This window comes from Populus trichocarpa, chromosome 17 (genome assembly GCF_000002775.5).
Source record: "Populus trichocarpa isolate Nisqually-1 chromosome 17, P.trichocarpa_v4.1, whole genome shotgun sequence".
In the NCBI taxonomy this organism is placed as follows: domain Eukaryota; kingdom Viridiplantae; phylum Streptophyta; class Magnoliopsida; order Malpighiales; family Salicaceae; genus Populus; species Populus trichocarpa.
Window position 1 is genome coordinate 2,446,606 of NC_037301.2, and position 252,234 is coordinate 2,698,839.

General features: G+C 34.2%; 25 protein-coding genes, 1 long non-coding RNA gene, 4 other non-coding genes and 1 pseudogene across 55 annotated transcripts; 19 read left to right on the forward strand and 12 right to left on the reverse strand.

Moving 5' to 3' along the window:
- Positions 1–727: 727 nt before the first annotated feature.
- LOC18106977 (isocitrate lyase) lies at positions 728–3,394 on the reverse strand. Its single transcript, XM_052448387.1, has 2 exons — positions 3,281–3,394; positions 728–2,766 (listed from the first exon to the last, which is right to left on the reverse strand). The coding sequence occupies exons 1-2, from the start codon at positions 3,308–3,310 to the stop codon at positions 1,135–1,137; spliced, it is 1,662 nt and encodes a 553-aa protein (XP_052304347.1). The 5' UTR covers positions 3,311–3,394; the 3' UTR covers positions 728–1,134.
- Positions 3,395–9,306: 5,912 nt separating this feature from the next.
- On the reverse strand, positions 9,307–10,395 carry LOC18106978 (transcription factor CPC). Its single transcript, XM_006372886.3, has 3 exons — positions 10,124–10,395; positions 9,686–9,770; positions 9,307–9,599 (listed from the first exon to the last, which is right to left on the reverse strand). Exons 1-3 carry the CDS (start codon positions 10,173–10,175, stop codon positions 9,512–9,514), a joined length of 225 nt encoding a protein of 74 aa, XP_006372948.1. The 5' UTR covers positions 10,176–10,395; the 3' UTR covers positions 9,307–9,511.
- A 2,089-nt stretch (positions 10,396–12,484) lies between these two features.
- On the reverse strand, positions 12,485–14,721 carry LOC18106979 (protein translation factor SUI1 homolog). Of its 4 annotated transcripts, XM_024588624.2 has the most exons (4): positions 13,945–14,721; positions 13,424–13,477; positions 13,072–13,175; positions 12,623–12,793 (listed from the first exon to the last, which is right to left on the reverse strand). In XM_024588624.2, the coding sequence occupies exons 1-3, from the start codon at positions 14,200–14,202 to the stop codon at positions 13,110–13,112; spliced, it is 378 nt and encodes a 125-aa protein (XP_024444392.1). In that variant the 5' UTR covers positions 14,203–14,721; the 3' UTR covers positions 12,623–12,793; positions 13,072–13,109. The 4 variants fall into 4 exon arrangements, with proteins under 4 accessions (XP_052304348.1, XP_024444392.1, XP_024444391.1 ...); XM_052448388.1 differs by lacking the exon at positions 13,072–13,175 and having other exon boundaries at positions 12,485–12,793; positions 13,945–14,720; XM_024588623.2 differs by having other exon boundaries at positions 12,623–13,175.
- An 883-nt stretch (positions 14,722–15,604) lies between these two features.
- On the forward strand, positions 15,605–18,748 carry LOC18106980 (APO protein 4, mitochondrial). 3 transcript variants are annotated; one of them, XR_008057730.1, is made up of 4 exons: positions 15,605–15,914; positions 16,128–16,394; positions 16,535–17,336; positions 18,109–18,748. XR_008057730.1 is itself a non-coding variant. In XM_024588621.2 (3 exons), exons 2-3 carry the CDS (start codon positions 16,138–16,140, stop codon positions 17,262–17,264), a joined length of 987 nt encoding a protein of 328 aa, XP_024444389.1. In that variant the 5' UTR covers positions 15,605–15,818; positions 16,128–16,137; the 3' UTR covers positions 17,265–17,676. The 3 variants fall into 3 exon arrangements, 1 of the variants encoding a protein (XP_024444389.1); XR_008057729.1 differs by having other exon boundaries at positions 15,606–15,818; positions 16,131–16,394; XM_024588621.2 differs by lacking the exon at positions 18,109–18,748 and having other exon boundaries at positions 15,605–15,818; positions 16,535–17,676.
- A 3,201-nt stretch (positions 18,749–21,949) lies between these two features.
- Positions 21,950–22,797, reverse strand: LOC18106984 (uncharacterized). The gene has a single exon (XM_006372892.3). The coding sequence runs from the start codon at positions 22,780–22,782 to the stop codon at positions 22,030–22,032; it is 753 nt and encodes a 250-aa protein (XP_006372954.1). The 5' UTR covers positions 22,783–22,797; the 3' UTR covers positions 21,950–22,029.
- Positions 22,798–31,055: 8,258 nt separating this feature from the next.
- Positions 31,056–33,988, forward strand: LOC18106985 (anaphase-promoting complex subunit 11). The gene is made up of 4 exons (XM_024588810.2): positions 31,056–31,064; positions 31,242–31,270; positions 32,225–32,343; positions 33,612–33,988. The coding sequence occupies exons 1-4, from the start codon at positions 31,056–31,058 to the stop codon at positions 33,725–33,727; spliced, it is 273 nt and encodes a 90-aa protein (XP_024444578.2). The 3' UTR covers positions 33,728–33,988.
- Positions 33,989–36,637: 2,649 nt separating this feature from the next.
- Positions 36,638–38,085, forward strand: LOC18106986 (peroxidase 3). The gene is made up of 3 exons (XM_006372895.3): positions 36,638–37,047; positions 37,139–37,333; positions 37,434–38,085. The coding sequence occupies exons 1-3, from the start codon at positions 36,838–36,840 to the stop codon at positions 38,013–38,015; spliced, it is 987 nt and encodes a 328-aa protein (XP_006372957.1). The 5' UTR covers positions 36,638–36,837; the 3' UTR covers positions 38,016–38,085.
- A 4,699-nt stretch (positions 38,086–42,784) lies between these two features.
- LOC18106988 (peroxidase 3) lies at positions 42,785–44,582 on the forward strand. The gene is made up of 4 exons (XM_006372898.3): positions 42,785–43,464; positions 43,551–43,742; positions 43,836–43,998; positions 44,083–44,582. Exons 1-4 carry the CDS (start codon positions 43,255–43,257, stop codon positions 44,493–44,495), a joined length of 978 nt encoding a protein of 325 aa, XP_006372960.1. The 5' UTR covers positions 42,785–43,254; the 3' UTR covers positions 44,496–44,582.
- An 8,940-nt stretch (positions 44,583–53,522) lies between these two features.
- Positions 53,523–53,624, forward strand: LOC112324822 (small nucleolar RNA Z157/R69/R10). Its single transcript, XR_002978822.1, has one exon. It is a non-coding gene; the product is annotated as a small nucleolar RNA Z157/R69/R10 (small nucleolar RNA).
- Positions 53,625–53,746: 122 nt separating this feature from the next.
- On the forward strand, positions 53,747–53,832 carry LOC112324823 (small nucleolar RNA R11/Z151). Its single transcript, XR_002978823.1, has one exon. It is a non-coding gene; the product is annotated as a small nucleolar RNA R11/Z151 (small nucleolar RNA).
- Positions 53,833–53,915: 83 nt separating this feature from the next.
- LOC112324825 (small nucleolar RNA Z152/R70/R12) lies at positions 53,916–54,025 on the forward strand. Its single transcript, XR_002978825.1, has one exon. It is a non-coding gene; the product is annotated as a small nucleolar RNA Z152/R70/R12 (small nucleolar RNA).
- Positions 54,026–54,147: 122 nt separating this feature from the next.
- On the forward strand, positions 54,148–54,272 carry LOC112324828 (small nucleolar RNA snoR80). Its single transcript, XR_002978828.1, has one exon. It is a non-coding gene; the product is annotated as a small nucleolar RNA snoR80 (small nucleolar RNA).
- A 4,967-nt stretch (positions 54,273–59,239) lies between these two features.
- On the reverse strand, positions 59,240–63,598 carry LOC18106991 (uncharacterized). Of its 3 annotated transcripts, none has more exons than XM_024588965.2 (9): positions 63,139–63,598; positions 62,372–62,419; positions 62,149–62,208; positions 61,972–62,055; positions 61,737–61,841; positions 60,583–60,696; positions 60,356–60,456; positions 59,829–59,940; positions 59,240–59,310 (listed from the first exon to the last, which is right to left on the reverse strand). In XM_024588965.2, exons 1-9 carry the CDS (start codon positions 63,388–63,390, stop codon positions 59,266–59,268), a joined length of 921 nt encoding a protein of 306 aa, XP_024444733.1. In that variant the 5' UTR covers positions 63,391–63,598; the 3' UTR covers positions 59,240–59,265. The 3 variants fall into 3 exon arrangements, with proteins under 3 accessions (XP_024444733.1, XP_024444732.1, XP_024444734.1); XM_024588964.2 differs by having other exon boundaries at positions 59,240–59,621; positions 63,139–63,596; XM_024588966.2 differs by lacking the exons at positions 62,149–62,208; positions 62,372–62,419 and having other exon boundaries at positions 59,240–59,621; positions 63,139–63,596.
- Positions 63,599–63,640: 42 nt separating this feature from the next.
- LOC112324734 (uncharacterized) lies at positions 63,641–65,500 on the forward strand. The gene is made up of 2 exons (XR_002978744.2): positions 63,641–65,125; positions 65,308–65,500. It is a non-coding gene; the product is annotated as an uncharacterized LOC112324734 (long non-coding RNA).
- Positions 65,451–70,673, reverse strand: LOC18106992 (histone-lysine N-methyltransferase ATXR2). Of its 2 annotated transcripts, none has more exons than XM_006372904.3 (16): positions 70,506–70,673; positions 70,312–70,387; positions 69,780–69,865; positions 69,545–69,662; positions 69,295–69,454; positions 68,852–68,964; positions 68,704–68,735; positions 68,429–68,544; positions 68,124–68,211; positions 67,437–67,485; positions 67,276–67,330; positions 67,001–67,070; positions 66,849–66,918; positions 66,154–66,230; positions 65,959–66,015; positions 65,451–65,860 (listed from the first exon to the last, which is right to left on the reverse strand). In XM_006372904.3, the coding sequence occupies exons 1-16, from the start codon at positions 70,587–70,589 to the stop codon at positions 65,741–65,743; spliced, it is 1,371 nt and encodes a 456-aa protein (XP_006372966.1). In that variant the 5' UTR covers positions 70,590–70,673; the 3' UTR covers positions 65,451–65,740. The 2 variants fall into 2 exon arrangements, with proteins under 2 accessions (XP_006372966.1, XP_024444731.1); XM_024588963.2 differs by having other exon boundaries at positions 69,780–69,873; positions 70,506–70,520.
- A 7,804-nt stretch (positions 70,674–78,477) lies between these two features.
- On the forward strand, positions 78,478–82,618 carry LOC18106993 (peroxisome biogenesis protein 22). Of its 2 annotated transcripts, none has more exons than XM_006372906.3 (8): positions 78,478–78,848; positions 79,404–79,643; positions 79,722–79,769; positions 80,330–80,386; positions 80,461–80,568; positions 81,180–81,245; positions 81,997–82,098; positions 82,221–82,618. In XM_006372906.3, the coding sequence occupies exons 1-8, from the start codon at positions 78,747–78,749 to the stop codon at positions 82,323–82,325; spliced, it is 828 nt and encodes a 275-aa protein (XP_006372968.1). In that variant the 5' UTR covers positions 78,478–78,746; the 3' UTR covers positions 82,326–82,618. The 2 variants fall into 2 exon arrangements, with proteins under 2 accessions (XP_006372968.1, XP_006372969.1); XM_006372907.3 differs by having other exon boundaries at positions 80,467–80,568.
- Positions 82,619–86,101: 3,483 nt separating this feature from the next.
- Positions 86,102–92,872, reverse strand: LOC18106994 (uncharacterized). 8 transcript variants are annotated; one of them, XM_052448375.1, is made up of 15 exons: positions 92,710–92,872; positions 91,818–91,926; positions 91,551–91,681; positions 91,422–91,460; positions 91,234–91,326; positions 91,020–91,136; positions 90,577–90,672; positions 89,666–89,779; positions 89,165–89,218; positions 88,626–88,673; positions 88,180–88,330; positions 87,840–88,005; positions 87,173–87,242; positions 86,530–86,830; positions 86,102–86,240 (listed from the first exon to the last, which is right to left on the reverse strand). In XM_052448375.1, the coding sequence occupies exons 2-14, from the start codon at positions 91,897–91,899 to the stop codon at positions 86,579–86,581; spliced, it is 1,413 nt and encodes a 470-aa protein (XP_052304335.1). In that variant the 5' UTR covers positions 91,900–91,926; positions 92,710–92,872; the 3' UTR covers positions 86,102–86,240; positions 86,530–86,578. The 8 variants fall into 8 exon arrangements, with proteins under 8 accessions (XP_052304335.1, XP_052304336.1, XP_052304334.1 ...); XM_052448376.1 differs by lacking the exon at positions 86,102–86,240 and having other exon boundaries at positions 86,385–86,830; positions 91,845–91,926; XM_052448374.1 differs by lacking the exon at positions 86,102–86,240 and having other exon boundaries at positions 86,385–86,830.
- Positions 92,873–93,507: 635 nt separating this feature from the next.
- Positions 93,508–131,830, forward strand: LOC18106995 (midasin). 4 transcript variants are annotated; one of them, XM_052448736.1, is made up of 77 exons: positions 93,508–93,869; positions 94,013–94,317; positions 95,189–95,276; positions 96,979–97,253; positions 97,338–97,541; positions 97,826–97,995; positions 99,612–99,721; positions 99,824–99,943; positions 100,260–100,338; positions 100,436–100,564; positions 100,638–100,713; positions 100,803–100,893; positions 101,040–101,171; positions 101,254–101,310; positions 101,431–101,604; positions 101,740–101,865; positions 101,952–103,706; positions 104,441–104,496; positions 104,580–104,775; positions 104,872–104,976; positions 105,071–105,376; positions 105,763–105,956; positions 106,059–106,113; positions 106,986–107,136; positions 108,037–108,110; positions 109,111–109,249; positions 109,586–109,684; positions 109,826–109,926; positions 110,058–110,147; positions 110,237–110,302; positions 110,412–110,576; positions 110,685–110,892; positions 111,135–112,030; positions 112,126–113,637; positions 113,719–113,890; positions 114,008–114,073; positions 114,669–114,751; positions 114,828–115,079; positions 116,877–117,012; positions 117,090–117,175; positions 117,256–117,341; positions 117,869–118,010; positions 118,094–118,183; positions 118,391–118,514; positions 118,635–118,789; positions 119,057–119,170; positions 119,801–119,950; positions 120,046–120,225; positions 120,299–120,454; positions 120,689–120,790; positions 120,880–121,104; positions 121,192–121,311; positions 121,561–121,642; positions 121,740–121,870; positions 121,969–122,133; positions 122,550–122,625; positions 122,747–122,859; positions 123,329–123,408; positions 123,516–123,635; positions 123,841–123,909; positions 124,412–124,568; positions 125,465–125,610; positions 125,696–125,793; positions 125,904–126,136; positions 126,233–126,481; positions 126,588–126,809; positions 126,890–127,048; positions 127,128–127,403; positions 127,544–127,855; positions 127,945–128,091; positions 128,245–128,455; positions 128,553–130,282; positions 130,395–130,676; positions 130,877–131,056; positions 131,187–131,285; positions 131,388–131,525; positions 131,629–131,830. In XM_052448736.1, exons 1-77 carry the CDS (start codon positions 93,765–93,767, stop codon positions 131,659–131,661), a joined length of 16,356 nt encoding a protein of 5,451 aa, XP_052304696.1. In that variant the 5' UTR covers positions 93,508–93,764; the 3' UTR covers positions 131,662–131,830. The 4 variants fall into 4 exon arrangements, with proteins under 4 accessions (XP_052304696.1, XP_052304697.1, XP_024444741.2 ...); XM_052448737.1 differs by having other exon boundaries at positions 100,442–100,564; XM_052448738.1 differs by lacking the exons at positions 93,508–93,869; positions 94,013–94,317; positions 95,189–95,276; positions 96,979–97,253 and having other exon boundaries at positions 97,420–97,545.
- A 19,090-nt stretch (positions 131,831–150,920) lies between these two features.
- LOC18106996 (aminopeptidase M1) lies at positions 150,921–158,014 on the reverse strand. 3 transcript variants are annotated; one of them, XM_024588291.2, is made up of 19 exons: positions 157,661–158,013; positions 157,411–157,556; positions 156,807–156,909; positions 156,454–156,640; positions 156,244–156,337; positions 155,922–156,075; positions 155,546–155,650; positions 155,343–155,459; positions 154,867–154,980; positions 154,016–154,198; positions 153,541–153,862; positions 153,086–153,207; positions 152,894–152,991; positions 152,475–152,652; positions 152,273–152,387; positions 152,114–152,181; positions 151,942–152,019; positions 151,756–151,833; positions 150,921–151,252 (listed from the first exon to the last, which is right to left on the reverse strand). In XM_024588291.2, the coding sequence occupies exons 1-19, from the start codon at positions 157,883–157,885 to the stop codon at positions 151,076–151,078; spliced, it is 2,664 nt and encodes an 887-aa protein (XP_024444059.1). In that variant the 5' UTR covers positions 157,886–158,013; the 3' UTR covers positions 150,921–151,075. The 3 variants fall into 3 exon arrangements, with proteins under 3 accessions (XP_024444059.1, XP_006372972.1, XP_024444060.1); XM_006372910.3 differs by having other exon boundaries at positions 157,411–157,559; positions 157,661–158,012; XM_024588292.2 differs by having other exon boundaries at positions 150,990–151,260; positions 157,411–157,559; positions 157,661–158,014.
- A 5,955-nt stretch (positions 158,015–163,969) lies between these two features.
- LOC18106997 (putative zinc finger protein CONSTANS-LIKE 11) lies at positions 163,970–166,555 on the forward strand. 2 transcript variants are annotated; one of them, XR_002978736.2, is made up of 6 exons: positions 163,970–164,120; positions 164,332–165,069; positions 165,157–165,384; positions 165,510–165,865; positions 165,959–166,146; positions 166,255–166,555. XR_002978736.2 is itself a non-coding variant. In XM_024588928.2 (5 exons), exons 2-5 carry the CDS (start codon positions 164,482–164,484, stop codon positions 166,050–166,052), a joined length of 1,266 nt encoding a protein of 421 aa, XP_024444696.1. In that variant the 5' UTR covers positions 163,970–164,120; positions 164,332–164,481; the 3' UTR covers positions 166,053–166,555. The 2 variants fall into 2 exon arrangements, 1 of the variants encoding a protein (XP_024444696.1); XM_024588928.2 differs by having other exon boundaries at positions 165,959–166,555.
- Positions 166,556–175,955: 9,400 nt separating this feature from the next.
- LOC18106999 (uncharacterized) lies at positions 175,956–179,761 on the forward strand. 3 transcript variants are annotated; one of them, XM_024588280.2, is made up of 4 exons: positions 175,956–176,899; positions 177,824–178,120; positions 178,299–178,490; positions 178,927–179,761. In XM_024588280.2, the coding sequence occupies exons 1-3, from the start codon at positions 176,024–176,026 to the stop codon at positions 178,407–178,409; spliced, it is 1,284 nt and encodes a 427-aa protein (XP_024444048.1). In that variant the 5' UTR covers positions 175,956–176,023; the 3' UTR covers positions 178,410–178,490; positions 178,927–179,761. The 3 variants fall into 3 exon arrangements, with proteins under 3 accessions (XP_024444048.1, XP_024444047.1, XP_006372975.1); XM_006372913.3 differs by having other exon boundaries at positions 175,958–176,899; positions 177,587–178,120; XM_024588279.2 differs by lacking the exon at positions 178,299–178,490 and having other exon boundaries at positions 175,957–176,899; positions 177,587–178,120.
- A 1,287-nt stretch (positions 179,762–181,048) lies between these two features.
- Positions 181,049–183,723, forward strand: LOC18107000 (uncharacterized). 2 transcript variants are annotated; one of them, XM_024588707.2, is made up of 4 exons: positions 181,049–182,147; positions 182,253–182,309; positions 182,424–182,783; positions 182,931–183,723. In XM_024588707.2, exons 1-4 carry the CDS (start codon positions 181,371–181,373, stop codon positions 183,039–183,041), a joined length of 1,305 nt encoding a protein of 434 aa, XP_024444475.1. In that variant the 5' UTR covers positions 181,049–181,370; the 3' UTR covers positions 183,042–183,723. The 2 variants fall into 2 exon arrangements, with proteins under 2 accessions (XP_024444475.1, XP_024444474.1); XM_024588706.2 differs by having other exon boundaries at positions 181,063–182,147; positions 182,253–182,783.
- Positions 183,724–187,523: 3,800 nt separating this feature from the next.
- On the reverse strand, positions 187,524–188,580 carry LOC18107001 (agamous-like MADS-box protein AGL62). The gene has a single exon (XM_006372915.3). The coding sequence runs from the start codon at positions 188,293–188,295 to the stop codon at positions 187,684–187,686; it is 612 nt and encodes a 203-aa protein (XP_006372977.1). The 5' UTR covers positions 188,296–188,580; the 3' UTR covers positions 187,524–187,683.
- Positions 188,581–204,225: 15,645 nt separating this feature from the next.
- Positions 204,226–204,977, forward strand: LOC112324617 (cysteine-rich repeat secretory protein 38). Its single transcript, XM_024588278.2, has one exon. The coding sequence runs from the start codon at positions 204,234–204,236 to the stop codon at positions 204,960–204,962; it is 729 nt and encodes a 242-aa protein (XP_024444046.2). The 5' UTR covers positions 204,226–204,233; the 3' UTR covers positions 204,963–204,977.
- A 6,368-nt stretch (positions 204,978–211,345) lies between these two features.
- Positions 211,346–231,259, reverse strand: LOC18107005 (cysteine-rich repeat secretory protein 38). Its single transcript, XM_052448301.1, has 2 exons — positions 231,052–231,259; positions 211,346–212,022 (listed from the first exon to the last, which is right to left on the reverse strand). Exons 1-2 carry the CDS (start codon positions 231,257–231,259, stop codon positions 211,493–211,495), a joined length of 738 nt encoding a protein of 245 aa, XP_052304261.1. The 3' UTR covers positions 211,346–211,492.
- On the forward strand, positions 224,613–225,635 carry LOC18107008 (cysteine-rich repeat secretory protein 38-like; annotated as a pseudogene).
- On the reverse strand, positions 226,213–227,348 carry LOC112325804 (cysteine-rich repeat secretory protein 38). Its single transcript, XM_024592867.2, has one exon. It carries the CDS (start codon positions 226,939–226,941, stop codon positions 226,357–226,359), a length of 585 nt encoding a protein of 194 aa, XP_024448635.2. The 5' UTR covers positions 226,942–227,348; the 3' UTR covers positions 226,213–226,356.
- An 8,243-nt stretch (positions 231,260–239,502) lies between the features above and the next one.
- LOC18107007 (cysteine-rich repeat secretory protein 38) lies at positions 239,503–240,391 on the forward strand. The gene has a single exon (XM_006372921.3). The coding sequence runs from the start codon at positions 239,503–239,505 to the stop codon at positions 240,262–240,264; it is 762 nt and encodes a 253-aa protein (XP_006372983.3). The 3' UTR covers positions 240,265–240,391.
- Positions 240,392–243,209: 2,818 nt separating this feature from the next.
- LOC112324604 (cysteine-rich repeat secretory protein 38) lies at positions 243,210–244,101 on the reverse strand. Its single transcript, XM_024588222.2, has one exon. It carries the CDS (start codon positions 244,071–244,073, stop codon positions 243,345–243,347), a length of 729 nt encoding a protein of 242 aa, XP_024443990.2. The 5' UTR covers positions 244,074–244,101; the 3' UTR covers positions 243,210–243,344.
- Positions 244,102–244,497: 396 nt separating this feature from the next.
- Positions 244,498–245,679, forward strand: LOC112325803 (agamous-like MADS-box protein AGL62). Its single transcript, XM_024592866.2, has one exon. It carries the CDS (start codon positions 244,921–244,923, stop codon positions 245,530–245,532), a length of 612 nt encoding a protein of 203 aa, XP_024448634.1. The 5' UTR covers positions 244,498–244,920; the 3' UTR covers positions 245,533–245,679.
- Positions 245,680–248,443: 2,764 nt separating this feature from the next.
- Positions 248,444–249,261, forward strand: LOC18107011 (agamous-like MADS-box protein AGL62). The gene has a single exon (XM_006372925.3). It carries the CDS (start codon positions 248,546–248,548, stop codon positions 249,155–249,157), a length of 612 nt encoding a protein of 203 aa, XP_006372987.1. The 5' UTR covers positions 248,444–248,545; the 3' UTR covers positions 249,158–249,261.
- The last annotated feature ends 2,973 nt before the right edge of the window (positions 249,262–252,234 follow it).

Here is a 252,234-nt window from a genome sequence, read left to right on the forward strand (position 1 = left end):
GTGTTGTGGTCTAGGATAGCATTGCATAAACCTTTATATATATATATATATATATATATATATATATATATATAGACACACACTTGTGAGTGTATTAATAATTGTTTTTTAATGTTATTTTACTCGAAAATATATCAAATAATATTTTTTTTATTTTTTTAAAAATAATTTTTGACATCAACACATCAAAACAATTCAAATCTTCTTCTTGAAAACAAAGAGTTTACTCTTTTTGTTTTTTGTTTTCTTCACTATCAAATTTTTTTTTATCAACGTGGATGTTCGGGTCAGCTTGCGTGCACCTCGACTAATCCCATGGGCTCTGAAGTTAACGATCATGTAAGGCTCTAATGGCCCTGAGATTTTTGAGACTCAAACTGGTGATTTCTAAAAAGCAATTCTAGAAAGCAAACTTAAAAGCTGACTAATTGAACTATCTTCATCATTATCAATTTTGTTATTGCTTTCTTATGTATGGAGAGAAATATTCCACACGCACATATAATGTCAAGTTCCAAGGATTTATATTAATTAAGACAATCAATATATTTTCTTCAAACATTTATTGAAATATTTATTGTCATGGAAACTTTCCAATAAAAAAATGTTCAAAGTTGTGAGAGTCTCTGAGGTGAAATTGAATTATATACTTTTCTTTTTGGATTTAAAGTAGGTTTCAATATGAAATTCTAAGATAAAGGCATGCTGCTAAGAAATGCAAGTACTGTAGAGCACAAACATCATATAGTATTGCAAACATATGAAGGAAACTGAGTTACAGTAACCATAAACAAGTTCCTGTTCTGACAATGGCTTTAGACAGAGCTAGACTAAGTGATGACGAGCACAATGTAGCTGGTAAAAAGAAGAAGACAAGAATGGCGTAATTGCCAGAAATTATTCACTTCCAGTTCCACAATATAGGAACTGGTCGATGTTCTAAGTGATCCTTAAACCATACTCAAAAGCAGCTCTGGTCTTACATCCTTGACTTAGCAACCGCTTCAGATCCTGCACCACCCATTTCGAGAGCTCCTGGCCTGTTCCATGTCTCTTTGAATTGCTCCTCAGTCACTCCTGCAAAACAGAATTAGGATTCAAGATTGTCAAGCTTTTGCTACTTCAATTCTTTCTTTAGTGTACAAAAAATATGTGTGACTTGCCTTTTCCCATGGCAGCAGTGGAAGAAATGCCTCCTTGGACAGTCTTCAGATACCGATCGTAGTAATTTGCACCAGACCATTTCTGATGCGCAAGGGTGTCAACTCCATTTTTCCTTTCCTCCCTCTGGATCCTCTCTACGTAGGCCAGCATTCCCCTCTTTGCATAATCTCTTGCAAAAGTGTCGGTGACCAGCGCATCAGCATGGAAACCTGCCAATGTTATGAACTGCCAGCAAAACCCCAACTTAGCAATCCTAGGAATGAAATCCCTCATTTGTTCATCGGTCATGCCGGATGCATCCCAATTGAAAGACGGGGAAAGATTATAGGCCAACATGATCTCAGGGTGCATTGATTTCAGACCTTCTGCAAACTTGGTGCACTCAGCCAAATCTGGGCCAGCAGTCTCCATCCAAATAAGATCAGCGTGAGGAGCAAAAGCCCTGCCACGAACAATAGCCGCATCCACAGACCCTCTAAACCTATAGAACCCTTCTCTGGTCCGAGGCAAGTCCCAGTCCCAGAAAAGATTGTTAAGACCCAATCTTTCTGCAATCTCTCGGCCTTGTTCAATGGACAAGCACTTGTCATAGCTAGAATGGTTCGTCCATTCATTCAATCTCTTCCTCTTCTCGTACTCTCCAATATTCATACTCTTGATTGTGTCCATAACGCACTCAGAGAATGTCTTAAGTTGTGCCATTGCAAGCCAGTTGTCCTCAATGGCTTGAAGTTCAGCTCCAGTTTTACCAGCAGCCATTGCTTCTGCCAAAAGATTGGCCAAATTTTTCCCTCTAAGATTTGGATTAGTCGCACCCAAAATGAACTGGTGATCTCTAGCGTCCACATTGCTTTGGATCAAACTTGCTGCTTCTGCATCAGTCCTAGCTACCAGCACCGTCTCCACCCCCATGACATCAAATTGCAGCCTTGCCGCTACAAGCCTATTAATGTGCTCACTAATAGCAACAAGCACCTTACCAGCCATATGGCCACATTTTTTGGTCACAGAGGACTGGTCCTCAATATGGACACCAGCAGCGCCACGCTCCACAAAGAGCTTGCAAAGCTTAACAGTTGCTGTAGTGGCACCAAAACCAGTATCACCATCAGCTATGATTGGCTTTAAGTAATCAACATATGGGGTCCTAGCCCTCTCCTCGCGGCTCATGCTCATTCTTGCCTCTCTCTGCTTCCTGTCATGATATTGTTGCGCAAAGAACAGATGTTCTACTTTGTTAGGGACTGTGTCATAGGGGTAATCAGCAAGGTCAGGACCTGGTTCATTGGTGCTGGTATGTGTTGAGGAGCACTGCCAACCAGAAACATAAATGCTGTCCAAGTGCTTAGCCATCATGGCTACCTGGACAGGGTCTAGTGAACCAAAAGTCCTAGAGGCAGTGCCATTGGCTTGGTGAGTCTTGAGAGTTCTCCACAGCTTCTTAGCCATCTCATTCGAGCCATAGCCTTGCTTCAAGTTTCCTCGTAGAGCCACAACATCTCTTGCTGTGTATGGTCTGCGGGTTAGCTTGAACCTCTCCGAGTTCCACCATGCTTGCACCTCTGCAACTTCTGCTTCAAATCTCCCTTCTTCCTCCATTATCTGCTTACAAGTTGCAAATACTCACTCATTGTGACACATGAAAATGCACACACAATAACTAAGAATATTATTTAGTCTTGCCAAGCCAATCAAGTATCCCAAAGTAGAGGCCATCATCTACAGCCATTAATCACAAAATGCCACCAAGATAGGACATCATTTGGTCTTATTGAGTTACATAATTGGCTTTTATAAGTTTTTTATGAAATGAAAGGACGATTTTTCCTCCTCTCCAGAGGGTGTCCTCTCACTGCCGTGTGGTGCACATAGTCCATCTAAAATGGATTCGAGACGCTCTAAAGATCTTGTAAGATGTCTAGCAAGAACATGCAAGAGAAATGTATGCATATAATCATCATCTACGAAGTACTCAAGTGCTTGCACATGAATTGAGACACTAACTTAGCTCAAATTACAACATATCCAAAGACAAATGATAAAGAACAATACATATGTTATGCATATATACAACTTCAGGAGGAGAAACGAAGAAAAAATTGGTGTCAAGGCTCACCATTGAAGGCACTGAGTAAGATGCAGCCATGGCAGAACTCTTTTCCTAAAAAAACAAGAATAATTTCTTTTCTTTGTATTATGTGTGTAAGAACAACTGCAAAAGGCTTCTCCAACCTCCTCAATTTATAACTGAAGAGGGTTCGCATCCTTACGTGAAAAGGAAGTAAAAAGAAAAACTATTCCATTGAAGATAAGGGAAAAAACAAAAACAAAAACAAAAATCAAGAAATTTATTATCTTTGTATCAGTTTTTCCCATTTAATCTTATCTCTTCATCTATCTCTCTTCTGCACTGTTGCTATATCGACAGAAAATGGGTGCAACTTGTCCCTTGGGAGCTGCATTTGCAAGGCACGTATGGTGATTTGGCCATTTTTTGCCAACTACACCTTGCCACCATATGCTATTAATTACTACTGTCTTTTTTTCTTTTCTTTTCTTTTTCATATGATGCCACCATTTTCAGTCATGTGCAGCCGATTTCTGTTTTTCTTGTTTCCAATTTTTAATGTATTTCTGATAGATGTCTGATCATTTAACTGTCTCAGGTTTCGGTATCTATATAAATTAATTTCCTTAATTTTACGTTTAGAAATATATAAAATAATGTATTTTTTTTATTTTTTAAAAAATTATTTTTGATATTAAAAAATTAAAACGATCTGAAAATATAAAAAAAATTTAATTTTAGATAAAAAAAATTAAATTCTTAAAAAATATAGTTTCAATCACGTTTCTAAACAAATTACTTTATATATACTATGAGAAGAAATTACACTTGCAAAAAAAAATCAATCCGGGTGAATTTATGAGAAAATAATTAATAATATATCACAAATTACTTTATATATATTATAAAGTTTCTTGCGGCTTAAAAGGGCAATTGTGCCTCGTAATTTATTTATAAAAACAATTCACAATAGCTATCAATAATTTTAGTAATTTAATTATCTCCTCTTTTCAAGTTAGACAGTCGCCCCTATATTTTATGAAAATCCTTCATTTGTCTTTACGATAATAACTATTGTGTATGGACTATTTGTTGCTTGTTTCAACTTAAAATATTTTTACTTAATAATATTTTTTAAATACAAAATTATAATTATTTATTAGAGAATTAATGCTATAGTTTGTGCATTAGTTCTTCAAACTTCTACCTATGGATCCTAATTAACTTCGGTTGAATTCAAGATTTCATTGGGATGATTTCTCAGCCAATTATTAGTTGAAATCATAGTTTACTTGGTTTAAAATCCCAATCATTGAATTGACATTGAGTCAAGTATTTTATTTAAAACAGGGTATTGAAATTATAGTTATTAGGGATGATTTAATATCCGAATCGGTTTATAATTTAAACTATTAAATCAAAAGTCAATAATTTTATTCAAAATTTTGATATTTTCTAAGAAAATCTATTATTTAATAATCCAATGAAGAAAAAATTAGATCAATTATTTATATAAAAGTAAAAACTGACGAAACTAAAAAGGTACTATAAAATTAAATAGAAAAAATAATCAAAATATGAAATAAATTGGAAAATTAGTTAAACAACAAAAATAACATTTTCTTGACCTAATTTAAATACCTTTCAAATCTTGATTAGTTATAGTTAACCGATTTCTTTCTATTACTAGATCAATAAAACAATCTGGTAAACTTTGAGCTCGATACAATGATCAAATTTAAAATTATTATTATTTTTATTAGTTTGCATGTTTAACGGATTTTGTTTTATTTATTTGATTTATAAATATATTCACAACATGAAGTTTCATATCATATATCATTATTTAATGTTGATATCATTTATAATATGTTATTTTTCTAAATAATACATTAAAAAAATTTCTTGATTCTTGTAATTTTTAACTTTCACGTAAAAAGTATAACTGCTTAATATGTATATTTTCACTAAAAATATGAGATCTACTATAAAAGTTATTTATAAGTTATATTTTTATACAAGAGAGAGAACAACTCTCAACTTCCCATACACTGAATATTTTTTCTTAATAATATATAATTATTTTCAAGAATTAAATTAATTTCAAATCTTTATCCATTGGGATTTTACAAGCCTAATGACCTCAAACGTTGAGGTCTGTTCCCTCAATGGTGGGATGTGGCCATGGAGGTGACGATAGAGAAACTTTTTCTACGAGTTTGGAATTGGGAGTCCCGAGGACACCTTAAGATAACCCTATCTTTACCCTTCTCTCTCCCTCTGCTCCACAGGATGCAAAAATCATGAATTCTGCTGGAGTATGTTTTTTTTTTATTATTGTAAAATTATTTTTAAAAAGAATTTAATTATTTTAAATTTTTAGATTATTTTGATATGCTGATATCAAAAATAATGTTTTAAAAATAAAATATTATTTTAATACATTTAAAAAAAAAAATAATATTATCCCACCTTTTCATTTAGCAGGTTAGCATAACAATACCCAAGAAGGCACGGTGTGAGTGGTTTGGTACTCTCATCCCTTAAGCAAGGTCAGGGGTCCGACCTCTCCTTGTGTATGGAGAACCTCTCTTGGGGAGCACTTTACCCCTCTGTGAGCCGACCCGGTGCGAGCGTGGATTAGTCTGGACCAGCGTCCAGGACACCGCGTGGTTTATAAAAAAAAAAAAAAAAAGTTAGCATGACAATGTATTCTTCTCTTCTTTGCCATTTCTTGCATATAAATTCTCTTTCCTACCTAGCATTTTAAAATCATTTAAAAAAATAATTTTTTTTTCTTTACTTTAAATTATTTTTTTTTATAATTTTAAATTATTTTAATATACTGACTCTTTTATATGTTTTTAAATTATTTCATTGCATTCATTTTAGAATAATATTTCAAAGTCGTAAAAGCCCTAGCATTATTGCTGCCATGAAGACGTAATCCATATCTATATATTTGCATTTATACGTGATGGGGGGGGTTTGTTTGGCAGTGTGGTTGCGGTTGCTTTTCAAATAGCTTTTCGTGCCAAAATGCATGCCAATGATGTTTTTTTATTTTTTAAAAATCATTTTTGACATCAGCACATAAAAATGATTTGAAAACACTAAAAACATATTAATTTCAAGTTAATAAAAAAATAAAAAATTTTCAAATTTTGTCAAAAGCGCTTTTAAAACGCAGAAACAAACAGGGCCTCACGGAGGCATGGGGGAAATGGAGGAAATTGTCCATTGCACACCGCTAACAGATTGATTGAAGATGGGAAAGGCAGGAAGGTTCTGGCTATTAGTTGGTGAGATGTCGAGGCATTGGGTTTTAACAATGTTTTTTAAAAATTTAAAATTTTTGTTTATAGTTTTAAATTATTATTTTTTTAAATTATTTTGATGTGTTGATATTAAAAATAAATTTTTAAAAAAATATTATTTTAATATATTTTCAAATAAAAATATTTTAAAAATAAACTTTTCTACACTTATAATCAGGTTTTCGATGGTTCCGGATTCACATGGTTTTTAATACTCACACTTTTTTCTATTTAAAAACTAATTTTTGATTTAATCCACCACATATAGCAGATAAACAACCTAATGATATTTAAAACAACAATAATATTATTATTAGTAAGATTAAGGATATGCCTATCCGATAAAAAATATGTATTAGTTTTCAAGTAAAAAAAATTATATTACTTGTTGCGATTCCTCTCATTTTAGAAATTATTTACATTTCAGAAAATCTTGAATTTATTTATTTATTTATTTATTTATTGAGAAATCCCCAACACTCTCTTTAGGTTATGTGGTGGTTTGGTATTGTGGCTGCAAGTGAGGTTCACCCGCAGCCACAAATATTATTGTTTGGTATTGCAAAAAACATAATTTTTTACTGGTAGGACCCACCATAAACTGTGATTGTGTCGCAGGTTTACCAAAATCACAAGAAGCCTTGTGTGGAGAAATCACATGAATAGTGTAGTCATGCTCCACTGTTCACGTGAAAAGTGGAGCATGACTACACTGTTCAATGTATTTTTAGTTTTGGACCGAACCCGGTCCAATCCAAAGCAAAAAATGTATTGAATCGGGTCCGACCCAGCAAAATAAAAAAAATTAGTTTTTATTTTTAATTGTGTTTTATTCGAAAAACTAGTGTTAAATATTATTCAATGACATTACATAAATTAGACGGAGATCGTTTGATGACGTAGCATTTGCAGAATTTGATCGCAATCCCAATTTTGTTCCTGATTATATTTTACCTGATGTTGTTGCGCTCTTAAAAAATTTATGAAAATTGTAATTCTTGTCAAATGTATTTCATATGTGATGGAATTATAGATAGTTTAATGGAACAATAAAAAATATTTTATATAAAGTATTATTTATTTCATGATGTAATAACAATAGTTAAATTTATAATATTTAAATTAAAAACCATCAATATTAATATATATTTTTTAAAATTATTTTATAACCTCAATTTCAAAAGCAATTTTAACCAAACACATTAAACTATTTTTTGTTCAATCTCAATTTTCAAACACAGTTTTAACCAAATATATATTTTTTCAAACCAACCTGAAATAAAAATACTTTTTATAAAATAATTTTTTTCAAATCACAACCACAACAACTATAACAGTATCAAACACATGGAAACCAGGTTCTTCCAACCTAAAACCATACTTACTACTTAGAAATTAAGAAGTATTCTTCTTGGGCCTCTTGATTCGAGCCTAATTCATGCCTCGATCTAGAGTCCAATAGCCCAAACTCCCTTCCTACATTGCTGGGCTTTTAGGGCTGCATTCGCAGGCCAGACTTGGCAACAACTTAGACCTTCAAATTTAGCTTCTGCGATACAAACACCACACCCTTCATCTTTCCATCCTTAATCACTCACTTGAAGAGGGGTTGTAAGGTTTTATTGAGATAATAGAATTTTATTAAGAGCACAAATTGGTTCATAAAAGAGGGGTTAGAATAAACTCGAAACTAAACTTAATCCGATATTAATCCAATTTGAAAATATAAGATCCGATCATTGTGATAGTTAACTCGATATATAAATAAAAAAAATCAATATTACACATGGATTTCTAATTATCAAACCTTAGTTTTTGCGATTGGAATTATGTTGGAGTATATTTTAAAAATATGATTGGTTTGAAAAAATATATTAAATTAATGTTTTTTTAGTATTTTTTAATAATTTAGATATATTAATGTTAAAAATAAATAATTTTTTTTAAAAAAATATTTTAAAAATTTTTTAAATGAAAAAACACTTTTAAAAACATTATGCACGATACAAATCACAAACTAATCAATATTTCATTATTTTAAATTATTGGAGCCTTAATTGGATCTTAAACTATAGAATATTACTATGAAAACCTGTTTTCAACTCTTTTTTTTTTTTTTTTTGAATCCCCTCTATTACAGGCATGAGCAAGAATCGACTATAGAGTAGCCACTAGCTTAATATAATATAAAGTAATTTCTCAGGCTATTATTGATCTACATTTCTTTGCGAGGCATAATAAAGCCAAATTTTAATAATGAATATGACAATCGACAGGAAACATTGAGCTCCAAAATTCCACAAAAGCAAGTACACCATTTATTGAATAATAAAATCTGCTTCTTGGATCAATGGCTTACAACTCTGCCCTGTGCCTGTGCCTGTGCCAGAGCCAGAGCCAGAGCCAGAGCCATCCCTGCTTTTTTTTGTTGTTTTTAATATCATTCTAACCAAGAACACATTCCATTTTCATATTTTGTGTTGCAGTAGATCCCCTGAGTTTAAAGTGGCAACAAAATTGATGTTCCAAGGCAAAAATGTTGGCTAAATTTAAGAGTTTAAGATCTCATAATACACCTTTATGGCCAATCCCATCTCATAGATCCTGGCATAGATAACATATGAGAGGTTGGAAATTCTTGATGCAATATCGTTCTGCAGACAATCTCAAGCTCATAGATTGAATGTTCCGTTTCACCACCACAGAAATTATGTACAGTTTCGTGTCTGATCTAATAGATGTAAGAATTTCCCACCATTTTTACCATAAGCAGACTTCATTATATAATTTAAGCATTAATTAACTCACCATTACCACATTCAAGAAGCAACCATTGTACAAATATCTTGATCACAACCTAAACCCACCCATATTGCAGGCTCTTAGAAGAACGCTACAAAACCACCCAAAATTTTGCTACTCTAGTACATCAGATAGGGCAATCATCTTGGACAACCCTGATTTACTGACTTGTAGAGTATCTTGAAGTCCAGTACTTCTCAATTTCTTCTGCTGTTCTTCCTGGAATCCTCCCAGCAATTAAGGGCCACCTAAAAAGATCAGGACTTTCTCAATCAAAGCTAAAACAGTAGTAAATAGACAAATAGAGGACAGGGGGAATAGAGTTTAAGCCTACCTCTCACCAACCAGATTGTACATCCTGGTGATAAGAGTTTCCTCATCTTCTGAGAATTCAAGCTTCGAATCTTGGCTGGTTTCCTCTGCAACACACAAGAAAAATCAATCTTTTGTTTTCAATTGGTGGCTTCAAATAAAAAATGCCGAATAAAGCAGAAGGACTAGAAATTTTCAATCTTGTAGTGACAACCAAAAAAACCCAGAAAGCAAAACACAATTAAAGCAGAAATTAGCCATCAAACAAGAGATTAATGCAGCATAAAAGAGCGCAATTCTCAAATACTAATAGCCCCATGATTAAAAAAAAAAACCATTACTTTCAAAAGGGTACCTCCAAAATCAACATAGAAAACAGAAGAAAGATGTTCCAAGCAAGTTGAGAAAAAAAAATGTAAAACCAACAGTCAACAAGGCAAGATTTTTTAAAATTAAATACCTCTAGAATCAACAGAGTTGTCATCACTAGAGGAGTGATCCAAGTCAGCCATAATTAAGTTGAAAGAAACTTGTGATGAACAGAAATTTCTAATCTTGAGTCTATGGAAGCTGACTGAGTGTGATATTAAAGGGATTTGATAAGTGGAGTATTAATAGAGGGAGGCCATAAAGATTCCTCACCTCAAAAGGTGGGCATCAATTGATGGAGAAGAATGGGCGGTGGTGTGGGAGAATGGTAGTTGAAGGGAAGTATGTGTTCCTAGTCCAACTTTGATAGGTAGTTGAACATTTAACCGGCGGTTGGTACCTGAAGAAATATATTAAATTATTTTCATAAATAAATGACTTAAATGATTTTCAAATAACAAATAGTTTGAATAATATTTTCTTATGGTGCCCTTGCCTTGGTTTTTTCTTAAATTCCACGATAAACAGACCAGCCATTAACTTAAACCCATGGCTTCGAAATCATTGGTCAAGCCTGGGTTTTTTTCTAAATCAGTGTTGCGTATCTTGAACTTGTTGGAGTCTACTGGGTTTTCATCAAAAACGTAATCAGATATTTCCACTAGGTGTCACTCTGCATGTTTTTTTTTACCATCTGAGGTTGTCATTTTCACTTACAAAAGCATGCCTAAAACTAAGATTCACGGTTTTTTTTTCCAGCAATCGTTCAAATTAAATAGGGTATTCTACTTAAAGAGAATTTGGTTTGAAACAAGCGTAAAGATCTAGGATGTGCTTTGAATTGTGGTTCAACCCAGTTTTTCAAATTATTTTTTCCTCGAAATAATAATAATAATAATAATATTATGTTGCGCATTACTAAACAAGCATTGTTTATGCAAGAGAAAAACATGGCAGCGGAGAAATGGGGATCCGAAATTGAAGTGGAAAATCGTTGGCATGGACGGGAACTAACTTAAAGAACACAGTGAGAAATGTCAAAGATTAGCAGCAGAATCTTTTAATTTATAGGCTACTTGAGCTTTGGACAAAAGTCTAAAAGGTGTTTGTACGTTTTTAGGCTAATACAAATACTAGGGACAATGACTTGAGTGTTTATTACCCAACACCAACCGTCTAAGAAGATTTGCTCCAGAGAAAACCAATGTATAAATGCGTTTGAAATTGCAGTTGACAGTACAGCATAGAAGTATTAAAATTTTCAACACAAGAACACTTTTCAATTAAGCATATACATCCTCTGTTTGGTGGGCTTGTTGGATTGTTAGGTGTAACTGGATAAGCTTGCTTCTGCTCGCTTGTGTAATAATCTTTGTTTGAGAGCAGGAGCAGACCAGGTGGGACTAGGTCATGACTCGAGTGTAGACAAGCAATTGAATGATTGGAAAATGTTTGGTAGAAAATTTAATGAAGCCTCAAAGACAAGTATGTCACAGCAGTGATCCCAACAATGACAAGTTCAGGAAGGAGACAAGCCAGTCTACAATAGTTTTTAAGATCTTTACTTCCCTCTAACTTTGTAGTCACAAGACTTAACTCGAGGGTTCATGGTTCTGGAATCGAACGGGTTAACTCACAAGTTATAATTTAAAAAATAAAAATGATATCATTTTAAAATATAAATTAACATGAATTAGGTTTTGATAAACAAATCACCGAGTTGACTCCACCCTCGCCTTTGTATAGGGTGGAGCATTTTTATTCATGCTCCCATATGAACCAATAAAGCTTGTTGTGCCCAAACCGGTTCTCTTGATGTAACTTTCACAGCAACTCGACAGAAAGAAAAGCATTAATTTGCATTAATTGGTTGGGGTGTTGTTTATGTGGTTGCTTTTGTTTTTAAAGAAAATCATAAAAAAAACTGTTTAATAAAATATAAAATATGTTTTATTGTTTGTGGGATCCAGTATATTTTGTATTTAAAACACATGTTAATTGAAAGCAACTCCAAGCTGCTTTTCTTCTTATATATCGTTTGTGCAGAGTGAATTAATTCACTCTGCACACAAAAGTAAATAGTGCAACTTTACACTGTTCATGTGAACAGTAAAAAAATTAATTTTTTTAATTTTTAATTGTTTTTTATTCAAAAAAACTAGTGTTTAATATTATTTAATGACAGTACATAAATTAGAAGAAGATCGCATGATAGCGTAACATTTGCCGAATTTGATTGTAATCCCAATTTTGTTCTTGATGATATTTTACCTGATTTTGTTGCATGCTCAAAAAACCATGAAAACTGTAGTCCTTGTAGGATGAATTTCATACGTGATGAAATTATAGATAGTTTAATGGAACAATAAAAAATATTTTATATAAAGTATTATTTATTTCATGATGCAATAACAATAAATAAATCTATAATATTTAAATTAAAAACCATCAATATTAATATATATCTTTTTTAGTTATTTTATAATCTCAATTTAAAAAACACTCTTAACCAAACACATTAAATTACTTTTTGTTCAATCTCAATTTCAATTACAGTTTTAACCAAATATATATAAATACCAAACCAACATTGATCAAAAGTGCTTTTTATATAACAATTTGTTTTTAAATCATAACCACAAAAGCTATCACAATACCAAATACACTCCACGTGTCCTGCTCAAGCCAGTCCACTTTTTTTAATCCTCAGCAAACCCTTTCACATCCCTACAATTCGAGCCAGTCCAGATACAGTCGTGCCCTGCTCACCATTAAGAAGTTGCGGTTGAAGTAAATATTAGAGATGCCAAGGTGAAATCTGAGAAGAAAATAAAAGGTTGCTGCTTCTTGGCTATGGAAGCATGAATTTATAGATATGGAAGAAGGGATCATATAATTTTTAAGTTTTATTGATATGGGATGTTTTAGAAGGACTGATTTGCATATTATCCCAGATAGATCATGATTTATTGCTAGTAGCACAAACATCTGATGAAGGCAAGCAGACTATTTTTCTGATAAGGGATCCAGTAGCCATACATGTTAAAGCTACACTGCGAGCAACCTTTTCGAACATATCACATCCACACCACACACCAAGCAGTGAATCCACCTTTTTTTTTAAATGCAGAGAACAGAACATCCTGAAAAAAAGTTGGAAAGAACACAGGATAAAAGTGCCAAGTTCTATATGATAACCAACTTGCAGCTGTGCCAGACGTGTAGACTAGGTATAGCAATTAGCTTGCTGCTACTTAGAAACCATGAATCTTGATGTTTTCCTTCTTCGCAATGCCAGACTGTTCGCAGAGAGCGAAAGAAAATGTTTCATTCATGGCTCCCAAATATACGAAGTACTTTGTAAAAGACAAGGTCAGGGTGTGTTTATTACCTGAATGAGGAAGGTGGAAACGTTCTTCCTTTGATCACCCTGAAGTTGAATGACCTGCAGCCATGCACAAAAGCAGTGTTCAGGCTATATTATTTCTGCCAGAAGACATTTATCAATATCAAAACCAGGATTATGCACTGATATTGAGCAAGCACAAGAGGAACCCATTAACAGTAGCACACATCCTTGCATAGATACTCACTGAATGCTCTAGTAGATAGATTAATATAGGGAATAGTGAAAGATTTGGAAATGAATGGAAGTTATAAGCAAGAAAGGAGTAGAGGAGAGTCTAATACTCATCCACAATATCTAGCGAGCTAGCTTTACAAGAGCTTCGTTTTCAAAGAAGATATTCCAAGATTGAATTTTTCAAGTCATTTTTCAAACATTTTAAGAACCGAAAGAACAGCTCAAGACTGCACCTAACCGCCTACTCTTGTTGGCAATAGCAGACAATGCACAAATTTATGATAATACCTCTCAAGGAAATTCTTGAAACCACATGGATAAACACAAACCTGGCCTAACTCAGGGTCCTGGACAACAGTTCCATTGCAGCAGAACTCTTTCTTGAGGTCCTTTTGTATCTTGCTGTAGCTATATTCCTTCTTCAACCCTTGAACAGTAGTCAGGCTTTTCCTGCCATTTCGCTGTTGTACACGCACATGAACATAATCCTTTGCCCCAGCACCAGAGTCATCAGCATTTGCCTCAGCGAAGGGATCTATGTCATCCAATGAAGAAGCGCTGTTAGCATGAACTGGTAATTTAAACATCCCTTTCCCTCACCCAACTATCACCTAAAAACTTCAAACTTCTCAACTCATCATTTCTATATGTAAGGATGAAATCCCATTAAAACACACAACATAATCAGAAAAAAAAAAAAACCAAAACCCAGACTCTTAAAACCAAAATGTAGATTCAACAGCAAAACGGATCACATGTAATTACTCACTCAGCCTCTTAAAACACACATATTCATCAGCTCAAACCTTAGTTTTTTCTCTCTTTCCTTTCCCTCAAACCCTTATCAAACAAACAATCATATTCATCATCCGTAAAAGGGAAGAAGGAAATCATAAATCAACACCATGCACAAAAATCTACCAAAGCAATAAAAATCGTACATTTATCTTCAAAAACCGACCAAAATCAACCACTAACAACAATAAAAACAAGACCCCATCAGGAGAAACAAACAGTGAGCTTCTTCTTTGTTTGGTGATTATATAAAGGAGAGAGACAACACTTGTTGACCACACAAACTTAGTTTGGTCGGTATCCATATAAAAGGAAACACTACAGGGGGCCTTTCTTGTCTTGATACCGTACGTACGTCTTCATTTTAAAGACTTTAACCTCGCGTTTGTTGTCGTTTTATCTTTTAGTCGTTGTCGGTTTTTTCTACGGTTCAGATTGTGGAGCCGGAGCCGGAGCCATCAGCCATTATCATCAAGCTTATGAAAATGCAACGCACATTATTATATTAATATTTCTAAAAATACATTTTATATTAAGATACTCATATATACATGACCAGTTAATTCTTCCTTGCAAAAACATATAAAGAAATTCTATTTCAGTATTTTGACATAAATCCAATCTTAATTCTAACAGAAACCATTTAAATAGTTGAGTTATCACATAAATTTTCTAAAAATCATGCTATTAATCACCACCACAATTCTCAATAAAAAATGGAACACAAAGATTCATATGGTGCCAAAAGAAAAAAAATCAAGAAAAGAGAGCTTGCCCTGAGAATTATAATATATACTTGTATATATCACATCAAGGTTTAAAAGACAAGCATACATATATTATTTCTTAACTAGTGTAAGTAGTAGAAAGGATAGTTATTAAATACGAGGTTGAAAATATAAGTTGTGTTAGTTAATCTGATTTTTTATTTTAAAAAAATTAAAATAATATTATTTTGATTTTAAAAAAAATTAATAAATTTTTTACCAGGTAGCTCAATTAAAATGATTTTTGCTTATTATGGTAATGATTTAGAAATCACATTTTTATGATAATGATTCCGAATAGAAAAGTCTCTACTGGCATTCTATTGATTAAAATAATTATAAAATTTCAAAATATAACATATCTTTCACTCTTTTATATATATATATATATTAAAAAATAATTTTCCCATACTTAATATTCCTTTTTTTGTGTTTTTTCTTTTAAATGAGAAAATGTTACTTTTTTGAGAAATCCTTGAGGGGCTTTAGCACCCCCAACAAAACGAAAAACAAGAAGCTATAGCCTCAATGGCTATAGGCCTCAAACAACTGGGCTACGAATGCATGACACGCCGTTTCAGATTTTTGAACTAGCAGGACACATGGTGTAATCACCATAGCATTGCCTTTGTTGCTTCAGAGTGCGTTCCCACTAACCCATCTTTCAATATGTCTTGTTAAATTCTCTTACAATTTCAATTACAATATGCTAAATTCGATTCAAAAAGTCCATCTGGGTATTGCCGTTTATTTATTTAGTTATCAAAGTTCTCTCCTTTTTCAGTGATTTTTCGGGTTTTTTTTATCTGTTGGGTTATTTGGATTGATTTGTGATCTCGGGTGTTTCCGTTATGTCTGTATGATTAGTTTTGTAGATTTTATTTGGGTTCTAGTTTATGCTCACCAAATGTTTGATGAAATGTTTTTTTCCATTTTTTCCTTTCCTGAAGCAGGTTAGAAATGGCTTTGAGGAAGAAACTATGGGAGAATATTGTGGAAGAATTCAGTAAAACCTATTTTATGCATTCGAGATTTTATAGTTCAAGAGTCGACTTTAAGAAGCTAAGGCCTATGATATTAAAGAGGATTCAAAATCGTGCCAAGGATTATCCGGTGAAAGGAATGGTCCCGGTTGCCCGAGAGGTTCTTGAAAAAAGAAAGCTTCTTATTCAAGGTGTTTCCACTCTTATGGAAGTTTTTCCGGTCCTGGCTTGCAAGTAAGTTGCTAAGGTTTGATGCACATTTTGGATTTTAGTGTGTTTAAGGTAAAAAGAATGATAGTGTTGTCTTTTTCAATCACCAAATGTTCTTGTTTGATTGGTTTGTTATTATGATTGAAAAAAATTGTGTTTTGTAGGTTCTGTCCTGAAGTATATATTGGTGAGAAGGGTCATTTGATTCAGACTTGTTATGGTTACAAGCGTTGTGGTAGGAAGCGGGTTCATGAATGGATCCCTGGGGGTTTAAATGATATACTGGTGCCAGTAGAGACATTTCGCTTAGATAACATGTTCCAAGATGTTATCGAACATGACCAAAGGTTTGATTTTGATCGTGTTCCTGCAGTTGTGGAGTTATGCAGGCAGGCAGGTGCCAATATAGATGATGAGAATCTCCACCCTGGCATGTTGGATTTGGACGGGGGGATTGGTCATATTGATGGAGGTGAGCCTTTCTCACCTAGCCATTTGATGTATATAGCCAAAGAAATTCTCGATGCATGGGAGAAGCTTAGATCAGGTGTGCAAAGGTTGTTGTTGGTTTATCCATCCAAAGTTTGCAAGCATTGTTCTGAAGTTCATATTGGGCCATCTGGACACAAGGCTCGGCTTTGTGGGGTATTTAAGTTTGAGAGCTGGCATGGGAAGCACTTCTGGAAGAAGGCAGAAGTTGATGATTTAGTGCCTCCGAAGATTGTGTGGCGGCGGCGGCCTCAAGATCCTCTTGTTCTTGTGAATGAAGGGCGAGATTTTTACGGACATGCACCAGCAGTGGTGGATCTATGCACGAAGACTGGCATTATTGTACCAACAAAGTATTCTTGCATGATGAAAATTCAGGGTTTATCAGCACCTGTTTCAAGATGATGTCTTTTGATTGAATCTAAAGTTGAGTCGGCATCAAGATATTCGTTCTGATGATTTATGAGCCTCAAAAACGTAAGGATCTGGATGCTTATATTGTGCTTATAGTAGTGACAAATAGGTTTGAGTGATACAAAAATGGATTGGAATGCTAGTAGCTAAAAAATTTCCGTATTGGATAACAAACAATGTGGAGTGAGGAACATAGCTGGTGGACAAGTTACAGTATTTGATTTTCTAATAAAATTAAGGCTTTGGCTAACTCGTGTCCTTAGAACATATGTTAAGAGGCTAGTTAGCTTGCTATTTGCTGATTCAATCCCCTGAAATTTAAGATTGGTGTAAAGATGCAAGAGATTCATTTTTAAATACAAATAGATATACAACTCTATACATACCTGCTCTCTCTTTATTATATTATTGATGTGATATTTCCATGTTCAAATTTTGTAAATGGATATCATGCTACCACACAAGTAATTTGTCTAAAATCAATTGCTTAAGAAAATGCATAATGAATCTGCATTTTATTTTTATTTTTTTGTTTTCTGATCTTATGGTCTTAATGTAACAAGGTAAGACTCGAACTCATATCATCCCTTTTTGTATTTTACGATGGAGTATCATCGGTTGAAACACCACATGGGTGAAAATTACTGGTTCCACTCATGATCATTAATACTAAATTACATTTTGGATTATACTAGATTTCCCCTATCATAAAATTTACTTGCTTGACTAATATCTTGTCTGCATGCCAAATCTCCTATATGATTTCGATGTCCTAAAATTTGATTTCTTTTGTTTTTGTTTTTGTTTTTGTTTTTGCTTGCTTACATATACACAGGCATGTCATATACAGTCAAAGTTCAAAATCGTAACACGGCTGTCTAGGTGAACAGATTTCAAGCAATACATGGCTGTCTGGGTCTTTCTCTCTTCTTTTTTCTCTCTTGAATGGGACTGATCAGGGATGAACAAAAACCTTATGCTTTATACAATGAGGTTGATGGTGGAGATTTTGACAGGTATCCTCTTCTACATTCAACTGGATAATAATGCCACAGGTGCTGATCTCAAGCGAGAGATTGAGGCACAGCAAGAGCTGCCTCAAGATCGTTTGATCATGTTTCTCGATAACAATCAAAGCCATCTGATAATTTATCAGGATGGAGATGGAACGTCTCTAATTGTGGGATTCAAGATGGATCTCAGATCTACCTTTTCTTCGATCCACTTCACGATGAGTCTCCTCATCACTTGTTCTCCTGGCCTGATCCTTTCTTGTAGTAGTCATAGCATTCTTTTCGAAATTCCACGTTGAAAAGAGGTTTAAACTTTGCCATTCTGTTGTATGTTTTAGGTTAAGTGGATGAAAGAAAATACTTAGAATAGACATGAATGGTAGCTACACATTACTATATATCATAGAAATGAATTGTTGTTGTTATTTTACATAAATAAAATTTGATATTATACGTTAAACATATACTTGCTAAACCCAGCTTGACTCGACAAGTTATCTTGAAAACTCGAGATCTAGAGTTTGACTTTAGTCGAGATTTTAGTTGAATCATACAAGATATTGATCTAGTAAAACTCAATTGATCTAACCAGGGTTTTAATGATCAAATTGACCATGTCAAATCTGATCCAAACCCTGTTAAATCAACACCAATGAAAAAATTAAAAAATGACACCATTCTAATAAAAATAATTGACTTGGATTGATATGATGACCCACAAACTAATGGGATGCTGTTATTTCTCGAGTCTGTTTCTAAATCTGGTTTGATACTATGATCAAACATGGACGGTGCTTAATGTTGTCTTGTTTTTCATTACTGAAAACACAAATCTCTCCAGAAGCATTCTATTTCCCCTTTCATTTGTCTATTCTTGTAATTCCATTCCTAACAATCAAATAACTTTAGCTATATTCTAAATATCTTTAATCATATTCATGCCTGACTATTACTAATGATTTAACAATATAGGTCGTCACATTTACAATATTCTTCATGGTGTCAAATTAAATTATGATGACAGAGGAAAGAATATTTATAGAAAGAAAATCAAATAAATGAAAACATATGCTCTTTAATAATTTCCCCCTTGATTCACACTTGTTCACCACGTACATATGTGCCTATTGAAGATTGAAGATTGAAAATGAAAGCCTTTCTTGAGCGATAAGCTGCTAATAGTCCTCCTAACCTTCAGGAAGTAGTAAGATTTTTAAGTTAATATTGGTCTCCACAAGTTAAAGCTGAATACCCTGAAGAAGAAAATTCTCATATAGCAATCACTAGTTTATAATTTGGTATAATAGTTCAAATTTAAAAAATTCCAAACCGATTAGCCCGGGTTTAAATTAAATTGTATAGAAATTACCCCGATATGATCTTGTTAATTAAACAGGTTCAAAAAAGAAAGGAACAAAAAAATAAATAGTTTACCATCAACCCGTAACCTATGTTATAAACTCTATTGAATCTAATTAATTTTTTATTTTGTTATATGGTTAAAAATACAAAACTGATTTATTATAAATTTAATATTAAATGATAAAATTCAAAAACACCTCATATTAAAAAATAAAATAAAAAAAATAAAAAATAACATAAACAATGGGATAAAAAAACCCAAAAACCAATAAAAAAGAATCTTGGGATTACAATATAAAATTAAAAAGAAAATCAAACTAAAAGATTTAAAAACCCAAAGGGCTAACACAAAATGACCTAGATGACCAGGCCTTTCTGGCCAAGCGTAGCCGGCCTATTTCAAGATTGGGCTTTTTTTTTTTTTTTGATAATGAGTTGTCATCCTGTAAATAAAGAACTTCCAGCAACCCAGTATCCAAATGTGGCTTACTGATCCCTTGAACAAATCCAACTATCCTTATCATCGATCTTGACGTTGGAGAAGCTCGAGGGCTCAGAGCTGAGAGCTCTTAAGAGACCGCTAGACATGGATCGAGTGCCAAAAACTGCCATTGAAGGCTTGATTTTGTTAATTATCATACGATGTCTCCTATTTACCTGCATTAATGTAGTAATATTTCCTGGTTCAGCTTTCATGACCTGCCATCATGCCTCTCACCTACCACAGCATGGTTATAAAATTGCTGGATAAAACAGTAATTAAGTAAGATTTGAACTCGAAACTATTTTTTTATTATTAATAATGTGAGTGTCCGGACCAGTTTACGCGTACCTCGACTAATTTTATAGACCTTAAAGTTAATGATTATATAAGTCTTTAGTGGACTTAAAATTTATGAGACTTGAACTGGTAACTTCTACGAAGCAAATATAGAGCGTGACCAATGACTAGTAGGATGCACCTGGACTATCATCTTTTTATAGATTACAATGGTGAGCATTGAGTGCCCAGTTTAGATTCATTTCTAGTTTTCTATACATAGTTAATAAGAAATCCCACTATAGATTTCACGGGATTTTCCTTGTGATAAAAACTTACTGAACTTGCACTTTATAGCATGCCTAATTCTATATGCAGAATCCCATACTTGTAGGCATGTGATATTTCATTCAAACTCATAGCATAAGCATGCTACATAGTACAAACTAACTTGCACAATGCAGCAAACGTGAACACCTTTCATGTCATACAAGGTTGCCCGATCCTCTCCTCTCGGATGAGATTAAGTAGTTGTCAGAGATGAGCAAAAAGATTTGGCTTTTAAAATGAGGGTGGCGGTGGAGATTTTGACAGGAACCCTTTTCTACATTCAAGTGGGCGATGATGCTACGGTTGCTGACCTTAAGAAAGAGATTGAAGCCCAGCAAAAGCTGCCTCAAGATCGTTTGATCCTGTTTCTCGATAACAAACAAAATCATTTGATAAATGAAGAAGGAGATGGGGCATCTTTAGTTGATTGTGGGGTTCAAGATGGATCTCATATCTACCTCTTCTTTGATCCGCTGGATACGGATGAATCTTCTTCTCATTCCTAGCCTCATTCTTACTTAGAACAGGCATAGTTTTCGAATCGGTGCGAAAAGGAGAAGGAATTTGACAGTCTTTATGTTTTTGGTCAAGTAGATGGAAGAAAATACTTAATAGTATGGCATAAAAGTTTGAAGGATAAACTATTATATATATGAACTAATGATAGCAAAACGTTCTTAATAGGATCATAAGCTTTTTTGTCCTTTCCAAAATATGTTGTATTAGAGATGATAGCTATCCATTTCTATCAATAAAGCAATAAAATTTCACTTTGGGTTTCATTTCCGATAGCAATCTCAAATTTACAGTACTTTTATTTTATATGTTGAGATGTTCTTGAGAATCACCAACCCGCCCTCCCCTTTGTGTTATTTTGCGGAAAATTTTATAATAAAGTATGAATAGAATCATTTTAAAAATATATAGATAAATGGTGAAAAAGAAAATCAAATCTGGTATTTATCTCTCTATTGGAAGTAATTATGAGTAATTATTCCGTGAATATCATAAAATTTTGCTGTTATTTTACTCAGGCCTGATATTAAATCTCCTTAATTGGCTATGATCCAACTGTTATCAAAGCACAAGCAAATCATGACATTAATTTCAATATAAATCATCGCATTTACACCATGCTTATTAATGGTCAAGATTTATGTTAATAAAGAGACAATTGCAAGGGACAGTCCTCAGGTTGTAATAAACTTATTAGAAAAAAGAAGCTAAGAAATCTCTACTTGGACATAATTAGTTTTGCAACCATAATTGCAGAACTTCAAGCAACTCAGTATCAACTACGACTTACTGTTCCCTTGAACACATAAAGGGAATCACCATTATCAACACCATGCCACCTGAGGCTACAACTGTCACGCATGATCCTTTGCTTGTGTATAAACAAATAATCGTCTTGAGGGAGGATTTTTCTGCTCAAAAGAAGTTGCCTCATGTCATTAACAGTGCTTGAGTCTTTCATTTCCAAAGGAATGCATGCTGCATTGAGCAAACAAGATGAAGTTTGCACCACTATACTTAGCTTTCTTGAGGGAGGATCATCCCTTATTCGAGTCATGGTTTTGAGGAACACAACAATCTCAGAGAATTCATGTATTCCATACTCGCTGAGGTTGCGAAAATCTTCATCAAGCTCCACCCCAGAAAAGAAAAGAGACATCCTTTTGATTGGCGTGCCATCAAAAATGTGGATTTTTTCCTTCAGGCTACGCACCGTATCTGTTCTGTCAACCTCTATATTAATCTGTCTTGCTGAAAATTTCACTATGATTTGAATCATACCACAGTAGCTGCTAAATGCTGGCATCATTGGTTTGATGGTGAGTTCAATTCTTGTGCCATCAATGACAATGGGATAGTCTTCCATGTCTAGTCCATCAACCAACTCCCAACCTGATACAGCAAGAATTTGTGCAGTCACAGGCACACCCACGAGTTGTTGAATCCTTCTTTTGATATCAAGAACAGGATCTTGTAAGCCAATTTCTAAGAGAAATTCCCGTGCCCCAGCAACAATAATGACCTTCATCTTGTTCCAGATGAAATGAAGCCTGCTAGTGACTTGTAATAGCTTTTTATGTGAAGTGATATTAAAAGAATGACAATAATTAGCGTTGGATGTTTCAAGTTCATAAAAATGAGGAGTATAAATAGCTCTAAAACTCATGTTAAGAGAGTGAGAAATACTATTTGTATGGTTAAATTCTCCCTGGAAGCATTTTGTATATGGTCCACAGGCAAGAATTCATGCAACATGTATTCCTGAAACAGAACAAGCAGGCAAATGTATATGCCTATCTCATACAAACACAGAATTTAACTTCTAGTTGTATTTTTCATGTCTTTCAGTCATGCCTCAAACCAATAATTTGATTGAAACACAGAGATGTTAACTATCATATTAACAAAGTGATGATCATCAAAAAGTAATAGTTGAATTTTTTTGTGTTGTTGTCCTTAATGGGCCATAGTTATAAACAAAAAAATCTCCCTGCTACCATCTTGCAGCTGCCTTTAATATCAAAAAAGAAAAAGATCTTTCTCATAGACATAGTGATGTAGTCGAGCTTGAAATAACAAGTGCTTCTAAGCAGTCAAGTGTGAGTCTATCATAATCAGATGACGATCTACCCTAGACAGATTATGTGGATGACTTAGAAAATGTATTTATGGACCAGTGAGATAGATCAAAATCCAAGAGGAGGTCTAGTCGCACCAAACCAGAATAACGACTCAAAAGAACCATAACCTTTCATTTCACTGTTAGATTGCGTTCATATTTTTACAGGAGTTTTTAAAAACAGTTTTTTCTATAGTAGCTATTGCATCACTACGCAGACCATTAGATCTTTAGATATCAAAAATTTCACCGAGGCCCCTCGGTTTTGGTAGTTTATGTGATTTTCCTTTTTATTTTTGGATTTTCCTTTTTATTTTTAGATTTCTTCTTATTTCGGATTTTATGCTTCTTTACTTTGTAATTTCTAATATCTGTTTTTGTTTCCTAGTTGAGGTAGGTTTTTTGGCCTGTTTATGGCTTTGTAAACCTCATAAGGAGACAAATTTGATTATCATTATTTTAGAGAAAATAAACTTATGAATTTGAGGCTCACATCTGGAGCTCATTTTGCCCAATAAAATATTTTATGTTCTTTGTTTAATTATTGTATTTAACTTTCACCTACATTAGTTGGTATCAAACCCAAACAATCCTAGATTTATTACGTGCTATGTGCTGTAATCCTATGAAAGAGAATTTGTTTGCTATTATGTGCGCTAATAGAACATGGGAAAAGGTCATGGAGCAAGGTGTGGCCAAGAAGGGAATGAGGAGCCCCCTTTGAGAGAGGAATGTTTAGGAGCTCGTCATCCAAGACATGTTAAAGCAGATGGCAGAATTAACCCATAGGCTAGAGGAGAGGGACCAATAAGATCATAAGTGGCACGAGTAGGAATAGGAGAGTGACCAAAGGTCCCTAGCCAGTACTAAAAATCAGAGGCGAATTTAGAGGAGACAACCGTTTAAGTGAGAAGAGAACAAATCTTGGCATTTTGGCTTTCATGTCAAAACTCCTGAGTTTTCATTAAATTTATAGGCAAAATCATTCATAGATTGGTTGAACGAGATTGAGAGGATTTTTTAGTACAAGAAAGTGCCTGAACAGATGTGATTTAAGTTGATTTCAATCAGATTAAAGGACAGGGCATTTTGTTGGTGGAAGGAGTTAAAGAAGACACGAGAAGACAAGGAAAAGCTAGAATCAATGATTAGGATAAGATGAAGAAGAACATGAGAGGAAATTTATTCCTTTTGGCTACTCCCAAACTCTACAGCAGAGGCTTCACACACTAAAACAAAGAGGTAAATCTATAAACGACTATACACTAATGAGTTCTACCAACTAGTTTCTAGGAATAATCTGGCAGAAATAGAGGAGCAACTAGTGGCAAGATATCTTAGTGGTTTACGTCAATCTATTTAGGATGTACTGCATCTTCAATCCTTATGGGCAGTTTCATAAGCGTATCAAAGAGCTCTAACGGTGGAGAAGAAGCAAGTTGATATGACTATTAGTAGAAATTTTAGGGGAGAACAGAATAACAAAAGATACAATAGTGATCCAAGACAGACCACCAACCAGACTAGGACGAATGAACAAAATCAATGGGCAACAGGGCAAGGTTCTGGCTTTAGACTTCGTTGTTTCAAATGTGGTGAGGTGGGACACTGGAGTCTTATATTAGCGAATATAGCAAACTAGAAAGTCATTTGAGAAAGAATATGCTAGTAGAGGAGGAGCCCATAAATTTCGCTTACAACGAAAATGGTTCAGACAACGATAAAGGTGTTCTACATGGAGATGGTAGTACAACCCTTGTGATCAGAAAGAGTTTGTTAACTCTCAATGGTGATTCAGATAAGGATTTGAGGCATAACAATATCTTCTGCTCTACATGTACCATTAAAGACAAAGACTACAGTTTGATCATAGATAGTAAGAACTGCAAGAATATGGTCTCTATGGAGGTAGTAAAGAAACTTTAGTTGGCGACTGAAAGTCACCCTAAACCCTACAAACTAACATGGTTGAGATATCGATGTAATTGTGGATAGACACTGCCATGTTTCTTTTTCTATAGGTCAAAAATACTTCTTGATTGAGCCCAAGTCTTGGATTTAACATGATGCAAATTTAAAAGATTAATCTAGGCTTAGAAGATTCATTCAAATTCATTTGTTTTTTTCTTTTTTCTTTTTTTTAAGCTCATGATTTTCTAATTTTGTCCAGCGTTCTCGGGGTTTAGCACACTGCAGCCAAGCCATTCAAATCTGAATCTGGCTAGCGCCAGACCCAATATTCTCGGGGCTTGGCACACTATCAAGCCTAATGTGTCAAGTCTAGCAGTGTGTCTTTACTGGAACGTGCTTGTTTTTCTGAAAATTTATTCTTGTAAATCTTCCTTGATCTAATATTTTTTTAGTAAAGATATACTGATAAAAACTTAGTTTATATATATTATATTATTTGTCAACAAATTTTATGTTTTTTTGACAATGATTGTGGATTACTTTATGAGTAAAGTTACAATTTACACAAACAAAAAAATATAAATGTAATAAAGAAATTTAAATTAAACTCCACCAAAAAAAACATGCTAATTGACAAAATATTGTGTACGTGTTATATGATCAATATCTTAAAACATTACCAAGATTTCAGAACATATTATTAAATTATTTTTAAAAAAAATATTATGTTATTTGAGAAAGGATTATTGTTTGTTATTTTTTTAAGAAATTAATTATAATTTTCTAAAACAATCAAAAAATTTAAAAGTACGAACAAACCACGCATGATTTTTGGTATTAGTTTCAGACATAATCTAATCATGTCCACTTGTTTGAATGTTTTAGAAATCTTACTCTACTCTTCAAAAGCTGCAGACTGGTCAATCATGGCCTGGTTTTTTATGATGCAGATCTGAAGATAATAAACAGAGGTACTGTTAGCTACAGGCATCAATACTAATTTATCAAAGCAATTATATGTTTGATAAGCTCTCCATTGCTAGGAAATGTGAAGGCCTGTTGTTCAGCAGTGCGAACTCCTCTGAAACCACTTTGAGTAGCTCTCACAATTCCCCCGTAAAATAGCCCTTCTCTGTTGCAGATGTTATGTTACAACTGTTTGCGCCTGTTTGAGGAAATGTGATTTTTTAATTTTTTTTTGACCTTATATCAGCCACCTTCTTCCATTTCCTTGACAATTTGATGAGTTTCTAGGCATTGTAGAGGAAATCTGGTTTGATAAATTTCTGAATATCAATAATTTTTTAACTTTTTAATCTGATTAAAAATAATATACAAGATTTTTTAAAATTATGAGCTAAAACCAACTTAGTTATCGAAATATAAGCAAGATAAAATTTAATTAAAAAAATCCAAAAATAATTAGTAAAAAAAAATAAAATATGAAACAGCAGAATCCTAGTTTTATTTATGCATCATCCCAACGTCGGCTAGCACCAGCATGCCAAGTGCTAACTGTACAGGAACTAGGCCTGTAAAATGAGCTTGTGAACAACATGATATAATTAATAGTTGATTAAAAATTATGTTTATTTTTGTTAGAAAACTTATTTGAATTGTCCACATTTCATCTTGACTTGGATTTTATTATTTGTCCCACATCAAGAAGGATAAAAGAAGTTTTTTAGAAAATAAAATGGTGAGTACTGTGGGAGGCAAATTACGCGAGTTGAATGTATAACACAGCCAAACATAGGCCTTTTCCATTTGAAGCAAAATCATGAGATAGGTGAACGTGTGAGAATATTCTTTATGAGATGGCCATGCTTGCATATGCCATCAAGAATTTTGAAGTTCTTGCAAATTATACAGTATGGAAACTTCTCTTTGATTTTCTGTAATTATGCATTGAAAAAAAAACACCGCCTTGCTTTCTTAAATACAACCCTAATCCATACAAGTTAAGGATATTAACTGAAATCTTTATATATATATATATATACACACTCCAATCCTTTACAGTTTTGAACTACAACTTCTCCACTCTGATTTTCTTTCTTCGCCTTAAGTTTTTCCTTGTAAATCTGTGACTTTCTCCCATCTTGTTTCAATCTTGTTCGTGAGTATGAACCCCTTCTTTCTTCCCCCACCGCCGCCATTTTCATTCATCCCTTTCCCCCCTCCAAACCCTATCTTGGTGCGTCCTCCTCCTCTCTACTGTCCTCCACCTCTCTACTGTCCTCCACCTCCTCACTTCTTTCCCACCACAAACACCGGCATTCACTGGAAAAAACCCCCTCTAGGGTTTGTCAAACTCAACACTGACGCAAGTTATAAATATAACTGTTCAAAATCGTCAGTTGCTGGGGTCTGCAGAGATGAACATGGAATATGGCTGTTCGGTTTCTCTTCCAGAGTCAAATCTGGATCTGCCTTTGAAGCTGAGTTGCTGGCTGTCCGAGAAGCATTAAAGTTGGCTTGGGATAAAGGGCTCAAGAGGGTTATCGTGGAATCTGATTCGGAGAGCGTGGTCAACAGAATTCGCAATCAACTAACCCGACAACCCAAGAATCAGATCGAGGCGGTGATATTGGAATGTCAAAGCTATGTTAGTCGGGAATGGAATTGCTTCCTTCAGCATACTCACAGGGAAGGCAACTTTGCTGCTGACGCATTAACGAAGATAATAATATCAGAATCATTTGAATTGCACGTTTTCAACCATCCTCCAAAATCATTATCCTTGATTCTATTGGCTGATAAGATCGGCATGGCAGTGCCCCGACATGGTGCTTTGGATCGAAATCAGATAGGGCATTTGAAAGTGCTGAAACGAGAGTTGTTGGCGAGAAACCTCCACTGGTACTGAGCATGACGTTCTGGTGCTTGCATGAAACCGTAACTTTGTTTATTTTGCTTTTTTGTTCCATTGGGGCTGGAAAACAAGAACTGTACATATCTAGATAGGTTTAGGATTATGATTGTAATATTTTAGGAAACTTGCACAGGTTATTCACATTTGTACGAATATTATTATTAATTAATAAGAAAATCATTATTTCTTCTTACAATGGATTCCTTTGCTTTCTCTTATATTATATATGCTACTGTGTTGATGTTTGTTTGATCGAATAGTAGGAAATGTTGGGTTGAAACAGGTGTTCTTCATTCTTCCTTGTAGTTAATAGCGAGCTCCATGTGTTGTCTTCAAGCTAGGCATACATTTTTTCCCTTTCCTCAAATAGGTTTCGCTAAAGATTTGGAGATTCGCAGTTTAATTTAATGCCAGAAATTATAGAATCTCGTTAGCAAATATATATATATACTTAGAATTAAAAGAGAATAAAGTTAAATAATTGAATCAAGGAGCAATATTGCCAAAGTTGGCCACTAATTAATAACGCATTGCATGCTTATTTTGATGTCGGCTGCTTCTCTCTTTTGGCTTTAATTTTGACGACTTTTCCTTTATCCGTAAACCCTAGAAATAAGAAAAAGTTAAAACTTATACTTCTATCTTGAATCAAAGATAGGCGACGGCATCATTTTGTTGGAAAAAAATATATTAATTCATTGGATTTTCCACTACAAAAACATATTCTCAAGTAAAAATTAAACAAGCTAAGTATAAGGAAGTAGGGTATCAAACCAAGTCTTTGATTAAAGAAACAAGTAAAAATCTTTTGGAACTTCACTAATTCTAGGGTGATATTTTATAACCAAATTGAGAGAAAAGTTCTAATAATCTAAAAGGGATTAAGATTATCCAAAAAAAATCTAAAAGGGATTAAACTAAAGCTTTAACGAATAACTAAAAACAACTCAAGGATTCAAAAATCTCCAAAATTTCTAAAACTTGTGATTAATAACTCTATTTCATGTAAATAGAACAAGGAATGATTTCCTTCTCTCGAAATGAATCCAATATACTTACTCTTAATATATATATATATATAAAGGGTTGCAGCTGCTGCATGCTTCTGATATGTAAAAGGAAAGTATTTTAGGAAACTTGTACGGGGTATATTCAAATTTATACTTGATCATTAATTAATGAATTCATTTGTTCTTTAACAATCAATTCCTTTGTTTTCTCTTATACTATATATATATATACCGTGTGTTTGTTCGATCGAATACTGGGAGTTGAAAGTATTGCAATTAATGTTGGAGTAAAACAGATGTTCTGCCTTATATATAGTTAATGTTAGGGTATAAATTTTGGACAAAAGCTCTTACACCCTTTTGAAATTTGGACAGGAATTGCGACCCATATATATACAACACCCGTAAAAGTGTTTCACATTCATAATAATACTCCCTTTTCTTTTCAATCACACTCACAAAATTCCAATCTTTTTTTTCTCACTCTTGACACACACTCACTCCACTCGATACTACCACACTCAAGGCACATACAAACACTTGCACTAGTAAGTTTATTTAGTATTCTGGTTGTTGTTGTGGTTATGATTTAAAAAAAACAGTTTAATAAAAAGTGTTTTTTGTGAGGTTTGTTGTTAATTTTAAAGTGTTTGATTAAAGCTGCGGTTGAAATTATGGTTGAAAAAAAACAATTTGTTGTGTTTGATTAATATACTTTTTGTATGATGTTTGATTGTAAAGCTACTGAAAATGACATTATATTATAGGTGGGAGTTGCTTTTCACAAGTTAAGGTTCAACCTCAGTTTTTGCGTGGGGCCCATGCCAAATGTTTTGTGTGGTTTGAGATTACCAAACATCAAAGTCCTGTGTTTATTGTAAAACACAATCGCAACCGCAGTGCTAAACGATTTAAGATGGAGCTTGTCTAGGATATTTTATGTAAGTGGGACACAATAAGATAATATTTTTAAAGGAGAATTCTAGGGCTCTTTAGCCTATAATATAGCTAGATAATTCGCTAGCTATTTAGTTTTACGAGGGTTGCAAAAAAAATTGTTTTTTCTACTCTATTATTTTCTTTATATGAACACAAATAAATATTAATTAATTATAGGTAAAGAATTCAATGGATTGCATATTAAATTGATAAATATTTGAATTGTACAAACCTGATTGATTTTAAATCATGCACCTTAAATCTAAATTATTAATCTCCAACCTTAATTATGATTAAGAAGTTTCAATTTACTTATAGTTATCATATTTTTATAGATTTTCACATCATTTATTTTATTCTAAAATTAATTCTATAAACTTATTAAATTCTTGAATAAAAATTCCAATTTCTCACACCATTACCCCCTCTCAATCTGGAAAAAACTATTTAAAACCATATAGAAAAAGATTAATTTCATTCCATTAATACTTCCACTCTCTTTTTTTTTCTTGATGAAATAATAAGGCCATACTTAAAACTGAAAAGAATTGTGGTAAAGAAAGCCCAACGATTTGGGCCGTTGGCAGATTTAAAAACAAACTTATAAGCACAGTCACTCTCTCCAGAGTTTCAGCGCTCCCTCTCACTTTCCCTGCAAATTTGAACCAAAATAGCGTGTTTTAGTATCTTCAAAATCTCCCCTTTATCACTCAATTCCACTTTCAGCGATCCAAGAAAGGTCTTTTGTCTTTTGTTTTTGGTTCCATGTTGATTTAGATTCAAATTTTGTAACAAAAATGTTTAAAGTTTTGCTCTTTGTATGAATCTATGTAGCAATAACTTATATATAACTAGTTTGGTAACCAGTTACCTTTTTTGGGTCAGTCAAGTTCAATGTTTTTTCAACTAGGTTTAGCTTAAATTCACATCCTTTGATGTTTTGGGACATGGGTTTCGTAGCTTGTGATCATATATATCATGATTCATGAATGTGTTGTTTTTCTTGTCTTAATGAACTTTCAAATAGGCTTTGTTTGTTTGTTTTTCTTAAAATATATTATCATTTCATATGTGTGTGATTTTTTGCTTCTTCGGATTTGTTAATGTTCATGTCATAAAATTTGGTTTTGCAGGAGAAAGACAATGAAAGTGAAGCTGCTACGTATCCTTTTCTTCTTTTTTGGTTGTCAATATGTTGATTAAGATCTTGAAGTTGGAGTTCTTTACTTTTTAATGGGCTTTTGTTAGAATGACAACTTTGTGGATTGGTGCTATTGGGGTTTTAGTGAACTATGTGTTAAGATTTATAGACAAATTTGATGGCCTTGAGAAATGGCATTCCCTTATTATATTCTTATTGTAGCTTTGCGGCTCAAAATCCAAAATTATAGGATTTGGTAGCAGTAAACGGCACTGAAATATTGGTTTCTAATTGTGTGAATTCATCGTGGATTATACTGAAATACACTGTATATCTTGGGAATCAATTTTAGAAGTCTTTGGTGAAGTGAAGTTTTATCTGCTGTTATTTTTTAGCATTTGGGATGGATAAAATATTTATTGCATACGAATTACTTCCTACCCTGATTTTTTCTGCTGGCTTTTGATAATGAGGTCTTTAGATTGGGATTGTGGTTTTGCATATAATTAATCAATTCCACTGTGGTTTTCCTAGCTCATGTCCCATGGTACATGGGCGGTGATAAAAAAGCTCTGTGCGATTATCTTTGTGGTTGAATTGTTTGTGGCAAATTTAGTGCTTTAAAATTTTTGAAGATACAGTTTTCCTTGACTCGTTGTCTTCTCGAATATGCACTGGATTTTCTAACAGAGTATGCCCTCTATATCTCCCTGCCATCTTTTTCTGTTAAAGCTGATAATGATCAGTTATATCATATAGGCTATGTGAACTTAAAAGTTTTATTTTGTTTGCTTTCTTGTTTTTCTCAAATGGGTTTTAAGGGATTCTAAACTTCTGCTGGGTTTGAATTCATGGTTTAGCTTATTTTACTTCATACAAAACTAGTTCAATGTATGTTGGCCATCGTGTTTTTTTTTTTTTTTTCTGTTTTTCATCTAGTGAGAAGGCACATTTTCTATCTTTTTTGACTCATAGGTGGCATGCTGTTGCTTCATGGACTTGGGATGCTCAGGATGAAACATGTGGGATATGTAGGATGGCCTTTGATGGTTGCTGTCCTGATTGTAAACTCCCTGGGGATGATTGCCCACTTAGTAAGTTAACAATATTAGCAACTCATGGTTTCCAACATTGTTAATCTTTTGCGTTTTTCATGGTAACTTCTTGCATAAGTGGATCAATATTGTTTCTCTGTCAGCCTAATGTTAAAGCTTCTTATTGTAGTCTGCATTCATCTCATTACTTGTCCCTTCTGTTCCAATGTTACAATAGCTTTAGCAGTATCAAAGAAAGGAAAAATGTTCTTGAAGCTGAACCTTTAGTGTTGCATGTTACATGCTAGGTAGTTTAAGACCCTCTTATTTTATTTTCTTATTAAATTTTCATTCAACTGCATGCATTTGAATTTCTATCCTGTGGAATTGTGGACTGTAGCTTGTTTTCCCTGTTTCCTTTGAGTTGCTATAATTTTGAGGTGCGGTGATATTCATTCTCTTAGTGTGGTCCTCAGCACATTTCACTTCTTACAAATTGAAACTTTTATGCAACAACACGACTATCAAATATGTTTTCTCCATACTATTCCTAGGTCCTTATTCATTTATTATTCCAAGCAAGCTTGAGTTTCAAGAAATAACTGGTCAGTCTGGTACTCCGTGTAAATTTTTACTACTCAAATGTAGACTATCTGTCTGTTGAATGTGAGATAGGCAAAAGGTCATGTATTTGGCAGTTATTTATGGAGATGATGCCAAATGATAATGGATGTTCCAGAAACCAATTCAGGGCAACCCCTCAGACTTGAAACTCGGAGCAACAACCCAATGAATGGGTATCTTGGGCAGTATTAATGGACTCTGGCTTGGCTTGATTATATAGTCATCCCCTAGCCCTGGACTTGAGCTCCAATAGGAGGCCTGATAATAAGTTTAGGTGGCCTGAATTAGCCCTAAAAAATTCAGTGCTTTTAGTATCTTCTTCAGTGAAATTGCCTGCATTCTTTTCTTGTTTGTCATTCACTGGGCTTTGAATTGTCATATGGATTTAGCAACAAAAAAAACATATATTTTGACTTGATTACAAAATGTTATACGATTAACCAGATGCTGGCATTTTGCATTCTTCTCTATCTGTGTACTTTTTTCCCCTGTATGAAAGTTTCATTGATCAACTGGGGAAAGGATTACATGCCAGCTAGCTAGTTCAGTTGCTTGTGTACCTGCCCCTTCCCAAGGGTCTCAAATTCTAGCAGTTCTGTAATCTCAAAGAAACATAAAACTGCGGAAATGATTAAATATTTTTAAGTTGGTGTGATGTAATGGGATAGGAACTAATGATCTTTATTGTTAACATTTTTTTGCAGTTTGGGGTGCATGCAACCATGCGTTCCATCTTCATTGCATCTTGAAATGGGTGAATTCACAGACATCACAAGCACACTGTCCCATGTGCCGAAGGGAATGGCAGTTCAAGGAATAAAGAATAGATTTAAATAAGCTAATTCCATCCATGAGGTACAAAATTTCTGTCGGCTATTTGTTGTTTGCCTATGCTATGAAAATAACTCTTTTGTACCATAAACTACTTTGCCAGGAAAAGGCATGTATGGTAGTGCTTGTGTTTGATCATGAGAACAAGGACCACTTGATTGCAACATTATCCGGCCTTATTACAGATCGTTTCTATATAATCATGCCAAGCAAATACTATCCTTTTCTATACAATTCCTAGAATTATCAATAGTCCCAGTTCATTAGCAATTTTGTGTACCATTCTATGCTGTACGGAACACAGGTCAATTTTGGTTCAAAATAGTTACAAGGGCACACTTCTTTCGTGCTGCTGAAAGTTTCCTTTTTACTTTTCCCGCATGGAAAAGAGTTTCCAGTCCTACTGTTTGGTTATTTGATCAGAACATAAGAAGCTAACGGCTTGTGGGTCATTAGAGTGCTGGAATTAACAGTAGCAGTACAAGCCTGGTGAACTATGTATATATTTGGAACAATGATATATATTGTATCAGTATGTGCACAGACGTGTGCGAACACAAAATGAAGGCCTTCAGCCTTCTGAATGAAGAATCAACAAAAGCCATTCTTCCTTCTAAAGCACTCAAATTTGTAATTGCGTGGAGTTTTTTTACAGTGGTGCTTTGCTGCAAGGATATGATGTCTCTTTCTTCTTTTGATTCTTCTCCTTATTATTATTTTTATTTTGGATGTAAGATAAGGGATTCATGTCTTTGTGTGCAAGGATTTGCCTAGGATGTCTTCTGTGGTAATCCTACGTAGGCATAAAGTGATCCAAGTTCCATATGTTGCAAGACATGAAACACCAATCCTTTGCTTTCCCCAGCCTAGATAGATACAGATCCTCTAAAAGGTGAAGAGCAGCGTGCCCACCATTGACAAAACCAAACTTACAGAAAGAACATGGATGTAAATGGATCAGGGGACCTAACTCTCGGGGCACAAGCTAATTCGGTAGATGTCAAGGTGCCACCTAACTCTTAGGGCACATGCCAATGTCGTAGAAATCGAGGGGTACTAGTACAAAGTTACAGTGATAGCTTCCACCATTGTAAATTAGTCCTTCTAGTTTTGCAAGATAAATTAAACCGTCCCTTTAGTTTCAAACATATTTAATCAGTCTCTATGTTCTTCAATCCCCTTGTAATCTGATCTTCTTCACTCGTCTTAATTAAATATCTTTCAAATTAGAGGAATTATTTAATTTATTTTGCGAAACAAGGACCCATTTATAATCTCTTAGATGCATATGCGGGTTCAGATGTCTGTTGTCTCCTTTCTCCAGCAGCCCATGACATAAAGCAGGAAGAAAATTATCAGTGATGTTGACAGGAAAGCTAGATGAACATGAAGCTTCCTACCACTGGTTTGCTTGTGGCTTTTTGGCTGACGTTTGATTTGATTACCCTTTTTCCTTTCTAGCTGTTTCCCTCCAAGGCCATTCTTACGCTACTGTGAAGATGCCATTTTTAATAAAATGTTCTAAAATGATTTTTAAATGATTTACGCTAGCTGTTTCCCTACTTCGTAAGTAATGTTTTTAAAATAATTTTTGTTTAGAAATATATTAAAATAATATTTTTTATTTTTAAATTTTAAATTTTATTTTTACCTTCAATAATCTAAAACCATTATTAAAAATTAATTTTAAATAAAGAATTTTTAAATTTTTTGAAAACATTACTTTTACAGCAAAAACAAACATGCGATATACAGTAAGCTCAAAGTAAAAGAAATGTTGCCGACAGCTTACTATTATTGCGACCTATGCAATTTACAATTTGCAATTTGCCAACTCATTCACTTTTATGCATGTGTATTCTTTTGAAATAAAAGGGGATTATGACCTTTTGAGGCATGTAGTTGTGTAATAAGTAGCTATAAAACTCGTCTTGAAGTTCAATCCAAGAGTCCGTTTGAAAATACGAGCCAATCTGTGTATTTAAAAAATTTAATTTTTTATATATATTTTGGATCGTTTTGATGTGCTAATCTCAAAATAATTTTTTAAAAATAAAAAAATATTATTTTAATGTATTTCAGTGTGAAAAACACTTTGAAAAGCAACTCCAGCCACACTCCCAAACAAATCATAAGACTTGATTTATGAGTCGTATCAGTTAACTCAAATTAAAATAACATCAATTTGATAAAAATAAAAGTTAAAACAAATATTAACTGAGTCAACCAAGTTAAATCTAAATTAATTTTTTAAGAAACTTCACATGCATCGGAGGTTGGATCTTGTATTGGACCGAGTTTTATAACTATAGTTAAAACCGATTTGATATCATTCAAGAGAGCTCACACTTAAAATCAAAAGGAAATATGGAAGTTGAAATCAAATTTTATTTTATGGTTACTTCTCAATTATTGATGAGAAATGTGAACAGTAGGGGATAGATTAAGAGAATGTTAGTGATCACATAGCAGGTGAATCAATTGATCTCATTCTTGCTATATCGAAGCAATTAAGCTAGCTATATCATAAGATCAATATCAACCACACTCATATTTTTTAATGTTTATGCTGCATGTTTCAACAAAAATTATTAAACTTGATCTATATTCATCCATTATTCATAAATTATTTTGATTTTTACTTAATTTAATTATAAAAATTATTAAACTTGATCTATGTTTCAAGCAAATAAGGATTCGTTCCCCTTGACTGTGAAGAGCAATGAGTCCTCCAAAATTACTTATAAAGCAAGAGACCTGATGTTTGATTCTTGCATCAATTTGGGGACAAGGACAACTAATCATCATATATTTATTCATCTACTTTACATTAACTGATGTTAAAGCACTATTCATGTATTAAGCTCGGTGGCCCTTACGTTTTTTACTCCTTTTTTGGTTAAGTAATTAAGGCTCACGCTAAATGGAGGCCAAGGCCTATAAATCTTGCTTCTTGTTTGAATTTTAAGTACCTTCAAAGATACTATAAACTAAATCTTGAAGTGGCATAGCCTCCCACCTTCAAGGTTACATATACTCCATAGGTGGATTCCATAGAGAAGCAGAGAGAGAGTAGGAAACTCCTACCAAGCTAGAGACATGAGGGGGTTCGGTTATTTTGTGGTAATGTTCTTCTGTCTTTTGGTATTTATGGGCTCAACTGAAGGACAATTGCAGATGGGTTTTTACTCTAGGAGCTGCCCGAATGCTGAGAAGATTGTGCAGGACTATGTTAACAGGCATATCCATAATGCTCCATCAGTGGCAGCAACCATCCTAAGAATGCATTTCCATGATTGTTTTGTTAGGGTATGTGTCTTCAGTCCTTTTCAGAATGTCTACATTTTCATCTTACAAGTCTTTGAGATTTTGGAGCTCTGTGTTTTCGTTTGTTTTTCAGGGTTGCGATGCATCTCTGCTTCTGAACACAACTTCAAGCGGTAACCAAACTGAAAAGTTGGCAACTCCAAATGTAACACTGAGAGGCTTTGATTTCATTGACAGAGTTAAGAGCCTGTTAGAAGCAGCATGCCCTGGTGTAGTCTCCTGTGCTGATGTTATTGCTTTGGTTGCAAGGGATGCTGTTGTAGCCACTGTAAGGACTCGAACACGATCCATCTTGAATTCACTTGATCTTTTTCTATCATTATTTGGAGAAAAGAAACGCTAAAACCCTCTTGTTTGAACTTCAACAGGGTGGTCCATTCTGGAAAGTCCCTACAGGCCGAAGAGACGGGACAATTTCAAGATCCTCAGAGGCCTCGAACAACATCCCCCCTCCAACTAGCAACTTCACCAGTCTACAAAGACTTTTTGCTAACCAGGGACTGGACTTGAAAGACCTGGTCGTGCTATCAGGTGCTCACACAATCGGGGTATCACATTGTTCATCATTCTCGAATCGCCTTTACAATTTCACTGGAGTGCTAGGTACTCAGGACCCAGCGCTAGATAGCGAATACGCTGCCAATCTCAAGGCAAGGAAGTGCAGAAGTCTTAATGACAATACCACTATAGTAGAAATGGACCCTGGAAGTTTCAGGACATTTGATCTTAGCTACTACGGGCACTTACTCAAGAGACGAGGTCTCTTCCAGTCTGATTCTGCCTTAACCACAAACTCCACTACATTGTCATTCGTCAACCAGCTGCTCCAAGGTTCACTTGAGAATTTCTTTGCTGAATTCGCAGATTCCATGGAGAAAATGGGCAGAATCAACGTTAAGACTGGCACAGTTGGAGAGATTAGAAAGCAGTGTGCAGTGGTGAATAGCTAAGAATCTTTTGTTCATATGTGTGTTTCATTTCTAGTCAAATAATGTCAGGAAGACTGTGTCCTTTGAATTTGATGCCATTGTTTCTCCAGCAAGAAGAAAAAGAAGAAAGAAAAAACCACCTCATGTGGGGTCTCCAATCACCTAGAAACAGCTCAAGAACATAGTGCTGAAAATCCACCTAATCATTAATGCACGGATGAGACTAAAAAAGTGATAAAATACAATTGTGATTAACAGATTGTTGAGCCAAATTCTTCAAAAGCTAATACAGCTACTAGCCTTGAGCCAGCATTACTTGTCGGTCAAGATTCTAAACATGAGTCAGCGCCCTTTTCAAGGCAATTATATTATGTAGTATACCACTAGATTCTTGGCCGCACTTATATTTTTTTCCTTTAACCTTTAAAAAATAATCTAAAGATATTAAGATGCATACCGGGAAACACTTTTAAAATACTGGTAATATACTAAGTGATATATTTATTTAAAAAAATATTGAGAAAACGATATATTAAATTGATATGAATTAACTATGATATGATTGATTTTGAGGTATGAGATTTATGATACCCTCATGGAATCCTAATCGAAACTAAATAAGAGGCTTAATTCTAAAAAAAATATCCAATTCAAAAAAAATAATTCGAGTAAACCTAGATTGGTAGCCTGCATTACCCAGTAGGTCAAGCCAAATATTTCTAACATAAAAAAAGGATGATCAGGTAATGATAGTGATTTTAAAATAGTATGAAAATATGAGACTTGAACCATTAATCTGAATAGATACAATAAGCATAGTTAATTTATAATATGATAAAAAAATAGATAAATCGAACAAAAAAAAATTGTCAAAAATTAATTATAAAAAATGAGTCATCAATATCATACTTGGAAGAACAATAAATAAAAACCCGCCAAAAACTCATTGTTGTTTTCTCATGGACACTAACCCACTACCAGAAAGAGCATATCAAGATGGTTGTAACGTCATTTTGACAGGCCGCATGACAACACTGAAAGAATTTGCACGCATTGTTCAAGCAACGGTCCTGAAAGCAAATCAAATAAAATATCATTGTTATATTTAAGCAATTAATTTAACTTAATTTAAAAAAAATTATTTAAAAAAAACTAAACTCAACAAAGACGATAAATAAAAATACTCGAGATAATCTATATTATTTTTAAAAGTAGTGAAAATTTCTATAGAAAACAAATAAAAAATAATAATCAAGTTCAATCTCCAATTAAATCAAATGATAGAGGATGAAACTGATAAAATATGAGCTTAAAAAAAAAAGGTTGGGGGATTAAGAAATTAAAAATGAATGAAATTAAAAATAATTTTTAATTTTATAAAATTAAAAAATTAATCGAAAGAATAAAAACTAAATTTAAATGAAAAATAATTGAAAAGTTATTCCAAGATTTTGGCAGGTCATGCTTGGAAATAAAAGAAGAGAGAGAAAAGAAGAGAGGGAAAAGCTAATTGATGTAAAACTAGAGAGAATTAAGCCACACACGCAGCTCTAGGAGGTAGGCCCTGCCATGACGAATTAAAAAACACCAAGAAATGTCATTTTTAATTGCCTCAAACTGCTGCAAACATTGCTTGAAAATAATAGATTAGCTTACAATTTCACTGAGAGTGCTGGGTTCTCAGGACCCAGCGCTAGATAGCGAATACGCTGCGAGGAAGTGCAGAAGTCTTAATGACAATACCACTATAGTAGAAATGGACCCTGGAAGTTCCAGGACATTTGATCTTAGCTACTACAGGCTCTTACTCAAGAGACGAGGTCTCTTCCAGTCTGATTCTGCCTTAACCACAAACTCCACTACATTGTCATTCGTCAACCAGCTGCTCCAAGGTTCACTTGAGAATTTCTTTGCTGAATTCGCAGATTCCATGGAGAAAATGGGCAGAATCAACGTTAAGAGTACTGGCACAGTTGGAGAGATCAGAAAGCAGTGTGCAGTGGTGAATAGCTAAGAATCTTTTGTTCATATGTGCGTTTCATTTCTTGTCAAATAATGTCAGGAAGACTGTGTCCTTTGAATTTGACGCCATTGTTTCTCCAGCAAGAAGAAAAATAGAAGAAAGAAAAAACCACCTCATGTGGGGTCTCCAATCACCTAGAAACAGCTCAAGAACATAGTGCTGAAAATTCACCTAATCATTAATGCACGGATGAGACTAAAAAAGTGATAAAATACAATTGTGATTAACAGATTGTTGAGCCAAATTCTTCAAAAGCTAATACAGCTACTAGCCTTGAGCCAGCATTACTTGTCGGTCAAGGTTCTAAACATGAGTTAGCGCCCTTTTCAAGGCAATTATATTATTTAAGGCAAATATATCACTTAATTATATTATATAGTATACTACTAGATTCTTGGCCGCACTTATATTATTTTCCTTTAACCTTTAAAAAAAATCCAAAGATATTAAGATGCATACGTAAACACTTTTAATATACTGGTAATATATTAAGTGATATATTTATTTAAAGAAATAATAAAAAGTGATATTCTAAATCGATGTGGATTAACTATAATTAATTAATAAAACACTCTGATGAATAAAAAATACTAAAAAATATTATTTTTAATTGTTTTAGATGCACAACTTGAAAACAATGCATTGAGTTACTAGCTTATGCGTGCAACACAAGTCCAATAATTTTTTATTTATATAAATAAGAAATTTAGATTTGAATAGCAATAATTATTTGATGGTACTTTGAAAATTAAAATTTTAAAAAAAATCTCTATATTTCAGTTAAATAATGTTTTACTTTTAAGAGTAATCAAATAATTATACCATAAAAATGTTTTTAAAAAAAACTAGCTCTCTCTCATGAATTTCACAATGAACAATGAATCCTTAAAAAAAAAATCATAATAAACCTTCTTCGGGAGTGCAAACACCGTCGTTTTACTATTTAAATGAACAGTAAAACACTCCTTTTCCATAGCACTCCCCTCTCTTGGGTTTTTGTTACAGTCAGCACCGACAACATTGTGATTGTTTTTTGGCATATATATATATATATATATATATATATAGTCTAAATTAGCATGAACATGCATGAAGGTCCAGCTATCAAATAGAGGAATCATGATGATGATGATGATGATAAAGCAACGATATTGATAGCCAACAAAGACTAGACTAGACTAGACTTGCCCTGCCCTATGATGCAGGAATCATGCAAATACTTTTTCTTTAATTTCTCGAATTTGATGCTATTCAACTTTTTTGACCATTTGTAAAAACATATATAGTAATTATATCCTGTATAGTTTAAAATCAATTCATTAAAAGATGGTGCTTTTAGTGCTGGGAGGTAATGATAATATTAAAAAAAATAATTCAGTAAAAAAATCAAATTTTTTCAAAACAAAAATCTTTTAAAACATTAAAAACAAACATTCCTGACAAAAGCAATTTTGATGCATACGAATCCAGAGCAATATGACCAGACACAATTTAATGGTTAGAAAAATAAGGTAATAAGTGATATTAACTTCACTAGCAGTAGCAGATACTCCATTCAATGGCTGCACCAGCCTAACCTTCTTCCATTTCGTCCTTTTTCAAGGAGATAGTACTATCCACAGAGGGGGAACAAAGATGGTCTCGCAACTCTCCTTTAGGTTCAACAATGGGCCTCCAACTCAGTGATAATTGCCTCCAACTCAGTGATAATTGCCTCCAACTCAGTGATAATTGCCTCTAACTCGGTGCTTTTTGGCGTTGAGACGCCATAGTACAGAAGAATTAATGGATGGTAGGTCGATGGGAAACAATGAACTATTCCTTTCCATGCCATGTATCGTTAGTGCACTTATAAGAAGGTTTAAATGCGTTTCGGGAAGTTTTGATTGTATTTTAATGTGTTCGTTCACTCAAAAATATTTTTTAAAACAAAAAAAAATTAAAATCTTATAAAAAACAGGTTTAACCACGTCTCAATTAACAGTTTGAAAGAAAGGTTTGTGGGCATGAACTTTTTGTAGTTAGAAATTAAAGTTATGACACTTTCCATCTTCGAAAGAGAGTGATATGAAGTTTCTTGTCTTAATTGGATTATGATTAACTGGTCAGGTTTTAAGTTTATTTTTTAAAAATTATTAATTTAAATATCATAAATTTTAGAGTAATTGGATAATTATATAGTCATTAACTTGAAAAAATATCAAAGAATTAGTCGAAATACACATACTTAAACTTATGTAAACATCCACTGTTAATTTGAACATCATAATCTTAATCACAGTGGAATTATACATACACAATAGGAGCTAGATGAGACCAAGCGTCCACAGGATGTGAAGGATACAGAACAGAATCCCAATACATGCACAGGATCAATACCCAGCAGGCTAACACAGATCAAGCCAACTGCTTCCAGCCTGAGAAATCATGTGCCAAATTTTCTCTTGATCCTAGATTTCAATATTGACCCCCTGAAGAATCCTTTTAGTAGAAGACTAAACAGAGAGGATCAGATCTAGATCATCCTGGATATCCTGTTGTCATCAATCTTTCCAATATAATCTTCTGTCACTTTGTCTGCTGCTTTTTATGTGGATTCATGCTTACATATTCCCAGTTCTTCAGATGTCAGATTCTTTTCTTGACAACGTATATTCTTTATTATTCTACTGGGATCATGGATGGCAGCAGTTATCCGTACATGGTAAAAGGAAAATGCAGTTCAGAATTATGATAACACAGCCACCATAGAGCAGGTGAACAAGTTGTATTTATCCTTCTCTCAATCTTGTTTTCGCCTCTTAATACCTTAGCATGCCATTACAAGAAAAATGCTACCTGCCAAATCAATATAAAAACGAAAGATCAATGCAGTAAAAGGAAAAGGCCTTGATGATGTGTGGGGGGTGTCACAGTAGCCTTGCTTTGCTTACTCTAAGAGAGACAAGCCTGACTAATCATGTCCTTAATGGCCTACTTTATATCAAAATATGCCTATAATACGAGATGACATATGTTTGTTCGGTAGATGTACTGTACTTATCATAGTTTTGCTAGATGTGCTGTTTTTATCATCTTGCTTCTCATCTTGTAGCACATGCAGATGCCTACAAGTCTTTCCCAAGAAGGCATTGAGTGTACATCTGATGTTGCTTCATTGAATGGACTACTAGGATTCTACATTTGCAGTATTAAAGGGCAAGATTGAAAGAGGAAAAAAAACTAGAAACGATCAAGATGGGAAGGATTGGGTATTTCGGGATGCTAATCTTTGGTCTTTTAGCATTTATGGGCTCAACCGAAGCTCAACTAAAGATGGGTTTTTATAATACAAGCTGCCCGAAAGCTGAGAAGATTGTGCAAGGCTTTGTAAACCAGCACATCCACAACGCTCCATCATTGGCTGCAACCTTAATCAGAATGCATTTCCATGATTGCTTCGTCAGGGTATGTATTTGCATATTTACTGCAGAATGTTGCATGTGTTGATTTTTCAGATTGTGAGATAACACGAGAGGAAACTTTTTTGTCAGGGTTGCGATGCATCTGTGCTGTTGAACACAACTTCCGGCGAACAACCTGAAAAGGCAGCAACTCCAAATCTTACACTCAGAGGCTTTGACTTCATCGACAGAGTGAAACGCCTAGTTGAAGCTGAATGTCCTGGAATTGTGTCTTGTGCTGATATCCTCACCTTGGTCGCTAGGGACAGTATAGTAGCCACAGTATGTAACTCCAAAACAAAACAAAAAAATCTATGCTCTAATACTATTCATTACTCGAGAAACAAAAATAAATTTTCTTTTCAATGTTGACAGGGAGGTCCATTCTGGAGAGTTCCGACTGGCCGGCGAGACGGTTTGATCTCCAGGTCCTCAGAGGCCTTGTCCAACGTCCCATCTCCCATGATCAACTTCACCACTCTACAAACACTGTTTGCTAACCAAGGTCTTGATTTGAAAGACCTGGTCTTGCTTTCTGGTACGTCCCATTTGACATTTTCACTGCGTGACGCATTCTTACAGCGCTGAATCATGGATCATCTAATCAAATTGATTTTCCCAGGTGCTCATACCATTGGCATTGCTCATTGTCAATCGTTTTCGAACCGGCTATACAATTTCACTGGGACTGGAGATGAAGACCCAGCTCTAGATAGCGAATATGCTGCGAATTTGAAGGCTAGAAAGTGCAGAAGTATTAGCGATAACACTACTATAGTTGAGATGGACCCTGGAAGCAGAAAGACATTTGATCTTAGCTACTATAAACTCTTGCTGAAGAGAAGAGGTCTATTTCAATCAGATGCTGCCTTGACCACAAACTCTAATACATTGTCTATGATCCGCCAAATACTACAGGGTTCAATAGATTTCCGTTCTGAATTTTCCAAATCCATGGAGAAAATGGGCAGAATTCGTGTTAAAACTGGCTCGAATGGCGAGATTAGAAGGCAATGTGCTTTGGTTAATAGCTAAGGCTTAGTGTGTTGTTTTTGTTGTTTTTTTATTATTTATTTATTTTATTGAAGAGAGAATAAACCATTCATAGATTGTGTTTGATTAGTATTCTTTGCTAGAAGTGTGTTTGTTTGGAGAAAAAAAAAAGATAGAAATATGAAATAAATATGTATTAAAAACAATTTTAAATGAATTTTTATCTTTTAAAAACAAGAAATACAAGAGATAATACCCATTTATTTTTACTGTTTATATTTTTTCTATCTTGAGACAATAACTAAATGTTACATTACTTAAAAGGTTTTAGTAATATACGTAATATATTCTCGAAGATTTTTTTTTTCGGTGTGATATATTGTAATGTTACTTTCATGTTCTTTCCTTAGGAATAATGTGAACTCACTTGTGATAATCAAAATCTACAAGCTAAACCAAACATTTGCCATCACAAATACTTGGCAACTACAATTTCTAAGGAGATTTACAGGCTGATTGGATACCTTAGCAATGCCATGAGATTTCGGGCCTGTTTGTTTCTGCATTTTAAAAGTATTTTTGACAAAATTTGAAAATTTTTTATTTTTTTATTAACTTCAAATTAATATATTTTTAGTGTTTTCAAATTATTTTGATGTGCTGATGTCAAAATGATTTTTAAAAAATAAAAAAATATCATTGATATATATTTTAACACGAAAAACTATTTGAAAAATAACCACAATCACAGCAAATCAAACCCGAAGGGAATGCAAGTTCTAACTTCAAAGTAACAATGACTTGCAGATGTTACGTAACTTGAAGTGCAAAAACTCTTTATTCTAACCTTGCTGGAAGCAATTTCTCCTAGGAAAAGGAGAAACAAAAGATGTGCTCCTAGGAAAAAATGATTGGCTAATAGTGAAAGCCCATCATGATGTCGTCAATTTGTCGATTGTTTATAGTTTGGGGGCACAGCCTCGCCTTTTCATACTCAGAACTTAGAGAGAATTGAAGAGTCAAATCATTCCTCTGCACCTCTCAATCTCCTAACTCTATACAACTAACTGGATTTGTGGGTCTGCGTGACATCATGGATCGCGGATCTAAATATTTTTTTTATTAATAAAAGAAATATTTTAGATGATGCAAGTATTTTTTAAAAAAATATTTTTAAAAAATAAAACTTGGGATATAAAAAGTATGGAGAATCCGGAAAAAAAAAATCTCTAGAATAACTCAAGTTGTTTTGAAAATTTAAAAAAAGTTATATAAAAGAGATAGAAAAAAAAACACAGCTTAATTGCTAATGATATAAATATTAAATAATGAAATTGAAAAAAATATGAATTTAAAAAAAATCAAGCAAATTCAAGTGAATCTTTTAAACCTGATCTAAGGTCTAAAAAATAATAATAAAAATAATATGGATCAAATTTGATAGGAAAAAAACTTAAGAATAATGAAATTTGTTTTTTAAAAAAAATATATCAAATAAAGAAATAGTATTTAAAAAATGAGGACTAAATTTAAAATATTAAAAAAATTAAAGGGGGTGAAATTGAAAAAAAATAATTTTATAAATTGTTTTCAAAAATTATTCCAAATATTAAAGGAATGAATCGAAAAAATAAATATCAATTTAAAGAATTAGCTAAAAATACCCAACAAAGAATGACAAATAAAAATATTCAAGATAACTGGGGTTATTTTCAAGAACAACAAATTTTTTTATATAAAATAAATAAATAAAAAGAATGGAACCCAACCTCCAATTAAATAAATACCAAATGATAAAAAAAAAAACTAGCTTAAACAAAGGAAAATAAAAACCAAGAAAACCCGACGCAAACCTCATAAACCTAATCTAAACTATAAAACTCATAACCCGTGAAATTCTAGATCCTGGTGCAATCAATAAACTTAATTCTTAACCAATTTAATGTTGAAAAATAAAATCATGAAAAAATATCAATTTCATAAACTTGTCAAAGTAAAAAAAAAACAATCAAAAGAATAAAGATAAATTTGATAGGAAAAAAAAACTAAAGCAAGATGAAATTGTAAAAACAAAAATAAAACAATTTAGAAAATGATCTCAAACAAAACAAGTATTAATCAAAAGAATATGGATTAATTTTGAAAGATTAAAAAAATTAAATGGGGTGAAATTAAAAAAGAATAATATTTTTATATATTATTCAAAATAAATAAAAATTAGTAATCAAAATGACATATAATAGAAATAATAATCGAAAGGATAAAGACCAAAAGTTAAAGAAAAATATTGAATGGGCTGGTTTGAAATTTTGAATAGGTTGGCATTAAATTCAAGGTGGATAGAGAGAATAATGATAAAAAAAAAAAAAAAAGAGGCTATCAACGTCAAACTAGAAATGCACTTGGCACATTCGCCACCCCATCGCGGATGGGGCACCGAAACCTTTCAAATGCCACCTGGAAATGCAGTGTTTGGTGACCAAACATCCTAATAAGCACTACATATAGGATGCGGGGGTGTCCACCTATGACACGTGCGTGGCACGCACCAACCAAGTTTTCTTTCAAAAAAATATTAAATATTTTTAAAAATACAAAAATACCCTGAGAAAAATTTAACATTGACAAAAGAAACCATCATAAAAAAAACTCAAATACTCGTGGAGGATAGTTTTGTTAATTTTGAACCCAAAGTTGATTAAGTAATTTAATTTTATTAAAAAATATAAAAAATCCATAAATGCTCTAAGGTTGAAGCTATCCCCATTTTTTTTCCGAAGTATTTAAGTAATTTAATTGCTCTAAAAAATTGAAAAAACTAATCTACCCCATAAAAATTTAAAAATGATATTGAATTATGGTAAAAAAAACCATCCTACCTCCAAATTCTAGCTTAATGGTGTTTTGAGAAAGGGCCAAGTTTGTCAAAACACTATTTCATTGAATAGTGTTCATTGGACTGCACTGCACTGCAAGTCGAATCAAAAGTTTTTCAACATAAAAAGTTATATAGGCTTTTTAATATTTTTTCTAATAAAAATAAATAAATCGTGTAAGGATTGACTCGGTCAACTTGACGGGTTCAAAGGCAACCGGAACAACTAATAAAATCGTAGTTTGACTCAAAATAAATATCCAAGCTGATATTTTTTATAAATATTAAAGCGACAACATATTGGATTGATTCATGTCAACCTAGGTTAATATGTCAATTCGCATGTTGAGTCATAAGACTATGATAACCTCATAAAAAGCAAATCAAAATAAATTATAAAATCTAATTTCCAATAAACTTAATATTAAAAGATGAAATTGAAAAAAAATGACTCATGTTAACTTGCCAAATCCGCATCTCAGATCATGAAACCAAGATAATCCAATAGAAAAAAAATTGAAATAAATTATGAAGTTCAATTCTCAATTAATCCAATGTTAAAAGATGAAATAATTTTTTTAAAAAAAGAACACAAAAAACGACTCAAGTCAACCCGAGTTAATCCAACAAACTCGTGACCTGAGTCATAAGATGAGGATAATATCATAGAAAACAAAATAAAACAAATCATGAAGCGTAATTCTCAATCAACACAATGTTTTTATGATGAAATTACAAAGAAAAACAATTAGGAAAAGAAAAATAAATTGAGTCCACCAAGTTAATCTGTCAAACTTGTGATACAAGTCATAAGAATAAATAACTTCATGAAAATAAATAAAGAAAAATTACAAAGTCCAACCGCTAGTAAATATAATGTTAAAAGATATAATTGAAATTGAAAACAAAAAAACATATTTTAAGAAAAAGACAAATGAAAAAAACATTATTACAATTAAAGGTATTTTGTGAGGAAAAGTACAGTAAAAACACCTTATTTCTTAGTTTTTTTTGTTAATTGTTAATAATTAAATATTATTGTTTTGGCCAATAACACAAATCTTATATTACGAATATAAAGCTACAAAATTTTATACTCTTTGATTTTTTTAATATGTTAATTTAGATATGAATAACCAATCTATCTTAAAACTTGATTTAAAAAATATTTAGAATCTTTAGAATTTATTGTATTTTATTAATTTTTTATGATAGAAATGATAGATATAGAAAAAACATAAATCATATTTGATTGGAGAAATAAAATAAAATAAAATAAAAAATTTGTCTCTGCAATATTTTTAGATTGGATTTATATCATTTTAAAATTGAATATATAAAAAATATATCCTTTTTATCTCTATTTTTTAAGACAATAACAAAATGTTAGTCCCAAAATAAATGTTCTATATAATAAATGATATTATTTTAATGATGTAAAATTAAAAAATCTATTATCTGCAATGAAAAAAATAATTAAATGAAAAGAAAAGAAAAATATGGCTAATAAGTACCTTACTTGAATCAAAACAAAAGAAGTAGTTATGCAATCGCTAAAATCATAGTTATCAAACCCGGCCCCCCGGGTTCCGGGTTTCATGGATCAACCCGGAAAAATTTAAAAAAATATATTTAAAGTTTTAATATTTCATATAAAAAAATTAAGAAAAATCCATATGAATATAAGCTATACATGTTGTAAATAATAAAGTTTAAAAGAATATTTTTTTAAAAAATTTATCTCACATTGAAAAAACATAACTTTTTTATTGTGAACATAGAGTATATATACTAAAGGGCTTCAAATCTCACATTAAAAAGATATTATGTTATCCTTTTAAGTTGGAGTATTTAAATCAAAAGGTTTTTTATCCCTCATTAAAAAAATATAACTTTTTTCTTGTAAATATAGAGTATATATACGGAAGGGCTTCAAATCTCATATTGAAAAAATAATTTTTTTATTGGAAACATGGAGTATATATACTAAAGGGTTTCAAATCTCACATTGAAAAAACATAACTTTTTTCTTGTGAACATAGAATATATATACGAAAGGATTTCAAATCTCATATTGAAAAAATATAACACTTTTCTAATATTTATATAGTGAACTTTTAAAAATATTAATAACCAATTAAAAAAATATGAAAAATGAGGGGTATAGGAGAAAAACCACATTTAAAAGAAAAAAAATATCGGGTCTCGACCGGGTCCCGGATCAACCCGCCGGGCCGGTCCGGGTTTAATAACTATGGCTAAAATAGCTTGTAGACCTATTTTAAAATATGATAAATATTATTTTTTAAAGGAAAAAATAATATCAAAAGAGTATAAAATGATCTCAGAAACTTGTCAGAGTAAAAAAAAAACAATCAAAAGAATAAAGATCAAATTTGATAGGAAAAAAAACTAAAGCAAGATGAAATTGTAAAAACAAAAATAAAACAATTTAGAAAATGATCTCAATCAAAACAAATATTAATCAAAAGAATATGGATGAATTTTGAAAGATTAAAAAAATTAAATGGGGTGAAATTAAAAAGGAATAATATTTTTATATATTATTCAAAATAAATAAAAAAATATTAATCAAAATGACATACAAAAAAAATAGTAATCGAAAGGACAAATACCAAAAGTTAAAGAAAAATATTGAAGGGGCTGGTTTGAAATTTTGAAGAGGTTGGCATTAAATTCAAGGTGGATAGAGAGAATAATGATAAAAATAAAAATGGCTACCAACACCAAACTAGAGGTGCACTTGGCACATTCACCACCCCATCGCGGATGGGGCATCGAAACCTTTCAAATGCTACCTGGAAATACAGTGTTTGGTGACCAAACATCCCAATAAGCACTGCATATAGGATCCAGGGGTGTCCACCTATGACACGTGCGTGGCACGCGCCAAACAAGTTTTCTTTAAAAAAATATTAAATATTTTTTAAAATACAAGAATACCTCGAGAAAAACTTAACATTGACAAAAGAAAACATCATGAAAAAAACTCAAATACTCGGATGATAATTTTGCTAATTTTGAACCCAAAGTTGATTAAGTAATTTAATTTAAATAAAAAAAATGAAAAAATTACATAAATGCTCTAGGGTTGAAGTTATCCTCTTTTTTTCGAAGTATTTCAGTAATTTAATTGCTCTAAAAAATTGAAAAACACTAATCTACCGCATAAAAATTTAAAAATGACATTGAATCATGGTAAAAAAACCATCTTACCTCCAAATTCGGCAAAGTTTGTCAAAACACTATTTCATTGAATAGTGTTCATTGGAGTACTAGACTGCATTGCTTGCAGGCCGGATCAAAAGTTTTTTAACATAAAAAGTTATATAGACTTTTTAATAATTTTTCTAGTAGAAAAAAATAAATTGTGTAAGGATTGACTCGGTGAACTTGGCGGGTTCAAAAGCAACCCGAACAACTAATAAAACCGTAGTTTGACTCAAAATAAATATCCAAGATGATATTTTTTATAAATATTAAAGCAACAACATATTGGATTGATTCATGTCAACCCAGGTTAATATGTCAATTAGCATGTTGAGTCATAAGACTATGACAATCTCATAAAAAACAAATCAAAATAAATTATAAAACCTAATTTCCAATAAACTCAATGTTGAAAGATGAAATTGAAAAAAAAATGACACGTGTTAACTTGTCAAATCCACATCTCAAATCATGAAACCAAGATAACTCAATAGAAAGAAAATTGAAATAAATTATGAAGTTCAATTCTCAATTACTTCAATGTTGAAAGATGAAATAAAAAAATAAATTAAAAAAAAAACACAAAAACAGACTCAAGTTAACCCGAGTTAATCCATCAAACTCGTGACCAGAGTCATGAGATAAGGATAATATCATCGAAAACAAACTGAAACAAATCATGAAGCATAATTCTCAATCAACACAATGTTTTTATGATGAAATTACAAAAAAAATCAATTAGGGAAAGAAAATAAAATTGAGTTCATCAAGTTAATCTGTCAAATCGCTTAATCTGTCAAACTTGCGATTCAAGTCATAAAAATAAATAACTTCATGAAAATAAATTAAGAAAAATTACAAAGTCTAACCCCTAGTAAATATAATGTTAAAGGATATAATTGAAATTGAAAACAAAAAAAGTAGATTGTAAGAAAAAAAACAAATGAAAAATACATTATTACAATTAATAGTATTTTGTGAGGAGCATTACAGTAAAAACACCTTATTTTTTAGTTTTTTTGTTAATTGTTAATAATTAAATATTATTGTCTTGGCCAATAACACAAATCTTATATTATACAAAATTTTATACTCTTTGATTTTTTTAATATATTAATTTAGATATGAATAACCAATCTATCTTAAAACTTGATTTAAAAAATATTTAGAATCTTTAGAATTTATTGTATTTTATTAATGTTTTATAATAGAAATGATAGATATAGAAAAAACGCAAATCATATTTGATTGGAGAAATAAAAATAAAAAATAAAAAAAATTTGTCTCTGTAGTATTTTTAGATTGGATTTATTTCATTTTAAAAATGAATATATAAAAAATATATCCTTTTTATCTCTATTTTTTAAGACAATAACAAAATGTTAGTCCCAAAATAGATGTTCTATATAATAAAGGATATTAGTGTAATGATGTAAAATTAAAAAATCTATTATCTGCAATGAAAAAAATAATTAAATGAAAAGAAAAGAAAAATATGGCTAATAAGTACCTTACTTTAATCCAAACAAAAGAAGTAGTTATGCAATAGCTAAAATCATAATTATCAAAATCGGCACGGGAGTTCACCCAGTCAAGGGGCCGGCTTCCGGATTTTATGGATCAACCTAAAAAATTTAAAAAAAATATTTAAAGTTTTAATATTTCATATGAAAAAATCAAGAAAAAATCCATATGAATATAGGCTATACATGTTGTAAATAATGAAATTTAAAAGAATATTTTAAAAAGTTTTTTATCCTACATTGAAAAGATACTATATTATACTTTTAAGTTAAAATATTTAAACTAGAAAAGTTTTTATCTCACGTTGAAAAAACATAACTTTTTTCTTGTAAATATAGAGTATTTATACTAAAAGGTTTCAAATCCCACATTGAAAATATATCATGTTATCCTTTTAAGTTGAAGTATTTAAATTAAAAAGTTTTTTTATCCCATATTGAAAAAATATAATTTGTTTTCTTGTGAATATAAAATATATATACAAAAGGGCTTCAAATCCCATATTGAAAAAATAATTTTTTTATTGAAAACATAGAGTATATATACTAAAAGATTTCAAATCTCACATTAAAAAAACATAATTTTTTTCTTGTGACAATAAAGTATATATACAAAAGGATTTTAAATCTCACATTGAAAAAATAACTTTTTTTTTATAAACATAAAATATATATGCTAAAGGATTTCAAATCCCATATTGAAAAAATAGAACACGTTTCTAATATTTATATAATAAACTTTAAAAAATGTTAATAACCAATTAAAAAAATATGAAAAAAAGAGTATAGGAGAAAAACCACATCTGAAAGAAAAAAAATATTGGGTCTCACTCGGGTTTGGCCGGGTCATTGCACCGGCCGGTCTTTTGATAAATCCAGACCGGTCCAGTGACCGGGTCAACCGGGTCCCAGATCGACCCGCCGGGCCGGTCTGGGTTTAATAACTATGGCTAAAATTGCTTGTAGACCTATTTTAAAATATAATAAATATTATTTTTTAAAATGTTTTTTATATGAAAATATATGAAAATAATATTTTATTTATTAATTAAAATTTATTTTTTAAATTAACATACTAACAAAATTTAAAAATATCAAAAAATTAATTTTAAATTTTAAATTTTAAAAAATTTTAAAAGTACGGTTATTGATTAGTCAATATGCTAAGGTTCAAAACTCCAAAGCCCACGTCCTAAAACCCAAAAACTCCCAGTCTGAAACCCTAGTTTTCATGCCACCAAACACTTTACTACAGCCCCTATATAAACAACAAAACCTTCACAGCCTAATATCATCTCTTAACTTTGCCTGTCCACCTCCATCAGACCTTAAAATCCCATCTTGGGTTCTCATTTTTTCTCCCTTTCTTCATTGTTTCACTCCATTTCTGCTTATGCGTTATGGTGTTTTGGTACACAAGAGGCTGCTTGTATTCAAGAAAAGAGTGCTGTGATGAAGCAAATTGTTTGTGGATTAGAGTTTCTGATCTGGGCTTCTTCTCCCGGAACTTGATTACTAACCCTTGGCTGTCTGAGCACCCTTCTTTTTTCTCTCATTCCTTTTATATCCCACTTCCTTTTTCTCTTGGTTTTGATTTTTTTTGGGTTTGTTTTTGTGGGATAAATTTGGTGTTCTTGAGAAAAAGTTTTCCCTTCTGAGCAATTGGGCTTATGATGATAACATAATTATCTTAGCGGATTTCAGTGAGATTATCAAGTCAATGATCTGATTGTTACACACACTGAAGCCCTTCTAATTAAAATCCATTTCGTGATCGATGTTTTTAATTTTGAATTTTTTGGCTTTAATGGATTTTTTTATCAAAAGGGATTTGTTGCTATGAAGAGGTTAAGCACTTGAAATGTGCTGAAGGGCAGTGGACAGGTACTTGAGTACTTGCCGTGAGCTTTCTTTAATAACGACTTCTCCTTCCACTGAGCTTCTAATCCCATTTTAAGTACATTGATCATAAGTTTAATTTTGTTTTCATTGTTAATTATGTGATAATGATGTTAATTATGTGTTAAGTCATTGTGGGCTAATTATGTGAAATGCTGCACCCATTACCAATTCTGGGGGATTATCGGTTCCTCTTGGCATAATGGCTCGGGTGCTATATCCAGTTTGTGGCCTATCCTGATTAATGGCTGATATCAGTGCCATCTAATCCTGGAAACACCACGTACATTTTCTTGTTTAACAAACCCTTGCTTATAATCAAAAGTGAGGCCGTTGGGTTGATTGAACCTGATCACTTTAGGGTTTTCTAGAATTAAAAGTCTAATCAAGTAAAAAAATGAAACCTGGAGTCAGAGAACTGACGGTTTCCGGAACAGACATGGAAACCCTTGCATTTCCTTCTTATGTGCCCAACGGCTATTTTTTGTACAGCTTTGTACCAATTTCCATTCGGAATCCGGAACAGACATGGAAACCCTTGCATTTCCTTTCTATAAAAAGACTTCGTTAGGGAAACAATTTCACACTTTCTCTGCTAATCGGTTTTCTTCCAACTCCAAGCAAGTATTTCAAGCGAAAGCATGGAGCCATCGTCATCTTCTGTCTATTCAACTCAGTTTCTTGCCAAAAAGGTTACTGTAGAGTTCATTATTGTCAAGGAATCGCAAGTTGGCTTACAGGTTAGTAGACAACAATTCCTGTTGAGACTGTGGGAGTTGGTGTTGAGAAATCATAGATACAAGCAAATGTTTACCAACACAGACATCAGTTTATCTTCAGCCATGAAAGCTACTCTGCCCTTCGCCATCTCTGATCAGGCTCGTAAACTCCACGGTGAAATTGACCACATATTTGTCTGCGTTCTGCACCCGAGGTTCAATATCATGACTGGCATTCATGTTGATGAGGATAAGGCGGTCTCGTGGGATGTTGTCGAAAACCCTGAAAATCCTGTATTACCAGCTTGCAAGCCACCGATCCCATGCTTGAAGAAAGTAAAGATTGAGCAACAAACTCCGGGTTCCATGAATGAAGAGTTATGCTGTGCAATTTGCTTGCAAGATTTTCCTGATGGGTCTGAAGCTGCTACTACTAGATGCTCTCACCTGTTTCATTGCCATTGCATTGTCAAGTGGCTATCCAAGAGTACTTCTTGCCCTATGTGTCGCACTAAGCTGCCAGTTGGTTGATTCAAGGACTAAGATTTGTTGTCTTTAATGTCTTTTCTTTCCTTGTATTAAGGAACAGTGCTATGCTGTTGTCAAACTGTGTCAATTGTGTATTAAGGAGTTAATTGTGATTAGATTATGGTTAGATCAAAGTTTGGTCAAATCAACCAAGTCATTAAAAATCAGCTAGGTTGATTGGATTTGATTCAATTAATATCTTATCTAATTCAATTAATTCAATTAAGAATCTGAACCAAATCACTTTGAATCTTGCGTTTTTTATGACAATAATGTTTGATTAAATTAGTTTAACGACCGAAAAGATCAAATTGTTAGTTTCTCTTGGTATACAGGCTCGAGTGCCAAATAAATTATACCCTAGCCTAATTAATGGTTAAATTTGTTGAAACAAGACGCACATCTTTTACAATAATCTCTCAACCTCTTATTTGTGATTGGTAAAATGTTGGAATCTAATTATATTGAGCATTGAGGTATTAATTCTCTAGCCAAAATGATAATAGGTTCAAAACTATAATCCTTGGATTTATTAGGATCCCAATACGTTTAATTCTTAATTGTTGTTTGGGCTGCATTTGACCGGATCTTGAATAAAGTTTGATTTTAAAAAAAATTATTTTTATGTTTTTTATTTTGACGTAATGATATCAAAAATAATTTTGAAAAATCAAAAAAATATAATTTCATATATTTTTAGAAAAAAAAATAATTTAAAAAATAATATGTAATACGCTTTCAAACACCCTTCTTATTTAACTCAGACAATAAATGAATTTGTCCTTCAATTCTTTGGTTTTTTTAATTCCTGATTCAATTGGGGCGAAAAAAAGTTCTCGTTGTAGAGAAAAACAAAACCTAGAACCCACTAGTATATTGATCTGTGCTCTGCAGAGGGTCAATATTTTTTTTTTCAAATGTAAAAAAAAAGAAAATTAAAAGTGTATAATGTTTTAAACACCTTGAGTCTGGTAGTCATGTCAAACTCAAACGACTTGGGTCTGGCGGCAATGCAAGACCCAAGAGCCTTGGATTTAGCAGTAGCAACCATACCAGACCCAACAAACTTGGGGTCTAGCAGCCATACCAAACCCATGCATGGGTCTAGTACCAAACATAGCTGATAGCCCGCATCCAGGTCTGGCACCAAACATGGTTGCCACACCCAAGTAGTAGTTTGGGTCTGACGTGTTTGTCAAACCCAAACAAACAACAAACAAACAGAGAACAATTATGCACTTTAGTTGTCGTGAGAGAGAGAAAAGAAAAAACACAAACAATCAATCACGACAGGAATCCAACCATGATATCTCTACACGCGTCGCACAATATGGAAGTGGGCATGTCTAAGCATCTATCTAGATGGCGTATGGCCAAATTTGACCATCGAGAGGTGTCTTAAGTGCCTCCTTAATGGCGCGTGTAGCACACGCGTCAACATCTTTTCGAAGAAAAAATAGAAAAGATAACGTGAAAATACTAAAACACCCCTCATGATCCTCTTAATTACACACTATACCTAAGTAAATTTCACTATCGCAATCATTGTTGTTAAAATCACGAGTTAACTCATAAAATCATATGATTTTACAAGTCAACGTGTATCTAATTTGTAAAATCGGACTAAAACTTGAAAACCTGTAAAATCGAACTTAACTCGTGAAAAATCGGTAAACTCGGTCTAATTTTACGAGTTTACTAAATTTATGATATGACCAGGTCAGGTCCAAATTTAGCCTTAAAATATCTACTGACTAGTTTTGCGAGATTAAACATATCTTTCAAACCGTATATTGGATAAAGCTGAAATTTTACAGGAAAATATTAGACACATGAAAATATATTGTGGTAAATTTTCAGGTCAAATGGAGTTTGGAAACATAATATTTCAGAGGGTCAAAGTTAGTAGATGAATCTTGTCAAATATGTCAAACTAGACTTTCATGTACTATTTAGGACATATCTAGAGCTACTAGTAGAATTTTTCTGCGATTAAAGTTGGGTTGGAAACTAGACATATGAAGCTTTCCAACCATATATTGTAGGCCTAGTAATTCATTCAGATGAAAGAGAACGACATGTTTGAAATCAGGACTTAAATCTGCCAAGAATATACGAAAATTAGAGATTCGGGCTTCATGGAGGAATTTTAACATGAAAACTTTTTTTATTATTCTATTTTATTTATTTATTTAATTTTGACTAATTATTTTTAATTTAATTTTTTTCTAGCACATTAGGTTTATTTCATTATTGAATTTATGTTAGTTAATTACTAGTTTAGGCTTATTAGCTTGCAACCCAAAAATGATACATTAGAACTTATTGTGATGGAAACAACCAAGTTATCACCAGATTCATGTGTACTTCCTACCATTCAGTAATTCCTTTGCATTGAGAAGTTTTGTTATGATACTTTTTATTTCTCCATGTCATTAATTTATTGATTTATATTATCTATCTCTCTTATTTTATTTAGATCACTCATTGATTATAATATTGTTGACTCTCTTTATCAAATTTTAATGTAATTTAATTTCTTAGCTAAAATTGTCAATATATAATTAGTTAAAAAAATTTACTTACAATTTTACGATTTAAGTTTACAATCCGAGTTTATATTATATAATTAGTTAACAATTTTGATCGTAATTTACAGTAATTTGTGTCAAAAACTACAGTGAAAACCATGCCATTTAATTTTCTTTATAATAGGCTATTTCTTTGAAGCGATCATGTCCAATCCGAATAGAAAAGTGACAAGGATTTCCTTAAACTCCCTGTAATCACTATTATCTCTAGTCCTTTAGGCCAACAGTTTATATATCATGCAATACTAAGCGTGTTTTATAAATTTTTGAATTTTTTTGGGCAGTTTTTGAAGATTGAGCAGATCTTAGGTCCTGATGAAGGGTCAATGAATTTTTATTTATTTTTTAAATAAAACAATATTAATTTAATAAAAATAATTGATTTAAATCGTCCTAATAATAATTCACGAGTTAACCTAGCTGCCCGGCCAAAATAAAAAAAGTTCCTAAATTGTTGGATTGTAAATTTGCATTAGATTTCCACGTTTGAATTTGTATCCAATAAGTACAAGAATTCCTTCAACCCTTGGGACTACCCAATATAACTATTCTTAATCATCTACGGCACACTTATCTTTCCTTAAAATAAGAAAAATAATTATGGGGAATAATGGCTATGCTCTGAAGAGTTTTCGTGTCAAAGAAACAAAACATGGTGTGTAACCTAAGGCTAGAGTCAAATGGACAATGTATTGTTTTTCTTGTCCTCAAGAGGCATAGCGTGATGGTAAAAGGCTTGAAATCTGCACAGCAGGTTTCAAGTTCGAGTCAGGACATGCACTTCTTGTAAGAGCCTGGAACAGCCGGGGTTTTACTCGCTCACCTGGACCCACAAAGAACGTTTTCCGAGGGGTGGGGTTTCCTCGAATCAAAAAAAAAAATGTATTGTTTTTCTTCAAAGAAATCCGAAGCACTGAACTGATATTGGACGACTTAGGCATCCCATTATCTTTAGAATACAAAGAAGACTTACTTGAGATAATATGTTATGTTTCCATGCTTACGAAAATGCCTCTTGAAAGCGATCACTTGTTAGTGTGCAGTGTGCACTGTGGCCTCTGAGGCATGCGAAACCGACGACGATGAGAGCGGAGTGATCATCAAGTTTAAACTTCCGACTGGGATTCATGTAGATGATGATAAAGCAACCTCTCGGGATTCATTTAAGGAACCTTTTGATCTGGTGCTACAAGCTTGCAAACCGCCAATTCCATGCTTACAGAAAACTAAAGTTGACCACAATCTGGGTTCCGAGGAAGGTTTATTCTGTCCAGTTTGTTTGGAACATCTTCTCATCGGATCTGAAGCTGCTTGCACAACATGCTCTCATCTGTATCATTCTCATTGCATCGTTAAGTGGCTAGTCACAAGCACTTCTTGCCCTCTGTGCCGTTGTTGTTTGCCTGTAGGATTGTTCGGCTATTGAATCAAGGCCATCTTGGCTTGTTATTCATTAAGAAATTTTAGCAAGGATGAACTCCCATAAGACGACTGTATAAAAGCAACTTTCAAGTAGCTACACGTATGTATACAGGAACCCTAGTAGGACTATTTGTTATGTCCTTATTTGTTCTGTGGCCAATCAAACAAGCTTTGAAAGAATACTTTGTGAATTGTGACTAAGAAATTGTGTATCGTAAATGATCCATGATGCAAATTGAAGCTCTTGTTAACTATTTCTTGCGTGAAAGATAAATGCCTGAAACAATAGCCACACCAGCAACTGCAACACCTAGCGATGCAAGAACCTTCCAAGCTGAAACAGCTGATTTCTGTGAAGGAAGTTCCATAAGATCCTTCAACTGCAACAACAGGAAGGTAGAGTTGGTAAAGATTTAAGAAAATCTAAAAGATGGGCAGACAAGGAGGATGCTAATCTGGTTATTTTTAAGGTTCCATTGATAAAAACTAACTGCATAATGAGTCACAGACTTATTAATGGACTAACTAGAAAGTTTGGAATTCTGTATTTCTAACAAGTACGTAACTCAAAATATGTTCAAACAAACCTCAATGTGCTGCTCCCAATGCCTCTTAATCCCTTGCAAATGCCCCTTTCCAACAACTGCAACGACTGAATTATGTTCTTTCGCAATTCTTAGAAGGGTTGATGACATGTACCTGAAAGTTTGTGATATCAATAAATTCATTCAAAATAGGAAGTTTTTTTTGCAGAGTGCTCATACCCCTAAACTTTCACACAGCTATTCACTGATAGATACAAAGGGAACATGACTTCAAGGTAGGTTTTTCCCAAACATTTTCTTAAACCAGCAGATCATCAGACATCAAACTATAAACACACAACTCAGAAGAGACACGGGCAAAGGAAGTTGAAAAATATTTTAGCAACTCAATTCCCTTTATAAACTCGAATGCAATCAACATCAAGCAGAAAGAAACAAAGAACTGCTTCCCAATAGACTCTTCTCCTTCCTTTTTATGAAAGCCAGCAACAAAGGCAGGAACTATCATCTCTTCCCAACTAAAAAAAGCATCAAATTACAGAAATAAATGGAGGCAAAAGACTACTAACTGGTCTCGCTCTTGCACCAGGGTTTCCATAAGAGTGGGGAACTGCTTGCTCATTTCTTGAATGACTAGAGTCAGCATGTCAACATCATCCATTTCTTTTAGCTGGAAATAAGCAAACAAATTGACTGTCAACCACATTTAGTAATCTCGAATAATGTCTGCAGCCAAGGAAAAAAATGAAATTTTTGGAGGAAATGAGTAAAGGGAAAGGGGGTTGAGGGATTTTACCATTTTCTCAAGATCCTCAGAGCTTGGTAAAAATAATGCTTGAAAAAGTAACGAGTACAGAAATTTTACTTTATGCCAAACTGGCATTTTACCCCATGTCCTCCGTAATGTAATCTGTTTCAATTGATGCCATCAAAGTCAGAGGAGTTTGTAACAGCAGTAGGAAGAACGAAACAGAGTAGCATCAAAAGAGATGTGAGGAAGATTAAAGAAGCTTATTAAGCTATGACGGGTTGAAATTGTATAACAGTATTTGAAAACATATATTGAGGGCGCCCTAAAGAGCTCACAGACCCAATTATGGTTCTCCAGTTTCCAGAGATCGGACCCCTATTACTAAGCTTTTCTGACCAAAGCTGAGGCTGAGGCAACAAGCTTAGGTGGATAATACTCGATCAAAATCAAACGGTGAGTTTATTGTTTTTACACAATCCACATTCATGAATATACAGTTGAAGAAGCATCCAGAATAAACATTTGGCAAGCCCACTAAACACAATAGATGTCTCAGTCCAGAAGTCAGAGAAATAGATACTTTAGATGAATGGCAACATGTCTTGATGGGGAATTTTTGGCCCAAGATTAACACTTAGAAATGATAGCCAGAGCAGGGAAAAGCCAGTTCCAAGCACAAAAATACCTAACATGCATCCCATGGTATCAAATTCACAGTCAGCCTTCAGAGTGATTATGCCATCAAGTTTTTCACATGTAATAAAATACTTGAAACATGATTGCAATAAAGATAAGCACTTGGGTATAGGGATATTGGCACTAGATTTAGATTTTGGACTAAAAAATGCAAATCTTATGATATAGAAACTAGGGCACCTGTAGCAACCAAGTATCTAATAGGCAACCAAAATTAAACCTCCTAATTGACCTTAAAGGAGGTTACTACAATTTTTTTTCCCACAATCTCAAAATCAGCCTGAAGGAGGGTATACCACGAAATTTCTCTTATGAAAAAACTAGATGTGAATGGAAATCATATGAATACTAATATATTCATAAACACAGAAGGAATTTCTCTTGCAGTACAAAACCTTATTCCACCCAACTCCCTTGCCCTCGTACTTAATAGATAATCCAGCATATCAATTTCAGAAGAAACATAAGCACTTCCAACAAACTATACAGCAAATGAATCTTACCTGTACAGGACGATCACCAAGCACTACCTTGCCCTCGTACTTTCTTGCTTCTTCAAATGCTACCCGGAACTCAGAACCAGGAAAAACTTCAAGCTTATCAGCAACCTTAGACAAAAAGAAAAATAAAAGTTGACCAAATAAGCTTGATGCAAAAAATAACTTACAACAATCTTGATGTAGAATATTCTAGTCCTCCACAAAAAGCATGAATAAGAAATTCATCTTAAATGCTTACCTTGGCAAGAAACCAGCTATAAAGAATTCCAAAGGTGTTATGATTTTTCTTCCACATCTTTATCATTTCCCCCATTGTTGGCACCTGAAAAACCAAAAATGAACACATCACAAAATGAAAACTTAAAGGGTAAAGAACATAAATGGAATAATGAAAGCAAGAAACTCCGGGAGAGACCTTTAAATTCTGAGGAGAAAGCATAGCCACTCTACTCGCACATAATTCCAGAAATACAACCTGTAATCAACAAATGCTAGCTTCACTTTGTGGAGATTTCATGGGACAAGTACAAGCAGTCAAAACTATCTAAATACAGGCAGCTAACCTGCTAAAAAATGACCTTTTCGTGAATGTTTGGAATCAATATGCTATCGAAGTTTCACAAAAAAGGAAAAAGCACCTGCGGTTTCAAGTAACTGATTACAGCTTGTACTTCCCTGCATGATTCCTACAATTCACAACCCAACAAAAAACATAAACAGTTTAAATATTTTTCAATTTTATCGTGATGTTTCTAACATTTACAAAATTATCCATTTTATACTCACTTATGCAAAGAATTTCCTTTTGTCAAGCATCCCTAAACAACAGAGGGTTTCACAATTTAAAAATTTAAGCTTTTTCCTTCACTTTCTCGTCAATAGAAAAGAAAAATAAAATAAAAACCAAAATTTAAACTTGCAGAAATTACAAAAGTAGCCTTTTTAGGCTTCCTCAAACAAAGAATCTCTCTTTCTCAAGCATTCAAAAGTCAAAACCCAGCAAACACGCACACAAAAAATAGTTTCCAACTTCAACAATCTCTTTATTTTCCCTTCACTTTCTCAGCAACCAAACAGAATTAAATCAAAACCAAACACTTTACATTTTTTAATTTTGTTAAAAGATAGTAGTACTCGCTTAAGAACAGAATTTTATTCCTCTTTATCGATCTAAACTATTCCATAATCCAGTTTTCCTTCACTTTCTCAGCAGCCAAACAGAAAAACACAAATTAAAATCAAATAATTCACATTTCCAGTCCTACTTTATTTCAGCCAAAAATTTACAAGTTGGCCATTCTACACAGAAGACAAAAGGTTCCAAACTTTCCCAATTTCTCAAATTTTCCTTCACTTTCTCAATAACCAAACACAAAAGAGAAATACACAGAATTTCAATTTTCACCTGACAAACATGAGCAGTACCAACTAAATGCACGACACACGTGCCACCTTCAGCTTTCGACTCGCACGTGAGGACCATCACGCTTCTAGAAAGTTCCTCTGGGAGCTCCTTCCTCTCCACCACGTCGTCGTTTTTATTATCATCTTCGCTAAGCTCATTAGCAACGTCAACTATGCTTTCGCTTAAATGATTATCATTATCGCTAGGGTTCTCGATGTGAACAAATTCCTCATTAGAAGGGTTCGGATCCATCGTACTCGGGTTCGGGTCGGGGGTTATCGGATTGCTAATTTGGTGGCAAAGGCGATGATTCAGGGGAATTTTGGGGGTGTGTAGATGGAGTGAGAGAGATTGAGGGTAGTTTGGTGGTGCTGGAGGGGGGACTTTGCGGTGGTGGTTAAAAATCGGTGTGACTCGGGTGAGCTGAGGGTAGTAAGAAGTGAGCGAGTCAAGCTATTCTTTATAAATCAAGGTTCAATGGTGGTGGCTGATTTTCTTTTATAGGGACGCTGACGCGGTGGTTTGGATTGACGTGACGTGGTTGTTGCAATTTTTGCTAGGCTTTGGTGGGTCAGGTTTGTACGTGGCAGCATTTGATTGGATGGTGAAAAGGAGGGAAGTTTTAATTTCCTGCTTTACCTTTTTTAATTATTATTACTATACTAGTCCCCTTTCTCTGCGTTGAGAGGGAATAAGATTTTTTTTTCTTCACCAACTTAATATCGAGAAATTATATGATAATCAAGTTAAAAAAGGAAGGAAATTAAAAATAAAATTAAAAATTTATAAGTAGATAAAGTTATTTTTATAATTTTTGATGGGCTTGGACACAATTTTATTTCTTCTATTTTGTATCAAGAAAAGGGTTTTTTTTTTCTCATATCTTGGTTTTTTCCAACAAACAAACCCAATTGACAAATGTTGTGGATAATTTTCAGATGTTTTTCCTGTTGACCCAACTGTTGGGAGAATGGTGATCGGAAAAGCTCTTTGACATGGGAGGAAGAATTTACCACAGCATTAGTTGATACAAATGCGTAAGTGTTGGATTGAAGCATGAATCATTGTTCATGTGTTGATCTGTCAATCTACATGTGTTCAAGCGTTCCTTTTTTCGACTGCCGAAACCCTTTCTTCCCCTGATATTTGATGTTCTTGCCTTCTAGTTTCATGGAAAGTAAACGCGTTTTGACACTTGGTATATGTATTTTCTCAAGATCTTACTGGAAAAGAAAGCTGAAGAAGCAGACAGTCTTTCTTCTAGAATTCAGGAGCTTGAGGCTCATTTATCTGCAGTCTTTCTTCCTAGGTATGTGCTGACATCTTTCTGGAATTTTAGGCAATTTAACCAGTGGTGGACATCAGGAAGAGACTCCAAGAGCGAGTAAACTTTCACAATTTCATTAACACCCTTCTCAGCTGAATAGCAACAAGGAATTTGAGGTGGTGGGCAATAGGAATGGCAGTCACTGGCATGGCATGAGAGCATTTTCCAGTTAAAAACATGAGATTAGCATGCGAGTCGAAGATAGAAAAAGTGAGAAAAGTGAGAAAATGTTGCTGAGAGAATTAAAAGGTAAAGTAAAATGAAGCTGCGGCTTGTGGGTTGTATTTTCTGTACATTATAGACACATTGCATGGCAGTTTTCACGATGCACCAACATCAGCAGAGGTCAGGTCTTGACTGCTATGATGCTATCAACTAGCAAATTATCATCACTAAAGCTTTGTTCAAGGGATTGCGCCCCCCTTGCCTCCTCTTCCTCTCATGGATATTTATGTTATCTGGCTCAGTGCTTCATGTACCATCAGCTACCATGGCTGCTCTTGCTACTGATGAACTAGTTGAAATTGAAATGGAGGAGAATGTTCAAGTGGCTGAAAATATTTCTCCAGGAGTTCTTAAAGGGGGAGCTTCAACGAGGTCAGAAGCTTAACATTTCCACTTCCTGCAACTCCTCCAATCCCGCCAAATTCCTATTCAAAGGTTGGTTTGATGGTCTTGCTCTTGTGGTAGACGATAGGCACTTGGTGTCATTGGCACAACATATAACTAGAATACCCGGATAATGATTTATACTTTTTTCTTGTGAAAAAATACAATGTGTATATGATCAACTATGAATTATCCTTGGATTAACATTTATGTGATTTGCTCTGGACTTGCAGATGAGTATGTAGATGTTCGGGGCCTGGAGGAGGAGATTGTCTAATACCATAATGTTTGCTGTAAAGGGTTTTGTTTATCTGTTGGCATAACACCTCCTTACTATGGAGGATTGATGGGTGAGCAAGGAAACTTTTAGTATCGGTTTTGAAAATGATTTTCATGCGTATTATTAAACCCAGCTCACTCTACAAATCATTCCAATGTCTTGAAACCTTGCCCAAACCATGTCTTCTTTCAAGAAAAATTCTGAAAGTTAACCCGGTCAAACATGACCTGGTTGTTCAATCCACATTCTTGGGGATGCACCGTCACCACAAATTTTGTAAGAGAAGAAAACAATAAGAATTTGCCGAGGGAATTTTTTTTTTTTTTTTTTGCAGAATAATTTCCTGCCCAGCTGACTATAAAGCATTCTTAATTTTGTTGTGTCTTCTACTTTTTGTTGGGGTCTTGCTCTAAGCAAGCGTTGCACCTGCATTTGAATCCATAATCTGCTAGCAATGCCTGTCTGTCTTCAAATGGAAGGTCCTCGTCTATGTATGAAACGGTAACCTGAAAATAACAGTCACAACATTTTCTGCTCAACATCCATAAGTAAAAGCGCGTTTTCTTTTGATGGCAAACTGAATGTAATGAATAAAATGAATCACCTCTTCTCCCTTTCGAATTGGTTTCAGGGTGATGATTGCTGCCTGGCCATCTCTGTCCTGCAATCACAGAAAAATGAAAACAGATACACTCGTATTTGTGGAAAAGCAAACACAACCACTTGCATAAAGAGTGATGCACATGGTCGGGGTAGATGAAGTGTGGCTTTGAGAGCCAAACTTCGATCTTAAACACACCTCATCTCTTTTGAAGGCGTGTGCATTTGGGCAGCAGGAGTGATTCATGCAGCTCTGTAAAGGATAGAACGCAGTACCTAGAGCAAATTTGAAACAATTAGCAAATAAATCATACTCATTTTGAGAGGATTTTGCAAGCAGTAGATGTAATACAGAAATTTCCACAAAAACGCTTGCCAAAAGAATTGATTGCAAAGGGAAAAATATGCATGCTTTTATATAATACACAAGACCATAGATGCTGTAAATATCACATGAAGTCCTATGCTTTCTGTAAATATAAAAGCTGGAATATTAATTACACCACTTGGGAGTTAAATCTGCAGATTATTGATCCTGAATTTCTGTGGTCTTCTTACTCACATATAGAGGCTGCCAGCGGTTTCCTTGCTTTGGACCACAAAGCAAAGCTCCTACTGGCAGTCACTTGTGTATCTTAGCAAGCCAGACCCCAGTTTTTTTCTCACTGATTGATATCTAATTTAAGGCAAATTTAACTACTAGTTACAGGCATTTAGCTAAATGACTTTCACAAGAGAAGAGAAAGAAACTTCGTAACAGTTCAAACCTATATAGCTAGATAACAACTCTCTTTAACACATAGGAGCTTGATATAGATAACCCCGCATTTAAATATAGATATTGTTAGTTTCTCACCATTTTCTGACAAAGCAGCTCATCAATTTAAATCATACCTTGGCAACAAATTGAATAGTCATCTCCAAGAGCATCTAGAAGTTGCCGTGCAATTTTTTCGGCCTTTTCCTGCCATACGCGATGTTAAGATGGTATTCATAATTTGTATTCTAAAGGAACTTCAGGAACTCAGAAGGAAACGTATTCTAACCTTTTCAGGATCTGGAAGATCATCAATGTACAGAAAATAATCCTCAACTGGAGATGCTACGACCAGATCACTGCCAGAAAATGGAACTTCAAATAACTATGCATGAGTTATCAAGCTAATCATGCATGCAAAGGGAACAAGCCACACAGTATCTTTCATATTTTGCTGTAATGATAAACCAAGCCATTGCAATTATCATTGCTTCCAAGATGCTAGCTTTACAATTTCAGACAAGTGGAATGTACTAATGTAGCCTTGATAAAGGTGATGCTTACAGATTATTCAGCTCAAACATGCCAATAATATTCCCATAGATTTCAAGGGAGAATACTTGGAAGTGTCAAGGACTTCCACTGTAAAAGGTAAGAATAAGAGTAGGGACTTTTCTTCAACACAAATTGAGTATAATGAACAAAAAAAATGGGAAAAAGGATACATGGCTCGCATTCCTCATCAAATATGGCAGCCTTGAGAAGCTGCAGTGACTGAAAAAATTAAAGCCAACCATTAGCACCAATTATCTAAAAGAGGCAGGAAAAATTATTAGGAAAATAAACTGTAGCTCATCAAAGTGATAGTTGCACTCATAATCAAATCAACAGCACAAGTAGGGTGAAGATCTTGTCATGGTGCACATGGAAATGCTCCAAAAGATGAATAATGATGATTGATAAAAATGCCTTTCTTGATTTGAAATATTACATGCTGTGTATACTTCGCTGAAGCTAAATACTTTCAAAATTTAGGGCATTGTTCAAATATTAGTGAAGCTAAATATCACATCGATTTGTTTCTCTTAAAGATTTAAAAGAAACTGTAACCAATATCACTTCTCTCTCTAACAAGAAAATTTTAACTAAAAAGGTGCATGCACGAGGAGCCCCTGGGTCGGAGAAAGACAGAACAGGATATTAAAGCTATTAAAATTACAAAAATTGCTGCAAACCTTGAAAAACGTTTTCTCGATTTCTGATTCAAGTTGTGGTGGTTGTTTAGAGAAACTTTCTAGTGACACCAATCGGTTGGGATATTAATTAAGAAATAGCCGTTGGGTTTATTGTTATCCCTTCCATGAACCCTTGAAATTTCCAGATAAAGTTACAATGCCGAGGTGAAATCTCACCTTGAATGCAAGCTGCTGTATTTGCATCCTAAATGCAGTGTCATCAGAACGATCAACATCATCTGGAAATGAAATGCACTCCCACCACCTGAAAGACAAATAAGAAAAAAATTTGAAAGCAGTTTGAGTTCCTGCATTTGCTTAAAGTTTCAAAAATGCCTCCGCATCTTCAATAGATATCACATAATGAAACACCAACCTACTCCTACCATTGGCACCATCTGTCTGTTATGGTTAATTAAATATTCATCCTCTGAAAACTAAAAGGACATGATATGGAAAGCAAGCATGAAAAAGATATCTACCTTCTCTTGTATCCCATTGATATTGGCTTCCATGCCTCCAAAAGTAAGGAAAGTTCAGAACGATCTGCATTAGCTGCTTTCAGCTTCCTATACCTTAAAATGGTGAAAGAAATTGTCTGCGAAAGAGATGCTGGGTGATTTAGTTATCCATGAGAAGATTTATTTTGAGAGATATCATATACCAAGTACTTGCATGGAAAGATAGAAACATGTAGCTTATTTCAGAACAAGAACACAAAGAACTTGAAATATTCCAACAGTGTTCATAAACATACCTTGGCTGCTAGGAGGAAAATATCATTTGTTTCTGAGAAAATCAAAGAATGTAATGGAGACATGTAAACAATGAGAAGATAGAAATAACAAAATAAATGTACTTGGGCAAATTAATTGAACGCAATGGCCTTAAACTTCAAAGCTTACCAGTAGCATGCTGTATAAATTTTGAAAGTGCCTCTATAGATAATGATTCTGACCTCTCCCCGGTGCAAAGTAAAGAATGTGAAGATTCCCAATCAGTCTGCGCACAAGATTTGCTACAACCATGTTGACAGCATAGTTAAAAATTATAGAGGATTAGTTCATGCTAGATGCTTATACAGAAAAGTGGAGGTGACAATTCTCTACCAGCTATAACTATCTACTGCCAAAATTTTGGTGTAATAAAGGCGAAATTTGTAGCAGCAATGGCTAACTTTCTGATCAAATGACTATTGCCAAATTACATAGAATAACCTTTTTGAGGCCCATCAAAAATTCACTTGGTGCTTTTACTGCTAAAGTTCTACCATGCTCCAAAGCATAAAGTGAGAAATGGATGTCAAATGGAAGGCCAGATCCACAAGAAATTGTAAATTTGCCTTTACCTGCAATAATAAGCTTCTTGACACCCCCCAGGACAAGGAACAGTTGAAGGCAAGGGAAATTTGTCAGAGTAAGGCAATACCAATTCACCATTCATTAATGCTTCTATAACTCCTTCAGGCAAACAAGCTTTATTGTATGAGCTGCTGGAACTACATTCCCCTAGAATTTCATAAGCTTTTCTATGAGAATCATCTTTACATCCAATAAAACAACATAAAACCAATCTTCCAAAGTGTGAAAAATTCATACCCTCATCACATCCATTGCAGCTGGGCACGCCTAGACTTTGCAAATAAAGTTTCCTCCCAATCTGATATTCAACTGACTCAATAAATTGGAAACAATAGCCACACACCAGACAGTCAAGCTGTAACCAGAAACAAAAAAAGAAAAATGTAAATTTGCAATCTTTGAATGAAAAAGAAAAAAAAAATCAAAGGGTGTCACAAAAAAAAAAAAGAGTAATCTTCAAATCATGCAGTACCTTATTTGGAACATGCTGTAAACCCACAAGTATCTTGTCCTTCAGTATAAGTTCTCCTTCTTTAAGTTCCATAGTTGCATAAACCCCTAAAAAGCTTCAACATATGCAGTTAAACATCACAAAACACATAATTTTTTAAAACAAATCCATACTAAGTGATTTAAGAAAACCAAGATCAAAATTTTGGAAGCTGTCATCACTATCAAATAGTAGCAACATATTAACAAAACAAAAATTAAATAAACAGAACCTTTAATCACACCAGACCATCTCCATATTTCACAACTAGATTTTCTAGCCAACATTGTAGTTGTTATTACAAAACCACAAGCATTTCCTCTCTCGCATTCACGTGGGGTCCATTGTTCGCGACAAGGGGTCCTACTTGGTACTCTAAGGTGGGGCTGAATGCATAGTTTCTGCTAAACTACATTAATTAACACTCATCAACATAATCAAACCTAAATCTCAATCCCAAAACTACTTCTCTAATCACTCCAATACTTGATCAAGCAGAAGGAACCATACATACCTTTGCTCAAGTTTCCATCTTGTTTGACTTCAATGCCATGGCATTTCCTTTCAGATATAATCTCCTCGAAATACTCCTAATCAACATTAACACAGCAATTAAGTACACAAAATCAGCTGGGGAAAATCATATACAAAACCCAACCAAGAGGGGGGGGGAAGGGTTTCAAAGCTAAAGAGAAAGAGAGGCAGCACCTGGAGTTGAAGAGGAGAAGGAGGGGTGAGCATGGCAGATATTTCAGCTGCGCACTTTGCATCTACTGGACACTTTGTTTCCATTGTCACCGCACCCTCCTCCTCTCTCTGTGTGCCTGTCTTTCTTCTTTATATATGGCGTGTGACGGCGAGGTGGAGAAACAATGTTTTAAGGCAAATTATATTTATTTTGATCCTTGTATATTAACGCCTATTTCAATGTGATTATATTAATTTTATAATTTCGAAACAATTCCAATGTAATCCCTAATCATTAAATAGGTTCCAAAAGTCCTCCTTATTTTTAATTTTTCAGATTTTTTCCCAATTGTTTTGCTCCCAAAATCTTAGAGATAGAATACAATCTTAATGGACGACCTGTAGTCTAATTGGTGGAGGAATTAGGTTGAAGACTTTTGAGTGTGTTTATAGCCTGTTTGTTTTTACGTTTTAAAAATATTTTTAAAAATTTTTATTTTTTTTATTTTAAATTATTTTTTTATATTTTTAGATTATTTTGATGTACTGGTATCAAAAATAATTTAGATGCATTTCTGAGTGAAAAACATACTCCTAGACATCTTAGTATTGTGGTAGCTTTTTTTGTTGTGGTATGAAAAAAATAAAATTTAAAAAATCATTTTTAATTGTTGTTGATTTTATTAAAATATATATTTAGTTAAAACTGTGATCGAAGTTGTTATTTAGTAAAAATATATTTAAAGTATTTGATTAAAATTGTGATTGAAATCGATGATATGTCAAAAGCATTTGGTAATAAAATGAGGTAAAAAGATATGGGTTAATTTCTTATTTTTGTATAGAATAAAATATTAATTTAAAATAAAAAAAATTAATTATTTTTAAAAACATGTTAATTTAAAAAGTGAAAACAACACAAAAACAAACCAACTCGAATCGTTTGACCTTGTGGCATGTGAAGAAACCATTACTAGGTTACCTAGCTCAGCTTGGTAGGTCAAACTGATATCTACTGATTTAGGCCTTGGAATGGGTTGGTTATTTCCGACTAGTCATGTAGTTGACTTGTGAAAACTGCTCGAAAAGACTAATATCTCGGGAACTGGTCAAAACCATTTTTTAGATCTTGTTTGGGAACGCGGCTGTGGCTGCGTTTCCAAAAAATTTAATTTTTTTTTGTTAAAATTTAATATGATTTGTATGTTTTGGATCGTTTTGATGTGCTGATGTCAAAAATAATTTTTAAAAAATGAAAAAACATCATTGGCATGTATTTTGGCACGAAAAGTTATTTGAAAAGCATCCGCAACCACACTGCCAAACACGCTCTAAACCTGGCTGTGTGGCCGCCCTCATCTAAGATCCGGGTTTTAAATTTTGATTGAATCGGATCACTCGAATTAATTTCTATTTTTTAAAAATCAAAACAATATCGTGTTAATAAAAAAAATATAAAAGTCAACGAGTTGCAACCAGGTTTTTGACAGGATTTTATCGGGTCAACGGATCAACCCGCCAAATCATACCGGATCATGACTTTTTCTATTTTTTCTTCAACTCGGTCCGGTTCCAGCCCCGGGTTGGCTGGGTCGACCCACCAAGCCGGACCGAGTTTCAAAACTATGGCCAAAACACAAGTGACACCTAGTCAGTTTTTTCAAAATAGAGTTGTTTCAGTTTTTTAATTGTCCAAAACAACACCTTTTAAAAATAAAATAAAATAAAAACTGTTAGGGTTTCAGAATATTGCTTCATAAATTTATTTCCCAAAATAATATATATATATATATATATATATAAGAAAAAATTCTTAATTTGATTCTGAAAAATACATAACGATATGTTAAAAAAAAAACTATATTATAGTCAGTGACATGAAAAATATGTATGATTTTGTGCTGATTTAGCCTGGCATTGATAGCTAATTGCAGTGCCTTTTTATCTTAATTTTGTGCTGATTTTCTTCTGGTTGCTCCTAATCTTCTTCTTGATGGTCTGCCCTTCTCTCTGTAATATATATATATATATATGTATATATATATATATATATATAATCATCTTCTAATATCCACTTTAAATGCCAGCTTGAATACAGAGAAAGCCTTTAATGCACGAAAGTTGATCAAATGATGCCCTAGCTAATAAAGCTACTGCATTTAGGCACCGTGATATTGCCACCAAATTAGGGCAAGCTATTAGGTTTTCCATGATCCATATGAATATCGAGGTAAACAGCAAGAAGAAAGAAAAATTGGAAAAAAGAATTATTTATATAAATAATAAAATCCTTTTTATCCTAATCTCTCAGAAATAATAACATCTTTTTTTTTATCCAAATATCACAGAAATAATAGTTTACAAGCATGCACTGCATGTAGAATAAAAAAACATTGATTGTAATAAAAAAATATTTAAATTTTAGAAAACTATTTGGTATTGTTATTAAACTTAACTTAGCGGCTCAATCTTAAAACCTCACCATCTAACTCATTACCTAGCCCGGGTTTAAGTTTAAACCATGTGGAAGTTGGCTCGGATTAAAAAAAAAAGAGCTTGATCGTGTGGGCCTACCCTGGCAGACCCACGCATGGGCCCTGGTTAAATGGGTAAGGCTGACTGGCCTGACTTCTTAAGCTCAATAATGTCTGATCTTTTTTTTCCCTAATTTTTTTATGTTTTAAAAAAAAACTTAATTATATTTACATTAATACCCCTTTTATCTTTTATTTTGTTTAGAAGACCTCTTTTAAATAATATTGATTTTTTGGTTATGCATTTAATTTTCGAAGAGGTTTTTATAATTCATCTATGGTTTTGTTTTTATCTTTTGTATAGAATAAAAAGGTTTTTGAAAATAAAAAATATTTATTTTTAGATTATATTTTTAACATGTGTAGTCTTACATGTTATTCTTTTTTATTATTATTTTATTCAATCAATTTAATATTCTATTTTTCGAGATTAAATATCTTGATTTACATCTATTTTTTGATTTTTTAAGTTGTGCTTTTAGATATTATTAATGATTATTTATTTATTTATTAGCGCATATAATTTTTAATTTATTTAATTATATATATGTGTAAACTTTTTGATTTGTTATATTTTTTGAACTATAAAAATACATTGAAAAAACCTACATATATATTTTTTTATAAAAATAAAAATATTTAACTCACCATGAATCACGGATTGCGTAACTAGTTGATTTACTAGAGTGTGTGATTTTTATTTATCATGTAGGAAGTCTTCATAATTTTTCCATGTAATTCAATGTGACAGTTTGATCGCTAATTCTCTTGTCATGACAGAATTACGTGTTGCTGGTAAGTTTTATCAATAATAGAAAGGGCTTCCGGCAGGGCGGAGCAAGAAAAAAAAATTCAAAAGAGTTAAATTAAAAAAATTATTTTTAAAAAATTAAAATTTTAGTTATTTTATAAAAAGAAAGGGCCGGGAAAAATTTCCTTACAGGGCCGGAGTCTCCACCCAGCCCCCCTGCCTCCGTCACTAGCTCCCGGTAGTTCTTTTTTATACCAAATTTATTTGAAGTTATTAAACCCGACTCGACTCGTAATATTGCCATAAATTACAGCAGATTAGCTCGAACCAATTTAGAAAGATGTTTGAGTTTCGTGTGATAATTCTGATCAAGTTTACAGCAGAGAGACTTGTATATTTTTCATGGTGTGTTCATCCATTTGAGGGTGTCTGGGTCAGTTTATGTGTACCTCGACTAATCTCACAACACAACAAAATTCAACAATATTTATCAAACGTGAATTTTTGGTGTCTCATGGCCAGTTAACCTCCAATGAATCCCCAACGAAAAACACAAATTTTGTAATTTTTTTAATTAACGTGGGTGTCTGGGTCAGCTTGCGTGTACCTCGACTAATTTCACGGGCCCTGAAGTTAACGACCATATAAACCTCTAGTGACCCTGAAGTTTGTGAGACTCGAACCAATATTTTTATTAAAATATTAGATTATTAGATTATTGAATCAATTTATAGATTATTGGATCAATTCTAAGCAATTATTTTTATTAAAATGATATTGTTTTTCTTAAAAAAAATTCTTGGAGTTGATCTAACTGGGGTTTGGACCGAATTTGGTTAGGTCAACTAAATCACTAAGAACTTGGCTAGATTAATCAGGTTTCACCGGGTTAACGTTTTTTTCTATTCAATTTGAAACTCAATCCAAATCAGACTTTAGAGCTGGGTTTAACAACTATTATATATCATTTTCCTATCTTTATTTTCATAAAGTCAAAAAATAAAAAATAAAATAGGCATCTTCATGGATAATATTGATTTCCTGTTCCTTGCTAAATACAGAAGCGAACAAGATTGAACCCGTGTTACGCCGCGAGCCTATTCAATTTTTTTAACATAAAAAAGGATGCTCAAGCGACAATTGTGTTTTTAAAGAAGTAAGAAAAACCTTATACTCAGGTTATTAACTTAACTGTATCAAAATACGATCAGTTAATTTAATAATCTGATTTAAACTGAAGGCGATGATAGACAACGAATCATAAAAAAACATATAGCAATAATTAACTAAAAAAATAACCCATCGATATTATATTTGTAAGGAGAGGAAGAAAAAAGATCGTTGGAAACCCATCGTCACTTCACCGTGAACATCTCTTACAATCAAAAGAGTTTGTTGAGACGGTTCAAATCTCACTATAAAAATATGCACGACGACATCGAAAGAAGTCACATGAGTCACTAGAACAACGCCCTAGGAAAGCAAACCGAACAAAACACAATGAAGTAAATATCCATCTAGCATCTATATTCAATCAATCAATTTCATTTAATTCGGAAATAAAGTTTATTTTGAACAAATAAATTTAACAAAGAACAACAAATAAAAAGACCTGAGATAAACCAATCAAATAAAAAAACAAAGGGCGTAGAAAGCAAATAAAAAGACCTGAGATAAACCAACCAAATAAAAAAACAAAGGGCGTAGAAAGCATATATATATATATATATAGACACACACACACACAAAACAAATCCCACTCTCCAATGGAAAAAATATCGAGAGCTAAAATTGAAAAAAATATTAGCTTAAGAGAATGATATAAAAAAAAAAAACAATGCAACCCCTGACAAACCTCTTTAAACTGAGTTAATTTCTCAAACTACAACTCGTGAAAATCAAAATATAGACTTAACTAAGAAGTTTAAATTCAAACCAACTCACTATTGGAATATGAAATTGAATAAAAAAAATATAAACCTGAAAAGTTTGGCAAAGAAAGAAAAACAACAATAAAAAAATGATGATAAAATCTGATGGAAAAAAATAACAATGGAGGGTGACATCACAAAAATATAAAAATTATCTCAAATGAAATAAATATAAATTAAAAGAATAGGGATCAAATCTAAAAATAAAAAATCAAATGAGAATGAAACTGAAACAAATTTTTATTTGCATAAATTATTGCAAATAAAACAAATATTAACAAAAAAAAATCAAGGATTAAATTGAAAATAAAGAGAAATTGAGGGTTTGATTTGGGAAATTCTAGAGTATGGCACAAAAATCAAGAGAGAGAGAGAAAAAAGGTTATTGGAGTCAAACTGAAGGTCTATTACATACACGTGCCACCATTACATGATAGAGATACCGAGATGAATATAAAGACATCAAAAAACGATGTTTTTGGTTACTGAAATCAGTTACATGTGCTGTTTAAAGATGATAGAGCAGATGTCGCGTGCCCAGCACGAGAGAGAGAGTATTTTTTTTTCAAATACTTTTAATTTATTAAAAAAAGAAACTATCCCTAACTTTATTCAATAACAACGAAAAAACCAAGAGGGAAATTATAAAAATTCCCCTAAGACCCATGGCATGGAAATTTGAACCTCAAGAAAGGATATTTTTACTGCTCAAATACAAAGGACACGACTAAAATGCCCCTCTAGTCAAAGTTTTTTTTTTTTTTAAGGGAAATATGTTATTTTATTGCGCATCTCTAATTAAAAATACAAATATATCCCTTAATGACATCCAATACGACTCTTAAGAATATTTATGATATTTTATAGTGCAATTTAAAAGAAAAATATCTGTCAATTTAAAAATGACAAAATACCTCAATTACAAATATAACCCTACCCTCAATTATTAGCCTGGTGCTTTTTTTAACCACAATTTTTATTTTTTTTATTTAATTTAATATAGCTTGTCATTGGATTGTTCATCTATTTCTTTTTCTTTTTCTTTTTTTCCTTTTCTTTTGTTTTGTTTTATGATCAGCACTCCTATTGTACCAAGTATCCACGAATAAAAAAAATTAAATTTAGCTAGAAAGATTCGAATTCATCTAGCAAGGAAAAATGTTTTCCTCGTTGATTCACGTGTTAATATATATATATTATCTTTATTTTATTCATTTACATTTCCATTATATATCTATAAAAATATATTTTTTATTTATCTCTTTGATAATGCTAATTTTATTTTATTTTAATGTGTTTTTGACAATGTTAATGTTATTTTTTTTGCAAAAATAGTTAAACTAACTAATAATATTATATTTTATATTTTATATATAATTGTTAGATTCAATGGAATTGGATTTAACTAGATTAATTGACGCATACAAAATTTGTTTGGGTTAATAGATTTTATCGGGTTAATATATTTTTAATTTATTTAAAAATCTAGCTTAGGTCATGCTTTGGGTTATAAACTTTCATAAATTATTATTATTATTAATTTTAAACATGAATTCATAGAAAAATTACCACCAATATATTTAATACTGCAATGTATAATATATTTTTTTTAAATTAATTGAAAATATATCAAATATATATTTATATTTATTTTTATTTTTAACATAAAGTATAAAAAAACTCTAAAAAATCATTAATTTAATATTTTATTTTAGCAAAAGGTGTTTTTTTTAAAAAGCTGTTTTAACTAAAAAAACAGACGACATATAACTATTCTCATCAGATCTATGCAGTTGTTTCAACACAGGCAATGAAATCTTGCCACGTAAGCATCCAGAAAAGGAACAATTAGATTTGGAACATCCAATAAAACCTCGTCTCTTACCTTACAAGCAGTAAAATCTAAGGAGGGCTAACTACAAATCAGTCCTCCAACTCCAGTGTTATGATTAAATCAATTCCAAAACTAGAAATTCTCCTAATTTCATCATACTTAAAATCTAAATGACGAATAGTTTTTTAGTTATACATTTATATTTTGAAAAGATTTTTTGGTTCATCTATAATTATTTTTTGCATAGATGAATTTTATTCTTGAAAATAAAAAAAATTATTTTCAGATAATATTTCTAATATGTGCAACATTGAATAATGTTTTTCCCCTTTTATTTTATTAAATCAATTTAATTTATTTTTATATTTTTATTATTGTTTAATTGAATAAAAATATTATTTTAATAAATAAATTTATCAAACACAACCAGAAAAATATCCCGTCTTACAAGATTAAATATCATGATCTACAACCGTCTCTTAATTTTTCCAGTTTTATTTTTATTTATCATTTATAATTTGTTTTCTATTTATTAACACACATAATTCTTGATTTATTTAATTACAAGTATGCATATTTTTTTTAAAATTTTCACTTAATTTGTTTTTACTACCAAAACATGTTGAAAAAACTTGTGTATATATTTTTTTTGTTAAAAAATATTAGCCCGCGGTGAAATACAACTAAAATATCTAGTATAATTATATACTGAATACTCAAAATTCGAATCATTTACATGATTACAAATGTAATTTAGTTTTATGTAATTGAAAATTCCTTTTTGATATATTGTCTACTAGAGTCAATTTTTATATATTGAGATTGGTTTTTTTTTTTCTAGTAGAACTCAATATAGCTAGGATGAATTTGTAAACATTTATAGTCTCAGGGGACTAATTTGTAGCTACCCCATGTAACAATGTCAGAAAAAAAACATAAAACAAAAGCAAAAACAAAAGGCATCGTCTCCCTGTGTCTCTCGTTGACGCAAAGCAGAAGCTTGAGCATAGGTCGGCAAAAGACAGCCAAGCCCGAGGGAGAACGAAGAATCTCAAAAATCGAATCCAAAATAAATCAAACCTCTTTCTGCTTTCTTTTTGTTTCCTCTGCTTTACCGAAATCACACGTCGTTGTTATTCCTCCCTCCATCCCTCTCGCTTTTCCGCACATATTGTTATTAGTAGATTTTGAGAGGTTGAATTTTGATTGGGTATGGCAACAGAGACATCTAAAGATGAATTATTGCAGCTAGTCAAGAGATTTAGTGCTTATTTGACCGTCAAGATGTCAAATCTCTTCTCCTTTAATACCCCGGTTAGTCTTTCAATTCCTTTATTTTTGGCCTCGATCTGATTCTGATTTTTTTAGATTATGTGATTAATCTATTTTTAGATTTTAGTGCATTTGTAATTGGAATTGTGGGGTGTGTTTTTCTTGTAGAAAAAATTAATGGCGTATGATTATAGGTTTATTTAATTAATTTATGGTTTAATTAGGGTAAAGATTGAAGCTTTTAGCTGTTGAAAGGAGTGCAATTTTGTTGGATTTTATTATTTTTTCTTGCTTTAAATTGGTTACTTTTCTTTTACTTCTTCAATGGTTTTAAATTAATTCATTGATATAATTTTTTATTTTTTTATTTTTTCTCTTGTTGGGAAATAATTTTTTGGTTCTTGTTTTTTTTTTTTCCTTTTGAATTTGAGACAACAATGAAGATTGATGATGTTATCGTGAAAAGACTTATTAAAAAAAAATAGCAAATGGGTGTGAATATAGTTTAATTGTTTCTTATATTGAGAAATTAGAAAATTTAAAGAATAGTTTGATTTATGGCATTGAAGTACTCTCACTGGTTAAATTTGGTATCAGGATTCACGATCAGTTGGGGCCGTTGCGGGGCTTGCTGTTGCCATAGTCTTTACATGGAGGTGGTTGAGGTCAAATAGTGGACCTCAAAGAAGGCAGCCGAAACGACAAGCTCCTACGACTAGTAGTTCTGTTGTGACTACTCAACCCAATGCAGTGTCGATACCTTCTGGGGGTGTTTGTTCATCTTCGGAGGATTTGAGAGTGCAGAATGTTGTTGATGAGTTCTTTCAAACAGTAAAAGTAAGAAAGCAATAGTTAAGTTGTATTTTTGTTTATTTAGACTTTTTTTGTTCTTATTAATGTTTTGTCTTTTTTCAGCCATCTTTGGGGCAAATAGTTAGGCAAAAATTGAGCGAAGGAAGAAAGGTAAATACTATCTTAGATGCACTAAGCATGATTTACCTATTTGCTTAAATTTGAGTTGATATTTCTTAGAAGTGGTGTCTGCAGTCTGTTCTCCCTTTGGTAGCTTTACTGTGGTTTCATTTCTCATTTAACATTTTTTGGGAATGTTTTATTTGTCCAATCTATGTGCAGTCTGTTTGTTTTGTGTTCAGTATCCTCTCATTTAGATTACGAGTGATTATTTAATTCATTCCTATATAAAAAGGTGCCTTTTAACAAAACATAAATTGTGAGTTTGGTTCCTTGCATCTATATGCCTTTTGCTTCAAGTTATCTTAGCACTTGTTATTTCTAATTTTCATGCTTCTTGAACTTTTTTGTTGCTACAAATGTCATGCATGTAAGTTTGTTTGAATGGCTTCTCCCAAGTATGTTCTAGTTTTCAATCATTTACTTCTAATATATATATATTACTTTTAGGATTATTCTAGTTGTAATGCAACAAGAAGACAGGCTGAGTTGTCCAATAAAGAAAGCCATTCCCCTTAAAGTTTCATGCTTTGATGACTTGTTTTGTGTAGGTCACATGTCGTTTGCTTGGCGTAATCCTTGAGGAAAGCAGTCCAGAGGAGCTTCAGGTAGTGAAATATTTTTCAAGTGAAATATGTGCTTGAAACTTTAATGTGCAAAAAATTAACTTGTTTCTTCTTAGGGGCAGAGTCAGGCAACTGTTAGGTCCTCTGTGCTAGAAGTGCTGTTAGAAATCACGAAATTTTGTGATGTTTATCTCATGGAAAGAGTTCTTGATGATGAGAGCGAAGTAAGTGCAAACTTCATGTAGAACAGTATTTTATCATCACTTCTCCTTTGTTGAAAAAATATCGTCATTTTTGTTCTGTGTTTTGAAATATGTGTGCTTCATGGTGCTACCAAGCAAGTTTTTATTTGCATTGTTCCATGTCCTTCTACACGTGATTCAAGCATTCACTTTGGATGGTTTTCAACTTTTATCTTTTTTTTATGGTCTATCATTAATCTATATTTAGATGCACACTGGCTCTATTGTCCTTGAGTTTAGTACTGTATATAATTTTAGATTTGGGAGAAAATATTTACAAAGACAATTTTATGGCACCTATTAATGATGTAGATGGCATCCAGAAATGTGATGCCTCAGTCACCTCTATGACTGTTAGTTGTACTTTAACCTGATTGAAGTTCCTGAATAATCATATGTTATTCTCAGTCTTTTTGATGTCGATGTTCAGTGATTGACAGTTTTGATGTGTTCTAAGATGGAGGATGTTTTCATGATTGTAGTTTATCAACCAAGTGTGGATTTCTATTAATGCTAATTTGCTTTTGCACTTGTCAGTTCTTTTGTAATAAATTGTTTCCCTCATGAATTGCTTCATGCACTATTTTCTGCAGCAAAAGGTTCTCGCAGCTTTGGAAAATGCAGGAGTTTTTACATCTGGTGGTTTGGTTAAAGACAAGGTAACAGGAAATGCTTTCAGAACACTATGGTTTCTATGGTAGCTAATAAGCAAATTTGTTACATATACAATACACTGTGAGTTTCTTTATACTGGCCATTACTTCATAAAATTTGATCCAGTATATATTAGATGTCAGCTTCTTCACATTTCTTTGTAAGTTGAACTTTAAAGTGATATTTTGTAGCATAATTGTGATGCATGATTATGTGAGGTTCCAAGAATCCTACTGAACTTTTCATGCAGGGAAGAGGTTGAATTCCATGAAATTATACAGTTTTGACTCAATATATTCTTGATACATTTTGAAGACATGATGTCATTAATTCCCCAATATTACATAAGAAAGAGTGGCTAATAAGCTTAATAGTATGGCAAATACTTCTTCTATATCCATAACATTATGTACTCACCAGTATTTGACACATGGCATTAAGAGGCTGAATGTGCTCAACCAAGCAACAAGGATGGTTGTTTGTGGTATAAAAATATTAGCTGAATTGGCCATTTCTGGAAGATATTCATTTGTCTATTTGTTTAATGATATAATCTGCACACTTGGGACACCTTTGGTACGCTGTAATCAAAATCATAACAGAGTGTATGATTTAAAAGTTATTTCTCCACTTATGTGTTTGAAATATAAGATCTGACTATTCTGCGGAGTTTTAATATTTACCGCCTGATGTTTTTTTGTCTTTTAACTTGGCATTTGCTTTGTTTGTCTTAATCTCTGTAAAATGCATCTGCAGGTTCTCTTTTGTAGCACAGAAACTGGACGGTCATCTTTTGTACGACAACTAGAACCAGATTGGCATATTGACACTAATCCTGAAGTCATTTTTCAGTTAGCTGTACGCTTCCTTCACGTGCCACTTATTGTATTTTGTCATTCCACGATCTTTATGATTCTTAGATCAGAATGTCATCTCTTTGTAATACTTATCTTCTGAGTTTCACTTTTCTTTTGTGGCAGAGATTTATCAAATATCAGCTTCAAATTTCTCCTATTAGACCTGAACGGACCGCTGCAAATGTGCTCAGTTCTCCATCCTTGGAACAGTTCTTCGGATCAACCTGATGCATCAACCCATAAAATGTGAAAATAGAATTTAGGAGTTAAAATAGCTTGTTCTTTTTGTTCCAACTGATCACAGCTTCACATTTACGGGCAACTTCCACTAGTTGCTGGTCTTCTGATGAAGGGTTGTTGTGCCATGTAATCCTCCACTATCTCAAGCTCAAAGCTATGTTTGTTTGAAAATTTGTACATTAGGGCGGTCAGATTTGAATTTGCCGCAACTGGATATTTGACATGATGGCTATCGATGTCAATAATTTATCAGTTAAAAGATATTCAATCATTTGCAATAATTTTGGTGTTCACTTGTGATTCTCCTGCCTTATCAGCCTTTGTTCTACAGTGAGATCAACAAACATAACCAATCTTTTTCGTAATGTAACACCTCCACTTGAGAGGTATGCATCAAAGAAAATTACATGTTGCTGGAACAGTTTTGTTTATATGTTCTGTGCCCCTTTTTATGAATCATTCTTATTTCCAGGAGTATTTCTGCCAAATTGGCTTCGTGACCTCTGAGTATTATTGCCCTTGTCACCTCAAGAAAACACTTTATATTTTATGTTCCAGGTGAGGTGAACATCCGCTGGGATTCGGAGAGCTTCCTGACCAGCAAGCTAGGCAAATGGAAAGAATTCTCCAGCTGTTGCAAATTCCCTTGACTGACTTCCCTCCAATTATTAGGCTTTTGCATTTGTACGGTGGAATATTTGACAATTGCAGCTCTGAAAATCGTAAAGGCAATTTGCCCTTGAATTATTCCATTCTTTTCCCACTTTTAGCTCTTGGTTATGCCATGTAAAGCAAAATCTGAACAATCGAGAGGTGGAAGAAAGATCAAGCAAAGAATCCTTGGCACCTTTTTGGAACGTGAAGCAAAAAGAGAAAATTTGGAATCGGAAAAAATAATAAAAGAGAATAGTTGGCATAGAAAAAAGAAAAAGAAAGGGGAAAAAAATAAAAGAGAAAACTTGGAATAGAAAAACTAGTACCCACCAATATAAATAGGCTACTCCATCAACCAAAAAGGGTGGGAGAGAGTAGAGGAGGAGGCACGTGAAAAATACAGAAGAAAAGAAAAGAAAAGAAAAGAAAGCTCTCACATGAAAACCCTAAAAACTGCAGTTCTCCCTCCTCCACCAAAGCAAACACACGTCTGACCACCAACATCATCCCTTTCTTCTCTTTTCATCGCCACTTGCATCGCCCAGATCTGACCTTTGACAAGCTGCCATGCGCGCGAGTATGGTTCCGGTTGTTTAGTATACTCTCAGGTTATACCTTTGTATTTTCCCTTAATTAATTTATTCTGTATTTATAGATTTGTCTCAAACTTGTTAATTATTACAATTAGATCCTTTTGTGATTTAATTCAAATTTAATTGGCAATAAATTGAAATTTTTGTTCCTATTTTTTTTAATTTCAAATTTGTGTGATATCTAATCATGATCTACAAAAAGAATTGGACAATAATTTATCTAGGCATGGACTAAATTAAAAAGGGCATAAACTATCTTATTTTAGGTTAATATATTTTAGGTTTAAATTATCTTATTTTTTTAAAAAAATAGATCTGAATTGTAAATAATTAATATGGCATAACATTTTACATGGATTTTTTTTTAGTCATATTTTGTAAATGACATAATTCACAAGAATAAATATAGATGATTTTCCTATAACTTTTTTTTTTAAGAACACGTTAAAAACTAATTCATGTCAAATATTATGTCATATTAATTATTCACAATTCAAATTTATTTATTTTTAAATAAAAAGCCTAAATCTAAATGTATTAACAAGATAAAAAATTTTACACCTTTAAATTTAATCCATTTCTAAATAAAATCTTGCTGTTATTAATTTTTCAAATTATAATTAGATATCATACAAACTTGAAATTAGATATCATATATAATTATGAAATTAGATATCATAATTATATTCTGAACTTTTCCCTTTTATTTTTTTTTTCTTTAGATTTTTCTACTACAAAAACCGTGTAATTTTTTAATCCTTAAAAACTATATTTTTCAAGCCCTATTTTTCAATATGGGTAAAAATAGGCAATGGCAACCACCCTCCTACAATTGCAATTTCAAGGCACCATGTTAGTTTCTCATGCTGTATGTTTTGAGTACAGAGATTGGAACTTAGAACCAGAGGCCAGCTGCTTGAGCTTTAATCATGTCAAGAACAAGATTTTCTATTCAGATTATATAAAGCAAACAAATGCAGTTTATGATAAAGGAGGATTTAAAAGTGTGGTAGCGGTTGTTTATCAAAGTGTTTTTTGTTTGGAAATGCATCAAAATAATATTTTTTAAAATTATTTTTTATATCAGTACATTAAGATAATTTAAAAACACCAAACAAATATCAATTTAAAACAAAATAATATTTTTTTCAAAAACATTTTTAAAATATAAAAACAAACAAATACACGACATCATAATTACAAAGGCATGTATAGCAAGGCTACTTTTATTACTATTTTTTTTTATATAAAAATGGTAAGCCTGGTTGACCCTCCCGACATGTAACTTGAACATTGTCTCGAGTCGACTTTCAAATCGGGTTTTAAAACTATGATAATAATTATTTTTATACATACATTGACTTGGTTCAACCCGTGTTGACCCTCCCGACTTGTGACCCGAGCCTTACCCTAATTAACCCTGTGTCGGGTTTTAAAACTATGATAATAAAAAAATTTATCCTTACATTGACTCGGGTTGATCCTTATAATTCGTGACCTAGGTCTTGCCCCGAATTGACAATCAAATCAAGTTTTAAAACTATGATAATAACCACTTTTATTTTATGTTGACTCGAGTCAATCTAGGTGAACCCTCCTGACATTTGACCGGGACTTTGCCCCTGTTGATGTTCCAATCAAGTTTTAAAATTATAATAATAACTATTTTTATTTTTATATCGAGCTAATCATTTCTAGCCGCATTCAAGTGGGTTGTTGACACGTGTACATTGTTGATCAACCTTGTTCTACAAGGTGATGGGATTTGATGTTGTAGAAAAATGGAGGTATTTGCGATTCGAACTGCAGGAGGTGGTGGTTGTGGATTAGGGTAAGGGGTCCCAGGGTGTATGACAGAAAGCGAAGATGGACCTTACTTGGACAGTAACGATTCATGAAACGAGTGCCGCTGCTTGCCTTTGGTATCCGCGACGACGACCAATTATATTATTATTATTATTATAAAAAAAACTAATAGGCAAAGGTAAAACCATGTATGAAGACTTGTTGTATATGATTGCTGTTTTTGCCCTTGACAATGCAAGTTTAGGAAGTGCGAATTATAAGGCAAAATAATCTTTTATGGGTTCACTTTTCGTTATCAAATTGATTATAGTTAAATTAGTTTTTTCACTTTTATAGCGTAGTAATAAAACTTAATTATCCTTGGAAGAAAAAAAGAAATTAGCTTGGTGTTCTTAAATGACTAAATTATTCTTAAAAACAAAATAATACAAAACTTCCTATCAGGGATTTTTCATCTTCAGTTTCACCTAGTTTAGTCTCATTTACTCGGCCTGTCATAATTTAGTTTCATCTACTCACTAAACACATCTTAGAACATTTTGAACCATAGCTTGAGGAAAGAGCTTAAAAAGAGTCTACATTATCGGATCTATCGAGTTAACCCAACCGAGTCAACTAGGTTTCACTAAATTAATATATTTAAAACCCAACCCGGGTAAGACTCCAGTTTTCCTAATCAACCCGTCAAGCCACAACAAATTTAACAACTATGACTATGTTTATGAAATCCAATTCGTTCCGCATTTCCAACATTTCCAACGAGCAAATATTCATTTGACAATTGGTGAATACGATCCTTCAAATGCCAAAGAGCAATGCAAAGTCACCCAATGATTGTTTCCCACGGGAACTAAAAGAGATGCAGAAATTCCTAGCGTTAGTAGCAATGTTGGTTATATGAGGAAATGCAGCTGAATGCAAGTTTGATGCGTGGACAGAAAACAGTGGATTCAATTTTCTATCAACATCCATCAAATAAAAGAGGTAAGCATGATTGTGCAACTAACGAATGATATATATCTTCTAAATTGTGTATCCTTGAACCTGTTTCCTTTTTTGAACAAATATTTTGAAGGATCGTACAGACAGACTAAAGGTGGAACGGATATAAGCCTTTACAGCAAAAAAATGGAATTTACCGTTTAAAACCGCAGATCATGCAGCTAGCAAGAAATGAGCATTTGCCATCTATACATTGTGGTCATTGGGAGCGAGTAATTTGTCTTCTTCAGATGAGATCTCAGACAGCTGAAGATTTGACTTGGAACTCATTTTATTCCATTCATTTTCGACACGGAAGAAAACCCACTGGAACCGGCGAATCATCTCCAAGGCAGTGATTGTGAATACTGTGAGGTAATTGTGGCGGAGGTGAGCAGACAGCTTGTATGTCCATGCCAATCGCAAAATGAAATTGCTTCCTATCACCCAAAAATAAACCTGCAACTCCAAATTTATATGGATAAGATAATAAAACAAGGAACAGCTAGGTCTGCCATGATCCCGCTTGGCAAGGGGGTCGACTCCATCAATGAGTCAGTCTTGACCCATTTGCTTGGTAGCCAGATTTACATTCATAATTTGCAAGATAAATATAAAGATTATGCTGAAAACAAATGGCCAACCAGCTAAGCAAAGTTGTCCCTGGGCAAACCGGTTGTTTTATTGCCTATGAATTGTTGAACCAGGCCAAAAGTATCAGAAACTTGTTTTAACAGACTGGACAGGTCAGCCATAACCCTAAAAAAACTGCAGTGAGTAGAAGAACTGTAGAATTCTTACCCATTTTCGTCCATGTAATAGGTACGAACACAGACTTGGTTTGTTATATTTGAAAATTCGGGTGAAACAGCTGGCAAAAGAAAAGGAAATTCAGTATCAGGGCACCGGTAAATATTTTTGATGTGAAATAGCTTTAGAGAAAATCTAATTATCATGGCTTCAAGAGCAGCTCACATTCCAAAATGATGCCAAACAAGCAAGCAAACTAACATCACGGGAACAGATAAAAATATTTGTTGGAAAATAGAGAATAAAGAAAATCCACAAGTTAAATAATCATCCCTCAACATTTCTCTGAAAATACAATTATAACTCCAACTTCAAAGTCAAGGGTTCATGAAGACCACTTCTATTATATTAGTAATAGTACGAAAGATGAGCTGTAGAAAAGGGTGCATGGCAGTTCAAAGTTCCTACATGCTCTTTCGAATGCAAAGCAATGCCAGCAAAAGCACTGGGAAGAAAGGGACCGCGACAACCAAATACAATTCAAAATACAAAAAAGAAACAGAAACTCTGGAATGTTTTCGCATGTCAGGGTGAGTTGATTCTCAATAAGTGAGACCAATATAGGCAATGACAATTTCAAATAATATAATTTCAAGATCACTTGCAAGTCACCATTTCAGATTATATTTGTGAAACGGTACAAAAGCAATCATCCTACCTCAAGTCCCAATCCCGGGTCACATCCCAGTAGAACGAATACAATGAGTTTATGACACCTGAGAGAAGCCATAGTGGCCTATAGAAGTTTGTCCAACTATCCAGGAGGACATGATATTTAAGGGCTGAAAGAAAAATCACTGGTACTGCAGTCGAATATTTTAAAGCTGAAACAGTAAGTAAACAAAGTTAATATAGTTTCCATGAAACAAAATGCCTTATATGAAGCCCCCCCCCAAAAAAAATAAAAAAATACCATACGAATTGTTAGCCTGAATACCAACTAACAAGCTAGCACATAGATTAGAGGAAAAGGAAAGGAAATTCCAGAGCAAATTCACCATTAAAAAGAGTTGTTTTCTCCTTAGTATCCTTGTATTGTCGAAGACACTGAAATAATCGGAAAATGTAAGGCAAAACTAGAGCTATAGGGATCCCAATGGAGTGGCTGCCGCAAACAGAGTCAGCTTCAAACCATGCTATAGTGGCAACCTGCACACAAAATATCTTGTAATAAGCCTCATAGGACAATCATTTGTAGCAAACAACATTAAAAAAAGTACGAAGTGGTTTTCACTTTTCATAATAACACTGTAAGAGGATAGAAACCGCTACAAGTTAAATTTTGCAGGTTAGGTTAGGCAGTTCAAATTAAAAGCTTGAAAGGTGTGCTTATAGCGAGGCACATAATCAAATAATATGTAAGAAAAATTCATAAAACCAATATGAGGTCATTTTAGATTGAATCTACTAGCAAGCAGGACTTGCAAAGGAACAAAACATTGACCTGGCGATGGACCATTCGACAAACTGAACGCTCCAGATCTGAGAACACCTGCACAAAGCTGGCATTTATAAGAATATCAAGAAAGTACAGCAGCACTTAAATATTCAACAAACATCAAGAAACCATCTCCTTATCTGTCACTCTGAATCCAGCATCAATTATTGATAATTATTTGTTACAACTATATAATATTCTCTCCAATATTTCTTCAGAATAATATGACAAAGGAAAGAGCAAGCCAGACCAAGCAGATCATGCATCCATAATAATCAAGTATTTGATTCCAGATAGGAAAGAAATGAAGTCATCAAGAATAATTTGTCCATCACAGATACTGCAGTGCAATCCAAATTACACACTTCATCAGCTAGTTCAAAGCTGATTGTCCAGCAATATGGAATCCTTGCATATAGAAAAGTAACCCACACTAAATAGAACCTTTACCGCAATCATCAACCCTTTTCAATTAAATTCCTAAACTCTTATTTTAAAATCCACCACAGATGACAACATTGGCAATAAGAGAAAATAAAACATACCTTTGACATGGAGGTCAATATATCAGCCACAAAGAAGTCAGCAAATGTAATAGCCTGTAACAACAGTGGAAACATAAATAAGTGTGATAAAAAACATTTAAACACAAAACTTGAACTACATTTGCAATCAAAGCATAAAATCCTCTCCCAAGCATTATATCAATGAGTTAATTGTCCAATAGTGCTCATTCTAGTTTCCTATTAGGGAGGTTATGATGGGTACGACTTAAGGAGTCTGGCATTTTGGTCAAATAAAGTTGTTACTACAACTATTACCAAGCATCCATGGAGTTCCAACCCAATTAATATTCATAAAATCAGACAAGACTTGGATCTTTGGCAATTAGCTACAAGCCACCAAACGTTTTGGTGCTTAGTCAAGGAGCTTTTTAGGTCTTGATTATTCGATTTAGAAGTCCACTATGAGGTTGAAAATTGGCATGAATTAAGCACAACAAAAATTAATGAGACAAGAAGTCCCAAAAAGGTTTTCGAACTTGCCTGTAATGGGAAAACTATCCGCCAAAGAGTCCTTAGCAAGTAGTAGCGGGATGACAAGTAAAAAATATCAAAGGGGAATATCAAAACCAAAGAAACAGCACAGTATAATAAGACCTGCAAAAGAGAAAAAAATTAACCGATTGTATTTTCTATATACCAGTGATGATCAAGAAATATGGAGGTTTACTCTTGACAATGCAATATATGATAGTAGGACGTTATTGTTTCATCATATAGTCATGATATTCAGAAAACATTTTTTCACTTGTCATCCAACTATTATTTCTTGTACCAAATTATACCAAAGGCAAGCCATAACTATATCTTCTCAATCCTGAGAGAATTGTTTAGTTTGTTTTTTCAGCATAGTAACTATTTTAAAAGTTCACATATATTATCTTCACCATGTTTCACATTACAGTTGAACAAACTAAAAGACTCATCTGATTTTTGTCTATGCATGGGTGACTTATGAATAATTTGGCATGTGATGACATTACAAGTTTAGGTGAGACCACTACCAGAGGACCACCCTGTTACAACTAACTAAACTGACAAACTTTCGATTGTTTATGGCACTCATACTTAAGTAACTTCCCCTATTTAGTAAACTATTTAAAAGTGATAAGGTCAACAAAGATGAAATTGACAATCACCTCGATGATTCTATGAAATGAATCTAATATATATATACACACATATATCTTTTTATCAAAAATGAATTTCTTCCATTCAAAAAGCTAAACTTGTGCACTTGATTGCTCATGTAGGGGAACCATAAGTCCTCTTGAATCATAAACATGTTATTGCAAGAAGTCTTTTTGCAGTGATGGAAATGAAAATAGAACCCGTAATAAATCACTAAGTGAACAAAAGAACTTGTCAGTAAAATATAAGATCATCTATTACACTGGTTGTGATGCAGCCAACGACACTTCTCCATGAGAATATAGATAAAGATATGCTGTCATGCTAGTAGGGACGATGATAGTCATCCATGTGGCAACCTGCAATGATCAAAATGGCAAGTTTTCCTGAGAAAGTGCATGTCAAAACAACAAAAATAAATCACATTAGTTAGAAGAAAATCTAAATTATGACATACTAAATAATTTCAACATAAGAGAAAAGAAAAGGAAAAGACATGATACAATACAAAAAAAAGTTATTCCTCTATAGGGGACATTTTTCTGCTCAAATAACACATTATGTGCCACATAACGCCTTTTGATCATTTAGTGCTGACTATCATATATCCAACAGGTAACTGGAGTCTGGATCATTAACAAACCACAGCAGGCTATATAAATTCCAACTATGACAGATCTAATCCATTAATTTTAAGATACAAAACCTTCCATATTTCTCTGTGAGTAAGATGATTTTGGTCCAGATCAAAAATTTTGGCATAGCTGATGGTAGACTGTGCAAAAACCCACAAATTAACTCCCCAAAGCCAAACCATCATAGTCTGCACAACCAAAACCAAAAGCATGTGAAATATTTACTCACTGTAGAAAGAACTAGATTAATATAGTCTAGTGTCACTCAAAACAAAGATAACTAACCACAAGAAGAAGAGGATTGTAATACAAAAATGCCTCGTAAAGAAAAAGGTCCCGCAAATTCACACTCATTCTCATAACAGAATCCCATCCAATCTACAAAAATTCAAAAATATCCATTAAAGAACATGATCTTGTGAAAGCAGGTAATAAATACCACTTATAAGCAAATCGAAGAACATAAGACTCACCTTGCAGCAAATAAAACCCCAGAGAAAAAACAACAGTACCTGTACGAAGCAATTAACCTCATTTAGCATTTCCAAACACCTCAATACAAGAAAAAGCAAATGGAGTGCCAAACAAGTAACCACAAAAACCTTGAATCTCCATAACAAAATTGGAGAAGGCATTATCGCTGCAGTAGTAATCGGTAAACTAGCAATTTTCAAATCATTCGACCCCGTAGAATGTAACAAACCTTCCATCTCAACATTTCCCTCTTCCTTATCTAACAGCACACAGATAAATCATTATATCTACAATTATTTTTCTGAAAACAACACACGGATAAATAAAAAAACGACGGATTAAATTCAACATCTGTATCTAAAACAGCATTAAGATAATCTTATTATTATTGCTACCAAGATCAAAGACGACAGGTCGGCTACCAGACTTCCTTAAATGCGGACTTTTGCTAGGCGGAATCACTTGACCTCCAAACATAGATTTAATTGCTGATGCTATACAAATCTGCAGAAAAAAAAACTATAAATTAATATAAGAATATAGCAACAGACTACATCTACTAAAATACGAACAAAAATTAATTAATTTATCAATGATCGATTTGAATGCTTAGAATTAAGTGAAATTGGATCTAAGCTAAATTGTTAATGCATTCGCATAAAAATAACAAGAAAATGTGAAATTATATTAAAAAAAGAAATACAATGATAAAATTAACAATAAATAACAAATAAATGCGGCTTGAAGTAAACAAGAAATCTACATTGCGAAAATTGGAAAAATTAGATGATTAATTAAATAACTGAAGCAGTGATTAACGTTTAAGCTAAAATTAGAGTGAAAAATCAGATCTAAATTTAAAACTAAAAATGAAAATTAAACGGTACTGAACTGGATTAAGTGATTAACAGCAACGGCAAGATGAATGTGAAAATTTTGGATTACGAGAAATTCACAGAGAGAGAGTTGATTAATTGATTACAGAGCGATTGATTAAAGAAGAAACTGAGGATTTGGATCTAAAATGGATTAGAAAAGGAAAAATTGAGATCGAGAGAGAGACTTACGGAGGAAGGGGGTGATTATTGTTAATTATATTTTTGAGATTATATTTATTTATTTGTCTTGTTTGTTGGAGGGATTTTTGAGTGCGAAAAAAGGAAAGGAGGGAGGGGTGTTCAGAAGTCAGAAACCGATTGAACCGGACCGGTTCAAGCAAAACTAAACTAAGTATAAATTGTAAACAGGTTTAAAACGAAAATTTCTCTTTCAAGCCCTAAACAATACCTCTAACTCTCAGCCGCACGCCCTTCCTCTTCCCTGACCATGCTCTCTCGATCTTCCCAGCCTCTCTAAAACTCTCTGCCGTCTCCCCCGCCTCTCTGTCAAAAGGTAGGGTTTAGGGTTCAGGTCTTTATAATTATGTCAAAAAGGAAATGTATAGAACATCCTATTTGCACCAATAGTCATGTATTCGAATATGTTGGGACCAATCTTCACCGTTAATTTGATCAATGAGAAAGAAATTGATTTGTTGCACATGACCTAATGAACTCAGCGGTGAAACCGGGTGATCTTCCTGGCCCGTCTGTTACCCGGTTAATAAAGACAAAAAGCCGAACCGAACCGGTTCGGTTTGAACCTGTTTCAGGAAATCTGCAAAATTAGAAAAACCGGTTCGGTTGGGTTTTTGATCCAGACCGGTCCGAACCCGGTTTTGACACCCCTAACCAACACTGGTAAACCGACAAGCCTGTTTGGCTCTGCGGTTAAACCTGCTTTTAACCGAATTTTAAATTTTTTTTTTTTTTAAAATTGAGTGCGGTTTGTATTTTTTGGATCGTTTTGATGTGCTGATGTCAAAAATAATTTTTAAAAAATAAAAAAACATCATTGACATGTATTTCGGCACAAAAAGCTATTTGAAAAGCAACCACTGCCACACTGCCAAACAGGCTTTTAATTATGTTTGATACTGCAGGGATTAATTAGTTTGTTCTAGTAAACTATAAGGACTAAAGTGTAATTTACTCAAATATAAAACAACAAAAACCTTAAACCCTAGAATAAAACCCTACCCTTCTTTTCTCGGAGAGAAACAAAACGAAAAGTAGAAGGAAAGAAAGAAACCCTTCTTTTTTTTGTTATTAATCACGTCCTTGCTGTGTTTTTCAGGGTTTAGCATACAACAGCCTGAAACAAGCTCCAGGGATTGCATATCGTTTTTTGCTTCTTGCTCTTATTGCTGCTGATTATTTATATTTTGACTAACCTACAGTTTTTGCTATATTTATAGTACTATATAGATATATAGAGAGAAAATTTTGAGTGAATTTTTACAGATGGCGATGGATGGAAGTTTCAGTCTTGAATCGGCTCTGGAAAGGTTCCTTACTCGTTGCCCGAAGCTTGCGACGATTGACAAGCTCCAACGTTTTGTAGAAGCGGTACTTCACTCGACTTGTTTTTCTTTTTTTTTGTTTATATGAAATTTGGTGTTTTTTTATGTGTTCTTTGGGTGCTAATGGAATAATAAAACAAAAAGATATTATGGTTTTTTGTTTTGTTTTGTTTTTTTGGGGTTTGGCAGGGGCATACTGTGACGGAAGAAGAAGTGGTGAAGTTGTTGGCAGAGCTGTTTCTGAACCCTAATTATACTATCCCTTTGATTGGTTCTTTTCGGCCGGTAGCTCGAAAGATAGTAGATCAAGCTGTGGCTTTGCTTAGGAACTGCAATCTAAGTTCTGATTCAGATGATATAGAAGGGGATTTTGTTGATGCTGATGTTCTTTATGTTATTGAGCACTATGAACGGAGTGGGAGGGGTTTGGAGCTTCACGAGCTTGCTTGCCTGGCCTTTTGTCGTGCCCTTGACTTGGACCATTCTTTATTGGGGTAAGGACATGTACATGCTATTTACTGTTACCTTGTGCTTCACTTCTTAAGACGTGAATAATTAATGATACAAAGCAACAATTTCTTGATGTCTAAAAACACATGTTCAAGAAGGACAACAGGGTGCTGCACCCTGGAACTGAGGCAGTATACTTGAAAATGCCTTGACGAAGACAAAGTATAGAAAACAGGAATATAATCAAATTAGCCAATGAAATCTAGAAGATATTTAAACTGTGTCAAGAAGCTTGAATAACCACAGCTTTTTGTCATTGATGGATTCAATATGGGTGCAATGGATGCAAGTATCATACTTCCATGCCTTATAGCACAAGGGTTTATGAAGTTTTTAGCTTGCCATTGCTAATTGCCCCTTTATGTAAAGACAAAAAGGCTTACATCCTATAAAACTGAAGAAACCATTACTAGTAGGTATTTAAGTATGAGCATATGCCATGAATCTTAACGTTGATTTTTACTCTCAACGTTGAAAAGTTCTACCTGGAAAATTAAATTTGTTGTACTCTTGCATATTTTTAGAATGATGAGTTCATATCGATAACACCCCCCGCATGACGTAATTATGGCCTTGCCATAGACAAGTTTTGATTCAAGTGTTCCATATAACTCATACAGATTTTGCCATCATTTCCCTCACGTACAAGATTAACCTTTTCACCTGAATATCCGTGTAATTATTCTGCTCGAACCTTTTCTGAATCTGCTGAAGTGGATTGTGTTGGTGCTGCAGTGCTGTTGTAAACTTACACCTAAAGAACTGTTTGATATATGATATGGTTGCTAATTTGAGACTTGCAGTGCTCTTTTAGTTATGCTGGTTTATGAGATACAGACATGGTACTTGGTGCAGGTCTGTCACAACTTACTTTAAGTTTGCTCCGCCTCCTTTTGAACGCATATCGAGGAACAAAGTAGTTTCTGAGGATCAACTGTTCCAGGTATTTACCATAATTTATATTTTATCAAATATCAATCGAAATCTTTGTTCCATTACTAGTTTGAAAAATAAACTCTGATTCTGTTTGTGTCTCAATTCATCGAAGACATGCTTCTGAATAACAATCGGTTGCCATCCTTGAGGTCTTGTTACTGGTTGGTTGTCTTGCATCTCTATTGAACTTCATATATGTGGTAGTGTAGCCTTCTCTTTCCCCTAAATTAAGAGAACTTGTCATTTATTAAATGAGGCCATGATATACATGATGGTAAAGCAGAGTTGTAAACAATGCTGTGTTCGATGCTAAATTGTTGTTTTGCATCTGTAAACTGAAATAGTTCAAAGGTTTTTAGAATGGTTGCATTAGCTGCTTTTGACTTTAGTTTCCCTTTTCATTGAGAAGGATCCCTTATTCTTCTAGTTTTTTTGCATATCATTCCAAGAAAATATTTGTTGGAATCATTTTAATTGCTATTATAAGTAGACTAAGGATTATTGTGGATGTGCTAACTATGTTTTACTGTTGAATCATTTTCAGTTTTGAAGCTGTTATAGACTTCTATAAGGGGTATATCTAGGAAGGTGGATATATTTCCACTTCTCTTGTCCTTGACCAGAGAAAATCCAAAAATCTAGTAACTTAATTACACCTTTAAATATCCTAGGAAGATATGAACTGTGTATTTTCTGCATTTTTTAATATTTGATGCTATTTTTTTTCTTGCATTTTTTTTATAGCCCATAGGCATCTTTTTAAGATGAAAGGAACACCTATACAAGCATGGCTCTATTGGAAGACAAGAAAATATGAATTAATGATGAAAAGGAATGGCTATTTAATAGGGAGAATAAATCATCATCTAAAAGACAATAGATAAACGACCTAGAGAGAAGCATGAAACTACAATAAAGAGCAATCTAAAAGGAACGCTCCAACAATCCCTTGTGAGTCAGAGATTGGAGGAACATTCCAGCAAAACTCTCAGATGCATCATCTGAAAGACACTGGTAAAGTAAACGACATAGAGAGAAGATAAATTTAGAGCAATCTAAAATGAATACTCCCACAAAATCATCATATGCATCATTTAAAATAATAAACGACCTAGAGAGAAGCTAAACTTAGAGAAATCTAAAAGGAACACCCATGCAAAACCCCCAGATACATCACCTAAATGAGGCTAGTGGTTCTATCCCATAAAAGTCATGTATTAGGAAATGGGTAATAACTGGTTATGGTCATATAGAAGAGTGGGGTATTAGAAGCTAAATTTAGAGAATCTTATCTTCTTCATTGTTCTTGTATGAAATGGTTGCTCTAATTTGTTTAATATGCAGTTTTGCAGTGGAACCCAATGAAAATAGTTGAATTTACTGCTTTGTTGTTGCAAGCCAAAAGCTCAGCTTGTTGTACCTAGTAGTGATCACTTCTCGTGTTAGGTTTTGTGCTAAATTGAGTATGTCTCAATAAGTATTCCTAGTTTTGATTGATTTTTCTTAAATTTTGTTAGCCTTAATGATGGTGTGGAATGGCACGAAAGGATCCATATTGCTGACCCCAACTAGTTTGGGATCGAGGCTTGGTTTTTGCTTTTCAATGTTGCAAGAAAGGAGTAGTGCCCTTTTGTTTGATTTTTTTAACGTCAGAAGTTCACAAAATGTATTGCTTTTGGGTTAATATGATACTTATTCTGTTTTGTCAGGCTGCAAATCATTACTTACTTGCTGTGAGGATATCATACCGCCTCCTCCTTATGCAACCTGAGTTCTTTTCTGAACAGTGGAACTGGTCCTGTTTTTTGGACCACGTAAAGAAGTTAGTAAATCTTGATCTGTTCCATGTTGCCAAGGATGCAAAGGCGATCGCAGATATAAAATGGTGTGGGATACAAATTCTGTGTACAATTTTGGGAATGAGTGACAAAGCAGTTGAAAATTTTGGTGTTGGAGCTGAGGAAGCAACTTTGTGTTTGTTGCGGTTGGTTCTTGTAAATGTTGTAGTTTTTATGAGTTTAGTTTTTTTCAGCCTTCTAAGTTGCTTGTCTGCTGCTTTAATTTTCAGCTGGGAGGAGTTTTGTCAGGATGTAGCTATAGAGAAGTTTTGCTTATGCGTTGGATCTTCTGAGCAGACTAACTTTGGTTCTTTCACTGGAGGCATCAAGTTCGGTCAACAAAACTTCCTAAAGTCTTGTGGTCTTAATTCTCTGATATCATCACATTGTCATCAGATTGAGCCAGTGATTAAGAGTCGAAGGGTGGTGACATGGTAGGTATTTACCAAACTGAAATTATAATAAATTATTCTTTTGCTTACATGATGAAATGATTTTTTCAACAATAATATTCTTACATCAGTTTGTGATAATAAATGGTAATGGCTTTGTAATGATATTATTTAAAGTCTCTTTCAGAAATTTATGCATTGATTTTTTGGTTTTACCATTTTGGATTGTTCTGGACCCTGTGGTTCAAAAACTTGACCATTTCTATATTTATTTTTAACATAGGTTTTGTGGGTTCACTTTCTGATATTGGTCTCTTCCAATTCAGGGATGAAAGGTCAACTGCCTATCCATTTGTCGTAACATCTATGATGAGTAAAGGCTTTGAGATGGTGCTCTTGGCAGTGAGTCAAAAATGGCCTGTGCTACTGTATGGCCCCCCTGGGGCTGGGAAAACTGCTCTCATTAACAAGTTGGCTCAGGATGCTGGGAATCAAGGTACTTAACTAGTTAAAGTTAGAATTCCCCCAAGTTGACATTTTCATTCGTTGACCTGCTTAGTTAAGAAATTAAAGAAGAAATAAATAACTAAAAAGGAGAAGAGGAATAAGATGAAGTAGTAGGTGATATGAGAGAGAGGAAGAAAAAGAAGTGAAGAAAGGTTGTAGGCACAACTTTGTTGCCTCTTGAGCTATATACATGTGTGTATGTGTGTGTGCAATCACATGGTTGCCTCTGACAGCATTAATCTAGCTAAATGCCACTGACTTCTCCCTTGAACTTCTGGCCCTTTCTGGTTTTCAAACTTTCCTGAGATGTGTGTGGGCAATCCAATTAGTACCCCTGGCAGCATTATTCTCGCTAAATGCCCATGACTCTCCCCCTTGAACCTCTGACCCTTACTCTGTTTAAACCTTCCTGAGATGCCCACCAGGTCTTTGTGAGTATCCTTAACATTATTATGTCTTAAGTTTCATGGAAGTTCCAAACTGTATTGTTGTTAAATACTATACAATATGATGAAAAAGGGGGTGAATACATACAAAAAGAAACAGATGAATCATGTAAGAGAGCCACATAAAATTTCTAGTATTAAATTGCCCAAGAAAGCTGCAATAATTGACAACAATGCCAACATAATAAGTTTGATCTAACCATATCAACTGGACTGTTAACTTGAGTTTTTAGTCCATGTAACACTGCATTTTAAAAAGAGAGGAACCCGACTTCTCAATGTTGATCATGTCATGCTGTAATTGCATGTCATTTGATAATGTCCTATGGATTCCAATACACTGAAACAGCAGTTGTATCGACTATATGCTGCTCATAATTTGAAATGCTGTTATAATGGCAACATAATGGGTATTAGTACTTGTCTTGCAGTATAGAATAAGCATGAAATGCTTCTTGTGCATGTAAATTTTCAATTGTTGTGTTCTTAAAAGCCAAACCGTTCTCTTCCTATTCTTCTTTTAAAAACTGAAAGATTGATACCAATTTGGTGTATTTTCATTTTAGCACCAGTTTGTGAAGAGTACTTGGGGGCTTAGTATGCATTGGAAGCGGTTGGAATGATAGAACACATCTTGTCACAGTTTGTTTTTATTAGGGGTTTTCCTCGTATGCTAGAGTGGGGAATTAATGGCACTAGAAGAAATGAGAGTGTTAAAGTTCTTGCTGTAATTTAAGAGAAGATAGAATGATATTTAAACTGTATTGATTTAAAGGGTTGACGCGGCACTTAGAGAAAACAAATTCTCTTCTATTTAAAATGCTTTATTCAAGTTCAAGAGATGTCTTAATTTTTAAGTATTAATCAAACAAATGACATTAGGTAGATAAATATGGAAGAAGAGGGTTCATGTACCCTGTCCTAACCAGTTCTGGAATACATTGTTTTGAGTTGAATTGTATGTGTGGCATTTCTTGATATATCTAGCTGTTGGAAGAATACTGACACCCTGCATGTAGTGAACTTGTTGTCCCTTTGTTGTTTTTTCATGAACTGCTCCTATCCTTTTCTTTGGCGCTGCTGACACTAATTTTTTATATTGTTTTTGGGGTCTTCTTTCCATCTTTCTGTCTCCATTTCTGTCCCATCCCACATTTAGTTCTATCTATTCACATGGATGATCAAATTGATGGCAAAACACTGATTGGGAGTTATGTGTGTACTGAGCAACCTGGTGAATTTAGATGGCAACCTGGGTCACTTATCCAGGTAGGTTTTCTTTTCAAAGAACTCCTACGGCTTAATTCTTTTGACTGCGATATGCACTTTCTACCCACTTGTAATGTGTTATATGGTTTCCAATTTCATTAGGCTGTTCTGAATGGATATTGGGTTGTATTTGAGGACATTGACAAAGCACCATCGGATGTGCAATCGATCTTGTTGCCTTTGTTGGAAGGTGAAATCGCTTTCATTACTAGTCACGGAGAGGTAACTATTTGTTTCTCATTGTTATTTTCATACAGAGAAGTGGTCTTTAAACTCATATGCTCATCAAATAATGTCAGAACTTTAAAGCTGAATAAATACACTTCGTTATTTTTTTTTTCCAAGGAGTTGAAACTAAAAGCTATATGGTTATTTTGCATCTCTAGCTTCTATTATTTTTGTAAATGCAGTTTATTTTAAAGGTTCATTTGTAGACATTTTCTTAATGATGTCTTTATCTAGTTATCTCAGTTACCTTTTTTGTTCTCTCTCTCTCTCTCTCTGTTTTGAATAATGATGAGGATCTTGGACATTTTAGGAAATAAGGGTGGCGGAGAGTTTTCAACTATTTTCTACCATCACTACTTCCAAGAGTAATGTATCTCACACAGCAGAAGGTTTGTACTAGGAGTCATTGAATATGCTCAAATATGCTCTGTGGCCATCTGTCCATAATTGTAGTTGGAGTACAGTTGGCTGAACCAGAGATTTCAGTTGCAGGTGGAAGTTCACTTAGCACACTTTGGAGGAGAGTGATGATTGGACTGCCAAGTAATGATGACTTGGAAAATATAATGAAAGCATGGTATCCAAGTTTGGGACCTCTCACCGGAAGACTCATAGGTGGGATGTATGAAATGTTAAGGAATTTTCAGTTCCAGATTATGGATCACTTACAGTAATTTTGTTTTGGCAGAAACAATGGAAAGAGTTAATCCTTCTCCATCTGGAAATTCTGCCTGCTTAAGCTGCCTTAACAGGTTCTCATTAAGGTAATGGATGATGCTTACTGCTCAATGCATATATTGCCTTTTATAAACCAATCAGATTATTGTAACCGGCTTTTGGATCCTGATGGCAGGGACCTCCTTAAATGGTGCAAACGAATAGCAGAATTAGGTTTGAATGGGGATATGCTGACAGCTTATCAGTGCCATCTTATCTATCAAGAGGTCTTTTTTGTAAAATGCATCTTGCCTTGTTACTATTTCCTTTTTTTTTTATTTCCTTCTATCTAGATGAATTGCATGATCTGTATCCTACGGATAAGCCTGCTCTTGAACTACAATTAATGAGTGCCGCTGGTTTCTACCTTTAGGCTGTAGACATATTCGCGTCCTTTTCAGCCCCTTCTGAAAATCGACTCACTGTAATGAGAGACATTGCAAAGTTGTGGGGAGTTCCCATCTCAGAGGCAGGAATCCTTTATCCTTGTAAACCTGAAATTCAGGTACTTGTTGATTTAGATGCTATTAATTTCTGACATTTTAGGAGTTGCTACTTGTTACACTCATGTCTGGAGTCAACTGCAGAATTTGTTCACAGAATTAAGAATTGGTCGAGTTACCCTTCAACGCACTGAAACTGTGGTTAGTGAAACAATTTGAAATTGTCTCAATCAGTTTTGTCTGTTGTCTGCTTCGCTACTGACATACATATATATATATATATAAATATATATATATATATATTATATTTGATCCTTTCAGGTGCATGGCCAAGAGAAACTTGTTGAGATGCGGAGTTCTTTGTATGTGCTCGAGCAAATAGCTTGCGCTGTTAAGTACAATGAGCCCATTCTCTTGGTTGGTGAAACTGGAACAGGAAAGACAACACTTGTACAAAATCTAGCCATGATGCTGGGTCAGAAGCTTACTGTTTTGGTATGTCATAGAGGACTTCTCGCTCTCTCTCTCTCTCTCCCTCTCTAGCTTCAAAGCTCCATGCTGAGTGAATATTGAGTTCTATATATAGCACATAATATGATAAAGTTTGATAAAGTTTGTTTTCTTTTCCAGAACTTGAGTCAACAAAGTGATGTTGCTGATTTGTTGGGGGGATTTAAGCCCATAGATTCACTATCTATATGTATTCCTCTGTATAAGGAGTTCGAGATTCTATTTTCCAAAACATTTTCGATGAAGGTATTTTTATTTTCAGGGAAAAAAATATCTGCTTCCTATTAAATGTCTACATAAATAACTCGTGCCTCTTGTATGTTCTTGTCCAGGAAAATGATAAAATTTTTGCTTACTTACAAAAGCAAATGAAGAACAAGAACTGGAAAACTTTATTAAATGGATTTAAAAAGTATGTTGATAATTTCCAAAAAAAATTACAGACAGAAAGATCTGGGTCTGGGAAGAAACGGAAAAAACCTTTGGATGAAAATATCAGAGCTTGGGAGAGTTTCTCTGTAAAACTTGAAGCTGCTCTTCGTCAAATCGAAGCTTCATCTGGAATGCTATTTTCATTTGTAGAAGGATCCTTTATAACTGCTCTTAGAAATGGGGAGTGGATTTTGCTTGATGAGGTGAATTTGGCTCCACCTGAGACCTTGCAAAGAGTTATTGGTGTCCTTGAAGGAGAATATGGATCACTTTGCTTAGCTGAAAGAGGGGATGTTAGTCATATACCTAGAAATCCTAGTTTCCGTATATTTGCATGCATGAATCCTGCAACTGATGCTGGGAAGCGAGACTTGCCATACTCATTGCAGAGTAGATTTACAGCATACTTTGTCCATGATGTGTTGGATAGAGATGATTTGAAGTTATTTATTAACAAATTTATGGAGGAAAGCATATCAAATATTGAACTTGAAAAGAAAATAATTGATTTCTATGAAGCAGCCAAAAAGAACTCTGAAGAAAGGCTGCAAGATGGGGCCAATCAGAAGCCACAATACAGTTTAAGGTCTTTATACCGTGCACTAGAATATACCAGGGGGGCAAAGGGAAAATTTGGATTTCCAAAAGCAATTTATGATGGATTCTGCATGTTCTTTCTTACTATGTTGGACAGACCTAGTGCCAAGATTATGAAAAAGATGATAAAGGAGAAATTGCTGGGAGGAAATAAACCTTCACCTGTACCTTTTGATGCTTACTTGAGGATTACAAAAATCTCTGGTTTTGATGATTTATATAAGAATTATGTTCTAACGAAGAGTGTTAAGAAGCAACTTGAGAACTTGGCACGTGCGGTTTTTATTAAGAGATATCCTGTTCTGTTACAGGGTCCCACTTCTAGTGGGAAAACTAGCCTTGTCCAGTATCTTGCTGCAAGAACTGGGCATGAATTTGTACGGATAAATAATCATGAACATACTGATCTACAGGAATATTTGGGTTCCTATATATCTGATGCGCAAGGGAAGCTTGTATTTCAGGAAGGCATATTAGTTAAGGCTGTTCGCAATGGTCACTGGATTGTTCTGGATGAGCTCAATCTTGCTCCTTCAGATGTGCTGGAAGCATTGAATCGATTGTTAGATGACAATAGAGAACTCTTTTTGCCTGAATTGCGAGAAACTGTTCGGGCACATCCAAATTTTATGCTTTTTGCCACCCAAAATCCACCTACGTTCTATGGTGGGCGTAAAATGCTTTCCCGAGCCTTCCGAAACCGTTTTGTGGAGGTTCATGTGGATGAAATTCCAGATGATGAGTTGAGCACAATAATAGAGAAAAGGTGTAAAATACCTGGAAGCCGTGCTAGGTTGATGGTTGAAGTAATGAAGGAGTTACAGTTTCACAGGCAGAGTAGCAAAGTTTTTGCTGGGAAACATGGATTCATAACTCCACGAGACTTGTTTCGCTGGGCAAATCGTTTGAGGGCTTTTGGAGATTCTAAAGAAGTCATGGCTGAGCATGGTTATTATCTTTTGGCTGACAGATTGCGGGATGAAAGAGAGAGGCATGTGGTTCAAGAAGTTTTGGAAAGGCGTCTACGTGTGAAAATTGTCAGAGATCACTTGTACAAGGTATCTTTCTATTGAGTGCATTTAAACTTGTTCATTGATATGCTGAATGCTTTTAAATGATTCATTCTAGTGTATTGAAACTAATAGAACTTCAAGTTGATTTGATAAATGATTTAGATCTAAGTAGTTCTTTGTTTTGCTTTAAGAAAGAAGGCTTCACTGGCATCAAATTATGTAAAAATTTCCATATAAATCCTTCACTGCACCTGCTGTTAAACATATACCCTTTTTTTGATGTTTATTGCACAAGCCTTGGTTGACCATATTATATTCAATATTTATCAGATAGTTGCCAAAAGTTCCATGCTTTTGCAATCTTGCCGCCTGCTAGCCAATAAGTTTGGTGTTATGAAGGCATAGACCAATGATGGTACACTTTAGGCATGACTTAATTGGAGTCTTCTTGAATTTGGATTTTTTTTTGCTGATCCTAATGTATGAACCATGCAAATTTCTAGTGTGTTATGCTTTGACTCTTACCTATGTAATGTTTCTGTTGTGTTTCTTGATAATCAACATATATTAAGGTGCATGTAATGTGGTGATTCATTCCATTCCTTTGTGCCTAAAGGATATTTGCCTTGTTTTCTGCCTTTTGCTTCCCTCAATATAATTCTACTATTGTTCCATCCTTTCAAGGGCCCTAACCTAAATGATTGGTTCAAAGATTCTTATTTTTAGTCTTATCTCTAATCAATTTGCTGTTTGTTTTATTCATTTCCTGATTTGTTCAGGAATCAGTTGCAAGGGAATCAGAATCAATTGGAAGTGATTTGCAGAGTTTGGGCGAGTATGAACTTATAAATTATGAACTCAAACATAAACACTTCCTTTCTTGATTTTTTCTTTAATTTATAATATGTTTCTTTCCAGTGTCATACTCACCCGAAGTATGAGGAGATTGTATTTCCTTGTCAAGCGTTGTTTTGAGTTGCGTGAACCTGTGCTTCTTGTTGGCGAAACTGGTGGCGGGAAGACTACTGTCTGTCAGTTACTGAGTAGAGCATTGGGGTTAAAATTACACATCTTGAATTGCCACCAATACACCGAAACATCTGATTTCATTGGGGTTTGTGCTAATATTATTTGAGTGTTTTTAGATATATAGTTTTCAGTCTCCCCTTTTATATGCTCTTTGAAATTCAACTGATGAAATGTTTTATAGGGGTTCTTTCCTGTTCGAGAGAGATCACGACTAGCATCAGAATTCAAATATATAATTGAAAAATGGATGCTTTCAAAAGCTTATACCCACTTTGCTCAGGACTTGGTGAGAATTTTTTGAATGATGTATATGCTATAGACGGGAATCTTTTAGTAGTCCTTGATGAATTGATATTCCATCTTGTATTCCTTGGATGCAGGATCTTTCTTCTGATATTGGTCAGGCTTCTTCCACTCTTGATCACCTCAATCTAATAATAACAAGCTATAGACAAGGCCAAGTTTCATGTCCTAATGTCAGTGCGAAAGACATCGACACTCTTGAGCAGATGAAGTGGGACCTGACATGTTTACTTCAGAAGTGGCAAACAATATTTATGTGGCAAGATGGGCCTCTAGTGCAAGCAATGAAGGCTGGTGATCTGTTTCTTGTTGATGAAATTTCTTTGGCTGATGATAGTGTATTGGAAAGGTTGAACAGTGTCTTGGAGCCAGAGAGAAAATTGGTAGGTATCCATTTATCAGGGGCCTGAGTTTTTCTTTTGTTTTTTATTACAAGGAGGCTAAGCCCCAACATGCTATTGGCTGCTTTCCAGCTGTTGGGAAAAGTGTTCTTCATTATTCATCATCAATCATTCTTTTATGCTATTTTTGCTCTTGGTTTTAGTAGAAGTTGTTTTGCATCATATTTTCTTTGATTAAATCAACAGGTTCTTATCTGATTTGATTTATAAGGACCATGCTTTTACATGATTTTTTATGCTTGTTATGCATATCATGGTCATTGAACTGATTGGATACATGTAGATATCCAATTTACATATTTTGTTGCCGAGGCTTCTAAATGTACCTTTAAATGGAGCCCTCTAATCACCTCTTTTTTCTTTTGCAGTCATTGGCTGAGAAAGGAGGGCCAGTCATGGAAAATATTACTGCTCATGAAAATTTTTTCGTCCTTGCAACTATGAATCCTGGTGGGGATTATGGTAAGAAAGAATTATCTCCAGCTCTTCGCAACAGGTTCACCGAAATTTGGGTTCCTCCTGTTTGTGATTTAGATGAACTTGGAGATATTGCTTCAAAAAGGTATGTCCAATTAAGAAAGTTGTCCACTGGGGTGGTGCTTGCGAAACAGAATCAAAAGCTTTCATTCTTCAATTTCAATCCTTTTTTTTTTCTTGTCTGCAGACTTTCCAATCCAGAACTCTCATACATTGTGGGTGCTATGCTGAAGTTCTGGGAGGTAACTTTTGTTTGATACCCTTGTTGCTGCTTTGTCTTTGTTTTTGCTGATGACCGATGATGAATAGTTTGGTACTTTTGCTTGTCCAAGGAGTTGATGGTAAAATCTGTTTCCAATGCGACCCCTACTCCTTCTGTGTGTGTTGTACATTGACATTTCCTATTGGTGGGGGTTTGACACTTGAAACCTCTTTAATTGAAGAGATACCATTTCTTCATTTTGGAAGATATTGTTGCATTGGAGAAAATCCTCTCCTTAGATTGGTCTTAATACCTTGAAAGTTTTGATATTTGTGGCTCAGGTGGTAGGTTTCTTTTATGTTTTTCACTTGATGAGATTCAGCACCTTCAAACTTTGTGCTTGTGTTTTTTCCCAAGAAATCCTTTAGAGTTTCCACCTAGTTTGGTGACAAATTTATTAATGATTATGAACATGGGTTTCTCCGCCGCTTCTTTTGTCAGACATGTAGCTTGTTATTGGTAATTTGTTCTGTTTTTTTTTTTTGGGATGAGGTTGCCCGGATCAGTGAAATGTTCTGGATTGATTTTAACTTTGCCATATGGTCATGGCTGTTATTTTAGTTTTTCCTATCATGAAATCTTGAGATGGTGCTTGACTTGTAGTTTTTAGGAGTTTTTTTTTTTTTTTCCTGTTCTATATAGCAGCTACTCTTTTTTAGTTAAATGAATCTATATAGCTTTGAATTGCCTTTACATGCTTTTAAACTGAAGGTGGAGTTGCTTATTGTTTTTTTCTCTAGCTTCTTGTTTGGCTTCATGCTATTGTGGTTAGTATGCAGATGATGATTTGATTTCTGTATTTTACTTTAAATGATATATTCATTTAAAATAGTTATTTCATGTTTGCTACAGTGGTTCAACAAGCTAGAGAAAGGGAGGGCGCTCACTGTGAGAGATCTCCTCTCTTGGATTCAGTTTATTATGGTGACCAAAGAAGGTTTAGGACCTGATTGTGCATTCCTCCATGGGCTTTTCCTTGTTTTACTTGATGGAATAAGCCTAGGTAATTCTTGTTATGCGAATATCAATTGTGTTTTCTCATTCTTCATCCAGTAGTAGGTTGAATATTTGTCAAGATAGTCCCTTCTTTTTTCTGTCCACTGCATTTTCTCTTCCTTGGTCTAGTTAGAAGGTTTATAGTCTTGAAATTCATAACTTTTCATTTCAAAAGGAACACAATAATAATGAATGTTACTTTAATAGTTATAATGTGATGTGAACTAAACTTTGTTTCTATTTTCCCTTGATATGTCTTGAAAGGCTTAAATTTCCTTTTAATGTTTTCTTTTGTTTTTTTATTCAAGTATATGCTGTTCTGCCGTTCTTTTGATTATAATGGTTTTCATTTGGTGGTTTGGGGAGGAAGAGAAGAAATCCCATTTTGTTTTTGGTTCATTTGGAAGAATTAAACTGAAGACCTAGTTTGTTCTTAACCTTTAACCTCACACCTCACCAAGTTTGCAAGTTAGGAATTGTAATTTTTAGCTGCCGATAATGTTCTATTAATCTGTTATACATTTTCAACTGAATCTCATTCAAATTATATTTTTACTGATGCTTATTCAAAAACTAGTGATTTAACCTTTAATTATGATATCTTTCATACAGTCTACACTTAAGCAAAGCTGTCAAAGTTAGAAAGGATGGTGTAGCAGCATCGTAGTATTTTCAATCCACTAGATAGGGGAATTAACATGGGTCAAATCTTTTATATGTTTCAACCGTGAAGTCAAAACTTTGGAAGTGTTCACTTGCTCTTCTTGATTTATATCAATTGGTCTTTTTTTGGTTCAATTTTCTAAGAGGCTAGGCTTCACATTATTTGGCATTTCTTGTACAATCAATGTGTCACAATTACCTCCGGTTGTCCTCTCGTAGCATTTTCATTTGTTTGAGTTTTCAGGTACTGGTATTTCCAGAAAGGATGCAGGATTATTTAGAGAGACATGCCTGTCTTTTCTTTTGAAAGAATTGAAGGTGTGTTAAGTTCTGGTTGCTTTTGGCTGAATACAACACCTATTTGGCTTCTCTAGTGATTAGTGCAAATATAGCATATCTTCATTTTCTTTATTTCCACCACTGACATCTGCATATGGTATTTGGTAACCTTTCATGTGCTTAGAATGATCTAACCAAAAATTTGAATAATATATTTTTAAGAGATGGCATTTGCTAACCTTTCTCAAGCACTAGAATAAAACTTAATTGTTGTGATGGATATATCCACATTATTTACAATTTGATGATAAAGAAACCTTCAAATTAATTTATTATTATACATGTCTATATAAAATGACAACAATCAAAATCCTAACAAAAACCGTGGAACATTCTCACTGAATTTTAATTTTAAATCTAAGTTTATTTTTTTAAATAATTTTACTTTTGTTTGTAAATTTCTAGTTATTCCTCTTTATATAATTTAATTACTAGTTCACTCACACATTCATTGTTGATTTTCTTTTTTGAATTAAGTGGTTCAAATTCATGAAAATAATTACACGTGCTTGTATTCGTTTTCACCCATAAAAAGCAAGTATAGCCTCTTCATCGCTTCAGGATATATTTTATTTATACAAATAAGTTATGCTTTCAAAATATTTCTCTGGAGTTTGATTTTGGATTCGATTTTAACGACTTGAGTTAATCATTACACTTGTTAACTTTATAAACCAAATAGCGAAGAAGGTGCGATGGTAATCCATGATTATCATTGTTGTATATAAAATAACAAACTATGTTGAAACATTTGGTTAGACTAAAATAATCCTAAAATAATGAATTGATCTTGCAATTAAGATACCTTCAAGCAAAACAACCTACCATTATAACAAGTGATAATTTGAAAGAAACGAATGAATTTTCTTTCTACCAAGTTGTTTGTTGTGTACATAAGTCCCTATTTATGGCTATACAAGAGGATAATGTTGTGACCACTGCTGCAAGTTGTAAGGATGTTTTATTTCTGCTGTCACAGGAGGATAGTAATCTACATGAACTTTCATTTATTGAAAATTATGGTTGGGGTGATCTTGGAGAAACTGGCAATATTTCATGCAGTGATGATATGCAGTGTGACAATAGCTTTGGTATAGATCCGTTTTACATTGAAAAAGGTAAGTTATATGAATCATATGTTGTCTTCTTATTTAGATAGAAATGTTTTCTGCTTGCAATACCGTATTTGTTTTGAGGAACCTGTAAACACTTCAGGTATCATCAAATATATTGTTCTATATTTTTTTCTGCAGTATAGTTCTCTAACGGGTTGCAACTATTTCATTTCCTTCAATTTGATCTTGTTAAACTTTTTCTGAATCTTCAATCAGTTTATATGTTTCATTTTTTTTTTCAAATAGCATGCTGTATGTTTTTGTCATCAATGCTTATCTGGTCAGGGTTTATCCTTGTGCAGTTATAATACCTTGGCAACTTATGGGTTATGTTTATAGGTTATGAAAAATGTGAGGCTGGTGGTTTTGAATTTTTGACACCAACAACACGAAGAAATGCTTTGCGTGTTTTGCGAGCTATGCAGCTTCCAAAGCCTGGTACGTTTTGCAGTACTGTTAAGTGTTTTTGTATACTCATTCTGCTAAACCAAGTCAACAAAAAAGGTGAACTGCACTGCTTCCATATCCTTCCATATGGTGTTTTGCAATGCTTAACTTTATTTTTTGCATGCTTTGTAGTTTTACTGGAAGGCAGTCCTGGTGTTGGTAAGACAAGCTTGATTATTGCCTTGGGAAAATATTCTGGGCACAAAGTTGTCCGCATAAATTTGTCTGAGCAGGTTTGTGATTCTTTATATGAATTTTTGTTTGTCTACACCATCCCCCTTCTTTATATTATTTGATGTCATCCCTTTGCTGTTTGTGGGTTTACTATGTCCAAAATGATAGTTTAATGTTGCTTGAGGTGCAGACTGACCTAATGGATCTGCTGGGAACGGACCTACCTGTTGAAAGTGATGAAGGGATGAAATTTGCATGGTCTGATGGAATCTTGCTACAGGTCTAAATTTTGACTTCAAAAGCCTTTTGCATTGCTAGTAGTTTGTAAAACATATTTAATTAAGAAATTGCAAAATTGCACTTTTGCAGGCTCTAAAGGAGGGTTGTTGGGTTTTGCTGGATGAGCTTAATCTTGCCCCACAGTCTGTCTTAGAGGCACTACTATGACCCTTCTCGTTAATTTTTTTTGTTTTACTTTTTCCCCAATTTATTCTTTATACTGCTTGCAAGTTGACACTGATTTGATGACATTTGTTCTTATCAGGGCTTGAATGCTATACTGGATCATCGTGCCGAGGTCTTCATTCCAGAGCTTAGCCTTACCTTTAAATGTCCATCATCTTTCAGAATATTTGCATGTCAAAATCCTTTTTCTCAAGGTGGTGGCAGAAAAGGCCTTCCCAAATCCTTTCTGAACCGTTTCACTAAGGTTTGTTTTGATGTTTCCATCGCTGTTCTGCAAGTCTCATATGTGTAGAACTAGTGGATGTGGATGCATCAGATGGTTCATTTTTCGTTTACTTAATGTTGGTTTCAGGTGTACATAGATGAGTTAGTAGAAGGTGATTATCTTTCCATCTGTAATTCGCTTTATCCCTCCATTCCAAGACCCTTGCTTTCAAAACTGATTGTCTTCAATAAAAGGCTACATGAAGACACTATGTTATATCACAAGTTCGGTCAAGATGGCTCCCCTTGGGAGTTCAATTTGCGTGATGTGATTCGTTCATGTCAGATCATTGAAGGTGTGGTCTAATTATTTATCTCAATTTTTTTTTCTAGTTATTGTATTATCGGCTATTTTATAATGTAAAATTGTTGGCTTATGATTCCACTTTCAAAGTTCTATGAAGAAATACAACACAACAATGCTGTAATTTTCATAATTCCTTTTTGTGTTTCTATTTTGATCATGCTCAATTTTCTTCATGTACGAAAGGTTTATTTATTTACCTAATTTTTTTAGATCTGTCTATGTTAAATTTAGGTGTGCCTGAGAAGTTGAAGGTTGATTGCTTTCTCAACATTCTCTATGTTCAGAGAATGCGTACTGCTGCTGACCGCAAAGAAGTCCTGCGGATCTATGAAGAGGTATTTGGGGTTAAACCATTCATTAATCCTCACCCACGAGTGCAGCTAAATTCTAAGTATTTGATTGTGGGGAACACTGTCATCAAAAGGAACATTTCACGGTCATCCAAGCTTTCAAACAGTGGATTGAATATTATCCCCAGTATTCGCCACAGCATGGAAGCTGTTGTCCATTGTATAAAACATCAATGGTTGTGCATCCTGGTTGGTCCACCTTGTTCAGGGAAGACTTCACTGATAAGACTATTAGCTCAGCTCACTGGCAATGTGCTAAATGAATTGAGCCTTTCAACTACAACTGATATATCCGAGTTGCTTGGATGTTTTGAGCAGTATAATGCCTTTCGCAATTTTAGGTCCGTCATTGCTCAAGTTGAGCGCTATGTTAGTGAGTACTGCAACTTGCAATTGGAGTTTTCAAAGGTGGCATTTATGAGTGAAAGAACTGATTTGATCACCAAATGGCTAGCTTTCTTATCTACTATGAATTCCAGCTCCATGGCAAGTTCTACTTCTATTCATCTGGAGAACTGGGAGAGCATGATGAACTCTCTTAGTTTGCTTGTTGAGATCATTCAACAAATGAAGTTGGATATTGTACAAAATGAATTACCTTTTTCTTGGTCAACTGAAGAGCTAAATAAAACCATCAAGGTAATCTCAAAGCTGCAAGATGATCAACAAAGAAGGTCACGTTCAGTTAAGTTTGAATGGGTGGCAGGATTACTCATCAAGGCAATAGAAAATGGGGAATGGATTGTTCTAGAGAATGCAAATCTTTGCAATCCCACGGTAATTTTTACATTCTCTTGAATTCTTGATTTATAAGTCTCCTAACACCAGTTCATAAATATCTGTTTGCTTTTTCACCTGATTGATCACCTCAGGTTCTTGATAGAATCAACTCTTTGGTGGAGCCGAGTGGTTCGATTACAGTTAATGAGTGTGGGATAGTTGATGGAAGCTCAGTGGTTCTTCATCCACACCATAATTTTCGAATTTTCCTCACAGTTAATCCAAGCCATGGTGAAGTGTCCCGAGCAATGCGAAACAGAGGAGTTGAAATCTTTATGATGCCGCCATACTGGCTACATAATGACGAAAGTGGCTGCAGTGGTGCAGACTTTGAACTTAAGGATGTAAAAAGATTTCTTGTTTCATCTGGCATTCCTATGGATAGATTAGTTGATTCAATGGCCAAAGCTCATGTTTATGCCAAGAATGAAGGCTTGCATGTTAATGTTCAAATCACATATCTTGAGCTTGCCCACTGGGTCCAGTTATTTCATCAGCTTCTCATAAATGGTAACCAGCCTTTCTGGAGCCTCCAACTAAGTTGGGAACATACTTATTTATCTTCTTTAGGTGAAGCTGTGGGATGGGATATTGTCAATCACGCAAAAGTTGCTTACTTCTCAACCGCAACGTTGTCAGAATCTGATTTGCCCACAGAGTTTTCATTTTATTTGCCTGGGGGGTTGCCAGTGCCAATGAAGTTGAGGGATTTTATGTGGTATTCAAAAGAAGCTTCTGTCAGACAGAATCTCATGTATTTGGAGTACCTTGTGTCTCAGTATGAGTTAGGATCTTCAAGGAACAGGAGCTGTGTGGACGATGCTTTGTCTGCTCCTAGCCACAAGGGAAACGGTTTGATGGATATGAACATGAAAGGGCAGCTCGTGTTTCCTAAGGCTCTGAACTGCATGAATGCTAACTCTGTTAGGAACACAGAAATTGACATGAAGCTGACGAAGAGGATGCTATTGTTTGCTGCCAACTGGACAATTGAACAAGCAACTGGAAGTGATTATAAACTTTATCTTCTCCACTTTAGCTGGTTTAGTTCCAAACTGCAATCATGTGATAATTTTTTCAGATCTTTTCTGCATTTACTCGAACAAGAATTGGAGCATCCTATTTGGAAGTGTATTTTTCATTCCTTCCATGAGCTTGCATCCCTTCCTGCTGCAGATTCTAGCCTGCATCTGACACCGTTGCTTTCACTTGATTTTGTTGATTTAACTATGTCATATGACAGGCCAGAAGTGTCACATAAATTCCTTTGCAATGCTATTAACTGTATAGACCTTCTGAGGCTTTCATATCAACAGTGGAATGCTCAAAGGGAGCATGAATATACTAATGAAGCTCAGCATTTCAAACCTGTCTTGGATGCTCTGCAGGAGTTGGAAAAGGAAATTCTTAATATGCTTGTTGAATCTCCATCTTACAATGTCCTGATAAAATTATACAGTGACATTCTTGAAGATCACCTGACATTTTGGGATGTTTTTACCTCATCCCGGTTCGAGAAATTGCCTTTTTCTTGGCATTCTTTGATGAAGGATGTTTTGAAATTGCGGGATTTCTGTCCTGGAGCTGTTGACAATCTATTCATGGTAATTCCAGTAAAATTTTGGCATCTTTCCTTTCTCTGTAATTTATTAAGTGACAATTAAAATTGTAACTTTCCGGTGCAGATTGCTGAGAATATAGATAAAAAACTTAATCAACACTCACAACAATCTTTGCTCTGGATTCATGGTGGTCATCCAATTTTACCTGCATCTGCTGAATTATTTAAGCAGCAGCAGTTGTTTATAGAGCTATGCGAGTCAGTTTGGCCAACAAAGGCAAATCCCTATAATCAAGGTATGGCTTATTGTTACTCTGATTCATATATCACAATCATGTTTAACTGGTTCTATTCTTCTTCTTGTCCCTTCTTCATCTGTCTCTGTCTAATGTGTGTAAAACTTTTCATGGTAGGGGATGATTGTCTCGTTGAGATGGCCACATCTTCCACCCCTGAACTTCGCTTCCTTGCAGTTCAAGGTAGAGCTTTCACTTTATTCTTATGGGGTGTTTATTTTGTGGATAAAAATTTCCATGAAAATGATTGGGCTGGAATGTGCGATTCGTCCTCATCTGTTGATTTTTAACTCATTAAAGTCATTTCAATTATATTAATATTATAGTGTTTCTTTCTAGTACATTACACATAATATTTGTGATTTCATTTTCATTTGGAAAGTCACATGGTAGCTCATTACACATGACTTACAGTCATTATCAGTGGGTCAAGTATTTAGCCTTTGGTTGATTTGAGTCTGGCTGTAAGTCTGTAAGCCCTAATATGTGTTACATGTTTCAAAAATAAAGAATCTCAGTCATCTATTTGCACCTCGCTCTAGAGCTTGGGGTATGTGGCAGAAATTGTATGCATTTAGTAGAAGGATATTTATTGTAATCTTTTGTGGGTTTTGGAAGGGAGAATGGTAGTAGCAGTACACGCCATCCGCTAGCTTCTATTCTCAAGCGCCCCTCTCCCTCACCCACCTCTTCTGTGATATTTTCTCACTTTACTTACTGTGACTTTGACATTTGATTCAACATCTCCATGGATTTTCTAATACAGTTTTCTATGTAGGTATATGCATGTCAGCATATATTACCAGTAGATTTGATGAAGATAGTGGTGAAGTTGCTCTGCATTTGGCGGACATGAGTCAAGTTTGTGCCCTATTACCTAACACTTAAATGGTATGCATTTAATAAATCCTAAACTAACTGGCTATTATTCTCTTAGATGCTGTTGAAAAGATTTGAATATGAGAAAAGCAAATTGGAGGCAAAGTCAAAGTCCGTTGAGACTGCTACTATCGAGGGAAATTCAATATCTTGCTGTGATTTCTCTCCTGAAGCACGGTGTACAAAACCTGGCTTTGCTTGTTGGCTGGAAACGCGTCCTATTATTGACAATACAAGTTTTTTCCTTGACATGGATCTACTTCAAAAGCTTTCAATGATTGTTTTGGTTGATCACAAAGAATGTCAGCTGGTAAGATCAATGGCATTTGTTTCTTAAGCTACAACATTTTCTAGTTGGCTGTAAACTTTAATATGTACAGGTTTAGTAATCTATTCTTGTGTTGTAACTGGTTAGATAGCACAGCTTTTGATTCTGTTTAGTTGCTTTGAATATGGAAGAAAATTGGGCATACTTAATTACAGGTCATACTGAGTCCCTTACTGTGAATGTCAACCCTAAATAGGCTGTAGGTTTGTTTAATCCAAAAGAAGATGAAAATGATCGATACATAAACAATGCACGTGTTTAAGAGCAAACCTATGGTAGATCTGGCTTGTTTAAGGCATGTTTTCGAATTAGAAATGCATGTGTAAAATACTATGTGAGAGTTGATGTCGCACCTCTCTCCTAAATACTTTGGTAAATCATCTTAATTAGCATCTTTAGAATATTGCTTTTAGTTAGCTAAGTAAACCAACCTCTCTAATTTCTTCTTATTGTTAACTAATCAATTAAATTTACCCACCAAACATGCATTAGTAAGCATACACAACCTGCTGTCCATTAAACTGTCCATTAAACAAACTTATATGATATCTTGTTGTCTTGTTTTTGATCATTCAATTATATTTTACATCTTTGTACATAGCTGTCATATTGATCAATTACACGCTAAAAGAGTTCGTGCATGATATGTTTACATATGCTTTTACATGTGTAATGACCCATACACAAAAACTAACTTATAAAAGATACAATGGTACTACATAAGTTAAACATCAAGCTAGGATTCCAAAGACCCTATCACCCGAACCCTCTTTCAATCTCACTTTGATTCTCTGAAAATAATTTATCAACTACTAATGAGATAACCCAATGAATGATTAAAAACATGGGAAACTTCATAAGTTTTCAAATATATGCCCAACATCATATTGACATAATCTTTGCACAATTAAACATGTATGACAATTGAATGTCCATATCTCATAACCATGTACTACTCAATGGTAAGCATGTGGAGCACATAGGTGGCCACAATTTCATGTAAAACAAGCTTTACTCTTTTCACATATCATGTGAATTATATCAACACAATATTTGGGTTAAAACATAGCATTTAATTATCAATTTAATCACTCACCTTAAGCTATAGCTCTTTTTCCTTTACTTTCTTTTCTTTCCTTTCTTTTATGGCCTCACAATCTATCTTTGGTTTTCTTTCTAACAATTCTATTGAATTTAAGCCCTAATACTTTTTTAATTTGTTCTTGGGATATATGGTTTGGAAGTGTTAGTTTGTAGGATGTTTAGCTCTCTCTTAGGTTCAAGAAATGGAAGAAAAAGATGTAGTTAGTTTTGAATTTTTTTGAAGGAAAGCACATCTCTACCTTCCTTTTGACACCTCACAAGCATGACATGCCAAAACTTGTACTCCTTCACCTACCTAATCATGCAAAATTTATCTTACTTAACCTATTTAAGTCAGTGATTGCATTTTGAACCTTCTTTTCTTTAGTTCTTTGGTTTTTGTCCCCTAATTTTCTCTAATCTTACATTATTCTAAAGAAATCATCAATTATAGTCAATGCAAGTTTTGGGGTGTTACAGTTGATCTAGCATCCTTGGATAAAGGATTTTTTCATAAGAGTTGATGTCAATGTGATCCCTCAGTTTATGTTTTTGCATTTGATAAATAATGTTTTCACTTGAATTTCCAGCAATGTTTTCCAATCTCTCTTTTTTTTTTCTTTTTTAATTTATTTAACTCAGTCATGTCCTTTTATTTGATTCAATGTGTGCTCTGTTTGCTTCCTCTGGTGACAGGCTTTGGGCAGTGTATCTAACCTGATAGAGTCTGCCATGAAACATTCTTTAACCTTTTCAACAAGACCTCCCCAAAATTTTATACCTCATCAAAAAATTTTGTGGACACTTGATGCATGGATGTCGGTGGATGCAGGTCAGTGCAATTCCTTGTTTATATATTTACCTGCTCTTCAATGATAAACCAATGCTCAACACACCTTTGTCTTCCAGTGAACGCAAAAATTGCCAGTTATGTTCTTGAAATGTGGTTTTGGTGGCATTCGTCTTTGTGGAGCCATTGCCCTGTTTTTTCTGAGGTATAGTGATAATTTTGTGGATTTTGATGACTGAATACTAATTTGAGGAGAATCTGTTTTGATAGCTTATTTTGATACAGAACTTTGGAAAAGTTGATGGTTATCATACTCCACTGCCTGATATGCTAGTTCAATCTGTGCGGACTGCATCTGTTGTCCAATCTCTGTAAGATCTGTTATTTCTACAATTTTTCTGCTTACGAATTCCTGAATGTTGGGATCCTTGTATGTATAGTTGCATGCATCTAAATATATTACCCTATGTCTCTGTATGTTATTTGCACAAAATGGTTTATGCACTACACTTTTGGTAAAACTCTAGCCTGAAGATTCACACATTGTTTTAATTCATTTATCTGTTTACAACTCTGGTCAAGTAAAAATTAGCAGCAGTTGTGTCCATTTCTTGGTTTGCAATCACCATAGATCATCACTGGCATGAAAAAGCCTGAATAATTTGATTCTTTCTGAGTTGTATTGGTTTCCTTTTGTGAATTCATGCCTGTGTTTTGCAACTTGTTTTCCTTTTGAGATCCTTGTGTGGAAAAAGATTAGATGAAACTTTCATGAGAGTTACAGGCTACAAAGGTCGCCTTTAGCCTTCAATCAGTTTTCAGATCTTGTTGACCAATATATGGAAAACACTATGCAATTCTGTATTTTACATTGTATTTCTTTCATTTTCTAATTCAGGCGAAGAACATGTGCTATTAAGGATTATTCTGTGCACTGCTTGAAGCTTAAAGCTGCTTCGTGCAACTTGTGGCAAAGTTCTTTACCAGGGATGGACTTATCCAGTTTTCTCTTATCTGTTACTCGCTCTCTCTTCCAACAGGTAGCTTGCTTTATGTGAATTATAGAATTTCAGATTATTTTCTTTTAATGGGCAATTGAAACTTCATATTCTTCTGTTTCCAGATTATATATGCACACAGAAAGGCATTTGATGCTGATAAGTTTGCTGCAATCAAGTCCATATTTTGCTCCTTCCATAAGAATGTGGCAACGGTATGATTTTTGTATTTCCTTTTATCCGTGTGATAAATAAATCTGTGATTTGTTTTTATTTAGCTAAGTTCATTCTTGTTTCTCAATTTTTAGCCAACTGTACAAACCTTTATGAGCTGGTGTTTACTCAATAAGAATCTTTGCATGCTATTTCTGTTGAAAATCAACATCTCTTAACATGTTTATAATGTCTTCTTGTGGTGACAGCAAGATGACATACAGCGTTTGGTATCAATTCTTGGATCGTCAAACCATCAAAAGCTGAACTCCTTGGTGTCTTTGTTCATTGAGCCAATACTTAAAAAGCTTTATCTTCACTGCTCATCCACCGGTGATTATTTGTCTTCCTTGTTTATTCATTTAATGTATTCTAGTTTATTTAGTGTGCTTATTGAAATTCTTGTTGCATTCTACATTTTATCTTATTTTGTGAATGTTTTTCATTTTGCAGAGGTGTACTTGAACATGGGCCATGCATGCTTAAAAATCGGGGCTTTACGTTTTAGTCTCTTGCTTAGCTGTGATGATTTCGACCCTGCCATGAAATATTCTTTCAAGCACTCTCAACTAGAAGAAAGGATTTCATCTCTTGAGCTTGAAATAAAGGTGGTATTATTATCAATCTTTTCATATAATTTTATACGTTAATTTATTTGCAGGTCTACATTCTACTTTATACCACATGCTGGCAATGCCTGCTTATGTTTATCTAAGACATCAAACTTCTTTTAACTTGTGATTGATCAGATTTTGTGCTTTGCATTGAGAAGTTAGTAGTATTGCCACCATATGCTAGAATTTTCGTCACCTTCCATTTGCTGGTGTGAGAATTTTTTATCGAAACATATTTTCTGATGATGTGGCCTCTTATAGGTGCGGCAAGAATGTGACTATCTTGCAGGGCGGTTATCCTCAATAGAGGCTGATAAAAAGCGAGCAGATTCATTAGAAAGGCTTGAATTTGAGTGTAGAAGGATTCAGAAAAAGGTATTTTCCCTTCCATTTTACTTGGATAAGTATTTCCTTATGATAATTGGAAAAATAATCGTATTTGCCAACAATTAATGATAAATGCAACACTCTGCTGGATTGATTGATTGACTGGAACATGTATTGCCTGTTTTGTTACCAGTATTCTTAAGTGACGATGATCTATTCCAAACAAAAAATTGAAATATTTTCATGGACCAGATTACTTCTTGCTCAGATCTATGGAAGTGTTTGTGAGATTTGTATCTCTAGAAATGGGATGCAAATTACTTTCTGAACCTTGTGAAAAAATCTAGGACTTTGAGTATTAAGAATGGAAGCAAAAGGATGCTATATATTTAATGTACATCTTGTGCAAATAGTGTATTGTTACCATATACTGATGATGTTATGCTTATTATACTTTTCAACTTTGTTTTTCTTACCGAGGCAAACTCTAATCAGTATTTTAAACTGCTGAAAAAAAGCAACTGCTTGGTTTACTTCTAGAATTTGCTTCATTGTTTATCCACATTCTGCTATTACTATTCCTTAACTATAGTCACTGTTATATAAACTTTTTTTGAGTCAAATATTTATCATGTTCTTATCAATTATTGGACAGTGAGCTAACATGGTTTTTGTCAGATGGTGTTCCGCTGTAATCCTTTAAAATTTAATGCTTTGAGAAAGGAATGTGGAGAGTTCCTTAAACCTGCTAGGATGGTTGTGGGTTTGGTGGATAACATTGAAGGTATGGATTTACAACAAGTTCTTGAACAAGCATCCAATTGGCAGGTATAAGTTTTGCTACATCATTGATGATTCTCAATTTGATATAGGATGGTGCATTTTCTTTCTATGCTGATCATAATTCTCTCTGGATTGCTTAGGCAACAGCAACCTCTTTTATTGACCGATTATCAGATGAATACAAGGAGTACATTGATTTAGCTCAGCCATTTCAAGTTGCAGTATATGAAATGAAATTGGGCCTGTCGCTGGTCCTATCATTTGCCTTGCTCAAGAAGGTTCTGAATAGAATCAAAGAGGATAACATGGATAGAGTCATGGTATTTTAAATTACCTTCTGAATAGAAAATTTCATTCATTTACTTCCAGTACCTGACTTGGAGATTGTTGCAGGAATCAATTTATTCATTTATGAGATTTCCTCGTGTACGTGCATTCGTACCAAGTTCTTCTCATAGCATAGGCAGTCCTGCTACCTTTTGGGACCGTGAAATGGGTTTTCTGGAAAAGCTGATTATGCTTTCTAGTGAAGTCACTACTGAAAAAATGGTATGCATCTCTACATGACTTCTTTTTGTCCTGAGAATGTGTACACTTTGTTTTTATCTTTTCATCTATCCCTCAAACTGGTTCTCTTTCTTTGCAATCCACTCCTTGTAGACTTGTTTCCTTCCTTTTCTCCTGTTCATGTACTACTTTGGCATCTTGCAACGTTCCTTTTATTGTACTCTTTTTGATGGAATAAATTATTGATTTGCTCAAATGCTTTTCCATTGGTAATAGGGGTCTATCTTGCAACTCAAAACTGGTCTTTATCAGAATATTGTTGTCCGTGTTGCACATTTTGTAGCTGATGCACGGAGGATTGATGATGCTTCTTTCAAGGTGATATTTCTTTTAATGATTGATTTGAATACTTTTGATTTTACTTGTACAAGTCAGCCCTCTGATACCTCAGCATATTTGTGAATTAGATATTGGATAAGATGTTCCATGAATTTGCCAACATGTGGATGAATATGAAAGTTCAAGTAAAATGCAAAGAAGGCGATGATGCTCAACAATACAAGTTCAGGCCTCGTGCCTTAGAGATCAAAAGCATTGTTGATGTTGATTTTTCTACTCTTGACCAATTCTTTCCAAATGATAGCTTTTCAGAATGGCAGGAGTTTCTCTCTGAAGAGGAATCTTTAGAAAAGGTGATTCTTCTTCTTTTGCTTCTTTTCTTTCCTCGTCTTTTTCCCTTCCCGTATGATCTTCCAAGTTTTCTTTTTTATTCTCTTCAGTTGGAAGCTAGCAAGCATGAGAGTGTCCAGGATGAATGGAACCTTATGCAGGAAACCATCATGAAGAATATGATCTGCATACACAACCAATTATTTGGGTCCACCAATCTTGTTCTATATGTAAGTGGCTTGTAAATTTTTCTTCTTCAATAGTTGCTCTGACTATTTATTTTTCTCTAAATGATTTTGAAAATGTTAAAGAGTCATGCTTACATCGTTTCCCTGGTCAATGAATCATTTGATGCTGCAAAACTGTTATTGGCAGTCCCAAAATGATATATTTTATTCTCTGTATGCATCTCTTTTATAATCACTCTCCCTTCCGAACATTCTGGTCTTTTTTTTTACTGACATTTAATATTTTTTCAGGCTGGAACTTGCCATGTTGTTGAGGCTGATAGGTTGCATTCATTCACCAACTCTTACACATTAGGGGTGGGGATGATTGAAGGTGATTACAGTTTACACCTTTTCTTGGTGTAAGTATGGTATTTTGAAGGTGATTACAGAAAACAGTTCACAAATTGTCACATTCTTTTCATTTCCAGGGTTAGGAGGTCTGCTAACCTCCAGTTTGGATGGAAAACTCATACCAGAGCATTTACTTCGCCTTTGTTTAGAGCATGGTTCGAAACTTGTCTCTTCTCAAAAATCATCGGCCAATTACAATTTTTACAAGGTTCTGAAAACCTTTCTGCCTGCGTCAAAGTAGTTGTTATCTCATCTATTCCAGTTGTCATTGCATTTAATGTAACTGATTTTTTTCCACTTTCCTAGGATTCAAATGCACCCATGATGGCTAAAATGGTGAAGTTAGTTGCTAATCTTCAACAGCAAATACATAGCTTTTTGAGTGAGTGGGAAGATCACCCAGGTCTCCAAAAAATCACGGATACCATTCAAATGCTGTTGGCTATTCCAGTGGAGACCCCTCTTGCCAAGGTAGCAAATATAGCTTACTCTTCCTTTTTATCTAGATAATGTTTTTATTCTGATTGAGAGATATTGAACTGGAAATTGGATGATTAAATTATCAGGCAAGTTTGCTTTGTGATGAAACTAAAAGGAAACTAAATGCTTCCATGACAGGTTAAATAACATATGATGCAAATATATAGGATCTGAAGGTCTTCTAGTTTAAATAATTAGAGTGCATTGATTTCCATAACTCAACTACCAAGCTTAATGCTTAACACGCTCCAAATACATTACTATCAGAAGCCTGGATGCTTGGATCCGTCTGCATGAGTGTTTCTAATCATGCTTCTGTTTTTGGGAATCTTGTATGGGCATCTTTGTGTTTGTTTAACATTTTTATTGCTTTTATATACACTGATTTTGTTTTTTCTTGCATGAAGGCTCTTTTGGGATTGCAATTCTTACTTAACAGGGCCAGAGCATTACAGGAAAATGAATCAAAATTCCCTCTCTCTGGTGAGCAATTCACCTTGTTCAAGTCTGTCATCTGTTGCATCTACACTTGATATGCATACTTTTGTTATTTCCAATGTTATTGTTTGTAAATTCCATTCTTAATTCATATCCTGGCATGTAGATCAATTGGAACCTATTTCTGCTCTGGTATGCTCATGGCAAAAGATGGAATTCGACTCATGGCCCGCTTTGCTTCATGAAGTGCAGGAGCAATATGACATTAATGCTGGCAAGGTAAGTTATAGTCTGGTTTTCGGTTGCGGAAAAATAGAAACTTTGAGTGCAAATGACCTGAGCTTTAAGAGAACTGCATGGAAGGAAAAAGTATTTATAATACCTGAACTGGGGATTGTATGTCCTTAATTGGATCTAAGGGTTGTATGTGATTACTATTGATATGGAACTTATCCAAAACATATGTACGCAAGGCAAAGGTTTGGGATAACTAGTTCTGCTCTGAATATCACTTTTTTATGCAGGGCTGTGGCATTTAACATTTTGGATTAAACTGGTGTGGATAAGATACTTGTTTTGAATTATACCAAACCTTTCAGGCATCAGTAAAAGGATTAGGCAAAACATAATGCGTTACAATTTGGGCATTATTCTTAGAGATTCAAGTTTCTCTTTCTATCCTCATATGCTCTTTTATTCCCTTCTTTGCCTTTCTGACTGCATAGTTTTTGTGTTTTTCTTGTTGCAGTTGTGGTTTCCTCTATTTTCAGTTTTGCATCACAGTCATTTTGCTGATATTGCTGGATATGAGCAATCTACTATAGAAAGGCATGTATCAAATAATATGTACACATTTTGATTCGACTTGCTTCTTTTCATGTTCTTCTGTTTCTGTTCCATCTGAATCCTTTAGTTAACACAATTGGATCTTGCAGTTTAGAGGAGTTCATTCGAACTTCCAGCATCGGTGAATTTAGAGCGCGCCTTCAACTTCTTTTTTCTCTCCACGGTCAAATCACTGCTGGCAGATGCCTAGAAGTGCAAAATTATTCAAGGTAAAGCATGTCTCTGCACATTGGTGTTCTGAGGAAGATATTTCATCTTTCACAGTAAAGCTGTGTTGAAGACAGTTATGATTTGCATACCCTTTAGCTGCCTTGTTTTTTCTTACATGATTTATGCTAGGCTATATAATAGCTAGCAATGCTGTTTTATGGCTGAGAAATTATGAACAGTACTGATTATAAATGAACCTTACAGTATGCGGCAGGAAAAAAATCTACAGATTCTGTATAATGTTTTCGGATACTACATTCAGTTCTTGCCAAGGTGAGTTCCTTGTTGAGAATGATTTTCAATATTGGCTAAAAGGTGCCCGCTGTTGTTCAAAATAGAATTAGTCCAGTGCAAAGAACTTTGGAATTGCCTTTCCTCATCTGTTTTTTCCTTCAAACCATGTTCTTCCATTAGTTTTTGTAGTATTTGATCCAAGTTAATAGATTTTTTGAGCATGTGATTATAAGAAAAAAAAAGTCAAAGATTAGATTCTTTTTTAAAAAAAAGAAAAGAAAGACATATGCACTCCATTTACCAACATGAATAAAAAAAATTTGGGGTTGCTCAATGGGTTAATTCTGTCTGAAAACTTAGCTAAGATTATTGGAAGCGCTTGATTTAAATAGAAAAACAGTTGAAGGTGGTTAATTCTGAAATTTTTAGTTCAGGGACTAATTCTGCCTTGACGTGGGTACCTTTAGCCTTCAATATCTGTTCTCTTATAGAAATTCTCATGTGCCTTTTCTTTGCTTACCATATTCTTCTTTCTTCTCAGAATATTGGAGGACATTGAAGCTAACAGAAAAGGTATTGAGATGGAACTGAAGGACATTTTGAAGCTATTCCATTGGGAACGAACAGAGATTTGCTTGTCTGTTGAAAACTCAAAAAGGACCCGACAGAAGCTTAGAAAGCTAATACTAAAGTACACAGTAAGTAACATCAAAGTTACCATACAAATGGCAATTTCTTTGCATGCTTGTGGTTCCTTTTGGGAGAATCTGTAAATTTTGAGACAAGTTCAAGTAATTTACTTTAGGTCTTGATGAACTAACCTAGCACACCAATACATAGAGCCTGTTTTTGTTCCTTATGCAGCAATTGTTAATTCAAATCAAGCTGGTCATGTACAGTTATACTATAACACTTCACGTTTGTGATTAAAACACACGTGTAAATAGGGCTGGTCATGTTTAGTTGGAACACAGAAAATGCAGTTTTGTTCATTTTTGCTAGATGTTACTAATTTCAATACTATCTATGGTTCTGTTGGCTTTGGGAGAGCTCTTGTCCTTAGTTTCCACTAACCTTTGTAGCTTTTAACTACATACTAATGTTTGCAGCTTCATTTCTGTATGTTTCCACTAGGCTTTGTAGCTTTTAACTGCATTCTAATCTTTGCAGCTTCATTTCTATTTGCCTTTTGTTTCTCTAATAAAATCTTCATCTTGTCTCTTATGATTACGAGGTCTTTTTTGGTCTTAGCATATAAAGGGTTTTTGTATGGTGTATAAAGATGACAATACAATTTTGTGATGGTGAAAAACTTCACAACATGTCTGTACTATTTCTGAGGACGTGAGTATTGTGCAACAATGATAGATTGAAGAATGATCGAATTACACAAAATGGTTAATCAATAATATAGTAATGGAAGAATGCCTACTGTGATTTTACATTCTTTTGATTTTCTTTCTTTTGTTCCCTACAATTGATGGATGCAACTATATTATAAAGCTTAACTGCAATTGGTAGTGACAGAAGCATTCTAGCGAGTTTGAAAGAATGTTTTACTTGATAAATATGTTCTCATCTGTTTGTTTGACAGGATTTGCTGCAACAACCTGTAATGCTTATTCTTGACCGAGAAGCACAGCAGAAAGGACCAAAAATTCATTCTCTACAATTTCCAAAGGCCTTGAAGGATAACAAGAACACTATTTCAGATCTGACACAGTTCTGTGAAAAAGACAGGTTAGCTTTTTTCTACTATATCCTCTTTGATTGTCATTGATGCTTGTCCTGCTCTTTGAACTTTACTATTTTGTTTTTGGTGCAGGTCTATATGGTTAGCTGATTGGAGGAAAAAAGTAACTGATACTTTGCAGGACATGCACTTCAAAAACACTCTGGGATTAAGTTTTCTTGATAATAAAGGTCTTTTCCTTCTTTCTTTTGCACCCTCCTTCGTGTTTATAAATGCTATTCTATTAGCTCAAAATAATATTTTCAAGTGCAAGGATCTCAAGAACTTACACTTTATGCAGATGTCACAAGTATCACCAGGCAATGCCTCGCTTCCCATTCTTCTCACCTATCACGTGATGAACAGTGGAATGTTTTGTGTTGGACAGTGGAAAAGATATTCAAAACTGCTATGGATTGTGATGATCTCTGGAATGACACAGGAAAAGGTGTAGGGAAGAAAAGGGCTTTATCTGAACTTCTAAAATTATTAGATACTAGTGGGTTGCATAAACACAAGTTTGAAATTATGAAGGTAAAAGGATTTTTTTTTCTTGTGCTTATTATTATTTCTATGGTTGAAAAATAAGATGAAGTAATCTTTTTTCCTTCCCATGATGGTCCTTAATAGATATCCAACAGCTCCAACTGGTTGTTCATTCAACCATCATACAATGCACAGCATTTGTTGCTGACACCAAGTAGACTATCTGGTGAAGCTTTTGATGTTTCTACTTCCAGTGAATTGCAATGTTTGCCCGATGACTATGTGGATACTATGTGGAAATCAGCCAATGAGTTTTACTTCAAAAGTGTGGCATCTGTGCAGTTTATGCAAAGGATATGCCTGAAACCCCATGGTGATATTACTTATGATCAGGTATATCTCTGTGGCTGGAGTTCAAATAATTTTGGTCAACTTATGAATCAAGATGTTGATGCATTTCATGATGTTTCACATGACTTTTATTTCTTGATCCATGCAGGCTAGTAGGGCAGTCTCTTTTCTTAACCATCTCATTATTATACAACAATCACAACGTGCAGCTGCCTATGGTTTTTCTAAGCAATTGAAGTGCTTGCGGGAATGTACATATGCTTTTGAAAACTCGTACGTAAAGTGCACTGACATTGATGAAAGAACTAGCAGTGAGTACTCTATTGTACAAAATCAGCATGCCTTCTTTCAGTGCATGTGGAAACAAAAGGTAAGTTTCCACTTTATAATTGTGCTTGCACTTTCCGGTCTGAATTCTTGTTAATATTTTTTCTTTTAAATTTTTCGCAGCAACTTTTTGATGGTCTAACTACTCTGTTGGCTGAGGAATCACTGTTGCTGAGAACAGTGGAAAGCACCCATTTGAAGTCTTGTCGAAGTGTCAGACCTGCTGCAAATCATGTGCTTCAATTCATTGAAAAATTTATCCCAGTTACACAGAAATCCAAGGTGCAAAAGTTTTGCACTTCCTATTCTGTCATTTAAGCATGCTAGATTTTGTATTATTCTTATCAGTAATCTTTTACAGGAGTCATTGGATAACTATCTTCTTGGTCCACTAGGAGGCCTGCAAAGTCTTCTCCAGGAATCATTGGATAAATCTCTACTTGGCCGTGTTGTTACTATATCTGCTGGACCTTCACGTCCTTACATTATTTCAAAACAAATGGAACAGTTGGTGTATAAAAACTTCCAAGTCATTAAGGAGTTTGAGGAGCATTTCTTTGATTTCCGTAAGCAAGACTGGAATAGAAGCTTCATCATAGAGACACTGCTTGGTCATTTTGATGACGTATTTAAAGAGGTATCTTATATATGTTTTCTGAAACTGTTTTGAAATGAATTTCTCTGGCACTTCCGTAAACAAGTTTCTTGCAAATTTGTGGCAGCAAATGCAGCCTCTGACAAAATGAATGCAAAAAATGGACTTTTAACTTTTTGCAGGGGAAGATGTTGGCTGACCAGTTTGAGGCTGCTCTGAAGCAAAGGAGCCAGTCAAGAGATTCAAGTGAAGAGGTTGACTACAACAGTGGAAATAACTATCAGCTTGAAGCTGATTTTGACAGTGCCCTCAAGAAAGCGCACAACCTTGTTATGGAGGCTTTGGAAAAACAAATTTCTCCAGGTGATGGAGGCGCTCTCTCTGAAGAATCATTGGAGAATATTTCTTCATGGGAATATTTATTTAAATCATCTGTTCAAAGCTTGAATGTGGAAGAATTATGTGATATTCTTCTCAATATAATAACTTGTGCGGTATGTTTATCCTATCACCACTTTGTACAAATGAGATATATTTGGTCATTTCTTATTGCCTTCTCATCTCGTGTAATATGCTTGATCAGAAAAAAATGGTGGATCATTCTGGCAGTGAAACTTCCCATATTTCTTTTCACATTGGAAGGTGTTTTCAGCATCTTCATTTACTTTTGGAGCTAATATTGGGTTTCTGTGATGGATTACTTCAAGATCTTTTAGCGATGCATAAAACAGTAAGTTTGGATCTTTAATTGCCAAACAAATCACATCTTTGAAAATGCATCTCTTAATTTATTGGTCACAGTGAACCTGCCCCATGTTTCCAAGGGTTGTTAATGGCATCAATCTGAATCTTGTCTATTTCTGTAACCTATTTTTGCATGCAGGTATCTATAATGAGCCGTGAGCTGGCAAATGTTTTGGCTTCATTGTTCTCCAAAGGTTTCGGCATTCCTGTCAAAGACGAGGTAGATGAAGCTAGTCATGATACATCTCAAACTGCAAGTGGAACTGGCATGGGGGAAGGTTCTGGACTTAATGATGTCAGTGATCAGATAACTGATGAAGATCAACTTCTTGGAACTTCTGAAAAGGCATGTCTACTGCTATTGATATTTTACTTTATTGGGTTTTGCTTGTTTTTTGCAACTGTGCATTGTTGATGAAATTTCCTTTAATATGCAACTTCAGCCAGGTGATGAACAAGATGCCTCAGGTGAAGTTCCAAATAAGAATGAGAAAGGTATTGAGATGGAGGATCTTACGGCTGATACATTTAGTGTGAGTGATGACTCTGGAGAGGATAATGAGGAAGACGGCGAGGATGAGCAACTGGATTCTGCAATGGGGGAAGCTGGATTAGACAGTGAAGTTGTTGATGAGAAACTTCAGAATAAGGATGAAGATGATAACCCTAATAACACAAATGAAAGATACGAATCTGGGCCGTCAGTTAGGGACAATGATACAAGTAGCCGGGAGCTTAGGGCCAAGGAGGATTCTGCTGCTATTGCTGATGATGAACCTGGAGAACCTGATAAACAAAATAATGAAATTGGAAACCAGGATGATCTTGATGATGGAGAAGAGAACACAGATGACATGAATATGGATAAGGAAGCAGCATTTACTGATCCAACTGGATTAAAGCTTGATGAATCAAATCAAGGTGCTGAAGAGGATATGGAGATGGATGAGGACATGAATGAAGAAGGTGACTTGGATTCAAAAGAAGAAATAAGTCCAGAAGAGGGTGATGAGTCTGCTGAGCATGGAAACTATGAGGAAGACAACACAATTTCTGCTGATGAAACTATGGAAGAACCAGATAGCGAACCAGTTGATGGAACTTCTGTAAAAGATGAACCAGGGAGGGATAGAGAAGAGAGATCTGAGACCAATGCAATGGAACCAAGAAAAGATGAATTTGAACTTGGAATTTCTGATCTAATTAGTGATCATGTGCATGGTGCAGAATCTGCAACACAGCCGAATGGTCCTTCCCAGGCATCTGATTCAAAAAATGCGACAGCAGAAGCAAACATGTCTAACATAAGTGAAGCTCACAATGACCTTGCTCTGAGAAGCTTTCCTTCTGGAAATACTTCTCAGAATGATCTGATGGTCTCAGATTCATCAAACAGTGGAGGATTTACTAATGATAAAAAACAAGCTCAGTTCCCTGAGAGGGAATCATCATCTGATCAGAGAGCCCAACCAAATCCTTACAGAAATGTTGGGGATGCGCTTGAGGAGTGGAAAGAAAGAGTCAAAGTGTCTGTTGATCTGCCAGGAGACACCACTGAGGCGTCAGGTGAGATAGAGGACAAGAATGCTGATGACTATGCCTTCGTCTCTGAGTTTGAAAAGGGAACAGATCAAGCATTGGGACCTGCCACCTCTGAGCAGGTTGAGTCCAATGTCAATGTAAATAGGAGTGATGAAGATAGTCTCGCTGCTCAAAGGGATGAAGTCACCAAGATGGAGATTGAGGAGAGAGATGCTAAAGAATGGCATCTGAATAACTCTGCCTCAATCCTAAAAAATAAGATGGAAGAGCAGTTGCAGATCTCAGATTTTAAGTCGGAAAAGGAGGGATCCCCTGAAGTTCAGGATCATGATGGTGGTGATCCACAAAATCTGCCTGAGAGTGCGATCTCTGTCAGGAAGTCTTATTTGAGTGAGGACGTATATCAACCCGATAATCTTCGTGTAGATGACGACGACTTGGGGAAAGCCCAGGGTCCTGAAGAAGTTCCTCTTGATGTCAAAAGTAGTGCTTCTGCTCTTTGGAGCAGATACGAGTTGCGCACAACAAGGTTGTCCCAAGAATTGGCTGAACAGTTACGTCTTGTTTTGGAACCTACTGTAGCCAGTAAGCTTCAAGGGGATTATAAGACTGGCAAACGAATTAACATGAAGAAGGTAAACCACATTGTTGACTTGTAGTTCACTATTGATATTGGATGCTTTAATTGTACTTGACTTGCTCTTAGTTTTTTCCTGATGTTCTTTGCTGTGCCTGGAAAATAAATAGGTAATTCCTTACATAGCAAGTCACTACCGAAAAGATAAAATATGGCTGAGGCGAACTCGGCCTAACAAACGTGATTACCAAGTCGTCATTGCTGTGGATGATTCTCGCAGTATGTCTGAGAGTTGCTGTGGGGACGTCGCAATTGAAGCTTTAGTGACCGTATGTCGTGCCATGTCTCAACTGGAAATGGGTAACATGGCTGTTGCAAGTTTTGGAAAGAAGGGAAATATAAGATCCCTGCATGATTTTGATCAGCCTTTCACGGGGGAGGCTGGGAAAAAGGTTAGTGTTCTCACCGTAACGTATCCTTCTCATTTGAGTTTTTACATATAAATTAAAGTTGTTGCTATGTTATGTTTTGTTTTTCTCAATTCTATGCTTGAATGGATATTTATTTCTTTTGCCAGTTTTTTCCATATCACTGAAGATTAGTCAAGAAGATGTAAATTTCTCTTACTTGTTAATTTTTCTGGTTGGAACAGATCATCTCCAGTTTGACATTCAAGCAAGAGAATACCATTGCAGATGAACCTGTTGTAGATCTTTTAAAGTATCTAAACAACATGCTGGATGCTGCAGTTGCAAAAGCACGACTTCCTTCTGGGCAGAACCCGCTGCAACAGCTTGTCTTGATTATTGCAGATGGTCGGTTCCATGAAAAGGTACGTTTCCTTTACCTAGCTATTCTAAAGAGGAGGGGGGGACGAAGGGTAAGGTCACACATCTTTGATGGTTAATGTAACATTAGCTTGTGTAATTACAGAAGCTGACCATGTATGTATATCTATACAGGAGAAATTGAAGCGTTGTGTTAGGGACTTTTTAAGTCGGAAGCGAATGGTGGCATTTCTGGTGCTGGACAGCCCGCAGGAGTCAATCATGGACCAGATGGTAAGTCTTTATTTTGTATTCTAGAAACTCATTCACAGCCACTGGACAAACATTTCCTCTAATGCATACTTCTTTTCCATGATCTGTTTATCTGGTCCCCAGGAAGCATCATTTGTGGGTGAAGGTGAAAAAAGAGTGCTCAAATTTACAAAATACCTTGATTCCTTTCCCTTCCCATATTATATTGTACTGAAGAACATCGAAGCTCTTCCAAGGACTCTTGCCGATTTATTAAGACAGGTAAGCTTATTCTACAACTTTTGTTTTTTGGAGAACAATTATTTTATAGAAGCACCGGCATTTTTAATCATGCTGATTTTTATCCTTTCCTTTATGGTGGCAGTGGTTTGAGCTCATGCAGTATTCAAGGGAGTGAGTCTTTTCCCTCTGATAGGCTTTGTATAGCTATATATATATAGTTCCGGCGAGAGAAATATTTCGAGGAAGATATAGATATAGTAGCATCTTTAAAGTTCTTAAGCTATAATGTTGAATATCACCATCATATATCATCATCAATGGAAAAATCAAGTTCTTTTTTGCCATGCACCTTCCCATATGATGTGATTGATCAAGATATCTCTGAGATTTCATCGAAATTGCTTGTTTGGATTTCTGATTCTTTCTCCTTGTGCAAGTCCCTCCACGTTTCTCACCTGTATATTAGCATAGTTATTAAACTTGGATAGGATCAATTCAGCCAAAGGTCTATGTCATGAGAATAATAAAAAAAAAATTATGCTTGAAGTTGGATGCATGCTATAAAAAAATTATATAGTCTTAGTATAATTATCTTAAATTTTCAACAAGAAACAATTCATCTTGACAATAAATAAAATAAAATTGAAGTGTAGTATATTTTTTGAATGTATATTATATGGGCATTTGACCAAGCATTTGTATTATATAGATTTAGAATTTGTGGCTTAACTTGTAAAATTTACAATTCAGGTGATGAATTTTATTGGATCAAAGAACTTTGTTTTTTTATTAATAAGATTATTTTTTTATTTAATTATATGATAATAAAAATAAATATTTATAAATTGAGTATAAATTAAATATCAGGATATTTGTTTGAGTTTGTAATAATTTTATATAAATCATAATTTTATATAAGATAAATTTAAAATTAAAATTGAGCAAATATTAAATGATAAAATTAAAAAATATATTTTATATAATAAAAAAAAGAAATAGGTGGGGGAATATGGGGGAAAAAAAAAAGAAGACGAAGAGGGGGGATGAAATAAAGAAAAGGAGGTCATGTCCTTCGTATGGACAGTGAAAGAGTTGTGTTAACTGTTAACACCTCCAGGTAATATGATGTGGTTGATGAAGATATCTCTGTTTGGAATTCTGATGTCTTTCTCCTTATCCACTCCCTTCCTGTTACTGCTGGGAATTTTTGTTCCGAGTTCTAAACAACAATCAGTAATAAAAAATGAAATGTGTTTAATTTTTATTATTAACCAAATTATTTGTTATTAACTTTAAGAATTTCATGTACTAATAAAATATTTATGAAAATTTGAAGAATTATAATTTTATAGAATTAGTACAATAGTTTACAATGCCGCGGAACAACTTACTCGAATAAAAAAAATTAAATGAAAAAAAAAACATTCAAGTCATAGAAAACTATTTGACAAGATTATCAAATTCACTCTAACATGTCAATTTTAAAACCTTTTAACTTGATTACTTATCTAATCTGGATTTAAAATTTAATCATGTGAGAGTTACCCTGATATAAACACTCAATTCCACAAGACTTATTGTTTTCACACCAATATGCAAAAACATGCACCAAGGCCGTCGAAAGTTGTCTAAAGTTGGGTGGGCTTTTTAAAGAAAAAGTTCGTTTTTGCATCGACATGTAAAAAAATATCTTGAGGCATTAAAAGTTGTCTTAAGTTAGTCGGGGTTTTTTTTATATTAATCCTGATTTTCTACATTCATTTTAATGATACATTGAAAATTTTCAGTGTAAATTTTCTTTTTATATACAAGTTCCACTGAAATTTTTACCAAACTTTCGTCGGAGTCTCTCCTATACTATGGGTTTCAAGTTGTCGACAAAATCATATTATACTTTCAATTTCATTTCACAATCCACTGTTCTTAGGTAACAAGAAACATAAAGAATACTATCATTATCTAATTGTCAAAAAACTATATCAACCCAATAGCTTTAACTGTTAGATAATATACCAAGATATGATTTATATTATTCTCTAACCCTACCACACCTGTATTGCCACTGTGTTTTATCACCAAGAAATTCTCCATCGAAATTAATTTTGATAGAGGAGGCTGCCATGAAACCTGCTAAGGCTTGTCATATGAACCTAAAAAAAGAAGAAGCCTTTTTAACCAATTTAATGTTGGCAAGCTGCCAATGCTCAGGTCACAGGCATGCTATCGATGAAAGCTATTCCATAGCATAGAGGAGAAGAGCTGGAACTTAGCAGTGTGTTCCCGTTCAAGATTATAGGTTTGACTCTTGCAAGATGGAAACAATGCTAGGTGCAAATAATTACATGAGCCCATCGTATTAGGGAAAAATTCCATGAAGTAACCTTGCAAGAAACTCCTTGTCGAGTATCTAGGCACTCTTAGGATTAGTCGGGTCTTGACCTAGATACCCAATGCTAGTTCAAAAAAAAAAAAAAATTGTTTTGCTTATATAAGTTGTAATTTGTATATATGCATTCTGCATAAACTGGTTCTGTTCAAATGAAATCAATATTTTTTTAAAAAAATTTGATTCACAAGATTCGTTTGATTTTTGATGATTAAATTGTTGTTTCTTTTTAATTAAGAGTAATGAAATAATTCAAAGATATATTCTCTTGCATTTGTGTTAGAAACATATATATTTATTGTCATTATTATAAGTTTTAATTGGAAGTTAAGAAGAAAATATTCATATCATGCCATATATAACATTTGAGGAAATTAATAAGACAGTTTAAATATAACTACAATAAATAATATATAAGTTAAACATTAGAGACTTAATTCTTGCTCTCATTTAAGAATTTTAAACTTGCTTGTATACTCTATATTAAAATCATCATTAATTGAATATTAATTTATAAATAACGGTCTTGCATCCTTTTTATCATCTAAGCCATATATGTATATATACCATGAGGAGTATATGCTTCACCATCAAAATAAATTTTTAACACCAAATTATCTAAAAAGATCGCAATGGCAAGGTCTAACAACTTTTTATTCATGGTGCTTCTGTTCTTGGGAATAGTGTTAATAGTCTCTCCTGTCCTTGCCATTGAGAATGACGATGAATCAACCGCAGCTGAATATATTGATGATGAAAATCTAGCTGTATCACCAGAAAGTTCTACGGAGATTTTGCCGGGTTTTTTGAAAAATTGTGCAAATACTATTTCAAAGGCTGCTGGAGACAAAGTCTTCAATTACATATTTGGGAATGAAAACAACCTGGACTACGCCACTTGTAGTGAAGTCACGGGATCCGGTAAAGAATGCAACGGTGCTCTGGTGAAATATGTTGCTGAAGGGCCAATGTTTAAGGCCAATTATGATTTTTATTGGAAAAGGGGTGAAGACTTATATAATTTTTGCTCGTCTGTGTTCATGGGTTGGGCACATATTTCCTTTTGATATTTATCAAAGTCAAAGATTTTCCATGTTAATTATTTCAATATAGTATTATGTAATAACATGACTGGTTGTTGTACTGGTTAAATTAATTTCATATCACTTGGTATTAAACTTAGTTGCCTCTCACCTTTAATATATACTCATGATCATATCTAATCATATTTATGAAAAAAAAAAAGAGAAAAAAAAGGTGTTTTATATTTATTTATATCATGAAGTTTTAATTTATTGTTATGACCATAAAAACAATATGATATTCTTCAAATAAACAACTTTAAACTTATAGAAAATGGCTTTTTTTATAAAATATATTTTTATTTTATTTTATGAAAACCAAAATAGGTATTCGTGAAAATCCATGATTTAAATTTTAAAGAAAAAAAATATTTTTTTAGGTAAAATTATCTTTTTATTCATGTATTTTTTTTTACGAAAACATATTATTATTAGCAACATAGTTTTTTGAATAAAAACTAAAAACGATTAACATTATTCAAAACAAAAACAAAACTTTTCTTTAATTAAAACTCTCTTTTTTTATTCATGTTATTTTGTTTTATGAAAACATGTTTTTTTTTATCAACAATATTGTTTTTAAATAAATACATATCATGATCACCTTATTTTACAAGTGGAATGTTCATATAATGAAATTATTACCCCAACATTTTGATTCATTTTTCATAGCAAGTAGTCTATTTGATTTTGAAAGTTGATGATTTATCAAGAAAAGCAAGCTAAGAGCTCCATCATTACTCCAAACTAGAAAGGATATCTAGCAAGGAAATACATGGATCAGGCTGAAAAACATCACTCAAAGTAGGTTTGAAGCCACTAGTTGGATCTAGAAGTTCAAAAAAAAACGATAAATTTACTAATTCTTATTTAATAACAAGACTTTTATACAAATTATTGATTCTAGAAAATCAACTAATATGTATAAACACTCATATATACCTATGAATTTACCGTGGTTCACTTGCAAGAAACTCCTTGTCAAGGACCTGTGCACCCCCAGAATTAGTCGGACCTTGGCCCGGATACTCGGTGCTAATTCAAAAAAAAAAAAAACTGCTTTGGCTATATAAGTTGTAATTTGAATATATGCACTTTGCAGAAACTAGTTATGTTAAAGGGAAATCAATATTTGTTTTTTTTTTTAATAAGAGCAATGAAATAATATAAATTCTCTTGCCTTTCTGCTAGAAACATATTTATTGTCATTATTATAAGTTTTAATTTAGAGTTAAGAAGAAAATATTTATATCATGTCAAATGAAAATTAATAAGACAGTTTAAATAGAACTATAATAAATAATATATAAGTTAAACCTTAGATACTTAATCCTTGCCCTTATTCATTAATTTTAAACTTGCTTGTATACCTTATATTAAGATCGACATTAAATGAATATTAATTCATAAATAACTATCATATTCCACCCCTTTTATCATATAAGCCACACACACACACACACACACACCTGTACGAGTATATGCTTCACCATCAAAATAAATTTTTAGCATCAAATTATCTAAAAATATCGCAATGGCAAGGTCTATCAACTTTTTATTCACGATGCTTATGTTCTTGGGAATAGCATTAATAGTCTCTCCTATCCTTGCCATTGAGAATGATGATGAATCAACCGCAGATGAATATATTGACGACGAAAATCTAGCTGCATCACCAGAAAGTTCTACAGAAATTTTGCCAGGTTTTTTGAAAAATTGTGCAAATACTATTTCAAAGGCTGCTGGAGACAAAGTCTTCAATTACATATTTGGGGATGAAAACAACCTAGACTATGATACTTGTAGTGAAGTCACAAGATCCGGTAAAGAATGCAACGGTGCTCTGGTGAAATATGTTGCTAAAGGGCCAATGTTTAAAGCCACTTATGATTTTTATTTGAAAAGGGGCGAGGACCTATATAATATTTGCTTGTCTGTGTTCATGAGTTAGGGCATATATTTCTTTTTTGATATTTATCAATTTCAAAGACTTACTACGTTGATTGTTTGAATACAATATTATGTAATAATATATGTGGTTGTGATATTGGTTAAATTAATTTTACATCACTTGGTATTAAACTTAATTTCCTCTCACCTTTAATATATACTCATGATCACATGTAATCATATTTTTGAAAAAAAAAAGAAAAAAAATGTTTTATATTTATTTCTATTATGAAGTTTTAATTTATTGTTGCTGATCGTAAAAATAACATGATATTCTTCAAATGAAGAACTCTAAACTTATAGTAAATGGATTGGTACTAGCAAGTGTAATATCCTTGGGATTTTTTTAAAAATATTTATTTATTTGATTTTATGAAAATTAAAATTGATATTTGTGAAAATCCATGATTTAAATTTTAAAGAAAGAATATATATTTTTAGGTAAAATTATCTTCTTATTCATGTATTTTGTTTTTTACTAAAACATGTTATTATTAGTAGCAACATAGTTTTTTGAATAAAAACAAAAAAAAAAACAATTACATTATTGAAAAACAAAAAAATAACTTTTCTTTAATTAAAACTCTCTTTTCTTATTCATGTTATTTAGTTTTATGAAAACATGTTTCTTTTTTTTTATCAACAATATTGTTTTAAAATAAAAACATTTCATGATCACCTTATTTTACAATAATTTTGTCTATTGTTTACATAATTAAAACACATTTAAAAAGGGTAATTTATAAATTTTAAAATAATTATAGTCAACTTTAGTCAAGGACTAATGTATAATTTTCAAAACCACAAGGACTAACTTAAAAAATACCAAAAACATGAGGACTAATTATAGTTTACTGATCAGAAATCTTATAATGTCTAATTGCTAATTATTATTATTTTTATTAAGCATTTTTTAATTGTAAAAAAAGGGTAGTGGACGGATTAATCATTAAGTACAAAAGTTGTTATATATCTTGTAACTTTTAAAAGGTTAAATAGGAAAATAAGCCCCTAACCTCATGCAAAAAAAAAAAAAAGACAATTATGCTATAAAAAAAATCCATGCTTTTCTATTTTTTTTCAATATACACCTCTGTTAAGGTTTTATTAATAAATTAATAAAAAAATATCTAAAAAAATTCTTAATTCCTTTCCTTTTCTTTATTATTAAACATATTTCCCAATTACAAAAGATATGGTTTTTAGATGAGCATGCAAAAAACTATACTATGCCCCAGAACATGTTTAAAGTAGTTCGGTGGTTTTATTTTAAAAGAAAGTATAAAAAATTTAATTTTACAAAACTTATGGTTTTTGTATCGATATGTATAAACATATTATGAAGCTCTAAAAGTTACCTAAAATTAGCTGGGGGCTTTTAAAAGTATAAAATTATAAAAAAAAACTTAAATTCCACAAAACTTATTATTTTTACACTGTCATTCCGAAAACATACATTAAAAATCCAAAAGATGCCTAAAGGTTGCCGGTAGGCTTTGAAACACAAAATTATGAAAAACAAATTTCAATAAAAATTGTGGTTTTCACATCAGCATGTGAGGCATACCTTGAGACCACAAAATGCGTCTAAAGTTTCTCCATTCTTTTTTTTTGCGATACATTGAAAATTTTCAGTATAAATGTTTTTTTATATACAGGTTCCATCAAAATTTTTACCAAAATTTCAGCGAAATCTTCCCTATATCAGGAGGTCCCAAGTTATCGACAAAATCATATTATACTTTCAATTTCATTTCACAATCCAAGTCATCATCATCAACACAACACATCTTATTCAATAACATTATACAATTCAAGTTCACAAATTAACAATGCATAATTCAATTATTACATAATATCATCATATAAACTATATCTTACATAATAACATCATATAGTGTGAATCAAGTGAATGATTCGATTTCAACTAACAACATGCATGGTTAAATAGATACATAGAATTACAAACATTAGATTAAAGTCATACATCTAAATTTAGGGGTTAATATTACATTTTAAGTTTTAGAAGATAAGTCTCTTCATTTATAAATAATTACATGGCCAAAAGAAAAAGGTAACTAAATTAAAATGACTCTTAACGCGACCCCGATAGACATTAAAACATAAATTAAAATGTACATATAAATAAATAAAAAATAGTAACAAACAATAATAATGACAGGTAATAATTTCAATGACATTACTTATTATCTAATTTTTTTTATTTGATGTGGCTCGCAATTATTTAATTCCTTGAGTAATTTATAGAACAAAAGTACATTTTAACCATATTCTTCCCATTGATAATGTTTTAGAAATTCAAGAAATTACTTAGGTAACATTTGAATTTACGATCTTTTATGTAATATACAATGTGTTATCATTTTCTTTATGACAAGAAACATAAAGAATACCACCATTACCTACCAAACCTGTACTGCCACTGTGTTTTATCACCAAGAAAGTCTCCATCGAAATTAATTTTGATGGAGGAGTCTGCCATGAAACCTGCTAAGGCTTGTCATATGAACCTAAAAAAAGAAGAAGCCTTTTTAACCAATTTAATGTTGGCAAGCTGCCAATGCTCAGGTTACAGGCATGCTATCGATCAGAGCTATTCCATAGCATAGAGGAGAAGAGCTGGAACTTAGTAATGCGTTCTGTTCAAGATTCCAGGCTTGACTCTTGCTAGATGAAAACAATGCTAGGTGCAAACAATTCCATGAGCCCATCACCTTTGGGCAAAGTGCATGAATTACCCGTGGTTTACTTGCAGGAAACTTCTTATCGAGGACCTGTGCACTCTTAGAATTAGTTGGGCCTTGATCCGGATACCTAGTGCTAATAAAAAAACTTATTTTAGCCATATATGTTGTAATTTGTATGTATGCACTTTGCAAAAACTAGTTCTGTTAAAGAGAAATTAATTTTTATTTTTCTTAAATTTGATCTGCAGGATTCATTTGATTTTTGATGACCATGTTGTTGTTTATTTTTAATTAAGAGCAATGAAATAATTCAAATATATATTCTCTTGCCTTTGTGCTAGAAACATATTTATTGTCATTATTATAAGTTTTAATTAATTTAGAGTTAAGAAGAGAATATTTATACCAAGCAAAATACAACATTTGAGGAATTTAATAAGACCGTTTAAATAGAACTACAATAAATAATATATAAGTTAAACATTAGAGACTTAATCCTTGTCCTTATTTATTAATTTTAAACTTGTTTGTTTATCGACATTAATTCACAGAGTATATATATATATATATATATATATATATATATATATATATATAGGAGTATATGCTTCACCATCAAAATAGAATTTTAACCCCAAATTATCTAAAAAGATCGCAATGGCAAGGTCTAACAACATTTCTTTCGCGGTGCTTCTGTTCTTGGGAATAACGTTAATAGCCTCTCCTATCCTTGCCATCGAGAATGAAGATGAATCAACCGAAGCTGAATATATTGACAACGAAAATCTAGCTGCATCACCAGAAAGTTCCACGGAGATTTTGCCAGGTTTTTTGAAAAATTGTGCAAATACGATTTCAAAGTCTATTGGAGACAAAGTCTTCGATTACATATTTGGGGATGAAAAGAGCCTGGACTACGATACTTGTAGTGAAGTCACGGGATCCGGTAAAGAATGTCACGATGCTCTGGTTAAATATGTTGCTGAAGGACCAACGTTTAAGGCTAATTACGATTTTTATTTGAAAAGGGGTGATGACCTATATAATATTTGCTTGGCTGTGTTCGTGGAATATTAGGGCACATATTTCCTTTCGATATTTATCAATGTCAATGATTTTCTATATTGATTCTTTCGATATAGTATAATGTAATAATATAACTGGTTGTGGTACTGGTTAAATTAATTTTACATTACTTGGTATTAAACTTAGTTTCCTCTCACCTTGAATATACTCATGATCACATCTAATCATATTTATGAAAAACAAAGAACATACTCATGGTTTTATATTTATTTCTATCATGAAGTTTTAATTTATTGTTGTGATCGTAAAAATACTATGATATAAATAAAGAACTCTAAACTTATAGAAAATAGCTTTTTAAAAAAAAAATATTTTTATTTGATTTTATGAAAGTCAAAATAGGTATTCTTGAAAATCCATGATTTAAATCTTAAGGAAAAAATATATTTTTTTAGGTAAAATTATCTTCTTATTCAAGTATTTTTTTTATACTAAAACATGTTATTATTACTAGCAACATAATTTTTTGAATAAAAACTAAAAACAATTAACATTATTCAAAAAAACAATTCCTTAATTAAAACTCCCTTTTCTTATTCATGTTATTTTGTTATATGAAAACATGTATCTTTTTTTTTTTGTTATCAACAATATTGTTTTCAAATAAATACATATCATGATCACTTTATTTTACAAGTTATTCTATTTGATTTTGAAAGTTGATGATTTGTCAAGAAAAGCTAAGAGGTTATCATAACTCCAAACTAGAAAAGATATCTAGCAAGGAAATACATAGATCACATTGAAAAACACCACTCAAAGTAGCTCTGAAACCACTTGTTGGATCTAGAAGTAAAAAAAAATAATGAACGATAAATTGACTAATTTTTATTTAATAACAAGACTTTTATACAAAATGTTGATTCTAGAAAATCAACTAATATGTATAAACACTCATATATACCCATGAATTTACCGTGGTTTACTTCAAGAAACTCCTTGAGGAGGACCTGTGCACCCCCATAATTAGTCGGACCTTGGCCCGGATACTTGGTGCTAATCCAAAAAAAAAAAAAAAATTGCTTTGGCTATATAAGTTGTAATTTGTATATATGCACTTTGCAGAAACTAATTCTGTTAAAGAGAAATCAATATTTGTTTTTTTTTTAAATGTGATTTGCTAGATTCATTTGATTTTCAATGGCCAAGTAATTTTTGTTTTAATAAGAGCAATGAAATAATATAAATTCTCTTGCCTTTCTTCTAGAAACATATTTATTGTCATTATTATAAGTTTTAATTTAGAGTTAAGAAGAAAATATTTATATCATGTCAAATGGAAATTAATAAGACAATTTAAATAGAACTATAATAAATAATATATAAGTTAAACATTAGAGACATAATCCTTGCCTTTATTTATTAATTTTAAACTTGCTTGTATACCCTATATTAAGATCGACATTAAATGAATATTAATTCATATATAATGGTTACATTGCTCCCCTTTTATCAACTAAGCCATATATGTATATATATGTGTACAAGTATATGCTTCACCATCAAAATAATTTTTTAGCATCAAATTATCTAAAACGATCGTAATGGCAAGGTCTAACAACTTTTTATTCATGGTGCTTCTGTTCTTGGGAATAGTGTTAATAGTCTCTCCTATCCTTGCTATTGAGAATGACGATGAATCAATCGCAGCTGAATATATTGATGACGAAAATATAGCTGCATCACCAGAAAGTTCTACGGAGATTTTGCCAGGATTTTTGAAAAATTGTGCAAATACAATATCAAAGGCTGCTGGAGATAAAGTCTTCAATTACATATTTGGGGATGAAAACAACCTGGACTACGACACTTGTAGTGAAGTCACGGGATCCGGTAAAGAATGTCACGGTGCTATAGTGAAATATGTTGTTGAAGGGCCAATGTTTAAAGCCAATTATGATTTTTATTTGAAAAGGGGTGAAGACCTATATAATATTTGTTTGACTGTGTTCATGGGTTAGGGCATATATTTCCTTTGATATTTATCAATTTCAATGATTTACTGCATTGATTGTTTGAATACAATATTATGTAATAATATGTGTGATTGTGATATTGGTTAAATTAATTTTAGACCACTTGGTATTAAACTTAGTTGCCTCTCACCTTTAATATATACTCATGATCACGTCTAATCATATTTATGAAAACAAAAGAAAGAAAAGGTGTTTTATATTTATTTCTATCATGAAATTTTAATTTATTGTTGTGACCGTAAAAACAATATGATATTCTTCAAATAAAGAACTCTAAACTTATAGAAAATGGCTTTTTTAAAAAAATATTTTTATTTGATTTTATGAAAAGCAAAATAGGTATTCGGGAAAATCCATGATTTAAATTTTAAAGAAAAAAAATACTTTTTTAGGTAAAATTATCTTCTTATTAATTTTATTTTTTTACTAATACATGTTATTATTACTAGCAACATCGTTTTTTGAATAAAAACTAAAAACAATTAACATTATTCAAAACGAAAAAAAAACTTTTCTTTAATTAAAACTCTCTTTTCTTATTCATGTTATTTAGTTTTATGAAAACATGTTTTTTTTTTTATCAACAATATTGTTTTTAAATAAATACATATCAAGATCACCTTATTTTACAAGTGGAATGTTCATATAATGAAATTATTACCCCAACATTTTGATTCATTTTTCATAGCAAGTAGTCTATTTGATTTTGAAAGTTGATTATTTATCAAGAAAAGCAAGCTAAGAGCTCCATCATCACTCCAAACTAGAAAGGATATTTAGCAAGGAAATACATGGATCAGGCTGAAAAACACCACTCAAAGTAGCTCTGAAACCACTTGTTCGATTTAGAAGTAAGAAAAAATAATGAACGATAAATTGACTAATTTTTATTTAATAACAAGATTTTTATACAAAATGTTGATTCTAGAAAATCAACTAATATGTATAAACACTCATATATACCCATGAATTTATTGTGGTTCACTTGTAAGAAACTTCTTGTTGAGGACCTGTGCACCCCCAGAATTAGTTGAACCTTGAACCAGATACTCGGTGCTAATCCAAAAAAAAAAAAAAAACTGCTTTGGCTATATAAGTTATAATTTGTATATATGCATTTTGCATAAACTAGTTCTGTTAAAGGGAAATCAATATTTGTAATTTGTGTGTGTGTGTGTGTGTATATATATAAGTTATTTTTTTTAATAAGAGCAATGAAATAATATAAATTCTCTTGTCTTTGTGCTAGAAACATATTTATTGTCATTATTATAAGTTTTAATTTAAATTTAAGAAGAAAATATTTATATCATGCCAAACACAACATTTGAGGAAATTAATAAGATAATTTAAATAGAACTATAATAAATAATATATAAGTTAAACATTAGAGACATAATCCTTGCCCTTATTTATTAATTTTAAATTTTCTTGTATACCCTATATTAAGATTGGCATTAAATGAATATTAATTCATAAATAACTGTCATATTGCACCCTTTTTATCAACTAAGCCATATATGCATATATACATGTACATGTATATTTATGCTTCACCTTCAAAATAAATTTTTAGCATCAAATTATCTAAAAATATCATAATAGCAAGGTCTATCAACTTTTTATTCACGGTGCTTCTGTTCTTAGGAATAGCGTTAATAGTCTCTCCTATCCTCGATATTGAGAATGACGATGAATCAATCACAGCTGAATATATTGATGACGAAAATATAGCTGCATCACCAGAAAATTCTACGGAGATTTTGCCAGGATTTTTGAAAAATTGTGCAAATACAATATCAAAGGCTGCTGGAGACAAAGTCTTCAATTACATATTTGAGGAAGAAAATAAACTGGACTACGATACTTGTAGTGAAGTCACAGGATCCGGTTAAGAATGTCACGATGTTCTGGTTAAATATGTTGCTGAAGGGCCAATGTTTAAGGCTAATTATGATTTTTATTTGAAAAGGAGTGAGGACCTATATAATATTTGCTTGTCTGTGTTCATGGGTTAGGGCATATATTTCCTTTTTGATATTTATCAATTTCAATGATTTACTACATTGATTGTTTGAATACAATATTATATAATAATATGTGTGGTTGTGATATTGGTTAAATTAATTTTAGATCACTTGGTATTAAATTTAGTTGCCTCTCACCTTTAATATATACTCATGATAACATCTAATCATGTTTTTGAAAAAAAGAAGAAAAAAAAGGTGTTTTATATTTATTTATATCATGAAGTTTTAATTTATTCTTTCTGATTGTAAAACTCTAAACTTATAGCAAATGGATTGGTACTAGCAAGTGCAATATCCTTGGGCTTTTTTAAAAATATTTTTTTATTTGATTTTATGAAAATTAAAATTGATATTTGTGAAAATCCATGATTTAAATTTTAAAGAAAGAATATATATTTTTAGGTAAAATTATCTTTTTATTCATGTATTTTGTTTTTGACTAAAACATGTTATTATTAGTAGCAACATAGTTTTTTGAATAAAAAAAAACAATTACATTATTCAAAAACAAAAAAAATAACTTTTCTTTAATTAAAACTCTCTTTTCTTATTCATGTTATTTAGTTTTATGAAAACATGTTTCTTTTTTTTTTTATCAACAATATTGTTTTAAAATAAAAACATTTCATGATCACCTTATTTTACAATAATTTTGTCTATTGTTTACATAATTAAAACACCTTTTAAAAAGGGTAATTTATAAATTTTAAAATAATTATAGTCAACTTTAGTCAAGGACTAATGTATAATTTTCAAAACCACAAGGACTAACTTAAAAAATACCAAAAACATGAGGACTAATTATAGTTTACCGATCAGAAATCTTATAATGTCTAATGTCTAATTGCTAATTATTATTATTTTTATTAAGCATTTTTTAATTGTAAAAAAAAGTTGTATTTAACACACGGGCAGTGGACGGATTAATCATTAAGTATAAAACTTGTTATATATCTTGTAACTTTTAAAAGGTTAAATAGGAAAATAAGCCCCTAACCTCATGCAAAAAAGAAAAAGAAAAAAGACAATTATGCTATAAAAAAAAATCCATGCTTTTCTATTTTTTTTAATATACACCTCTGTTAAGGTTTTATTAATAAATTAATAAAAAAATATCTAAAAAAATTCTTAATTCCTTTCCTTTTCTTTATTATTAAACATATTTTCCAATTACAAAAGATATGGTTTTCGATGAGCATGCAAAAACTATATTAGGCCCCAAAACATGTTTAAAGTTGTTCGGTGGGTTTTTTAAAGAAAAAAAGTATAAAAAATCTGATTTTACAAAACTTTTAGTTTTCACGTAGCTTGAGACCACAAAATGCATCTAAAGTCATAAAATTATTAAAAAAACAAATTCAATTAAACTTACGGTTTTCACACTCTGATGCGAAAAAACATACTTTGAAACCTTAAAAGGTTCTAAAAGTTGGTTGGTGGGCTTTTGAAATGAGGCAAAAAAAAAAAAAAAAAACAAATTCCATAAAATTTATGGTTTTCATTATGATATGCAAAAAAAAAAAGCTTGCAGGCCCTAAAATGGCCTAAAGATGGAGGTATTTTTTTTTAAAGCACAAAATTATAAAAAACTCAATTCCACAAAATTTATTGTTTTCACATACATTGAGATCTCAAAAGATATCTAAAGTTGGCCGGTATACTTTTCAAAGCACAAAATAAATTCAACAGAACTTATTACTTTTCACATCAAGATGCAAAAACATATCTTGAGACCTCCTGAAAGGTTCCTAAAGTTGACTGATAGAAATTACAACAAAAAAAAAAACTCAATTTACAAAACTTATGGTTTTCAATCTGTTTTTCAAAACACATTAGGGTCAATTCCACAAAAATTATGGTTCATGTAAAAACATATCTTGAAGCCCTAAAAGTTGTCTAAAGTTAGTCAGGGGTTTTTTTGTAACAATCCCAATTTTCTACATCTGTTTTTGCGATACATTTGAACTTTTTAGTGTAAATTTTTATTTATATACAGGTTCCACCGAAATTTCAACTAAAATTTCAACGGAGTCTTCCTTGTACCAAAAAGTCTCAAGTTATCGACAAAATCATATTACACTTCCAATTTTATTTGACAACCCAATCAAACTCATCATCATCAACACAACTCATCGTATTCAATAACATCATACAATTCAAGTTCACAAAATAACAATGCATAATTCAATTATTAGATAATATCATCATATAAACTATATCTTACATAATAACATCATATAATGTAAATCAAGTAAAAGATTCGATTTCAACTATAAACATGCATGATTAAATAGATATTTAGAATTACAAACATTAGATTAAAGTCATACATCCAAATTTATGGGTTAATATTACAAGTTTTTGGAGATAAGAAAATTATTACCCCATCATTTTTTTTCATTTTTCATAGTAAGTAGTCTATTTGATATTGAAAGTTGATGATTCATCAAGAAAATCTAAGAGCTCCATCATCAATCCAAACTAGAAAGGATATCTAGTAAGGAAATACATGGATTAGGTTGAAAAACATCAATTAGGCTGAAAAACATCATTCAAGTATTTCTAAAGCCACTTATTGGATCTAAAAAAATTAATGAACGATAAATAAACTAATTCTTATTTGATAACAAGATTTTTATACAAAATGTTGATTCTAAGAAATCAACTAATATATGTAAACACTCATATATACACATGAATTAACTGTGGTTCACTTGTAGGAAACTCCTTGTTGAGGACACGTGCACCCCCAGAATTAGTCAGGCCTTGGTTTGGATACGCGGTGCTAATCCAAAAAAAAACAAAAATTGCTTTGGCCATATAAGCTGTAATTTGTATATATGCACTTTGCATAAACTAGTTCTGTTAAAGGGAAATCAATATTTGTTTTTTTTTAATGTGATTCGCAAGATTCGTTTGATTTTCAATGACCAAGTTATGTTTTTTTTAATAAGAGCAATGAAATAATATATATTTTCTTGTCTTTGTGCTAGAAACATATTTATTGTCATTATTATAAGTTTTAATTTAGAGTTAAGAAGAAAATATTTATATCATGCCAAATACAACATTTGAGGAAATTAATAAGACAGTTTAAATAGAACTATAATAAATAATATATAAGTTAAACATTAGAGACATAATTCTTGCCCTTATTTATTAATTTTAAACTTGCTTGTATACCCTATATTAAGATCGGCATTAAATGAATATTAATTCATATATAACTGTCACATTGCTCCCCTTTTATCATCTAAGCCATATATGTATATATACATGTACAAGTATATGCTTCACCATCATAATAAATTTTTAGCATCAAATTATCTGAAAAGATCGCAATGGCAAGGTCTAACAACTTTTCATTCACGATGTTTTTGTTCTTGGAATAGCGTTAATAGTCTCTCCTATCCTTGCCATCGAGAATGACGATGAATCAACCGCAGCTGAATATATTGATGATGAAAATATAGCTGCATCATCAGAAAGTTCTACGGAGATTTTGCCAGGATTTTTAAAAAATTGTGCAAATACGATATCAAAGGCTGCTGGAGACAAAGTCTTCAATTACATATTTAGGGATGAAAACAACCTAGACTACGACACTTGTAGTGAAGTCACCGGATCCGGTAAAGAATGCCACTGTGCTCTAGTTAAATATGTTGCTGAAGGACAAATGTTTAATGGTAATTACGATTTTTATTTGAAAAGGGGCGATGACCTATATAATATTTGCTTGGCTGTGTTCGTGGATTAGGGTACATATTTCCTTTCAATATTTATCAATGTCAATGATTTTCTATATTGATTCTTTCGATATAGTATTATGTAATAATATGACTGGTTGTGGTACTGGTTAAATTAATTTTACATCACTTGGTATTAAACTTAGTTTCCTATCATCTTGAATATACTCATGATCACATCTAATCATATTTTTGAAGGAAAAAAAGGTGTTTTATATTTATTTATATTATGAAGTTTTAATTTATTGTTGCTGATCATAAAAATAATATGATATTCTTCAAATGAAGAACTCTAAACTTATAGGAAATGGATTAGTACTAGAGAGTGTAATATCCTTGGGCTTTTTTAAAAATATTTTTTATTTGATTTTATGAAAATTAAAATTGATATTTGTGAAAATCCATGATTTAAATTTTAAAGAAAGAATATATATTTTTAGGTAAAATTATCTTCTTATTCATGTATTTTGTTTTTGTCTAAAATAAAACCGAGCTAACTTAAAAATTGACGAGCTACTGTTCAACATGAACAACACTTAGCCAGTAGGAGCGTGTTTCCAATCTCCACTGTCCAAAATGAATACAATATCTAAGCGCATATCATATCAAAAAATAAACATGATCCAACGGTGGAAGTGAGAGGACTCGATCGGTGACCGAAACTGCCTTGCAACGTGTGTTTCCTTTTGTTTTCTAGGATATTTCCGATAACGAGTTCTATCAAACAGAAATTGAAATTTCAAATCCCTTTAGTCAGTAATAGAGACGAGTGAGAAGAACAATAAATCCAAAAATAAGCATGATCCAATGGTTGATGCTAGAGATATGACCACCGGAGCATGCTGCCTTCTATGGGTTGGCTCCTCCAAATTCTACACTTCTCTTTCTCTAGCTGAAATTGCTCTATTGTTTCTCTCTCTTTTTTTGGACTAGCCAGCCTCTTTGCTATTTTAAAGACAAATTTTCCATTAATTAAATTTTGTTCCTCATTTATGCCTTTAAGTATTTTATTTTATTTTTCACATAAAATATATGGTTTTTCTACTTAAATCTCTAGTCCTTACCAATCTCTCATTGAGCTGAGATCTTAAACCAAGGTAGGACAACATATTAATAGACTTCATGCAAAATGTTATCCCGATTTGACGATTGGATTGAGAGCTCTTCTCTTTAATGTAAAATCGGTCAGTTCATGACTTTTCGTCAACAATCTAAATTTTCTTATTCATCCATATATAAATTATATCAATTATCCTTCTAAACCTTTAGGGTCATTTTATTATTTTGGAATATATTCATTTGAAATTTTCCACCTTTATTTATTTATCAGGCTTATTATCGTTTCAAGGTAACGTCACTGATTTTTAATCGGTGCTTGCACCTTTAGTCCTGCCTTTTTATTGCACTATCCTTTCTTATAATTTATTCTTTATTACCTCACTTATTTCTTATAAACATTTTATTATTTTTTTTTCATTATTTTATCCATCAAAACGCGTTATCAGTTTCTTAGTCGTTATGAATTCTAAACTAAATTTCATTTTATAGAGGTTATCTCCTCCATTATTCATCACAATTATTTTTATAATTATTATTTATCTATTATTTCTTATCTCGGTTTTCATCACTCATCAAGATCTTACTACTTTTAGTCTTATGTTAAAGCATCTGTATATTTAAATTATAATAGTTTCACATTTTTAAAGTACAAAATTACAAAAACTCAATTTCAAAAAGCTTATTGTTTTCACATCGACATGCAAAAACATACATTGAGTCTCCAAAAGGTGCCTAGAGGTTGTCGATGGACTTTAGGGCATAAAATTATGAAAAACTAATTTCAACAAAAGTTATGGTTTTAACACCGGCATGCTAAAACATACTTTGAGACCCCAAAATATATCTGAAATTGGTTGGTAGGCTTTCCAAAACAAAAAATTATGGAAAAAAAATTCAACAAAACTTATGCTTTTTATATAGACATGCAAAATCATACCTTCAAGCCTCAAAGTGTTTCTAAAGTTTGCAGTGGGCTTTTGAAAGCATAAAATTACAAAAAAAATCCAAATTCCAAAAAAATTATGGTTTTGACTCCAATATGCAAAAACCATGTTTATAGGCTCCAAAATGACATAAAGTTGGCATATATATTTTTTGGAAGTGCAAAATTTTTCTTATTGTTTTCATATCAACATGCAAAAAAATATACATTTAGACCCCCAAAGTTGCTTAAAGTTGTGTGGGCTTTTTAAAGCAAAAAATTATAAAAAAACTTTTCACAAAACTAAATGGTTTTTGCACCAACATAAAAAAAAACATACATGTACCTAAATTTGGCCAGTGGGATTTTCAAAGGATAAATTTATGAAAAACCAGTTGCACAAAACTTATAATTATTGCACTGACATGCAAAAACATACTATGGGATCTTGGATTGTGTGTCAAGCCTGCTTTCTAAAATAACATCAAATTGTTAATATTGGATAATTTTAAATATATTAATATCAAGATTATTGAAAAAAACATCAAATTTGATATATATTTTTTTTAATCCAAACACACTTTTATAAGAACATCCACACCACGTTACCAAAACACAATCAAAAGTTGTACGAGGTATCATGCTTAGCAAGCTAGTCGTGAGATTACTTCTTCAAGGGAACTTTCTTGCTTTATGCTTTGAACCCACCTTGCCTTGATTCTTACTTGCTCTATGCTTTGCTTCAAATTCATTGCAATCCCTGGAGTTGCCCGAGTAGCAAAAAATTCTGTCACTTCATCAGCCTTTTCATTGCTGCAGAACTGCCAGACTAATTTAATCAGACCAATGATTGATTAGTCCTATAAATCTTGCAATTTGACTAACCAAAAACCTATCCCTACTTCAGGAAATGTTTTTCACATCATGGATTAGTTTAAGGATGACATTGTCACCAACCAGCCATATGTCTGAAAGAAAAGATGCAGTTTTTAGACGTAAAAATTTCAGATTCAATTGCCTTCTCCTCTGCATGCTTATGTCCGAATCACCTAGTTGTTTTCGTAATGTTAGTGGGGAATTTGACCCATAACTTGACAACTTGGGATGATATCATTGTAAGCAGGGACCAAGAGGAGGTATTGCTAGAGAATTTTATCCATAACTTGATAGCTGGGGATGATATGCAGGCACTACAAAGCTATCCCTCTGTATGTTCAAGTACTAGGCATACAAGCATTGTCTTCAAGAAAGATTTTGGGCTGATTTCCAAGAATTAGCTATGATGAATTGCATCCAAATATGGTTGATTAAAAAAAATACTTACTGGTGTGATGATATCTCTAATGAAATGGGTGATTAGAAGTCCATCACCATATTTGTTCAAGATTAGGTCCCAGTTGTCCTGCATCAAAGACCAAATGCATGCCACAGCAGAATTATGCAGGATATTAGTATCTTCATAACACCTACTGATAATGCTTTCCCGAGTAATTAAGTATTTCCTGCATACCTTCAACCATCTCCATGCTATTTCGCGGCCCTCTAAGCTAATTCCACGCAGTCCATAGATGATGTCCTGATCCCGAACCTGAAAATATATTAAGACAAAATCAGTGACCTGAACTAAAACCAGTAAGAAAATGGAAGTCGTTATTTATATTTGCTAAGCGAAAGTGGGATACCTCATCAGAAACCAACAGGTTCAGAACTTCTAGAACTATCTCCGAGTCTGGACATGAAGCTATACATCCTGCAATGTCAAAAATATGACATGTAATGTATCTATTTTTTTTTCTGAAAAACAAACACGCCATTTTAACTTCAACGCTACCAAATCTTACCCAAAACACGTTCCTTCTCATGAACTGTATCGGCTTCTCTCAAAATCTTCAACAAGGACTCAAAACCATTTCTATTTGTGGTGCTAGCATTCCTCATTATAGCAATGTACGCAGCCTGCAATGAAACCGGATACTCTACTATCATATTTGAAGAGGTTCACATAAGCATGAGAAATTGTCCTGCTTGGAGTTTATGTTTTACCTTTCTTATATCAGCTGAAAGAAGAGGTGTGGCTCTGTCATTTAACAACGATTCAAACCGCTGCATTGCTTCACTGTGAGTTTTATCATGCCCAAAGGTAGCCAAGGCCTTGTATACATCTCCTCTTAACATTGTATTTAAGTGGATCTCACCTGGAACCGATTCCCATCCTAATTTCCTGCAAGACATAATGAACACATGTGGCTTTTTAAATATCACAGAAAGAAACTTAGTCCAATATATGACACAACTTTGTAACAAAGAACAAAGCATGTTATTATAAACAAGGTTACAAGAAGACTGAAAAAGAAATCACAAGGGTGAAAGAGTTCAAGCTGACCCTTGAAAAATTGCAAGTTTTAGAAAGCCAAAAGGTTTTCATTAAACATTTTCAACTACATAATAATAATAATACTTACTCAGCAGAAAATAGGAGGAGGTTGATGAAAAACGTTTTCAACTCATTCACTGCATCTGGGATGGCGTCTATCGAGATCTCAACGACACTATAGCATACCTGTTTTGTGAATTATTTGGGAGTCAGATGGCCACTGGTGTCCGAGCAAACATAAGAAACTTAAACTATTAATCAAATCACACAGTAAACTTACATCAATGAGTTTTGACAATACAGCATAATCCAACTCTTTTCTGTATACATCCATCAAAGAAAGCAAAGATGATATTGATATTTCACAAGCCTGGCAAAGAGCAAATGCATCATCCAGAACCCCTGAAAATGTGTTAAAATAGATGTCATTCTACTTAATTTTGAGTTTATGATGTGAAAAAGACTTGGACTTCAGTAAAATTTCGTGTTGTATTCTTGCCAACAAGTACGCCTAGGGCCACCCAGCTCAAGTTATAGGGATTCATCAATTGCACCAACTACAGTATTGCTAGCAAGGAAAAGAAACTGATTCGTTTGTTTCGAATGTAATGATAGTATGTAGGAAAGGAATCCACGTATGAGGAAAGTGTATGTTTCCACACTGTGATGAGCGCCAATCGATAGATAATCATCTAATGCAGCAGTTAGAGCTTAATAGCGACAATCCATACATACCAAATTTATCTGTTGCCAACAAGCAATTTTTCTCTACTGCTTTCCTCAGTTGAGCTGCAAGTTTATCTTCATATTTTACTCTATAGAAACCACTCTGCTCAACGTTAACTTTGACCCATACAAACTCGGAACATTTCTCCTCGTTAGCTTCATTGAATGAGCCAGAATACCCATCAGAAGATGAAAAGAGCTCAGATACATCCACCTTTTCAAATTTTGACTCTAACAGGAAATTCTTGCGTCTGTTGTAAGAGCCAAGGAACAAAGTTATTGGAACAATCCATTTCCCCTCACCATGCAAACCAGATGACAGGAATTGTGACTGCAAACACCGAATCAGGATTAGATATCCTCACTTATATGAGATCACCTCCAAGAGATTTTGGAAAAAAAAAGTGAGTCCTAACCCCACAGTTATTGGTGAAAAGGAAAACCCTGCAACAAATTCATGCTTTCTTATTAACCGAGAAGTTACCTGTTCAAATTCTAAGAAGTGGTCTTCAGATTTTACGGAAATGACTGGATATCCTTTTTTCTTTGTCCAGCAATCCATCATTTTGTTCACTTGAATACCAGATTCTTCTGAAAGAACGCTCCATAAATCTTCTGTCTTGGCATTTTTCCAAGCGTATTTTTCCATGTATGAGCTCAAGGCTTTCTAGTTTGAAAATGAAGTCAAATGGTTAAGCATGTAAACTATAGGAAGTTGCTTTCTAATTTACAGAAGAAAAATAACATTCTGAAACGCAATCAAATACCAATCCCTTGACTCCCCCGTACTCGTTCAAAGTTTCTGCAAAAGTAAGAACTTCACAATGACAAGCCTACCACCCAGCACAACTGTTAGATTACCATGACCCCTCAGGGAACTATAACCTTATTATTGAGTAGATTTGTGATCTTAGTATCTATATATTACAGGAAAGCGTGCAAATCCAGAACCATTTGCAGGTAATTTTATCCCATTCGTGGCCATGATCGAAGGAGCTGGCAACATACTTAAAGGGTTTCCAATAGCTACCGCCAAAAAATTGTGAGACAAAGCTGATCTAGGAAAAAAAGATTTTGACACCTAATGCATCATAGCAGACTTACAATACGTTCTACAGAGAGAAGACTGGGAACGAAAAGTAGTCTCGACTGGTCTTAAACGAATCTCTGCACGAAATGCAATCATAACAAAACAAGCTCCCAGTATCGAATGACAAATCCACATTATAATCATTCATGCATTGCTTAAGAACATTATAGGATATATCTTTTTTGGCTGAAATGATCCTCCCTAGAAATAGAGAATTGACTCTAAACTAGCAAATAACCTCTCACCTGCAATATGTCATCCCCAAGATAGCCCTGCAACATTCTGATAACAGCTGATCCCTTCTTATAGCTGATTGCATCGAAGATTTCATTCACTGAACGAGCTTGGTGTACCTCCACCTGAAAAGTAAGACTTTTAAAGAACACAACTTATTTGGGTGGTGTAGTTGTACTTGAAACAGTACATTGTCACGACCTTTTATATGGCTTATGCATATACCAGAAAGGATAAACTAATTTATTGATCATACTGTAACACCCATATTTGAAAGTTGTGAAAATTTTTATATATTTGTTTTATGATATGTAAGTTATGAGACTTAGCGCAAGTGAAGTATCCCATAGCACCTCTCCTGCATTGCTGTTCCAGGGACTCAAAGTTCAGGCCATGACAGATATACTGGATTAACAATAAGTTAATTTGTTGAACTAGCATACATGAAAAACAGCAAATTCTTGCAAAACCATGAATTGCCCACTACCTCAATTGGATGTGATCCTTCTAGAGCATCGACACGCAAGCCACCAGTTGTTTGCTGAAGAAACCGAGTCCATATTTTCCACTCAGGAAACAAGCCATCTGTTGCCATGTAACTAATCTGGAAATATGAAATCAGGTCAGGTGTGGTCACGAAGATAAAAATTGTAGCAAAGAGGAAGGTAAAGATCTCAAAGACTCAATTACCCATGTTGCAAAACCCTCATTTAGCCATAAATGAGTCCACCATTCCATAGTAACTAGATTGCCAAACCAATGATGGGCCACTTCATGCATTACAACAATTGTCATCTACAGCGAAGAAAAAGAATTCTCTTAGAAAGGAACACATAAAAGCCTAAGAATAACTCTTTCTTCCACCTTACAGATCGCGATTTACGAGGAGGAGCAATGGAAGCAAGGTTAAACTCCCATTTCCTTAGAAGCAATGGAAGTATGGTTTCAGGGAAAATTGTATTCTGGATGCATCATAAATCTCCGGAGAGAAAAGATGATGCTGAAAGCAAGTTGAATTTTCAAACAGCAGTAATAAAGCTAAAAGCAATTTCGCTGCTTTACTTACTATCTGCTTTCTAGCAGCTGTAGACTGCAGATCATCATATAGTAACTCATTTTCACGATAAATTATAAGACCATAATTCTCCATGGCTCCACCAGAAAATTCAGGGACAGCAACCATATCCAGCTTAGGAAGCGGGTAGGGCATCGAGAAGTACCTGAAAAAACTCCATCGCCACGTTAGCATATCAATTTAACAAGTATCTATTTTGATTACTGTTCTCCAGAAAAACATCGATGCCCTGTGTGTGTTATTTGTTTCATTCATACAATCACACGAACAAAAAGAATTCCTCACAACCATTAACTGAATGCAAATCACTTACTCAGCAAATAAATCAAGTGCCCTGACAGCAATACTTAGAGCATATTTCCCTTCGTTAGCCTGACCCAAAGGACAGTACACACGAACCTTGACCCCTGCATGCATGACCCATTCAGAGACATGCAAGGTTGTAACATTCATAGTATTTGTGAAAATAAAACAATGCGATTTTCTAACACAACAGAACATGGCCTCGGATGTGCATACACACCATCAGCTGTCGTGTCTTCAACATAGTCGAATAACCCAATAACAACAGCCACCAAATAAGTTGACATGAGAGGAGACTCGTCGAAATAAACAGTCTTGACATTCCCAGTAAGCTTTTCATCGATGATTGGCATATTAGACAAAGCTATCAACTCCAACGGCAAATCTATGGTTATTTTGAACGTTGCCTGCTCAGCAAGATCAGTAATAACAGATCAACGAAATTCAGTCATCAGATGTGCAGCACAGAAGAAAGATTAATGCACAAAATTACCATTACACAATAATAATAAATCTGCATGTGAATTCAACAGGCTTGTTCCGAAAAATGCATGCAGCATACAATTTTAATACCTTGAGCGCAGGTTCATCCCAGCATGGAAAACACCTCCTTGCGTCCACTGCTTCAAACTGAGTAACTGCCATATTCTTCTTCTCTTCTCCATCCATGTAAGTACTATTAAGATCAAATATCAAACAGAGAAATGTACAGTAAATAGAAATCCTCTTCTTCTTCTTCTTCTTCTCTTTTTTGGTTTTGTTGGAAAGAAGTTTCAGATACCGTGGTATATACTTATAATCCTTTTATACTCTTTGCTTTTTCTGCAAAAGATAAAGTAAATAGAATTGACAAGTTGTGATTCCACTAATTTTATTTCCCATATTTTGGGAACTCAGAGCCAGTGACAAAATAATTGTTTTAGTTCTCAACTGAAGCGACTACTTCCTTCTTGGCAATGAAGCTATCTGGAGCTAGCAGAAAAGGGTGTTCTTTTCTTTCTTGCATACTGTTGACAAGCATAGAGGAGTTAAGGTCCAATTATCTTGATGCATATTTGTGTAGTGGAGGCTTCAGTTCTCTTCTTCTAGCTTCTCGGTGAAAATCATTTACAGCACAGGTTCACTTATTTATAATTAAGTTCATCCAAGACAGGACAGAGAGAAAAAGAGTACGTACCATCTGTAGAACCCTCTCAAATGCTCATTAAGAATCCCAGAAAAGTCAATCCTTAGGATTCCATCGCCAGCATTAAGTGCTTCTTCAAAGACCAGCATAAGTATCTCATCATCATCATCCAAAACAATATCACATGGACTAAACTGCTGCTGCAATATATATCAAGAAACAAAATGGTATCAAGAAAGCCTGATGCCAAATTAATCTAAAGAACATCATCAGATACTATGATCAAGCAAGGATTATTTACTTGGTTCTGAGAGTCAGTGAACAAGACTCCATGGATATTGAGTTCAAGAGCATTTAAGACAACGAACTTAGTGGGTTCAATGATTCTAAGGTTAATACATATGGTGCCAGAAAAGGTACAGACTGAAAGATCAGGTTTGAGGTGAAGGTCATAACGATCAGGGATGGCAAACTTTGGTAGTCTTGTTTGGCCTTTGAACTGCTTTATGTTCTGGTTCCGCTCCATTATTTTCTCCAAATCTCTCTCCAAGATATTACTGCAAATTCTTTTCTTCTTGGATCGTTGTTACTGTCAATAATGTTGAATCCCTGCCGCAAGTTTATGTCCATCCGAGAAGAATTGTCAAAAGCAAGAAGAATAGATGTTGGAAGAAATCTCCCAAAGTACCTTTCCTATTGAATTACATGCCCTTTCAGATCGTTGTATTGTGACGTCAGCAGAATACGGTTTCAGGCTCCACAGGGCATCGTCAATTGACTTTTCAGCTACATTTTCCACCACTCCACAGAATATGGGGCCCTCTGGATGGGGGGAATGACATGACCATTGTCACGTCACGAAAACTGACCAGACCGCAACGCGACAGCCACGCCGTCCAAAGGAGATAACTATGCTAGAAGTATTAGAAGTATTTTTGTACTCTAGCAAGCTATAATAATAATAATAATAATAATAATAATAATAATACAGTGCAAAATATATTTTTAAAAAAAAAATAAAGCGATCATGGAGGCACAATTAAGCTCCGATGACGATACCACCAATACCGTTGAAAAAATATCGACAAGACGAATCCAACGACATCAAAGAATGTAAAAAATGGTGAACGAAGTGGGTCACACAAGTCGTCCAAAGGTGTCGGGGCTTATTTGCTTTTAGGCTGCTCGTGTGTCCCACTTCGGTCACCTTCAGTGACCTTTTTTGGTATTGTTAAATTTGTCTCGTCGCGATCTTTTCAACAATATTGGTTGTGTTATCATTAGAGTTTCGGTGTGCCTCCGAAATCTTTTTATTTATTTCTTTTTTCTCTCTCTCTCTTCTCTCTCCTAATCTAATCCTGTTTCTTTCAAATTGCAATTTAAAAGAGTCGTAGATGATACTTACGACTTGTGAATCATAGATGCCATATGTGACTCTCTAAACTGTGCTATTTTTCTAAATATTTTTTGCCCTATATTTTTTTAGAACGCTAGAAACCAAAAACAAACTTTTATGTTAAGTTTGAAATTAATGCGGGGCAAATGACATAACCATTTTCACATCCCAAAAACCGACTAGATCGGGACGTGACAACCACATATTCCAAATGAGATAACTATTGTCACAACTTGATTTCCAGATCCATTATGATATATAGACAAGATCCCTTCAAGTACATACAAATGTTTTCTTCTTATTAACTTAATTAAAGTTAAATGCAACAATGATAACGTAAACTTAAGCCCATAATATAAATCAACATCTTAATACAAAAGTTATAACAAATTCCATAATTGTGAGCTCTAACTAGACATAATGAAATAATGTTAATTACAACAAAAGAATAGGTTTTGTAAATCAACAAAATTAAAACAACTTATTAACAAAGTTATAAGCCTGAAAATGATAAGTAATGAGTGAGTGAGTTCAATAACTCAGTAAATAAATAATGTTCAATATATATATATATATATATATATATATATATATATATATATATATATATGAGGTAATACATCAATGAGTAATACACACATATACATACAAGTTTGACTTATGCTTTTATATGAGAGTGATAAGTACAAAATATACATATATTTTTATTCCTGTTACAGAACTCATTCTTTTTTGTAAATATTTTTTTTCAAGCAAATAGATTTTAAGAGCAAGAGAGTCAATTTTCTAATAAAAATAGCATGTTGTTTTGGTGCAAGAAAATGTATGATTTGAAGATGATCAATCGATTATAAATAATGGTATCATTATTTAGAGTTTCATTATTAAAGGTTGTTCATATTATTATAAGCTATTAATTATAATTTATATATTAAGAAATTATATATGAATTAAGATATTTTATTAATAAAGTTTATATTTGAAGTTTTTCTATTTGAGGTGTTTGTAGAAAGGTCGTGATATTTTATAAGAATAAAAATGTATTTGTATATATGATCTATTAATTAAATCTTCGTTCTTTGATAAATTTTATAGATTGGCAACTTTGAGAATATGTTTGTTTTTACTGTTCAATTCGCTTTTAAAATTTTTTCTAAAAAATATTAAATTAATATTTTTAGATATTTTTTAATCATTTTTAATGTGTTCATGTTAAAAACATAAAAAAATAATATTATTTTAATAAATTTTTAATTAAAAAAATATTTCTATAAAAACAGTGTGCCTCACATTACTTTCAAACTTAACATAGTTGTAATATTTTGAAATAAAAGAGAAATTTAATAGGAAATGACAACAATACCCTTTAAGGATTAGATTTTAAGTATAAAGACATGAGGGGCATTGAGGTAATTGCACAACCTATTGATAAGTATAAATAGGATGGGTTAAAGAAAAAAAATCTAAAATTAGAGAGAAAGAGAGAGAGATGGAAGAATAAAAAGAAAGAAGAGAAAGAGATAAAGGAAAAGGAAAAGGATTGGAGAAACTAAGTGTTTGGTAAATTTATGCTTTAATGTGTAATTGTGGTAATTAGCTTTGATTTTTGTTTTGATAAGGTTTAGGGTTTTGAAGTTTATATTTTAAGGTTAGATTAATGGATTAATTGAAGTGTTATAGGTTAATTGTTATGGGTTGATTATGTTGGGTTTTGAGTTAGAATTTGGGACCTACCATTGTTGGGAGACTAGTGGATTGGGAATCTAAAATCGTGATCAACCATTCGACCAGTTAGCTTATTTGACTTCAGTCAATCAGTTGGTGAATTTTGATCAACCGGTTTGCCTGGCTAGTTCGATTGACTAGTTGGTAGATTTCGGCCGACTGGTTAACCAAATAGTAAGAGTTGATCTTTTTTTTTTTGTTCAGAAATTTTAGGACATGTTTGGGATTGATCAAGTAGATCCATCTCATTTTTATATTTATGATTTGATCTCAGATCTTAGAGATGTAATATTTTTATGTATTCTTTTATACTCAAACACTTTTGATACTCTACCTAATGGGTATTAGTAGGACTTCCATTGATATCTACTTTTGAGTCCTTACTTTTCAATATTAAATTGACAGGATGGTAACAAATTGATTAAAAAACTTTGTCTGATTAATTTATTGATAATATCCTTGATTCCTTTTAGCTTTAAAGGATATCAAAATTATTTGCTTTAATTAAAAGGATATTTATTTTACTTCTATGATCAATAGATTTATAGAAATAAATGTACAGACCCATGAACTGAGTTAACGATATATCAATTTATTTTTAGAATTTTGTTTATTTAATTTTTTTATGCAATTCCTCCCATACTTTTTGATTTCAACATCTTGTAGGAAGACCTAGTAAACTTTCACTTGGGTTGAACCTGGTATTCACAATCATACTACAAATTATTTTTTATGATAGTAAAGTCAGAATTAAATTTGGGAGGTTTTTGACACCGACCAAAGAGTTTTACAAGCAAATTATAACAAGAAATATCATAAGGCGCCAAGGTTCATCAGAAAATCAAAATACAATGAGCTTAACACTTAATTTACCCCTCAATCATGGCTCATTATAATTACTCATACAATTTTTTTTTGTCTTTTCCATCTAAAATTCCCAAGTTATTACAACCATGAAGTCAACTTGGAGCGAACTTTTGAACATAAACAATATAAGAAAATAAAAAATAGCATTGTAACGTAAGATTGTCAATTTCGTTCCATTTCGATCTAGATTGTTGGTTTACCTTGTACTATTTAAAAAAAACATAATAAAATAGTCATCTTGCTCGGGAACTCGGATCATTCCAGGTTTCTCGCTCAAATTCTAGCCGAGATATTTTGGGTTTACTTCATTCGTTTTGTTATGAATAAACTCATTTGCAGCTGACAAGATTTTATTGAGAAATTATTGGTACCGATTCCCATGTACCATTCTTCAATAAAGCATTAAACTCAATGGACATAGCTTCTCTCCATTTATGATTGTTGAGAGTCTGAGAAACATAAACAAGCTCAAGTGATAATGGAAATGCATGCTTGGTAGCTGAAAAATGATGAGATTGCACTTTTATAAGTTAAAAAAAACAATAATGACAAAAAAATGTTAAATTGCAATTTAATAAAAAAAAATAAAGGGAAAATGCATTAAACAACAAAAGACTAATATTTTGTCTTAACCTGCCAAAACTTTGATTTATGCCAAGAACCAAACTAGGTCTAATAATTTTTTTTCTCTTAAATTTATTATGCACTAAAAAAAGAATATAAAAAATTACAAAAAATGCCCTAAAAAAGAGCCCAAGTGTGCTGGCCTAATGGCCCAGTGTGTTTGGGTCACTAAAAAAGAGCCCAAGCACATCGACCTAATAGCCCAAACCCACATGCATGGGCCTTGCATTTTTGTTTTTGTCTTGTTAAAGGACGAACAACTTCTCATCCATTTCTATTTTTTTTAAAAAAATTAGATAATATATCGTCTGTTTATCCAGATTCCAGCTATCATAGTGGTTGCTGAAAAATTAGGGCTAACTAATTTTCCCATAACAACCCATTTTAACAAAAAAAAAAAAAACTAACAAACACCCTCAAAACACCTATAAAACCAATTTAAGCAACCACCATTGAGCTACTCTCTTCAAAATAGACCCGTGGACACCAAAATAAATCGATTTGGTGGTCGAAATATATGAAAACAATGATTTTCTTTCTCTACACTGGAACTCGACAAAACTTTCCCTCTCCTTCACAAATTAGGAACTTAAAAATAATAAAAATAATTTTTTTTTTACCAAAATTGAATTTGAAACCTGTGATACTTTCATTATGGCTAGGTTTTGGGCTCATTTATTTGGTAACCCTTTGTTGTAAGTTATTTATAATTAATAATATTTCATTATTCATTGTTTAACTTTGTTTTTGTTTTTAGGATATTCCATGCTCATAATCATTTGACCTCTTGTTAATTGAATCTTGGACCCTGGTCCAAGCATTAATTTTATTAGTGAATTATTTGAACTTAAAAAGGTTTGAAATGCCTAAATCAAAATCCATAAAACTCACTCAAATCAATCCTTCTTTTACTGGCATGCTAAATGGCTAATCTCACCAAATTATCTACTATATTAATAAAGAACAAAGCTAATAGGGATTAGTATTTTTCTATGCACTAAGACACATGCCACCACTATAGTGTGGATTAAAATAGTAAAATAAATATTTTATCATTCTCAAACAAAAACATTCAATTAAAAATTATAGACAAAACAATCTTTTTTATAGGATCAATATGTTATTATCATATTGATCAGGGATCAATTAGTTTTTTCCATAGAACTCGAGTTAGCTTTTTTTTTTGTTATTTTTTTAAAAAAACTTTTTTCTAGTTCATCCTTCAATGTTTTTTTTATTGTTGGTAATTAAGCTTTAGATTTGTTTTTTATTTATATCTTTATCAAATTATCTCATTCTCATTTAATTTTCTGCTTTTAATTTAAAATTTTATCTAGAGCAATCAATAATTATAGAAAAGAGGTTTTGGAGTGATTTTAAGTAGGTTTTTTTTCATAGGTTAAATTACAACAATCCTGAGATTTTGAAATTATAATGAACATCTTGTTAACTTTAAAAATTTATAATGATTATGATTCTGATGATAATAAAATAACAAAATATTAATAGTAGTAATTATTGTTTTGAATTAATTATTATCAAAATGACATCTTTGGATAAAATATACATACCCTTTCATGCTGAAAATTCCTTTCTATTTATTGAGTTGGTTTTTTGCAAGACAAGACCATGCATGTTCTTGCCTTGAATTTTAAACTTGATCAAATCTATCTAGCAGCCTACCACAATGTTAAACAGAAATTTACCTAAAGCGTATCTTGAGGGCTGACTTGGCAATCTCTTTGTGACCCATTTTGCCACCAAACCCACCCTCATTTCACACCCATTTACAACACCTTGCCATTCCAGTCCTTGGACCCCGCTTAACAAGCCTGACCACGCCAAAATAAATCCTTCCCCTAATTAATCGTGTACATGTCCGCATAGAATCATTTCTTTAAGCCCACATTCTGACACGTGTTGAACACCCACTAATCCTAGGCAAAACGTGATTAAATAACAGACCACCTAATTTCTGTATCGTGTCACAAATCAAGTAACAATATTGCTAGAGTTCTTCATTGATCATCATCTTTGTTAATTAATCACTCTGTGCTTCGATTAATGGATTCCGAGTTTCTTGAAATCAGACTGGCTTTGATTTAATCAAGTTAGAGGCGGAAATTCAGCAATTTTTTTTTTATTATCGGTAAGTGCCTTTCATTCACACTGTTATTAAATATGTTCAATGTTCAGTGTTTTAGTTACATGATTGTAATAATGTTAATCTAGTTTTTTGATAATGATATTAGATTAGTCTTGAAGACTGTTCTTGTGGAGATTGGTGACCTTTTTTTTCTGTGATTTAAATGGTTATGTGTTCTATTTTTTATTTTGTACGTTCTTGCTGCTTGTTTTAGAAATGGTGAAGGATTAGGGGACCTGTCATCTATGGTTTCAAGATTAAAACAAAAAAGGCCGAATTTCCGCCACAAGTTTTAGCCTTAGGTAGTGCAGTTAGGAGAAATAATTGGTTGGTAATTAGTTTACAGGAGAGAAGAGAAGGAAGCATGGAATCTGTATGTGATTTTTGTGGAGTGGCAAGGGCAGTAGTTTACTGTAAACCAGATTCAGCAAAGCTGTGCCTGCACTGTGATGGATGCGTGCATTCGGCTAATTTTTTGTCGCGAAGGCATCCGCGTTCGCTGCTATGCGATAAGTGCAGTTCACAGCCTGCAATGGCACGGTGCTTAGATGAAAAGATGTCTGTTTGTCAAGGCTGTGATTGCAGAGCAAATGGATGTTCAATCTTAGGGCATCAGCTTCGGGCGTTGAATTGTTATACAGGTTGTTACTCTTTGGCCGAGTTTCCGAAGATTTGGTCATCGGTTCTTCAGGGACCTTCTTCAGGAGCCCTTGATTCAGGACGGGATTCACTGAATTCTGCGCCAATAAATGAGAATTGCATTAGTTGGTTGGAACAAGGGGAAAATGAGGGATCGTTTGGCTTGATTACTGGCAAGTTGAATGAACTAGAATCTTGTTCCAAGCTTGAATCCTGGAGGGGGCCGCCGAGCGTTATCATGCCGAATCCTACCTACATGCCTTGTTCTACAGATCAAGTGCCTCTGTTGCCAGAGGTGTCAAACCTGCCGAAGGTAACCTTTCACACTGATCTTTTCTTAGCTGCTTCATTCACAAGGAAAAGCTGGTTAAACCTAACTTAAGCAGACCTTTTCAAGCAGCAGGGTTGTTCCATATTTAAGGATATTGGACTTTCTGATGGTGAAGATCTCTGTGAAGGTCTCAACATGGATGACATACCATTGGACTTCGAAAACAGTGATGGAATATTTGGCTGTCCAGAAAGTCATAACAGATATCCGTTTGAGGATGTAGGAAAAGATTGCATGTTAATGGAGAAAAACTTATCAGTTACCGAGTCTAATGGCCCTATCGAGAATGCTATAGAGGTTTTCTCTGACTCTAATTTTCCTCTGAAGCCATCTTCAATCACATGCATGTTAGTTATTCCTTCCATTTCACACTAATCTGAGGTAGTCAGATGTTAATTTGCATTATGTGTGTGCTTTTTCAGGTGTCATCATCGGGACAACAGGATTGTGTTGCCTTCCAATCATCTTGTGTTTCTGGGCCTGTTAGTGCAATACAGAACATAAGTAGTAATGCTAATTGCAGCATGTTTACAAATCCTAGTTGCAGCAGAAACCTCCATCTAGGATTTCCTGCTGGTACTGGACAAGTTCATCCAAGCATGTCGCTTTCACTATCCAACATAATTGGTGAAAGTAGTGCTGCTGATTATCAAGATTGTGGATTATCGCCAATATTTCTGACTGGTGAATCACCATGGGAATCACATTTGGATGCTAGCTCTCCACACGCAAGAGACAAGGCTAAGATGAGATACAACGAAAAGAAGAAGACACGAACGCAAGTGCTTCAAAAATCTTTGTGGTCTTTTCTATAACAAATTATGCTTACTTTCAACTCTGAGAGATTCACTCAATTGTCATGTTATTGCAGTTTCAGAAAGCAAATCAGATATGCCTCTCGTAAAGCCAGGGCTGATACTCGAAAACGAGTAAAAGGTAGATTTGTTAAAGCTGGGGAAGCATAAGATTATGACCCTCTTCTGTCAAGCAATTTCTGAGCCAGATTACTGAATCGTTATCCCTTTCCTTACAAGTGAATACTGAAAATGAAATAAAAAGGTGATATACTTTCCACTTCTTATGTTGATGCATAATTTTCCTTGTGTATGATCTCTTTTTTTTGAGGGGGATGTTCCAATCAAGCTGGTTTTTGGCATGCAATGGCAGATCTATAGCACTAGTATTCCCCTGGATTTTTTGAGTCGGACAAGCTGCTCACATTCCTGACAAGAACTGAGCTGCCACAACCATCACTACTTGTTAAGCTTCTTCTATTGGAGACCCTCTTTAGGTTTTCTTCCACCTCCTCCACCAACTTGCCTTAAGGAAACACCCTTACTGGCAGTCAATTTTGGGCGCTGTAGATGCATACTATCTTCCAGTTTCTCTGTTCAATGTAATGAATTTTGTTTTAGTTAAAGTTGTCTGGTTAAAATAAAGGGAAAGTGAATTTCATTTCTCAGAATAATACATGTCAATTTTTACTTCTGCTCGTTGCTCCGGTATTCAATTTGCTGCACATTTGCAGCCCTTAGCTTTAAACACCTTAGTATCTTATTTATTCATTCCCAGAACTCTACAAGAAAGTAGATGCAAAGGCATGGTTTATTCCACTGTTAGACTAAGGCATGACAAAATGATACGAAAGCACCTTGATAATACTCAAATTAAAAAAAAAAAAAATTCATTCGTTGGACCAACCCAAACAACTGGAATTTCAGCTCAAGATTGACACCAACCTTGATCTATCCAATTATATCCCGACACACATTTCTATGTGTTTTTTTAGCTTACTAAAAATAATTTATAAATTTTTTATGCACAATTTTTTTTTCTACATTTGCACATCTTTTTCTATATAGAGTAGACACTATTTTTTAACCTAATAACATTGTATCACTAATATTTCCATCAATGATGCATAACAATGATGTCATGACATCACATCTGACAAAGTCATCATCAACATTTCCACCAATAATACACAATAATGATGTCATGACATCACAACCAACAAAGCCATCATGGCTAGTCAATAGTAGAACATCAATCTCTACACCAATAATGTCTCCTTTACCATGAAAAAAGTATATAAATACATTCAATCACTAGATAAAATCAAGATCTCATCCTTAGCCAAAACTCCATTTAGCCATAAAAAAACTAGGCCGAACAATATACATTCATATTCCAACCATAAAATCCAACTATGCCATTCTAGGCATATGCCATAGATTTTTTTTTCTTCATACATATATTTCTCTTACATTTCTTTTGATACACATTACACTCCTCTTACACTTATTAACTTAAAAATTAAAGGGTTCTTTGTTCCAATATGAGACTTGTTTTGGAGGAAAGCTCGTGGACTCGTTGTCAAGCCTAGTTAAACTAACAGTACAACCATGAAAAATTCAATTTCTGTCTAAAGTTTTTTTTTTTTTTTTTACTTTATCAGAGGCATCATCCATGAGAAATTGAACAAAATCTAGTTCATTCTCTCCCACCCATCAAATGTTTCCATGGCTGACAAAATTTTAGGATAACAAGTAATAACTTATCTCTCTACCACAAAAACTCCAGCCCCTCCAGCTCTCTAACAACTATCCAAAGTCTCAACATATAAGCGCTCAACAATGTTGTTTTAGCCGTATAAAAACAACATCACACTCTTTCATTTCATCAAAAAAGTTCAACATATAGCTCCGTTACACATACCATATATACAAAGATAACTTTAATTTTACAAAGGAACATGACAAAATGACATGGAAAGTATGCACAATACTCCCACTCTTTAAAGGAGCAATTCTCACTATATGAAGAACAATCCTCCATAGATCTTAGCCACATACATGTCCATGTCCATCAATCCTCCTACAACTCTTACTAGCATGCTCCCCGATGAAAAAACCTAGACTCGAGAAAAGATTAGTGATTGTACAACCTTATAAGAACAAACATCATTCCCATCAACAAAAGACTCTTAACATTGTTACACACTTATCTCTCCAAACACTATATCAACATGAAGGCCAATCTGGATAACTATGAATGCCTTACAAATCCCAAGGTATAAAACATTAGAAGCATCCTAGAACCTATAATATAAAAGAGTGATACTATGTGCAAAGTTCTCCCCATAACTTTTCATAGATATGTCAGGGTATGGTTTAACAACCTTGAACTTGGCTCCATCCTTGTTCATGATCTCCACGTTAAGCTCATCTCTCATTTTAACACTATATATTCCGACTAAAAAAAAGCACATTTGAGCTCTTTTCCATCACCAATAAAAAGACAAAAGCGCTAGAGCTTATCTCTAGACGAGAAAATACTAAATATAAAAAATCTACTATAACCAATTTCCATCAAGGTCCTAATTAGTGGTGTCTACAACCAATATAGAAATCCTTGTATACATTCCTTAACAAAACTCTCCTCAATGTAAAATAAGTAAAGAAGAATCATATTCAAGTAGAAAAAGCAAGTATTACCAAATAGGGATACTCATTTTCAAAAAGCAGAATCTCCACACCACTATCAATTTCCTACCAAGACATTCATCCAAAAAGAGACCAAGGGACAAATTTGTGATCGCCTGACATTACCTGAGCTCTTGACCATATCTCTTACCACAACACCTGTTAAGATGTTTGTGACATTTCATGAAAGTATTTTGTAAATGAAAAGTGACACGAACATGAGAAATCCTAAAAAATTATATCACTTTTACCATGATCATAATTACAACACTGAAGAATGTCATGCCTTAAAAAAAATATTCGAAGATTGATCTTCAGAGGATACCTTCAACAATAAGTGAAGAAGGAGATATGACATGAATAAACATGAAAAAACCCTTATGATACATTACCCGAGATCAAATGATTCTCAAGATTGTATCTCCATCTTTTAAAGTTTTTGAATAAAAGCAATAAGTTTCTTCATGGGTCCATGTAAAATCTCTGTGGCAATATCTTCATTTCTCCATTAAAATCTCTATGACTCTATAAGAAATCTTCATGACAAGATCTCCATTAAATTCTCCACATCTCTATTGAAATATCCATCACAAGATCTTCATTAAAATATGATAGCCCCTTATACGATACTTTAAAGTTGATCTTATGATCACAAAGAATTTTTTATTTTTTAGATAAAAAATTTTTGTACTAGAACTTGATAAAACCTCCTATCGTTGCAAGAAAAACTCTTATATTAACAAAAACCACAAGGTAATATTTGTTTTATGCAAATAAATATAACATTTATACATTAATTATTTTATTCTTCCGTTTTACTAGTTAAAGTCTTCCAAACATAATTGTTTGAAAGACTGGAGGGTAAACGATAATACATTATTTTTTTTAAAAAAATCTTTAGCCAATTAAGTATGGCCCTAACAGCTGGGATTTCACATATAATTAGGCCAACCTAAATGGTTGGAATTCCAGCCCAAACAATTGGAATTTCAGTCTAATATAGACATCGATCCCAGTCTGTTCAATTTTATCCCAATAAACTCTTATATGTATTTTTTGAGTTCCTAAAAGTAACGAATATAACTTTTGATGCACATAATTTTTTACAAAACTTTCTCTATGCAAAATAAATATCTTTTTTTGTGCGCATCATCAACATTTTCATCAATAGTGTATAACAATTATGACATGACACAATAGCCTAGATAACAACTACAAACATTATCTTGTCTCATGGATCACATCCTAGATAACATAAGATGATAACGTGATGATATGTATATTGATGCTCTTTATGTTGATACAGCTACCATTCTTCATCTCTCTTATATGTAATGTCATGCCATTTTTGTCGATAGTTGTTGTTGTTAATGTCGTGTAGAATATGTTGCTTCTGCTTAAAGGTAATATTTTTTTTATGCAAATGAAGGTAACATAGTATTTTATTCTTCTATTTTTACTAGTTAAGGTCTTCCAAACATAATTGTTTGAAAGACTTGGAGGGCAAATGATAATACATTATTAAAAAAAAAAACAATTCTCTAACCAATTAAGAGCCCGTTTGGCTACGCGTTAGCGTTCGCGTTTCTTTAAAAACACACGAAATAGCCGTTTGGTTACATATTGTTAAACAATCAAAACACATGGGTCCCACCATTTATATGCGGCAGGACCATGATTTTTTGGAAGCAGTAAAATACTGCTTTTTTACAAGTTTCAACCTGTGGTTCACGAGTGAATTGCACTGTTCACGTGAACAGTTTAGTTTAGTTTTTTTTTTAAAGTGTGTTAATTTTTTTAACAGTTTTTTTATAAAAAAACTAGTATAGAGTGAATTAAATTCACTCGCACTGTAATATCAATTTTATACCTGATAATATTTTATCTAATTTTATTACACGCTCACAAAATTATGAAAATTGTAGTTCTTATCGGCTGAATTTTATATGTAATGGAATTATAAATAGTTTAATGGAATAATAAAAAATATTTTATATAAAGTATTATTTATTTCATGATGTAATAGGAGTAGTTAATTCTACAATATTTAAATTTAAAACCATCAATATTAATATATATATTTTTAAATTATTTTATAACCTCAATTTCAAAAGCATTCCTAACCAAACACATTAAACTACCTTTTCTTCAATCTCAATTTCAACCACAGTTTTAACCAAACACCTATTTTTTCAAACTAACCTCAACTAAAAGTACTTTTTATAAAACAATTTTTTTCAAATCACAACCACAACAGCTACCGCAATACCAAACACACTTTTAAGTATGGCCCTAACTGCTAGGATTTCACAGATAATTAGGTCAACCTAAATTGTTGGAATTCCAGCCCAAATAGTTGGAATTTCAGCCTAATATAGATTTTGATCCTGGTTTATCCAATTTTATCCCAACAAACCCTTACATGTATTTTTTGGATTCCTAAAAATAATGCATATAAATTTTTGATGCACATGATATATTTAAGCGCACAAAACTTTCTCTATGCGAAATAAATATCTTTTTTTGTGTTTATTATCAATATTTTCATTAATAGTGTATAACAATTATGACATAACATAACAACCTAGATAACAGCTACAAACATTATCTTGTCTCATGGATCACAACCTAGATAACATAAGATGATAAGGTGATGATGCGTATAATAATGCTCTTTATGCTGATACAGCTACCATTCTTCATCTCTCCTATATGTGATGTCATGCCATTTATGTTGATGGTTGCTGCTGTTAATGACGTGTAGAATATGCTGCTTCTGCTTAAAAGCACTTCTCACTTGGAATTTTATAGGAAAGTGCCACCTGAATCATTATAAACAGTTCGTTCTTGTGTTCTTTAATTTAACATGTTCTTCTTTTGAATGGATTAATGGTTCAGATCATTTCTCTCCAAACCAAAAAAAATGGAAGGTGCTCTACGTCTTAATCACCACAAGAATTACAGTTCTGGTTGATATTTTCCTCCAAAAAAAGCTGAGGAAAATTAGACAAGTAATTCTATATATATATATATATATATATATATATATATATAGAATGTACACACACTTGCAAAACTGTACAGAAAAGAAGTGATAAAATTAGAAAATCTCCAAAGAAAAGAAAAGAAAAACATTTTCTGATATAACTTAATTTCTTTATGAGGATTACATGGAGAACAATTTCAGGGATCCTCTATTTTTTCTATTTTTTTTTCTGATCACCCATTTATCCTGTCTGTGTCTCCCTCCTCTTTCCAGGAATAAAGCTGCTGTGGTCTCTGAATTTGGATATGCTGCAAATAACAGAAGTGACCAACTTAAACCTACTTGTAACCATTCTCATACGCATCCAAAACCATCCAAGTGACAATTTTGTGCTCCCTTTCAATAAATCTCAAGAAACAAAAACCCTTGACCCAACACCAGAAAACGAAAGAAGAAGAAGAAGAAGAAAGGGACAGAAAAGGTGAAGGAAAGAACAAAAATCAAAGAAACGAAAAGGGCTTTTTAAGTGATCCAGAGCACTTCTTTTCAAGATTAGAATTACGATCCCTTCTTTCTCTCCAACTCACAATAGTTGAAAGCATCACCTCAGTTGAAGCCCCAATGAGACATCTCTGTGTAAGATTTTGGCATGTGTTGCATAACATGTTTCTAACATGCCTGAGGGCTAAGAAATTAGCTCCATGCACCCATCCGTCACATTTTTGACATAGAAATGCATGATCTGCTTGACAATACAATGTTGCCCTCGAGCCACATAGCTCACAACAAACGAATCTTGAGGTTGCATTAGGTGAAACAGCCTCCTTGTTACAAGAACTGCCTTGGTTACTTCTCTCCTGATTACCTCTACACATTTCTGGGAGCTCTCTCAGTATGGAATGGAGAGAAAGAAGGATTGAAAGAGGGGCGTCTATATAGCAACGTTCACATTCATTTCCATGGAAATGAAATGGTGGCTTACGATTTTAGCACATGACATGACTGCCTCTACATGACAAAATGGTCACTATTTCCCTTCGCTTATTGTCCTATCCTTCCCATCAGAATTTTTTGTCACGTCCACGCCTAGAATTTGAACTTGTGGCTGAGAAAAGTACTTTAAGGAAAGAATCTCGGGGGGGGGGGGGGGGGGGGGGGGGGGGGTCAATTATATGTACTAAACGTGCAGTTTCGGCAATTCAGAGCTAGAGATAATCGTGAATCCACTAGAAATTAGTGAAACATAATAAACTAATATAGCTTTTGTTTTTGTATTTTAAAAGTTTTTTTAAAAAAGAAATTGATTTTTTTTCTTTACATCAAATTAATTTTATTTTGTGTTTTCAGATAATTTTAAAAATGCTGATATTAAAAATAATTTTTTAAAAATAAAAAAAATATTATTTTGATGTATTTATAAGAAAAATCATTTTGAAAAATAATTACTACTACACTATTAAACACCCTCTAAGCAAGATTAAAAATACACAAATATTTTTTATTTAAAAATATATTAAAATAACCTTTTTGTCAGATCTTTTTAAAATTTTATACCAATATGTTAAAAACATTAAAAATCACTAAAAAAAATAATAATTTAATATTTTTTAATATCAAATATATTTTTAAAACGCATTAAACACAATTCCAAATATAAAAATAAAATGTGTAATTTAATTTATGAGATGCTTTGAAGGCAATTTATGAACCATGATTTTTTGTTGTTGTCGAGACTTGAGTGGTTACCAAGTCAATTTTTCTGTTGATAAAGAAGATCGAAGAGTGTTGTATGGCTAAGAATTAAAGCTTTATTAGAGGTGGGAACCAACCCTCTTCCTTGCAATGTAGAACAACTGCATATATAGGCGTAAATTGATTTGACTAGTTTTTCTCCTAATTATCGAATACGGTTACTAAATTTAAGTGGCGGGTTACTGGATTAAACTTTTTTTATATATATATTTTTTAAAAAATTATTTTTAAAAAAAATTAAAAAAAAAACTCTTTTAATTGACTTGATTGGGTTAGTTGAATTTGAACAAATCAATCTAAATTTGACAATGTTAATTTTTAATTTTATTTAAAATAAAAATTAATATAGTTTCGGACCAACAATTTTTTTAAAATTCATTCCGCTTCCATGGCTCAAACCACGATCGCAATTCATCAATACTATAATGTTTTTTTTTTTGTAATTATAGATGTTTAAGAGTATGATAACGATTGTTTTTTAAAGTGCTTTACGCTTAAAAATACATTAAAATAATTTTTTTATTTTAAAAAATTATTTTTAACATCAGTATATCAAAACGATCCAAAAACAGAAACAAATAAATTTTAAACTAAAAAAATAAAATTTTTTAAAAACACGGTTTCAACCGCATTTTCAATATTATTAGTGGTAGACGAAACAAAGGCAAAATCAGAGAGTAAAAGACAACATTAGGACATAAAAAAGTAAAGGGACTAAAGTGAGACAAAATGGAAATTATATAAACTAAAAACACAATTAAACCTTTGTCTTTTCACATGGTACCAATTATTTTCAGACCCTCAATTCATTGATGGAGTACGTGGAGAGCTGAGATCCATACATACTTGAAAGTATAGTTTTTAAACCTGATCCGGTTTAAGGTCCGGGTTTCGGATTTTGACCGGGTCACCGGGTTGCCCAGATCAATCTTTATTTTTTTTAAAAATCAAAACGACGTCGTTTTAGTAAAAAAAAAAGTCAACGGGTTTTTGACCGGGTTTTTCGGGTCAACCCGTCGGGTCATACCGGGTCATGAATTTTCCTATTTTTTATTCAACTCGGACTAGTTCTAGCCCCGGATCAACCGGGTCCCGGGTTAGGTCAGGTTTCAAAAAACTATGATTGAAAGCTTCAAGTTCTGTTTTTTCTTATATAGAAGAGAGAGACAATAAACATAAATAAAAATATAAAAAACATTATTTTTTTTATTTAATATTTTACAAGTGCATAAATTTAATTTTAAAAAATATTTAATTAATTAATTTTTCTTTTTAATTAAATATATTTTTTATATCTATTTATTTTATCCATAGACATTAAAAAAAAACGCAATGGTATTGACTTATGGACGTATAATTTTCTAATTTGTTGGAAATATAAATGTCAAGTTCTACTCAAAGTTGGCAATTTTTTCAAGTTTTCACATCAAACTTTCCTTGGTCTTCCATTGATGAGTATCCTACTACTTTAGATAATGTTCTTGTTGTGCACTTGTGTTTTCTTTGTCCATTAATTTTAAATAAACCTTATCCATCACATAAACATATCTTTTATTTTTTAAAATACTTTTTATTTAAAAAAATATTAAATTAATATTTTTAAAATATTTTTTTATAATTTTGATCTGATGGTATCAAAAATAAAAACAATTCTGTGAAAAAATATCATCAATTAAAAAATACTTTTAAAAAAAACTTTCTATCACATTACTAAACACACATTTAATAAATGAAACTTATTTAACAAAATTTCTAACCATCTTAAAATAAATTTATGTTTGCAAAGTATTTGAAGATAATTATATTGATAAATTTACAATTATATATGTCTTATGTAGAACTTTTATTTATTTATTTAAATAAATAAAAAGAGAGGTCAATCTTGTAATGGACACTAAAATATATATAAAAAATGTTTCACAAGCTCACTCTCGTCTTGTGATGTAGGTAAGCATATTTAATTTAAAATTGAACAATGACATTGAATTGAATTTTTAATTGAGTCCAGTTATTTAAATTTAATTGATAATAAAAATTCAAATTCATTTCTATTAAAAAATATTTTTATTAAAAAACTATCTATTATATAAAGAGCCATTTACATATTTAATACGCGATTACTTGATTTATTCATATAAAATTTAAATCAAATAATTTGCTCTTTTTGTTTTTTTAAAATAGAATTAAAAAATCAAATCCTATAGTTCTATTTCGATTTGAATGGTTGAATCATTGAGATCCGGATATATAAGTTTATTTATTATCTCATGAAATATTGATTTAGATTTTTGATAGTTGGATTAAATTAATTTTTTTTTTGTTTTTGGGAAGAAAAACCTAAAAACCATTCTCACAGGCCTAGATACGGGCTTTTGTAATAGAGTCCAATATGAAGAAAGCCCAATAAAAAGCCCTTTGACTCTGGTCAGCAATACCAGTTAGCGAACAGAAGTAAACAGATCTTCCAGATACGCGCGTCACCTGTGCTGTACTTATGTTTTCACTTCCTTAAACTAATCAAAGAAATTAAAATAATGTGCTTCAAGTCTTAATGGTACCTTTGTTACGAAATCCCAATTAAAATCACGAAATTTCAAGTACATGAAAGCCCCTTTTACTCTTTTAGTCCTTTTAGCAAGGAAAAAAAAGAAAAAAAAAAGAAAATACTTAACAAAGCCTAAAAGAAACCGAAAAAAAAGGGAAAACAAAAATAATGTACGAAAATAGAAAAAGAAAACACTACACCACCACCTCAACCACCGTAACCACCGTTTCTCATCCTCTCTCTAGAAACATGCAACCACCGCCAACCACCGCCACCACCTCTAAGAAAACTCTAACACTAACCCCATCACGTCTGAAAGATCTCTTACTAATCTTATCCTTCCTAATAATAATCTACCTCCTCTTCTCCTCACCGCGACCTCAACTTTCCTTAACTCCACGCACCACCCCATCGACTACCTTTCCCACCACTCGCCGCCATATTGTCTTCTCCATAGCATCTTCTTCTACCTCTTTCATTCACCGCCAACCCTACATCCGCCTATGGTACAACCCCACCACCACGCGTGCTTTCGCTTTCCTTGATCGGGAAGTTGTCGACCCCACTGGAAATAACAATCGCTCCGTAATAGATCCCACGCTCCCTCCTGTAATAATCTCCAAAGACACATCTTCCTTCCCTTATACCTTCAAAGGCGGCCTTAAATCCGCCATTAGAGTGGCGCGTGTAGTAAAGGAAGTTGTGGAGCTTAATGAACCGGATGTTGATTGGTTCGTGTTTGGTGATGATGATACTGTGTTTTTTGTGGAGAACTTGGTTACCGTTTTGTCGAAATATGATCATAATGGATGGTTTTACGTGGGGAGTAATTCAGAGAGTTATAGTCAGAATGTGAAGAATTCATTTGAAATGGGGTTTGGTGGAGGTGGGTTTGCAATAAGTTATTCGTTAGCTAAGGTTTTAGCTAGGGTTTTAGACTCATGTTTGGTGCGTTATGCTCATTTGTACGGCAGTGATGCAAGGATTTTCTCCTGTTTGGCAGAGTTAGGTGTTGGTTTGAGTCATGAGCCTGGGTTTCATCAGGTTAGTTTTGATTATTTACGTTGTTGGTGATGCACCATTTTTTATTGATTTAAAATACTGAACTTGTGCATCGACCACAAGCATGTGATGATCTTGTTTTTGAAGATAATTTCTTTTTGAAATGTTGGGGATGTAATTAGATTATAAGTGTGAAATTGTGAGAGTGAAGAATTTTAGATGGTAATGAGTGGATGATGATAAATGCCTTGTATGAGGGTTATCTTACCTCTTATATTTGTGAGAACAAATTTTATTTTTGTGTAACAAGGCATGTTGTGGAGTATAGAGACTGCGATTATGGTAGTTGAGCTGCACTGAGTTGACTTTTAGATTTTTTAATCTTCTCTAATGAAATTGGTTATGTAATGTTGCTTTGTTTCTCTTTATTTATTTGATGTTAGGATTCCTTTCTTTGCGTCGATGTACTGGTTGTTAGCATGTATGGGGCGCCTTGGATTAGTGAAATTATGAAGTTTTATTGATAGGCTTGATTAGCTTAGTTTTCTCCGGTTGTGACTGGAGGCTTTACAAAATGTCTTTTCCAAAGGAAATTTAACATTCTTGTCTTTGTTCATTGGATATCCAAGTGACTGTGTTTGTTCTTGTGAATTAGAGGTTTCTTTTGAATTTGGGTGATGGAATTGAAACTTGAGAGGCAGTTTTCTGATTTAATTTGATTTTTTCTAGGTTGATATGCGAGGGGATTTGTTTGGAATGTTGTCTGCACATCCATTGTCTCCTTTGGTGTCTCTTCATCATTTGGATGCTGTGAACCCTATCTTTCCAAAAATGAGCAAGACTCAAGCTTTAGAACATCTTTTTAATGGTGTGAATGTCGACCCTGCTAGGATTTTGCAGCAAACAGTTTGCTATGACCCTGTATATTCATTGACTGTTTCAGTTGCATGGGGATATTCTGTTCAGGTGTTTGAAGGCAATGAGTTTCTTCCAGATCTTCTTACACCACAGAGAACATTTATACCATGGAGGAGAGGAGGAAATGCTGAATTCAATCGTTTTATGTTTAATATAAGAGAATATCCCAAAGATCCCTGTAAAAGACCTGTTGTCTTTTTCATGGAAAGTGTTACCTCTGGTAAAAATGGCATTTGGAGCAATTACATCAGACATGATGTTGCTGATTGTAACAGAGGTTATGCCATGAAGAATCTGGAACTTGTTAGAGTACTGTCCCAGAAACTAGAACCAGATATTGAACAGGTACTACTAAAGGCTCATGTTGTATCCCTGGTTTGAAGACAAAAGTTAGCCAATATGTCATGTTTTGTTTTATTATTTAGTCATACAAGCTAATGTTGAATATGTCATGTTTTGTTTTGTATCCTAGTCATGCAAAAGCTGCTATTTTCTTATGATTTCTCTTTATGCGTTCTTCCAGATGAAGGCTCCTCGTCGACAATGCTGTGACCTTTCTCCCTTATTTAATGGGTCAATGGTCATTAGCATTAGGAAATGTGGTTCTGATGAACTAATTGCTATGCATTCCTAACTTATTCGAGAATGCTAGCTGTCTAGAAATGCAATTAGATGCAAAGCAATTGGAGTTTGATGCAGTTTTTGCTCTCATCTGGTAATTTGTTTTCACCAAAGCATGTTCTTGAATACTATTCTACACATGTTGTTGATCTCTTTCCTTGTTGAGACATTGTTCTGATTGTCCATCTTGGCTGTTTTATGTTCGCCATTTCCTTGAACTGGATTTTGGGTGATTATTATATTCCACGCATCAACATACTAGTTTTCATCCAGCCCCTTTACTATTCCATCTAGCCTTCGGAATAGCTGCAGGAGGATGCCTCTATATCAATTGAAGGCTTAACTGCAAGATCATATTACAGAGGAACTTGATGTAATCTGGGATTTTATTTTAGTTACTCATCATTGACAATATTGTAGGAGTGCATGAAGAAGATTGACATAATTTTCAAAGGTTCTCCATGCAATAAATATCGAGCTAGATTCTCTCTGAGATATACAATAACCCTCCTGCTTTCCCTTCTTCTCAGGTTGGAACTTACATGCGTTAAATACAATGCTTCATGCTGGCATAGTATGACTACGCAATGGTTGAAATACTTGATTCAGTTTGAAACCACTCCCACATTTACTGCCAGCTAAAGTTTCCAGCCTTAGATTTGATGCCAGGATGTGCAAGCAACGACCAAGAGAAGAGACGACCAAGAGAAGAGACGTGACCACAGAGGAGAGTCAAAGTCTTGCTATCAATTTACACGGCACCAATGTATTCTTTCTGTGAAAATGTAACTTTCAGAAATTTGGTGAGTTTGTAAAGCTTATGAAATCAAATTTTGTCAACAATGTCGCATTTTCCAAGAAACGTTATCGACTCTGGAAATCGATTCTTTGTTTCCACCTTTGATGTCTGTTGAAGCCCATGTTATGGCTTCTTGAGCACGAGGGGTAAGTGATGGTTTTCAGATCTCGTTGTGGACAAATGGTTTCGGCCATCGAGTTTTCCCACTTGGGAGGGCAGGCAACTATTTGTGAGCTTCAAAAGACAAAGGTCCTCCTTGATGCGTGGCCAATTTATCAATTGCTTTTGAAACTGTAGATGGGACCTGGAAAAATGTGAACTTGCCTGGTGGGTTAACGGTTCTCGAAAAGATCTGTAGATGGCTGCACCTTTTCAAGGTTCTTGAACGTCATTTTCATGACTATTTTAAGGTTCTGATTTTGCTGTGATGTGAACCTTGAACACTTTTCTTGTAGATCCAAAATGCATGTGTCCAGAACAAGCTACAAGGTTTATTAAGTATTGGATTGCACATGTCATGACACAACAAACAATAATTAATTACAGAGCAAGCATTGTTAACGTTATCATTGATGAGCAGACTGTTTTAATAGATTTCATTTTCTTAAATATTAGGTTTACCTGAACCCTCTTTATGATGCATCTGTTATGAAATAGTATTAGCCCATGTAGTGGTTGCTTTTGCGAGATAAGAAAATCATGGGGTGGTTTATTCTTAGGAGAATAGATATTATTTTTTTTTTTATTATGATGTTTTTTTTTTTTCTAATTGAAGGGGATATTCTTTATTCTTAGGGGTGTTATTATGATTCTTTAGCTTTTTTTTTTTTTTTTTTCCTGTAAAGAGTTGTGATAGCTTTTCGACAAGGAAAAACATAAATGCATAAAATTAAGTATTTTGAGAGTTTTCTCATATTTATAGTGTTATCGGTTTTTGATGGTTTTGACTTGTAACAAATCTCTTATCCTTTACTCTGTTTGCATTAATTGGTATCAGAGTATAATGATCATTGATGGTTATTTTGCTATTTTGCTTTTTTTGCTGTATGTTGTAGAACAACTATGGCTATAAGAGATTGCAAAATAGGACGTGCTTATATAGAAAAGGATGAGGAGGTTTCCCTTCGAGAAAAAAAAGTCCAGGAACTAGCATGTTGTTTCCGTCTATATCAGTTGTTGTCATTCAAAATTCTGGTGGTGGGATTCATGATTGGGTGGCCCACACAAAGATGTTGTGTTAGTGATTTATAATGAAGTTGCCCGCATAAAAATGTTGTGTTAGGGATCTATAATGAAATGATCGACACAAAGGTGTTAGAGACCACGATGAGTGACTCACATATAAAAAAAATATTCTTGATGAAGGATAATTTCTAACTAAAAACTAAACTCGAGGAGGAGTTCCTTTCAACCCAAAGAGACTGATACAAGAACTTTTTTAGCAAAATAGATATTTTTTTTAGTTAATTTTATTTATTTCTATTGTATGTTATGATGTTTTCTAGTTTTTTTTCTATTTGAATGTGTTATTTTTTCTCTAAATTATTATTTTTTCATTCGGTATTATTAGAGTTTTTTTTTATATATAAAAAGTTGTAATAATCTTTTAATAAAGAGAAAGATATAAAAAAATAAAATTAAATATTTTAAGAATATTTGATGTATTTAAGGGTTTTAATTTGTTACAAATTCCTAATCATTCACTCTGCCTGTATCATAAACACATGGACACATGGAGTTGCTTGATTTTGACTCATCTTTTCAATATTTATGGTTTGAATACCCTGCCTGCCCCATGTTAAACCCTAAACATCTGGCCAATAGTTACCCTTAGAAGTCACAGTTTGACACTTTAAGATGAAGTTGCTTTCAATATACGGAGTCAAATTTCAATGCTATAATGTGTTTGGCTTGAATCCATGGAGCCCGCCATTAGAAAAACAAGAATACTTTCTTTGCTTCCTCACACCTAACCCTTTCTTTATTTCGCCATTTATGGGGAAATAACGAACTTGAAATGTCATAAGTAGACAACTTGCTTCTACCTTTGCTTCAATCACGGAATTGTAGGTATTTATACAGTTCAAATACTTGACTGTCTTCTCTTAGAACAGGCTTTCAAGAAGCTGAATCAAGAATCCCTTCTAATTCATTCCCCCCTCACCCCTCCTCGAGATGAAACTTCGGCAGCTATTGCCGGAAAAGCCCCATTTTCCTTCTCGGTTTATCCACTTAGTTATGGTCTCATTTTCTGCTTGCATCATCTGTCTTCTCGTGTCACTCTTCCTGGTAGGCACTTCCAGGCTTGCACATATAAATTCATCTTCAGGAAACGTGCGTGCTCCAACAACTCTTAATCATATTGTGTTTGGGATTGCTTCAAGCAAAATCTCGTGGCCGAATAGAAAGGAATATGTTAAGCTGTGGTGGAAGCCAGACCATATGCGAGGATGTGTGTTCCTGGAGAGCATGGTTGAGGAAGCAAATTCCTACAATGACAGTGGTTCACTCCCTCCTGCATGCATCTCCGAGGACACCTCTCGGTTTCGTTATACTTATCGAAATGGTCCCCGGTCAGCAATTCGTGTGGCACGTGTAGTTTTTGAGACCGTGGCACTTAATCATTCTGATGTGCGGTGGTTTGTTTTTGGGGATGATGACACAGTTTTCCTTCCTGAGAATTTGGTGAAGACTCTTTCCAAGTATGATCATGAGCTTTGGTACTACATAGGATCTAATTCTGAGATTTATGGGCAGAATAGAGAATTTGGCTTTGAGATGGCCTTTGGTGGTGGAGGATTCGCCATAAGTTATCCACTTGCAAAAGTTTTGGCAAAGGTTTTCGATGCTTGTATAGAACGATATCCACATCTATATGGAAGTGATTCCAGGATCTATTCTTGCTTAGCAGAGCTTGGCGTAGGATTGACTCATGAACCTGGTTTCCATCAGGTATCTTTTGGTTAAGTTATGACTTCACACACACACACACACACACACACACACACACAAAATTTCTATTCTGAAATATTCTAATGGTATATGCCAAATTTCCAGGTTGATATTCGGGGAGATCCGTTTGGCTTGTTGACTTCACATCCTCTGGCGCCATTGGTATCCCTTCATCATTTGGATCACCTAGACCCCATCTTCCCTAACACGACAACTATGAATTCAATAGAGCATTTCTTTAAAGCAGTAAATATTGATTCCCAGAGGGTTTTGCAGAAAACAGTTTGCTATGATCGTTGGTTTGGGTGGACTATTTCTGTGTCATGGGGCTATGCTGTTGAGGTGTATGGCAATCACGTATTTTTGCCTGACGTTCTCCCCGTGCAACAAACATTCAGGCAGTGGAAAAGGGGAGATGGTTTGGCTGGGGTGTATACTTTTAACACAAGAGAACCTCATCCTGACCTATGCCGAAGACCGACAATCTTCTTTCTGGATCATGTGTCTTCTGGCAGGGACCGAATTACGAGCCTTTACAAGAAAAGTTTTGCAAATTGTTCTAACGACATGGCTTCACCAAGGAAACTAGAAGAGATGAAAGTATATTCGCAGAAGCTCGATCTAAGTGAAAAACAGGTATTTTGCTCAACAGCTTCATGGCATATCAGAATTCAATTCAAATTACAAGTTTCTGGCAAATAATACTTGCTTTGTTTCATTTCTCATTCAGTTGCATTTTTGTGAATCACAAATAATAGTTGTGCTGTTTCATCTTTTCTTCAGCTTCGGGCTCCAAGGCGGCAATGCTGTGATGTATTGCCTCCATCTTCTGGCAAAGTGATGGAAATTGCAATTAGAGAATGCAAAGAGGAAGAACGGGTATACATGCATTAATAATTATAATTCATTGGAGTATGTGTATCAGTTCAGGTAGCTTCTTGACTTCAGGATCCAAAATAGGGAGCATAGATGCTTGTCATATTGGTTGGAAAAGATTGTAGACTTGTTAATCTATTTTGTTTTCTCCTCCACTTCGCCTTGAGATAGCAGCAGAAACTTAATAGACCAGGTCGAAGCACAGTCTGCAAATTTTTCATGGCAGGATCTATGCCTGAGGTGAAGCCTAAGTACAGTTTTGACTTTTCCTAATTGCTTCTGATCAGAGACTTAGTATGATTAGAAAGCAAGGAAAACGCACATATTCGGCTTTTCAAGCTGATGCAAGCAAAGAAGTATAACATGCTGATGCTTAGAAAGAACTCCATGAGAATATATCAAGGAAGCTTCAACAATGCCTTCACCCTGTACACATACTTACTATCTTCAATATTGTAGCGTATGCACAAACTTGTGATTCAAAAATAGAGAATACAGATTATTCTCTAGTGCCTGGAGGTGTTCTTTTGATTGTAATGCAAGTAAATTTAGCACTGAAATGACCAAAGAAAAAGGATTAAAAAAATGTCTGCAAGTGATAATTCACATTTGATCTGCAGAATTAAGATCCAGATTGATACTTTGTACTTCACAGCTTTTTTTCTTTTACCATCTGTATAGAGCTTTCACTTCCATATTATGTCCTCAGCTGTTTCGAAGAACCTGGATACGTCCTGACAACACTTAATTTCATAAAACCAATTTGCAATTTCTCATGAAAAGGACTAACTCCATACAGTAACTCACAGATTGCGAAGAAATTACTTTAAACTTTCTAATCCTTTCGACCCCAAATGGGTTTCTACTCTACAACTCCTCTGCTTTTACTTACAAACTCCACACTTGGCCAACCATGTGATGGGCTGTGTTAGCGTGGATTCTGTAACAAGAAATCTCCGTTTACGTACTCCTTCATAAGCATCATGTTCTTCATAGATTTCAAGCCTAAATAAAGAAAGACTTAGAATTTTTGAGAGATTTTTTTTTTATTTAAAGAGATTATCTCGTAAATTTTTTTATATTTTCTAGATTTTTTTTTGAATGTGAGACCCTCTATTTATAGACACATGTGAGGGCTCCTAGGCTCCTTTTTCAATCTAACATGATATTATTTTATTTATTAATATTTATTTTATGAGATTTATGACAAGAAATCTTAAATATCTATTTCCATATATCAACCTTCTATTGGCAAAAAAATATAAATATAAATATAAAGGTCCATTCATTTTCCATGTTATTTATTTCAATTTTATTTCATTTTTTTATGTCAAAATAAAATGAAAATGACACATGATAAAATTTGATTGGTAGAAATTTTTTGTTTCTACAGATGCCTTCTTGAGATAAATTTACTTACACTTAGAAATAAATAGACATATTTTGAAAATTTAATTGAGAGGATTTTATACTTTGAATATATTTTTTTAATGGTTTGATCATATTAAATTTTCATAACAAATATATTTTATTATGAAAATAAAATATAATTATCAAAATTAAAAATTTAAGAACAATCTTGATTGAAATTTATCAAATCAAATCAACTGATAGAATCAAAATTAAAAATTGGCTTTTCTTTTAATTTTTTTATTGGAGATGCTCTAACAGTTTGCTATACCTCTCAACAAAAAAAAACTAAAAAAAATAATATTTTTTTTTTTTGGCTTTTATCCCTCATTTTTATAGCTCAAAGAGGAGAGTCAAAATAACATTTTTAAGTTGAAGAACTATTGCTCCATGTTGGTCAAAAGAGTTAAAAGTTTATTTAATATATTTTTATGTAAAAAAAGAGTGTTTGATTGTAGTTGTATTACCTAGTTACTATTCCTAAATAGTTGTATCAATATTAAATATATTAAAATACAAATGGTTATTTTAAATGATATTTTTCCATTTGAGTACTCGTATACATTATTTAAAAAACCATATTAATCAATTTGGCTCATCTTAATAGCTTCTTCCCTTGAAGATGCTCTCATGGGTCCGATCCTCAACGTGGTTTATTGCCTCATACTCTGTCCAGACTTTTACATCAACAAAGTTTTTTAAACTTGTGCAATTTCTGTAGTTACAGAGATACCCAGTTCTGTCTTTATTAGAAAGCAGTTTCCTTGTGAAATAAAAGTTGTTCGTTAGAATACTCTGACTCACAATTTTTCTTAACTACTAATATTAAAAAATTAAAGTTCTATATAACGGTAATATCAAAAGTTATATTATCTATTTTTTTTTTATAGTTTAATGGGGTGTCTGGGCCAGCTTGTGCGCACCTCGATTAATCCCACGGGCCCTGAAGTTAACGACCATATAAGTCTCCAGTGACCATCATATGAGCAACCACAGGGCTCGAACCTAAGATCATAGAGGGAGCAAACCTCTTGATTTCAAGCTTTTATCATTGTGTCACCACCTAAATGGTTAAGTTATATTATCTTTGTTAGACAAGCTGTGTGGCATGAGCAGGTCTCTTGATGGGCTTGTACCCATCCATCTATATATATATCAGGCTTTTCACGTGATCCAAGTATAATAGATGATTGAATCAGAACCTCCTATATCAATAATTCTAGACACGACAGCAGAAAATCACTTAGGTGTGACTTTCTAAATCTTTTACATGCATTGAAGTGGTAACAAAGTGCTAGGTATAGGCATTGTGCCAAAAACTAATGAAGACATGACAGAAGATTAACATACCTGATAGCTTGATATTATTAGTATTTCAATTGTATTGCCTTGAATAGGAAATTGAAGATGTTATGCAGCCTGAATAATTAGTTCTTTTTTTCTTCTAGTTTTTTATCAGATGGTGTTAATAAAGAAGGTTATTCTACCATGGATTCACTTTCAATTGGACTTCATACACTTAGAAAAGCAACTGGAAATTTATGTGATGAATAGAAGCTTGGACAAGGTGGCTTCGATCGGTTCAGTTTACAAGGTATCCCTTCTTCAGTACATTTGATGCGTGCAAAACACTAACCTACCTTTTACAATGTCTGTAAAAAGGCTTTCAAGAAGCTCAGGACAGGGTTAGAAGAGCTCAAAACAGAAGTAATGTTGGTTGCCAAACTGCTGCATCGAAACCAGTAGGGGTGTTGGGTTTCTGCTTAGAAGAAGGAGAGAAGCTACTTGTCTATGAGTATCTGCCCAATGGGAGCCTGGACACAGTCCTATTCGGTGTCGATCTTTTTCCTACCATTTCTTTTTTATTGGTCCTGTCTACTGAAGCAACTGCATTGCCATTACTTTCGGAGACATCGACATCAAACTTTAGCATTAATGGCAGAGCAATTAGTACAAAGGAACAGTGATATAACTTCAGATAACTGCTTTCAAATGTGTAAGTATGAGGTGAATTGTTCTCTATTTTGTAAAACGTATCGAGCTGCCCCTATTGGCCCTCGCTTGAGTGCTTAAATTTGTTGAACAGCTTTAGAGTTGGTGGATCCTACATTAGGTGGCCAATGGCCAGAAAGTGAAGTTCTGAAGTGCATCCATATAAGGTTATTCTGTGTTCAAGAAGCTGTTGCTGACGGACCTACAATGTCACAGATTGTCATGATGCTCAGTGGTTAAACTATAACCTCTCCAGCACCATCACACATCACACAGTTTTTGTGTCCATGGAGAATTCAGGATCAGAAGATTCAGGTTCATCTCAATTGCCAGAGTCATTACAACAATCTATAAATGAGGTCTGTATCACTGAATTAGATCCTTGCTAGTGATGGAAAGTGCTAACATGGAGACACTGCTAGTCCGCCAATTGGGTTTGACATGACTGGCACAGAAGTATGTTTCTGTTAGTTAACAGCAGAAAATAGAGAATTCATGCTCCCATTAGGTATTGTTTTTGTTTCAGAGTTGACAGGAAATTTAAGCAAGATGTAGAGATAAATTTTCGTATTCCTATAGCTGAACTGTATTTGCGATAACAAAAGTACATATTTTTCAGAACTTTTTATGGATTAAGATGCATAAGATGTTATCAGAATCTAAGGACAATTTTTACAGGATTTTCCATTTCCATGATCAGAGCTTGCTCTAACTTTATCCTAACGCAACTGTTTTATGACTAGGGGCTACTCAATTGGAGATACAGTCGTTGTGCGCGCTTTGTAATATTAATAAAAAAGGCTTGAAGTCATTCATGGTGAGAGGCATCTGAGGCTCTTCTCCACCTCCATTAATAACCCACCAGGATCTCATTTCGACCTCCACCAATAAGATCACTTAACAACATTTTACTACTGTCACTCCACAATATTTTTATTAAATCTGATTTAAAGTTCAATCCGGTATAAAACCTTTCCCCAAGAGAGTATCGAACTCTCACTAATTAATTAAGCACACATTTCATACGACATAATGCTATGGTCTCAAATAAAAATAAAATAAAAACAAAACTAGATTAAATAAAACAAGAGTTCAAGCTGCTAAATTTGGATTCAATTGTAAGAAATCAACCGGATCAGCGACCATGATCTACTCGCAAATCATTTTTACCATCAGTAATATTATATCAAGACAGAGGACATTCAAGATGATCCAGACTCTAGACATACCTACCATATCTTTTGTTGCTACAAATTCTTTAAAATAGAACATTTTCAAGACTAAAACCATTAACTCCAAGATCCAGATGACTCATATTTTGATTACCAAAATGATCGCTAGCCATGGTTAACTCATTTGCCCTGGCAGCCACATTCTTCTTTAACTCTTCCATGGCCCTCACATACTCCTCAAGCTCCTCCAACCCCATATCGTCAATAGGTTCATCCCACCAGAACCTTGCATTAACATCGTTTTCACACACCTTATTCCACTGTTCAGCCATTGCCACCTGCTTCTTCTCCTCCTCCAACTCTTTCAATGCCTCCTCGTACTCTTTGTTCCATTGTTGAACTTGAGGGTCATTATTATTCACGGCCCCTAGTTCCCTAGCAGTAGAACTGTCACTGAGATAACGATCAAGTACCATGTCGACATCGGGGTGACCAAACGCAAAGACCTTTTTCCCTGGAGAGAAGGCAAGGATGGCCACTTGTGCCCCGCAGAGAAGGCTTAGCTCGCTTGCTTTCTTGACTAGACCCCCACGACGCTTTGAGAACGTCACCTGTAGATTGCTCTTCTCTTCTATCTTCTTGATCTCTATTTTTTGACGGCCTTGGGTTTGCTTTTTGCGTTTATTTAACATCACCATGTTGATGAAGGAGAGAAAGATATGAAGGGAAAGAGAAGAAGAAGGGAGATTCTATATATTTGTGAAGGTTTTATTGTATACGTACAAAGTGGTGAAATGAGCTATATATACTTGTAACTTAGACAAATTACAACCAGTAGCTGTGTACACCGGCTCAGTTGTTTCCATTATTGCAAGAATAAAAGATTTGGGTAGAATTACAGTTAATCAGCACCATTAAAATAGCTAGAGGTTCCGTTATTTCCATAGATATATGAGAATAAAATATTTTCAAGATTTGGTAGAAGAAAGTGGTGAATAATTGACTCTGATTTAGGAGAAAATGAAGGAGGTATATATTTGCTGGTACGTAAGATATTGAATAAGGAATGCCATATTTTCTTCCTCTATTCATCAAATTTGGAACGATTTATACTCCTTAAACACACCAAAATTTTAGGATCATTTATGTCTTAACAATTAAGACAAACCACCTTCCCTCCCTCATGTATATAAGGATGGTCAAACTATCTATACACACGTGTTTTTATTAAAAAAAAAAATATTGCTCTCGCGAGAGTAATCAATGGGCCTACGAACAATATAAGGAGACGACTCAATCATGAATTGAAGTGTGCGAAAAGGAAGATTCATTAGACTTCTACGTACCCATGTTAAATGAATAATAAATGGAGTAAATCAATATATTTAGTTCATAAGTTAATTAGTCCTTTTAGTTTTTTAAAATTACAAGTTATTACCTTGTTAGAAAGTCTTTTTGGTTTTGTTTGTAGTAGGTAAAATTGAAGATTTAGACTAATAAAGGAGGGTATTTAAATAATAAAAAACAAATAAATTAATAACAAAAAGAATAGGTTATAAACATATCAATATAACTTAAAAATTCAATATAAGTTCTTCTAATTGAATTAAAGAGATTAACTAATTATTTTATTAAAAATAACAGTTATATTGAATTTAATAGTTGAGTCTAAAAGACTTGAACCTTATGATGGATGACTCATTCTTGGTTATATATATATTTTACTAAACTATTATTTATTTATTTCACATAAAATTAGGGATTCTAATACTCACTCTCAATTGCAACCTATTTCTTAAAGTTTATCAAGTGAATTGAGCAAAATCTTTAATGGATCATTACACTTTATTATTGAATTTGATAATAGTTGGATTTAGATATTATCCAAAATATATTTAAATTTTTGGTTAGAGACTCACATAAAATTAGGGGTTCTAATTTTTTTTTATACATGCAACCTATTTTTTAAGGTTTGTTAAATGGATTTTCATTAGGTTGTCTAATTGCTTCACTATTATTGTATTTAATTTAGTTGTAGTATATATGACGTCCATTTAAATTAAAAGACAAAGCCCTATGATAACCCATTCTCAATTTTATATATTGCTTTTTTAATATTTATTTATTGGTTAATTTCATGTGAGAGTGATGATTCTAATTAATAAAAACATAATCATATTAAATATTAGTATAATCTTATTGTATAAAATGCCATAGAAAAACAAGTTGTTGGCTCATTAGTAGAATTATTCACATTATATAATTCTGTAATTCTGAAGTCAGGCATGAAAATAAATATGTTATATCCTATTTATTGGGTTTCGATATATATATATATATATATATATATATATATATATATATATATATGTGTGTGTGTGTGTGTGTGTGTGTGTGTGTGTGTGTGAATATCGAAACCCAATAATATATTCAGGTAATGAATTTTATATATATAAAAAAAATCTACCCTTACATGCATTAACACAGATGAAGCTAGTCTAGCGTCACATGCATTAACATAACTGACATGCTTTCCACGTATCAAGTTCAAGAAAGAAAACATTGAAAAATAATTTAATTAGTTAAGTTTTAAGTTTTTATCAATAAAATTAAACCACTGAAAATTTATATAGTTATTTATTATTAAAGTTTATAAAATTAATTGATATACATACAAACTGACCTGAATACTCATATTAATAAAAAAAAAAACAAATCAAAAGACTTTTTAACTTAACTAATATTAAAACAAATGAATTGGTCCACCCGTTACCCACCTCAGTCAATGCTGCTTTTGTTTTATATATTGCAGTATTATCCTAAGTTTAAACCCATCAAGCTAGCTGTCCTTGCAACTATGTCTTTCTCCAACTTTGCCTCCTCTCTATGTCTAAACATTGAAAAAAAATGCACGTTATGAGTGAGCCAGCTCCATTCAATAAAAAGACCAAAGAGCTTTTGAGCCAGCTTGCCAATAAAGCTCAAGCAACCCCCAAGTTGTTTGCAACAGGAGAGAGGGAACTAGGAAAATCAACCAAGCTTTATGGTCTGGTTCAGTGCACTGGGGATCTTTCTAGTGCTGTTTGTAAGAAATGCCTTGATGGTATAATTGGTGAACTCCCAAGCTGCTGTGATGGGAAACAAGGTGGCAGGGTTGTTAGTGGGAGTTGCAATTTCATATATGAAATATACCCTTTTGTCAATGCTTAACTACTCGTCGAATATTGTCGAGGGCTTAAGCAGACTATAGTATCGGTCTGTCATCCTTGTCATATGTGTATGTACTTCATGTTTTAGTCACTTTCATGTATTTCTGAATAAAGTTGTGTGTGGTTTTAAGATCTTCATGAGTTTCTTTCATCAATTAATGGTACCATCGACATATCAGAACTTAATCTCTTTTTTTACTAACATGAACAAGACAACTACGAGCTGGTATTAATTGATGCTTGATCATGATATCTGTGGTCTTCGTCTCCTTAATTTTTTAGAAGGGTCTCGGTGGCATCCTTAATTAGAGATCTAAAATAATATATAGAAGAAAAGGTTCATTTTTTTTCAATCCCGAAAAGAAGATTTAATTTGGCATACACAGCCATTTTAAAGATACTTGGATTGTAATGAGTTTTGGAGTTCAAAATACCACTACAGAGGAGCTACATCTTGGATTCAATTCTTAATCTCATATGCTTTACAATGCCAGCATGCATGCTCGAGGGAATGATTTGGATAGTTGTCCAATGCAATGAAATTATTTCATTGGCTGATGTTTTTTTTTCCTTATTATAATCGAGTGAATATATTGATAAAGCTAGTGCTAGTAAGTTGACGGCAGACTTCAAACACACCTACCCTCACATTTACAACACACAAAGATACAAATGATTAATCTTAGAGCCAAAATCTCGTTCTTTTCCTGAGATTATTCTGAATGCCAAATTTGACACTGTGCATGTAAGTATCACTTACTATACAAGATTGCAATGTCAATGGATGCAAAGTTTCAACCTTTGTCTCACTACTAGAAAATTAATAAATACAAACAAAAATATTAACGGATTTTTTTTGTTGGTATTTTACGGCAATTTTTACCGATCGAATTTATTCATCGCTAACTCTATCAATAAATACTGATAGATCCTTCGACCCACCCGGATTTCAATCCGGATTTGTGGTTAGAGGCAGGATCGCCAGATGGACTCTATAGAAATCGGTTGTATGGACTCTCCAACACTACGACTGAGAACTTGCAGACAACCCATAGTGTTTCAACCGTTTGGAGCTCGCAATCACTACCGAGTACTTTATCTCCAGAATTCACAGTCTTGTTAGATCAAGGAGTGCAAGAACGTATGACACATCTTGTCAAAGAACCATCTCAACCCAATTGCTTAAGCTGTTAGGTAAAGTACCAAGATATGATTTATATTATTCTCTAACATACTCCCTCAAGTGAAAGCCCTTTGGGCTTGAAACTTTCACAAATCCACTTTACCTTGTGCTTAATTTTTTATCAAATAAATAGGGATGGTGAGATTCGAACTCGTGACCGCTTGGTCATCAAGACTCTGATACCATGTCAAAAAACCATCTCAACCCAATAGCTTAAGCTGTTAGGTAAGGTACTAAGATATGATTTATATTATTCTCTAACACATCTTAATGAAAAATATGAACAACTCTCTGCGAATTATAAAGAACTCCGCTGAATGGTCATGGGTATTAGATCAAAGATGAGTGGTCGTGCACCCCCTTATTTTTTTTTAATTATTTTCTTTTTTTATTCAATAGATTTTTTTTAAAAATATATTTTTTAATTAACTGACTAAAAGACATGGGCACTGGAATCAACGGATCCCTTTCAGCTCCCCTTGTATTGTAAAAACCAGCTCAAACCCACTTACCAGAGGATAATGGGATAGGCTACAAGGTATTCGAGCTTGGCCGAAGTCCAATAACTCAGCTGGCCGCACTCGCTGACAGAGAAGGGCCAATGCTTTAGCTATTTCTTTTCTTAAATTATCTTAGAAGCGCATATTCAGTGTTCAACCTTTGTGCTTCGATCGGATAGACACGGGCCCAGTCTAATGTTTTGAACGCAGCCTAACAATTACTTCACGTTTCTGACCTTCAAAATTGAGCAAAAGTCCTTCACTTTTATTTCAAGGATGTAGATTTTTTTTTCTTGAACAATAAAGATATTTTTAGATCAATATTTAAATATTAAGATGGTGTTTAATATTGCTGTAATTATTTTCAAAAAAAAATTATTTTGAATTTTTTTTCATACGAAAATAAATCAAATTGATTTTCATATGAAGATAGTATGAAAAAAAATGATATATTCACACTATTCAAAAAGCTATATTACTAATTTGGCCTTTCTAAATAGCTTTAGCCCTTGGAAATGCTCTTCTAGGCCAGATCCCCAACGTGGTTTATGGCCTCATACTCTATACATCAACGAAGTTTTCCAAACTTGTGCAATTTCTATAGCTGCAGAGATTACCCAGTTTTGTCCTTATCAGAAGGCAGCTTCCTTATGGAAGAAAAAATGTTCGTTAAAATACTTGGACTCACAATTTTTCTCAACTGCTGATATTAAAAGATTGAAGTCCAATCCAACAGTAGTATAAAAAATTATGCTCATTTTTGTTAGACAGACTGTTTGGCATGACCAGGTCTTGTCATAGGCTTAGACTCATCCATCTAGTTCAAAGATGTATGTGTTAGGCTTTTCATATGATTCAAATATAATAGATTCGTATCAAATTAAATCTGAACCTCTTATATCAATAATTCTAGAGGGCTGCTGGGTACTGCCACGAAACTAGAAACAATGAGGAGCTGCGTGACCAAAATTTAAGAATAGTTGGCAGCGGACATGCTGCTGTCCAGACCACTGTCCAACTCTTGTGTTGTGTCTGTTTTGCTGCCAATTGTTTGGCCTCCAGTCGGCAGCAGATTGGCCCCCTGTTCTAGTGATTGCAACGGTTGTTGTTGGGATGCTAGTTGCCACGAGAACACCCCTTTTTACGATTGAAATTGGAGCTGTGATGAGACATAGCAAGATGAGCAGAAGGCTGTGGTGTTGGCAGCAGTGGTGGTTGCGACAGTAGAGATAGAGACAACAGAGAACGATTTGCATCCATGGAATGAAGGGAGTTCTTGTACCTAAATTAATGGGTAAGAAGGTGGCTGTGAAGATCAGCATACAACAATGGTTCTGCCTTGGTTATAAGACTCGTTACCAAGTCTTTGAACTCACCATGAAGGCCACAAAACACGTAGAGATTAAAGTCTTCAAGAGTCATGGGCCGGCCAGCAGCAGCCAATTCGTCAAATAACAATTTGGCTTGCTGCATGTATATACTAACCGATGAGTCACCATGCCGAAGATCTTGAAAGGAACCTTGGAGTTGCATGATGCGATAATTAGATGGAGATGCAATAGCTTTCTCAAGAGTGCGCCAAATACATTGTGAGGTATGGCATTCTACCACGAGATGCAACACATCTACGAAGAGAGAGGAGAGCAATGCACTCAAAATAAGTTGATCTTGTTGCTTCTAACGAAGAAAAGAAAGGCTGGTTGTAGAGGAAGAACCAGCAAAACCATCAGAAACATGAGATGGAGGACATGAGACTGAGCCGTCAAGGAAGTGAAAAATTAACAGCTTGACCAAGAAGATAGGGCTTCATCTGTATTCGACAATAAAGATAATTTGTGTTCGTAAGTTTCAACGAAATAACTTGGTGGGTGTTTGATAGAGCAACGATAGCTGAAGCTTGTGTTCCCATAATGTGTGAGGAGGAGTCATGGACGTGTTCTACAAGTGAAGGCTGCTGCTGTTGAGGAAGGACACCACCAGCAACAACTTATAAATGGTTGGACGGCTGGGCTGCACCACCGGTGGTGAGGGAGAAGTCGGCAGCAACAAAAGTAGAATTCATTTAGGAGAGGAAGAGAGAAGGCCGACTATAAGGGGGAGAGGGAGAGAATAGTTCTGATGGTAGAAGGCTCTGATACCAAGTTGAGAATAATTAAGAGGTTTAACCTATTGGTTAATTAGCCAACCTTTTCTCTCTCTCTCTCTCTATATATATATATATGTGTGTGTGTGTAGGGCAATATACAATAGTAACGGGTTGGAGATTACAACATAAAAATATGCCTATAATATTTTCTATATAGATACATTATGGTAATTAAGAAAATGTCAATCAATCACAACGATTTGTATTTTATTTTATTGTATATAGCACACAAAGTTGAATAGACAAAGATCGGGTGAATAAAATTATCATGCATGGCCTCAATATTCAATCGCTGTTATCTTTATCTTTCACATTTTCTTCAGAGACTTATTGTTTACTAATGTTTCACTAAACTTCTAACCCCACAACCTTCCCAGAAACAGTAACTTTCTCGTACAGTTTGTCATTACATTTAATTTAACCAGGACAAGTATATAAACATCGATTTTTATCACCCCCTTGGAAGCGTAGGAGTTGGCCTTGTACGTAAAATGTTTCTAGATATTCCATTAATTAAGCATGCCGATGCAAGGAGTGCTGGGTAAACAATTTCTTTTGCTTTTTTTATATTTCACAGCTAAAGATCTATGTGGGAATTAATGGCACTTTCTTGTAAGACATGCCACATCTTTTTTTACTTTCGGCCGACACTTTCTTATGTAGCCACCTTTGTTCCTAAGCCCTAACACTTCGTAAAGGGCATAGGAATAGTAATCACTTAAAAAAAAAAGCAATACTGGAAGAACTAATAACATTATAATCGAGGCTAGTTTCTTTCACATTTCAAATTTGCATCTTTATCAATATAAATCTTCTATTAATTAACAAGAACTAATTGAGGAAAACATTGTTACCCTCCTAACATGTTATTGTTTATTGGAACAATAATTTTTTATTCATTTTTATATTTCAACATTAGATTTATTAGGAATTGAACTTTTTTATTTATTTTATATTATTTTATACGGGGTTATCATAGTATCAGGAAAAACATATCGGCTTTGTGTTGATGCTTTCAAATTTTTTTATACGGAGTTATCATAGTTTCGAAAAAACATCCTGGCATTGAATTGGTGCTCATTCATCTTAAGATTATTTTTAAAGTTAAATCATTGTTCTACTAGTCGTTTGAGTTTCTTTTAACCTTATTTTTAAAGTTAAATCATTGTTCTACTAGTCGTTTGAGTTTCTTTTAACCTTATTTTTAAAGTTAAATCATTGTTCTACTAGTCGTTTGAGTTTCTTTTAACCCTTCAAGTCAAATGGATCACACCAGGAGCAACTCTTATACAATTTAATTTGAAGTTCAAGCTAGACAATGAGAATGGTCATGAGGTTTTAGGTTCAATCCGCTGAATTGGGTATAATAACGATATTAAATAATTTCTCTTGATCTCAACATTATTTTCGTACAAGTAATTTTTTTTTATGAAGCCGCAAAGTAGCCATAGTTTTTAAACCTGGCTCGGTGGTCGATTCGACCCAAGGCCCAAGTCATGGGTTTTGAACAGGTCACCAGGTTTTAATCAGGTTACTGGGTCATCCCAGGTCGACCCCGAATTTTTTTTAATAAATAAAATTATGTTGTTTTTTGTTAAAAAGAATGAATAGTCAACGGGTTGCAACTGAGTTTTTGACCAGGTCTTTCCAGAGAAGATTGTCAAAAATGCATTTTTGACACAACACAAAAAATACAATATAAACTCGGATCGTAAAATCATAAGAAATTATTTTTCCTATACATAATTCAAGCACTTTAAAATACATAATTCAAATAAAAATTCATACATAGTTCAAACACTTAAAAATACGTGGTTCAAATAAAAATAAATACATAGTTTAAATAACTTAAAAATACAATACAATTACTCATGTCCATAAATTTTCATTAACTAACAATTAACAAACTTAAAATAAACAATTTGTTGGTGTGTCATGGAAACTAAAACTAGCTTCCTTTATCTTCCTCGGTATTCCTCAAACATTCATCAATATCATTACCTTCTAGAGGATTATTAATGTCACTACTAGTACCAACATTAATATTGTGAACATTAGTGCTACTATTAGTACCAACACCAATATTGTCAATATTATTTAACTCAAAACTCCTTGAATTCTTATCAGTATCTATACCATATTGCCATCCCACATCAAGCCTATTACTAGAGGAATTTTTTCTAAATGCCATGTGTTCAATAATTCAAGAATCAATTTAAATCAGCCCTGTAATCAATTCAAACATGATTATTAGAACCAAATTATAATCAATACAAACACAACTTAGATATTCTATAAACATATTTTATTTTGGAAACATCATCAATAAATAGTCAATAAAATTATGACTATATCAAATTGCATATCAGCATACTATGAATATCGCAAGGAAACTAGCCAAAAATAAAAGAAAGAAATTCTTGCATGCTCTTTATAAAGCTCACGGAGACTGTATATGCAATAATCAAAGATGATTGGGAACGGCATTATCGATGTTATAAAAAAAATAAGACTATCAAACTAAGGAAAAAAGGCTATAATTAATAATGCTTCTGCTGCAAAGCTAGACAAAATAGAGTTGGCTGATGGCAAATAGCCTGGCTGTTATTGTAAAAAAATGCTTATCCAAATGTTTGATTACTAAGAAAAATACTGTGACCAAATGCATCAAAGAAGAAAAAGGAAATGTAAAGTTATTCCATAAAAACTTAAATATGGAGTATCAAATGCCACCTTAACAAAATGTTTGGCCCATAAACAGTGTAATCAATATGATCCTCCGAAACTCAATGAATGAAAGATGCTTTTATGTTTATGCATGCTAGTATACGAAAAAGCTTTAATATTAACTAGTTGAAATTGTAGGGGCAATTAATTTATAATATTATACACCAAACGTTTTTGCTAGTAGAGAGGCAAATGCTTCACATGCATATAATTCCCTATCTAGCTCAGGCCAGCATGGTTGGTGAATTCATTACCTAATTCAATCCTAGCACATATTGACCAGACTTAACCCAGAACTTAATGAGTAGTGTAAATTAAAGAGAAAACCCAGAACTTATTGTCTTCTGCAAATTTAAGTTTTGCTTGATGATTTGAAATAGGAAAAATTACATTACTTCTATGTTTTTACACTTTCTATTCTCTCACAATTTATATTCCACAATCCACAATCTATAAATTAAGTAACACCTTCTCCTAAAAAAATCACCAGCAAATTTTCAAATACCCTAAACCAAGAACAGGTTCACAGATCTATAGCAACTCTATCAACTTTTAAAATTTTAATTGATTTAAATCAGCCCAGTTTTTTATTGGAACGAAGTAGAATTACTGGAACAATTAACAAAGGAAAAGACTTGCAAAGAAGTAGAATTACTGAAACGAACTCAACAAAGGATCAAACTCAAGCAATTAAAAGTAATTGTCTATGATGATTGGTGACCATCTCTGTGTCACACACTTAAGTAAGGAGAGAAAAGAAGGAGAAAGCAAGGGATGGGACAAAGAACAATCGGGGATAAAAATCCCTTTCCAACAAGAAAAATTCAATATAAGCAATTAAATATTACCTGTTGATGAATAGTGATTCAGTGAAGACTGAAAAGAATGTCGTTGATGATGGAAAAAAAAGGAAAATGTTGTTGACGAAGAGTGAAGACTGAAGAGAAAGTTGTTGAAGTGTTGATGACGGGAAAAATAGGAAAGTGTTGTTGATGAAGAGGAAGCCATCGATCTCACTGTGGCTGGTTAATTGTGGAATCATTAATGGTTAAGAGCTTGAGAGTCTGAGATTGAGAGAAAGAGATTAGGGCAAATGTTGTATGTGGTGTGTATCGTGTAGCTAATGCTGATGTGGAGGGCTGGAAGGCTTTATATGTGTTTTTTGGTTGAAATCGTAAAATCGGTTCTAAACTCGCAATTTCACCCGTTTTTTCCCGATTTTTCCAATTTCACCCGATTTTACCCATTTTCGAGTTTTTAAAGTGATTTGGCACGTTAAGCATGTATTGACTCGTAAAATCATACGATTTTACGAGTCAACTTGCGAGTTTAACAACCTTGTTTCCAGGAGTTGAAACAGAGTTCGTGATAATTAAGAGGCTAACTTAATACACCCCCTGAAGCTGAAGGTGAGTTTTCCACGTGAAGCTTGGAACGTAAAAAAGCAAAAATAGAGTGACAGAGTGGCTTTGTAAGGACATCATGTAATTGATCTTTGGAGGAGATAAAGGGAATTTGAATCTCCTTTTTAGCCACTCGATCACGAACAAAGTGATAATCAACTTCAACATGTTTTGTTTGAGCATGAAAAATCAGATTAGTAGACAAATAAGTTGCACCGCATAGTAGTAACAGAATTAGGAGAAAAACACAAATTTGACAGAAGATAGTGGAGCTAAAGAACCTCAACAGTACCATCACTCAAAGCCTTATACTTTACTTCAATGGAGAAACGAGCAATAGTGTGTTGCTTCCTAAATTTTCATAAAATAAGGGTGGTACGAAGAAACACAATATATCCACCGATAGATTTTCTATCATCAATACTCTTCACCCAATCAACATTAATAACACCATGAAGTGATAAAGAGGAGGCATGAGTACGGTAGAGGCCAAAAAAGGATGTAGCTTTCAAGTATCGTAGGATAAGTTTAATAGCAACCCAATGACTCTTAGTAGGAGCATGCATAAACTGACAAACCTTGTTTACAGCATAGGAGATGTTCGGTCTAGTGAACATGAGATGTTAAAGAGCACCAATAATTTGTCGAAAGCGAATAGGATCCAAAAATAACACACTAGACGGAGGCTGGTGTATCAACAGGGTTATATGATGACATACCAGCACAACAGAGAATATCAAGAACATACTTGTGCTGAATAAGCATAAGTCTCATACTGGTAAGAGTGACTTCAACCCCTAAAAAATAATGGGCATTACCCAGATCACGAAGCTTAAATTTTGAACTCAGTAAGGTAATAAGACGTTGAATCAATGCAGAGTTGTTACCAGTAAATAAGATGTCATCAACATAGACAAGTAGATAGAAAACATCATGATTTATAGTCAAAATAAATAAAAAGGTATCAACCTTGGAAGCCCGAAAACCAATAGTTAAAAGGAAGTCACTCAGGTATGTGTACCAAGCCCGCGAAGCTTGTTTTAAACCATACAAAGAGTTGTGAAGACGACAGACATGAGTCGATAGAGGAGAGTCTATAATATCTGTGGGTTGTGCCATGTAAGCAACCTCTCTAAGTGAGCTATTGAGGAACATATTATGGACATCAAGTTGCTGAATCTGCCATCCTTTAGATACGACAATAGTGAGAACTAATCCAACAGTAGAGGGAGACGTAACTCGTGAGGCTAAAGACTATGATGAGGAAGCATAGACTAAAGTGGTGTTGACAGTCCTGTTTTGTCTGGGACATAACACCATATGGTGCTGTTGTTATGCTGGGGAAGCAGGGGACCTCTACCGTGGAAGAGAATAGCTGGAGAGATCAACGTAGAGATCCAGGCCTGGTGGAGACAAGGCAAACAATCTGGATGGCGGTGCTGTAGAGACAACAGCAGAAGGGGAAGCAGACGTAAACAAGGCCGGCGTTGCAGAACCTATACCTGTAGAATGATCAAGAGATATGGAGGCAGATGGTGGTAAGGGGACAAAAGGGTTAATAGGTGTGAGTGGTGTGACTGATGAGGGTGTTGTTAGAAAGGTGGTGAGGGAGGAGAGGTGTGTGATAGTGGTAGGCGGAGGGGTATGGCTGGCGGATACAAAGTTATCGATAGACTCAAGAAATGAAAAAGACTGTTCATGAAATCAAACATGATGGGAGATGTAGATACGATTAAACGATAAATCAAGACAACGATAGCCTAGATGAGATGAATTATAGCCTAAGAACACACATGGAGTGGAGCAATAGTCTAACTTATGAGCATTATAAGGTCGAAGAAAGGGAAAACATAGACATCCAAAAGCATGAAAGAAGATAAAATCAGGCGGCTGACAAAACAGATATTCAAATGGAGATTGTTTTCACAAAACAAGTGTCAGAATACGATTAATGAGATAAACAGAGGTTTCAAAAGCATAATTCCAAAATTTTAAAGGTGCCTTACAATGACTAAGAAGAGTAAGACCAATTCCGACAAGTTATGACGACGCTCAACAGTACCATTCTGTTCATGTGTATGTGGGCATATTAAGCGATGACGAATACCAATGGTTTTAAGAAATGAATTTAATTTACGATATTCACCACCCTAGTTAATTTGAAGAGATTTAATTTTTTGAGAGAACTGTTGTTCAACCAGGACTTCAAATTGATGAAACAAATTGAATACATCAAATTTGACGACAATAGGGTAAAACCAGATAAATTTCGTATATGCATCCAAAAAAATAACAAAATATCAAAAGACATCCAAAAATAACATAAGAGTAGGGCCCTAAACATCAATAAAAATAAGTTCAAGAGAAGTAGACGTTTATGACCCGTAGGCTCTAATGACAGACGAGATGATTTTCCTAACTAACACACTTGACATTGGAAATTTAAATGATGAGAAGTACATATGACCTTTTTATTTGACGCTAATAGACTCGAAATATGAGAGCTTGAGTGACTGAGTCGACAATGCCAAACATCAGTAGAAGTAGACAGAACAGCTTAGGGCATAAACATGGCAGAGGACTCCAAAAGGATATAGAGGCCATCTTTACTTTGACCAGAAAGAAGAACTTCCTTGGTTATGAGATACTTGATATAGAAAAAAGAGGAGTGAAACTCGAAAAAGACACAATTTTCATGAGAAAATTTGTGGAACATGTAGGATATTAGATAGAGTAAAGGCTCATTTTGGAGTATGCAAAATATTATGACCTGTATTAGATATAACAAGTCCCTTACCATCACCAACATATAATTGATCATTACTGAGATAAGGTTCTGCATGTGTCATATCGACAATGTCTGGAGTAACATGTTGATTCGCACTTGTGTTAGGAAACCAAGTGACAAAATTTGCTGCTGAAGCTTCATTAAAGGAGAGGTTGGTCGAGGCTTGATTCCTATTATGCACAAGTTGTGAACATTGCTGTGCAGAGTGCCCAACCGTGCTATAAAGTTGGCATCTAATCTGTCGTGGCCATTAGTTCTGCCTTGCTGATTTCTGCTGCTGCCAATTGCTACCATAACTACAGTTACTATGCTAGGAGGAACCCCCATTGTTGCCACGGTAAGACTGCCAATTGCACTGGTTGTAGTTGCTGCAAGAATGTCCCCTACAACCTCCTTTTCTTCTTCTGCCCCGATGAGGAGAGGAGCCACTGCCATTAAATCCAGCAAAAGTATACTGCGCAGCATAGGCAGAGGAAGGCTGCGAAGGTGTGGGCAGTAGAGTTACAGTAGTCAGAATGGATTGAAGAGAGCTCCTGTGTAAAAAATCAGGTATAGACAAGTGACTATGGAGCTCAAAGTAAGCAAGGGGCTCAGCTTTGGTCGACAGACTTGTAACCAAATCACAAAATTCACCACGAAAGCCTTGAAAAACATAGAGGTTGAAGTCAGTGAGGGAGATAGATTTACCTGTCGCGACTAATTTATCAAATAATCCCTTAACTTTCTGCAGGTAGAGAGTGAAAGTATCATTACCTTGACGAAGGTCTTGAAGAGAGTCATGCAATTGCATAATCTTAGAGTTGGATTGAGAGGCAAAAGAAGTTCTAAGGTGCTCCAAACACTGGCTGAAGTTGGGAAGTCAACCACAAGATGAAGAACATCAATGGAGAAGGATGAGAGTAGAGAACTGAGAATGAGTTGGTCTTGCTGTTTCCATGTCAGAAATGCTTGGGAAGGACCAAAACTAAAGCTGGCAGAGTTAGCAGAAGGGTCACTAGACAGGTCATGCGGAGAGGGGCATGAATGCGAGCCATCGACAAATGAGAAAACCCCTCGGCCAATCAGATATGACTTTATTTGCATACACCAAAATAAATAATTGGTGTTGGTGAGTTTTAGGTTGATGACCTGCTGGGTGTTGGAGAGGGGAATAATAGCTGCTATCACAGCAGAGGATGCGTTAACATTGGTGTTGGGAGAAGAAGAGTTGACATTGATGCCAGCTGCAGCAAAAACCAAAGGATCCATATTTGATGAGAAGATAGAAGACAAAAGTTGATTAGAAACAGAAGCTGAGAAGAACACTTAATCAATGTCCAACAAAACTTAATCCAGCAGAGGGGATATCGTTGCAGAGGTGAAGACGTTAATCTAGTAGATGAGGAAAGAGCAGACCTCAACACATCTGCAGCAGAGGGAGATAATGGTTGTTTAAGCAGAGAGTTAATCAAGTAGAGGGAGAAGAGATAAAACCAGTGCTGCTGTTTGGAGAAGCAGGTGAAGGAGGGGAAGATGTAAATCTTTTTAGATAAATCGGCTCTAATACCAAGTTAAAACAAAGTTTGTGATAATTAAGAGGCTAACTTAATTACGTAGCCACCTATGTTATTTATATGATTAGAGCAATACACATGTGTTATGGTGGAGCATACTACACACGATAAATCTAAACATCAAAAACACAATATTTTCTATTCTACCACATATTCCATAATATCATGTCAACCCAAGTTTTTGCCTTACTGTATTTTTTTTAAAATCTAGCCTGGTTCTGACCCCTAGTCATTCGGGTTCGAGGTTAACTTGCGAGGTCAGATTTTAAAACTATAAGCATAGCGCGATAAATTAACTAGTAAATTATCTAGTAATTCTCTATAATGATTAAGTGATGAAATTATAATCAATTAAAGCTACTTGCTCTGTCATGGCAAGTAAGACTGGAAGTATACGAAGGATTCTCATGAAACTGAAAATATATATTATGAGCCCAACCAACCACGATGGACTTGTACTCGTAAAATGAACTTATAACCCAGTAACACGCTGTTTGTACCATATTTGTGAACTTGAAAGGATGCACCATATTTGTGAACCAAAAAAACATAAAGATAAAATTGTCCCATTATCTATTTCTAACTCTTAGAATGTGTTTTATAATGGTGAAATGTATATTTGTAATTTTTTTTAATTAAAAATATATTAAAACAATAATTTTTTTTGAGATTTTTTATTTATTTTTAATATTATCATATTAAAATCATAAAAAAATATCTACCATTACATGCATTAAAATAAATGAAGCTAATCTGGCGTCACAAGTTTAACACAAATAATGCCTTCGACATATCAAGTTCAAATAGAAAGATAACCCTGAGAAGTGGTTTAATTGGTCAGATCTTGAGTTTGCTCCCCAATGGTCATGAGTTCGAGTCCCTTCAAGGCCACTAGAGGCTTACATAATTGTTAATTTCAAGACCCATGAGATTAATCGAGGTGTCCACAAACTGACCCAAACACTCACGTTAATAAAAAAAATATTCAAATAGAAAGATTTTTTAACTTTACTAATATTAAAAAAAATGAATAGGTCGACACGTTACCCACCTCAGTCAATGCTGCTTTTGCATTATATACTGCAGTATTATCCTAAGTTTAAACCCATCAAGCTGTCCTCGCAACTATGTCTTTCTCCAACTTTGCCTCCTCTCTATGTCTAATAACCTTTTCCCTCCTTCTCCACACTGTTTTTGGAGCAGGCCCAAATTTCCATTTATGTTCATCTCCTGAGAACTTCACTGCCAATGGCCCTTATGAATCCAACCTAAAGAAGCTCACTAGTTACCTTTACTATAAAGCCCCTCCTACAGGTTTTGGTATGGGTTCAAGAGGCCACACCCCGGACCAAACATACGGGCTTGATCTTTGTAGAGGTGATGTCTCAACCTCAGATTGCAAAACCTGTGTTGTTGAGGCGAGCAGTGAGATTCGAAAGCGCTGCCCATACAACAAAGCAGCTATCATTTGGTATGATAACTGCCTTTTGAAGTACTCAAACACTGGGTTCTTTGGCCAAGTTGATACTGGAAACAAGTTCTACATGTGGAACGTGCACGTTGTGAGTAAGCCAGCTCCGTTCAATAAAAAGACCAAAGAGCTTTTGAGCCAGCTTGCCAATGAAGCTCAAGCAACCCCCAAGTTGTTTGCAACAGGAGAGAGGGAACTAGGAAAATCAACCAAGCTTTATGGTCTGGTTCAGTGCACTGGGGATCTTTCTAGTGCTGTTTGTAAGAAATGCCTTGATGGTATAATTGGGGAACTCCCAAGCTGCTGTGATGGGAAACAAGGTGGCAGGGTTGTTAGCGGGAGTTGCAATTTCATATATGAAATATACCCTTTTGTCAATGCTTAACTACTTGTTGAATATTGTCGATCGAGGGCTTAAGCAGACTATAGTATCGGTCTGTCACCCTTGTCATATGTGTATGTACTTCATGTTTTAGTCACTTTCATGTATTTCTGAATAAAGTTGTGTGTGGTTTTAAGATCTTCATGAGTTTCTTCCATCAATTAATGGTACCATTGACATATCAGAACTTAATCTTCTTTTTTACTAACATGAACAAGACAACTACGTACGAGCTGGCATTAATTGATGCTTGATCATGATATCTGTGGTCTTCGTCTCCTTAATTTTTTAGAAGGGTCTCGGTGGCATCCTTAATTAGAGATCTAAAATAATATATAGAAGAAAAGGTTCATTTTTATTCAATCCCGAAAAGAAGATTTAATTTGGCATACACAGCCATTTTAAAGATACTTGGATTGTAATGAGTTTTGGAGTTCAAAATACCACTACAGAGGAGCTACATCTTGGATTCAATTCTTAATCTCATATGCTTTACAATGCCAGCATGCATGCTCGAGGGAATGATTTGGATAGTTGTCCAATGCAATGAAATTATTTCACTGGCTAATGTTTTTTTTTCCTTATTATAATCGAGTGAATATATTGATAAAGCTAGTGCTAGTAAGTTGACGGCAGACTTCAAACACACCTACCCTCACATTTACAAGTAGGTTGGAGCAGGCAAAAACATCCTTGACAGCACACAAAGATACAAATGATTAATCTTAGAGCCAAAATCTCGTTCTTTTCCTGAGACTATTCTGAATGCCAAATTTGACACTGTGCATGTAAGTATCACTTACTATACAAGAATGCAATGTCAATGGATGCAAAGTTTCATCTCACTACCAGAAAATAATGAATATAAACAAAAATACTGACAGATTTTATCCATCAATATTTTATAATGTTTTTACCGATTGAATTTGTCCATCGCTAACTCCATCGGTAAACACCGACAAAAATATATTGTAATTTACGGTGATTTTAATTTCAAATATTAAAATTTCATTTGTCATTACTCATATATAATACATTTGCAGGTTGCGTGATTTTTGGTATGAGGCGCGAAAAGAAATCTAAAAAATATGTCAGAGAAAGCGATCTACCAAACTTGAATGACGTGACAATTTGGAAGGATTTTGGGCCGCCATATCTCTCAAAGAATATATGGGCGGAATATATTTAGCAAGTGACATCCGAGCGTTTCACGTGTCGCTCACAGTTCGGTGCGGGGAACTAGAGCCGGCAAATTCACAATTCGGTTACCATGTACACCGGCGGCTCTGTTTTATTCGTTTCATGTGCGAAGCGCATGATAAGATTTATTTTAATCACATCTATTTTTAATTAATTTGTTGTTATTTATAAATATATTTAACTGATAACATTTTTTTCTTACAGGCTACGACTCTCGGACATGAGCTAAGCCCAATAAAGCTTTTTGTGTAGACCCACATGCGAAGTGAAGACTGCCAAAAAAGGGTGCAACAGTTTGTCGTCAGCCGAGCTCAACACTTTGTGATACGTTGGTTTTTGACCATTTTATTTCTTAAGTTGTTATTTTCTTGAATTTGATGATCTTATTTTTTATTTCTAGAAGACATATAACAGCCAGTTGAAGGAGAGATACGGGGACGATCCTTCGACCCACCCGAATTTCGATCCGGATTTGTGGTTGAAGGTAGGATTGTCTAGTAGACTCGATAGAAATCGGGTGTACGGATTCTCCAACACTACGACTGAAAACTTGCGGACGACCCGTAATGTTTCAACCATTGAGAGCTCGCAATCGCTACTGAGCATTCAATCTCCAAAGTTCACAGTCTTGTTAGATCAAGGAGTGCAAAAATGTATCACAGTTCTCAATGAAAAATATGAACGACTCTCTACATATTATAAAGAACTCCGCCGAATAGTTATGGATATTAGATCACAAATGAGTAGTACATGCATGTGCACCCCTTTATTTTTTTTAAAATTACATTTTTTAATAACTGACTAAAAGACATGGGCACGGGAAATCAACGGATCCCTTTCAGCTCCCCTTGTATTATAAAAACCAGCTCAAACCCACTTACCAGAGGATAATGGGATAGGCTACAAGGTATTCGAGTTTGGCCGAAGTCCAATAACTCAGCTGGCCGCACTCGCTGACAGAGAAGGGCCAATGCTTTAGCTATTTCTTTTCTTAAATTATCTTAGAAGCGCATATTCAGTGTTCAACCTTTGTGCTTCGATCGGATAGACACGGGCCCAGTCTAATGTTTTGAACGCAGCCTAACAATTACTTCACGTTTCTGACCTTCAAAATTGAGCAAAAGTCCTTCACTTTTATTTCAAGGATGTAGATTTTTTTTTCTTGAACAATAAAGATATTTTTAGATCAATATTTAAATATTAAGATAGTCTGCTTAACATTGCGGTAAATGTTTTTAAAAAAATTTATTTTAAATTGTTTTTAACATGAAAATAAATCAAATTAAAAAAAAATTAATATATTCATAATATTCAAAAAGCTATATTATTAATTTAGCTTTTCTAAATAGCTTCACCCTTTGAAAATGCAATTATGGGCCAGATCCCCAACATGGTTTGTTGCCTCATACTCTGTTCAGGTTCTTACATCAACGAAGTTTCCCAAACTTGTGCAATTTTTGTGGTTGCAGAGATTACCCAGTCTTGTCCTTATCAGAAGGTAGCTTCCTCGGAATAAAAATTGTTCGTTAGAATACTTAGACTCACGATCTTTTTCCTACCATTTCTTTTTTATTGGTCCTGTCTACTGAAGCAACTGCATTGCCATTACTTTCGGAGACATCGACATCAAACTTTAGCATTAATGGCAGAGCAAATTAGTACAAAGGAACAGTGATATAACTTCAGATAACTGCTTTCAAATGTGCAAGTAAGAGGTGAATTGTTCTCTATTTTGTAAAACGTATCGAGCTGCCCCTATTGGCCCTCGCTTGAGTGCTTAAATTTGTGGAACAGCTTTAGAGTTGGTGGATCCTACATTAGGTGGCCAATGGCCAGAAAGTGAAGTTCTGAAGTGCATCCATATAAGGTTATTCTGTGTTCAAGAAGCTGTTGCTGACGGACCTACAATGTCACAGATTGTCATGATGCTCAGTGGTTAAACTATAACCTCTCCAGCACCATCACACATCACACAGTTTTTTTGTCCATGGAGAATTCAGGATCAGAAGATTCCGGTTCATCTCAATTGCCAGAGTCATTACAACAATCTATAAATGAGGTTTGGATTCCTAAATGGTAGAGAATAATATAAATTATATCTTGGGATCTCAACTAAAAGCTTAAATTATTGCGTTGAGATGATTTTTTGATATGGTATCAGAGATTTGATGACCAAGTAGTCACGAGTTCGAATCTCACCATTTTCATTTATTTGATAAAAATTAAGCACAAGATAATACAGGTCTGTGCAAGTTTCAAGCTCAAATGGCTTTCACTTGAGAGAATGTGTTAGAGAATAATATAAATCATATCTTGAAATCTCACCTAAAAATTTAAGTTAAGAGGTTAAAATGGTTTTTTGATACTGAATTAGATGCTTACTAATGATGGAAAGTGATAACATGGAGACACTGCTAGTCCGCCAACTGGGTTTGGCATGACTGGCACAGAAGTATGTGTCTGTTAGTTAACAGCAGAAAATATAGAATTCGTGCTTTGATGAGGTATTGTTTTGTTTTTTTTTTACAGTTTACAGGAAATTTAAGCAAGATGCAGAGATAATTTTTCGTATTCCTATAGCTGAACTGTATTCGCGATAACAAAAGTATATATTTTTCAAAACTTTTCTATTTCAACCAGTTATGGATTAAGATGATCAGAGCTTGCTCTAACTTTATCCCAATGCAAGTTACCATCCTCCACTCTTTTTTTAATGACCGGAGGGTATTAAAAAATTATCTCATCTAAAACTTATTTAAAATAAAAATTATTTGGATTTGAAATTTATATAAATTTATATTTAATTTTTATTAAATAAAATAAAGATAGTAAGATTTAAACTCATGACTGGTTAATCAACAAAACTCTGATATCTTATCAAAGAACTATTTGATTTAAAAACTTGAATTATTAAATAAAATTTTAAAAATAATTTTATATTACTTTTTAATTAAAGATACATTTATAATATTAATAAAAAAGGTTAAGTCATTAAGCTTTTCTCCACCTCCAACCAATAATAAGGACGAATCTAGGAATTGGATTGGGGATCTACACTACGCCCAACACCGATATTATTGTTACCGTCACTCCATAATATAGTTACTAAAATTGATTTAAAGGTCAATTAATGTTATAAAATTAAGTCACATATTAAATAGATTAACCAGGGTAATTTAATTTATAAAAATTAAAATAATATTATTTTAAAAAATAATTATATATATAAAAAAAATCAAATAGATTTTGATAGATTATAAATCAATCCAGATTTTTTATAGGCATACAAAGTTAATTTTTTTTAATTCATTTAAAAAAAAACAACCAGATTAAATAAAACAAGAGTTCAAGCTCCTAAATTTGGATTCAATTGTAAGAAATCAACCGGATCATCGACCATGAGTAGTATTATATCAAGATAGAGGACATTCAAAATGATCCAGACCAAGGTTGTTAAAATCGCGTTTTAACTCGTAAAATCGTACGATTTTACGAGTCAAAACATGCTTTACGTGTTGAATCGCTTGAAAAAATCAAAAATGGGTGAAATCGGGTTGAATCGGGGTGAAATCGCAAAAATCGGATGAAATCGCGCAAAATTGCGATTTCAGGACCGATTTTGCGATTGTGCCAAAATGATGCGCTGAAACAAAATTCCCCCCTGGTCCAGCTGTCAGGCACCTATTGGCTGTGGAAATGCACAGTCACACGACTATCTTCTCTTCAGTTCAGTCTTCACAAATCACAATTCACAAAATACTATTTCTATTTTCCAACCGAACAAATCCCTAATCGGCTAATCCCTAATCCCCTTATCTAATTAACCAACTAGGCACCGGCAAGTCGGCAACCACAAAAGCGGCGGCGACGATCTCTATTCTCCACAAAAGCGGTCACGATCCAGTCTTCACGGCGACGATTTTAACAGCGACAACGATCTCCTCAACAACTCACGGCTTCGGGCTTCCTCTTCAATCTTCATTAATAGCGGCACGCCGGCAACGATCTCCTGCAGCCGATCCAGTCTTCACGCCTTCTCTTTCCCATCTTCAACAGCAGCAGCCGTTCAACCATTATCATCAACGGCTCGTCACCGTAAGTTCATTTTGTCTTCATCATCATCACTGCAGTAGTTGAATTTGCCCATGTAATAGATTTTTATTTTGCCCTGTTAACTGTTAGTCTGTTACCCATGTAATAGATTTTGATTTTGCCCGGTCCTGTAAATTGTATATGTATAATGTTGAATTGAATTGAATGGAATGGATGGACTGAATAGAAAATTGGATGGATTGAAGATCGGGTGAGAAAATTATTGAATTGAATGCCACACTGCCACCGTATATATCTTGACTGAATTAATAGTATAAATCGGGTGAAAATTGGACTGAACACTGTTGAATTGGACTAAATTGAATGTCATTTCAGTATTATAGGACTGAATTAATTGGACTGAATTGAATTAAATTAATGGAGTGAAAATTGGACTGAAAAGTGTTGAATTGGACTGAATTTAATGCCATTTCAGTATTATAGGAATGAATTAATTGGATTGAATTAATGGGGTGAAAATTGGACTGAAAATTGTTGAACTATGTATGAATTTTTAAGGTGCTTGAACTATGTATAAATTTTTATTTGAAGCATGAATTTTTTGTTAATGTATTTTAAAATTCCTTACGATTTTACGATCCGTTTTTACGATCCGAATTTGTATTGTAGTTTCCGTGCCGTGTTAAAATCGTGATTTTAACAACCTTGATCCAGACTGTAGACATACCTACTGTATCTTTAATTTGTTGCTACAAATTCTTTAAAATGGAACATTTTCAAGACTAAAACCATTAACTCCAACATCAAGATGACTCATATTTTGATTACCAAAATGATCGTTGGCCATGGTTAACTCATATTTTTCTTGTGAATTCTTGTCATTATCGTCTAATGTAGCTTCCGCTTGCATCAGGATGGCATCTATGAGAGGGTGGATTGGATTAAACCTGTTCCATTCAATTAAAATTTAGTTAATTTGATTGATGGATTCAAATAAGATGTTTAAATATATTTGGTTTTAAATAAATTTCCATTTGAATTATTAAAAAGTGATACGTTATAACTGATCATGTCAAGTTTGTATTCATTTAACATTTCATGAAATTTTTTATCTAGCTCTCACAGCAATACGTGCGTGCGGAAGTGAACTTTATTCATCGAATAAACATTTTATTGCACAATCGAGGAAATAAAATAAATCAAATTACATGTGTTCCTAGAACAATTATATATTTCTTGTAGTGACATTGATCCTTCAAACCCTAGAATGGCATACGAGTTTAAGCCTTAACAAAGGGATATATCTCATAAATAACCATGCAACTCCCACCAACAACCCTAGCCCCTTGTTTTCCATAAGCAACTCCTGGAAGTTCGCCTATAGCACCGTCAAGACACTTCTTACAATCAACACTAGAAAGATCCCTCGTGCACTGAGCCATCCCATAAAGTTTCATCGATCCTTCAAGGAGGTCCATCTCTCCGGCAGCATACAATTTTGATGAGTTATAAGAAGCCTTGTCTGCTAGTTGGCTCAACAGCTCGCTAGTCTTCTCATTAAATAGCACTGGGTTGCTCACATTATTCACATTCCACATGTAGAACTTGTTTTGGTCATCAATCTGGCCAAAGAAGTCCGAGTCAGAATACTTCAAAAGACAGTTATCGTACGCTATGATTGCACGTTTGCTATATGGGCAGCGCTTGCGGATCTCCCTAGTTGCATCAGCAGCACAGGTTCTGCAATCTGAGGATGAGACATCTCCTCTACAAAGAACGAGCCCATATGGTCGGTCCTGGTTGTTCTGACCTAAAGAACCAAGAGCAAAGCCTTCAACTGGAGCAAGATGATAGAGAGAGCCCATGAGGACATTCATGCTTGTTTTATAAGAGCTATTGGCAGTTGAGTTCGCGTTGCTGGAACACCTACTGAAGAGAGGGTCCGTTCCAAGAACATTTTGGAGAAGTAGAGCAAAAGTTAGCAAATAGAGAGAGGAGGTGAGTCTTGAGGAAGACATTGATAGGCAGACGACTATTGTTGGATAGCTCTGATGAGGTTGGGATGATTTATATGAAACCATGTATTTATAGTGTTAATCTCAAGGTTGAGTGAGGATTAATTAAGGTTAAGGAGGGCTGACCTTGTCTAATCTTGAATTTGCCAACTGCTCAAGATGACAAGAAGTGTTCAACAATATTATGAGGGATCAGTTGAGGCCGGACGTAGTTAATTAAGATTGGAAGTATCTTTCGGAAGGTAATTAAGAAAATGTCAATCAATCACAGCGATTTGTATTTTATTTTATTGTATATAGCACACAAAGTTGAATAGAGTACAGAGATCAGGTGAATAAAATTATCATGCATGGCCTCAATAGTCAATCGCTGTTATCTTTATCTTTCACGTTTTCTTTACAGACTAATTGTTTACTAATGTTTCACTAAACTTCTAACCCCACAACCTTTCCAGAAACAGTAACTTTCTCGTACAGTTTGTCATTACATTTAATTTGACCAGGACAAGTATATAAACGTCGGGCCCTGTACGTAAAATGTTTCTAGATATTCCATTAATTAAGCATACCGATGCAACAGGAGTGCCGGGTAAACAATTTCTTTTGCCTGTTTTTATATTTCACAGCGAAAGATCTATGTGGGAATTAAGGCACTTTCTTGTAAGACATGCGACATCTTTTTTAACTGTCGGCCGACACTTTCTTATGTAGCCACCTTTGTTCCTAAGCCCTAACACTCGTAAAGGGTATAGGAATAGTAATCACTTAAAAAAAAAGCAATACTGGAAGAACTAATAACATTATAATCGAGGTTAGTTTCTTTCACATTTCAGATTTGCATCTTTATCAATAGAAATCCTCTATTAATTAACCAGAACTAATTGAGGAAAACGTTGTTACCCTCCTCACATTTTATTGTTTATTGGAACAATAATTTTTTATTCATTTTCATATTTAAACATTAGATTTATTAGAAATTCAACTTTGTTATTCCTTTTAGATTTTTTTATATGAGGTAAAAAGCGGTCTCAAAAAAACATCTCGGCTTCGTGTTAATGCTTTCAGTTTTTTTTACAAGTAGTTATCATACTCTCAAAAAAACATCCTGGCATTGAATTAGTGCTCAGTCATCTTAAGATTATTTTTAAAATTAAATTATATTTTTACTCGTCGTTTGAATTTTTTTTAACCCTTCAAATCAAATGGATCACACCAGGAGCAACTCCTATACAACATAATTTGAATTTCAAGCTAGACAATAAGTATGGTCGGGGAGGTTTTAGGTTCAATCCGCTGAATTGGGTATAATAACAATATTAAATATTACAGAATGTATATCATGTATATATATGTATAGAAATTAATATAGGATTATTTCAATGTTATGATTCCTACAGTTACTACCGTGTACCGCCACATATATATAAATAGAAAAGGTTGGCTATGACACAACTTAAGTCATTATATTATTCTCAACTTTAAATCATTCCTCTTAATCTCAACATTATTTTTGTACAAGTAATTTTTTTTATGAAGCCGCAACATAGCCATAGTTTTTAAACTCGGCCCAATGATCGACTCGACCCAAGGCCCAAGTCACGAGTTTTGAACAGATCATCAGGTTTTGACCAGGTTACTGGGTCATCCCGGGTCGACCCCTAATTTTGTTATAAAATAAAATGACGTCGTTTTTGTTAAAAACAATGAATAGTCAACGGGTTGCAACCGAGTTTTTGATTAGGTCTTTCCAGGAGTTGAAACAAAGTTTATGATAATTAAGAAGCTAACTTAATCAGGTAGTCACCTCTGCTATTTATATGATTAAAGCAGTACACATATATTACAGTGTAGCATACTACATATAATAAATCAATACATCAAAAACATAATATTTCTTAATCTACAACATATTCTATAATACATCTCCTCAAGCTGAAGGTGAGTTTTCCAGGTGAAACTTGGAATATAAAAAAGTAAAAATAGAGTGAGAGAGTGGCTTTGTAAGGACATCAACTAATTGATCTTTGGAGAAGATAAAATGAATTTGAATCACCTTTTTATTCACTCGATCACGAATAAAATGATAATCCACTTCAACATGTTTTGTTCGAGCATGAAAAATCAGATTAGCAGAGAAATAAGTAGCACCTAAATTATCGCACTAGATAATAGTAACAGAACTAGGAGAAAAATACAAATCTAATAGAAGATAGCGGAGAAAAAGAACCTCAGTAGTACCATCTGCCAAAGCCTTATTCACCGGTAGATTTTCTATCATCAATACTCCCTGACTAATCGGCATCAGTAAAACGATGAAGTGATAAAGAGGAGCCACGAGTAAGGTGAAGGCTAAAAGAGGATGTAACTTTCAAGTATCGTAGGATACGTTTAACAACAACCCAATGGCTCTTAGTAAGAGCATGCATAAACTGACAAACCTTGTTTATAACATAGCAGATGTCTGGTTCAATAAATGTGAGATACTGAAGAGCACTAATAATTTGTCGAAAATGAATGGGATCTGAAAATAACACACAAGATGATAAGTCAACCTTGGAGACAAAGGCTGGTGTATCAACATGTTTACATGATGACATACCAGCACGACAAAGAATATCAAGAACATATTTGTGCTGACTAAGCATGAGTCCTATACTGATAGGAATGACTTCAACCCCTAAAAAATAATAGGCGTTACCCAGATCATGAAGCTTAAATTCTGAACTCAGTAAGGTAATAAGATGTTGAATCAATGTAGAGTTGTTACTAGTAAGTAAGATGTCATAAATATAGACAAGTAAATAGCAAACATCATGATTCATAGTCAAAACAAATAAAAAGGTATCAACCTTGGAAGCTCGAAAACCAATAGTTAAATGGAAGTCACTCAGGTGTGTGTACCAAGCCCGTGAAGCTTGTTTTAAACCATACAGAGACTTATGAAGATGACAGACATGAGTCGGCAGAGTAAAGTCTATAAAATATATGGGTTATGACATCTAAACAACCTCTCTATATAAGTGAGCCACTAAAAAACACATTATGGACATCAAGTTGCCGAATCTGCCATCCTTTAAATACAACAATAGTGAGAACTAATCAAACAGTAGTCGGTTTAACAACAGGATTGAAGGTTTCTAAGTAATCAATGCCTTCCTTTTGAGTGAACCCTCGTGCAACCAAATGAGGCTTATAGCGATCAATAGCACCATTAGCTCGACGCTTAATTTTATACATCCACCAGCAGTCAACCACATTCATAGAGGGATCAAATGGTACCAAGGACCAAGTGCCACTGGCATGTAAAGCTGCAATTTCAGACTTCATGGCAGTATGCCATCAAATAAAATGATCAGCATCCTTAAAATTCAGAGGCTCGAGAGTAAGGGAAGATGTTACCCGTGGGGCTAAAGACTGTGATGAGGAAGTAGAGACTGAAGTGGTGTTGACGGTCCTGTTCTGTCTGGGAAGCAGCACCATATGGTGTTGTCGTTGTGCTAGGGAAGTAGGGGACCTCTACCGTGGAAAAGAATAGCTGGAGAGATCAACATAAAGATCCAGGCCTGGTAGAGACGGGGCAAACGATCTAGATGGAGAGGTAGAACTTCATGGCGGTGATGTAAAGATAGCAGCAACAGGGGAAACAAACGTATATAAGGTTGGCGTTGCAGAACCTGTACTTGCAAAATAATCAAAAGATATGGAGGCAGATGGTGGTAATGAAGGTGTTGTTGAAAAGGTGGTGAGGAAAGAAAGGTGTGTGACAGCGGTAGGCGGAGGGATATGGCTAGCAGATGCAAAGTTACCGGTAGACTCAAGAAATGAAAAAGATTGTTCATGAAATCGAAAATGATTGGAGAGGTAGATACGATTAAACGATAAATCAACATAACGATAGCCTAGATGAGATGAACTATAGCCTAAGAACACACTTGGTGTCTAACTTATGAGCATTATAAAGTCGAAGAAAGGGAAAACATAGACATCCGAAAGCATGTAAAAAGATATAATCAGGCGGTTGCCAAAATAGATATTCAAATGGAGATTTGTTTCACAAAATAGGTGTCGGAATACGATTTATGAGATAAACAAATGTTTCAAAAGCATAATTCTAAAATTTTAGAGGTGCCTTATAATGACCAAGAAGAGTAAGACCAGTTTCGACAATATGGTGATGACGACACTTAACAATATAATTATGTTCATGTGTACGTGGGCATATTAAGCAATGTTAAATATCAATGGTTTTAAGAAATGAATTTAATTTACGATATTCACCACCCTAGTCAGTTTGAACATATTTGATTTTTTGAGAGAACTATCGTTCAACCAGGACTTGAAATTGATGAAACAAATTGAATATATTAGATTTGACGACAATAGGGTAAAACCAGATAAATTTCGTATGTGCATCCAAAAAAATAACAAAATATCAAAAGCCATCCGAAGATAACATAAGAGTAGGGCCCCAAACATTAATAAAAATAAGTTCAAGAGGAGCAGACATTTATGACCCGTAGGCCCTAATGAAAGACGTGATGATTTTCCTAACGGACACACTTGACAATGGAAATTTAAATGATGAAAAGTACAGATGACCTTTTTATTTGACACTAAGAGACTCAGAATATGAGAGCTTGAGTGACTTAGTCGACGATGCCAAACATCAGTAGAAGTAGACAGAAAGGCTTGTGGCATAAACATGGTAGAGGACTCTAACAGGTTATAGAGGCCATCTTTACTTTGACTAGAAAGAAGAACTTTCTTGGTTATAAGATCTTTGACATAGGAAAAAAGAGGAGTGAAACTCGAAAAAGACACAATTTTCACAACAAAATTTGTCGAACATGTAGGATATTAGACAAAGTAATGGCCCATTTTGGAGTATGCAAAATATTATGAGTTGTATTGGATATAACAAGTCCCTTACCATCACCAATATACAATTGATCATTACCGAGATAAGGTTCTGCATATGTCATACCGGCAATGTTTGGAGTAACATGTTAATTCGCACCTATGTTAGGAAACCAAGTGATAAAATTTTCTATCAAAGCATCACTAAAGGAGAGGTTGGTCGAGGCTTGATTCCCATTATGCATAAGCTGTGAACATTGTTGTGTAGAGTGCCCAAAAGTGCTGCAAAGTTGGCATCTAATCTGTCGTGGCCACTGGTTCTGCCGTGCTGACTTCTGCTGCTGGCAATTGCTACCACAACTATAGATATTATGCCAGGAGGAACCCCCATTGTCGCCACGGTAAGATTGCCCATTATACTGGTTGAAGTTACTACGAGAATGTCCCCTCCAGCCTCATCTTCTTCATCTGTCGCGATGAGGAGAGGAGCTACTGCCATTAAATCCATCAAAACTACGTTATGCAACATAGGCAGAGGGAGGCTGCGAAGGTGTGGGCAATAGTGGTGAAGTAATCAAAATGGATTGAAGAGAGCTTCTATGTAAAAAATCATGTGTAGACAAGTGACTGTAGAGCTTAGAGTAAGCAAAGGGCTCACCTTTGGTTGAAAAACTTGTAACCAAATCACGAAATTCACCATGAAGGCCCTGAAAAACATAGAGGTTGAAGTCAGTGAGGGAGATAGGTTTGCCCGCTGCGGCTAATTTGTTAAATAATCCCTTAGCTTTCTGCAGGTAGAGAGTGACAATATCATCACCTTTAAGAAGGTCCTGAAGAGAGCCACACTATTGCATAATCCTAGAGTTGGATGGAGATGCAGGAACACGTATTTGCTGAGAAGACAAAAGACAGAAGTTTAGTAGAAACAGAAGCTAAGTAGAACACTTAAAAGTTGTCCAGCAAAACTTAATCCAACAGAGGGGATATCATTGCAAAGGTGAAGACGTTAACCCAATAGAGAAGGAAAGAGCAAACCTCAACACATCTACAACAGAGCGAGATAATGGTTGTTTCACCAGAGAGTTAATCAAGTAGAAGGGGACGATGGAAATCCAGTGCTGCTGTTTGGAGAAGAAGGTGAAGAGGGGAAGACATATACATGTTTAGATAAATCAACTCTAATACCAAGTTGAAACAGAGTTTGTGATAATTAAGAAGCTAACTTAATCAAGTAGCCACCTCTGGTATTTATATGATTAGGGCAGTACACATATATTACGGTGTAACATATTACACACGATAAATCAATACATAAAAAACACAATATTTTCTATTCAACAACATATGCCATAATGTCAGGTCAACCCAGGTTTCTGTCTTACCCTATTTTTTCTTAAATCTAGCCTGGTTCTGACCCCTGGTCGTTCAGGTCCCAGGTTAACCTGCGAGATTAGATTTTAAAAGTATAAGCATAGTGCGGTATATTAACTAGTAAATTATCTAGCAATTCTCTAGAATGATTAAGTGATGAAATTATAATCAATTAAAGTTGTTTGCTCTGTCATGGCAAGAAATATACCAAGGATTCTCATGAAACTGAAAATATGTATTATGAGCCCAACCAATCACGATGGACTTGTACTCGTAAAATGAACTTATAACATAGTAACGCGCTTAACATTTATTTGCTCAGTCATGACGATGTGTAGGAATCACTAGTTAGGTGGTTTGCTCTTCCCCAATAAATGTTTTATAGTAAAAAATGTTGTAGTGATTAGTAACAAGAATTTTTTTAAGTGTGCTTAAGAATTTCTTTTTATTGTGAGCCAAAACTACTATGGAGGGTTGCAAATACAGAATGCCGGCAACTAATATTATAAAAAATAATGTCATAAAATTTCACAAAAAAACAAAAGATTTAATGACATTTAATCAAACAACAAAACAAGATGTAGCAACCGAATAAAATCTAAATTTTTTTATAAAGGTTTGTACAAAAAGAGAGATAGCTAATATAAAAAAATATTATGATTTAAAAAAAAAAGATTTTCAATGGTACATGTTGCCTATTTTTGTAGCACCATATAAACAAAAAAAAAAAGAGAAAATACAAAAAGGTTGAAAAAATATTACAAGAAAATAAAAAAAATATATAAGTAAGAAGGATATACCAAAAAGCCTAAGAAATTATCGAAGACTGGTTGAAGAAGATCAAAATATACAAGATTAGAAAATTTAACAGTGTATTTTCAACTGATGAAGACTCTCTTGGCGAATAAAAATCAATTTAAAAAGAAAAGTTCAAAATTAAATGTTTAAAAACTCAATTATAATTTTTTAAGATTTGATCGAATTTTTCAAGGCCTATTTGTTTTTTCTAACTATTGAAATTTTCTTTCTATGCTTATTGCATAAATGTCGATGTTTTTTTATACTCTTCCCTTTTCTAATGTTTTAATTTGGCAGGTTAGGTGTGAGATTGTTGTTTATATCTCTCGCACACACTTCATGTACACATGTTATCCACATTCGTTTATAAGCTTTACATATGAGATTCAGCTAGGATTTCATAAAGGTATCATGGGTATGTGTAGTCTTAGCCTTACAAGTATATATTCTCGAGGTTTTCCACTCATATTGGAACTCGAGCTATGCATATATCCTCTTGTGGGATTTCACTAGATAGATATTATGTGCTATGTCGTGGGCGGGTTAGTTTTTTAAAAAACATGAAAAGGATTCCATACAAAACTTGAAATTTAAAAAAAATCAGAGAATTGGGTTATTGAGTCAATCGAGTTTAATAACCCCAGCTAATCAAATAATACTAAAAAAGAGTAATGACAACAAATAAACCAAATTAATAAAAAAATTGACATCCAAGATATATAAAAAAAGTGACAACATAAAAAGACCCGAGTCAACCTGGGTCAACCCATCAAATTTGCAACTCGAGGACACGAGATCGGGATAATCCCATTGAAAGGAAAGTGAAAAAAATAAAAAAGGCTAATTCATAACCAACCAAATGTTGGAAAATAGAATTTTAAAAAATACACTAAAAGAATAGAAATCCACTAAAGCTAACCTTCTAAACTTGTGACCCTGGTTATGAGACCGACACCACATTGTAGAAGGCAAAACTGAAAACATCACGAAGCAAAATCGTTAATAAAGTAAATGCCATGGGATGAAACAAAAAAAAATAATTAAAAACCACGATCAAAGGAATGAGTCGTTGATTTTATTTCCTGGATCTTTATAAAAAAATATATAATTTTGACATTCTTGTAGAATAAAAAAATTAGTTGATTCGGGTAACCCTGGTCAACTTACTCGACTTGTGACCTAAGAGCTGCTTGGGGTGAATTGGGGGTCAAATTGCACAAATTCAGATCCAATGACCAAAATGAAAAAGGCGATCAACTTAAGGGTTGTTAATTAAGTTTCATAGGGGTGAAATTGCATGAAATTAAAAGTTTAGAGGCAATTATAGGTGCAATTAAAAGAAATTGAAATAATAGGGACTCAATCAAAAAATTTCAATCCTAAATTAAAAACCCCAAATGACGCATCATTCAGACTTGATGAAGAAAATATGAGTGACACGTCGTTCGATGGACTAGTCTCTATTTTGACAGTTTTGGTTGATTGAGTTGAAACTTCAAACGAATGAATCTAGAGCTATAGATTTTCAAATGACAGGTGTGCATTTCTTAAACCAACTTCAGAAGATCTCAGGTGACAATGATGTCAGAATTGCTCCGACGAGGCCTTGAAAGGTGGCAACTCAGTCAGCTATAACTGAAACACAATTGTGCAAAAACTGACCTTCTTTTCGTGTGTTCATACATAACCGCCAATCCTTTTAATGTTTTAATATTAAGGCGCGGGCGACGCATAGTCTACCCTTTATAAAGAAAAATAGCATAGACAATGCATCATCTGTGGCCTGGTTTCTAATGATCGAAGGGTTTTTTCCCTAAAAATTTAATTTGCAATATGTTTTCGAGCTAAAAGACCTATAAAACACCATAAGTACCTTAATAATCTCATATATTGCATCAAATAACCCAAAAACAGCCTTAAAATTAACCTTAAATAAAAAAACTTCATGAGCTTAGATCTACCATCTGAGGCAATGAGAAAGATAAAGAAAACCTAAGTGAAACTCCTCTCATAGAATGGAACCATTGACACTAGAATTGATTTTTTTGGTCGAAATTGATGTCGACCAAGACTTTTTCTCTTATCAACTGAAATTTGGTCATTATCTCTCAAACCAATGACTAAAAATAAGGAAAATGAATTTTTTGATCAAAATTTAATTTTCAAAATACTAAGGAACAAAAAAATTATCATTTAAAAATGAATAAAAAATTATGGTTCCAATAAACAATAACATGTGAGGAGGGTAACTATTATAGAGAACTTATCATATACATAGTGTAATTATCATGTGCAGTGTTTTCACCATTATTATTGTACACAACCCTAAACATACACATACACACAAAGGATGATTGTTGCACACACATGCAACCATTACTATTTTATACAATTATATTGTTCTTCTATTATCTAACTTGGCATCAGAGTAGACTTGATATTCCTCTTCATCATGGACTCTGCAAGCACCCAAAATATAGACTCTCACATGGCTGCACTGATTCTCTTTTCTCCTGCAACAATCCTTCCCTCTAGTGGTGTCTCTTCCGCTTCAACAATCCTTCCCTCTGTTGCTGTTATTCCTTCTTCTGGTAATGAATCACTCTCATTTGGCGTTCATTCTTCTACTACTGCCAACAACAACACTTCGGATATTGCCTTCCCACATGTCTACTCTGCTGCAATGGTTCTTTCCAATGATTTCATAGCTGCAGCTAGATAGACACTCTCACATGATTGTTCCTCTGTCAAACACTCAACAAATAATCTCTTTAAAACTATCAAACACAAATTTGTTATACTGGAGGATGCAAAGGAAACCTTACTTGTTAGGCCAAGGTGTGTACTCCTATGTTGATCACTTTCTCCCATGCACCCTGCGTATGTACATCTACTGATAGGGATTTGTCCAGTCTTAATCCGTCATATCTATCATGGAAGCAGCAAGATCAATTGATTATGACCGTTATTCCATCGTCTCTGTCTACTGAAATGTTGCATCTTGTTGTTGATTGCTAGACATCCCATGTTTTGTGGACAATCTTGAAATTGCTCTTGCTTCACCTTTTAACTCATGAATCATGCAACTCTATGGCTCCTTCCAAGACCTAAGACAGACTGATAAGCACTGTTAGTACTTATTTGTAGTAAGCCAAGATATTATTTGATGAGCTTGCTGGTGCCGGCAAATCACTATCCTTGGAAGATTTTAACCTCTATGTATTCCGTGGAGTGAGAGGATAATTTCAGGACCTAGTAACCACCCTCTCCACTAGAGCAGAACCTATTTCATATACTGATCTTTACAGTCATCTTCTCACACATGAGTTTCTGCACAAGGCTTCTCTTCAACCCATCGTGACAGCCCCATTGCTGCCAACACCATCTCAACCTCCTTCAGCCTTCCTCTCACAGCATCAGTCATGGTCATCAGGTAACAATTATAACCAAAATTCTGGTATCAAGGGTTGTTTTTGTGGAGGATGAAAGAATCATAAATATGGCTATCTCAATCATGGAACTAATGAGTCTAACTCTGGTCAGAATATTAACAGTAATGGCTTTGGTTCTTGACAGTTTGTTGGACAAAATTTGGGCAACAAGGCAATTGTTTTGGGGGTTCCGGTCAATGGTCTAATCCGAGAAAAATAAAATGGCAGCTCTACTATAGTTTTGGGCATTTAGCACAGCTATGCCCCCAACTATCCACTCATAATATGCAAGATAATGCTAATTTGGTGTGTAATACTCAATATAAGAGTACTTTTATTACTTGATTTCTTGATATAGGTGCTTATCAGCATGTGACACCCGACATTGCAAATGTGGCGAGCTCAGAACCTTATACTGGCTTTGATCAACTGCATGTTGGAGATGGTAAGGGCCTCACTATCTCTCATATTGCCCACTCTAAAATCCACGCACCTAAACGTATATTCACTTTATCCAACATTCTACACGTACCTCATATTAAAAATCCTCTATTATCTGTTCAAAAGTTTTGCTTAGAAAATAATGTGTTTTTTGAATTCCATCCTTTTGTGTTTTATGTTAAGGATCTAATAACCAAGGAGGTGAACCTCCTCCTCCAGCGCCGCCTTTGTTCTAGTTTCATTGTATTTGAACGAATAAATTTGTAATAAATATTTGACTTTTATATTAAGATAATTTATTTTTACATACTTGAATTTTATACAAATTTAATATTTTTAAATTATTTTCTTTTTTTGTTCAATAGATTTTTTAAAAAATATATATTTTTAAATTATTATGGACGAGGTTACCAACGGACTTATTCTGTTGGTATATTCTAGAGAGTTGGAAAAAAATTACTGCATATGCCACTTCAATTGTTACATCACCGACATAATTATTGTGTCGGTATATTCCTGGCGGTAAATTTTATTTTTGGTGCATATTGTCTATCTGTAAAACCATAGGTTTTTTTTTATTACCGACGGATTTTCTGAAAGACCAGCAATTACCAACAAGGTTTTTTTCAACGGCTGATTTCTGTCTGTAAATTTATCGGTAAAATACTTACTAACAACATATTAAAATTAATACTAACAGGATATTTCATTGATAAAACTGTTAAATATGGTAATATACAGAAGACAAACTATAAGACATGGGTAGTGGAAATCAACTGGATCCCTTTCAGCTCCCCTTGTATTATAAAAACTAGCTCAAACCCACTTACCAGAGGATAATGGGATAGGTTACAACGTATTCTAGCTTGGCCAAAGTCCAATAACTCAGCTGGCCGCACTCGCTGACAGAGAAGGGCCAATGCTATTGCAAGCATGATTAGTCACTAATTGTGAGGATTATAGCTTAGTTGGTTTCTTTTCTTAAATTATCCACTCTACCTTAGAAGCGCATTTTCAGTGTTCAACCTTTGTGCTTCGATCGGATAGACACGGGCCCAGTCAAATGTTTTTATTTTAAGGATGTAGATTACTTGACGTTTCTAAGCTTCAAAATCGAGCAATAGTCCTTCACTTTTATTTTAAGGATGTAGATTTTTTCTTATTGAACACTAAAGATATTTTTAGATCAATATTTAAATATTAATATTGTTAGTTTGATAATTTTGTGGTAGCTTTTGTTTTTTTTTTAAGTTTATTTAATTTTTTATTTAATTTTTTTATTATTTTAATATGATGATATAAAAAAAACATTATTTTAATATATTTTTAATTAAAAAAAAATTTTAAAAATATATACACACCTAAATTGTTTCTTGCAATCACTCGTAATTTCTTGTGGAAGACTATCGTTAAATTGAAGTTGATAAGATACCCCTTAAATATCTTCAACAATCAACTCCAAATCCAATTAGGCAAGGCAACACAAACCTTCTCGCTATATAGAGGGAGTTAGTCCTCCTCCAATAGACACATATATAACCAAGCATTCAAGTACTGATCAATCCAACATGTATTTATCAAGATCTATCCCATTGTTCTTCCTACTCTTTTCCCTTCTGCTCCATGTAGCAATTTGTGATGACCCCCTCTATCATTTCTGTTTTAGCCAAGAAAACTACACTGGAGCTTATAATAACCCTTATCGCGGTAACTTGAATGACTTGCTACTTCTCTTGTCTGCCAAAGTCCCTCCTACTGGTTTTGGACTTGGCTCAATTGGCCAAGGCCGGAACCGTGTAAATGGATTAGCCTTATGCGGCGGAGATGTGTCTAGCACAAAATGCAAAACTTGGATCACTGATGCTGGCAAAGAGACCCGCGAACGATGCCCTGATAAAAAAGGAGCAATAATTTGGTATGACAATTGCATGGTCAAGTACTCCAGTACAAAGTTCTTCGGGGACATTGATAATCAAAACAAGTTCTACATGTACAATGCGCAATCTGTAGACAATCCCACATCTTTTAATACGAAAGTCAAGGCTTTATTGAGCAGCTAATTATCTGGTAAAGCTTACGCGGACACCAAATTTTATGCCACAGGGGAACTAGACCTTGTTGCCTCCAAAAAACTGCACGGGTTGGCACAATGCACTCGAGATCTTTCTAGTACGGATTGTAAGAAGTGCCTTGATGTTGCCGTAAGTGGACTTCCAAGCTGCTGTGATGGTAAACGAGGAGGGAGGGTTGTGGGTGGGAGTTGTAATGTTAGGTACGAACTCTACCCCTTCGTGGAGAACTGGTAAAAAAGGTCGTAGCTAGGCAATAAAAGTGGAAGACAGTGTTATGTGCACTGTATTTTGTAGATTAAGGCTAATCGGCCATGGGGACAATGGCCGTTTGTATAAATGATATAGAAACACTGCTATGTGAAAAAATAATGGCCTTTATAGCTATGGCCTCCTTCAAATAAAATCCTTGTTTTTGTTTTGGAGTTGCACAAGACATGAGGAAGGAAGTTAAGTTGTGATTTGTTTAGTGTATATTTTGGATAAGACATCAGAAGTTGTGATCTTTATACTGTTCAAAGTTATTTTCTAAGATAAAATTCTTGTCTCACCATGAAAGTTGGAACAAGCCTGTTCAATATCATGGACAAAAAATATTATTTTTTATTTTTTCATAGTATCTATTATTTAATTATCACTCATTTATATTTTAATTTTGGTAAATTAGAGGACAAAAAATTGTCAATAAAAACTAAAATGTCATAAATATAAAATACATATAGAGAAAAAAATACATTGTAATTAAGTATCAAAATGAACTTTTGCAAGAACTTCATTTGATTTTGTCCAATATGTATAGGATGGCATCTGTGATAAGGCTGGATTGGATTCTATTGAATCATTTAAACTATGGATATGATTAAATGTGGTCCATTCAATTACAATTTAGTTAATTCGTTTTATTGATTCAAATAAGATGTTTAATATATTTGATTTAAAATAAATTTCCATTTGAATTATTAAAAAGTTATACGTTATAACTCATGTCAAGTTTACATTCATTTAACATTGCATCAAATTGTTTATCTAGCTCTCACAGCGATACGTAGTGACATTTTATTGAACAATCAAGGAAATAAAATAAATCAAATTACATGTGTTCCTAGAACAATTATTTCTTGTAGTGACATTGATCCTCGAAACCCTAGAATGGCATACGAGTTTAAGCCTTAACAAAGGGATATGTCGCATAAATAACCATGCAACTCCCACCAACCACAGTCCCTTCGTTTCCATAAGCAACTCCTGGAAGTGCACCTATATTACCGTCAAGACACTTCTTACAATCAACACTAGAAAGATCCCTCGTGCACTGAGCCATCCCATAAAGTTTCATCGATCCTTCAAGGAGGTCCATCTCTCCGGCAGCATACAATTTTGATGAGTTATAAGAAGCCTTGTCTGCTAGTTGGCTCAACAGCTCGGTAGTCTTCTCCTTAAATAGCACTGGGTTGCTCACATTATTCACAGTAAACGTGGAGAACTTGTTTTCGTCAATCTGGCCAAAGAAGTCCGAGTCAGAATACTTCAAAAGACAGTTATCGTACGCTATGATTGCACGTTTGCCATTTGGGCAGAGCTTGCGGATCTCCCTGGTTGCATTAGCAGCACAGGTTCTGCAATCTGACGATGAGACATCTCCTCTACAAAGAACGAGCCCATATGGTCGGTCTGTTGGGTTGGTTGCCATTAATGTGCAACAACCATTGACAATTGCAGCAGCTGCAGCTGGAGTTGCACCAACCATGTGCACCCATCCAAGATGTCAAAGGTTGGCAGCCACCATTGTTGAAGAAGAGCTGGAGTTGGCAGCCACCTTTGTTGAAGAAGTGTTGGAGCTGGTGGCACCATTCTTGCCTATAAATAGGCAGCAAGAGAGTAGAGCAAACTGAGAAGAGAGTGTGTGAGAATGTGAAGAGAATAGAGTGAAAGTAGAGAGCTGCAATGGCAGCAGCCTTGCTGCCATTGCAGCAGCTGCAAGTGCAGCAATGAGAGCTGGGAGTAGAGTTTGAGTGAAGTGATCCTCCTCCTCCATGTATATCCTTTCTCTAATCTCTAATAAAATGGACTCTCTCCCGTGGATGTAGGCGGTTTTGCCGAACCACGTAAAATATTGTAGCAGTGTGCTTCTAGCCTCCTATGAGCAACTATCAGTACACCCCCGGTCCGCGCATGGGGGAGCCGGAATCCCCAACAATTGGTATCAGAGCACATGGTTTAAAGGGGTGTTTGATTTTTGCACAAAAATGAAAGTTCTCAAAATGGTGTTTTGAACATACCACTATGTAGAGGAGGCCGAGACGAAGCCACTGGTGAAAACGGCGTCAAAATCGGACGTCGGACATGGCCGCACTCTCCATCACTCTCCGGCAAGGCGTCTGTCCACGCGCGCAGACGCGTCTTCTTCACCCGGATGAGTTGACCCGACCCGAATACCAGTTGACCCGACCCATGTGGCTGACTCGGATAAGGATGACGTCAGCATGATGTAAAAGTGACGTCATCATGAACACTAGACATGTGAGGGATGACATTAGCATGATGTAATTGTGACATCATCATGTACAGTAGCATGGCCCATGATGACATCAGCCTGATGTAATGGTGAAGTCATCATGCACAGTAGGCATGCCATGCAGCAGCCACGTCAAAGACCAGTCAGCGTCCAGTCAACAGCCACGTCACCAAAGTGGGACCCACCTGCCACGTCACCAGACTCAAGCCGAACTGAGCCGAGTTGAGCCGAGCCGAGCCAAAAAGGAGCCGAGCCGAGCCGCGAGCCAACGGATAAGATTCTGTGCAGCGGAGTCTACGTGCAACCGGATCTGAGATTGAATCTGAGCCGTTGATCAGGCCAGAATTGGTTTGATCAAATCTTAGCCGTCTGAAATGCGATTTGGACGATTTCAGACTTGTTTCCAGCTAATTTGATCGTTCCGGATGCAATGGTACGGTCCGATCGTTGAAATTTAAGACCAAAAATGGCGGTGGTGAATTAATAAAAGAGATTGCCCGATCAGGAGGCATTTGAAGGTCATCATGGTGGTCGATGGAGATGAAGAAGAACATGTCACACATGTTTACCCAATTATATGTGCTGAACTGCTAAATGGGGAGAATTTTAATTGCCTTGAGGGAAGGCAAAATTGGGACACTCTGGACACCCGATCATGTGGACAATTTGAGGTGAAGAGTGGAAATTGACCAAGACCAATCTTGACGAATCTAAGAACTGGTAGTCTCGCCAGATGTTGAGAAATCAGGTATTAAACTAGTATATTCCAGATCACTTGTAAAGGAAAGCCGCAACAAAGCTAGCAAATGGTTGTATATATGGAAAGACAGTACGATGGATAGATATGGCCTAAGAAGTTCTGTCTAGGAGGTTGGGTTTTAAGCGGGACCAGTGTGACCCCTCCAATCTTTCCTGGGAACTTGCTTAGTGGAAGGATTATCCATACGGTACTATTTTCGTATATATAGCAGTTTGTAATGAAACAGTTGAAGACTAGCAGGATGGCGGCATAAGGGAACAGTTGGGTTCCGTATGATCAAGGATCTGATGAAGTGGTGATTTCTCCAAAGAAGTTAGATTCGGTGACTGTGATTTCTCAAGGGAAGAATTGATGAAGACCCTGATAATGGAAGAGGAATACAGTAAGGGGATAAAGATTGGCACCCTATTTTGACTTGGACAAGTGTTGTGACAGGATGAGCTGCTGTCAAACATAAGCAAGGAATAGGGAGAAATCTAGAGAGCAAAAATTGCACGAGGGCACACGGAGATTGTGCAGAGGTACCTGTAAGATCCAACGAGGTACTGTAATGAGACAACAGGTGCAAGGAGAAGAAGTGTTCCCAGATGAAGCTCAGAGCAGAGACTGTTAAAGTTTGTACAACAGGAAGTCTCTTGTGCTCTTAATGAAGACAACAGGCGAAGACCTTTCCAATGCATGCAAGGATGGAAAGAGAGCTGTTGCAGAGGCACCTAATTGAGGGGGTGCAAATGCCTGTGATACAAGGCAACCGCCTATGATGAAAGGCGAAGACACCAAAGAGAGTTGGTGTAGGTGGAGCTGTCACGCAGAAAGGCGTAGAAGCTCCAAACATAGAAATCGAGGTGGAGGATTGCGAGGAGTATACCGCAAGTTTCTCTTTCTATGTAATCAGTGGCAGTTATCTCTCCCATAGTGCACATGGTGGTAGAGAACTTTTTTGGAGCCACTTTGAAGCATCTCAGCTGAAGGAGGATGCGGCCACCTATGAAAGGTGAAGACACCTTAGATGGAAGGTGTGTGAGGGCCATGATAGGAGCCCGGATCAGACCGCCCCATGACAACGGGCGAAGACACCTTAGAGAAGGTGTGAGGGCCGTGGTAGAAGCCCCAGTTCAGACCGCCGCATGGCGACGAGCGGAGACACCTAAGGAGAAGATGTGTGGGCCACGATATGAGCCCAGTTCAGAACAACCCCAAAGCCAATGTGATGGCTAGATATGAGTGGACATGTGTATAGCCAATGAAGTGGCTATGATGAGTATGGAGACAGATGCAGGATTGACTTTCATGGATATTGCCCCCATGCTAAAGATCAATGAGCTAGAAGACATTTGCCTTGGATAATAAGTGTGTGACTTGTGGAGCATTAAGACGCGGCTGCTATGAAGGAGCAGAGGGCATGCGCAGGTTCCCGGAACAAGTTGACTCTTGTCAAGGTGGTGAGCTCAGTGAAGGCATTGTAATACTCAGTATCAAGACATATATGGATCAACCTTTAATGGGTTGCCCCCATAGGTGAAGGTGGAGAGCTACCTGGACTCTTGAGACTAAGAGCGAGAGACTCACGGAGAAGTAAGGCGTGGTTCCTAGGGTGGAACAGAGGGCAGGCGCAACTCCTGTATGAGTAGACTCTTGGAAGAGTGGTGAGCTCGTGATCATATTGAGATACTCAGATAATGACTGTCGCACTTGGAAATAGAAATTTTCGTTTGAGGGGGTGTTGTAAGCCTTGATGTGAGGCTTGATGATTCATTCCGGACCGAGCATGGTTGATACGCTCGAAGGGGAATGTTGTGTCCCAGAGACAAGCGTTAACACTCTTCAGATGAGATGTGGCAGACCATCTGGTTGTAGTGATCCTTTTGTGTGAGAAAAGGTGTGCTTTGGTGACTCTGGTGATTGAAAGGTTTGGCGAGTACCTATAAACTTGGTCACAGACGCTCTCGGAATGGTAAGCTTGGAAGAGCTGCAGGATGCAAGCCTGTGCTGAAGAAGCAAGAGGACAGTTGCCCCACATGAATGGCAAAGGGGGTGATTGTTGGGTTGGTTGCCATTAATGTGCAACAACCATTGACAATTGCAGCAGCTGCAGCTGGAGTTGCACCAACCATGTGCACCCATCCAAGATGTCAAAGGTTGGCAGCCACCATTGTTGAAGAAGAGCTGGAGTTGGCAGCCACCTTTGTTGAAGAAGTGTTGGAGCTGGTGGCACCATTCTTGCCTATAAATAGGCAGCAAGAGAGTAGAGCAAACTGAGAAGAGAGTGTGTGAGAATGTGAAGAGAATAGAGTGAAAGTAGAGAGCTGCAATGGCAGCAGCCTTGCTGCCATTGCAGCAGCTGCAAGTGCAGCAATGAGAGCTGGGAGTAGAGTTTGAGTGAAGTGATCCTCCTCCTCCATGTATATCCTTTCTCTAATCTCTAATAAAATGGACTCTCTCCCGTGGATGTAGGCGGTTTTGCCGAACCACGTAAAATATTGTAGCAGTGTGCTTCTAGCCTCCTATGAGCAACTATCAGTACACCCCCGGTCCGCGCATGGGGGAGCCGGAATCCCCAACACGGTCCTGGTTGTTCTGACCTAAAGAACCAAGAGCAAAGCCTTCAACTGGAGCAAGATGATAGAGAGAACCCAGGAGGACATTCAAGCTTGTTTTATAAGAGCTATTGGAAGTTGAGTTCTCGTTGCTGGAACACCTAGTGAAGAGAGGGTCCGTTCCAAGAACATTTTGGAGAAGTAGAGCAAAAGTTAGCAAATAGAGAGAGGAGGTGAGTCTTGAGGAAGACATTGATAGGCAGACGATTATTGTTGGATAGCTTTGATGAGGTTGGGATGATATATATGATACCATGTATTTATAGTGTTAATCTCAAGGTTGAGTGAGGATTAATTAAGGTTAAGGAGGGCTGACCTTGTCTAATCTTGAATTTGCCAACTGCTCAAGACGACAAGAAGTGTTCAACAATATTACGAGGGATCAGTTAATTAAGATTGAAAGTATCTTCGGAAGGTAATTAAGAAAATGTCAATCAATCAAACGATTTGTATTTTATTTTATTGTATATAGCACACAAAGTTGAATAGACTGAAGATCGGGTGAATAAAATTATCATGCATGGCCTCAATATTCAATCGCTGTTATCTTTATCTTTCACGTTTTCTTTACAGACTAATTGTTTACTAATGTTTCACTAAACTTCTAACCCCACAACCTTCCCAGAAAGAGTAACTTTCTCGAACTGATTGTCATTACATTTAATTTGACCAGGACAAGTATATAAACGTCGGTTTTTATAACCCGTTTAGAAGCGTAGGAATTGGCCCTGTACGTAAAATGTTTCTAGATATTCCATTAATTAAGCATGCCGATGCAAGGAGTGCCGGGTAAACAATTTCTTTTGCCTGTTTTTATACTTCACAGCGAAAGATCTATGTGGGAATTAGTTTTGAATTTGTGTATTTTGATTCTTAATGGATTTACAAACTTTTAATATTTTTAATTTAATGTAATTTAAACTTGAATATTCAAGTCTCTTCACCGATAAATGTTTTATAGTAAAAAAAAGGTGTAGTGATTAGTAACAAGGAACTTTTTAAGTGTGCTTAAGAATTTTTTTTATTGTGAGCTAAAATTATTATGAAGGGTTACAAATATAGAAAGTCGGTGGCTAATATTATAAAAAATAATGTCATAAAATTTCACAAAAAATACAAAAGAAATTATGACAAGTATATAAACATCTTTTGTTTTTTTTTTTAAACAAAATTATGACATTATTTTTTATAATATTAGCCGCCGGTATTCTGTATTTGCAACCCTCCATAATACTTTTGGCTCACAATAAAAGAAATTCTTGAGCAGACTTAAAAGAATTCTTGTTACTAATCTCTACACCTTTTTTTACTATAAAACATTTTATTGGTGAAGAGCAAACCACCGAGCTGGTGATACTTGCACATCGTCGTGACTGAGAGAAATAAATGTTAAGCGTGTTACTGGATTATAAGTTCATTTTATGAGTACAAGAATGATGGGTGGTTGGGCTCATAGTACATATTTTCAGTTTCATGAGAATCCTCGCTATACTTCTAATTGATTATAATTTCATCACTTAATTATTCTAGAGAATTACTACTTATAATTTTAAATCCTAACATGTTAATCCGGGACATGAATGACTGTGGATTGAAACCAAGCTGGATTTAAGAAAAAATTGAGTAAGGCAAAAGCTGGAATTGACCGGAAAAGATCTAGTTAAAAACTCAATTGCAATTCATTAACTATTTATTTTTTTCGCAATAACAACATCGTTTTCTTTTATAAAATTAATTGGGGGTCGACCTGGGATGACCCGGGTCAAAACCTGGTGACCCGTTCAAAACCTGTGACCTAAGCTTTGGATTGAATTGATCACCGGGTTAGATTTTAAAACTATGGCTACGTTGCGACTTCATCAAAAAAAAATTACTTGTACCAAAATAATGTTGACATCAAGAGAAATTATTTAATATTATTATTTTACCCAATTCAGTGGATTGAACTTCAAACCTCCTGACCACTCATTGTTTAGCTTGAACTTCAAATTAAATTGTATAAAAGTTGCTCCTGATGTGATCCATTTGACTTGAAAGGTTAAAAAAAATTAGACGATTGGTAAAAATATAATTTAACTTTAAAAATAATTTTAAGATGACTGAATATCAATTCAATACCAGGATGTTTTTCCGAGACCATGATAATCTCATATAAAAAAAGTCAAAAGCATCAACACAAAGCTAGATGTTTTTATGAAACTATGATTATGCCATATAAAAAAATCTATAATAAATAATAAATTTTGATTTTTAATAAATCTGATGTTGAAATATAAAAAACAATTATTATTAATCCAATAAATAATAACATGTGAGGAGGGTAACAATGTTTCCCTCGATTAGTTCTTGTTAATTAATAGAGGACTCCTATTGATAAAGATGCAAATCTGAAATGTGAAAGAAACTAGCCTCGATTATAATGTTATTAGTTCTTCCAGTATTGCTTAGGAACAAATTAAGCTGGATCCAAAAGAAAGTGTCGGTCGAGAGAACAAAAAGATGCGGCATGTCTTACAAGAAAGTGCCATTAATTCCCACATAGTTGTTTAGCTCTGTGTGTGTGTGTGTGTGTGTGTGTGTGTGTGTGTGTGTGTGTGTGTGTGTAAAGAGTAATTGTTTACCCGGCACTCCTTGCATCAGAATGCTTAATTAATGGAATATCTAGAAACATTTTACAGGGCCAACTCCTACGCTTCTAAAGGGGTGATAAAAATCGATGTTTACCCGGCACTCATAATATTGTTGAACACTTCTTACCATCTTGAGCAGTTGGCAAATTCAAGATTAGACAAGGTCAACCCTCCTTAACCTTAATTAATCCTCATTCAACCTTAATTAATCCTCATTCAACCTTGAGATTAACACTATAAATACATGGTATCATATATATCATCCCAACCTCATCAAAGCTATCCAACAAACAATCGTCTGCCTATCAATGTCTTCCTCAAGATGTTGGGCAATTTCCAGAACTCAAACACACACAATTTACGTGGTTCGGCAACTTGCCTACTCCACGGAGCTACTGGTTTGTATTAATGAAGCTTACAAACAATACAAACAAAGGAGGAGGAGATAAAACTCTCTCAACTCAACTCTACTCTCTCAAGCTCTCTCTATTCTTCTCTGTTCTCTCTACTCTCTCTGTTTCTCACGCTGCTCTCTCTATATTCTTCATACACACACAACTATACATATACAATTGATGATTGAAGGGGCATGATTGATGCCCACCGTTGCCTCCACTTTGTGTCCTCCACCATGTGCCAAGTGGGAGATTAGGTATTCCCACTTGCATATGGTGGGACATTGTTTGTCTCCACTAACTAACAATCTCCCACTTGGAGACAAACAATGAAATCATCATTTATCCTTGAAGACCAACTGAAGTTTTACACAACTTCAGTTTATCAAGTGTAACTCCTTTGGTTAACATGTCAGCTGGATTCTTGCTTCCACAGACCTTTTCTAGCATTAGTTGCTCGTCATCCAGCAGTTGTCGGATGAAGTGATATTTGATCTGAATATGCTTCGTCCTGGAGTGAAATGCTGGATTCTTGGCAAGGAAGATTGCACTCTGACTGTCGCTATACAAAGTACCTTTTCCATTCAACTTGCCCAATTCCTTCAGGAAACTCTGCAACCATACTATCTCTTTTGCAGATTCTGAGACTGCAACATATTCAGCTTCTGTTGTTGAAAGAGCAACGATCTTTTGCAAGGTAGAACTCCAGGAAACAGCAGTACCTCCTAGAGTATAAACATATCCTGTAGTGCTCTTTCTGCTATCAACATCTCCTGCTAGATCAGCATCTACAAAACCTTCAAGTTTCAAACCACCAGCTGTGAAACTGAGACAAGTTTCCGAGGAACCTTTTAAGTACCTCATGATCCATTTGACCGCCTCCCAATGCTGCTTTCCAGGATTGCTCATATATCGGCTTACAACTCCCACTGCATGGGCAATGTCTGGTCTGGTACAGACCATAGCATACATCAAAGAGCCGATAGCTGAGGCGTATGGAATCTTATCCATGTATCCACTTTCTAGCTCAGTTTTTGGTGACTGATCTTTGCTGAGCTTGAAATGATTCCCCAGTGGTGTACTTACTGGTTTAGTATTATCCATACTAAACCTGCTGAGAACCTTCTTGACATACTCTGTTTGTGAAAGCTTTAGTACGCCTTTGTCTTTATCTCTGAAGATTCTCATGCCAAGTATTTGTTTAGCAGCTCCCAGATCCTTCATTTCAAACTGTTTTGACAACTGCTGTTTCAGCTTATCAATCTCCTCAATGCTGGATCCTGCAATCAACATATCATCTACATATAATAGTAGAATGATGTAGGAGTTGTCAAAATGTTTGACATAGCAACAATGATCAGCTTGGCATCTTGTATACCCGGAACTGCACATGAAGTTGTCAAACTTCTTGTACCACTGTCTTGGAGCTTGCTTCAAACCGTATAGGCTTTTCTGTAGCTTGCAGACTTGATTCTCCTTTCCTTGCATTGCAAACCCTTCTGGCTGTTGCATGTAAATATCTTCCTCCAAGTCACCATGAAGGAATGCTGTTTTTACATCTAACTGTTCAAGATGTAAATTTTCTGCAGCTACTATCCCCAGAACAACTCTGATTGTTGTGAGCTTCACAACTGGAGAAAATATCTCAGAGTAGTCAATGCCTTTCTTTTGTTGAAACCCTTTGACAACAAGTCTTGCCTTGAACCGTTTACTTCCGTCATGCTCAGTCTTCACTCTGTAAACCCACTTGTTTTGTAAAGCCTTCTTTCCTTCAGGCAGTGTGGTTAGCTCCCAAGTCTTGTTCTTCAGCAACGAACTCATCTCATCCTTCATGGCTAACTCCCACTTGCTTGAGTTTCCATCTTGTAAGGATTCTTCATAAGTTAGCGGTTCACCACCATCTGTCAACAAAATGTAATTCAGTAAAAGTGTGAACCGTTGCGGGGGCTTTATCGTCCTCGAAGACCTGCGAACAGCTGGTTCAATTTGCTCCGCTTCTTCTTGTGTAGTAGCGGGTACAGATATGCTTGAGTCTTCTTGTAAAGGCTCTTGATTGTTGTTCTGCTCAGTAACATCGGGAAGGCCTTCTAATCTTATGAATTCAGATCCTTGTGGACTTGTATCTGAATCAGCCTTATCTGTTTCTGCACTTGATCTGTCTTTGTACAGAACTTTCTCATTGAAGATCACGTTCCTGCTTCTGATAATCTTTCTATTCTGATCATCCCAGAACCGATATCCAAATTCTTCATCTCCATAGCCGATGAAGAAACATTTCTTGGATTTGGCATCCAACTTGTTGCGAGCATCAGAATCTATATGAACATAGGAAACACACCCAAAGACCTTTAAATGAGAGAGTTGTACCTCTTTTCCTCTCCATACTTCCTCGGGCAGTCTGAACTCCAAAGGAACTGATGGTCCACGGTTGATCAAGTAAACTGCGGTATGAACTGCGTCGGCCCAGAATGTTTGAGGTAACCCTGAATGCAACCTCATGCTTCTAGCTCGTTCATTGATGGTCCTGTTCATCCGTTCAGCAACGCCATTCTGTTGCGGTGTGCCTGGAACGGTCTTTTCCATTCTGATACCATTGACAGCACAATACTCCTTGAAACCTCCATCAATGTATTCTCCTCCATTATCAGATCTTAAGCATTTCAACTTTAGACCTGATTCAGTCTCAACCATAGCCTTCCATTTCTTGAATGTTTCAAACACATCAGATTTATTTTTCAGAAAGTAAACCCATACCTTCCTGCTGAAATCATCAATGAAAGTCACGTAATATCGAGAACCTCCAAGAGATGCTACTGGAGACGGTCCCCATAAATCTGTGTGTACCAGCTCTAGCTTTCTTGGTCTTAAAGTCCTGCCAACCTTCAAGAAACTGATCTTTTTCTGTTTTCCAAGAACACAGCTTTCACAAATGTCTAGATCGACATTTTTTAATTCTGCCAGCTTTCCCTTCGACTGAAGTATCTTCATCCCCTTTTGACTCATATGGCCGAGTCTACAGTGCCATAGATGTGCTTGATTTTCTGCTTCAGTAGAGGCAATAATGTCTGCAAATCTTGTGGTCATATACAGGGTACCGGTTTTCTTTCCACGAGCCAAAACCATTGCTCCCTTTGATACCTTCCACATACCTCCAGAAAAAAGGATTGAATGACCACTATCATCAAGTTGTCCGACCGAGATCAGCTTCTTCTTTAGATCAGGAACATGCCTTACATTTTGCAAGGTCCATATAGATCCATTCATTGTCTTGATTTGTACATCTCCTAAACCCACAATATCCAATGGTTGTCCATCGGCCAGATAGACTACACCGTGATCTCCAGCAATATAGTTTTGCATCATTTCATGGTGTGGTGTACAGTGAAATGAAGCACCAGAATCAAGAACCCAATCATCAACAGGACTATGCACAGCAAGAATCAAAGCATCTTGCACCTCATTTGTGGTAGCGTTTGCAGAGTCAGCTTCAGGTTTTTTCGGTTTTGTGCAATTCCTCATGAAATGACCAGGTTTGCCACAATTCCAACATTCAACCTGCTTTCTGGGTCCAAACTTGCTTTTACTTCTATATCTTGATTTTGATCTGCCTCTGGATAAGCCTCTATCATGTCTCCTCCCTCGAGTGTTGATGTTGAGAGCTGATCCTGAGCTTGAACTTTCACCCGAGTCTTTCCTTCGCACTTCTTCAGCCAAAATCAAGTCTCGAATGTCATCATACTTCAGTTTGGATTTTCCAGCTGAATTGCTCACGGCTGTCCTCATGCCTTCCCAACTGCTTGGAAGTGAAGCTAGCAAGATGAGTGCACGAATCTCATCATCAAACTCAATCTCAACAGATGATAATTGATTTGTGATGGTATTAAAGTTATTGAGGTGTTGTGTCACAGAAGTGTTTTCGACCATCTTCAAGTTGAACAACTTTTTCATCAGGTGCACTTTATTATTTGCTGATGGCTTCTCATACATCCCAGACAAGGCTTCCATCAATCTTGCAGTGGATCTTTCTTTCGTAACATTGTGAGCAACTCTTCTTGATAAGGATAACCGGACAATGCCCAGAACTTGTCTATCAAGAAGTAGCCAATCTTCTTCTTGCATATTTTCTGGTTTACTCCCCAACAAGGGAAGATGAAGTTTCTTCCCATATAGATAATCCTCAATTTGCATTTTCCAGTATCCAAAATCTGTCCCGTCAAATTTTTCAATTCCAGCTGCTTTTATTTCATCTGCCATTTTTACTACTTCTCTGATTCGAATTTCCCAAATCTGACCTTACAGATGTGTCCGGAACAGCCGAAAACCTTGGAAATGACACTGAGATCACCCCAATCGGACTTCGGATGGCTCAGATTTTAGCAATCAAAGTTTTGAATTAACGGACGGTGCAGATGCAGCCGCGTGTCAACCAGAGTACCGCCTGCGTCGCACCGGATCAAAACCTCAGTAGCGGTTCTGATGAAGCCACGTGTCCGCAGATTAGGTCCTGCGTCACACCGTATCAAAACTCAGTAACGGTTATGATGAAGCCACGTGTCAGCAGATTATGGCCTGAGTCACACTGGATCAATACTCAATAGTGGTCCTGATTTAACCACGTGTCAATTGATTGGATCCTGCGTCGTACTGGATCAAAACCCCTCAACGGTTATGATGTAGCCACGTGTCAGAATATCAGCTTCTGCGACACATCGGAACAAAACTCAGAGATGACGTGTCAGGTGACGTGGCAGGGACGTGGCAGGTGACGCGGACGTGGACCGTACGGCTGTGATGACGTGGCGGGTCAGCCCGACCCGTTTTGCAGAAGCCGGGCGAAGATGGAGCGTGGCGCGCGTACGGCGCGTTGGTGCGCGTGGGCAGTCTGGACGTCGGCGCGTGTTGGCGCGTGCGGGCATGCAGGACGTCGGTTCTTCGCCGGGTTTGCAACAGTGGATTCGTCCGGTTGTCCTCTACACGATGGTATGTTCAAAAACACGTTTGGAGAACTTTGATTTTTGAGTTTGGATCAAACACCCTCTTTGTCAAGAACAAGCTCTGATACCAGTTGTTGGGCAATTTCCAGAACTCAAACACACACAATTTACGTGGTTCGGCAACTTGCCTACTCCACGGAGCTACTGGTTTGTATTAATGAAGCTTACAAACAATACAAACAAAGGAGGAGGAGATAAAACTCTCTCAACTCAACTCTACTCTCTCAAGCTCTCTCTATTCTTCTCTGTTCTCTCTACTCTCTCTGTTTCTCACGCTGCTCTCTCTATATTCTTCATACACACACAGCTATACATATACAATTGATGATTGAAGGGGCATGATTGATGCCCACCGTTGCCTCCACTTTGTGTCCTCCACCATGTGCCAAGTGGGAGATTAGGTATTCCCACTTGCATATGGTGGGACATTGTTTGTCTCCACTAACTAACACAAGACTCACCTCCTCTCTCTATTTGCTAACTTTTGCTCTACTTCTCCAAAATGTTCTTGGAACGGACCCTCACTTCAGTAGGTGTTCCAGCAACGCGAACTCAACTGCCAATAGCTTTTATAAAACAAGCTTGAATGTCCTCATGGGTTCTCTCTATCATCTTGCTCCAGTTGAAGGCTTTGCTCTTGGTTCTTTAGGTCAGAACAACCAGGACCGACCATATGGGCTCGTTCTATGTAGAGGAGATGTCTCATCGTCAGATTGCAGAACCTGTGCTGCTAATGCAACCAGGGAGATCCGCAAGCGCTGCCCAAATGGCAAACGTGCAATCATAGCGTACGATAACTGTCTTTTGAAGTATTCTGACTCGGACTTCTTTGGCCAGATTGATGACCAAAACAAGTTCTACATGTGGAATGTGAATAATGTGAGCAACCCAGTGCTATTTAATGAGAAGACTACCGAGCTGTTGAGCCAACTAGCAGACAAGGCTTGTTATAACTCATCAAAATTGTATGCTGCCGGAGAGATGGACCTCCTTGAAGGATCGATGAAACTTTATGGGATGGCTCAGTGCACGAGGGATCTTTCTAGTGTTGATTGTAAGAAGTGTCTTGACGGTGCTATAGGTGAACTTCCAGGAGTTGCTTATGGAAAACAAGGGGCTCGGGTTGTTGGTGGGAGTTGCATGGTTATTTATGAGATATATCCCTTTGTTAAGGCTTAAACTCGTATGCCACTCTAGGGTTTGAAGGATCAATGTCACTACAAGAAATATATAATTGTTCTAGAAACACATGTAATTTGATTTATTTTATTTCCTTGATTTTTCAATAAAATGTTTATTCGATGAATATAGTTCACTTCCGCACGCACGTATCGATGTGAGAGCTAGATAAACAATTTGATGCAATGTTAAATGAATGTAAACTTGACATGAGTTATAACGTATAACTTTTTAATAATTCAAATGGAAATTTATTTTAAACCAAATATATTAAACATCTTATTTGAATCAATAAAACGAATTAACTAAATTGTGATTGAATGGACCAGGTTTAATCATATCCATAGTTTCAATGATTCAATAGAAATCTAATCCAGCTTCATCACATATATCCTGAAATGCAAGCGGAAGCTACGTTAAACAACAACAAGAAAAAATCACAAGAAAAAAGCACAGAAGATTAATGAGCAAAGAAGGTTACAAATTATAACCTTGAATTCAAAATTTTATTCTTTAAAATTTAAAGCATAATAGTTTTAAGATGTTAATTAATCATGGTCATTTCATACCTTTACTTGAATCCAGACATATTTTATTAGTCTATAAAAATATTCATTAGGCCATCAATCTAATCTGATTAGGCCAAATCTTTATATAGTAAAGTTAGATTATCACCCGACAATTTAGAATTACTGTCCACATCTACCAGCCAGGCTACATACATTATATTCGGTTCAACTCAAACACTAATTAAACTCCAAGTATATAATTCTGCAATATGTTGAAAAACAATAATTACAAAACCAACAAGCTATTTATTTAATCCTTGTATTTTTAATTAAATTATTAATCAATCTTTTAGTTTAAAAACCTAATTTTAAGGTTAATCCATTTAGAATGCGTTTGGGAACGCGGTGCAAACCGCGTTTCCAAAAAATTTGATTTTTTTTTTTTGCTAAAATTTAATATGGTTTGTACGTTTTGGATCGTTTTGATGTGCTGATGTCAAAAATAATTTTTAAAAAATAAAAAAACATCATTGGCATGTATTTCGGCACAAAAGGTTATTTGAAAAGCAACCGCTACCACACTGTCAAATACTCTTTTACACGGTCCCGGCCTTGGCCAATTGAGCCAAGTCCAAAACCTGTAGGAGGGACTTTGGCAGACAAGAAAAGTAGCAAGTCATTCAAGTTACCGCGATAAGGGTTATTATAAGCTCCAGTGTAGTTTTCTTGGCTAAAACAGAAATGATAGAGGGGGTCATCACAAATTGCTACATGGAGCAGAAGGGAGAAGAGTAGGAAGAACAATGGGATAGATCTTGATAAATACATGTTGGATTGATCAGTACTTGAAAGCTTGGTTATATATGTGTCTATTGGAGGAGGACTAACTCCCTATATATAGCGAGAAGGTTTGTGTTGCCTTGCTTAATTGGATTAGGAGTTGATTGTTGAAGATATTTAAGGGGTATCTTATCAACTTCAATTTAACTTAACGATAATCTTCCACAAGAAATTACGAGTGATTGCAAGAAACAATGTCTCTTCAATGTGTTAATTCTCATGAGAAAGATAGGTGTGTGTTGATACATGATATTTTTTAAGGAGTTTTTCAATTAAAAAATATTAAAATAATGGTTTTTTTTACATTAGCACATAAAAAATAAAAATGAAAACAAAAAAATCAATTTTATTTATTTTCAGATAAGAAACAATTTAAAATAAACTTTTAAAAAAATTATCACAGTATCAAACAGATCATATTAATATTTAAATATTTATCTAAAAATATCTTTATTGTTGAAGAAAAAAAATCTACATCCTTGAAATAAAAGTGAAGGACTATTGCTCAATTTTGAAACGTCAAGTAATTGTTAGCTGCATTTGACTGGGCCCGTGTCTATCCGATCGAAGCACAAAGGTTGAGCAGTGAATATGCGCTTAAGATAGAGTGGATAATTCAAGAAAAGAAACCAGCTACCATCAACTAAGCTATAATCCTCACAATTAGTGACTAATCATGCATGCAATATATAGCCATGGCATTGGCCTCACAATTCTCTGGCAGCTGAGTTATTGGACTTTGGCCAAGCTAGAATACATTGTAACCTATCCCATTATCCTCTGGTAAGTGGGTTTGAGCTGGTTTTTATAATACAAGGGGAGCTGAAAGGGATCCAGTTGATTTCCACTACGTACCCATGTCTTCTAGTCAGTCTTCTAGACAAAGGTTGAAACTTTGCATCCATTAACCTTGCAGTCAAATTTGGCATTCAGAATAGTCTCAGGAAAAGTACGAGATTTTGGCTCTAAGATTAATCATTTGTATCTTTGTGTGTTGTCAAGGATGTTTTTTCCGGCTCCACCCTAGTTGTAAATGTGAGGCTAGCTGTGTTTGAAGTCTGCCGTCAACTTACTAGCACTAGCTTTATCAATATATTCACTCGATTATAATAAGGAAAAAAAGAACATTAGCCAATAAAATAATTTCATTGCATTGGACAACTATCCAAATCATTCCCTCGAGCATGCATATTGGCATTGTAAAGCATATGAGATTAAATATTGAATCCAAGATGTAGCTCTCTGTAGTGGTATTTTGAACTCCAAAACTCATTACAATCCAAGTATCTTTAAAATGGCTCTGTATGCCAAAATCTTCTTTTCGAGATTGAATAAAAATGAACCTTTTCTTCTGTATATTATTTTAGATCTCTAATTAATTAAGGATGCCACCGAGACCCTTCTAAAAAATTAAGGAGACGAAGACCACAGATATCATGATCAAGCATCAATTAATGCCAGCTCGTACGTATATAGTTGTCTTGTTCATGTTAGTAAAAAAGAAGATTAAGTTCTGATATTTTTTTTTTTTTTGAAAGATAATTAAGTTCTGATATGTCAATGGTACCATTAATTGATGGAAGAAACTCATGAAGATCTTAAAACCACACAGAACTTTATTCAGAAATACATGAAAGTGACTAAAACATGAAGTACATACACATATGACAAGGGTGACAGACCGATACTATAGTCTGCTTAAGCCCTCGATCGACAATATTCGACAAGTAGTTAAGCATTGACAAAAGGGTATATTTCATATATGAAATTGCAACTCCCGCTAACAACCCTGCCACCTTGTTTCCCATCACAGCAGATTGGGAGTTCCCCAATTATACCATCAAGGCATTTCTTACAAACAGCACTAGAAAGATCCCCAGTGCACTGAACCAGACCATAAAGCTTGGTTGATTTTCCTAGTTCCCTCTCTCCTGTTGCAAACAACTTGGGGGTTGCTTGAGCTTCATTGGCAAGCTGGCTCAAAAGCTCTTTGGTCTTCTCATTGAATGGAGCAGGCTCACTCACAACGTGCACGTTCCACATGTAGAACTTGTTTCCATTATCAATTTGGCCAAAGAACGCATTGTTTGAGTACTTCAAAAGGCAGTTATCATACCAAATGATAGCTGCTTTGTTGTATGGGCAGCGCTTTCGAATCTCACTGCTCACCTCAACAACACAGGTTTTGCAATCTGAAGTTGAGACATCACCTCTACAAAGAGCAAGCCCGTATGTTTGGTCCGGGGTGTGGCCTCTTGAACCCATACCAAAACCTGTAGGAGGGGCTTTATAGTAAAGGTAACTAGTGAGCTTGTTTAGGTTGGATTCATAAGGGCCATTGGCAGTGAAGTTCTCAGGAGATGAACATAAATGGAAATTTGGGCCTGCTCCAAAAACAGTGTGGAGAAGGAGAGAAAAGGTTATTAGACATAGAGAGAAGGCAAAGTTGGAGAAAGACATAGTTGCGAGGACAGCTAGCTTGATGGGTTTAAACTTAGGATAATACTGCAATATATAAAACAAAAGCAGCATTGACTGAGGTGGGTAACGGGTGGACCAATTCATTTGTTTTAATATTAGTTAAGTTAAAAAAATCTTTCTATTTGAACTTGATATGTCAAAGTCTAATGAATCTTCCTTTCGGCACACTTCAATTCATGATTGAGTCGTCTCCTTGTATTGTTCGTAGGCCCATTGATTACTCTCGCGAGAGCAATATTTTTTTTTTAATAAAAACACGTGTGTATAGATAGTTTGACCATCCTTATATATCATGAGGGAGGGAAGGTGGTTTGTCTTAATTGTTAAGACATAAATGATCTTAAATTTTGGTGTGTTTAAGGAGTATAAATCGTTCCAAATTTGATGAATAGAGGAAGAAAATATGGGTTAATTAAAGATCCTCTTTGCAGTATAAGCCAAGATCCCACTTTTCTCTGTCATTTTTTTTTCCTTACATACCAGCAAATATATATATACCTCCTTCATTTTCTCCTAAATCAGAGTCAATTATTCACCACTTTCTTCTACCAAATCTTGAAAATATTTGATTCTCATGTATCTATGGAAATAACGGAACCTCTAGCTATTTTAATGGTGTTGATTAACTGTAATTCTACCCAATTCTTTTATTCTTGCAATAATGGAAACAACTGAACCTGTGTACACAGCTACTGGTTGTAATTTTGTCTAACTTACAGTTATATATAGCTCATTTCACCACTATGTATACAATAAAACCTTCACAAATATAAAGAATTTCCCTTCTTCTTCTCTTTCCCTTCGTATCTTTCTCTTCATCATCAACATGGTGATGATAAATAAACGCAAAAAGCAAACCCAAGGCCGTCAAAAAATAGAGATCAAGAAGATAGAAGAGAAGAGCAATCTACAGGTGACGTTCTCAAAGCGTCGTGGGGGTCTAGTCAAGAAAGCAAGCGAGCTAAGCCTTCTCTGCGGGGCACAAGTGGCCATCCTTGCCTTCTCTCCAGGCAAAAAGGTCTTTGCGTTTGGTCACCCCGATGTCGACATGGTACTTGATCGTTATCTCAGTGACAGTTCTACTGCTAGGGAACTAGGGGCCGTGAGTAATAATGACCCTCAAGTTCAACAATGGAACAAAGAGTACGAGGAGGCATTGAAAGAGTTGGAGGAGGAGAAGAAGCAGGTGGCAATGGCTGAACAGTGGAATAAGGTGTGTGAAAACGATGTTAATGCAAGGTTCTGGTGGGATGAACCTATTGACGATATGGGGTTGGAGGAGCTTGAGGAGTATGTGAGGGCCATGGAAGAGTTAAAGAAGAATGTGGCTGCCAGGGCAAATGAGTTAACCATGGCTAGCGATCATTTTGGTAATCAAAATACGAGTCATCTTGATCTTGGAGTTAATGGCTTTAGTCTTGAAAATGTTCTATTTTAAAGAATTTGTAGCCACAAAAGATATGGTAGGTATGTCTAGAGTCTGGATCATCTTGAATGTCCTCTGTCTTGATATAATATTGCTGATGGTAAAAATGATTTGCGAGTAGATCATGGTCGCTGATCCGGTTGATTTCTTACAATTGAATCCAAATTTAGCAGCTTGAACTCTTGTTTTATTTAATCTAGTTTTTTATTTTATTTTTTTTGAGACCATAGCATTATGTCGTATGAAATATGTGCTTAATTAATTAGTGAGAGTTCGATACTCTCTTGGGGAAAGGTTTTATACCGGATTGAACTTTAAATCAGATTTAATAAAAATATTGTGGAGTGACAGTAGTAAAATGTTGTTAAGTGATCTTATTGGTGGAGGTCGAAATGAGATCCTGGTGGGTTATTAATGGAGGTGGAGAAGAGCCTCAGATGCCTCTCACCATGAATGACTTCAAGCCTTTTTTATTAATATTACAAAGCGCGCACAACGACTGTGTCTCCAATTGAGTAGCCCCTAGTCATAAAACAGTTGCGTTAGGATAAAGTTAGAGCAAGCTCTGATCATGGAAATGGAAAATCCTGTAAAAATTGTCCTTAGATTCTGATAACATCTTATGCATCTTAATCCATAAAAAGTTCTGAAAAATATGTACTTTTGTTATCGCAAATACAGTTCAGCTATAGGAATACGAAAATTTATCTCTACATCTTGCTTAAATTTCCTGTCAACTGTGAAACAAAAACAATACCTAATGGGAGCATGAATTCTCTATTTTCTGCTGTTAACTAACAGAAACATACTTCTGTGCCAGTCATGTCAAACCCAATTGGCGGACTAGCAGTGTCTCCATGTTAGCACTTTCCATCACTAGCAAGGATCTAATTCAGTGATACAGACCTCATTTATAGATTGTTGTAATGACTCTGGCAATTGAGATGAACCTGAATCTTCTGATCCTGAATTCTCCATGGACACAAAAACTGTGTGATGTGTGATGTGTCAAAGAACCATCTCAACCCAATAGCTTAAGTTGTTAGATGAGGTCCTAGAATATGATTTATATTATTCTCTAACACACCCCCTCAAGTGAAAGCTCTTTGGGCTTGAAACTTGCACAGGCCTACTTTACCTTGTGCTTAATTTTTATCAAATAAATAGGGATGGTGAGATTCGAACTCGTGACCGCTTGGTCATCAAGGCTCTGATACCATGTTAAAGAACCATCTCAACCCAATAGCTTAAGCTGTTAGATGAAGTCCTAGAATATGATTTATATTATTCTCTAACATGATGGTGCTGGAGAGGTTATAGTTTAACCACTGAGCATCATGACAATCTGTGACATTGTAGGTCCGTCAGCAACAGCTTCTTGAACACAGAATAACCTTATATGCATGCACTTCAGAACTTCACTTTCTGGCCATTGGCCACCTAATGTAGGATCAACCAACTCTAAAGCTGTTCCATAAATTTAAGCACTCAAGGGAGAGCCAATAGGGGCAGCTCGATACGTTTTACAAATAGAGAACAATTCACCTCATACATACACATTTGAAAGCAGTTATCTGAACTTATATCACTGTTCCTGTGTACTAATTTGCTCTGCCATTAATGCTAAAGTTTGATGTCGATGTCTCCAAAAGTAATGGCAATGCAGTTGCTTCAGTAGACAGGACCAATAAAAAAGAAATGGTAGGAAAAAGATCGACACCGAATAGGACTTTATCCAGGCTCCCATTGGGCAGTTACTCATAGACAAGTAGCTTCTCTCCTTCTTCTAAGCAGAAACCCAACAACCCTACTGGTTTCGATGCAGCAGTCTAGCAACCAACATTACTTCTGTTTTGAGCTCTTCTAACCCTGTCCTGAGCTTCTTGAAAGCCTTTTTACAGACATTGTAAGAGGTAGGTAAATGTTTTGCACGCATCAAATGTACAGAAGAAGGGATACCTTGTAAACTGAACCGATCGAAGCCACCTTGTCCAAGCTTATATTCATCACATAAATTTCCAGTTGCTTTTCTAAGTGTATTAAGTCCAATTGAAAGTGATTCCATGGTAGAATAACCTTCTTTATTAACACCATCTGATAAAAAACTAGAAGAAAAAAAGAGCAAGTTATTCAGGCAGCATAACATCTTCAATTTCCTATTCAAGGCAATACAATTGAAATACTAGTAATATCAAGCTAACAGGTATGTTAATCTTCTGTCATGTCTTCATTAGTTTTTGGCACAATGCCTCTACCTAGCACTTTGTTATCACTTCAATGCATGTAAAAGATTTAGCAACTTACACTTAAATGATTTTCTGCTGTCGTGTCTAGAATTATTGATACTGGAGGTTCTGATTCAATCATCTATTATACTTGGATCACATGAAAAGCCTGGTATATAGATGGATGGGTACAAGCCCATCAAGAGACCCGTTCATGCCACACAGCTTGTCTAACAAAGATAAGGAGTATAAATCGTTCCAAATTTGATGAATAGAGGAAGAAAATATGGGTTAATTAAAGATCCTCTTTGCAGTATAAGCCAAGATCCCACTTTTCTCTGTCATTTTTTTTTTCCTTTTTTTTTTTTTTTTTTTGTTAATAGTCGAAATTTTATTAAGAAAAAGACTACAAAGATAATAGCCTAACTTATATAAGATGATTTTTTTTCCTTACATACCAGCAAATATATACCTCCTTCATTTTCTCCTATATCAGAGTCAATTATTCACCACTTTCTTCTACCAAATCTTGAAAATATTTTATTCTCATGTATCTATGGAAATAACGGAACCTCTAGCTATTTTAATGGTGTTGATTAACTGTAATTCTACCCAATTTTTTTATTCTTGCAATAATGGAAACAACTGAACCTGTTTACACAGCTACTGGTTGTAATTTTGTCTAACTTACAGTTATATATAGCTCATTTCACCACTATGTATACAATAAAACCTTCACAAATATATAGAATCTCCCTTCTTCTTCTTTTTCCCTTCGTATCTTTCTCTCCTTCATCAACATGATGATGTTAAATAAACGCAAAAAGCAAACCCAAGGCCGTCAAAAAATAGAGATCAAGCAGATAGAAGAGAAGAGCAATCTACAGGTGACGTTCTCAAAGCGTCGTGGGGGTCTAGTCAAGAAAGCAAGCGAGCTAAGCCTTCTCTGCGGGGCACAAGTGGCCATTCTTGCCTTCTCTCCAGGCAAAAAGGTCTTTGCGTTTGGTCACCGCGATGTCGACATGGTACTTGATCGTTATCTCACTGAGAGTTCTACTGCTGGGGAACTAGGGGCCGCGAGTAACGACCCTCAAGTTCAACAATGGAACAAAGAGTACGAGGAGGCATTGAAAGAGTTGGAGGAGGAGAAGAAGCATGTGGCAATGGCTGAACAGTGGAATAAGGTGTGTGAAAATAATGTTAATGCAAGGTTCTGGTGGGATGAACCTATTGATGATATGGAATTGGAGGAGCTTGAGGAGTATGTGAGGGCCATGGAAGAGTTAAAGAAGAATGTGGCTGCCAGGGCAAATGAGTTAACCATGGCCAACGATCATTTTGGTAATCAAAATATGAGTCATCATCTTGATCTTGGAGTTCATGGTTTTAGTCTTGAAAATGTTCTATTTTAAAGAATTTGTAGCAACAAAAAATCCGGTTGATTTCTTACAATTGAATCCAAATTTAGCAGCTTGAACTCTTGTTTTATTTAATCTAGTTTTTTGTTTTTTTTTTATTTGAGACCATAGCATTATGTCGTATGAAATGGAATGTGCTTAATTAATAATTAGTGAGAGTTCGATACTCTCTTTGGAAAAGTTTTTTATTATTATTATTATTATTTTAGAAGGTCTAGCAGGTTTTGGGTTAGGAGATTTCGAAAGGTTTTAGCATTCCATTCTAAATTTCCACAACATTTGATTTCCAAAAACTAAGTATTTCCCATTCTTGGATTGCTGGAAGTAAAACATTTTCCAATGGGATGAATTATTTTTCTTAATTTTGTGGGGAACTGTTATTATATTAGTTTTGATAAGTTAACTTGACATTTAAGCTATAGAGCAGTTTAAGGTAAATAAAAACTTCGAAAAAAATAGAATTTTTAAAAATATTTAAGAAATATTTTTTTACTATTTTTTATTTATGTATGATAAGTGGGGTCTTGAATAATATTTATTTTGTACTTGGAACCTTTTATTAAGTGATTACAATCTTTATTTTATAAAGCTTGATTAACAAATATATCTTATTTATTTTTTAAGTTTTTTATTAAGTTAAATTAGTTAAGGAAAAAATAGTTAAATTAGTATGATTTTATTAAAAAAAAAATTGTGTTGGCTTGTTATCCAGTCAAAAATTATTTGATTTTTTTAATAATATTATTTTAATAAAAAAATAGTTAATAGATCATGCCGTATGAAATGAAATGTGCTTAATTTATTAGTGAGAGTTCGATACTCCCTCGGGGAAAGACTTTTTAAAATCACATGGGGAAAGTTTTCTAGTGTAACATATAATTCAATCAAAATCTATTTGAATTACCGAGGCTGAGGGCACAACGGTATTGACAAGTTTCTCTGTTTCTGTATCTTGAGTTCAAGTTTTAGCGTGCATGTCTGGTATTCCTGAGATATTTTATTTGTTTATTGGACTTGCACAGTGTTCAGTGAATCCGAGAATTAGTTGTGGTGCGCGTAAGCAGACTCGAACACCCCGGGTTATCAAAATAAAAATCTATTTGAATTTTTTTTAATTATTTTTTCAAATAATGTCATTTTAAATTTTTTAAAATAAAATTAAGACTCAATTTTATAAGACTAGTTCACCTTTAAATCAACTTTAATAACTTTATTGCGAAACGACGGTTGTAACAATGTCAGTGATTCTATTGGTGGAGGTTGAAATGAGTGCCCTTCCATCCAATTCCTGGATTCGTCCATATTATTTGAGGTGGAGAAATACTTTAGATGCCTCACCTCTCTTGTAAAAATTTGATCCCACACAATTACCCATTGATCGTAGTCATGTTAAATTCAAGGATGTTAGTTCCAGAACTAATCTAAATTCATGTAATTCAGGTCTAGAATTTTATCCAGTATAGAGTTGTTGGGTATGATCGAATGGAAGCCTTTCCTACCTATCAATAGGTAATTATCCTTCTTTGGAACTTTTAAACAAGGATTTAGACTTAAAATTAAATTTTCATAAGATGCTAAAATACGGATCCATCATAGTCTCCCATGTAAACTCTCTAGGTGAAAAATTATAAATTGACTAGTTTTATGTAAATCAAAATTCTTAACTCTCGATCGGGTTATCAAAAAATTCTAAAAATTTGCGTGGAATCTTCTAATATAATGTCTTAGCTTGGGTTAAAATTTCAAAATATTTGGAGAAATTTGGAAATTTGATAAAAAATCACAATTTGACCAGTTTTACGTTATTGAACGTAATTTTTAATCCGGCCATCAGATTGAGCTAACATTTTTTTAGAGACCTTAAATATATTAAATAAAATCTAGTTAAAATTTTAGGATGAACGGAGCTCGGTAGTGCTAACAAAAAAAATAAGGACTATCAAATAGAAGCAAAATGACTCATTAAGGGTAAAATGATTTTTTGCCATTAAAAAATAAAACAAATCAGCTCTCCCTTCCTTTTATATATTGACGACTGGGTAGAAGCAGAACAGGAAAAGAAAGAAAAGAAAAGGCGAGAGAGAAAGAGAGAAAAGTAAGGGGGAAAATAAAACCAAGGAAAAAATAAGAAAAGTGAGAGAATAACCTTGTAAACTTACAAAGTCCAACTTATAAAACATTAATCTAAAAAAGAATCAAGTGAAGAAATGAGGAATTGAGATAGGGAATTTGACTAACCTTGGGAGAGAAGAGAAATTGGAAGAAAGTCAATTGGTAAGCATGAACAGTTTGGATTTAATGTTTGATTTAGATGTTTTTAAGCTTACTTGATTAAGTTAGGAAGAAATTTCATGGAATTTTACTTTAATTTCTCTTAAATCCTTGATTCTTGAACTTAGGGTTCTTATGAGAATTTAGGGAAATTAGGAGAGGAAGGAAAAATGATGAAGTTGAAGTGGAATAGCATGAAAACTAGTTGAAATAACAAGTAAATAAAGAAACATTTGGGGGAGGAAAAGGAAGATGACATTCGGTCAAATGAAGAAAAAGTGGAGGAATGAGTTTTGATGTTAATGTTTAGGAAACTATGTTTAATCATGATATTTGAAATATGTAAGAAAGACTAAATGAAGAAATGGCATTAAAGTTGAGAAAAATAAGTAAATTCAATTTAAAAAAGAATTGAACTAGTTAAAAAGAAAGAATTAAGACGAGATGTTTAGATTGTGTTTGAATATAGTTCTTACATATATGTAGATAAAATAAATGATATGATGAGAAGGCATAAAGAATAGAAGGATTATTTGATGGAGAAATTATGAACATAAAGCAAGAAAAGAAGTAACTTGTTTTAAATATGTGGTTGTAAGTGAAATGATGATGTTATGTTTGAGAATTAATTTTTATCAGAACGAATTAAAACATAAGAAAAATATTGATGGACTAATAATATAATGATAGTTGATTGATTCAGGAGTTGTGTCTCGAGCTACTTATCAAACAGGAGGAGTTAGGCCATCACGAGTAAAAGGTAGATGATTCATCACTTTCTTTTAAAATTCAAAGTTTCA

Excerpts from the sequence above, each read along its gene's own strand:
- LOC18106999 (XM_006372913.3), top strand. The coding sequence starts at position 176,024 with ATGTACGAAAATAGAAAAAGAAAACACTACACCACCACCTCAACCACC. Across the intron at positions 176,900-177,586 it reads ATGAGCCTGGGTTTCATCAG|GTTGATATGCGAGGGGATTT; the intron begins GTTAGTTTTGAT and ends GATTTTTTCTAG. Across the intron at positions 178,121-178,298 it reads TAGAACCAGATATTGAACAG|ATGAAGGCTCCTCGTCGACA; the intron begins GTACTACTAAAG and ends GCGTTCTTCCAG.
- LOC18106977 (XM_052448387.1), bottom strand. The coding sequence starts at position 3,310 with ATGGCTGCATCTTACTCAGTGCCTTCAATG. Across the intron at positions 2,767-3,280 it reads CTTACTCAGTGCCTTCAATG|ATAATGGAGGAAGAAGGGAG; the intron begins GTGAGCCTTGAC and ends ACTTGTAAGCAG.
- LOC112325804 (XM_024592867.2), bottom strand. The coding sequence starts at position 226,941 with ATGGTTGGTGCAACTCCAGCTGCAGCTGCTGCAATTGTCAATGGTTGT.
- LOC18106979 (XM_024588624.2), bottom strand. The coding sequence starts at position 14,202 with ATGTTTAAATTACCAGTTCATGCTAACAGCGCTTCTTCATTGGATGAC. Across the intron at positions 13,478-13,944 it reads AGGACCCTGAGTTAGGCCAG|GTCATTCAACTTCAGGGTGA; the intron begins GTTTGTGTTTAT and ends GCATGGCTGCAG. Across the intron at positions 13,176-13,423 it reads TTTCCACCTTCCTCATTCAG|GATGTTCTGTTCTCTGCATT; the intron begins GTAATAAACACA and ends ACTTTTTTTCAG.
- LOC18106980 (XM_024588621.2), top strand. The coding sequence starts at position 16,138 with ATGGCTTTGAGGAAGAAACTATGGGAGAATATTGTGGAAGAATTCAGT. Across the intron at positions 16,395-16,534 it reads TTTCCGGTCCTGGCTTGCAA|GTTCTGTCCTGAAGTATATA; the intron begins GTAAGTTGCTAA and ends TGTGTTTTGTAG.
- LOC18107001 (XM_006372915.3), bottom strand. The coding sequence starts at position 188,295 with ATGGTGATGTTAAATAAACGCAAAAAGCAAACCCAAGGCCGTCAAAAA.
- LOC112324604 (XM_024588222.2), bottom strand. The coding sequence starts at position 244,073 with ATGTCTTTCTCCAACTTTGCCTTCTCTCTATGTCTAATAACCTTTTCT.
- LOC18107000 (XM_024588706.2), top strand. The coding sequence starts at position 181,371 with ATGAAACTTCGGCAGCTATTGCCGGAAAAGCCCCATTTTCCTTCTCGG. Across the intron at positions 182,148-182,252 it reads ATGAACCTGGTTTCCATCAG|GTTGATATTCGGGGAGATCC; the intron begins GTATCTTTTGGT and ends CCAAATTTCCAG. Across the intron at positions 182,784-182,930 it reads TCGATCTAAGTGAAAAACAG|CTTCGGGCTCCAAGGCGGCA; the intron begins GTATTTTGCTCA and ends TCTTTTCTTCAG.
- LOC18106986 (XM_006372895.3), top strand. The coding sequence starts at position 36,838 with ATGAGGGGGTTCGGTTATTTTGTGGTAATGTTCTTCTGTCTTTTGGTA. Across the intron at positions 37,048-37,138 it reads TCCATGATTGTTTTGTTAGG|GGTTGCGATGCATCTCTGCT; the intron begins GTATGTGTCTTC and ends TTTGTTTTTCAG. Across the intron at positions 37,334-37,433 it reads GGGATGCTGTTGTAGCCACT|GGTGGTCCATTCTGGAAAGT; the intron begins GTAAGGACTCGA and ends GAACTTCAACAG.
- LOC18106997 (XM_024588928.2), top strand. The coding sequence starts at position 164,482 with ATGGAATCTGTATGTGATTTTTGTGGAGTGGCAAGGGCAGTAGTTTAC. Across the intron at positions 165,385-165,509 it reads CTATCGAGAATGCTATAGAG|GTGTCATCATCGGGACAACA; the intron begins GTTTTCTCTGAC and ends GTGCTTTTTCAG. Across the intron at positions 165,866-165,958 it reads GAAAAGAAGAAGACACGAAC|TTTCAGAAAGCAAATCAGAT; the intron begins GCAAGTGCTTCA and ends ATGTTATTGCAG.
- LOC18106994 (XM_052448375.1), bottom strand. The coding sequence starts at position 91,899 with ATGTTTGGAGGTCAAGTGATTCCGCCTAGCAAAAGTCCGCATTTAAGG. Across the intron at positions 90,673-91,019 it reads CTCACAGAGAAATATGGAAG|GTTGCCACATGGATGACTAT; the intron begins GTTTTGTATCTT and ends TGATCATTGCAG. Across the intron at positions 88,674-89,164 it reads TATTGACCTCCATGTCAAAG|GTGTTCTCAGATCTGGAGCG; the intron begins GTATGTTTTATT and ends AGCTTTGTGCAG.
- LOC18106992 (XM_006372904.3), bottom strand. The coding sequence starts at position 70,589 with ATGGAAACAAAGTGTCCAGTAGATGCAAAGTGCGCAGCTGAAATATCT. Across the intron at positions 67,071-67,275 it reads ATGTTTGAGCTGAATAATCT|TGATCTGGTCGTAGCATCTC; the intron begins GTAAGCATCACC and ends ATTTTCTGGCAG. Across the intron at positions 65,861-65,958 it reads CAATTCGAAAGGGAGAAGAG|GTTACCGTTTCATACATAGA; the intron begins GTGATTCATTTT and ends TGTTATTTTCAG.
- LOC18106995 (XM_052448736.1), top strand. The coding sequence starts at position 93,765 with ATGGCGATGGATGGAAGTTTCAGTCTTGAATCGGCTCTGGAAAGGTTC. Across the intron at positions 115,080-116,876 it reads ATCACAAAGAATGTCAGCTG|GCTTTGGGCAGTGTATCTAA; the intron begins GTAAGATCAATG and ends CTCTGGTGACAG. Across the intron at positions 127,404-127,543 it reads TTGATGACGTATTTAAAGAG|GGGAAGATGTTGGCTGACCA; the intron begins GTATCTTATATA and ends AACTTTTTGCAG.
- LOC18106985 (XM_024588810.2), top strand. Across the intron at positions 31,271-32,224 it reads AATGAAAGTGAAGCTGCTAC|GTGGCATGCTGTTGCTTCAT; the intron begins GTATCCTTTTCT and ends TTTGACTCATAG. Across the intron at positions 32,344-33,611 it reads TGGGGATGATTGCCCACTTA|TTTGGGGTGCATGCAACCAT; the intron begins GTAAGTTAACAA and ends ATTTTTTTGCAG.
- LOC18106984 (XM_006372892.3), bottom strand. The coding sequence starts at position 22,782 with ATGAAGGTCATTATTGTTGCTGGGGCACGGGAATTTCTCTTAGAAATT.
- LOC112325803 (XM_024592866.2), top strand. The coding sequence starts at position 244,921 with ATGGTGATGATAAATAAACGCAAAAAGCAAACCCAAGGCCGTCAAAAA.
- LOC18106996 (XM_006372910.3), bottom strand. The coding sequence starts at position 157,885 with ATGGAGCGGAACCAGAACATAAAGCAGTTCAAAGGCCAAACAAGACTA. Across the intron at positions 156,641-156,806 it reads GGGATGAACCTGCGCTCAAG|GCAACGTTCAAAATAACCAT; the intron begins GTATTAAAATTG and ends CTTGCTGAGCAG. Across the intron at positions 154,199-154,866 it reads TTGGGGATGACATATTGCAG|AAAGCCTTGAGCTCATACAT; the intron begins GTGAGAGGTTAT and ends TTTTCAAACTAG.
- LOC18106991 (XM_024588964.2), bottom strand. The coding sequence starts at position 63,390 with ATGGATCCGAACCCTTCTAATGAGGAATTTGTTCACATCGAGAACCCT. Across the intron at positions 61,842-61,971 it reads ATAGCTGGTTTCTTGCCAAG|GTTGCTGATAAGCTTGAAGT; the intron begins GTAAGCATTTAA and ends TTTTTGTCTAAG. Across the intron at positions 60,697-61,736 it reads TTGGTGATCGTCCTGTACAG|ATTACATTACGGAGGACATG; the intron begins GTAAGATTCATT and ends CAATTGAAACAG.
- LOC18107011 (XM_006372925.3), top strand. The coding sequence starts at position 248,546 with ATGATGATGTTAAATAAACGCAAAAAGCAAACCCAAGGCCGTCAAAAA.
- LOC18106978 (XM_006372886.3), bottom strand. The coding sequence starts at position 10,175 with ATGGCTGACTTGGATCACTCCTCTAGTGATGACAACTCTGTTGATTCT. Across the intron at positions 9,771-10,123 it reads CAACTCTGTTGATTCTAGAG|AGGAAACCAGCCAAGATTCG; the intron begins GTATTTAATTTT and ends TGTGTGTTGCAG. Across the intron at positions 9,600-9,685 it reads TACAATCTGGTTGGTGAGAG|GTGGCCCTTAATTGCTGGGA; the intron begins GTAGGCTTAAAC and ends TGATCTTTTTAG.
- LOC18106988 (XM_006372898.3), top strand. The coding sequence starts at position 43,255 with ATGGGAAGGATTGGGTATTTCGGGATGCTAATCTTTGGTCTTTTAGCA. Across the intron at positions 43,743-43,835 it reads GGGACAGTATAGTAGCCACA|GGAGGTCCATTCTGGAGAGT; the intron begins GTATGTAACTCC and ends CAATGTTGACAG. Across the intron at positions 43,999-44,082 it reads AGACCTGGTCTTGCTTTCTG|GTGCTCATACCATTGGCATT; the intron begins GTACGTCCCATT and ends TGATTTTCCCAG.
- LOC18107007 (XM_006372921.3), top strand. The coding sequence starts at position 239,503 with ATGGTGGGACATTGTTTGTCTCCACTAACTAACACAAGACTCACCTCC.
- LOC18106993 (XM_006372906.3), top strand. The coding sequence starts at position 78,747 with ATGGCAACAGAGACATCTAAAGATGAATTATTGCAGCTAGTCAAGAGA. Across the intron at positions 78,849-79,403 it reads TCTTCTCCTTTAATACCCCG|GATTCACGATCAGTTGGGGC; the intron begins GTTAGTCTTTCA and ends ATTTGGTATCAG. Across the intron at positions 79,644-79,721 it reads AGTTCTTTCAAACAGTAAAA|CCATCTTTGGGGCAAATAGT; the intron begins GTAAGAAAGCAA and ends GTCTTTTTTCAG.
- LOC18107005 (XM_052448301.1), bottom strand. The coding sequence starts at position 231,259 with ATGTCTTCCTCAAGACTCACCTCCTCTCTCTATTTGCTAACTTTTGCT. Across the intron at positions 212,023-231,051 it reads CTTTGCTCTTGGTTCTTTAG|GTCAGAACAACCAGGACCGA; the intron begins GTCAGAACAACC and ends TTGGTTCTTTAG.
- LOC112324617 (XM_024588278.2), top strand. The coding sequence starts at position 204,234 with ATGTCTTTCTCCAACTTTGCCTCCTCTCTATGTCTAATAACCTTTTCC.